This window comes from Malaya genurostris, chromosome 2, assembly GCF_030247185.1.
Source record: "Malaya genurostris strain Urasoe2022 chromosome 2, Malgen_1.1, whole genome shotgun sequence".
NCBI classification, from domain to species: Eukaryota; Metazoa; Arthropoda; class Insecta; order Diptera; family Culicidae; genus Malaya; species Malaya genurostris.
In genome coordinates this window covers 128,452,879-128,741,236 of record NC_080571.1, presented here as the reverse complement: position 1 = coordinate 128,741,236, position 288,358 = coordinate 128,452,879, and the positions used below count along the sequence as shown (strand labels likewise).

General features: G+C 36.9%; 2 protein-coding genes across 12 annotated transcripts; both read left to right on the top strand.

Annotated features, from left to right (window-relative positions):
• The first annotated feature begins 72,687 nt into the window (after window positions 1–72,687).
• On the top strand, window positions 72,688–249,486 carry LOC131430826 (cytospin-A). 10 transcript variants are annotated; one of them, XM_058596041.1, is made up of 15 exons: window positions 72,688–72,753; window positions 100,749–100,810; window positions 100,866–101,360; window positions 164,061–164,571; window positions 168,251–168,400; window positions 168,463–168,639; window positions 168,753–168,854; window positions 216,047–216,901; window positions 216,965–217,274; window positions 218,968–219,119; window positions 235,803–235,943; window positions 236,034–236,136; window positions 248,447–248,698; window positions 248,888–249,162; window positions 249,222–249,486. In XM_058596041.1, the coding sequence occupies exons 1-15, from the start codon at window positions 72,703–72,705 to the stop codon at window positions 249,309–249,311; spliced, it is 3,726 nt and encodes a 1,241-aa protein (XP_058452024.1). In that variant the 5' UTR covers window positions 72,688–72,702; the 3' UTR covers window positions 249,312–249,486. The 10 variants fall into 10 exon arrangements, 9 of the variants coding, with proteins under 9 accessions (XP_058452024.1, XP_058452023.1, XP_058452022.1 ...); XM_058596040.1 differs by lacking the exon at window positions 72,688–72,753 and adding an exon at window positions 94,930–95,103 and having other exon boundaries at window positions 168,254–168,400; XM_058596039.1 differs by lacking the exon at window positions 72,688–72,753 and adding an exon at window positions 94,930–95,103.
• On the top strand, window positions 199,670–204,736 carry LOC131430828 (uncharacterized). 2 transcript variants are annotated; one of them, XM_058596050.1, is made up of 2 exons: window positions 199,670–202,048; window positions 202,621–204,736. In XM_058596050.1, the coding sequence occupies exons 1-2, from the start codon at window positions 200,584–200,586 to the stop codon at window positions 202,821–202,823; spliced, it is 1,668 nt and encodes a 555-aa protein (XP_058452033.1). In that variant the 5' UTR covers window positions 199,670–200,583; the 3' UTR covers window positions 202,824–204,736. The 2 variants fall into 2 exon arrangements, with proteins under 2 accessions (XP_058452033.1, XP_058452032.1); XM_058596049.1 differs by having other exon boundaries at window positions 202,609–204,736.
• Window positions 249,487–288,358: the final 38,872 nt, after the last annotated feature.

Sequence of the window (288,358 nt, the reverse complement as noted above, 5' to 3'; positions counted from 1 at the left end):
TCTGTTTATAATATTTAAGTATAACTAAGAATTATTACCCTCTACTAACTTGACACGGGTTGAATAAGTGATATGCAACAGTTTTCGTGGCATAAAGTCATCATTAACAGCCGTTCGCGTCGGAGAGCCAGTCATCAGCCTGTTAGCGAAAACTGAATATATAATCTTCATCACTTACTAGCCCCGTGAAGATCGTTAGCTTGCAATGAATTGTTTGTGAGAAGAACGACGTTCAGGACCACGAGAGAGCAAGCTATATTCACGGCTTCTGTGCTTCATGAAGACACTAATACCAGCACACTATACCATCTGTGCATATGTGGAATATATTTGCTTCCACTAGCGTTTTGTTTGTGTGGTTCGTTTTGGCTGGAACGGTGTCCTCTTTGTGAGCGGTGGAATTGTTCGCTCACAATGCAATGGAAACTATATATTCATTCACCGGTGAATGAATATTCCAAACCCTGGTAATAATAATTGATTGAATCAAACTCGATACTTCTCCTTTCAATTTCTGGACGCAGGAAATTTCCGTTGAAGAATGGATCATGGAGACAAATGTGTCATGGAATGTCAGCCAGTTGTTGAAATCTCCATCAAACTAAGGTAGAGTAATCGTTGGCAACTTCACATTTGTCAACCAACAAAACCCCTAAATGTTCACATTCTGCGACGGCCAGTAATAAGCCGTCACTCGTTTACGCCTCAGACGTCAGAAATAATGTAGCACTTGTGCAATATTATTTGAGAGTTGCATAAATAGTGCAAACCTTGCGTCTGCTTAGTGGTTTAAATTGAACTGCTAGGCACTGTTATGACCGATACTTGCCGGTAGGGAGGTGATATTTTCTACTTAATAACTATACGAGGTGAATGATCTAACAGTCAACTGTAAACTATAATTGTCTTCAACGCTGAGCCAGCAGCTGTTTATTCAGGGCTGTAGTGCCGGGTGGTCACCACAGTTCTTCCCCTTTAGTTCAAACACATATAAACGAAAATGGCGAAACTTCACTGCCATAAAATTCAAAAACGGCAAAACTAAACCGCCGCAAACTAAACCTCGAAAACGGCCAAACTTCACTGCCGTGGAAACTTATTTAAACTAATTTTTAAAAGTAACAATAAAACACGAAATCGGGATCTTTCCGAGGACGCTTCGATCTCCTCAAACGACGTAAACTGACGGACTGATGACCAGTGGTGGTAAAGCATCGATTCCGAACACGCAAAACGTGTTCGTTCCGAACCAAAAAGCGAACCACCATCGCGAGTATGAATTTGCCGATACCATCGTTCGAGCGAGCATCGCCGAACCAAGAAGCGATGCTGATGGTGAAAGAACCGATGCTTTAGTTTGTGAGCCTATCGTTACTAGTATGTTCATGAACATCCGATTCGAGTACTATAGGCTGTTGCTTCGGATGAACCGAACTTTGTCAGCTGCGGCTGAACGTTTCAGTTCTTGGGTAGCTTAGCAGAGTATGGTAATAGCAGTTCGAATTGGATAATTTTTTACATTTTCAGCGAGCGGGGGTGGCGCAATATGGAAATTTGTAAATTTTTTGATTTCTGCTAATTTGATGTTTTATTAAATATTGATTCAAAAGCAATTAAAATTTAACAATTTTGGACATTTTCTATGACCGTAGGGTGGTTCTATTTAAAAAATCGACAAAAATTGTATGTTAGACTAATTCGATGGTCTGTTGATTCTGGAAATAATTTTTTACATTTTTATCGAGCGTAGGGTGGTGCAATATGAAAATTTGCATATATTCAGACTTTTGCTGATTTCATGTTCCATTTAATAGTGAATCAAGAGCAATGTAAATTTGATAATTTTGGACATTTTCGACTAGCGTAGGGTGGTGCTATTTGGAAAACTTTAAAATTTTTGACTAATGTCGATTCAATGTCTTATTAATTGATGAATCAATAGCAGTTCCAATAGGATTTCCAATTTACAGCGAGCGTAGTGTGGTTCTTTTTGAAAAATGTTAGTATTTGAATTTGCAGATCCGATGCTTTATTGATTGATGAATGAATTAAATTCGAATAGAATAATTTTATACATATCTTGTGGGCGTGGAATGGCTTAATATAAAAATTTGGGAATACTTTACCTTTTGCTAATTCAATGTTTAATAGATAGCAATTGGAATATTAGAATTTCAAGCATTTTATTCGGTGGTAAAGCAGCTTTATATGAGAAATTGTGAACTATTTTTACAAATCGGATGCTGTATTGATTAATATATAAATAGTAGTGGTGGTGAACCATCGGATTTAAACATGCAAATCGTCGAAGTGCCTGTGATTTTGATTATAATTTTTAACGCGCTATTACTTTGCTCATCAACTGAAATAGAATTTAGTTTTGATGCTGTAGGTAGGCATTTCATCAAACCATAAATAATGAAACTACGCATCGAATAGAGCTCAATTGACCTTCGCCGATGGTCTGCCAATTGAATGGTTTGGTACATATTGCTCCGCCGAACAGCAAGCGAACTTTACCATAAACCGAATGAACAGCTTTTGCATATTTTTGCTAGGAAAACATTTCTAAACAAATATGTATAAAGCATTGATGCTCGGTTCCCGATTTACCTTTGGCATGAAATTGTAAATAGTTTAAAAATTACAATTTCTATATTAAGCCATCCAGCGCTCGCTGAGAATATCCAAAATTAACAAGCGTCGCTCGCTTGCTAGAAACGTCCAAAATCATCCAATTCTACCTGCTACTGATTCGCTCATCTATTGAACATTAAAATACCATAAATCAAAATATTTTCAAATTTTTATATTAAACCCCCTTACGATCGCTGAAAATGTTCTTATCATCATCATGAAAATCATCTTATTTGAACTGCTATTAATTCATCAATCAATAGAGCATCGAATTGATATTAGTTCAAAACTTTACCATTATACAGATAGAAACATCCTATGGTCCCTGACAATCTCAAAAATGAGCAATTTGTAATTGATATTAATTCACTATTAAATGAAACATTTTATCAGCAAAAGTCAAAATACTTAAAGATCCAAAACTTACTATTTTCCATATCGAGCCACCCTACGCACACTGATAATGTCCAAATTAATACCATTTGAATTGCTATTGATCGATTTATCAATCGAACAAAACAATTATTTTTTGTGCTGATCACGTGTGCATTGATAATTTCAAAACCAGGATGCGAAAATTGAAATCAACAAACCATCGTATCGAAGGCAGTTTACTCGGCCCTCGCCGATGGTCCGCCAACCGAACGGTTCGAATCAGATTGCTTCGCCAAACACCGAGCACAGAACACCTTCGCATTAACCGAGGGAATAGTTTTCGAACCTATCGCATGCTTACGCTCGGCGAACATTTTTGAGTAAATTTGCAGAAGCATCGGCGTTCGGTTCGCAAATTACCACCACTGCTGATGACTTGAACTTTCCGCCGAACTCGTTTGTTTCGATCGCGACCACTGCCGCGTAGACGTGCCTTCTTGAGGATCAACCTCCTCAAGCGGTAAACTACTGCTACCCGAACCACCACCATCCGAATCACAAACCATTGGTTGATCGTCAGGTGTGTGTCGGTAAATAAACGAATCGTCATCGTCAAAGCTCTCGTCGTTATCGTCTTCCCTACTTCGTTTACGTGCTGGACTGCTCTCCTTTCCCCTCGCAAAAATCAAACCACACCTTTTCTTGTTAGTGCCAAACACCTTGAGTTGATTGCGGTGCGCCAGATACACCCGACCTCCAACGGAAACCTGAAATGTATTTAAAGAAACACGTTTTAGAAACTTGGCTTCAAGCCATCGTCGAATATCGGTAGGTCTAAAATTTTTAAAATAAATTAATTCTTCTGGGCGCAAAAAGTCAATCCAGTCACGAAGTCGGTGTTTATCTTTGGTATGTTTGTTATTTACAGGTACATCCACAACTTCACGCTTCGTCAAATGATTCCTAAAACTATTTCTAGGATGGATTATATCCAACAACGTCTTGGGCTTAAAACTAAACAGCCTCTCGGAAGGAAACGAACGACCATCTTCCAAACATGTATTCCTATAGCTAAAACCTGCCATTTCCGGATCCAACAAAAACTTCTTTAAACCATCTTTCACCAATCTTACCATACGTTCTGCTTGTCCATTGCTCGATGGATTATACGGTGGACTCTTCATCGCCTTTATGTTGTGTTTCTGTAAAAAATCAATAAATTCTTTGGAATTAAACGGTGGTCCGCCGTCCGTAACTACTACGTCCGGTAACCCAAACCTTGCAAAAACGCTGATAAACTTCGACTTGACACTCCTGGCATCAGTACTAAACTTCATGTACTCAACCTCGAGCCATTTTGAAAAACTGTCAACAATGACCAGGAAAACTTTCTTGTCGAAATGAAAGAAGTCCGCATGAATGCGGGTAAACGGTTTTGTTGTTGGAATCCAGTTAGAGTACGGAGCTTGCTTCGGAACAACATTCATTTGGCAACACACTCTGCATGATTTGACGAAACTTTCAATGTCACTATTCATGCCGTACCAATAAACTGTCCTTCTTGCCATTTGCTTAATCTTGGTTATTCCGGAATGGCTTTTATGTAACAATTTCAGGATCTGCTTTTGTAAACTTGCAGGTATTATGACACGATCCTGATACAGTATACATTCTTCTACTTGTTCTAAATCTTGGTGCTGTGCATAAACATCCAAAAACATTCGATCCAACTTCTGCGGCCAACCATGCTTCATGTAATAAACTATTTGTTGCAAAAACTTGTCTTTCTTTGTCTCAATTGCAATCAAAGCATGATCTATCGGAAACTCATTCGAAACATTTAAACTCTTGATAAACTCTCTTTGTAAAGAAGCTGGTACATTTTCTGGCAAAGGAAATCTTGAGCAAAAATCTGCATTGCCCATTTTTGTTGACGGTCTATAAACAATGTCGAAATCGTAAATACTCAGTTCAAGTACATATCTTTGTAAACGCGTCACAAACAAAGTATTCTTGCCTTCTTTGCCGAAAATGCCAATCAACGGCTTATGATCAGTATACACAGTAAACTTCTTTCCAAACAAGAATTTGTGAAACTTCTTAATGGGGCTCACAACTGCTAAAGCTTCTAAGTGCAAAATTGGGTAGGATTTTTGTGCATTCGTTAAACTGAATGAGGTGAAACTAATGGGCCTCTCTTCTCCATTGATTTGATGTGCTATTGCTCCACCTAACCCATAACTACAAGCATCTGTTACAACGACAACAGGCTTATTCGGATCATAAAACTCTAAAGGCTTTGAGCTCAACAACGCTTGCTTACAGCTTTCAAACACTCGACTACACTCAGCATTCCAGACAAACTTAACGCCTTTCTTTAATAAACGATACAGACAGCTAAGGCGTGCGGACAAATTGGGTAGACATTTACCATAGTAATTTACTAAACCCAAAAATGCCTTAAGCTCAGAGACGTTATTCGGAATACTAGCTCTCCGAATAGTCTCGACCTTTTCTGGACTAGGCAACAATCCTCTGTCGCTCAAAACATGTCCTAGAAACGGCAAACTCGAAACAAACCACTTGCATTTCTGCAAATTGACTTTTATGTTGGCTTTAGACAAACGTTCTAAAACCACATTAAGCCTTCGCGAACAGTCTTCTTTGTCCTTGCCTGCTATCAAAACATCATCTAAGTAAACGTAAACTCCGTCGATATTTTTCAAAACTTGATCCATGATCCGTTGGAATATAGCTGCACTAGAAGAAGCACCTTGTGGCAAACGATTATACGTAAACAATCCTTTGATTGTATTTATCACCATTGTTTTCCTAGACTTTTTAGATAATAATAACTGTGTATACGCGCCAGCCAGATCAAAAGAACAGAAAACTTTAGCGCCAGCCAACGAGGCAAACACATCCTGAGTTAATGGTAACGGATATGTATTAGGGATCAAAACTTTGTTGATTGAAACTTTACAATCAATGACCATCCTAATACCATTGTCTTTTTTCACCACAACTATTACCGGAGATGCCCATTCACTTGCATCTATTGGTGTTATGACGCCATCTTTTTCTAAACTACTTAAATGTTCTAAAACTTTATCTTTTAATCTAAATGGAACGTCATAAGCACGCTTAAACACCGGTGTGTGATCTTTTAAAACTTGATCAGCCTCAAACCCTTTTATTAGCGTAGATAAAGATTTATCAAAAATATTGGCAAACTTACTCTGTATCTCTGCAACGGTCTGGTCTGTCGAAACTGCCAGTTGATTGATGTTACTTCCAAACGCTTTTCTCCAATCAGGAACAAACAGATCCAGCCAATCTCGTCCAAGCAAAGGCGTGAGACAGTTGTCGCTTCGCAAAACAATCAGATAAACATCCTTTTTCAGATTATTAAACTCGACATAAACTTGAATCTGTCCTTCAACCTTCAAACAACTCTCATTGATCACTGCTAACTACTTGTCGCATTTTGCAAAGGAATATGATCGAAATTTCCCTCATACATCTCAAAACTGATGACGGAAACTGCAGCGCCACAATCGACTTCCATTTTTAACCGCAAGCCGTCAACGTAAACGTTACGGAAACACGGTTCGTTGATTCTGTTGACTGAAGAAATCAACAAACAGTCTATTTCATCATCCGAAACGAAACGATTCAAACGACGTCTTAAACTTTTCTGATACTCAGTCATTTTGGGCTTTTCTGCTGGAGAATCGACAAACTTTACTTTTTTGCTTTGTTCTTCAAGTCATAACAAAAACGACGTACATGACCTTTCCTACGACAGAAGTTGCAAAACAAACTTTGAGTCCTGGGTGAAGAACGATTCCTGCGATCAAAAGAAACTGAACGGCTTCGACTTCTCCTTCTGCTTGGTTCTCGATTCCTTCCTCGTGAGACTGTCACGCTTCCCAAGTCTGTTCAAAACGCTAACACGAGTCGAATCACCAGAGATCAACTTCGCTCTTGCTCCTGCTAACTCTCTGTTCACAATGAGCTTCTCCGCTTTGGCCAGAGTTAAATCCTCCTCATCAAACAAACGCTGCTGCAAATCTTTGTTGCTGATACCACAAACCAGTTTATCACGAATCGCCATGTCCTTAAACTCTCCGAAATCATACTTTCTGCCTGGAGCTTGACAGCAAGAATAAAATCCTCCGCACTTTCATTCGGACCTTGGACACGTTGATAAAACTTGTACCGCTGGATCAAATCGCTTTCCGTCTTATCGTAACGCTTCTTCAGAGCATCCGTAATCTCTTTGAAAGACACGGTCTTTAAATCCTTTCCGGGAAAAAGAAGCTTCAGCTCACTAGAAACTTCTCTACTACAAGTAGCTAAAAACGACACTTTTTGTTCCTTCGGACTTGTCACTTTATGATGCGCAAACACCCAATCTAACTGCTCCAAAAACTGCGCGAACGGGATCGTGCCGAAAATAAACGGTTCTATTTGATTCACCAACGGTATACTTGACATAGTGAGAGAATAAACGAAATAAAAAAACACGATTTGATTTGAATTGTTTTTATAATTTTTTTAATAAACGGTAAACTTTTTCTTTCAGTGTAAACTAAAAGATCGAATCAAAACAAACTGAATTCGACTTCGAAATAAACAAACAAGTTCTATTCGCTAAACTGGTACGCGATAAACAATGAACTTTTCAATTCCGTTTTGTGCAAGAAACTAACGGTAAACAGCGATAAACATAAAATTCATATGCAACAAAGCCAAGCGATAAATAACAGTCGCCGATGAAACAAATTTTTGTTGCGAAACAAATAGATGTTGCAAGCAAAACTCGGGTGCTACAACTCTATGTTGATGGTAGTATGCAACATAAAACCAAAATCCAAAATGGTTTTTCTGATGCCTAACTCACTTTCTAACAAAATGAAGCGCAATTCCTTTTGTGTGCTAAACAATCAGAATACCTTCAAATGCACTTTTTGAACATGCACTAGAAACTTTTAATTAAACAAAACATGCAAAAACTTACGTGATAGTTGACCAAACCTACGGCAAACAAACCAAAACAAAGTAGATGTATAGAAATACACGGGTCTTCCTTCCTTCCTTCTGGAGTTGGATATTTGAAATCCAAACAGAAACTGTCAGTAAAACTAGCGGGTTATCCTTCCGCTAAAACACCTCACAAAACCAAGCCACCAACAACGGGATAAACTAAAACTTCTTCCACCGTTGAAACACTTGGCGGGTTAAACAGTTTTTCTACCGCTTTTGCTTGCGGGACTTTCACTCTACCAACAAGATGCCGGAAAAAAAACACTAGCAGTAACCGTAAACGGCCTCTGGTAAACTTAACACTGCTGAAATCACTTTTTAACGCGAAAAAAACTATTTTTCCTCGTCGCCACTGTTATGACCGATACTTGCCGGTAGGGAGGTGATATTTTCTACTTAATAACTATACGAGGTGAATGATCTAACAGTCAAATGTAAACTATAATTGTCTTCAACTCTGAACGCTGAGCCAGCAGCTATTCATTCAGGGCTGTAGTGCCGGGTGGTCACCACAGGCACGAGATGGCAGTTCAGTTTGAACTGCTTTAAGCACTGACGAGCCGAAGGCGAAACGCGAAGAAATAGAAACAAAATATGTGCTTTTTGCACAAACCAACAAAATCCCTATATGTTCACTTGATGGTGAGTTCCTCGTTTTTGTTTCGATCTTTAGGCTCTTATTTCGAGTATCACATTGTAGTCCTAAAGATAATTTCTAATACTAAGTAAAAAATTTGCTTGGATTGTTTTCCGTGGTAGGTTGAAGTCAAATCCACTAACCCACTAACCCCTGAATGACAAATCCAGATGATACACGATTGAACGATCTTTGCAAGCCTATAACGGCACCGTTTGTTCCATGGTTGGTGCGACGTAGAGGTAGTCGAAGAAAGGCGTTGTTACGGAGAGCGCGGAGACGAACATTGATATTAATCTCACGGAGCAAAGCGGGACAATCAATCCTATCATTCAAAATATCAGCTATCATCAAAGCACGCGACAGCTCTCGTTGTACTTGTAGTGTGTCAAGACCAATCAGCAATCCCCGACTTTCATATCTCGGCAGTTGATGTGGATTATCCCAAGGTAATCGTCGTACGAAAAACGTACGAATCTACGTTGTATAGATTCTATTCTATGAGCTCCATTGAGTTAAAGAGGGTTCCAGACTACTGAGCAATATTCCAAAGTAGAACGAACGAGTGTACAGTATAGAGTCTTCAGGCAATAAATATCATTGAAGTGCTTAGCCATTCTAAAAATGAATCCGAAACAGCGAGAAGCTTTCGCGACAATATAGCTAATGTGCTGTTTGAATGATAACTGCTCATCGAGAAAGACACCAAGATCTTTGACGCATGTCGATCTACTAATCATGAATCTTTCAGAATAATATTCGATTTCGAACGGTAACTTTGTGAACGTAATGGTTGAGCACTTTTCGGGATTTACTATCATATGATTGGTTTTGTACCAATTCACAAAGATTTCCAATTGCCGTTGAAGGAATGCCTCATCTTCTGAGCTGCGGATGGTATTATAGATCTTGAGGTCATCAGCGAAAGAAACTCGTGGTCCATACAGACAAAGATTTACATCATTGAAGTACAGTAAGAAAATCAAAGGGCCAAGATGACTCCCCTGTGGAATTCCAGAAGTTGCAACAAATTCTTCGGAAACACAATCATTAATTCTGATAGTAAGACGTTGATTAATCAGATTCGCTTGCAAATACTAACCCGGTCGCACTTCCTTCTTTCCTCCGTCTTCCACCATCTTTTCGATCACTAATTAGATCTACTTGCCAATTCTAACCCCGTCTTCCACCTTCTTTTCGATTACTAATTAGATCTACTTGCCGATTCTAACCCCGTCTTTCTCTCCGTCTTCCACCATCTTCTCGATCACTGATTAGATCTACATGCCGATTCTAACCCCGTTGTTCGACCACGCTTACTTTCCACCCCCTCCACCTACCTTCATCATCCATTTACCTATCCCTTTTTCTCCGCCAGTTGAAGCAAGCTGCCCTGTAGTGCTTGGTGTCATCAACTAGATATAGGGTTATAGGTTTAATTTTATTTATTAGTTTTTATTGTTAGTTTTAAGCCTTATTGTATCTGTTGGATCATTGTAATCTGTTGATACGAAAGATTAGGAGGTTTTATGCCTGCTGGAGAGAGAGATTGCCAAATTTCATCTCCATCGGGCTTTTCCCTGCTCCCAAAATAAACAAAATAATAAACAAAATAAAGATTGCTGAGATATGATTGCATCCATTGAATGACGTTTGCACCAAAACCGAGTCGATTTTATTTTGCAATTGTGCTGTCATGATTGATTTTATCGAAAGCAGAAGAGAGATCTGTATAGATAACGTCCGTCTGCAACTCGTTTGACATAGCGTTTGTTATGTAAGATGTAAAAGATACGAGGTTGGTAGCTATTGAACGCTTCCGCATAAACCCGTGTTGAGTATCATCAATGTACTGCTAGCAATGTTTAATAACTTGAGTCAGAATGACTTTTTCGAACAATTTAGGAATTGCGCTAAGAGAAGTGATACCGCGGTAGTTGTTTATATCGCCGGATACATAAACCGGATACATAAACGAAGCTTTCTTGTAAACCGGATACATAAACGAAGCTTTCCATAAATCCGGAAACACTGCTGTAGTTAATGAGGTTCTGAATAAACGATAAAGTGGTGGAATTATTCCAGCCGAACATTTCTTCAAAATAACTGCCGGAATGCCATCTTTCCCGCAGAACTCGAAGACTTCAATCCAGCGATAGCCATCTGTACCGAATTCACGTCTATGTCAATGGAGTGCAAAAGCAATTAGATACCGGAATGTTGATTGCCGCTCGTTCGATTTGCTGTAGGGATAATGCTTCAGTAGAGAAAATACGAGCGAATTGTTCCGAAAAGAGCTGGCAAATTTCTTGAGTACTCGAACCGGTACGCTCACCGAATCGCATTAACGATGGTAATCCAAATTCCTTCCTTTGATCATTCACGTGCTTCCAGAAAGCTTTTGGGTTAGACTTCATCCTATACTGTACCTTCTTTAAATAATTGGCATGGCAGCGCTTCACGGTTTTCTTGTATAACATATTTATCTAAATATAATTATTTCGCAAAACGTACCCTCCATACTTGGAGTATCGTGTCAGAGCAGCTCTTTTGGATGTTCTCAGATGTTTCAATTCAGCGGTTAGCCACGGCGGATGTTTGGTATGTCGGACGGATCGTTTCGGAACAACGTAATCAATCGCGTAGATTAGTACATTGGAGAAGGTCTGCACAGCTGCGATAACATCGTCATTGTCGAGAATGTCATCCCAATCGATAATCATTAGGAAGGCAGTCATGCTATTATAGTCGGTTCTATTAAAATTATAGCTGATGATGCTGGAGGGGGTGCTGTCATGAGGTAAACGTTTAGTCTCGAGTACGATGTGTAGCGGAGGATGATGTCGAACATATTTCACTAGAGGAGACGGTGCAAATGTTGGGTGCGATATCGGTTTTACTGGAGAAGCAAAGGTCGAGCACTACGTATTCCAATCTGATCGCCATCTGAAGGAAATGGATTTCCTTACTTTTTATCGCTTCCTTTTAAACCAAAACATCCCGATTTCCGCCGACTTTCCTTGTCTCAAAATCTTGCATCAGAAAATTCCTGTGCTTCCCCGTCGAATCGTTCAAAACTCCACCAGCGGTGAAATTCATTGTTTTTACTTGGAACAAACGGAACTTCCAAGGGTAGAACGTAACCATCCAGAATTGAACTGGAGGAATATTTGGAAAAACATTTCTACGAGACAACTATCGTCGAACCAACGCAGCGATCTGTATCTCTTGGTTAATGAGAAAACAGCGCATCGCAAACTCTTGCATGTGATCGGAAGAGCGGATAACCCAAACTGTTTGCACTGTACAGGAAGCATCGAAACGCTTACACACAAATTCTGTGAGTGTCCGCGTGTGACTGCAGCTTGGTCATATCTGCAGCGAAGAATAACTACAATCCTAGGTGGCTGGCGAAGGTTAACTTTCACTGATCTGCTGCGGCCTACACTAAATAACACGCAAACCACAATGAAATACGAAATATTTAAATTAGTTACAAAATACGTCAACTTCATTCTAAACCAAATGAATAATATCGACCTAACAGAGCTAGAGTTCGTTTTGAATCTAGAAGAATGAAAATTATGAGTTTGATCAAAGATGAGTTGTAAGTCCTAAGCGAAATAAACGATATTTTACAAAAAAAATTCTCATTAACGATGTGGTTGAATTGCCGCAGCAAGTTGAGATTATAACCATCCAGCAAGGTAGTGATGCTAGCGTGAAATGCTGAAAGTGCGGGATCAGCAAATAAAAATCCATCAGAATTGGCACAGGGAAGTTAAAGTCTCCAACAACCAGGGTTTCGTCGATGGGCAGCGCTTGATTGGATGCTATTTCATGCAATGACTCGATATGTGCCGTAATCAGCGGCACATCACGACATCGATCCAGAGGAATGTAAATCACGCAAATGAAAAGCGAGAAATCAGCCATTTTAACACGAACCCAGACCTGCTCGACACAACGTTCCACACTCTCAACCAGTTGAGCTTTTAAACGACGGTGAACCGCGATCAGCACTCTGCCTCCTATGCTCTTCGAACTGTTATGGGACCTGCGATCGGTACGGAAAATTTCATAATTTGACCCATATCCCAGGACGGATATCGTATTTTCGTTGAGCCACGTTTTCGAAAGAGCAATGATGTCGTAACAATCATCCGCGCATGCCAATCGGTAATCGTCAATGCATGTATTAACACCACCTACATTTTGGTAGTAAACATACAAGTTGGATGAACGACTGAAAACGGAAAGCGGGTCAGAGCTGGGAGCGTTCAAACCAGACTCATACTTGCCGTCAAGAGTGGTTTGAAGACCCCTTTCACGCTCCAACGCACAGGACCGGGAAACAGCTTTTTTGAAAAAGTTTGTACTAGCTTTTATGTCTCGTATCGAGTAACATTCGCTGGATCTGCCTTGCCTAGCCATGTCCACATGGATAGAGTTCGCCTTCCTGTTCGGCTTTTCATACCAAATGTTATGAATTGCACGAACTGCAAAAAATTTGGCCACACAGCTACTTACTGTAGCAATAAGTCGAAATGTACAAAATGTCAAGGGCCTCATAAGGATAATCTTTGCGATAAAGATATTGAAAAATGTGTTTATTGTGGGGAAAGCCCTCATGATGATCTTTCAGTATGCGCTGCATTTAAATTGCGTAAGGACAAAATGAAGCTTTCTTTAAAAGCACGGTCTAAGCGCACATATGCGGAAATGCTCAAAACTATCATTTATGTCCCACCTTTGGAATCCGAAAACGGTTTTTCAAATCTGGCGGAACCAGAGGAATCTGACTCTGACGGAATTAGTGAAGATACCTCGTTTATCACTCCTCAAGGGTCTGTTAAGAGGAGATTAACAAACCACAAAATACCAAAAAAGACACCTAAAATTACACCTTCAAAAAAAGATCCCCGTGTTAAATCTAAAAAGCCAAATTTAAAACCAAAAACTGTGCCTCCTGGTTTGTCAAATTCACAAACCAATCCAGGAACTAGCACAAGAAAAGACAATAATCCAGTGGGCTCCGTTTCACAGCCACCATCAGGATTACTGAAGTTTTCGGAAATTCTAGAATGGATTTTCGCAGCATTCAATATTTCTGAACCTCTAAAGACTATCATAACGGCATTCCTTCCAATAGCTAGAACTTTTTTTGAAACAGTTATCAGCTCAATGGCCAGTTCTTTCAGGTTTTGTATCATTTGATGGACAATTTATCATCCGCCGCAAATGATTCAATCACTGTTCTGCAGTGGAATTGTCGAAGCATCATGCCAAAACTTGATTCATTTAAAGTTTTGTTGTATAGTCAAAAATGTTATGTATTTGCTTTATGCGAAACATGACTTACATCAAACATAGCCTTAAATTTTAATGACTTTAACATTATACGTCTCGATAGAGACTCTCCGTATGGTGGAGTGCTTTTAATAATTAAGAAATGTTATTCCTTTTATAGATTAAACATTCCTTCGACTTCTAGTATAGAAGTTGTTGCTTGTCAAATAAACATTAAAGGACAACGACAGCTTAATGAAATGGTCGAAGCCCTTCCTGCTCCACGTTTGATTTTAGGAGATTTCAATTCTCACAGAATGATGTGGGGTTCCGTTTGCAATGATAGCAGATCATCTTTAATATATAATATTTGCGACAATTTCAACATGACAGTATTGAATATGGGTAGCATGACACGGATTCCAAGACCTCCTGCACGTCCAAGTGCATTAGATTTATCTCTTTGCTCGACTTCAATTCGACTAGATTGCACCTGGAAAGTATTTCCTGATTTACACGGTAGCGATCATTTACCAATCATCATCGAAATTAGCTGTAACAAATGTATTGCTAATTCAGTTAATATTCCATATGATTTGACAAAAAATATTGACTGGATTAAATTCCAAAGTAATATGTCAAGTCAGGCACGTACCCAGAGGGGGGGGGGGCCGAAGGGGCCTGGGCCCCTCCCGAAATCGAAGTAAAGTAATTTCCATTTTGGGATTTTTAACTTTTATTTGCGGAATCAGGAACAGAAATGAATTTTTTGGTTATCAACTAACAAAATGTGCTAATTAGAAGATTTTATCAACCAATTTTAAATAGCCCGCTTCTTTTTGCAATCAAATTTATTTTCGAGGCTCAAAAGTCGCTCAGTGATTACAATCAATGTCAAACTTAAAGGAAATGGTACTGGATGATCAGAAAGTGGCATAATGATTAGTACTGAGCAAACATATCATAGTTTTAGCAAGATTCTGCGAATGAAAAAGATGTCCTGCCGCTGGATGTTGCACTTGCATACTCAAGATAAAAAAGATGAACGCGAGCACACTTCAGAAGCATGTTCGCCTATGCTGATGATGATGGTGTCGGTTGGTTACTGTTGACTTACTCCATTATTATACGCCAGAGAACAGGATATTACCGATTTTGGTAATATAAGTATAAGTGTGAATTATTGGAGCGATTGAAAATCGATGTGAGCTCTGAGAAATTTATGTGAGTTCTGTTTTGAAGTTTTTGAATGCTACTAAGAAAATTTTACTTTTGTTACATCATCACTCCCAATTAGGAATTTAAATTTTATACTCATCACCCTGTAAAATTTCAAATATATTCATGCATATATTCCCCTGAAAATTTCAAATATATTGAAAAATTTAAGCTCGAAAAAAAGTCCGCGAACTCCACATTTTCTTCAAAGAATGAATGAAGCACGGAACTGGTATAGCGAACAAAAAAAAAAAAAAAGAGATCGAGGCAATTTAAACAATCGGTAAAATTTTACAAACGTCTACTAAAAACGTGATTTTCAAAAGTCTACAAAAAAGTGTGCAACTGAAACATGTCTACAGCTTATTTTATAAATCCGCTGATTTACAAACAAATATGCCGGCATCTCTGATTCAGGCACGGAAGTTGACTCGATGAAATTAAATAGTATCACGTGGGATAATAAGGCACTTCATTTGAATATAAATTTGTTAAAATCGGCTTGACCATCTGTTCGACAAATAACCAACAAATTTTGCAAAACTAGAAGAGCTTACTGAATAGTTTCGAAATATTTGTTCCTTCTTACATCGTGGCTTATACGAAACACACCATTCAAATTGAAGGTTTTAATACTCATCACTCAGCTTTTCCAGAACTAGAAGTCGAATACGAACTATGGGACTAGGACTAGAAAAAATGTAAAATTCGATCCCTTCCCTTTGACACATAGAAATTTTTGCTTAAATCTCTCATTGTCCAATCCGAAATATGTGAGTACATATTCACTTAAAATGCTACATACTTGCACTCACTCTAAAAAAAAATAAAATAAAACAAAAAATACTAAAAGCACAAGAATCATCACTTAGACGCATTATTTCTTATTTGTGGGCCCCTCCCGAAACGAAATCCTGGGTACGGGCCTGTGTCAAGTATTTTAAATTCCATGGAAGAGCTCCCCCCACTTGAGGAATATGACTTCCTCGTTTGTTCGATACTGGAGGCCGCTGAACAAGCACAAACCAAACGATTTCTTGGCCCATCGTCTAACAGAAGACCTCCAAATCCTTGGTGGGATAAAGAGTGCTCAGATGCTAAACACGCGAAACAAAATGCTTTCAAGACGTTTTTAAAACGAGGAGGAGAACTCCTCAGAATTTTGAAAAATTCTTGGTTTTAGAAACCAAGTACAAGAACATACTTCGGGTCAAGAAATGCAGCTATTGGAGACATTTTGTGGAAGGTTTGTCAAAAGAAACCTCAATGAGCACTCTTTGGAATACGGCCAGACGAATGAGGAATCGTAACGTAGGAAATGAGAGTGAGGAGTACTCGAATCGATGGATATTTGATTTTGCGAGGAAAGTTTGTCCAGATTCTGTTCCTACGCATAGCATTATTAGGGAGTCTTCTTCAAATGATGATTCCATTGATAGCCCCTTTTCAATGATCGAATTTTCCATAGCACTCATGTCTTGTAACAATAACGCTCCTGGGTTGGACAGAATTAAATTCAATTTGGTGAAGAATCTGCCAGACCTAGCAAAAAGACGTTTGTTGGAATTGTTCAACAAGTTTCTTGAGCAAAATATTGTTCCACCTGACTGGAGACAAGTGAAAGTTATCGCCATTCAAAAGCCGGGGAAACCAGCTTCCAATCACAACTCGTATAGACCTATTGCAATGTTGTCCTGCATCCGCAAATTGTTCGAAAAAATTATTCTTCGACGTCTCGACACTTGGGTCGAGACGAAAAGTTTGTTATCAGATACTCAATTTGGCTTCCGAAGAAATAAAGGGACGAATGATTGCCTTGCATTGCTTTCGTCTGACATCCAAATTGCCTTCGCTCAAAAACAACAAATGGCCTCTGTATTTTTAGACATTAAAGGAGCATTTGATTCAGTTTCCATTGATGTTCTTTCAGACAAGCTCCACCAACATGGACTTCCAGCGGTTATAAATAATTATTTGCACAACCTTTTGTCAGAGAAGTGCATGTATTTTTCTCATGGCGATTTGGCAACATTCAGAATTAGCTACATGGGTCTCCCGCAAGGCTTATGCCTCAGTCCGCTCCTGTATAATTTCTATGTAAACGACATTGACGGCTGTCTCGTAACCCCATGTACACTAAGCAATTGGCAGATGATGGCGTGGTTTCAGTTACTGGATCCAAAGCTATTGATCTGCAAAAACCATTGCAAGATACCTTAGATAAATTGTCCGTTTGGGCTGTTAATCTGGGTATCGAATTCTATGCGGAGAAAACAGAACTGGTCGTCTTTTCAAGAAAGCATGATCCCGCGCAACTTCAGCTTCATATGATGGGAAGAATGATACAACAGGTTTTGACTTTCAAATACCTCGGGGTGTGGTTTGATTCCAAATGCACGTGGGGAGGACACATTAGGTATCTGATAACAAAATGCCAACAAAGAGTAAATTTTCTTCGAACGATAACAGGGTCTTGGTGTGGTGCTCATCCGCAAGATCTAATAAAATTGTATCAGACAACGATACTTTCAGTGATGGAATATGGATGCGTTTGCTTTCGTTCCGCTGCAAATTCTCATATTATCAAACTAGAGCGAATTCAGTATCGTTGTTTGCGAATTGCTTTAGGCTGCATGCATTCGACACATACAATGAGTCTTGAAGTTCTGGCGGGAGTTCTTCCAATGAAGGATCGTTTTTGGGAGCTTTCGTCGCGACTGCTAATAAGATGCGAGGTACTGAATCCCCTAGTTATTAATAACTTCGAAAGGTTAGTTGAGCTTCAATCTCAAACAAGATTCATGACTGTATATTTTAACCATATGTCACAGGAAATCAACCCTTCAAGATATATTCCTATCCGTGTCAGCCTCCTAAATGTCCCTGACTCAACTTTATTTTTCGACACATCCATGCAGCGCGAAATGCGTGGAAACCCGGATCACCTACGCTCTATGGAAATCCCAAAAATATTTTCACGTAAGTTCAGGCATATTGACTCTGAGAAAATGTTTTACACGGACGGATCGCGAATTGAAGAAGCAACAGGGTTTGGAATGTTCAACAATAATGTTTCGGCCTCATTCAAGCTTCAAGAACCTGCATCTGTTTATATAGCAGAGTTAGCAGCAGTTCATTATAGCTTGAATGTAATCGTCACATTATCTCCAAACCATTAGTTTCTCTTCACAGATAGTCTGAGTGCAATTGAAGCCATTCGCTCAAACGCTGCTGGCAAAAATGAACCGTTTTTCTTGGGCAAAATAAAACAATGTCTGAACGACATATTGAATAATAATTATCAAATCACAATAGTCTGGGTCCCGGCTCATTGCTCTATTCCAGGCAATGAAAGAGCCGATAGTTTTGCCAAACGTGGTGCTATTGAAGGTGAAATTTATGAGCGACCGATTGCTTTCAACGAATTTTATAGCGCGACTCGCCAAAGAACACTTGCCAGCTGGCAAGCTTCTTGGGATAGAGATGATCTAGGTCGGTGGATGCACTCAATTATTCCTAAAATATCGACAAAGGCATGGTTCAAGGGGCTGGATGTGAGTAGGGACTTCATTCGTTTGATGTCCAGACTCATGTCCAATCACTACACCTTAGATGCTCATCTCCTTCGAATTGGACTTTCCGAAACTAATCATTGTGCTTGTGGCAAAGGCTATCGCGATATTGATCATGTCGTTTGGACATGCGTAAAGTATCGTGATGTCAGATCTCAACTAATAAATTCCCTGCGTACCCAAGGTAGACTATCCAATGTTCCAGTTCGAGACATTCTTGCTTGTCGTGACCTTTCTTACATGAAACTTCTTTATCATTTCATAAAAACAATTGAAGTTTGAATTTAATAATTGACCCTTTTGAGGGTTGGTTCTGACTCCTACTGCGTCCATTAGTTCATCCAATAGCAAAATTTTTATAAAAATGATGTGCTGATACAAACAAACTCAAAATAGGTTACGAAATCAACAACAAAATATATAAAAATTTAAGCTTATCTTATAATTTATAGCAGTTAATCGTTTGGTTCAAATAATGTTCTTAAGTAGATTTAATAATAAATAACGAAATAGCTAATATGATATTTAAAACATAAGAGGAATATGTTTTATTAAACTCAAATCGCTGTGACTATATTAGTATTATATTAGGTTAAGAATTCTATGTAAAAGTGATGATACGGCGAAGAAAAACTTATGTAAATTGCCTTAAGAAATAAACGTATTTATAAAAAAAAAGCTTGGATGTCTGTTCTCTGTGATCGTACCACTCGATGATTTTGTTCATCGCGTACACTGCTAAAAATTGACATTTTCTTAAAATGTTTTTCTCTTAATACATTTCAAGTTCTAGACTCGTTAGGATATAAAGTACGCTTCATTTGGTCTTCAAAAGTTTGACACCTAAATGTAAAGTGTGTCGTTAAATGGCTCAATCATATGTAATTACATTTAAATATAAAATGTGGACATGTTGATATTGAATACTTTGAACATGAGATGAAATTGGATGACTTTATGGCATAGATCAATGTCATAAAATGCCAGTTTGAAGTGTCACTGTTTTGATGCATATATGTTTTCTAATAATTTTAATATTTCCTGACAATTGCGGCAATGCTAAGTGTCAATAATATAATATGAAAGTTTTGAACAAAATGGCAGCAAGAACCTTCATGGAAGTGATTGAATCAGGTTTTATACCACATATCTTAGCGGATCAGGGTCATTTCGTCGAAAGCCATTTCGCCGAAAGTCATTTCGCCGAATGAGTCACTTCGCCGAATGCCATTTCGCCGAAAGCCATTTCGTCGAAAGGGTCATTTTGCCGAATCCTGAAATCGTAATTATAATTGATTTAAATTAAAGACAGACGAAAGATGATAGCGTTAACGCCCGTTTTGTTAACTTACCATTGTACTTGAATGAATAATGAATAATGATTGATTGTTGTACTCTTGAATAAAGATTGATTCATGAACCTCAGAAAGTAGTTCCCAAGAAAACTTGTTGACTATTAGCTAGTAAGCATCAAAGCAATTGCATAGGTGTATCTACCAGGCAAATGTAGGTGGTATTTTCCGTTTATTAAGTGAAAATAAAAAAATACTAATGCGGCTACGCCACATCGTTTTAGTTCATGTGCTGTAACTAAAGCAAAGAAACCTAGCTTTGAGTAGACCGGGCAAACGAGGCGGTTACAGGTTTGTATGCAAGAGGCCGCCGCTTCCTATTCGGCGAAATGGCCCGCTCCCATCTTAGCAAGTCTTCACAGTAAGTATATTCATTAAATGATCGGTATCTTTTCGAAACACCGTACCACAAGTGACAGATAGTTTTGGTTTATTTTCACCTCTTTCGCCATGCACGAAACAAAACCTGAAAATATAAGAGCAAATTCAGCAGCTAGAAGTTCTATATGGAAAATCGAATATCTAAATGATGACATTTCAATTGCAATTTCCTATGCACCTCATATTAAAATTCATTCTACATGAGAATTAAGATATAAATCTTTTATATCCTAAGCTTTTTCATCAGTTGTCAGCACTTGTCCGACAATTCGTCTGTAAGTGTCAAGTTAATTAAAATGTTGTCTAAATCTTGAACTCGGTCGGGCGAAGGAAACGACCCTGTTGAATTGAGATAAAACTAATTTACTATGACACAAAAGGAATAGTATCAAAGCCACGGTAGAAACTTCTTCGAGCGGTTAAACTTGCTACCTACGTACAGACTCCACTAATGAGTTAATATTTAACAGAAGCTTGGTAAAACTCGTTCTAGAACTGTCTGTTTGAGAAGATCAACGAGGATTAATAATTTTTTAACTCCGTACGCAAGTCAATTGATTATTACAACGAACGTTAGAATCCTTCAAAACTGAAGAACTATCGGCAGATTGCCAAGATGGGATTTTCGGACTAGTGACGAGGACACTCCGCCGAGGAATGCTTAATTTTTTTCAATTCTTGAGGAAAGGACGAAAATTCCATCTCAAACAGTAGATTGATTATAAATATATGACACTTTATACTCAAATACACTTAGAGTCGAATTGTCAGACAAGTACACATAAACTGATTAGAACACTTAAATTTTAACAGATTTTACATTCAATTCTCATATAGAATAATTTTCATATTGGATGCATGAAAACTTGTTATTGAAATATCATCATGTGAATAAATAGATTACAATAATTTGCTAAACATAATTTATTTCATTGAAATTTTATCAGATTTAATTTTCTAATCCCTTTGTAAAAATGTTAAATGACAATGTTTTCATAACCAAGATAATTATACAATAATACTTTGTATTTATCGACGTCTTTGTCTTCAAAACCTAGTGCTTCACTCGAAACATTATCAATATTAACTATAAAAATAAACTGCCACAAAAAAATGTAAATCGTCTACTCTTAAAATTCATTCGTCTTTGACATACTTGTTGATGCTTTTAGTGAACAAACAAAAAATTCTTGGTGCTAGAGAATATTATCTTTTGAATCTGTAATTGAGTTCAATCTACCAGACGATTTTTTTGTCGTTATACGACTTACTTTACTATGGGGCGCCTTTTCAAAATTAGCCATATAGAAGAATGGGTAGAACTTAATCGTGAATATCTCGACTTGTATTAATGGCAGCAGCATATTTCTTTCACTGTTTCATCAAAAATATGATCAGAAATTTAGGATAATATTTTGAACAGTGTGAGATAACCACAAACAACTCAAAAATTTAGTTTTCTCAAAATTTAAAAACAACACGGAAAACTCTTTACGTTCGCTTGGGTTTTTCGCGCAAGGACGACGATTTTGAGGTAGTCAGGCACATATCTTCAACTGAACGTTATAAGAGGGGAACCGTGGTCGAAAATCGATCATTTCTTCTTGTGCGTTGGATGGAAACAGACGTCGGGGCGAGAAGACGTATTTAAACAGTGGCATCGGAGAGAGCGCACCGTGGTTAAAAACCTCAAACGCTCAGGTCGTAGTTCTCATTTGCCTTCCGGTCGTTAAGGCGAGAAGACGCATTAAACCAGTTGCGCATCATTTGGCACTGCGATCGGATTTGTTGCGGTTCATTCGCGAAGACAATTGCATCATGCAACAGAGCTTCTGGTCGTTTGCATTGGAGAGAAAGAAAACGAAAAGTTGACAACATTCTATAAAATCAGTCGTTCTAATGGCTCTAAATTTTATCTAAAGGACTATCAAGATTACTTCTTTGCAAATCGAAGGTAAAAATCATCAGTTTATTGAGAATCCAAAATAATTTGGTTTGCTTCGTGCACTTTCAGCTGTGCGAAAATCGTTCGAGAAAAATGTTCCTAGCTGTACTAAATATCGTAGAGAATTCCACAATTTGGTCCTTCTAAAAGGTAGAAATGAATCCTGTACAGCATCTTGATAGATTCTTTTAATGAAGTATGCAAATCCGAAATGAGATAATTGACATAAAAAGCTTCACAATTCACACAATCGATCAGCTATCAATTCGAAATCGAAAGTATAAAGAAATCGTGTCGGTTTTTTCGTATTCACGACATCCAGTTATGTCTCTGACATTACACACCCGTACTTTTTTTGCTCTAATACTTGATATAAAAATGCTGTAAACTTCAGTACAACAGACAGCGGAGGGGTTAATAAAACTACAAGCATCAGCCCCATGGGGTTGTTCGAGCCATTGATGTGGAACAAGGTAACCAAAATTTCTAATGATTTACTATCAAACAGTTCAATCAATCGTCACATTTTTGAATCCTCAATTGCACGAGAGTCTTGAGAGATTGATCTTGATTAGGAACCAACACCGAACATTGTTTGTTTTATAGCCGACGAAATTACACCAATATCCCAAATGTATGCAATTATATCTTTGTGCATACTTGCGATACGATTTTGATATTTAACCTTATCTTCGCCAAACTTGTGTTCAGGTTTTGTATGCGAGAAGCTATAAGTTTCTCTACCTTTCTGCGATTTTGGTTGAAGCGTTAAACTTATTCTCATTATCAATCGAGTTCATCTTATAGAAATCGGAAATTATTCTTGAGCTCTCAAAATTTACTCTGGCTAGTTGTCAATTTCTCAGGCGAAACGACATAACATGGAATTTCATCCGAGCTTGCATGACACAAGATCAGAGCATACCAATTAAAGCTTCAAATCGTTTTATGGCACTTTTTTCTTGCTGTCTAGCAACAACCTACCTCTAGCATGCTACGCGTAGGACTGAAATGTTAGCTATAATTTTGCTTCTATTTATAGACTCGCGTGCTTCCAACAGCTTTACTGTTGCATCGATTGACCAATCAGAGCGATGCTTTTCCTTTGATATATCGCTTACTCCTTCAAAACCGTCGTCTATGGCAGGAAAATCTGGTATGCCGGAGATTTTTAGCAGACAAAATAGGACACTGCTCCCTACGTGGCTTGATACATTCAAATCAAATATGAGAAATATTTCCAATCAAATGATGAAATAATATTAATAATTGATACAAAATAGACTGAGTTGTAAGTGTTTAAACCCTGCCCACATATCTACGTGTATTTTTCCTTGAGTTTCTGATTTGCACCCCTATATAGAAAATAAAGATGTGTTCCACATCAAAACTGTCCACCTCCTGGCAGAGATGCCAGGTAAAATTTTCACGTCTGCATACTAGAAATCCTCAAATGCAAGTGTTAAATTTTAGAAGTACGACAAGAAAAAACATACAAGAAGCCCAACGCATTCTTAAAAGTCTGTGAATTGCACGATTGTATATAAAAGTTATAAAAACCTGTAAAAACTGCTAAATTGCAGAGTCTGCATATGAAAGATATCTGCAAATTTATATACAAATCTGCAACCTGGCACCTGTGATTCTGACGCTCATTATTTCAATATATTGGCCACCCATTTTTCACTAGGATCACCGTTTATTTTTCACCAAACACAGAAATCTCAATATAAGATATTAGGAACGGTCTCATCCGTTTATCAACAGACAAACAAAAAAGTCTGTTAACAAACAGTACCGCTGAACTGTCAAAATGTGTTCCTCCGATTGAGGTTAGCAGTGACGGTAGAAAACCTAATTGTGATGACGAATTGTTTAATTTATTTATCGAAAGCTCAAATTAAGCTCAACTGAACCGAACCATATTCCGGATCTCGCTTTTTCAGAATTTGTGGAAATAAAATAAAACCATTTGTAATATAAGATGGATTATTTTGTGTAAGTCGTATGTGTGTAAAAATCTCGGTTTAAACAAGAAACATTGAATAGTTTGGATTTGAATGATTCCCTGTTGACCTGTTTATGAGTGCAAGATGTGCTATTGTTGGCTGCTTCAACGGATGTTTAGAGCATTTGGATACAAAAGGTATGGATCTATCGCTTTTCACTTCAAAATCATAATTTTAACGTTGTAGAAATTTTTGCGCTTGGCAAATCCGGTATTTACCGTTAATATTTACGTCTGTGCTGATCGTTATCGTCGTTAATTTTAGTAAAGGGGTCCATGACCCAACATATTTTGGGAACCCCTACCAGTGCTCTAGGGTATGACTGCTCCATTACTAGTGCATTACTGTTTTTCAATACTTTTAGTTCAATACCGTTTGTTACTCCAACTTTACGTGACCCTGCTCCAGCTAGTGGCATCCCCGTACCAGAGTTCAGTCTAATGAAAATAAGACAAGGTAAAGATATTCTTCAAGTTATAAACATTATCAGCCAAGTTATAAACGAATATCAGCCGATTATGCTATTAGACGAACAGGATGTCGCTATCGAAGTTGTTATCGAATCATTACCTGAAAAGATTACTTTGAATAACAAAAAACGAAGGAAAACTACTGAAATCGACACAAAACGTTAGGATCACGACTATTTATTTATTGTAAGTGTTCCCGAAGTGTTTATATACATTTTTTCAATTGATTTATCATAGCCCAGTATTGCTGACCTGGTATTCATCAGTCAAACTTCCGGTAAATATTTCTCGAGTCACGAAAACATTATTGCATTGCAGGTTGCTTGCTATATATCTCTTCAATTACTTTGTTATGGAAAAATCTAAAAAGCAATACATTAATGGAGCGATTAAAAAACGAAATCTTGGCTTAATCTGAAGCATATGAGCATCGATACCATGGTTGAAATCAAAAGCTTAGCTTAGCTCAACAGGAGTTACAATTCGGGCTCACGTTCATATGATCTTGGCTGAATCGTCTTCAATTACCACGTTCCGTGAATCGTTGTACCGACTCTGTAAAATAGACGAGTACTTCTTCAACTCTAATAGAAGTCAGTGAACAAACATTAACGCGCATAACTGTTTGAGGTTTTTATCACTTGTGAAGATCGGTCTAGTCACCTCAGGTAGATCTATGTGCGTTCCGTTTTAGAATTTTCGACAGATACTTCCGGAACTAAAAACTGGTAAAGTCAAGTTTGTATAAAATCCAACTAACAAAACCTTGAAATTGAAACAGTCTTGAACCAAGTGGAGATTTTTCTGTTTTTGTTGCATCGTTTTTTTTAATGACGTTTTGAAATTTTCATCACTCATGATCCTCCTGTATTTCCGGACCTGTGAGTTACATTCGGACGTTTTTGATCGCTTTTTCCGGTGCTACCGGAACTGGTAAAATCAACTCGCTACTCCCGCGCATATATATATATATATATATATATATATATATATATATATATATATATATATATATATATATATATATATATATATATATATATATATATATATATATATATATATATATATATATATATATATATATATATATATATATATATATATATATATATATATATATATATATATATATATATATATATATATATATATATATATATATATATATATATATATATATATATATATATATATATATATATATATATATATATATATATGTATATTCGTTATATATGACATCCAAAGCGGTTTAGTATGTAGACCATTACTCCAACCGGATCTAATTTCAATAGATTATTGAAATGGGAATCAAATATTCGACACACACCTTGGAAAAAATTGTCAATTTTTTCTCCAGGTGTCAATATACGGCTAGCATTGCAGTATCGTTTACGATCGGACTAAGTTATTGCACACATTAGAATATTTTCTGTTTTTGTTGTCAGGTTCGTACCCAGAATTTCGTTTTGGGAGTAGCGAGTTGATTTTACCGGTTCCGGTAGCACCGGACAAAGCGATCAAAAACGTCCGAATGTAACTCACACCGCTTTCTCAGATATTGCTTGGCCTATTTCACGATCTTGTATTCAAACGAAAGAGGTTATTTTTTCGTATGACATTAAATTTAATCGAGATCCAACTTCTAGGTCCGGAAATACAGGAGGATCATGAGTGATGAAAATTTCAAATCGTCATTAAAAAAAAACGATGCAACAAAAACAGAAAAATCTCCACTTGGTTCAAGACTGTTTCAATTTCAAGGTTTTGTTAGTTGGATTTTATACAAACTTGGCTTTACCAGTTTTTAGTTCCGGAAGTATCTGCCGAAAATTCTAAAACGGAACGCACATAGATCTACCTGAGGTGACTAGACCGATCTTCACAAGTGATAAAAACCTCAAACAGTTATGCGCGTTAATGTTTGTTCACTGACTTCTATTAGAGTTGAAGAAGTACTCGTCTATTTTACAGAGTCGGTACAACGATTCACGGAACGTGGTAATTGAAGACGATTCAGCCAAGATCATATGAACGTGAGCCCGAATTGTAACTCCTGTTGAGCTAAGCTAAGCTTTTGATTTCAACCATGGTATCGATGCTCATATGCTTCAGATTAAGCCAAGATTTCGTTTTTTAATCGCTCCATTAATGTATTGCTTTTTAGATTTTTCCATAACAAAGTAATTGAAGAGATATATAGCAAGCAACCTGCAATGCAATAATGTTTTCGTGACTCGAGAAATATTTACCGGAAGTTTGACTGATGAATACCAGGTCAGCAATACTGGGCTATGATAAATCAATTGAAAAAATGTATATAAACACTTCGGGAACACTTACAATAAATAAATAGTCGTGATCCTAACGTTTTGTGTCGATTTCAGTAGTTTTCCTTCGTTTTTTGTTATTCAAAGTAATCTTTTCAGGTAATGATTCGATAACACAGCGACATCCTGTTCGTCTAATAGCATAATCGGCTGATATTCGTTTATAACTTGGCTGATAATGTTTATAACTTGAAGAATATCTTTACCTTGTCTTATTTTCATTAGACTGAACTCTGGTACGGGGATGCCACTAGCTGGAGCAGGGTCACGTAAAGTTGGAGTAACAAACGGTATTGAACTAAAAGTGTTGAAAAACAGTTATGCACTAGTAATGGAGCAGTCATACCCTAGAGCACTGGTAGGGGTTCCCAAAATATGTTGGGTCATGAACCCCTTTACTAAAATTAACGACGATAACGATCAGCACAGACGTAAATATTAACGGTAAATACCGGATTTGCCAAGCGCAAAAATTTCTACAACGTTAAAATTATGATTTTGAAGTGAAAAGCGATAGATCCATACCTTTTGTATCCGAATGCTCTAAACATCCGTTGAAGCAGCCAACAATAGCACATCTTGCACTCATAAACAGGTTAACAGGGAATCATTTAATTCCAAACTATTCAATGTTTCTTGTTTAAACCGAGATTTTTACACACATACGACTTACACAAAATAATCCATCTTATATTACAAATGGTTTTATTTTATTTCCACAAATTCTGAAAAAGCGAGATCCGGAATATGGTTCGGTTCAGTTGAGCTTAATTTGAGCTTTCGATAAATAAATTGAACAATTCGTCATCACAATTAGGTTTTTTACCGTCACTGCTAACCTCAATCGGAGGAACACATTTTGACAGTTCAGCGGTACTGTTTGTTAACAGACTTTTTTGTTTGTCTGTTGATAAACGGATGAGACCGTTCCTAATATCTTATATTGAGATTTCTGTGTTTGGTGAAGAATAAACGGTGACCCTAGTGAAAATGGGTGGCCAATATATTGAAATAATGAGCGTCAGAATCACAGGTGCCATTCCAGTAATATTGACGTTGGGATCTTCACCAGAAACAGTGCCTATTCAACCTCGGAGGAACTATTATCGCACCGATTGGGTCCAATTTCAACATATCGCCGACCAACTTTTCAATATCGATTTGCCACTTGATTCCCCGATGGAAATCGATTCAGCCCTTTCTTCCTTCCAGCATTCAATCACAGTCGCTCGTGATAGGACGGTTCCAGTACAACATATGCCGAGTTCCTCTCTTCAAATCGACAGTGTCACCAAGAAACTCATCCGACTTCGGAATATCTACCGGAGGCAGTATCAACGAACTGGCATCCTATATAGGAAGACTACTTATAACAACTTAACTAGGATAATCTAGGAAAGGATATCTGAGCTTCGCAACAGGAACTTCCAGCAAAAGCTTCGAGAAATTCTCCCACATTCAAAGCCCTTCTGGTCCTTAACGAAGGTGCTTAAGAAAAAACCGAAGCCTATTCCTCCTCTGATGTCACCCCAGGACGCAACTGAAGGAATACCTTTAATCACACCAGTAGAGAAGGCAAATGCGCTAGGCCAGCAGTTTGTGTGTTCTCACAATTTAGGACTTAACATTGTTAGTCCATATGAAAGAACCGTTGCTGATAGCGTAGCTGAGGTTGACCAATCAGACAGCTTGGTTCCTGAGGAAAGTAGAGTCACTGCGAATGAGCTGATGGCTTTTGTGAAAAAATCCAAAAATATGAAGGCCCCCGGTTTCGACAACACATTCAACATTGAGCTGAAACATTTGAGTATTCGCTCATTTGTCTTCTTAGCTAAACTTTTTAACAGGTGCTGGGAGCTTGGTTACTTCCCTTCAATGTGGAAGTTAGCTAAAGTTATCCCAGTTTTGAAACCGGGGAAAGATCCTTCCTTTTCCAAGAGCTATCGGCCCATCAGCTTACTCTCTGCCCTATCCAAGCTGTTTGAAAAGTCAATACAAAGGCGAATTCTTGCTTTTGCAGATGAACAGGATATATTTCTTGAAGAACAGTTTGGGTTCCGGAAAGGAAGATCCACCATCCACCAGCTCAAAAGGGTTAACAACGTCATCCAGCAAAACAAATCAGTGTCCAAAACGACTGCCATGGCAATATTGGATATTGAAAAGGCATTCGATAATGTGTGGCACGATGGACTGGTGTTCAAACTGCATCGGTATAATTTTCCCATGTATCTTATTAAAATTATCAAAAATTATCTTGCAGATAGAGCATTCCAGGTTTCTCTGAATAATGCACTTTAAGAAAGATTTACTATTCCTGCTGGTGTACCCCAGGGAAGTATCCTAGGTCCCATTCTATACAACATTTTCACATCAGACATCCCACCTCTTCTGGGTGGTGGTGTTCTGTCACAATTTGCTGATGATACTGCCATTCTTTACAAAGGTCGTGTCATTAATGCTCTGAAGAATAAACTACAGACAGGTCTGGACGCTTTAACGGAATATTTTACAAGCTGGAAAATTGTGATCAATGCAGCATTCGTCATCTAACACTCGATGTGGATAGACGAATAACCTACTACGACTAATTACGATTTTGTTTTATTTTTTATTCGCAGTTGTCTACCTACCCAAGCTATGGGTAAAAACCGCCATAGATCCGAGAAGGATCCAAAGGATGCTAAGCGTCTGAAGCCAAGTGATATACAGGTAAACGACCGTTTGCTGAGTAAAAACCAATATGCTGATCTGCCAGTAGATGTCGAAGAGGAACTGCAGAAGAAGTAAAAAATGCCGCCTTTCTACCTGAAGGGCTTCCCACCAACTCTACGCTCGGATTTCAACACACTGATCAGTAAAGGACTACAGGCAACAATCCGTTTATGTACTGAAGGCTACAAAATAACTGTTCCGGCTTTGAACCACTACAAAGGAGTGGAATGCTATCTGAAGCAGACAAAAGCGGAATACTTCACACACGATATTGCCGCCAACAAACCTATGAAGGTTGTAATTCGAGGACTACCCGACATGATGGAAGCCGAACTAAAGCAGGCACTGTCGGAGGCTGGACTAAAGCCTTTGATGGTATTTAAAATGAAGCGCCATAATACGGACAAAAAGTTTAGAGATCAACTGTACCTGATTCATCTGGAGAAGGGCTCCATCACCATGAGTCAACTGAAAACGATTAAATCGTTATTTCACATAATCATCGAATGGCAAAAGTACTGTTTGAACTACGGCCATGGAGCGAGGAATTGCCACATGAAAAGTCGGTGCGGGAAATGTGCCGAACCACACAATACCAACGATTGCCTACTAGATGACATCGCTGTAAAATGTGTGAACTGTGATGGCGACCATCCATCTACTAGCAAATCGTGTCCCAAACGTGCTGAGTTCACAAAAATTCGACAACAGGCATCCCGTAAACAATCAACGCACAAGAATGTTCCACAGAAGGATGAAATTAACTTCCCACGGCTCCCACCGAAGAGGGATATTCCGAATTTGCCGCCACTTCCTCGCAGCAATCCAAAGGCTTCAGCCTCTGGATCCCAAAAAGAATCTTCCTCAAGAATCCCTCCTGGATGGGGCAATAATCAACCACAAGCAAAGGATGACTCTGGTGATTTTTCTCTGCTGAACAACTGATCGTCATTTTTGAAACAATGACAACAAAACTACGAAACTGCAGAACGCGGTTAGATCAAATCAACGCCTTAGGCAAATTCATCATCGAATATGCAATATAATGAGTTGGTTATAGTAAATTGGAATGCTTGCTCACTCAGAAGCAAAACTGCTGAATTGTCCAACTTTCTTCAAGAGAAGAATGCCGATATTGCTATTTTAACTGAAACTCATCTTAAACCTGAAATTTCTATTTTTATTTCCAATTACAGGATTCACAGGCTCGACAGGACAACTACCAGAGGAGGGGGAGTTGCCATTGCCGTTAAACGATCCATTCAGCACAGGCTTCTGTCAGCCTTTAAATTGCAACTCATAGAAGCCATCGGAATTGAGATTACAACGACGATGGGACCCATCATCATCATTGCAGCGTACTGCCCCAAACAAACCAATCTTCGAGATGGTACGTGTGCATCATTGAAGCGAGATCTGGCTATGCTCACTCGACGACAGAACAAATTCATCATTGCTGGGGACCTGAACGCACGGCATGAGCTGTGGGGAAACAGAAGACAGAATCGAAACGGATTCGTACTTGCCGAAGATTACGAAGCTGGACAATACAACATCTTCGCACCGGATCAACCAACGCGACTTTCCAGATCGGGAGTTCATTCCATTTTGGATATATTCATCAGCAACATCGCCATAGACAGCTCTCCGGTTGTCTTCAACGAGCTCTATTCCGACCACTTTCCAGTAATATTGACGTTGGGATCTTTACCAGAAACAGTGCCTATTCAACCTCGGAGGAACTATTATCGCACCGATTGGGTCCAATTTCAACATATCGCCGACCAACTTATTAATATCGATTTGCCACTTGATTCCCCGATGGAAATCGATGCAGCCCTATCTTCCTTCCAGCATTCAATCACAGTCGCTCGTGATATGACGGTTCCAGTACAACACATGCCGAGTTCCTCTCTTCAAATCGACAGTGTCACCAAGAAACTCATCCGACTTCGGAATATCTACCGGAGGCAGTATCAACGAACTGGCATTCTAGATAGGAAGACTACTTATAACAACTTAACTAGGATAATCCAGGAGAGGATATCTGAGCTTCGCAACAGGAACTTCCAGCAAAAGCTTCGAGTAATTCTCCCACATTCAAAGCCCTTCTGGTCCTTAACGAAGGTGCTTAAGAAAAAACCGAAGCCTATTCCTCCTCTGATGTCACCCCAGGACGCAGCTGAAGGAATACCTTTAATCACACCAGTAGAGAAGGCAAATGCGCTAGGCCAGCAGTTTGTGTGTTCTCACAATTTAGGACTTAACATTGTTAGTCCATATGAAAGAGCCGTTGCTGATAGCGTAGCTGAGGTTGACCAATCAGACAGCTTGGTTCCTGAGGAAAGTAGAGTCACTGCGAATGAGCTGATGGCTTTTGTGAAAAAATCTAAAAATATGAAGGCCCCCGGTTTCGACAACACATTCAACATTGAGCTGAAACATTTGAGTATTCGCTCATTTGTCTTCTTAGCTAAAATTTTTAACAGGTGCTGGGAGCTTGGTTACTTCCCTTCAATGTGGAAGTTAGCTAAAGTTATCCCAGTTTTGAAACCGGGGAAAGATCCTTCCTTTTCCAAGAGCTATCGGCCCATCAGCTTACTCTCTGCCCTATCCAAGCTGTTTGAAAAGTCAATACAAAGGCGAATTCTTGCTTTTGCAGATGAACAGGATATATTTCTGGAAGAACAGTTTGGGTTCCGGAAAGAAAGATCCACCATCCACCAGCTCACAAGGGTTAACAACGTCATCCAGCAAAACAAATCAGTGTCCAAAACGACTGCCATGGCAATATTGGATATTGAAAAGGCATTCGATAATGTGTGGCACGATGGCCTGGTGTTTAAACTGCATCGGTATAATTTTCCCATGTATCTTATTAAAATTATCAAAAATTATCTTGCAGATAGAGCATTCCAAGTTTCTCTGAATAATGCACTTTCAGAAAGATTTACTATTCCTGCTGGTGTACCCCAGGGAAGTATCCTAGGTCCCATTCTATACAACATTTTCACATCAGACATCCCACCTCTTCCAGGTGGTGGTGTTCTGTCACAATTTGCTGATGATACTGCCATTCTTTACAAAGGTCGTGTCATTAATGCTCTGAAAAATAAACTACAGACAGGTCTGGACGCTTTAACGGAATATTTTACAAGCTGGAAAATTGTGATCAATGCAGCAAAAACTCAGGTCATCTTGTTTCCACATTCAAGATCTCCAAAACTTGTTCCATCAGACGAATGCAGAATACGATTCGGTGATGAGGTCATTCAATGGTCCGATGAAGTTATCTATCTAGGACTCACCTTTGACAGACATCTGATATTCAGGTCACATGTTGACAAAATCGTGCAAAAATGCAGCATACTCATTAGGTCTCTGTATCCGCTGATTTGTAGAACATCTAAACTATGCCTGAAGAATCAGATGGCTGTCTATAAACAAATCATCTATCCCGCAATTGAATACGCAATCCCTGTTTGGCGGGGCTGTGCACGAACACACAAACTTAGGCTTCAGCGCATTCAAAGTAAGATCTTAAAGATGATTCTAAATCTACCCCCTTGGACAAGAACTAGTGAAGTACATGAGATGGCCTCACTGGATATACTAGAACAAAAATTCGAACAATACTGCACGAAATTTGAAGAGAGGTGCTCAATCTCTGAAATACAAATAATTCAAAATTTGTACGTATTAGTTTAAGGATAGTTATAAGTAGGTAGACATTTTATAAATAATTAAAATAAATATTATGATTAAACATTAGTATGTAAAACAAGAGTAACTAAAACACCTAATATTAATAACGAATCGTATGAACAACAAAGATGAAAGGCCAAAGGGTCAAAACACTTGTACTGTAAAATGTTGATGTAATACACAAAAATAAGATTAATAAACAGATATTTATGCAAAAAAAAAAAAATGATCAATGCAGCAAAATTCAGGTCATCTTGTTTCCACATTCAAGATCTCCAAAACTTGTTCCATCAGACGAATGCAGAATACGATTCGGTGATGAGGTCATTCAATGGTCCGATGAAGTTATCTATCTAGGACTCACCTTTGACAGACATCTGATATTCAGGTCACATGTTGACAAAATCGTTCAAAAATGCAGCATACTCATTAGGTCTCTGTATCCGCTGATTTGTAGAACATCTAAACTATGCCTGAAGAATCAGATGGCTGTCTATAAACAAATCATCTACCCCGCAATTGAATACGCAGTCCCTGTTTGGCGGGGCTGTGCACGAACACACAAACTTAGGCTCCAGCGCATTCAAAGTAAGATCTTAAAGATGATTCTAAATCTACCCCCTTGGACAAGGACTAGTGAAGTACATGAGATGGCCTCCCTGGATATACTAGAACAAAAATTCGAACAATACTGCACGAAATTTGAAGAGAGGTGCTCAATCTCTGAAATACAAATAATTCAAAATTTGTACGTATTAGGTTAGGGATAGTTATAAGTAGGTAGACATTTTATAAATAATTAAAATAAATATTATGATTAAACATTAGTATGTAAAACAAGAGTAACTAAAACACCTAATATTAATAACGAATCGTATGAACAACAAAGATGAAAGGCCAAAGGGTCAAAACACTTGTACTGTAAAATGTTGATGTAATACACAAAAATAAGATTAATAAACAGATATTTATGCAAAAAAAAAAAAAATCACAGGTGCCAGGTTGCAGATTTGCATATAAATTTGCAGATATCTTTCATATGCAGACTCTGCAATTTAACAGTTTTTACAGGTTTTTATAACTTTTATATACAATCGTGCAATTCACAGACTTTTAAAATTGCGTTGGGCTTCTTGTATGTTTTTTCTTGTCGTACTTCTAAAATTTAACACTTGCATTTAAGGAATTCTAGTATGCAGACGTGAAAATTTTACCTGGCATCTCTGCCAGGAGGTGGACAGTTTTGATGTGGAACACATCTTTATTTTCTCAGCTTTATGGACCGATAGGTCTGAGCCAAAAGAGAGAAAAAAAAATCTTTATTTTCTATATAGGGGTGCAAATCAGAAACTCAAGGAAAAATACACGTAGAAATGTGGCCAGGTTTTAAACACTTACAACTCAGTCTATTTTGTATCAATTATTAATATTATTTCATCATTTGATTGGAAATATTTCTCATATTTGATTTGAATGTATCAAGCCACGTAGGGAGCAGTGTCCTATTTTGTCTGCTAAAAATCTCCGGCATACCAGATTTTCCTGCCATAGACGACGATTTTGAAGGAGTAAGCGATATATCAAAGGAAAAGCATCGCTCTGATTGGTCAATCGATGCAAAAGTGAAGCTGTTGGAAGCACGCGAATCTATAAATAGAAGCAAAATTATAGCTAACATTTCAGTCCTACGCGTAGCATGCTAGAGGTAGGTTGTTGCTAGACAGCAAGAAAAAAAGTGCCATAAAACGATTTGAAGCTTTAATTGGTATGCTCTGATCTTGTGTCATGCAAGCTCGGATGAAATTCCATGTTATGTCGTTTCGCCTGAGAAATTGACAACTAGCCAGAGTAAATTTTGAGAGCTCAAGAATAATTTCCGGTTTCTATAAGATGAACTCAATTGATAATGAGAATAAGTTTAACGCTTCAACCAAAATCGCAGAAAGGTAGAGAAACTTATAACTTCTCGCATACAAAACCTGAACACAAGTTTGGCGAAGATAAGGTTAAATATCAAAATCGTATCGCAAGTATGCACAAAGATATAATTGCATACATTTGGGATATTGGTGTAATTTCGTCGGCTATAAAACAAACAATGTTCGGTGTTGGTTCCTAATCAAGATCAATCTCTCAAGACTCTCGTGCAATTGAGGATTCAAAAATGTGACGATTGATTGAACTGTTTGATAGTAGATCATTAGAAATTTTGGTTACCTTGTTCCACATCAATGGCTCGAACAACCCCATGGGGCTGATGCTTGTAGTTTTGTCGTGAATACGACTTACTTTACTATGGTGTGCCTTTTCAAAATTAGCCTTATGGAAGAATGGGCAGAACTTAATCGTGAATATCTCGACTTGTATTAAAGGCAGCAACATAATTCTTTCACCATTACATCAGAAATATGATCAGGAATTTAGGATAATATTTTGAACAGTGTGAGATAACCACAAACAACTCAAAAATTAAGTTTTCTCAAACTTTGAAAACAACGCGGAAAACTCTTTAGTTTTGCTTGGCTTTTTCGCGCAAGGACGACGATTTTGAGGTAGTCAGGCACATATCTTCAACTGACTGCGTATAAAAGGGGAACCGTGGTCGAAATTCGATCATTTCTTCTTGTGCGTTGGATGCAAGCAGACGTCGTGGGACCAGCAGCTTCGGAAAGTGCGCCTTCTGCGTGGTTAAAAACCTCAAACGCTCAGGTCGCACCTCTCATTTAGACTTCAGTCGTCAGGTGGAGCAGTCGGCAATGAAAGCAGATCTTTTGCGTGGTATAAAGCCTCAAACGCTTAGGTCATGCTTTCATTTGGACTTCAATCGTCGGGAGCAGCGGTCGTCAATAATGAGAGCAGACCTTTTGCGTGGTGCCAAACCTCAAACGCTTAGGTCGTGCTCTCATTTGGACTTCAATCGGCAGGTGGAGCAGTCGTCGATGAAAGCAGACCTTTTGCGTGGTGCCAAACCTCAAACGCTTAGGTCGTGCTCTCATTTGGACTTCAATCATCAGGTGGAGCAGTCGTCGATGAAAGCAGACCTTTTGCGTGGTGCCAAACCTCAAACGCTTAGGTCGTGCTCTCATTTGGACTTCAATCGTCAGGTGGAGCAGTCGTCGATGAAAGCAGACCTTTTGCGTGGTGCCAAACCTCAAACGCTTAGGTCGTGCTCTCATTTGGACTTCAATCGGCAGGTGGAGCAGTCGTCGATGAAAGCAGACCTTTTGCGTGGTGCCAAACCTCAAACGCTTAGGTCGTGCTCTCATTTGGACTTCAATCGTCAGGTGGAGCAGTCGTCGATGAAAGCAGACCTTTTGCGTGGTGCCAAACCTCAAACGCTTAGGTCGTGCTCTCATTTGGACTTCAATCGGCAGGTGGAGCAGTCGTCGATGAAAGCAGACCTTTTGCGTGGTGCCAAACCTCAAACGCTTAGGTCGTGCTTTCATTTGGACTTCAGTCGTCAGGTGGAGCAGTCGTCAATGAAAGCAGACCTTATGCGTGATTAAAAACCTCAAACGCTCAGATCTTAGTTCTCATTTGCTTCCGGTCGTCAAGGCGAGAAGACGCATTAAACCAGTTTCGCATCATTTGGCACTGCGAGCGTATGTGTCGGTTTGTACGCAAAGCTAGTTTCAATTCATGCAAGAAAGATTGCATCAGCTGCTGGTGCTTTGCATTGGAGAGAAAGAAAACAAATGAAAAGTGGACAACATTATATAAAATCAGCCGTTCTAATGGCTCTAAATGTTATCTAAAGAACTATTAAGATTACTTCTTTGAAATTCGAAGTTAGAAATCATCAGTTTAGTAAAAACCCAAAATAATTTGATTCGGTTCGTGCACTTTTCGCTGTGCGAAAATCGTTCGAGATAAATGTTCCGAACTGTGGTAAATATCGTAGAGAACTCCACAATTTGGTCCTTCTAAAAGTCAGAAATGAATTCTGTACAGCATCTTGATAGTTTCTTTCAATGAAATATGCAAATCCGAAATGAGATAATCTAGAGTGACTATAATCAGAGTGGCGACAGCTGTTCGTTTGGAATGACAGCTGCCAGTTCCAAACGAGCAAACGACCTGTCAATTCAATGTAAAGCTAATGGAATGTTTTGAGTTGTTGCCAAAATTACGGATGAGATGGCGTCACTCTGGTTATAGGCACTCTAAGATAATCGACGTCAAAACTCGTTGAAAATTTTAGTAGTGAAAAGGGGAAAAGTTTTGCAATTCACACAATCCATCAACTATCAATTCGAATTCGAAAGTGTAAACAAATCGTGTCAGTTTTATTCGTATTCACGGCATCCAGTTATGTCTCTGACATTAATAAATTAAATAAATAAATAAATAAATAAATTACACACCCGTACTTTTATTAACCCCTTCGCTGTCTGTTGTACTGAAGTTTACAGCATTTTTATATCAAGTATTAGAGCGAAAAAAGTACGGGTGTGTAATGTCAGAGACATAACTGGATGTCGTGAATACGAAAAAAACCGACACGATTTCTTTATACTTTCGATTTCGAATTGATAGCTGATCGATTGTGTGAATTGTGAAGCTTTTTATGTCAATTATCTCATTTCGGATTTGCATACTTCATTAAAAGAATCTATCAAGATGCTGTACAGGATTCATTTCTACCTCTTAGAAGGACCAAATTGTGGAATTCTCTACGATATTTAGTACAGCTAGGAACATTTTTCTCGAACGATTTTCGCACAGCTGAAAGTGCACGAAGCAAACCAAAATATTTTGGATTCTCAATAAACTGATGATTTTTACCTTCGATTTGCAAAGAAGTAATCTTGATAGTCCTTTAGATAAAATTTAGAGCCATTAGAACGACTGATTTTATAGAATGTAGTCAACTTTTCGTTTTCTTTCTCTCCAATGCAAACGACCAGAAGTTCTGTTGCATGATGCAATTGCCTTCACGAATGAACCGCAACAAATCCTATCGCAGTGTCAAATGATGCGCAACTGGTTTAATACGTCTTCTCGCCTTAACGACCGGAAGGCAAATGAGAACTACGACCTGAGCGTTTGAGGTTTTTAACCACGGTGCGCTCTCTCCGATGCCACTGTTTAAATACGTCTTCTCGCCCCGACGTCTGTTTCCATCCAACGCACAAGAAGAAATGATCGATTTTCGACCACGGTTCCCCTCTTATAACGTTCAGTTGAAGATATGTGCCTGACTACCTCAAAATCGTCGTCCTTGCGCGAAAAACCCAAGCGAAAGTAAAGAGTTTTCCGTGTTGTTTTTAAATTTTGAGAAAACTAAATTTTTGAGTTGTTTGTGGTTATCTCACACTGTTCAAAATATTATCCTAAATTCCTGATCATATTTTTGATGAAACAGTGAAAGAAATATGTTGCTGCCATTAATACAAGTCGAGATATTCACGATTAAGTTCTACCCATTCTTCTATATGGCTAATTTTGAAAAGGCGCCCCATAGTAAAGTAAGTCGTATAACGACAAAAAAATCGTCTGGTAGATTGAACTCAATTACAGATTCAAATGCTAATATTCTCTAGCGACAAGAATTTTTTGTTTGTTCACTAAAGGCATCAACAAGTATGTCAAAGACGAATGAATTTTAAGAGTACGTCTACTTTACATTTTTTTGTGGCAGTTTATTTTTATAGTTAATATTGATAATGTTTCGAGTGAAGCACTAGGTTTTGAAGACAAAGACGTCGATAAATACAAAGTATTATTGTATAATTATCTTGGTTATAAAAACATTGTCATTTAACATTTTTACAAAGGGATTAGAAAATTAAATCTGATAAAATTTCAATGAAATAAATTATGCTTAGCAAATTATTGTAATCTATTTATTCACATGATGATATTTCAATAACAAGTTTTCATGCATCCAATATGAAAATTATTCTATATGAGAATTGAATGTAAAATCTGTTAAAATGTAAGTGTTCTAATCAGTTTATGTGTACTTGTCTGACAATTCGACTCTAAGTGTATTTGAGTATAAAGTGTCATATATTTATAATCAATCTACTGTTTGAGATGGAATTTTCGTCCTTTCCTCAAGAATTGAAAAAAATTAAGCATTCCTCGGCGGAGTGTCCTCGTAGTCACTAGTCCCGTTTCGATAATCTATTGAAATTAGATCCGGTTGGAGTAATGGTCTACCTACTAAACCGCTTAGGATGTCATATATAACGAATATATATATATATATATATATATATATATATATATATATATATATATATATATATATATATATATATATATATATATATATATATATATATATATATATATATATATATATATATATATATATACATATATATATATATATATATATATATATATATATATATATATATATATATATATATATATATATATATATATATATATATATATATATATATATATATATATATATATATATATATATATTATCGTGATACAAACAATGTGATAAATATTTAAAAAAAACGGGCATATACATGGTTAGCAAGTTGGTAAATACATATACATATAATCATTAGTCATTCATAATTACTCATGATTTATAGCTCTAGTGTAAGAGTAATCACTAACAATAACGATTGAATTAGCATATATTCAAAGTGTGAAGGATTCAAAAATCCATTACATCCAGTCTTTTTTTCAAGCCAATATAACGAAAGGTAAGCCCACTGCGCTCAATCATTGAAAAAAGTTCTTGTTTCTATGTGTCCGTTTTTCTTGGTATTCTTTGTGCGACGGTTCGTTCAACTGAAGCGGATAAAATTTTGCGCGCATTTTATGACGCTACATTTCACCTTAACTCACAAGCCAGTAACACAACCTGTCTGCTTGAGCGCTTTTTACTGAATGATTATTTGCATATTTTGTACTGTATTTTGTAGGTAGGCATCGTCAAAAAACGTTGTTTATTTCAGCTTACAGTACAAAATATGCAAATAATATATATATAATTAGACATATTTATATAATATAAGTTAGCCAGCATGAACGGTACATTTAAAATTAAAACTGATAATAAAGAAATTCAAAATCAAGCTATTTATTTTTATTCAATATATTCAATATTTATACCCGATATACTCGAGTATCAAAATTTTATGATTAGTTGAAGTCTTTCGAAAATCTCTTGCCATCAGCAAATCAAATCCATTTTGTTATATCTACAAAATGTTAAATATTCAAAAACTTGGGTGAAAAATAGTTATTTTGGTTGTTTTAGCTAAAATTTTATAATTTTGAGTTGCATTTTCAGATTCTTTGTAAAATTCTGCTACAAACACTACTTTTCAGTACTAAAATCATCCCCGTGGAACGAAACAGTAACCGTTTATACATTTCAAAAACCAATTACGGCTCGGCAATGCAAAATTTCAAAATTCTAAGAATACTTAGGTATGATAAATTTGATTTCGAAAACTTAAGTGTTTTTGGTTTTTCGGAAAACGGTCTAGTTTTTGAATAATTGATCAAAAACGCGATTTTCGCATTCCGCTACATTTCACCTTAACGGCTATCACCGAGTCAACTTTAGCTGCAGGTAAACAAAACCCGCCTCCGCCAATTACAAACGCAGCAAAGGCTGGTGTTCAGCCAATATTCGGGGCGTTCCCGACTTGAAAGCAAACGAAGAAGGCCATCCCATTCATACGCACAGAATTGAAGAGACACAGAGGTGCGAACGCATAGAAGTTCTCAGACACAGAGGTGCGAAGACGAAGGGGTGCAAAGGCACAGAGGTGCTAAGGCACAGAGGTGCTAGGGCGCATCAGCGCAAAGCCACAGAGACAACTACCAGGTATCAGTTTGTATGGTGTACAGTACCGGTTGCGGTGGACAAAACGAAGCATTATCGTGTGGTGCTACACAAGAAGCATCACACTTAATCGTCAACAAGAGCTACAACGCTGTATCTAAGGCCAGGTACAGGCAGCGTACACACCAAGCTCAGCGAAGACCACGACGGTAGAGCAACGGAGATAGAACATAGCAAATTTGAAATAGTTGGAGCGAGCTTCACGCCGAGTACCTGTGGAAAGCAGAAAGCGACTAACAGGTAGATCTATAATTTTATTCTATTTCACATCAAAGTATATTCTCGTTTATATAATGCAGTTGAGATCAATTATTTAAACATATTTATGTAATGGATGATCTAATGTATGAGAATTCAGGAGATCCATCTCTGCCACCAGGCGAAAATTCAACGATTCCTAACTCGCATAGAACAAAGTTTTACAATGAAACTTCTGCGGGCCCCTGGATAGTCTATTTTCGGCGTAAAATGAAGGCATCAAATTTATTCCAGATATCTAAAGAATTGACATCACGATTTCCCGTTGCCAAAGAGATAGTAAGAGTAAATAAATACAAGATTCGCTTTGTAGTCGATTCCTTAAAGCAGGCTAACGAGATTGTTGTTTGTGAATTATTTACCCGCGAATATTGCGTATATATTCCTTCGAAAGACGTTGAAATAGACTGTGTTATCACCGAAGCGGGTCTTTCGGTTAAAGAGTTGCTTGAGCATGTAGTGGGACGTTTTAAAAACTCTATGCTTGAAGGAGTAAGGATACTCGAGTGCAAGCAATTGTACTCAGCATCTTTCGAAGAAGGAAACCAAACTTATCGACCTTCAGATTCGTTTCGAGTGACATTCGCTGGATCTGCCTTGCCTATGAAATTAATGAAATATTCGAAACCCTTCCTGCTCCACGTTTGATTTTAGGAGATTTCAATTCGCACGGAATGATGTGGGGTTCCGTTTACAATGATAGCAGATCATCTTTACTATATAATATTTGCGACAATTTCAACATGACAGTATTGAATATGGGTAGCATGACACGGATTCCAAGACCTCCTGCACGTCCAAGTGCATTAGATTTATCTCTTTGCTCGACTTCAATTCGACTAGATTGCACCTGGAAAGTATTTCCTGATTTACACGGTAGCGATCATTTACCAATCATCATCTCAATTAGCAGTAACAAAGGCATTGCTAATTCAGTTAATATTCCATGTGATTTGACAAAAAATATTGACTGGATTAAATTCCAAAGTAGTATGTCAAGTATCTTAAATTCAATGGAAGAGCTCCCCCCACTTGAAGAATATGACTTCCTCGTTTGTTCGATTCTAGAGGCCGCAGAACAAGAATAAACCAAACGATTTCTTGGTCCATCGTCTAACAGAAGGCCTCCAAACCCTTGGTATAACAAAGAGTGCTCAGATGGTAATCACGCGAAACAAAATGCTTTCAAGACGTTTTTAAAACGAGGAGGAAGAACTCCTCAGAATTTTGAAAAATTCTTGGTTTTATAAACCAAGAACAAGAACATACTTCGGGTCAAGAAATGCAGCTATTGGAGACAATTTGTGGAAGGTTTGTCAAGAGAAACCTCAATGAGCACTCTTTGGAATACGGCCAGACGAATGAGGAATCGTAACGTAGGAAATGAGAGTGAGGAATACTCGAACCGATGGATATTTGATTTTTCGAGAAAATGCCTTAGTCCGTTCCTGTATAATTTCTATGTAAACGACATTGACAGCTGTCTCGTAACCCCATGTACACTAAGACAATTGGCAGATGATGGTGTGGTTTCAGTTACTGGACCCAAAGCTATTGATCTGCAAAAACAATTGCAAGATACCTTAGATAAATTGTCCGTTTTGGTTGTTCATCTGAGTATCGAATTCTCTGCGGAGAAAACAGAGCTGGTCGTCTTTTCAAGAAAGCATGATCCCGCGCAGCTTCAGCTTCATATGATGGGAAGAATGATCCAACAGGTTTTGACTTTCAAATACCTCGGGGTGTGGTTTGATTCCAAATGCACTTGGGGAGGACACATTAGGTATCCGATAACGAAATGCCAACAAAGAGTAAATTTTCTTCGAACAATAACAGGATCTTGGTGGGGTGCTCATCCGGAAGATCTAATAAAATTATATCAGGCAACGATACTTTCAGTGATGGAATATGGATGCGTTTGCTTTCGTTCCGCTGCAAACTCTCATATTATCAAACTTGAGCGAATTCAGTATCGTTGTTTGTGAATTGCCTTAGGCTGCATGCATTCGACACATACAATGAGTCTTGAAGTTCTGGCGGGAGTTCTTCCATTGGAAGATCGTTTTTGGGAGCTTTCATCGCGACTGCTAATAAGATGTGAGGTACTGAATCCCCTGGTTATTAGTAACTTCGAAAAATTAGTCGAGCTTCAATTTCAAACAAGATTTATGACAGTATATTTTAACCATATGTCACAGGAAATCAACCCTTCAAGATATATTTTATCCGTGACAGCCTCCTAAATGTCCCTGACTCAACTTTATTTTCCGACACATCCATGCAGCGCGAAGTGCGTGGAATCCCGGAACACCTACGCTCGATGGAAATCCCAAAAATATTTACAAGTAAGTTCTGGCATATTGACTCTGAGAAAATATTTTACACGGACGGATCACGAATTGAAGAGGCTACTGGGTTTGGTATATTCAACAATAATGTTTCGGTCTCATTTAAGCTTCAAGAACCTGCATCTGTTTATATAGCAGAGTTAGCAGCAGTTCATTATAGTTTGAGTGTAATCGTCACATTATCTCCAAACCATTAGTTTCTCTTCACAGATAGTCTGAGTGCAATTGAAGCCATTCGCTCGAATGCTGCTGGCAAAAATGATCCTTTTTTCTTGGGCAAAATAAAACAGTGTCTGAACGACATATTGAATAATAATTATCAAATCTATTTATTTATTTATTTATTTATTTCGTCAAGCAAATGTAGACTACATATAAATTGTTTACAATGTTCACTTACATACTACGCATTATTTCTACGACAAAGCTGAGATTTGATTTGATTTTTGTGACATAGTGAGGTCAAGATGTTCGCAGTATTGATTGTAATGGCGCATTATTCGATTGACTGGACTGTATTTTGCATAATTTGTTCTAGCTTGTTTTTCTAAAAATAATTTCCTGGAACGTATTTGACGGCTAGGTATATAAAAATTTAATTGCGATAATAATAGAGCTGATTGAATGCGTTGAGAAATAATGTCGCTGATAGAATAAAGCATTGCAAAGTCGCGGCGTTCTTTAAGTGTTTGTATATTGATGAGCATTCAGCGTGCTTCGTATGATGGTAGCGGAAATGCTGTCCAGTTTAATTTACGAAGTGCATATAAAAGAAATTGTTTTTGAATAGATTCGATGCGTTCTTAGTGAATAATATTGTATGGATTCCATACTAGGCTGCAATATTCCAAAATAGGTCTGACATATGTAGTGTATAATAATTTAATTGAGTATGGGTCCTGAAAGTTATGACTGAAGCGTTTAATAAAGCCCAGCATGCTATTAGCTTTATTGATTATGGTATTGTAGTGTTCCACAAATGTGAGCTTGGAGGCTAAGATTACGCCTAAATCTCTTACAATTTTACATTTTTCTGCAAGTTGATTTCCTAGATGTATGTTTGTAGATATAGTTTCATTTTTCCTACTGAAAGTTATCGAGTTACATTTTTTTTACATTGAGTTGGAGTAGACTTTTGCAGCACCAAATGTGGAATAGATTGATTTCGTTCTGGAATATTACAGCGTCGTTGATATTTTTAATTTCCATGAAGAGTTTCATGTCGTCTGCATATATAAGCACTTTCAGATTTTTGAGTATGAAGGAAATGTCGTTTATATGTAAAATGAAAAGGAGAGGCCTTAAGTGAGAACCCTGAGGTACGCCAGAAGTTACATTGATTGGTTCAGACAGAATGTTTTGGAAGCTGACTACCTGTACACGATTCGTTAAGTATGATTTGATCCATTCAAGAAGAGTATGTTTTATGCCATATTTTTGTAGTTTGTGTTGAAGTAAAGGTATGTCAATACGGTCGAAGGCTTTGCTAAAGTCAGTGTAAAGTGTTTCTACGTAGTTGCCGGCGTCCATTGCATTCAGTGTGAATGTCATAAATTCTAAGAGATTTGTTGTAGTTGAGCGGCCTTTAAAAAACCCTGTTGTTTGTTTGTTATTACATTTTTAAGTTGATGAAAAAGTTTTTCGTTTACAATTTTTTCAAATAATTTTGGAATGCATGAGATAATGGCTATTCCACGGTAGTTCCGAATGTTAGATTTTGCACCAGATTTAAATATTGGTACAAGAAAGGAAGATTTCCATGCTTTAGGAAAAGAACATTTATTAAGTGATAAGTTAAAAAGTAGTTGTAGTGGTAATGTAAGTTCTTCAGCAAGATTTTTTTTTAAATATTGGTGGTATACTGTCAGGTCCAGGCCCTTTTGAGGCGTCTAAGTTTTTCAGTGCTGTCGAAATGTCATGTTCTGATAGATAGTTTACAGAGATGGAGTTGGAAAATGCAGGTATGAAAGAGAAGTATTCACGGTCACGGTCAGTTACTGAATAAGATGTATATACTTCTTGGAAAAAATTTGCAAAGTGATCGCAGATTTCTGTACTATTTTTCCCTACATGTTCGACGAGGTGCATTTGAGATGGAAAATTGTTGCTTTTTAGTTTAGTTTTTGTGTAGTTAAAGAAGTTCTTAGGGCAAGTCTTTATTTCGTTTTCAATTTTGCGGTTGTATTCTTCGTGTGCTGTGTTAATGGCTATTTTGAGTTGATTGCATAGATTTAAGTAATTTTGAAGATGAGCGTCACTTTTTTCTTGTTTGTGAGTTTTGTGTACTTTTTGTTTCCTATTTTTCAAATGTTTTAGTTGTGAATTGAACCATACAGGTAATTTGCTGTTATGATTTTTTCTTCTGTTTATAATGTGATAGAATTTGTTTACTTCGACGTCGACATTTCCTTCTGTACTCAATATGTTCCGCCAATTTATTATACTTAGTCTACACTTGACTTCTTAAAAGTCAATTTTATTGTATTCCGGCACTTCTTCATATCCCAAGTCGTAGAGAAGGGATATATTGTGTGTAAATAATGAATATTCAATTGCGGTGTGAAATGCTTCATTTTTTCCATAATGGCAGGTTTGATGCCTTCACACAAAAGTCTTCTGTGCAATTTGTGAAGAGAAGGTCTAAATATGCATTTTGTTGATTTTTTACGGAGTTTACTTGATGCAGGCCAAAATTAGAAATTTTGTCGAAAAAGTAATGCAATGTTGCGTTTTCTCCTACGACTGGAAGTAAGATTGATTTATTTTCAATGTCAGAAATGAAGTCCGCATTACGTTGATTGAAGTCGCCAAAAATATGAAGCTTTACTTCAGGTTCCATATTCGAAATAATTGTGTCTAAAGATTGAAAGAATAACTCAAAATAGAATTTGTTCGCATTTTCGGGTGGGAAGTAGACAGAACAGTAAAAATGTTCTTCTTCCAATATTGAGACTTTGGCCCATACATGTTCAAATTCTTTATATTTAGGAGTAATAATTTCTTCAGAAGTAAAGCAAGAGTTTATGGCTATGAGGACTCCACCTCCAGATTTTTTCTGACAGAGAGATAAATTTCGGTCGTACCGGAATACGTTAAAATTATTCCCAAAGACTTCTTCGCTTCTAACACTTTCATCCCAGTTGCTTTCAGTTCCAAGGATTACGTCTAAAAAGGAGGTTATTAAAATTTGATGAATTTCTTTCATTTTGGCCGGGCTTTCATGCGGTTGAAATTTTGGCAATAGACCAAAACTGCATCCTCGAAAGGATGCTGAACGATCTGCAGGTGCCAAAATGCACGGTTGATAAAACCTCCAACCACCGAGAGGCCTTAGAGATGCACTTGAATTAATTTGACACTTTAGAAGACAAAAATACCTTATTTTCATGTATAGCTAATAAATGACTTACATGATACGAATATTTTTCAATGAAAAACCTCAATTGTTATGAACATAATTTAAAAAAATTTAAAAAAATATCTTCTTCGCCTTTTTTTATAAGCACGCTCGAAAATATTTTCTGTCAAATACAAGAAACGGATTTTTTTTTCGTTTGCCTCAATGTTAGATATAGCAGTTTAAAAATAACCTGTTTTTGAACTAGTTTTGCTCATAACTTCGGTTCAGAAAACGCTACCTGAATTCGCCAGTCATTAAAAAAATGGTTTTAACAAACTCTAAAAGATGTTCAAAGATACCTATACGAAAAGAGAAAAATAATGCTAGAGCAAAAAATCTGTTTTTTTAGGAACACCCTAAGTTGTTCTTTAAAAATAGCTGTAACACTAAAACCGTTGCAGATACTTCTATGGTGTCCTCAGCAAAGCTGCTCGATATAAGTTTATCTACAATTTTGCCGAAGAATGCAGTCCTCTATCTCATCTCAATACATCCGGAAAATAAGTTTTGGGTCACCTTAATAATAAGAGCCACCCTAATGCCATGTACATCAACATATGGTTTATCTTAACTGATCATTTGTTTTGAAGACATCATAGCTCTATAGTATAAGGTTAAGCCTCAAATGTTTTTGTCCCCCTAAATTGTGGATCCGGACCACTGTGCAATGCAATTTTACTCGAAAATTTTAAAATTTCTGATCTTTTACCTACTTTTTGAGATTCTACGGCAAACCTAAAACAAAATCAGAATTTTAGTAGTTATCAATTGCGTTTGGATTGTGCATAAAAATTGTTTAGATCTTTTGTCCAATACAAAAATATAACTATTTTTAAAGTTTCAGATTATTTACCAAAATTTTTAAAATTTTCAGTGAATCCAAGTTTCAGTTTTTTCTGTAAATTTTGTTCATAAAAAATTTCCAACTAAAATAATAGAAAAATATATGTCATAAAATTTAAAAGTTTTGATTTATTTTTGGCAAAATTTTCCCAATAATAGAAATTCTCTGTATTTGTACAAAATTTCTTGAGATTCTTTGAACGGATATATAATTTTGATCATCAATACATTGTTTCTGGTAATGATTCCAATGTTTTTAATCAAAAAAAATGTACATGTCATCGCTTTAATTTTTGAGTTCTATACAAACATGTAAAAAAAATGCAAAATTCATATATATTTATAAATTCATCGATTTTTTAATGTTTTCTTTTGATTGTGCAGCAATGCTAGTTGAGCGAAAATTGTAGCTGGTATCACTAGCAATCGAATGATGTGTAAAAATATATAGGTCATCGCTTTGAATTTCGAGATATTTACGATCATTATAAAAAGTCTTACCTTTTCTTAGGTCATCTATCTACAGTTTTCATTATAACTTTGGGTAGACAACCCTATTTTTCGTTTTTTTCAGTGCATTTTATTTCTGGAAGTATTACCTTTCCAATGGTGAACAAATTTTGAAGATCGGTTGACTAACAACAAAGTTATGACTCGGTAAAGTTGAAGTTCTCAATATCCGATTCGCGATGCAGGTGCCGCATGAATGCAGATAGGGCACGTTTTGAGCTTGAAAAAAAACTTGGAACGGGAAGAATCTGATTTTCATTAGTTTTTCCTAAAAGATCTTTAATAATGATATACCTAAAATAATCTACAAACTTCACAAAATTCGAGGGTGCAAAATTTATCGAAATTGGTTAAGTAACAACTGAGCTATGATAGCTCAAAGTTACCGTTCCAACTTTTTTTGAGGCTTGGTGCTTCGCGTAACTTTTTTAGGCTTGGTATTAGGAGTGTTAATGCATACAATAGCAAAGGTTTAATAAAAATGATAAAGCTGATAAAAACAAACTCAAAATATGTTACGAAATCAACAACAAAATGTATAAAAATTTCAGCTTATTTTATAATTTATAGCAGTTAATCGTAAGTAGATTTAATAATAAATAACGAAATACCTAATATGATATTTAACAATTAAGAGGAATATGTTCTATTAAACTCAAATCGTTGTGACTATATTAGTATTATATTTGTTGTGATTCGACTTGCAAAACTGCCAACACTTTTATATAAATAAAAACTTGATCTTGTACCGTACGCGTGTGTTTCTCTCAGGTCCCAACATTTTGGCGACGAGAAGTGGATTTTGATCTGTAAAAACGTGTAGTCCGAGTTGTTTCGGGATGCTGAAAGATTTTGGCACTGCATAAGTGCAGCGGTTAATAAATATAGACGCAATCCGTCGAGAAAGTACTGAAAAAGTAACGCCGACGGGGCCAAAGCGGAAAAGGTTCGTTTTTGTAAAGCACAAAAGCTGCACGAGAAAACGGTGTAATAGGAGACGGTGCAATAGAGGGAACAGTGTTCACGCCAAAGTTGCGAAAAAACAAAAAAAATGGAAAACCCTAAGCAAATATCGTCGTTTGACACCAAGGATTCATCATCAATAGGAACCAGGTGGCAAAAATGGAAACGCTCCCTGGAGCTATACATGGAAATAAACTGTATTGCTCTACCTTCAAGGAAAAAGGCGTATTTACTACATTTTGCGGGACCAGAAGTGCAAGACATTTTTTACGACATTCCCGGTCATGATGCCGTTCCACCAGCGAACTCCGATGTGTATCGCGAAGCTATCAGGCTTTTGGACAATCATTTTGCGCCAATGACGAGTATCCCATACGACCGCTATGTGTTCAGAAATCTGAAACAGGAGAACGATGAAAGTGTCGACAAATTTGTAAGTCGGTTGAAGGAGCAAGGCCGTCTTTGTGAATACGGTGCGGCACTAGACATAAGAATAATCGAACAGGTTTTTGACCATTGCCAAATGGACGAATTACGAGAAATGATATTAAAAAAGATATTAATGACTGTAAGAGAAATCGTCGAAGAAGCCAGAATTTTGGAAACGCTTAAACGTAACCGAGAACAAATGGCAAAAGGCATAATTTCAACCGAAGCTGAAAATATCAACCTAGTAACGAACAGTAAGAAAAAAGATGCTTGTTTCCGTTGTGGTCAAAAGGGGCATTTTGCCAACGACAAAGGTTGCCCAGCCCGCGGAAAAGAATGCGGTAAATGCAAGTTAGTAGGCCACTTAAAAAAAAAGTGTAAAACGAAGGCAACGAAAACGTCTAGTTCAAAACGTAAACAGGTTCTTTATGTTGAATCCAAGAAAAGTGGCTGCAGTTCAGATTCAGACGACTGTGATTCGAACGATGATGGATCTAATAATGAAATTCAGCAAATATGCGTGATCGGAGCCGATCATGATATAGTAACTTGTTACACAGGCGGTGTAAAAATGAACTGGATTATCGACTCCGGTGGTCATGTTAATGTTATTAATAGAAACACGTGGAAGGAATTACGGAAAAAAGGATGCAAAACGAGCAGCGAGAAAAAGTCTAAAAAGATTCTGCGGGTTTATGGAGATGGGTCATTAAAAGTACATAGAGTTATAAAGGCGGACATCGCCACAAAAGAGAAAACAGTCCATCACGAAATCTACGTGGTCGATTCGGATAGAGGAGGTAACCTGCTAAGTAAGAAATCATCAATGGAGTTAGGTATTTTGGAGATTCACGGTAAGATTTTCAACATTTCGGCAAAGGAAGAGCCTCCGATCAGAAAATTGAAAGGAGTGCAAGTGGAACTAAAAATCAATGCTGCCGTCAACCCGGTTCAACAACCATGCCGTGGATAACCGATACCGCTCCAGAAGCTGGTCGAAGAGAAATTAGAGGATTTACTGCGTTAGGATATCATAGAACCGGCTCCATTGAATATTTCTTGGGCTTCGCCTTTGGTAGTAACACCTAAAAACGGTGGCAGAAGCGTACGGCTTTGTGTCGATATGCGACGAGCAAATAATGCCATCATACCGGAACGTCATCCTCTGCCAACTTTCGACGAAATAATGTCATACCTTGAAGGAAGTCGGTTTTTCAGTAAAATAGACTTGGTGAAGGCATTCCACCAAATTGAACTTACTCCGTCTTCGAGAACTATTACTACATTCGTAACTCCAAATGCATATACAAAAGATTGATTTTTTTTTCATAAATACGTTTATTTCATAGGCAATATACATAAGTTTTTCTTCGCCGTGGCATCCACAATACATAGTAGTTTAAACCTAATACATTTTGAATATCATATTAGTATGTTGGTACTCATTAGTTAATCTAAACACTGTTTTTATCAAGCGAGTTGCTATTTTAAATTACATTAAATAAAATACATTTATTTTGTACATGATCTTATAACTATTTGTTTGTTTGTATCAGTTCACCACTTATATTCAATATCCTATAGTTGGCTATTGGTTGAACTCATGGAAGAGAAAACAGTCTAACATAAAATAAAATTTAAATTGGAACTCCAATGGATTTAATGAAATGATAAAGAAGTTTCATGTATGGAAGGTCACGACAAGCAAGAATGTCGCGAACTGGGACATTGGATAGTCTACCTTGGGTACGCAAGGAATTTATTAGTTGAGATCTGACAAACGACATGATCAATATCGCGGTAACCTTCGCCACGAGCACAATGATTAGTCTCGGAAAGTCCAATTCGAAGGAGATGTGCATCTAACGTGTAGAGATTGGACATGAGTCTGGACATCACACGAATGAAATCTCTACTCACATATATTCCCCTGAACCATGCCTTTGTCGATATTTTAGGAATAATTGAGTGCATCCACCGACCCAGATCATCTTTATCCCAAGAAGCTTGCCAGCTGGCAAGTGTTCTTTGGCGAGACGCGCTATAGAATTCGTTGAAAGCAATCGGTCTCTCATAAATCTCACCCTCAATAGCACCACGTTTGGCTAAACTATCGGCTCTTTCATTGCCTGGAATGGAGCAATGAGCCGGAACCCAAACTATTGTGATTTAATAATTATTATTCAATATGACGTTCAGGCACTGTTTTATTTTGCCAAAGGTTCATTTTGGCAAGCAGCGTTTGAGCGAATAGCTTCAATTGCACTCAGACTGTGAAAAGAAAATAATGGTTTGGAGATAATGTGACGATTACACTCAAACTATAATGAACTGCTGCTAACTCTGCTATATAAACAGATGCAGGTTCTTGAAGCTTAAATGAGACCGAAACATTATTGTTGAATATACCAAACCCAGTAGCCTCTTCAATTCGTGATCCGTCCGTGTAAAATATTTTCTCAGAGTCAATATGCCTGAACTTACTTGTAAATATTTTTGGGATTTCCATCGAGCGTAGGTGTTCCGGGATTCCACGCACTTCGCGCTGCATGGATGTGTCGAAAAATAAAGTTGAGTCAGGGACATTTAGGAGGCTGACACGGATAGGAATATATCTTGAAGGGTTGATTTCCTGTGACATATGGTTAAAATATACTGTCATGAATCTTATTTGAGATTGAAGCTCAACTAGCCTTTCAAAGTTATTAATAACCAGGGGATTCAGTACCTCACATCTTATTAGCAGTCGCGATGAAAGCTCCCAAAAACGATCTTTCAATGGAAGAACTACCGCCAGAACTTCAAGACTCATTGTATGTGTCGAATGCATGCACCCCAAAGCAATTCGCAAACAACGATATTGAATTCGCTCCAATTTGATAATATGAGAGTTTGCAGCGGAACGAAAGCAAACGCATCCATGTTTCATCACTGAAAGTATCGTTGTCTGATACAATTTTATTAGATCTTCCGGATGAGCACCCCACCAAGATCCTGTTATTGTTCGAAGAAAATTTACTCTTTGTTGGCATTTTGTTATCAGGAACCTAATGTGTCCTCCCCACGTGCATTTGGAATCAAACCACACCCCAAGGTATTTGAAAGTCAAAACCTGTTGGATCATTCTTCCCATCATATGAAGCTGAAGCTGTGCGGGATCATGCGTTCTTGAAAAGACGACCAGCTCTTTTCTCCGCAGAGAATTCGATACCCAGATGAACAGCCCAAACGTACAAGTTATCTAAGGTATCTTGCAATGGTTTTTGCAGATCAATAGCTTTGGGTCCAGTAACTGGAACCACGCCATCATCTGCCAATTGTCTTAGTGTACATGGGGTTACTAGACAGCTGTCAATGTCATTCACGTAAAAATTATAAAGGAGCGGACTGAGGCATGAACCTTGCGGTAGACCCATGTAGCTAATTCTGAATGTTGCCAAATCGCCATGTGAAAAATGCATGCGTTTCTCTGACAAAAGGTTGTGCAAATAAATATTTATAACCGGCGGAAGTCCATGTTGGTGGAGCTTGTCTGAAAGAACATCAATGGAAACTGAATCAAATGCTCCTTTAATGTCTAAAAATACAGATGCCATTTGTTGCTTTTGAGCGAGGGCAATTTGGATGTCAGACGAAAGTAATGCAAGGCAGTCCTTCGTCCCTTTATTTCTACGGAAGCCAAACTGAGTATCAGACAACAACCCGTTCGTCTCGACCCAAGTGTCGAGACGTCGTAGAATAATTTTTTCGAACAATTTTCTGATGCAGGACAACATCGCAATGGGTCTATATTAGTTGTGATTGGAAGTTGGTTTCCCCGGCTTTTGAATGGCGATAACTTTCACTTGTCTCCAGTCAGGTGGAACAATATTTTGCTCAAGAAACTTGTTAAACAATTCCAACAAACGTCTTTTTGCGAGGTCGGTCTGATTCTTCACCAAGTTGAATTTAATTCTGTCCAACCCAGGAGCGTTATTGTTACAAGACATGAGTGCTATGGAAAAATCCATCATTGAAAAGGGGCTATCAATGGACCCATTATTTGGAAAAGATTCTCTTATAATGCTATGCGTAGGAACAGAATCTGGACAAACTTTCCTCGCAAAATCAAATATCCATCGGTTCGAGTATTCCTCACTCTCATTTCCTACGTTACGATTCCTCATTCGTCTGGCCGTATTCCAAAGAGTGCTCATTGAGGTTTCTCTTGACAAACCTTCGACAAAATGTCTCCAATAGCTACATTTCTTGGCCCGAAGTATGCTCTTGTACTTGGTTTCTAAAGTCAAGAAATTTTCAAAATTCTGAGAAGTTCCTCCTCCTCGTTTTAAAAACGTCTTGAAAGCATTTTGTTTCGCGTGCTTAGCATCTGAGCACTCTTTGTCCCACCAAGGGTTTGGAGGCCTTCTGTTAGACGATGGACCAAGAAATCGTTTGGTTTGGGCTTGTTCTGCGGCCTCCAGAATCGAACAAACGAGGAAGTCATATTCTTCAAGTGGGGGGAGCTCTTCCATTGAAGTTAAGACACTTGAGATATTACTTTGGTATTTAATCCAGTCAATATTTTTTGTCAAATCATATGGAATATTAACTGAATTAGCAATGCCTTTGTTACTACTAATTGAAATGATGATTGGTAAATGATCGCTACCATGTAAATCAGGAAATACTTTCCAGGTGCAATCTAGTTGAATTGAAGTCGAACAAAGAGATAAATCTAATGCACTTGGACGTGCAGGAGGTCTTGGGATCCGTGTCATGCTACCCATATTTAGTACCGTCATGCTAAAATTGTCGCAAATATTATATATTAGAGATGATCTGCTATCATTGTAAACGGAACCCCACATCATTCCGTGCGAATTGAAATCTCCTAAAATCAAACGTGGAGCAGGAAGGGCTTCGACAATTTCATTAAGCTGTCGTTGTCCAACTTGAGCTCTTGGAGGAATATATACCGAAGCAATGCAAATGTCCTTTCCTTTAATGTTTATTTGACAAGCAACAACTTCTATACTAGAAGTCGAATGAATGTTTAATCTATAAAAGGAATAACATTTCTTAATTCCTAAAAGCACTCCACCATACGGGGAGTCTCTATCGAGACGTATAATGTTAAAGTCATTAAAATTTAAGGCTATGTTTGATGTAAGCCATGTTTCGCATAAAGCAAATACATCACATTTTTGACTATGCAACAAAACTTTAAATGAATCAAGTTTTGGCATGATGCTTCGACAATTCCACTGCAGGACAGTGATTGAATCATTTGCGGCGGATGATAAATTATCCATCAAATGATACAAAACCTGAAAGAGCTGGCCATTGAGCTGATAGCTGTTTCAAAAAAGTTCTAGTTATTGGAAGGAATGCTGTTATGATGGTCTTTAGAGGTTCAGAAATATTGAATGCAGCGAAAATCCATTCTACAATTTCCGAAAATTTCAGTTATCCTGTTGGTGAATGTGAAATGGAGCCCACTGGATTATTGTCTTTTCTTGAGCTAGTTCCTGGATTGGTTTGTGAATTTGACAAACCAGGAGGCACAGTTTTTGGTTTTAAATTTGGCTTTTTAGCTTTAAGGTAGCGCTTCGCCGTGGTCACGGGAGTTCGCTGCCTATCCCGGGGTTTCATGCACTTTACCCAAAATTGTGAGAAAACGGGGAAGAAAACGGAAATTCCAAGAACATACGATTCTAGATAAATAATTTTTCTATCGATTCGTATATAAATTGTGCCTGATAAACGTTTTTATCGAAAGAATTCGTGCGAGTTATAAAAATAAATGAGTTTTTCCTTATTTTTTCGCACGCACACAATGTCCACGCATGCATTGGGGTGTGCAAAATGCCACATGTGGTAGACGCTAACAACATTTCTTTTGTTTTCGTTTTCCGTTCTCTCTGCGTAAACGTTGAATATAGATGAGTAGAAAATGTAAGTAAGTGTTACTACTTTGTAAAATATTGTCTATTCATGTTTCAGTAGAACCAGAAATCAGTAATGATTTTCATCGCTACTAGCTTTGACGCTTTGTTGAAAACGTAGCACATCCCTACATATGCGAGTTGTATATAGCGAGAAAAGGAAAAAAGAAAACAAAATGTTTAACAAAACTCGCACGAAATCTCGCGAAAGAAAAGCTTTCTAACTAATATTTTTCGCCAAATGCATAGTAAAATCATTTACCTACAATCGTATGTTTTTGATTTTTCGTGAATCGGGTTAGTATTTTAGAAATTTGCAATTTAGGGTGAAAGGCTATAGCAGGATAAGCATGTGAAATCTGCCCCCAAAGGGAATTCATATTGTTATACCACATTCGAAAGGTCATAGACTGGGAACAATTTTCTCAAAGTTTCAACCCTTTAACTGCCATATTGACGGAGCTAGGGTGGTTCTATTGATTTTTATTTTATTTGGTTTTTGAAGAAACTGCTTCTCCGAAAAATTTGAAAAAAATCAGGCATGTTTAAGGCATTATGGGGATGCTTTACAATTTTTTTCAAAATTTTTGAAGATGTATTTCTTTTATTAAAAAATACTAGAAAATTTTGAAACATATATTTTCCCTCTTCCAATTTTTGCACCACCCTGGATTTTTTAGTGATAAATAAAGAATTTTTGGACATGTTAAAATGGTATGTTTTCATATTTTTTAAAAATGTGGACGACCAAAATATTTAATTTTTTCTAAAAAATTAATAACAGTCGACCATGCGTCCCCATCGAATTCTGAGAGAAGGAAACGCATGGTGCTTTATCTTAGCAGTTTCTAGTAGTAGTCGACCATGCGTTCCCATAAAGTTCTCTTAAAAGGGAAACGCATGGTGCTTTGTTCTAGTAGTTTATGATGCAACTCAAGCGCAAGGCTTAGAAATCAAAGTAACGAAAAGAAGGAAATGAGTATCAACCTTTGCATAATACATACACGATCATACTTCGGGTACAACCTAGAAAGCTACAAAGCGAGAACTTACTGGTATGTGGTTTATATATGAATGGTAGTAATATATGAACGTTGCGAGTATCACACATATGCAGTTCGGTCACGGCAGTCAAGAACTAGAGCGAGTGACTGTATATAATTCGATGATTCGATAGTGTTTCATGAAATGGTCAAATCGTTTTGCACTGTTGGGTCTCGTACAACGCGGTTTTCTTTTTGCCAGCTCTGTACATTTCACTAAATACATAGCGAGTTGAAACAGCAGTGAATTTAATTTTTTCTTTTTTTATATTGGTGTCAAACAAAAGTGGCCACTGATGAAGGTTGGAATCGATTTCTTAGAATTGTTTTTCCATAAATACGTTTATTTCTTAAGGCAATTTACATAAGTTGTTCTTCGCCGTAGCATCACTTTTACATAGAATTCTTATCCTAACATAATACTAATATAGTCACATCAATTTGAGTTCAATAAAGCATATTCCTCTTATATTTTAAATATTATTTAAACCAAACAATGAACTGCTATAAATTTTAAAATAAGCTGAAATTTTTATACATTTTGTGGTTGATTTCATAACAAACTTGGAGTTTTTTTTATCAGCACATCATTTTTAATAAAATTTTGCTATTGGATGAACTAATGGACGCAGTAGGAGTCAGAACTAAGACTCAAAAGGGTCAATTATTAAATTGAAACTTCAATTGTCTTTATGAAATGATTAAGAAGTTTCATGTAAGAAAGGTCACGAAAAAATTTCTGAAAATTATTGACTGTATTTTTCATTTAAATAGGAAATGGGATAAAAATGTTATAAAAATACATTGCTGTTTCAATGCACACATTTTCTCTCTGATTCTTTTCGTTTATTCTATAGAATTATCATCGTCACTTGGTAGCTGTTCTGATTTAAGCATTTCTGACAATATTTTCGCCGGTCTCACAATTCTGGATAAAAACCGAGCATAAGGAAAGGTAGTGAATAATGGCGGCCTCGTGTGAACAGCAACCAACAGTTCTATTGCCAATAACGCATTCACAGCAATGGCGGATTGGATTCCCAAATATCCAGTCGAATTTGTAGTGTACTCGATATAGTACTTGTAAGCTTTTAAAAATGAGACTTATTACCGGCCCGAATAGCTTTTTTGTGATCTGTGTGTCTCAATTGGGTCATCTCGTGATAAAGCTTTAAATCCAAAATTACTTGGCAGAACATCCTTTTCAAAAGCTTCTGTTCCAGAGCTACTATATTCCGATACTTGTTGCACTCGTTTCAATCCAAGGATATTATCTTATTAGAACTTCCCGTTCACAATTTGAGCAAAAATACGAATAAATCTTTCTCATTCACACCAGCATATCACGAAGCTCAATGATATTTGACCATATTAAACCTGTAAAAACCTGGAAGCGTTCCTCTGAGAGTGAAAATCACACTGAGTTAATTATGTATTCTCAGATATTTTCTGGAAAATATGGAGCTTTCTACACAATATACCCAAAAATTAAAGAGATCGATTTAGCGAATCAAGTTTTTTAATAGACATGGTCGATAAATGCTTGATTTGAAATTATGCAAAGGTTATAACTCAAAAATGAAAAATAACGCATCACTATTTTTTTATATCTGTTGTTGTTTCAAATTTTAGAATAAATAAAAAAATATACAGCGCTCTCAGTCTACAAACCATGAAAACCATCATAAAGATATTCGATTGAAGTTTTCAAACACAAAACTCCAACTTTATCTTTATTATACATTTTTCCAGAAAACTGTGCACATCCCTCGATAACATATCTTTATGATAACTTTTGACACTGTAATGAAATTTTCATTCTTTCTTTCATTATTCTTTCTTTACATCCATCAGCAACACGTAAAAAACTGACACTCGCTCTAGTTCTTGACTGCCGTAACCGAACTGCATATGTGTGATACTCGCAACGTTCATATATTACTACCATTCATATATAAACCACATACCAGTAAGTTCTCGCTTTGTAGCTTTCTAGGTTGTACCCGAAGTATGATCGTGTATGTATTATGCAAAGGTTGATACTCATTTCCTTCTTTTCGTTACTTTGATTTCTAAGCCTTGCGCTTGAGTTGCATCATAAACTACTAGAACAAAGCACCATGCGTTTCCCTTTTAAGAGAACTTTATGGGAGCGCATGGTCGACTACTACTAGAAACTGCTAAGATAAAGCACCATGCGTTTCCTTCTCTCAGAATTCGATGGGGACGCATGGTCGACTGTTATTAATTTTTTTAGAAAAAATCAAATATTTTGGTCGTCCACATTTTTAAAAAATATGGAAACATACCACTTTAACATGTCCAAAAATTCTTTATTTATCACTAAAAAATCCAGGGTGGTGCAAAAATTGGAAGAGGGAAAAAATATGTTTCAAAATTTTCTAGTATTTTTTAATAAAAGAAATACATCTTCAAAAATTTTGAAAAAAATTGTAAAGCATCCCCATAATGCCTTAAACATGCCTGATTTTTTTCAAATTTTTCGGAGAAGCAGTTTCTTCAAAAATCAAATAAAATAAAAATCAATAGAACCACCCTAGTTCCGTTAATATGGCAGTTAAAGGGTTGAAACTTGGAGAAAATAGTTTACAGTCTATGACCTTTCGAATGTGGTATAACAATATGAATTCCCTTTGGGGGCAGATTTTACATGCTTATCCTGCTATAGCCTTTCGGCGACAAAGCAAGAGGAAGCAGTGAGTTGTCTCGCTTCGACCTGACCACGGCGAAGCGCTACCTTAACACGGGGATCTTTTTTGAAGGTGTAATTTTAGGTGTCTTTTTTGGTATTTTATGGTTCTGTAATCTCCTCTTAACAGACCCTTGAGGAGTGACAAACGAGGTATCTTCACTATTTCCGTCAGAGTCAGATTCCTCTGGCTCTGCAAGATTTGAAAAACCGTTTTCGGTTTCCAAAGGGGAGACATGTATGACCGTTTTAAGCATTTCTGCATATGTGCGCTTAGACCGTGCTTTTAAAGAAAGCTTCATTTCGTCTTTACGCAGCTTAAATGCAGCGCACACTGAAAGATCATCATGAGGACTTTCCCCACAATAAACACATTTTTCAACATCTTTATCGCAAAGATTATCCTTATGAGGCCCTTGACATTTTATACATTTGAACTTATTACTACAGTAAGTAGCTGTATGTCCGAATTTTTTACAGTTCGTGCAATTCATAACATGCGGTACGAAAAGCCGAACAGGAAGACGAATTTTATCGATATAGACATGGCTATTCAATGCAGATCCGGCAAATGTTACGCGAAACGAATCTGAGGGACGATAAGACTTTTTTCCATCGACAATAGCTGCTGAGTACAACTGTTTGCACTCGAGTATCTTAACTCCCTCAAGCATGGAGTTTTTAAAACGGCCTACTCCATTTTTAAGTAAATCATCTGCTGTCAGACTTGCTTCAGTCACAACACCGTCAATTTCTACCTCCTTCGATGGAATGTAAACTCGATATTCAATAGCAAATAATTTACAGGTTACAATATCGCTTGCCTGTTCCAAGTCGTTAACAACAACTCGGATTTTATCTCTATTAACCTTACAGATTTCTTTAACTTCAGAGAAATGTGATGTCAAATCCTTTGTAATTTGCATCAAGTTTAAAATCTTTTCTTTTTTTCGAAGATAGACTATCCATGGCCCAGTGGTACCCTGTGGATAATGTTTAGCCCTCGTAGTATTTATACTCTTACTAGTATCCGGAATCGGATTCGGATGATCTTCCATGAGATCATCCATTACATTAATTTTTTTGTAAATTAATAATACCAAAATAAAAACTTATGTTTAGCTGAGAAGTTTCTTGGGGTTAGTGAATTACGTTGGAAAATTCATCCCTAATCTGTCTACAATAACCTCTCCACTAAGAAATATGCTACATAAACATACGAAATTCCAGTGGACAAGCGCGGAAATGCAATCGTTCGAAAACTGTCTGTAGTCTGGGCCACAGAACGTTTCCAGATGTATTTGAAAGGACTCGAATTCACTATCTTAACGGACCACAAACCGTTGGTAGGTATTTTCAACGAAACCTCTATACCGAATAAACGCCAGGAAAGTTGGGTGCTTCGTATGCTAGAATACCGATACCGAATTCGTCACGTTCCCGGGGAGATAAACATTGCCGACCCTCTATCTCGGCTATCAGTTTCGCTTGGAGAGAAGACTTTTGATAAAGCTTCGGAAGATGTTCTTTGTTAGATTGTAGAAATAAACAGACCTGCAGCTGTCAGCATGACCGAGATCATTCTAGCGTCAAAGGAGGATCATGAAATACAAGATGTAAGGAAAGCGCTCCTAAACGACATTTGGGAAGAAAACTTTAAAAAATATGCACCGTTAAGGTCAGAGTTAGTATTCGTCAAAGAAATACTTTTAAGGAAAGACCGAATCGTTGTACCTAAGAAGCTAAGGGAAACGGTGATCGCGTTATCCCACGTAGGCCATCCAGGCCGAGAAAAGATGAAACGTCGTCTACGAGCAGCGGTTTGGTGGCCAGCCATGGACGGAGATGCTGAAAAATGTTGTAAGGAGTGCATTGAATGTCAGTTGGTTGCACCTTATGACAAGCCGGAACCTTTGCGAATTAGAGAACTTCCCAAAGCTCCATGGGTGCATCTGTCGGGAGATTTCTTAGGACCGTTGCCGAACGGGTACTATCTATTTGTCCTGATCGATCTCTATGGTCGTTACACGGTAGTTGAACCAATGACCCGTACAGCATCCAGTGAAGTCATTCGCATTTTAAAGAACGTTTTTACCAGACTGGGTTTACCATTCATGTTAACATTCGATAATGCTAAGAATTTCTCCAGCCAAGAATTAAAAGAATACTGCGTAGATTACGATATCAAATTAAAACACACGACTCCATACTGGCCGAGTGCCAATGGCGAAGTCGAGCGTCAGAATCGATCGATCCTCAAGGTTCTCAAAATAAGTAAGCAGAATGGTACGGATTGGAAAGAAGCTATTCAAGATTACATCTACATGTATTCACTAACTCCACATTCCGTTACAAACATCGCGCCAGCTCAATTGATGTTCGGTCGTAGGTTCCGCGATTTGATTCCAAATTTCTATAATTATATTGCCGAAGATGACGAAATGCGGGATCGTGATCGTACCGTGAAATACTACACAAAACAGAACCGGGATAAACGAGTTGGTGCAAAAGAATTAACAGTAAGCATAGGGGACGAAGTATGGATGAAAAATATGGTTCCACAAAATAAGTTAGATACAACATTTCTACCAACCCCGGCGCGCGTGATTGATCGGTGCGAAAATAGTCTAACGTTGAAAACTCCTGATGGCGAGGTCTACAGGCGCAACACTTCACATGTGAAGCAACAAGAGAATCATTGAACGTGGCTAACGCCAGTATCAATAAAAACGTCGAAAAAGGAAGTACCAGACCACCACGTCTAAAAACGCTACCAAAGAGATTCGAGGACTATACGATGGAGATTTAATACAAATGCAGTAAAGGTGTGGAAAAATTCCATTTATTTTTTTAGAGAAATAGGCATATGTTGTGATTCGACTTGCAAAACTGCCAACACTTCTGTATAAATAAAAACTTGATCTTGTACCGTACGCGTGTGTTTCTCTCAGGTCCCAACAATATTAGGATAAGAATTCTATGTAAAAGTGATACTACGGCGAAGAAAAACTTATTTAAATTGCCTTAAGAAATAAACGTATTTATGAAAAAATGCAAATAATTAGGGGAGAGTGGGGCTACTTGAACCACTTTTTTGTTAATTGATATATCTTTTAAACTATTTGGGGTAAAATATGTTTCACCTACGGTTAATCAAAACAAACCTTTGTTTTCGATATTCAATGTAATCAATAAATGTAAATTCGCTTTTTGACATAAATATCAGCTTTTTACAATATTATGTCAGATGGTTCAAGTATCCCCATACATGGGGATACTTGAACCAAATACAAATAATAATACCCCTAGGTCCCATACAAACGCATCTCCAATGTTTGGTTCATAGATTGAGCAAGTTAGCCTAGCCTAATTTACTGTTTGGAGTTGACAGAATAATCGTGAAGAAATATAAAGTATCTGGCAACGAAATCACGGAAAACCGTAGTTGCTACGACACGAATTTAATTTGTTTGTTTTTATTTAGGAGAATAAACTGTTTTTCGTCATGGTCGATTTGGACGAAGGATCTGAGGTATTCCAAATGCTTCGATTGAATACAGCGCCAGTGTTAATTCAAAAGGAAAACCGAAACCGGCGGGTACTATGGATATATAGCTGTTTCGGCGGAAGTGATCGACAAATAGATACAGGAGCGAACAGATATTCAAATACAAATATTCTACCCTCCGAATTATTCAACGACGGTGGCTGTTCTGATGCTAACCGCATTCGTTGGAGGATACTTGTACTTGCGACACAACAACTTGGACTTTTTGTACGATAAACAAATGTGGGGATTTCTGGTGGTCATTTTCTGACTTGTAATGGTTTCGGGTCAAATGTGGAATCATATCAGAAATTCAACGTTTGTTCGCAAAGGCCAAAACGGCGGTATTAAACAGTATTTGTATTTGGTTTGATACCTCTTCGACCAGTAGAATAATTGCAAGCAAACCTCGTCCAAAATTGCTGTCTTGAAACGCTTTAGAAACCCCGGCAATATAATTCAATTTGTTTTTCTTTACATAGCTTCGATTCTAGTGTATTCAAATTTGTACAAAACCGTTTCGTTTCGGTACTGACCCGGATAATTGTGTTCACAAGTTTGGTATTTGAAAAAATACGAAAAAATATTTGCGTTCATTCACTGAACTGTGTCGACTCGATATTGATCCAGATCGAGAAGGAGAAAATAGAACGTCAAACACTTGGTCAAACACCTCCTGTGCTTGTTACATTGATTAGAAAACTGTACCCAACAACAATAGAAAGACAATTACACTTGAGAACAATTTCAAATAAAGTTCTCACGAAATCCGTATAAACGGAACATCTGTAACACTAGACATGTAACCAATTCATAAAACTTAATAACTTTTTCAAATTTAGCTTTGGGAAATTTCATCGAAAAAATCATCGACGATCTTGAAAAATTAAAAACCGTTGTTTATGAGCATAATAAACAGTCTCTATGGTGAATCATTTTTCAGTCATCAGAGTTGCCAGTTTTATATAAAATTCAATAAGGTACACCGTCACTCTGACAGTGTACACTGACAGTGTACCTCATAGCGAAAAATGTGTCCACGGAAATTCACCGGAGTACTCCGTATTATAATTTGTATTTGCTTGAACCACCCCATGGGGATAATTGAACCACCTTTAAGGAAAGAATAAATGTATATAGAACTATATGATAATTTTTTTCTTATATTTTTGAACATGTCTCTTTTTTAAAAAAATAAAAAATAAATATCAGATTTATTTAGTATAACGTATGAAATGACTTTGTCTGCTTTTGTTTGAGAATACTTTTTCCTCGAGTTTTATACTTTCTTGGTTTAGCCATTGGAAACCCTCGTATGTTTTCTGGAGATTGTCCTTGTAGAAATTCACATTTATTTAGCATTCTATTGCCTTTTTTGGCACTATGGATGCCAACGGAATATTGTCAATGTTAGAGAGCATGAGGTGCTAAAGCTTCTGTTGGTAAACTTACTTCCTAGAAAGTCTGATACAGAAAATGTTTGTGGGTTAAAAGGAAAAATTCCTGTCTCTTGAAATGCAGATTTTATATTCGTTGGACTAATTGCATTGTCATGAATGGTCGTAAGCTGTTTTAAATGAACTGTAAATAAGGTTCTGTCTAATGGTTGCATCTTATTGTGTGGTGGTAAAGTTAAAATTGTAATGCCATTTTTCTTTGCTAAATCCAAAAATCCCAACGAACAGGTGGCCTTCGTGGTTTTCGAATTTAATGATTTCAGATTTGTTTTCAACGCGTTCGAAAATTTTATAAAATGATTCAACAACTCTAAAAACTATTCTGCATTCATGCATCCTGTTTTATTTGCAAGGTCGAGTGTATTCGGCACACTGTTTTTCAACATTTTAGGAATGAAGTTATCTCGTGGAAATATCATCGCATGTGGTAGAAAACCTCCAGCAGCATTGACGAAAGTGGTTCATGTAACCCCACAAAAAAGTGGTTCATGTATCCCCACAAATCATTAACAGATTGGAAGTGTTTTCAAGACAGCAAGAAATTTTTTATCTTTTCAAACTTTTTGTGAAAATGAGTGAATTTGTATGTATTTACGATAACAATTAATGTTATGCAGTTATGTACCACAGGTGGAACACAATAAACATTTTCCAGAATAAAGTGAGTTCGCGATTCGTGCAGTTTCATGTAGAGAATAACTTTTATAATTAATAACAGTAACAACACGCGTCAGAAGCGTGCACAAATATGCGTGAGGTTAGGTTACCGATAGGGTTACCGGTACGCCTTATGATCGTAGAAAAGTTTTTAGTCAGTGAAGAAATATCCCTAATGGTTCATGTATCCCCGTGGTTCAACTAACCCCACTCTCCCCTATATAATTAAGAACAATCCACTAAAACCCGAAACGAAGGTATATTTTGAACGAAATGCATCAAATATTTCACCGACGACACGACCTGCCAGTCGCATATAAAAACTGTATCGCAAATTTAACTACCCCTTAGTAACTGGTAATGTCAAAACGAACTTGCCTAGAAATCTATTGAAACTGGCAACAAAGGCCGAGATCTGTTGATTTTGAATAACAGTTACAGGAACCTTGGTTACGTATGATGTTTATATATAAATATAAACTGTCTATAAATATAAACTGTCTATAAAATTATGTTGAAATACTGTTCAATAACCGCTATTTCATGGACCAGAATTCGTTCAGTAAACCCCGAAATTGCATGAAGAATGGAAAATATGAAGGAAGAAGTAAAAATGACATTTGCGCAGATACTAACTTCGAATCATAATATTACTATGACAGTACTTCTATTTTCCCTTCCATTGTAGGGGGGCGTCTAGCGTTCTAACAAACGAGCACTACTTCATGTAGGAAGCTTAGTTCTTAGTTCAAACGTAGTTTCAGCGTTTTTATGGGCACGATAGAACCCGTCAGATAACAAATTTTTTGTCTGGGTACATCTTGCGCAACGTGTACTGATGCCCTGCCATGGTCGCGGCTGCAATATGCAGGTTTTTGATTTTGTTTATTTGCGTTAGAATAAAAGTTCCTTGGTAACGAGTTTGTAGCAACCAGAAAAATGTTGCTGGAAAAAAATGTTCTGTCATTAACAAGGGATCTTTCAACATTGTGATAACTGGAGTGGAATCACGATTCATTGAGTTTTTTGTTCGGAGTGTCTGGTCGTGTCCTTTACCTCTAGATTCTATATGAATTTCAAATGAATGTCACATTATTTTTCATATAGATTTCCATTGAAACACAGTTGACCGAATCAAGTGTTTTGTACATACATTTGTGCTGTACTCATTTTCAATAGAAAAAGAAGTGTTTAACACATATAGTTCGATTCAACAGCAAAACCCGAATAATGTTGTAGAAAAACAATACGAATTGTTGTTACAAAACCTTCCACCATTTTGCTTTGACCATTGAAAAATATTTTAACGTATTCTTGTACTCTATTGAATTAATTATGAACATACTTTTCACAACAGAATGTATAGGATGTTAAGTATCGAAACAACTCAAATCATAAAATTTTCTTAAACATGTTTCTTCGAAAACAATTAAATGTACAGTTTGCATATTGTTTGAAATACCACTTATACAATAAATTCAATTGTGAATCGTCGAAACAATATATTGAATCGTTAGAAATGAAAAAAAAATCTTGGCAATATACAATAAAATGTGTTGTAACCCATAGATCTAATTGTGAATCAATTGTTTATGGTGTAAAATCAATGGTTTATTTTTTTACGGGAACACATCACATCCAAAAGAAAACATATCAAAGCTAGATAAAAAAAATCATTTTGCATCTTATTGAATTTGCATATGAAATCTTAAAACAAATCGCATTGGTTATGAATTGAAATGAAAAAGCACATTAAATTGAAGTGCTTTTTACATATGTATTCGGCGCAAAAATCTATCTGTTCCATATCGGTATCAGTAACCCTTGACGATAATAAACCATCCCAGTAAATCCGAATATCGGACGCATCGTGCAAGAAAGCTTTTGATTGCGTTTCGAGCTTGCATAGTGTATCGGTAGAACAAAAGAGTGAAGATATACCAAAGCAGAGAGCGGATGTCTGATTACTCAGGTGATGAGATATATCGGGGTTGGATTTCCAACCTCGAACATAGGGTCAGAGTTTTTCTGGCCCTAAGAGTCGAATGACCTAAAGGTTAAAGCCTCTATGATCGAAACAAAAGAATGTTTAACACTCTTTCACACCCTATCGGGAAGATGTCGGCTCGAAAATGCCTTGTTTGATATTCCTTCGCTCTGTTTCTCTAGCGATGCATAATGTAAACATAAAGCTTTTTTTTTATGTCGACGCGGTTGATGCAAATGGTGCAGAATTGTCCGATGACGGGCCGATTGAAGCGCTACGATCGGCCCTATATCGTGCTCAATCGGTCCGATAATCGGACCGATGATCGGACTTATGCGGGTCTACAAATTTCACTGGGATTCTATTGGCAAATTGTCGCAAAGCTGATTTACCGGTAGCGACACCTGCCAATGAAAAATGGGATCAAGAAAAGGAGGATTCTTTCGGAAATTTTCTTATCGGCAGTAGTGAATTGCAACATTTTTGTCGTTTATTCTAAAGGACAAATAAATATTAAGAATAAAAGTACACTCGGAGTAGAAGAAAATCGATTTCAAAGTGATTACTACTACTTTTTTTAGTGTATACTACGATTAAACATAGAAAATCTTTAGAAATGTGTGAAATTGGGTAAGGTTAGGTTTTTTCGGATCAACATATTTTTTAAACAAAAACCAGTGTCATGTTGATTTCTTGAGTACTAGAATGTATAGCGATTGAGTACTATTTTTTTTTTGGATACTATTTGTTATTTCCAGGTATTTGAAAAATGGTATCAAACCAAGTTTAATGCTCTATTCTGAATAAACGGTAGATTTCGCCCAATGAACTAAGATCAACATTACCAAACTGAGTAAAAACTTTTTCTTGAACTTCTACTATGATTTTTCAAATGAATTTGCCCCTTATCAAAAGAAATTGTTGAAAAGTTGGAGTAATTAGAAATTTATCTACAGCTCTTGCTGAAAGTATCATCTCTAAACAAGCAGCGCCTCTACATTTCAGTTTTGCGACAATATGCCTATTGTAGTATAGAGGTCAAAATTTAATATTTAATATCGGTATAAATACCGATAAATCGGTATACCTGGCAACGTTGAGTGCGACACCACCCAGTGGAATTTGTAGACCCGCATAAGTCCGATCATCGGTCCGATTATCGGACCGATTGAGCACGATATAGGGCCGATCGTAGCGCTTATATCGGCCCGTCATCGGACAATTCTGCACCATTTGCATCAACCGCGTCGACATAAAAAAAAGCTTTATGTTTACATTATGCATCGCTAGAGAAACAGAGCGAAGGAATATCAAACAAGGCATTTACGAGCCGATATCATCCCGATAGGGTGTGAAAGAGTGTTAAACATTCTTTTGTTTCGATCATAGAGGCTTTAACCTTTAGGTCATTTGACTCTTAGGGCCAGAAAAACTCTGACCCTATGCTCGAGGTTGGAAATCCAACCCCGATATATCTCATCACCTGAGTAATCAGACATCCGCTCTCTGCTTTGGTATATCTTCACTCTTTTGTTCTACCGATACACTATGCAAGCTCGAAACGCAATCAAAAGCTTTCTTGCACGATGCGTCCGATGTTCGGATTTACTGGGCAGTGGTATTAGTGCAAAAAAAGTGTAGCACTGGTGTAGTGCACGCAGAGAAAAAAAATTGTAAAAATAACCAAATTTGGGTTTCACCCAACGAATACTTTTGTTGAAATAGTAACAAAAGAAAATCTGGTTTGATATTGCAAATGTTGCTACTTGAGTTTGTTTCAATAAATAGTTTGATAAAAATAATAAATATTTTACTTGTGCGTTCCTGTCAATCTTTTGACAAACAATTTCCTTAGGAAATTAAAAAAGCAGATAAACGTTTCTTATAAAACTTGTAAAAAAATTTATCCGCGGGAGATAAAAAAAATGCCCTGGATTATTTTCGCGGGAAAAATGCTCTTGTCTATTGGAAATAAAACTTTTACGGTTCATTTGAACAGTAAACTTAGTTATATCAGTACACAAATAAGATCATAGATAAATTGAACCTTTTTCTTTCTTGAAATAAAGATACAGCAGGATTGAGTCATCACGGATATTTCGATAACGTCAATTCAACTTTGGTTGACATGTAATAAATAGTTAATTTATTTTCACAACAAAATTCATCGGGAGAAAATAAATTTTTCGTTTGGTTAAACCAAAGTTTAGATTCAAATCAAGCAGTCAGCATTTTTATATTTAAAAGAGAAATTGGTTCAAAAAAATCATATTCTAGCTTGAAATGAACATAAATCATATTAAAAATTCTACTAACTGTTAAATAATATAATAAGGAATAAATACCAACGTATCTGCTACAGTGTAGCCATAATTACAGATTTTTAAATAACTTTATGCTAAGAAAAAAATATTTATTTAATTTAAAATTTTAGACTCGGTTTTTGATTTGAAATAAACTTGAAAAATGTTTTGGTGAATGAATTTTTCATTATATATTAACGCTTAAAAACAATTAATTGAGCTTTGATGACAAAACACGAAACATCTCATGTTGAACGCAAAATCGAATCCATTGTTGACGTATTACCGGATCTTTTGGAAACCGGAAAAAGTCCAGTTTGGACAGAAATGCTTAGTGCGATCACAGTGTGGAACACAACAGTTCATTCTTTTCGTAAAACTAAACACACGTTCGAGTTTACACTAATTTAACAAATCTTTTTTTGGTTACACTTAATTCACTAAAAAGAAAAACGGTTTGATGCTAATTTTAATTACACAGTGCTGCCACTATATACATTTATTACAAATGAGCTTGAAAAAAGTGAAACATTCCCTGAAATTTTCCATTTTCATTGGTGAGCTAAAATTATACATTTTAATAAACTTGTTTTCTGATTTTCTTTATACTTTACATCATTGCTCGCGTACCCTGCGACAGTTTTCTTTTCACAATGCACGGGTAGCAACATCAAAATCAGCCAATCAGAAACTGGTCAATTTTGGAACAAAAGCAGCCCCCCCACCGTTTTGTCAGGTCTTGTCTTAGTACCAGTGTGTTGCAATTTAAAAATGAAAACGCCATTAGATTGCCAATAATCTGATATGATCGTTGCTGCTATTTAAGCGTATAGTTGATATGACCATAAAAAACAAGTTACGGTTACTATGATTTTTTCTCAGTGTGGGATGTTATGACAAAATTACTAACGCAGCCAAAAATTGGAAATTTATCACCATTACTACCCCTCCACTTAATCACAGAAATCGATTCAAATCAACTCAACTTTTGGTATTGTTTTATGAGCGTTTTGAAATTGTAAACAAAATTATTCTTGGCTTGTTATTAATATGCGCTATAGAGAAATATTGAAGCTCGTTACATACGTTCCGTCTTGTATTTGAATAAGGTGCAAACTTGTGTACTTAAAATTGTGTTTTACACTAGAAAATGTCTCTTTTCTGTGATGCTTAATATGTTCAAAGATCTGTTAAAATATCTGAGATCTCTTGCTATAAATAATATTCATCAATATCTATTGGAGTCTGATTAAGGTTATATCGGTATGTATCGTCAGTGTTAGATGTATTAAATTCGTAATATCTATTTCTACCTTTGCGAACTGGTTTAGTATTGTCACAGATTCATGTACGAACGCTTATATTCTTCCATACGTATTTAATGCGTGTATTCACGCTTGTCCTGGTCACCATCGACACGAAGTGATGAGGTATTGGAATATGGAAGAATATTGGCGTTTGTGCACGAAGCTGTGCCGGCACTGAACTACACGGGAACGGTGTAAAAACACCTTGATGGAATCGTTCACACATCTTGTAAATGAACTGTAATAAATTATTCCTGATCAATGGTTATTTTACGTTGTCGCTGACGGAAGTATTATCTGAACCGTACTTTAGCCACTGACAGTAAACCATCTCAAAGCAAAGTTCATGAAATGATTCCGTCGAGAATGTGTAGGTTTCATTTGAATATGTGTATACACAAAAGTAATTTGATTTCGAACAAACCTAGCTAAGGTTAAAACAACATAAATGTGATAAAAAATGTGTGCAACATTAAACGGTTTATGGAATTTCTTTAAATGCTGTACTAGAATAATGTAAAATTTTTATAAATTCAGAAAATGTGAATAATAACCTGTGTATAAATCCGTCTATATGCAACGATTCAATGAAACATTATTTCCTTGAATGACCGCGTGCGATAACGCCAATTGCTGATCTAAACTACGAGGGAAAGCTAGTCTGTGTTTATAAAGTTTCAGCAATGCGATTTTCTGATAAAAGCATTGCAATCAAATAATGAACAAGTTCAAAAATTTACTAGTGTGTGGTTGCCATTACATGCAGTAAAACAGTGCAGTGGATACGCAAGAAAAACGGTATATTGCATATATTGCTACGGTACAATTATAAATATGTAAAACTTATCGATGAATGTTTTTAAGAGAAAAGTTGAATTTAACCGGCATCTTATGCACAAAACTATAAAGCAAATTATAAAAAATTTACAGAACATAGAGATCAAGTTTGTGTCGTCCAATCTGCAATTGAGTCTTAAAAATTACTTTGTGCATAAGCTTGATACCGGTATATGAAATTATAGAAAGCTGTTTGTCGATACAGTGAGTTTTAAAATTATGTTCTGATTGCAACTGAATGTATACGCAAAATTGGGTTTCTTTAGTTGACATAAGCTTAAAACAGAAATGTGAAAACGAATGATGCATGCATAAAAAGTGAACCACTACATGAATTTTACAGACGGCTCGCTATTCTTAATTACGTTACGATGGGTAATTTGAGTAGTGTTGCTTTCATTATCGATTTGCATTTTGTTGCATGTTTGGAGCAGTATTTTGATATTGTGTACCGAAACCTAAAACTTGTGAATATAAATTGTCTTGAAAGTTAGCAATTGACAAATGATGAAGTTTTAAACTGAAATGTTTTTAGTTCACCTAGTAGTGTAATAATGTCTTTATCTTACCATTCAAAGAGTAATTTAGTGCTGTGAACCGATCTAGAATATCAAACCAGTGACGATAGGCAATTTTTTTACCAGCGACGGCGTCGTAAATGTTCAGCGGCGATGCAAGTTTTCTTACTGTTGTAATTTTTCAAGAAAACGTGGTAGTATCAGTTTTAGATAGGCAGGAATATGATTTTATAACATTTCCCCGAAAACTATTCTCCAGAACATAAAAAAAAACCAAAGCTTCTTCACAAGAAATTCATTGCCCAGAAAGTACTAATCTCCAGAAATACAAACTCTAGAAAGTAAAAAAATCCCAGAATGTATCAAAGTCCATAAAACCATACACCCGATGGCAATAGTCGCTAGAATATTATTACTGGTATAATACCGTTTGGCATATTGATTATTTGTCATAATAGTTATTTGGCATAATGATCGTTTGGCATTACAGATCAACATGCTGCTTAATAGAATAGGTTCTAATTTACTGCGATTTTGAAAGGTCAAATGCGTCTACGCCTCATCGTTTTTAACGACCTGCTGTCCGACCTCGCTGCCGCTCGTTCGGACTTAACTGAAGGGTAGCCCCTAGCTTTGGGTAATCCGGGCAAACACCTGCAACTAGACAGAAGTGATTTCTGCGAGGGCGCTAGCCCTCGTTGAAATTCGTTCTCGGCAATCTCACTTCGTCCCATAGGTGCTTAGAGAGTGCAATGAGAGAAACCCATCAACAAAACTTGCACATAAAGGTCATACTTTCAGATGATTCAATCATTTCACTTTTCCTCACTCATTGCACTCTCTTCCAGTGCGCCTAAAAGATATAAGGAATAGTAGCAATAGGAATTGGGTTTTAGTGGAGTATTCGTTTATAGACATAAAGGCTATGACATGAAAATTATTGAGAAAATAAGTGAAATGTGAAATCAATGCAAAGTGGCGTGTGGAAATGCTTTGACGTGGACCAAAATTCGCGAAAGGCGAAGTGTAATCTATGTGGCAAGGAATATGCGTATACTGGTGGTGATGGCACAAGAAATTTATGCACAGTAAAAAAAAAAGAATTTGGATAATCTCGATATGATAATTTACTTTATATTTATTTATTTTTTGACGCGTAGTCTACGTCGTGCGCGGGCTTTTTATAGCCTTTCGGACAAATTTTATCTAGAATAATGAAGTGCGGTGTAAAATCGTGTTAATATTGACGATCGCTTCCTTTGGAAATGCGAATTCTGTGAAAAATCGTACCATTCAGCCTGCATCGGTGTGCAGCGGCATCAAGAAAATTTCATTCTGGCATTTATGGTACCAGTGTGTGCCGACTGTCAACATTTAATAAGGACAGGAGCTACTTCATCAACAGGAGCAACTTCTAAAGTACACACACGGAAACGTATCACCGGACCACTGCAGACATGAAAACCCATCACCTGGAAATATTCGACAGTGTCGAGCGCTTGCTCATCGACGTAAAGCAGTCATTGTCCAGTATCAGCAGAAACGAGCACAACATCTGCAGTAAAGTAGATCAGCGCATGCAGTCATTCGAGGCCTCGTTACACAGTGCCATAAAAAACGTTAGCGATTTTAGTAAAGTCAATGACCAGCACAACAAGGAAATGAGCGAACGGCTTCTTCGCCTCGAAGAAAAATTCTTACTACCTACCAAATTTAAAGTCCCTGCAATAATACCTAACACTATTCTGGAAGAATTGAGGGATGAAGTCAAAGCAATATCGACTTCAATCTCCAGTATCGGAACCAAAGACCAAAATACTAAACCTAAGTCTCTAGCTGAAGAACTCAAAGAGAAAGAAATTCAAACATGCGACAGTGGCTGGCGCTTAATTGGAAGTAAAAAAAATCTGAAAACGAGACTGGAGTGAGTATGACAAGAAACAGCGTACTCGACGACTGCAAGAAAAACAAGCAGAAAAAGCAAACCTCAGACGGAAACATCGCAGTAAAACCAACTCCACCAACACGACAACAACAACAACAGCAAACACGACAACAACAACAACAACAGCAACAACAACGACAATAATGTGCACTACAACAGCAACTTGAACACCAATAGTAGCAATACCTGCCACAACAATAACGCAATGTCTTGCGAATAGCATTAACTTTACGTCTGCTCAGCGGATTATGTTGATCCGGGGGTTTGCGTCAGCAGTTCAACATAATCTGCTGACGCACTGATGAGTCGAAGACGAAACGTAAACTTAAGTGAAAATGGTTATGTGCACCTAGCATAAATTTGTAAACTTTTTTCCCCTTCAAATTAACACAATCTGTACGGCCAGTAAGCCGAAACTTGTTTCGTTCGAGACGTCAGGTTAGACGTTACACTTCATGTGTACCAAAAAAGTGTCTTGCAAATAGCATTAACTTTACGTCTGCTCAGCGGATTATGTTGATCCGGGGGTTTGCGTCAGCAGTTCAACATAATCTGCTGACGCACTGATGAGTCGAAGACGAAACGTAAATTTAAGTGAAAATGGTTATGTGCACCTAGCATAAATTTGGGGGTAAAAGTAAACTTTTTTCCCCTTCAAATTAATACAATCTGTACGGCCAGTAAGCCGAAACTTGTTTCGTTCGAGACGTCAGGTTAGACGTTACACTTCATGTGTACCAAAAAAGTGTCTTGCAAATAGCATTAACTTTACGTCTGCTCAGCGGATTATGTTGATCCGGGGGTTTGCGTCAGCAGTTCAACATAATCTGCTGACGCACTGATGAGTCGAAGACGAAACGTAAACTTAAGTGTATTTGTTGATGTAAAAGCTTCTTGTAAATTTGGAAATGAGTGATGCAGGAAATCGTTTCTGTTGTGACTAGCAAAAGTGCACGGAGGAGCGAGTAAATTAGCAAAATTAATAAATTTGTCCTAATATGAGTAAAAAAGAAAAAGATGCCTTCAATCGGTTTAACCTAAGTTATGCACTGACCATTTTTTCAGTAATTTGATTTCCTAGCATTGATAATAGTATATCATAAGAATTTCTCTTATCTGATTCTGATGCAGTTTATTCAATTGTACTCCATTTGAAAAAGGGCGGGGGATCAACGATTTCAGACGTAGACCATGTCATGTCTTATCTTGATCATATGTGATTTTCCTCCACCAACATCAAAGCTTATCGAATCATCCAATGATTGTACTTACTACCCATTGTGTGACGGAAGATCAGTACCGATATTGATCGATGTGATTTAAAATTCACTGATCAACTGATTCTCCGGCAGTGATCTCGTTTTGATGAGGTTTTGATCTTTATTTTCTCAGCCCTGTATGCTACACTAAGGAAATATTATTCTTTACCTAAAACAATAATATATCGGTGTACCCCTAGGAGGAATAAAACAGATGATTTAAATGTTTCATCAATTCCAACCAATAGTTTTGTTAATTTATATAATTGATATTAATAAAATAATTCCGATGATTTTGTAGTTTTAGGGATATTTTTTAATCTAATGACAGCATGCAATAAATCGATTTTTCCCTTATATTTGTATGGTTTGTCATACATATTGAGAATGTTTTGAGATGAATTTTATTTATTTTGAATTCGTGACATGTGACATAGGGGGGGGGGGGTCTTTGCTTCTGTGACAATTTGTGACAAAGGGGGATGGGGAGTCAAAAATCGTCAAAAAAAAGCGTGACGTCTTTTATGGACAGCCCCTTAGGAATATGGAATGAAACCTAAGGAAGCGCTGGCCGACCTGGACTCTTATGGGAAATTTTTGACAAGTGAACATATCCGCCGACTCCAACTAATCCGGGAAACCGAACACAATTTTACAAGGTCGAATTTTCGGAAATAACGACGCTCTTTGACGAAGGAATAGACACAGAAATTAGTAATGTAAGTATTCCAGAATTCTCAAAAACTTCTTCGCTTCATAGATAAAATGTGACTGAAATTTTGGTTTATTGCCAAAATTTCAACCGCATGAAAAGCCCGGCCAAAATGAAAGAAATTCATCAAAATTTAATAACCTCCTCTTTCGACGTAATCCTTGGAACTGAAAGCAGCTGAGATGAAAGTGTAAGAAGCGAAGAAGTATTTGGAAGTAATTTTAACGTATTTCGGCACGACCGAAATTTATCTCTCTGTCAGAAAAAATCTGGAGGTGGAGTCCTCATAGCCATTAACTCTTGCTTTACTTCTGAAGAAATTGTTACTCCTAAATATAAAGAATTTGAGCATGTATGGGAAAAAGTCTCAATATTGGGAGGAGAATATTAGCCGAAACTTTGCCCATGAAAAGAAGAAGAAAAAATCATAACAGCAAATTACCTGCGTGGTTCAATTCACAACTAAAACATTTGAAAAATAGAAAACAAAAAGCACACAAAACTTACAAACAAAAAAAAGTGACGCTCATCTTCAAAATTACTTAAATCTATGCAATCAACTCAAAATAGCCATTAACACAGCACACGAAGAATACGACCGCAAAATTAAAAACGAAATAAAGACTTGTCCTAAGAACATTTTTAACTACACAAAAACTAAACTGAAAAGCAACAATTTTCCATCTCAAATGCACCTCGACGACGGACTTTTCCTAAAGCATGGAAATCTTCCTTTCTTGTGCCAATATTTAAATCTGGTGCAAAATCTAACATTCGGAACTACCGTGGAATAGCCATTATCTCATGCATTCCAAAATTATTTGAAAAAATTGTAAACGAAAAACTTTTTCATCAACTTAAAAATGTAATAACAAACAAACAACATGGCTTTTTTAAAGGCCGCTCAACTACAACAAATCTCTTAGAATTTATGACAATCACTCTGAATGCAATGGACGCCGGCAACTACGTAGAAACTCTTTACACTGACTTTAGCAAAGCCTACGACCGTATTGACATACCATTACTTTTACACAAACTACAAAAATATGGCATAAAACATACTCTTCTGGAATGGCTCAAATCATACTTGACGAATCGTGTACAGGTACTCCGCTTCCAAAATATTCTGTCTGAACCAATTAATGTAACTTCTGGCTTACCTCAGGGTTCTCACTTAGGGCCTCTCCTTTTTATTTTACATATAAACGACATTTCCTTCATACTCAAAAATCTGAAAGTGCTTATAAATGCCGACGACATGAAACTCTTCATGGAAATTAAAAATATCAGCGACGCTGTAATAGTTCAGAACAAAATCAATCTGTTCCACATTTGGTGCTGCAAAAGTCTACTCCAACTCAATGTAAAAAAATGTAACTCAATAACTTTTAGTTGGAAAAATGAAACTATATCCACAAACATACATCTAGGAAATCAACTTGTAGAAAAATGTAAAATTGTAAGAGATTTAGGCGTAATCTTAGACATCAAGCTCACTTTTGTGGAACACTACAATACCATAATCAATAAAGCAAATAGCATGCTAGGCTTTATTAAACGCTTCAGTCATAACTTTCAGGACCCATACACAATAAAATTGTTATACACTACATATATCAGACCTATTTTGGAATATTGCAGCCTAGTATGGTATCCATACAATATTATTCACGAAGAGCGCATCGAATCTATTCAAAAACAATTTCTTTTATATGCACTTCGTAAATTAAACTGGACAGCATTTCCTCTACCATCATACGAAACACGCTGCATGCTCATCAATATTCAAACACTTAAAGAACGCCGCGACCTTGCAATGCTGTATTTTATCAGCGACATTTTTTCTCAACGCATTCAATCACCTTCTTTATTATCGCAACTAAATTTTTATACACCTAGCCGTGAATTACGAACCAGGAGATTATTTTTAGAAAGAAACACTTGAACAAATTATGCAAAATATAGCCCAATCAATAGTATAATGCGCCACTACAATCAATATTGCGAACATCTCGACCTTGATATGTCCAAAACTGAAATGAAATTACAGCTTAGTCGTAGAAATAATGCGTAGTATCTAAGTAAACATTGTAAACCATTTATATGTAGTCTACATTTGCTTGACGAAATAAATAAATAAATAAATAAATAATAGAGGACAGACCGGGGCTAAATCGGACACTTTTCAGAAATTGAAAAAACATCTATTAAAACTTGGTTTTTACCCAAATCATCTCTACCGCGTCATCTCCAAGCGCGTTTACAAAGTCCATCTATGAATCGAAATAATATCAGGTTTATAATATATTCAAGCTGTTTCTGTATTATTTTCCCATTCTAGGGAAACAGTTTCTAGGTATTTGCTTCTTCTCGGAGATGGCATTCTGGGGAATGGTACATTCTGTTGTATGTCTTTCTACTATTTAGTACCTTCGTGAATATGGTTTTCTGGAGAAGGTACATTCTGGGGAAAATACTTCGTTGCTTTATTTTCTGGGAACTGGTTTTCGGGAGAAAGTCGTACCACCAAGGAATATTGTTTACTTTCCTCTGGTATACAAATTTTTCAAGGAAAATAAAGTCTATTCTTTAAAGTCAACTTGGTAATGGCATGGCTATTTCTGATAGTTCGATAGTTATTTTCCGACACTGAAAAAAATCAAATTTTCAGTAAAAAAAGTTTGTATTTACTTTTAGTTGAAGAAGATACCCGAATAGAAAGTTTCAATACATTGTTCCCTCTCATTTATTTATATATTTATTTAATAGTTCATCTTTGACATTTATTGGTTGTCTCAGTACCATTGAATACTGTGGAATGAGAAAAAGTTTTGTGGAATAGAATATACAGTATAGACTGAACATGTGAGCAAACCACTGATAGCTACCGAACAATGTTCATCTTGTGAGGTTGTGTCGTTTCCTCGTGGAATCTGATGGGTGAAGAGATTCTGTGAGTGACGATCGATCAATAATAGAGATAGAAGTAGGGTGACGGTACCCCCATTCATCTCATATCCAATAGTCATTTTATATACGAAAAACCATTTGTTAGAATGAGATATGTTGTCTCTGTTCGATAGATTGAATTCAAGAGTAAGATGAAATTAGGAGCATTCGCTTCGAGCAGGCATGGCAAAAACACGGATCCGTTTTGCACGGTACTCACCTTCACTCGTGAGCACACCACCAGGAGTACTGAATGCTACGCTTCGTGTCCGTGTTGCATAACAAACACCGAACGCAGCAGAAAAAGCACCCGTAGCGGTGATCGTGTAATTGCTAAGCAACGGTGCTCGGATTTTCGGGCAGCACTGAAGTCGAGTGTTTCTGACTTCGGCAAACACCGAGGTCAAGTGTTTCCGATTTTGCCTTATACCATATGATCAAAAAAGAACCGGAATTTTCATTTTAAAATTCCCGCGCTTGTCCAATGGGTAAACTTTTATTCTCTCAACGTTGGAAAAACTTTCTTGGGGGTAACTAACTTGGGGGTAACTATCTGCTTTGGAAATCATCTCTTTGGCCACATCAACATGACGCTGTTTTTGAATGAAATTCGAATGTTTTTCGAGTCTTGTCAACTTAGCAATTTTTTCTATATGAGGAGTTAATTTTATTACTCTGTTATCGTAATGATTCTGCAATATAGTAATTTTGTATGATATACGCTTGTGTAAAATAATGTACATGGTAAGAATTTTCATGAGATTTATTTTACAATTTCGAAAAGATTCTTCTCAGAAAATATTCTATTTTTGTATAGTGGATCGAAAAATAACTGTTTTATTTGTTGTTATTTCTGTGAAATATTACTGCGGTATTCTTGAAAAGTCTGCTTATCGAAAAGAATTTGTTTGAGTATAAATCGAAATAGATTTAAAATAAAAAGTTTTAGAAATTAAAAGTTTTTTTCCTCTTTTGGCAACATCTGTTCAAATTACGGTTTGGAATTTAAAACCCGCTTCTCCCTGTAGCTTCATAATCAGTGCTTGTTTTGTGAATTCTCAAACGAACGAAGCAACAACAAAAAAAAAAACACTCGCTGTGAACAGTTTGCTTGACATAACTGAATGAGAGACCTATATTAAAGAGAAACTGGATGCGTGGGGTATGTCCTACTGAGCAAGCCAGTCCCCTTGCTTCGTAAATCGCCTGTGCTCTCAGTCTCAGCATGAATAAAATAAACCTAGATTCCCCAGTGTAATAGTACTGTAGTTGAGCAACCCGTGACACCAAAAGTGCCGTCTGGTGTGAAATGGGTGCGTAAATGCTCCTAAAATGCATGTACAAAGTTGCCTGCGCATTTAACACAACCACAGTGCTGGCAGACCTACTATTTTTATTATTATTCATGTTTTTTGTTTTTTTTTTTTTCACCATGAGCTGAAACTAAATTCTTTGTAAGTAGGCTAATTTTTAAAAATCGACTCACTGTAATGTATCTGATTGTTATGGATTTAAAACGCAACGAACAGTGTTGATAGAATGTTTGTAAAGAGTTTAAACTCCGTTCAAAGTATTTTTATGTTGAATTTTATTGTTATGTTTGTTGTTTTTTTTATTTTTACAATACTGACCATGAGCTGAACACCGGCTTAACCCGACGCAATAGTGATTCCATTTTTATTCACAACATTGACCATGATGGTTAAAGCCGGAATAAAATAAATGATATAAAAAATTGTGCGAAATAAAAATATCACCACTCTACACAGAAGACTTTTCTCGTCAAGTTATAATAGAGTTTTGATATTTGTTGATAGGCCCGTGCGCAGGAGTCATTCAAATGGGGGGTTCAAGGGAGGAGAGGTGTGGTTTTGAAATGTTGGGAAGGCACAAACTGTGAAACAAATTCTGAGCATGAAGTATGAATTGTCAAGTTATTTACACTTTTATATAATAAGTACTCTATTGTTCATGGAACTTAATGTTGAAAAAAACCCTCATGAATTCAGTTTCAGAATTTATTCCAAAGTTCGCTTCTGCTGCTGGTTGAAAGCGACTGCTCGTCACGACATTCGAAGTGCAAATGGAAGCACGAGCTGAGGCGATATACCACATAGAAGGCTTGTCTCCGCTGCTGCTGGTGGCAGGCGACCGCTCCCCACGACGTCATAAATATGAACTAAAGCTGCTGCTGGTTGCAGACGACTGCTCGCCACGACGTCCGAAATGGGAATGTAAACACAACCATTTTTTTTGTATAAATATCTGTTTATTAATCTTATTTTTGTGTATTACATCAACATTTTACACTACAAGTGTTTTGACCCTTTGGCCTTTCATCTTTGTTGTTCATAAGATTCGTTATTAATAATAGGTGTTTTAGTTAATCTTGTTTTACATACTAATGTTTTATCATAATATTTATTTTAATTATTAATAAAATATCTACCTACTTATAACTATCCCTAACCTAATACGGTAGATGATTTGTTTATAGACAGCCATCTGATTTTTCAGGCACAGTTTAGATGTTCTGCAAATCAGCGGATACAGAAACCTAATGAGTATGCTCCTTTTTTGAACAATTTTGTCAACATGACCTGAATATCAGATGTCTGTCAAAGGTGAGTCCTAGATAGATAACTTCGTCGGACCATCATTGATGAGCGGATGTGTTGAAGTGCAACACTATTTATTTATATATTTTAATCAACAGACAAACTAAAGTCCTGATGATTATTTCTAAGAATATTCAAAAAATTAGCTTTTATTCTGCTACGAGGAAAATGGAAATCGAATCCCATAGATACGCCATTGAAGGTTCGCTGCAATCCAATAACGGCACCGTTGATTCCGTAGTTAGTACGACGTAGAGGCATTCTGAGGAGGTTGTTGTTGCGAAGAGCTCGAGAACGAACGTTGATGTTGATTTCACTAAGTAGTGCAGGGCAATCAATATTGTTCGTCAAAATATCGGCAAACAGCATTGTACGGAACAGATCTCGGCGTACTTGTAGAGTATCGAGTCCGATGAGCATCCCACGGCTTTCATAACTAGGCAGCTGGTGAGGGTTATTCCAGGGCAAACGACGAAGAGAGAAACGAACGAATCTGCGCTGTATTGATTCAAGTCTTAAAACTCCATTATGAAAGTGAGGGTTCCATACTGACGAACAATATTCGAGTGTTGACCGTACAAGCGAGCAGTAGAGAGATTTCAAACAATATATATCTGTGAATTGCTTGGCGGTTCTCATGACAAATCCTAGACAACGAGAAGCCTTTGCCACGATGTACGAAATATGCTGCTTGTAATTCAATTGTTCGTCGAGAAGAACGCCAAGATCTTTGACACAATTGACTCTATCAATCACTGATCCTCGAAGACAATAATTGAAACGAATTGGTGTTTTTTTTCGTGTGAAGGTGATAATCGAGCATTTGCTGATATTTAGCGTCATTTTATTGATTTCACACCACTCGGAGAAAATTTCAAGCTCACTTTGAAGGAAACAGGCATCTTCAAGAGTCTCGATAATTTGGAATAACTTTAGGTCGTCCGCGAAAGATAATCGTGAACCTTTCAATGAAAAGTTCACGTCGTTGAAATACAGTAGAAATATCAGTGGTCCAAGATGACTGCCTTGTGGAATACCAGAAAAAGCAAAAAACTCCTTGGAAACATTTTCATTGATCTTAACCGCCAGCCGTCGATTGCAAAGATACGATTGAATCCATCGAAGAATGTTGGAACCGAAGCCCAGTCTGTCCGATTTGGCAATTGTGATAGCGTGATTAATTTTATCAAAAGCAGCAAAGAGATCCGTGTAGACAACGTCCGTTTGATGACCTTTAGACATAGCATCCGTTATAAACGTCGTGAAAGTTAGTAAGTTAGTGGCCGTTGAACGTTTCGGCATGAACCCGTGTTGAGTTTCAACGATGTACTGCTTGCAGTGATTAAAAATAGGCTCCAAAACGACAAGCTCAAACAATTTAGGAATGGCGCTAAGAGCGGTGATACCACGGTAATTGTCGATGTTCTTCTTGTCTCCTTTTTTTGTACACAGGAAACATATAAGCAGGTTTCCAGATATCAGGAAATACTCCAGTCATGAGTGACAGTCGGAACAGAAGACATAGAGGTAATATAATACCACTAGAGCATCGCTTCAAAATAACTGCCGGGATACCGTCGGGTCCAGCAGAGTATGAAGACTTCATTTTTGCGACTGCTGTTTTTACGGAACTTGCGCTTATGTTAATTGAATTCATTGACTGTCCCAAAACGGTAACGTTGAGTGCCGCCTGGGTGATTTGGGAAGGTGCTAAGATTTCTTTAGAAAATATCTCAAAGAATTTTTTCATGAACATTTCGCAAATTTCCTGCATACTAGAACTTGTCTGTTCATTGTAAAACATAGATGAAGGAAGATCTGACTCCTTCCTTTGCTCGTTAACGTGCTTCCAAAATGATTTTGGATTAGACTTTAATCTCCTCTGTACACTGCGTAAATTGTTGGCATAGCAACGTCCAGCTGTCTTTTTGTAAACTTTGTTGATTTCTACGTAGTTTTGCCGGAGCAACAAACCTCCGTTCTTAGAATATTTCTTTAGTGCTGTCCTTTTTAAACTTTTCAGTCGTCGTAGTTCTACGGTTTGCCACGGTACTTGTTCGGGTGGCTTACTAATTTGTTTAGGGACATATTGGTCAATAGCATACATCAGAACGTTGGAAAATGTTTGAGCTGCAAGATTAACATCGCCATTGTCAAGAATTTCACTCCAGTCAATGCTTGTAAGAAATGCAATAATACTATTGTGGTCAGCTCTTTTAAAATTTTATCTGACGATGTGAGATATTTTGCAATTGTTCAACGATCGATTCCATTCAAGCTCAATGTGCAGAGGAGGATGATGCCTAACGGACTTCACCAGAGGAGAGGGTGCTGCGCTGATTTTAGGTGCACAGTCCGAGTTGCTTGAAAAACAGAGAGCGAGGATTCTGTTGTGCTCATTTTTAACGTGATTTACTTGACGCAGTAAATTAAAACTGTACCGGTCAAGAAAGTTGATAATACCAGCGTGAAACGAGGAATGCATTGGATCTGCAAACAGAAAACCATCGGAAGCTGTGAGCCATTTCAGGCTTGGAAAGTTGAAATCACCGATGATAAGTATTTCATCTGCCGGATGCATATGGGCAGCAATGACATCTTCTAACGACTGAATATGCGAGTCAATCAATGATAAATCACGAGTCCGATTCGGTGGAATATAAACCACACAGAGAAACAACGAACAGTCGCTCAGTTTAATTTGCACCCATACCTGCTCGACACAACTCCCAGATGCGCTAATAATTAGCCGTCCTTTCAAGCGGCGGTGAATAGCAACGAGCACGCCACCACCGAAACTCTTCGAACTGTTGCATGGGTTACGATCGCCACGGAAAACTTCATAATTGGTGCCAAATGCTTGCGTAGAGAGGGTACTATCACTCAGCCAAGTTTCAGTTAACGCGATAATATCAAAACATTCATCCGAACAAGCCAGTAAGTAATCGGTCAGGCATGTATTCATACCGCCGACGTTTTGGTAATACAATAGAACCGATTGCGGGCTGGTAGCAGGAAAGAAGTCAATGCCGGTATTGTCCAAACGTTTTGTATACTTACCTCATCGCCGATCTCGCACACAGGACCGGGACGTCTGATGAGCGCTGGCTGCAATGGCTCGACTGTAGCGAGCGGGTCAGAGGCTTCCGTAAAACCAACTGCGGTGCGTCCCGGTGTCTGGATTGAAAAAATCGAGCTGGAACCGGAAAACGAATCAGCACAAGCAAAACTAGAAGTTGACGAATACTTGCCAAGGTGGAAAGTTTGGAAGCCCCCTTCACCACATCCGCCCGCAGGACCGGGACGACTGATGAACGCTGGCTGCGACGGCAGGACTGGGTCGGAGGGGTCGGAGGCTTCCACATTGCCATCAACAGTGCGTCCCAGTGTTCTGCATTCAGTTATTGCTAGACAGCTACGTCCGTTACTTCCGTTAATGTAGGCGTTGGAGACGAATTCGCAGGAGTAAGGTTCCGAAATTTTTGAGTAGACTTTTCCTTGAATTCTCGAAAATATATACCTTGTGGCCAAGTTGCTGGATCCAAAGCAACGGATTCCAAAGCAGGATCGAGGCCAACTTTAAACGAAACAAACGTCATGTTGCTAATGTCAGAACCTTTGGCAACCAACTTGACTACCACTGGATCCTGAGTCATTCCCAAATTGGCACGTACCATAGCGGAAATGTCATTGTTGGTGACATCCGGGCGAATGCGTGACAAATACAGCCAAAATTTATCAATTGGTTGTTCACACACTGGAACACAAATGACACTTTCCCCTATTTGTTTCGACCCGGTTTGACACGCAAAACCTTCGAGATCAGGTCCGCGAGGCCTCTTGGCTGGACGACGATATTCAGAGGATGGCCAGAGCCGATTGAACGGTTTAGGTGCTTGTGGTGTTGGCTTGGACAACGATTTGATTTCGCTTTGTAGGCCGTTTATTGCTTCCGTGAGTGACATCAATGGAGACTTTTCATCTGCCGCTTTTGTAATAGATCGAAGATGTGAATTCTCGAATAAATTCGCACAGTCATCACACATCCAAAAGAGATTTTTACGATGCGTAGTAAAATAGCCCAAAAGAGCACGGGAGACACCAGAACATGCCATATGAAACATACGACCGCAGTATCCACGACAGACAACTGAGTCGATGCCGGTGATAACCTGGCAGCACTTGGCACAATTCTTCTCCATGCTCATCTCAACGGCAGGAAAGCGCCTTTAACTAGGCTTCACACAGAACAGGGGTATGCGGGGAGCTTGATCGAGTCGGTTGCTTATTGTTCAAATCGCAGCACAGCGTATAGCACTAGGCACAGAACAAAAGAATGCAAATCACTATCCGATTTACAGCTGACGGCCAAAAACAACACTTTAAACCGGTTCAGACAGCAAACGGTCAATCACTCATCAAAAACTTAAGCGAAACGATTACGTAGAAACAACTTAAAAACGCATAAAATACGGACCGAAAATCACAACAAACTCAAATTGAACAATGTTCCTAAAAAAACTGCAACTAACCATTGGATGACCTCTTCACCGAATCGTATTCGGCATTCGTCTGATTGAAAAAGTTTTGGAGATCTTGAATGTGGAAACAAGATAACCTGAGTCTTTGCTGCACTGATCACAATTTTCCAGCTTGTAAAATATTCAGTTAGAGCGTCCAGACCTGTCAGTAGTTTATTCTTCAGAGCATTAATGACACGACCTTTGTAAAGAATGGCAGTATAATCAGCAAATTGTGACAGAACAACACCACCCGGAAGAGGTGGGATGTCTGATGTATAAATGTTGTATAAGATGGGACCTAAGATACTTTCTTGGGGTACACCAGCAGAAATAGTGAATCTTTCTGAAAGTGCATTATTCAGAGAAACCTGGAATGCTCTATCTGCAAGATAATTTTTAATAATTTTAATAAGATACATCGGAAAATTATACCGATGCAGTTTAAACACCAGGCCATCGTGCCACACATTATCGAATGCCTTTTCAATATCTAATATTGCGATGGCAGTCGTTTTGGACACTGATTTGTTTTGCTGGACTGTTGTTAACCCTTATGAGTTGGTGGGGTGTGGATCTTCCTTTCCAAAACCCAAACCCAGTAATATATCCTGTTCATCTGTGAAAGCAAGAATTCGCCTTTGTATTGACTTTTCAAACAGCTTGGATAGGACAGAGAGTAAGCTGATAGGCCGATAGCTCTTGTAAAAGGAAGGATCTTTCCCCGGTTTCAAAACTGGGATAACTTTAGCAAACTTCCACATTGAAGGGAAGTAGCCAAGCTCCCAGCACCTGTTAAAAATTTTAGCTAAGAAAACAAATGAGCGAATACTCAAATGTTTCAGCTCAATGTTGAATGTGTTGTCGAAACCGGGAACCTTCATATTTTCGGATTTTTTTTACAAAAGTCATCAGTTCATTCGCAGTGACTCTACTTTCCTCAGGAACCAAGCTGTCTGATTGGTCAACTTCAGCTACGCTATCAGCAATGGCTCTTTCATGTGGACTAACAATGTTGAGTTCTAAATTGTGAGAACACACGAACTGCTGACCTAGCGCATTTGCCTTCTCTACTGGTGTGATTAAAGGTATTCCTTCAACTGCGTCCTGGGGTGACATCAGAGGAGGAATAGGCTTCGGTTTTTTCTAAGTCACCTTCGTTAAGGACCAGAAGAGCTTTGAATGTGGGAGAATTTCTCGAAGCTTTTGCTTCAAGTTCCTGTTGCGAAGCTCAGTTATCCTTTCTAGGATTATCCTAGTTAAGATGTTATAAGAGGTCTTCTTATCTAGGATGCCAGTTCGTTGATACTGCCTCCGATAGATATTTCGAAGTCGGATCGGTTTCTTGGTGACACTGTCAATTTGAAGAGAGGAACTCGGCATATGTTGTACTAGAACCGTCCTATCACGAGCGACTATGATTGAATGCTGGAAGGAAGATAGGGCCGCGTCGATTTCCATCGCGGAATCAAGTGGCAAGTCGATATTAATAAGTTGGTCGGCGATTTGTTGAAATTAGACCCAGTCAGTGCGATAATAGTTCCTCCGAGGTTGAATAGGCACTGTTTCTGGTGAAGATCCCAACGTTAATATTACTGGAAAGTGATCGGAAGAGAGCTCGTTGAAGACAAGTGGAGAGCTGTCTATGGCGATGTTACTGATGAATATATCCAAAATGGAATGAACTCCCGATCTGGAAAGTCGCGTTGATTGTTCCGGAGCGAGGATGTTGTACTGTCCAGCTTCGTAATCTTCGGCAAGTACGAATCCATTTCGATTCTGTTTTTTGTTTCCCAAAGCTCATGCCGTGCGTTCAGGCCCCCAGCAATGATGAATTTGTTCTGTCGTCGAGTGAGCATAGCCAGATCTCGCTTCATTAATGCACACGAAGATTTGTTTGTTTGGGGCAGTACGCTGCAATTATGATGATGGGTCCCATTGTCGTTGTAATCTCAATTCCGATGGCTTCTATAAGTTGCAATTTAAAGGCAGGCAGAAGCCTGTACTGAATGGATCGTTTAATGGCAATGGCAACTCCCCCTCCTCTGGTAGTTGTCCTGTCGATCCTGTGAATTCTGTAATTGGAAATAAAAATAGAAATTTCAGGTTTAAGATGAGTTTTAGTTAAAATAGCAATATCGGCTTTTTTTCTTGAAGAAAGTCGAACAATTCAGCAGTTTTGCTCCTAAGTGAGCAAGCATTCCAATTTACTACAACCAACTCATTATACTGAATATTCGATGATGAATTTGCCTAAGGCGTTGATTTGATCTAACCAAGGATGACTTTTATCGTATCAAAGAACGCTCACCAGTAACTCTTCACACGATTGAATCAGAGCCATCAAAGAGAGACGGATATCATCGCAACAACAAAAACCCGGCATGGCTCATTAAACATAGAATAGATACCAGTGCGAGAGCGAATTTCTCTCGATGACATTTCTGAGAATCAAAGGTTAGCACGCTGCTGTGGGGATCCTCTCTGTATGGGCAGTGGATAATTGCTATAGAATTATTTTACTATTGCCGCTTATTCTAACTATGTGCATATAACCTTTGTGTAAGTTGTGTCTATGAAAATGTCTGTGAATGCTCCACACAAGGGTTTTGAAATATTGCAACCTCATGAGAATCATCAAGTCGAATCATCGATTTGATTTTCTGCGATAATTGTCAACTTGCGATTCTCTCTTGGTAAATTCCGCACAGTACCAATCATTATCAGACTGTATTTTTTTCAAAGGGCCGTGAAATACTCAGAGTATGAAGTGGAGCGAGGAAATGTAAAAATATTCTCTCGCGGTTCATGCATTGAGAGACTCGAGTTCTTGTAGCATCTTCTACCGGAATGAAAATGTTGTATACAATATAGATAGCAATATAGCAGCTTCTGTCAAATTGTCGGCAATCACCAACACTGGATCTAACCGCGTTCTGCAGTTTCGTAGTTTTGTTGTCATTGTTTCAAAAATTGTTCAGCAGAGAATAAGTCACCAGAGTCATCCTTTGCTTGTGGTTGATTATTGCCTCATCCAGGAGGGATTTTGGAGGAAGAATCTTTTTGTGATCTAGCGGCTGAATCTTTTGGATGGCTGTGAGGAAGTGGTGGCAAATTGGAATATCCCTCTTCGGTGGGAGCCGAGGGAAATTAATTTCATCTTTCTGTGCAATATTCTTGCGCGTTGATTGTTTACGGGACGCCTTTTGTCGAATTTTTGTGAACTCAGCACGTTTGGGACACGATTTGCTAGTAGATGGATGGTCGCCATCACAGTTCACACATTTTACTGCGATATCATCTAGTAGGCAATCGTTGGTATTGTGTGAATCTGCACATTTTCCGCACCGACTTTTCATGTGGCAATTCCTCGCTCCATGGCCTTAATTCAAAGTTCGTGCACTGTGTGACATCTCGATGTACCGGTTTATACTTTTGCCATTCGATGATTATATGAAATAACGATTTTATCGTTTTTAGTTGACTCATGGTGATGGAGCCTTTTCCAGATAAATCAAATACAGTTGATCTCGATACTTTCGATTGTTCGTGTTGCGTCGTTTCATTTTAAACACCATCACAGGCTTTAGTTCAGCCTCCGACAGTGCCTGCTGTAGTTCGGCTTCTATCATGTCGGGTAGTTCTCGAAGTACAACCTTCATAGGTTTGTTGGCGGCAATATCGTGTGTGAAGTATTCCGCTCTTGTCTGCTTCAGGTAACATTCCACTGCTTTGTAGTGGTTCAGAGCCGGAACAGTTATTTTGTAGCCTTCAGTACATAAACGGATTGTTGCCTGTAGTCCATTGCTGATCAGCGTGTTGAAATCCGAGCGTAGAGTTGGTGGGAAGCCCTTGAGGTAGAAAGGCGGCATTTTTTCCTTCTTCTGCAGTTCCTCTTCGACATCAACTGGCAGATCAGCGTATTGGTCGTTACTCAGCAAACGATCGTTTACCTGTACATCACTTGGCTTCAGACGCTTAGCATCCTTTGGATCCTTTTCGGATCTATGGCGCGTTTTACCCATAGCTCGGGTAGGTAGGCAACTGCGAATAAAAGATAAAACAAAATCGAAATTAGTCGTAGCAGTTTATTCGTCTATCCACATCGTGTGTTAGATGACGAATTAAACACAACCTGAGCGTCTGAGGCATTATATCACGCAGAAGGTTTGTTGTTTCTGATGACCACACAGTCTAGTTCCGTCTAACGCTTTAGAAGCAATGAACGTTTTTTTTGTCAAGGTTACCTTTTTTGCCCCTGCAGTATAACATCTAATCTGATATGTGCCTGACTACTTCAAAACCTGCGACTCGGGTACGAGAAAGGCAAGCAAGATTGAAGTGTTTTTTAATTGTTTCCAAATGTTTGAGAAAACTTTTGAGGTGTTTATGGTTGTCTCACACTGTTGAAAATTCAATCTCAAATTGGCATGTAAGAGGAGTCATGTTGCTAATTTTAGTACAACTCAAGAAACTAACGATTAAGTTCTACCCATTCTTCCACAGTCAATTTTGAAAAGGCGACGTATTCACGTCAAAATAAAAATTAGGGCATACCACGACGAAGGGCTCTCCAATATAGAAATTGGTCGAAAACTTTTTCGATCACATACTGCTATCGATAGAAAGATCATATAAAGCTACTTAACAAAATAGGGGAAAAATGTACAAGTCACGTAAGTTGTTGGCCATACGAACCGACTTCGGCTATACCGGTTCCCGCAACACGTAAGTACCGAAATATTAAAAGAAAATCTGACTCACTTTTCTGCGAAATGGCTCAACCGATTTTCTCAAACGTAGTTTCAAATAAAGTCGTCCTTCGCTTAAATGCTTGAGTTTTGTTCGAATCTTACTTCCGGTACCGGAATAACAGGGAGATGAGTGCTTGAAATGCTAAGCGACGATCAGAAATGGGGCGACGATTTTTTTTTAAATTGGACTATTCCATGAGAAAGGCATCATCGAACCACTAGGTGGATTAAACAGGGTTTTCTCTTTGGCCCACTATGCTGTTTTATTAATTATGCACAACACCATACAAATCTACTCAATCATCGACAGAATATTTTCTGAGAAGAATCCTCGAAAAATTAAAAAAAATCTCATGAGATTTTTCAGTGTGTATACTATTTTTTACACAACCATATGCTATATAATATTACTATATTACAACATTAGTAGAAGCATAGAGGTGAAAAATTATCTACTCTTTCAGAAATCCAATTACTTCTAAGACAAGAATAAGTTTTCTGTATCTTGAGAACGGTAACATTTATCAAAACTTCGTTTAACAGTATTTTTCCACGAAATCTTTTCGAAGATTCTTTTTGAAAACATACTTTAACAACTTCCAACAGTTTGCTATTTTAAAAGAGTTTTTTTCATCTTGAGTGCTTTAGAGCTATAGTGCCATAAACTTCATCAGTTGTCAGCTACAACGTATGAAACTTAAAATGAAGTATACCTATTTTTGAGAAAATTTATATTAAGGGCTGAGGCCAGTGTGTTTTAGGCTTCAAATCTGATTTTCTCAGAAACGGTAACGAATATAAAAAAACCAACTGACAATCTCTTAAAAAATTAGTTTAGATTATTCTGTGATAATGTCATAATGATTATTCTGTGATAATGTCAAAATTTTTCTTCGCCTTCAAAAGCATGGATCAAAAAACTATCCTGACAATGTCTAGATAATTCAATTTAGATGCGATTAGTGCAAAAAACATATATGTTGTCGCGATAAAAATGTTATGTTATTTTTGTGAAGGTAAGTCGATTTCTATGGCGGTGCCATTTTAGTTCTCCGGTAACGTAACGAAACATGAGAGAGAAATAAAATCGGCTCAAAAAGACTACCAAACAAGCGGTAACTTTATTGGATTTTATGTGATGTACTCAAACTTGTAACCGAAAATATCAAAACTTTCTTGGCCACCTGGCCACATCGAGAGTCATTTTGCACATTTGCTAGAGAGCATGGAGAGAAATGTAATACGCACAGCGAGCCACGTGATTTTACGCGACCTACTGGCATCAGACCTTAAGGTTAAATTTTAGAACATAATAACATATATACGCGACATTTTTTTACATTGTATACTTTCTTCATATAGTCCCAATAAATATCTTAAATTTTGCTAACGACACCAAAATCAATCGAACAAACTGTTTATGAGATATAACATTTTGAAAATTTTCAAAGAATTTTTGGTTAGGCCTTCTCAAAAGTAAGGCTAACGTCAAAATGGAAATTTGATGATACAAATGCCTTTTTTGGTCACGAAAAAGGCTTATGCGAAATATTATCAACAACTAAAAATAGGGAAAAAAACAAAAACGAACAACTAATACAATAAACGAAATAAATAGATCAATCACTAGGTCATGTTCAATTGGCAAGCTGTTTATCAAATGATCGAATAGCACTAACTAATGCGATTGTGCGTGAAAAAACCTGTTTCAATCCACCTAGTGGTGTAATGATGCATTTCTTATATCTCTCATATTCTCATATATAAATGTGTGGAACTCTTCAAAATTTGATTCTTGAAAAACAAAAAGGTTTGTCCATAAACTAGTATAATCAACTGAGTGAAACAGTATTCAGGTCGTGTAGACCATTTCTGAGTATACGAAGTGAGTTCCACTATTACAGGTACTTACAAAATCGCAGTCCGGGAACCGGTATAATCGAAATTGGTATGAAAAAAGTGGCTGTGATCCATTCTCAAGGCTATGGCAACAATCTCAGGTCTTTAATCGAAAACTGGGATTGAGGAAAGCGGAAATAAATTTGTTTGGTTGTCTACTGACAATGACTACCGATTGGAACAGTTTTGAAACAAGTTTTTATTTTACCCGACGAAGTACCGTTAGTAGCTTAAAGCTGGATATAAATGAATAACACACACACATATATATATATATATATATATATATATATATATATATATATATATATATATATATATATATATATATATATATATATATATATATATATATATATATATATATATATATATATATATATATATATATATATATATATATATATATATATATATATATATATATATATATATATATATATATATATATATATATACATATATATATACATATATATATATATATATATATATATATATATATATATATATATATATGAAATATATGAAATATATTCTGTGTTTTCAACTTTGTCGCTTTCAGTGACGGTATAAATATTTGAACTATCTTCCCCTGTAATTCCAGAACCGGGTACAGGGTCCGGTTGAAATTCAGGAATTCAATAATGAACCACAAGACCTGTCATTCGAACCGAAGTTTGTGAAAATCGATCAAGTCAAGTGAGTAAGATCAATTTTAGAATATATAACCATTATTTCCGGTGCTTCCGGAATCAAAAATCGGGAGCCTGGATAGCCGAAATCGGTTTGTTTGGTTGTATACTGGTAATGGCAACCAATTGGAGTATTTTAGAGGCTAACCAAGATTTTTTTTTCACGTTTTTTGTTTCGCCGCTTGAAGTCACGGTATCAAATTTTTAACACACTTTACACACACGGAACCGGAAGTCGGATCCAGATGAAATTTGGAAGTTTTGTATGGAACCATGAGACCTTTTATTTGATGTTAAATTCGCTAAAGTCGGTCACGCCATCTCTGAGAAAATTGAGGAAGTAATATGAAATAGGATTTTTTATACTAATGACTCTGTAATTCTAGAACCAAAAGTCGAATCAAAATAACATTCAGGAACTTTGTATGGGATAATTAAACCTTTCATTTGAATCTAAGTTGGCAAGAACCGGTTCAGCCGTCTCTGAGAAAAGTAAGTGCACTTATTTTAATTTTTTTGCACATATCACCCTGTAACTCCGAAACTGGAAGTAGGATTCGAATAAAAACAGGAACTTTGTATGGTGCTACAAGACTCAATACTTCATTTGAATCTAAGTTCATCAAAATCGGTTCAGCCATCTCCGAGAAAAGTAAAGTGAAAAAAAATGTTAGATTCATACATGCACACATACAGACATTTTGCGTACTCGACGAACTAAGTTGAATGGTATATGACACTCGACCCTCCGGGCCTCGGCTCAAAAGTCAGTTTTCACAGTGTTTGTATAACCTTTTTAACGTGATACGTGACCTAAAACTAAAATTTGAAACAAAAGTTCATTACTAGGTTTGATATCTTGTTACGAAAATATCTATGATCCAGTATGGTACTTATCAGAAACCGTATCAGTTTTGTTATCAACGTTCAGTTAATGTTGTACTTGCGAAGTCGGTGGAATGTTCGTTGATTGTTGTTGTGTTCTATGCTTAAGTACTTCTGAAGAGCCTTGATTATATTGTAAAATAATGACAAGTATAACACAAAAACTTAGGAATGTTTTTTCGTGGCAGCATGATACTTATGAGTTTGCAAACATTGAAACAGTCAACAATAATATGGAGATGGATCGAAGTACACGCAGCTCTGTTACTCTATCAAGCAAAGTAAAGTTATTCAAACCAAAGGTATTCAAAATAATAATATTACCTTCCCTAGCTAAATAGTATTCCTGGCATATTTTATTGATTGTGTAACAAGTAAATTTATCGACCGTTATCGATGCCTATTACAAAAATGCGTTACTGGTGATAGGTTTTGATATTATGATTAATTGAATTGTGTGACTTGAACTAAAATCAAACGGATTATTTGGCTTAGATATAATTATCAGTTGTTAGCACTATTGATGACATGTACCGTACGCGTAATAATGATTGCACCATTGAGCAATGTCAAAAATTAAAATATTCTCAATTTTGGCTACGATTTTTGCATTTCTCATAAAGAAAGGCTCTGAAATCATTTTTAAAACGGATTTTTGAACGGAGGTCCGGAGGGTCGAGTGTTATATACCATTCGACTCAATTCGTCGAGATCACAAAATGTCTGTGTGTGTGTATGTTCTCGGTTTTCTCAGAGATGGCTGGACCGATTTTCACAAACTCCGATTCAAATGAAGGGTTTTATGGTCTCAAGAACCGCTATTGAATTTTATGTTTTTCGATTCGACTTCGAGTTCCGGAATTACAAGGTGATATGCCTAAAAAAATTGTCACTCACTTTTTTCAGAGATGATGTCATCCGTTTGAATTCTCTCACACGGCCGACGGTTTCAATCGTTTACACCTCGAATTTCATTCAGTCGCTGTTTGCTTCAATCTGTGTAGGGTTCTTCATTTTATGAACCCTCGCCCAAAACGGAATATATGAATATATGCCATTTTACCATTTTCACTTTATTCGGTAACGTGAACGAAACATGTAGCTTGTCTAGTGAATGTATGACAAAACTGGTTAATTACATCCATTCGCTCGCTGGATACTTGCTTTTTGCAGTGTCGATGCCATTTTCCGTCTGTTGCACACCGTGTTCGCTTGAGTATTTTGAATACAAATTAACTGTTGATTCTCCGGTAACTAGTAGGCCAATTCAGAACTGTCGGAGATAGATTTTTTTACCTAATTTAAAGCACTTGTACCTCGGTTATTTGTTGATGGATTAGGTACATTCAACTTGATTCGTACACGAACAGAGGAAGCAATCAGGACTACCGACTCTCATGTCACTCGAGGGCGTTGAAGTTTCCACCTTGCTTGAAATTCGCAATTTGTTTCTCAAACATTTTAGTAGTATTTCCCCTGAAAATAAATTTTTATTTTCATCAAATATCTTTGGCTGCCGATAATGTTCCTTTTCTTTTTTCAATTGTTTGTCACCATATAATCACGGCTGCTACTGTGAGCTCAGCATGTGCTAAGTTGAAACGTTCTTCAAGTGTTGGCCCTGATTAGATTCCATCCATAATGATAAAAAACCCTTCTTAATCCACCTAGTGGTGTGATAATGCCTTTCTCTTTCTTCAAAACATTCTCATAAAAACATTTTTTATCTTTTAATAAATAATTTGTGACACTAATTTAGGCTCATTTTTGACACCGATTGATTCAGATTGAATCGAGTACTTCACAAAAGCATTCTTCAGTGTTTATATCACATAGTAGGCATCATTTTTCCAACCAAGCGTTTGACAATTACGTTGCCTATTTGTATGAGAAGAGCGATGCTAATCTAAAAAAACCCTTCTTAGTCCACTTAATAGAATTCTCATAGATCTTGAAAAATCACCATCCCGAAAAAAAATTTTTTTAAATCGACTTTGCGGGACTTAAAAAAATATCAAATGTCCCAGAAAGTCGATATAAAAAAATTTTTTTTTTGAGATAACACTAAATCTCGACGTTTCATGCAATTTTAATTTCGATTTCGGAAATTTCATGTACTCCCCCGTATGGTGCTTTTTCAAGATCGAAAATTTTCAAACTTTAACCGCTATGCAGCACAAGGGGTAAGGGACCCATGTCCGATTGAGCTCAAATTTTGCATGAGGACTATTTTCGAGGTGCTTAAACTTTTGAACAATAACGCTTAACGAAATTCGAGGTGATCCTAAAATATTGGCACCCTTATATACATTAGTGCGGCAAAAAACAACGTGTTTTGTCGGTTACGTCACTTATACTGTTATATCTCTGGAACCAACAGTCACAGCCATTTGATCTTTGAACTTCATCAATGGCCTGACAGTACCTTTCAAACGAGCATAGGTTTGTAAAAATCGGTTAAGCCATCTCTGGGAAAATTGAGCGCGTCAAAATACAACGCGTTTTGTTGGTTACGTCACTTATAGAATCATATCTCCGGAACCACAAGTCACAGCCATTTGATCTTTGAACTTGATCAATGGCCCGACAGTAACTTTCAAACGAGCATAAGTTTGTTAAAATCGGTTCAGCCATCTCTGAGAAAATTGAGCACACACACAGACATTTTCCGATCTCGTCGAACTGAGTCGAATGGTACACAACACTATGGATCTCCGAGGCTCCGTTCAAAAATCGATTTTTCCAGCAATTGTAATACCTTTCTATAGAGGCAAAACTGCTCTAACAGTAAGATGGCTCCGCTATCCAATATATTCAATTACTCTTTACGTTCAGAATTTTTTCCTGAAATATAGAAGGAATCCTATGTGTTTCCAATTCATAAAAGAGTGAACAAGTGTATTGTATCCAACTACCGTGGAATAGCTGCTTTTTCATATAATTTATTTATACCCGGCTTCAACCTACTAAATAGCTGCTTTGTGCGTACTATCGAAGTTGTTTGAAATTGTAGTTCTAGATTTTATAACTCATAGTTGCTCTGACTCCATATCTGAGACTCAAAATCGATTTATGCCCAAGCGTTTAACTTCCAAATAATAGTTTCTAAGCTGAGTAAGCTGCGATTCAACGGTTCATTCTTGAATTGGCTTCAATTGTATATATCTGGCCGCGAAATAATAGTGAAAACAGGAGACTGTATTACTTCACCATTCGTGGTTACTTCTCTAGTTTCTCAAGGAAGTCATCTTGGACCGTTCATATTTTTACTTGATCTAAACGAATTAAATTTTGCGATCAAGTGCATGAAACTATATTTTGCTAATGACTATTCAAACTATTTCGTATCATCAAATCGACAACTGATCCAAAGTTCTTACAGGAACGATTTGATAAGTTGACAAATTAGTATTATATCAACAGAATGGTTTTGAATGCTTCTAAATGTTCCTTCATTTATTTTAGTTCCAAACAGTCTTCAGTCAAGTTCGACTATAATATTTCTCGAACGCAAACCATCGGTACAAGATCTCCTAAATTCTAAGTTGAATTTTAAAGAGCATATTGAATCTACTATCTCCAAAGCCTCCAAGCTGTTAAGACTCATTTTACGCGTTACCAAAGACCAAAGACTTCAAAGATATACACTGCTTAAAAGCACTTGAATATGCTTCAGATGTTTGGTCACCTTACTACCAAAACGATATCCAACGTATTGAAGCAATCCAACATAAATTTGTCCGTTTCGCACTTCGTCGTCTCCCATGAAGAAACCTTTCGAGTCTTCCGAGTTGCCACGACAGATAAAAACTTATTGATCTCGTATCTAACGGGAGAAAACAGATTGAAAAAGAAGAAACCAAGCATGCTTCGCTGTACCTGGTCACCACGGCATTCACTTGCAGTCCTATATCTACGGAAACAAATTCTACAGAACACATACACACTGATCACAAAATAAAAAAAATACAGCAAAGCATGCTTGGTTTCTTCTAATCAATTAAGTTATCTCTTCATCGATTTGTTTTAGTTTTTGTTAAGACGTAGAGCCGTCTTGAGCTAGTTTTAATATTGTCAGTATCTAACGGGGAAACAGATTGGAAAACTGACATATGAACATAATGATGTAATGAAAACCGCGAAAATGTTACCGCAGAGACGAGACTCGAACCCGTAGCTAACTCCTAACCGGGGAAATTGTTTTACCAATTAAACTACCCTGCATATGAAAACACATGAAGATAAAGTCCAATTGATTGGACAAAACTAAGCATGCTTCGCTGTACTTAGTCACCACGGTATTCACTTACAGTCCCGTATGGACGGAAACAAATTCATCAGAAACACATACAATGATCACGAGTCTATTTCTACCCATCTATTTTTACCGCACGATACTGATTCGAGACTTTTGTTTTTTTTCTATTTCGCTATCTACGAGGTAACACACGACAGTTTTCGATTTCATGGATCCCCACTAGTGTGTGGTAGCAGCAGTGACGATTGTGTGATCTCAAACACAATGGTATGGGTACACAAACCTTTTATTGACCTTCAAAGATTTGTTTTAGTCTTTGTTAAGACGTAGAGCCGTCTTGAGCTAGTTTTAATATTATCAGTATCTAACGGGGAAACAGATTGGAAAACTGACATATGAACATAATGATGTAATGAAAACCGCGAAAATGTTACCGCAGAGACGGGACTCAAACCTGTAGCTAACTTCTAACCGAGGAAATTGTTTTACCATTTAAACTACCCTGCATATGCAAATTTTGCTATTGATTTAACTCTAATATATTTGCTCACCAATCGACATACGTTTGCTGACTATTTATGTGTTTTACTGACGGTTGATGGCATAGGGATGAAATATTTATATCGTTCGACATTTTCCCCTTCGAAAAAGTTGTATCGAATTACTGCAAATATGATTTACCACTTATAATGTAAATGACCATTATATCCTTTGGAGCAGCTTAGATATAAATTTGAGAGACTGGCGAAATATGTATGTAGTACAAATCCGCATATTGTCAATGCAGATTAGATCATTTTACCGTTTCATTTGTTTTTGTACCATACCGATTTTATAACTCAAAACTACAAACTGAGGCCTCTATGGAAAGGGCTTGACGGCTAGTTATTTCGATACTTTCCAATCATAAAATTCGTAGTTGACTTGAATAAAGTAGTCTATGAGATTAGGAGCCTTCATAGTTGCAGCATTTGAAGAGGCTATCGGCCAAAAGTGATGGTTTAAGAAGGCGAGTATGATAGATTCATACCAAACATCGGAGCTGCAGGAACTAGCATAAGCTTCTGCTGGCTGGCATATCAACGTCGATGTTATGGCACAAAGTGAGAGCCATAACGTACAAAACTGAAAGGAATCATGTGACACTGCTCTGTTCGTTTCGGTTTATAACTACACGTGCAACGACTGCGTTCAAGACTATATTGTCAGCAATGTGCATTATCGCCGGAACAATCTGTATTTTCAATAATCAATTGTTCAAATTTGGCTGGAGCAGATTGTTAAGTTCAAGAATAGGCTTTATTGAATAAATATAACTTGCGGCAAATATCTGTCAGTCGAGTAATCCTTTACTCTATTGCCAAGAATATCCCTGCTCGAAAGTATGACTTTTTTCAGGCACAACTTTTGAGTTGGGTCATAAATTTAATTAAATTTATTTACCGATGAAAAATATCTATAGACACAGGGTTTCCTTGATTAGCTGTAAGTAAATTTTCTGCTGTGACCAGTCACCATCTCGGCTCAGTATCTTGGGCTCACTCTGTCTGCGGCTTTAACCTTTTAATTATTTTAATTTTTTTTATTGAAAAATTTCAATAAATCAACAATATTCTAATTGGTTTCATTTGAATTTTTTGCAAATGAGTTTCTGTTATGGCTAATATCATTTTTTTTTTCAATTTTCAGTCTACACAATCTTCGAAAACATCTCGGGGTGCAATATCGAAAATTGCAAAAGATAGACAAAAGTACTATATTTCACATATAAAGTGGTTATTTTGAAATAATTCTTTTATCTTTCAGATTGAACCAAGTTTTAGTGACACGCAACTCGTCGGTTACATCGGCACAATTAAATGCAGCAGCACCTTTGGTGAATATTCGGCGGGTGTCGTCCAGTAAATCCATTTTATCCGATGTAAATTCGGAACATGATGTAAAACCGATTGAAACACAATTGAAAAATAAATCCTCTGAAAAATCCGGCGATGTAACCATTCGAAATAAAACGAATAACAATAAATCGACTACGGGAAGCACTTCAAAAAATTTGATTACTGCTCACAGAAAGTCGCTATTCGCATCTGCACTACTTTTACCAAAGACAAAACCTAGCGGAAGTTCTCGTGAAGTAGCAGATAACTTGAGTAAAAATTCTGGAAGCTCATCTTTTGCCTCTAGTCAAAATACAAAGCAAAAACACAGTTATCGGAATATTCTTCCGGTAGAGACTGCTTCAAGCACCTCGAAAACTAAACTCCGGCGACAACCAGGTCTGACCAGTTTTGATAGACATAGGTAAGCATTTATGATTCTTGAATTTACTCATAGTTTGTTATTAAGATTTGAAGTCACTGAATCGAAATGCTTGCAAAGTAAATCTTACTGAAAATGTCACATAGTCAAATACATTCTAATATGTTCCAAAGTTTACACATGAATGACGCGCAATGACATAACAAAAAGGATTAAACGGAACGTAGATAGACGTAAGTCTGGATTAGAGAGACTTATTGTTCTGTATTGTTGAAGTGTATAGAAGTAAACTAATTACCACTACATCCTGTGCAATTTGCTTTTTGTGGATTACGGATTTGCCGCACTTTTACGATTACTAATACGCTCTAGCATCTACAGACCTTGTGATATTTGTGCTATGAACACAACAGAAAGACATGTATCACGTTGCAGTTTTGACCTAGATATATGCGCGTTTATAAAATCGATATATACATTAGATTCGCTAGAACAAGTTAGAGTTTAACAGCAATATAATTTTTGCCTTTCTCTATAGACAGGTTTTAGGTATTTCAAACGGTGAATCGGAGACCCATGGTGTTATATACCATTCGACTCAGTTCGACGAGATCGGAAAATGTCTGTATCTGTATGTGTATTTATGTATGCATGTATGTATGTATGGATGGATGTGTGCATGTGTGTGCACTTTTCGAAGATATTTTTCTCGCTCAATTTTCTCAGAGAGGGCTCAACCGATTTTAACAAATTTGAAATCTACTATTGGGCTATTAATCAAGTTCGAGGATCAAATGGCTGTGACTTCTGATTCCGGAGATATGATGGTAGAGGTGACGTAACCGAAAAACTACAAGGATTAGCCCCATGGGGTTGTTCGAACCATTGATGTGGAACAAGGCAACCAAATTTCTAATGATCTGCAATCAAACAGTTCAATCAATCGTCACATTTTTAAAACGCAATTGCATGATAATCTGCTTAGATTGATCTTGACTAGGAACCAACACTGATCTTTTTACATTCTTGCGATACGGATTTCGATATTTAAGGGCAGAGGCCAGTATGTCGCGTATAACCACGCGGATCGCTCTGCGTATTACATTTCCCTCCAAGCTCTCTCGCAAATGTGCAAAATGACTCTCGATGTGGCCGGCTGGCTTTGATATTTTCGGTTACAAGTTTGACTACGTCACATAAAATCCAATAAAGCTACCGCTTGTTTGACAGCCTTGCTGAGCCGATTTTATTTCTCATATTTCGTTACGTTACCAGGAAACAAGAGCAAAAAACTGCAAGGATCAGCCCCATCGGGTTGTTCGAGCCATTGATGTGGAACAAGGCAAACAAAATTTCTAATGATCTACAATCAAACAGTTCAATCAATCGTCACACTTTTGAATCCGCAATTGCACGAGAGTCTGCTTAGATTGATCTTGATTAGGAACATTGTTTGATTTGAATTTGTTTTATGTCGTTTTCGTTTTTATACTGCATTACACCGGTGCAGTGCTACACCATGGCATAAATAAACGAACAAAAATGATGAAAATTCCATTGCACAGAGCTACACCAAACTTTTGATGAGTGCTACACCAGGGGTATCGGTACAGAAAAAGTGTAGCACTGGTGTAGTGCTATAGGTAAAAACGAACTGTTGCAGTGCAGTGTAGTGTAATTTAAAAACGAAAACGACATTATAGCCGACGAAATTACACCAATATCCCAAATGTATGCAATTATGTCTTTGTACATACTCGCCAAGCTTGTGTTCAAGTTTTGTATGCAAGCACTTAATTTTATAGCGTTAAGTTTCTATACCATTCTATACCATTCTGCGATTTCGGTTGAAGCGATAAATATTTTCTCATTATCAATGGAGTTCATCTTATATAAATTAGGAATTAATCTTAAGTATTCAAAATTTACCCTGGGGTAGTTGTCAATTTCTCAGGTGAAACGACATAACATGGAATTTCATCCGAGCTTGCATGACACAAGATCAGAGCATACCAATTAAAGCCTCAAATCGTTTTATGGCACTTTTTGCCTTGCTGTCTAGCAACAACCTACTTCTAGCATGCTACGCGTAGGACTGAAACGGTAGCTATAATTTCGCTTCTATTTATAGATTCGAGTGCTTCCAACAGCTTCGCTTTTGCATCGATTGACCAACCAGAGCGATGCTTTCCCTATGATATTCGGCTGCTCGGCCATCCATGGAAGTTGACCATCAATGTCAACTTCCCTCTCTGAGCAGCCTAGATAGCCGTGTAGTGTCGGTAGCGGTTTCCCGACTGGCTAAGAATAACGCTACGGTCCACCTGTACCGGTGGTATAAGTCCACTAAACAGGTAAGCCGTGTGGCATCCGGCGGAATTATTTTTTACCAAGAATTGATCCACTGGTTTCCTGGTCCATGTCGTAAAAGGCCACAAAAATAGAAACTCCTAAGTTAAGGTGTATTTCCGTACCGATGGCTGAATGGCTGCAGGAGGTTAAACAATGCAGTCGTGAACGGAATATCTTGGGGTTTTCCCTTACTGTGTTAAGAGAAGCTCTGGCACAGTGGACGACTTCTTTCTTCGCAACTCGTGGGATTTAAATGATTAAAACATCTAAAAAATCCTTACATGGTTCGCTATAGGCGATTATAAGCCAATATATTTGGTTTCTTGTAGTTGTTGTACGGTTGGTGCTGGAGGTGGAATGTTCGTTACTCTAATTGATAATGGTTAGAGTAGCACAAATCAATCTCCAGCATAAACATACAGCAACTATGAATCTATCCAGACTTCTGCAAGAAGGTAAAGCTTCTATAGCTTTGGTTCAAGAACCATATTTCCAAAAGGGAAACTTCTACGTTGGAAAATTGTTAAACCCAGTCTTTGTTGCCTTCAACAAGACCGGTATGACTAATCCACGTGAAATGCCTCGAGCATTCAAACTTGCAAATAGTGCTCTCGATGTTTCTCTCATGTCGGAGCTCACAACTCGGGATATTTGTGCTGTCACAGTTGGTATGACTATTGATGGCATAGACAGGAAATATGTCTATTGTTCGGCATACTTACCGCATAACCAACCTTCGCCAAGCGATGACTTCAAAAAGGTTGTATCATACTACATACTGTATATGACTTCAAAAAGGCAGCACAGATATTAATTTGAGAGGCTCTGATATGATGGAATTTGTGAGCAGTACAAACCTGCACATAGTCAATGCAGGAAACCGTCCAACTTTTGCGAGATCTGGAAGAGAGGAGGTTTTGGACGTAACTCTCTGCTCTGATAGAATTGCGCATGAGTTGGTGAATTGGCTCGTCTCCGATGAGCTCGAACCTTCGTTGTCTGATCATAAGTACATCTTCTTTGATCATTCAAACGTTAAATTTGATATTATCACGTATCGTAATCCCAAATCTACAAACTGGGACCTCTATGAAGAGGGCTTGGCGACTAGATTTTACGGGTACCGACCAACAATTGAAACCCCAATTGATTTGGAAAATGTTGTCGACGAGACAAATTCACTCATAGTTGCAGCATATGAAGAGGCTTATCCACTTCGGATTGTGCGAGCTACTAGAGTAACTCCTTGGTGGAATGCTGAGCTTGCTAGACTAAGGAAACTATGCAGAAGAGCTTGGAATCACCGACGCAGAGATGGGTCGGAGGCATTCGTGTCGGCTCGAAGGTCTTACAAAAATGCTCTTCGATCGTCTGAGCGAAGTGGTTGGAAAAGCCTCTGCACAAATGTCTCTAGTCTCAACGAGGTTAGCAGATTAAATAAGTTACTTTCGAAGTCTAAGGACTTTAATGTCAGTTTCTTAAGAACTTCAGATGGTGAACACTTATCTGAAGAAGGTGATGTACTTCACTATCTTTTTAACACTCACTTTCCAGGATGTATGGATCCATCACCGACAACTCTTCCGAGACTTTTTCAGGTAGTTACGATTCTTGGGCGAGTTGAGAGTTTTGCTCTGTACAAGTCTCCTGGTAAGGATGGAGTTTTCCCAGTGTTACTGCAGAAAGGGTATGAACATTTCAAACATGTTTTGAAGAAAATACTTACTTTTAGTCTTGCGACTGGATATATTCCAAGAGCCTGGCAGGAAATAATTGTCAAATTTATTCCCAAAGGCGGTCGCGACACTTATGAGGAAGCGAAGAGTTTCAGACCTATCAGTCTAAGCTCATTTCTTCTTAAAACAGTGGAACGCATAGTAGATCACTATATCAGGAATGTTAGTTTGGGCGTGCATCCGCTACATGGAATGCAACATGCTTACCAGCGTAGAAAGTCCACTACAACCCTGTTACATGATGTTGTGTACAACATTGAAAAAGCTTTCTCACAAAAGCAATCTTGCTTGGGAGTTTTCCTAGATATTGAAGGTGCCTTTGATAACGTGTCTTTCAATTCAATTCTGGAAGCAGCCCGTGGTCATGGCATACCTTCAAGTATCACAAATTGGATACACGCAATGCTTAGCAATCGACTTCTTTGTTCATCGCTTCGGCAAGCAGAGATTAGAAAGCTGAGTGTCTGTGGGTGTCCTCAAGGTGGTGTACTATCCCCACTTTTATGGAACCTAGTCGCTGATGGTTTGTTAAGGAAACGTAATAACCTTGGATTTCCGACTTATGGTTTTGCCGACGATTATCATATATTGATGACCGGTATAAGCATTAACACTGAATGCAACAAGCCCTGCGATCTGTTGAACAATGGTGTTGTCAGGTTGGATTATCTGTAAATCCGGGCAAAACATCAATGGTGCTTTTCACTCATCGTAAGATAATCACAGGAGCTCGTCCGTTGCAGTTCTTTGGTTCAGAGGTGACTGTGGTCGAACAAGTTAAATACGTCGGGGTTATTCTTGACTCAAAACTGAATTGGTCTGCTCACATTGACTTCAGAATTAAAAGAGCTTGCATGGCTTGCGGCCAATGCAGACGAGCTTTTGGAATATCATGGGGACTCAAACCCAGATACATTCATTGGATCTACACAACTATTGTTAGACCAATTTTAGCATATGGATGCCTTGTATGGTGGCAGAAAGGAGAAGTCGCGACAGTTCAGTCAAAGCTAAATCATCTCCAAAGGATGGTCCTAATGGCGATGACAGGAGCGTTCACGACAACTGCTACTGCTGCTCTAGAGGCGCTACTGTGTATTAAACCACTACATGTGTTCCTAAAACAAGAAGCATTATCTTGTGCATACCGTCTTAGGGTTACAGGGCTTTGGAACAGTAACCCATTAGATTATGCTACCAGCCACACTCGCTTGTGGTCTCAAATGGTTACGTGGGATGAGTATTTACTCGCTCCTAGTGACCTAACTCTCACATGCAGTTTTCCTTTCAAAACATTCAATGTGAGCTATCCTCTTCGTGAGGAATGGTTGTCTGGTTGTCTGGAACGACAACTTGATGAACACATAGTTTGTTATACGGACGGTTCTCTGTTGAATGGTCGTGCTGGTGCTGGTGTCTACTGTCGTGAAATGAGGCTGGAGCAGTCTCATTCACTTGGTAGATACTGTACTGTGTTTCAAGCAGAAATCTACGCGATTCTGTGTGGAGTAAAATCGACACTTCAGCTGAGGATCTGTGGTAAGCGAATTTATTTTTGTTCCGACAGTCAGGCAGCCTTAAAAGCACTCAGTTCGAATGACTCACGGTCGAATCTAGTGATCGCATGTCGAACTCAAATTGAAGACCTCAGCATTTCAAATGCTGTTTACTTCTTATGGGTACCCGGCCATTCTGGTATTACTGGAAATGAATGGGCAGATGAGTTGGCTAGAGCTGGTGCAACGAATGATTTCGTTGGTCCTGAACCAGCTTTACCACTTTCAACTAGTTGTATAAAGCACAAGATTCGTTCTTGGGCTGCATCCAAACATGCCAGCTACTGGCGCAGCTTGCATACTTGCGCTCAGACAAAAGCATTTCTACCAGATTTAAATCTGAAAATGTCAAAGTGTCTACTGCATTTCTCCAAGCATCATTGCAGTATTCTGGTCAGAGCTCTGACTGGACATTGCAAACTCAATTATCACATGGCTACTATTCAACGTGCTGAGTATTATTCGTGTGATTTGTGTGAATGTGATTATGGTACTTCATATCATCTGATATGTAACTGTCCCGCATTGACGCAGCTACGTATCCGGGTTTTTGGTTCTCCATACATGGTTGAGTCTGTGTATGAGGAGCTAAAATTGAAGGATATTCTCTCGTTTCTCACCCAATGTGGTAAGGAGCTATAGTCAGAAGGGTTCATCGTTCTTCCTGGAGTGAATGAATCCCTTCTGTATTCACCTTAAATAGGGTTTAGCAGATTGTTTGGCATCCTTTAGATGGCACCGAATTTACTTCTGTTCGTACATACTGCGAATCGTTCTGCATTCTTCCGGGAGTGCAGAATGGTGTCGCTTTTGTAAGATCTCTAAATCCTCTCGGGGGTTGGAGGTTTCATTAACAAGCAGACTGTTCGGGACCTCGTAGAGGTTCAGAATTTACTTCTGCTTCCACTAAATGTGATCCTCAGCAGATTGTTCAGCATCCCTTAGGGGTGCAGAATTTACTTCTGCTTTTATGTGTTTTTGTGTCGTCTATTTTTCCCATCCTCCTAGTCCAACCCTTACCATTTCCTTTCAATCCTTCCCTCTTATATTTCGGGAAAATGATGCTAAAAACAAATTGATGGCAAGGCACAAATCTCCAAATATCAAGGGGAACATGCCATTTGAGCCAATTTGTTCTGATTCCTGATATATAAATTAGAAATTAATCTTAAGTATTCAAAATTTACCCTGGGGTAGTTGTCAATTTCTCAGGCTGCTCGCCACTAATCAAAATTTCAATCATATACAATTGAAAATACGTGGCTTCATACATTCAAATCGAAACTTAGAAATATTTCCAATCAAATGATGAATTAATAATTGATACGAAATATACTGAGCTATAAGTGTTTAAAATCTGACCACATTTCTATGTGTGTTTTCCCTTGAGTTTCTGATTTGCACCCCTATATAGAAAACCAACTTTAGAACGGAACATCGGAGACCCATAGTGTTCTAAACCGTTCAACACAGCTCGACTAGATCGAAAAATGTCGGTATGTATGCGTGTATGTGTGTACACTTTCAAAGATATTTTTACCACTCAATTTTCTCAGAGACGACTCAACCGATTTTAACAAGGGTAGGCCCATTTGACAGCTACTACTGAACTATTGATCAAGGTCGAAAATCAAATGACTGTCACTTCCGGTTTCGGAGATACATGACGTAACCGACAAAACACGTTGTTCTTCTACTGTTCATTGTTCTCATAGATGGCTCAATCGATTGTATCAAGCTGTAGCTTGTTTGAAAGCTACCATTATGCTGTTGATCAAGTTTGAAGATCAAATAGCTGTCGCTTCCGCTTCTGGAGATATGATGGTATAAGAGACGTGAGTTACAAAGTACATTATTTTTTACCGTGCAATTTTCTCAGAGATCCAGTTCGAAGATATAATGGTGCAACTGACGTAAGCCACAAAACACGCTGGTTTTTACTGCTCAATTTTCTCAGAGTCGGTTCAACCGATTTTAACAAGTCTAGACTTATTTGAATGCAATTATTGAATTATGGACCGAGTTCGAAGATCAAATGGGTTTCACTTCTAAATCCGAACATATAATGGTATAAGTGACGTAAACGAACAATCGCATAGTAATGTCAATCAAATTTGGAATGCGAGTGGGGAGGGGAAAGGAAAGAATTCCCCCACGCCCGGACGTTTTTAGGGGGCCAGAAATTCTAAGATTCAAAATTATTTTTTCATTCTTCATAACAAAACTGAATATAAAAAATCGAAACAAATGTGGCTTGTGAATTATTTTGTTAAAATAATGTATAATTCTGCAGACTCGATCGCATCTAAGTAAGCTAGGCAAGCATTTGCGAAGCGCCGCCACGCACATTTGCTCTTTTGCCAATCACAAAGCGTTAACTGCCCACATTTGCCTTCCCCACTTAGGTTAAGAACAAAATGCACGAGGAAAAATATCCTAAAATTTTTTCACAGGAAAACGAACGAAGCTTTACGTATTTTAAACGCCGACTACCAACGTCTTTACACACAACCAAAATCCTGCTATGTTAGTCACTATGAATTATCTCAAAGCACAAATGCTACCAATACGAGATCACGGTTGAGGAAATCTAAAACGCCATCCCAGAAACGAAAGGCCTCAGGTTTTGATGGGCTACCGATAGAATTTTATCAGAGAGCGTTCGATGTGATATACCGAGAGCCTTTCTTCGTTATAAACGAAGCATTGACGGGTGATCTATTGCCGACATTTACCGAATAGGTAATCATTCTAGCGAAAAAAGGAGGTAACGATGAGCCAGTGAGCGGCTATCGCCCGATCAGCCTACTAAATACGGACTACAAAATATTGAGTAGTATGTTAAAGCACGATTAGATCTCGTTCCCCGAAATTATCGGGCTTTAAGTGACGCGCAAAAATGCTCAAACGGTAGCAACACCATCTTCCAGATAACTCTTTCGCTAAAAGATCGTTTAGCGCAGCTGATCACGAGAAAGCAAAAGAAAAAACTGTTCTCATTCGATCTTGACCATGCTTTCGATCGTGTCTCTCATTCATAGTTGGCTCTCTCGAGTGCAAACCACGTCTACGTTCCGGCTTCTCGTGAATGGACGTCTATCACAACCATTTTGAATCGAACGATCTGTGCGAGAAGGAGACCCGGTGTCGATGCATCTCTTCGTGATCTACCGCAACCCCCTTGTGGAACGACTGGAACGTGGCTGTGGAGAAGATGTCGGTTTCATTGATGGGAATGCGATATCGATGCCGGGACTACAAACTGCTGAAATACTCGGTGTTATTTTCGCTAACTCGGTGCGGGAGATGATTTTGCAAAAATGGGAATCTTTAGTACCCAGAAATAGAATAATCAATGATCGAAATTAGATCATTGTTTGCACAGAGAATTGATGAGATAACAGTCGAGATAATTGTATTATAAATTTTAATAAATCATCATACTAGCAACAATCTGCGAATCATGAATATGTCACATTTGTAGAATATCTGCAAAAGTGGCATTCCTGAATGTACCTTAGCCTACTGAGTGAGAGGTACGATTTCTTACTGACAATGTCACATTCAATCCGTTAAAGAAGGATTGATGCACATTTGGAAGTACGATCGAAAACTCATACACACATTCCTTCTCGTTAAAACTTACTCTTCAAAAGCCGAAGATCCGTTCAGCTCGTATACTGTATCCACCTTTCCAGTGTGATGAACTGGGTAGCAAATGAGTGAACTGATGAGCAGCAGATCTTTTGAAAAGATTTACATAAAAAACAATGTCATTCAAGCGAAGAGGTTGTGTTTCGGCCATCCCGTTCATACGCACAGAGGTGTAGAGACAGAGGTGCGAGCGCATAGAAATGACGAGTCACAGAGGTGCCATCGCATAAAGGTGCGAAGACGAAGGGGTGCAAACACACAGAGGTGCTAAAGCAACCCAGTGCTGATCTATCAGGTACCAGAATTAGTACGCTACGTAGGACCGAAAGAGACGACATATATCGTGAGGTGCTACACTGCAATGATCACATTTGATAGCCACCAAGAGCAACAGCACTGTACCTGGGGTCAGGTACAGGCAGCCAGGGCTTGCAAATTGAAGCAACGAATATTAACAAAAGGGTTTCACCATCTGTGCTATTCACACACAGCATTTGATGAATGGTTCTCATATTGAAGATGCCTATGAAGAAACTAGTTTAATAACTTTTAGTTCCGATGAATATTAATTTAAAGAACATTGCTTTTAATGTGTAAACTCCCAAGAAACAAATTGATCGTTCAGAAAATGGGCTCAAATGCAAAATTTCTCCTATAAAATGTTCAAAGTATGTTTGAAAAATGATCAAATTTGGTCTTGGAATGCGAACATTATGTTAAAAATGATTTCTGTAAACCTACACTTTAAAAATAAACCGTAAACATTGCCTATATGACTTTGCTTCGCGTCTTGTAGCACGCCGTGAAGCAAGATCTTCTTTCTCGTACAATACTAACGAGAGCGAACTCTTCATTTCATTACATTGTCATGGATTGCTTAGTTCATGTGTTAACTGAGACTGAGAGCACAGGCAATTTACTATAGGCAAGGGAATTGATCTGCTTAGTAGCATATTCTCTCACGCATCCAGTTTCTCTCTAATATAGGTCTCTCATTCAGCTATGTCAAGCATAGTGTTCACAGCAGATGTTTTTTCGTTGCTTCGTTCGTTTGAGGATTCACAATACAAGCCCTGCAGGCAGCACAACAAGTTCAGTGGTGACCACAACGACGGCAGAGCAATAAATTAGATAGCAAATTTAATATAGAAAAACTATATCACAGCCAACTTTTAGCATCGTTTCAATCCAAAATTGTTGAATGATTTTTTTTATTAAATGAATAATTTATTTAGTAATCTGGTTTCTTGTTTTAGTTTTTTTTTAAATTCTGATCATTATATTTCTATATAAAGCAACAGAGGAACTCATTTTGTAAATTAATGAACATTATTATAACTCTTGAAAATGAAAACAAAATATTATAAATGATTTTATTATTATATTGACATCATAAGTTTTAACATTCAACTGTTTTCATTGGTTAATTATCTCAAAATAACACAAATTGTTATACATATAAACTCTTGATATACTTGTGTAATGATTTGGTTATGTGCATCTGATCGGGTTGTCACTGAAGCAAGTCTGACAGCCGATGATTTACTTAAAATGGAGTTGGTCGTTTTAAAAACTCCATGCTTGAGGAAGTTGAGATACTCGAGTGCAGCAATTGTACTCAGTATCTATTGTCGATGAAAATGGATGGATTCGTTCCGAGTAACATTTGCCGGATCTGCGTTGCCAAGCCTTATATATATATATATATATATATATATATATATATATATATATATATATATATATATATATATATATATATATATATATATATATATATATATATATATATATATATATATATATATATATATATATATATATATATATATATATATATATATATATATATATATATATATATATATATATATATATATATATATATATATATATATATATATATATATTCGTCTTCCTGTTCGACTTTTCGTACCGCATGTTATGAATTGCACGAACTGTAAAAAAATTCGGACATACAGCAGCTTATTGTAGTAATAAATCTAAATGTAAAAATGTCAAGGGCCAAGTATAAGTATAATCTTTGCGATAAAGGTATTGAAAAATGTGTTTATTGTGGGGAGAGTCCTCTTGATCTTTCAGTATGCGCTGCATTTGAATTGCGTAAAGACAGATTGAAGTATAAGCGCACATATGCAGAAATGCTTAAAACGATCATTGGTGTCCGCCTTTGGTAACCGAAAACGGTTTTTCAAATCTTGCGGAGCCAGAGGAATCTGGCTCTGACGGAAATAGTGAAGATACCTCATTTGTCTCTCCTCAAGGGTCTGTTAACAGAGGATTACCAAACCCCAAATTCCCAAAAAGCACCTAAAATTATACCTTCAAAAAAGATCCCCGTGTTAAATCTAAAAAGCCAAATTTAAAACCAAAAACTGTGCCTCCTGGTTTGTCAAATTCACAAACCAATCCAGGAACTACCACAAGAAAAGACAATAATCCAGTAAGCTCTGCTTCACAGCCACCATCAGGATTACAAATGTTTTCAGAAATTGTAGAATGGATTCTCGCAGCATTCAATATTTCTGAACCTCTGAAGACCATCATAACGGCATTCCTTCCAATAGCTAGAACTTTTTTGAAACAGTTATCAGCTCAATGGCCAGTTCTCTCAGGTTTTGTATCATTTGATGGATAATTTATCATCTGCCGCAAATGATTCAATCACTGTCCTGCAGTGGAATTGTCGAAGCATCATGCCAAAACTTGATTCATTTAAAGTTTTGTTGCATAGTAAAAAATGTGATGTATTTGCTTTGTGTGAAAGATGGCTTACATCAAACATAGCCTTAAAATTTAATGACTTTAACATTATACGTCTCGATAGAGACTCTTCGTATGGTGGAGTGCTTTTAGAAATTAAAAAAGCTATTCTTTTTATAGATTAAATATTCCTTAGACTTCTAGCATAGAAGTGGTTGATTGTCAAATAAACTTGAAAGAAAAGGACATTCGCATTACTTCGGTGTATGTTGCTCCAAGAGCACAAGTTGGACAGCGATAGTTTAATGAAATGCTCGAAGCCCTCGAAGCCACGATTGATTCTGGGAGATTTCAATTCGCACGGAATTATTTGGGGTTCCGTTTACAATGATAACAGATCATCCTTAATATATAATATTTGCGACAATTTTAGCATGACGGTATTAAATATGGGTAGCATGACGGATCTCAAGACCTCCTGCACGTCCAAGTGCATTAGATTTATCTCTTTGCTCGACTAGATTGCACCTGCAAAGTATTTCCTGATTTACACGGTAGCGATTATTTACCAATCATCATCTCAACTAGCAGTAACAAAGACATTGCTAATTCAGTTAATATTCCATATGATTTGACAAACAATGTTGACTGGATTAAATACCAAATTAATATCTCAAGTACCTTGAACTCAATGGAAGAGCTCCCCCCACTTGAAGAATATGACTTCCTAGTTTGTTCGATTCTGGAGGCCGCAGAACAAGCCCAAACCAAACGATTTCTTGGTCCATCGTCTAACAAAAGGCCTCCAAACCCTTGGTGGGACAAAGAGTGCTCAGGTGCTAAACACGCGAAACAAAATGCTTTCAAGACGTTTTTAAAACGAAGAGGAGGAACTCCTCAGAATTTTGAAACATTCTTGGTTTTAGAAACCAAGTACAAGAACATACTTCGGGTCAAGAAATGCAGCTATTGGAGACATTTTGTGGAAGGTTTGTCAAGAGAAACCTCAATGAGCACTCTTTGGAATACGTCCAGACGAATGAGGAATCGTAACGTGGGAAATGAGAGTGAGTAATACTCGAATCGATGGATATTTTATTTTGCGAGGGAAGTTTGTTTAACGGCTGCTCGGCCATCCATGGAAGTTGACCATCAATGTCAATTTCCCTCTCTGAGCAGCCTAGATAGCCGTGTAGTGTCGGTAGCGGTTTCCCAACTGGCTAAGAATAACGCTACGGTCCACCTGTACCGGTGGTATAAGTCCACCAAACAGGTAAGCCGTGTGGCATCCGGCGGAATTATTTTTTACCAAGAATTGATCCACTGGTTTCCTGTTCCATGTCGTAAAAGGCCACAAAAATAGGAACTCCTAAGTCAAGGTGTATTTCCGTGCCGATGGCTGAATGGCTGCAGGAGGTTAAACAATGCAGTCGTGAACGGAATAACTTGGGATTTTCCCTTACTGTGTTAAGCGAAGCTCTGGCACAGTGGACGACTTCTTTCTTCGCAACTCGTGGGATTTAAATGATTAAAACATCTAAAAAATCCTTACATGGTTCGCTATAGGCGATTATAAGCCAATATATTTGGTTTCTTGTAGTTGTTGTACGGTAAGTGCTGGAGGTGGAGTGTTCGTTACTTTAATTGATAATGGTTAGAGTGGCACAAATCAATCTCCAGCATAAACGTACAGCAACTATGAATCTATCCAGACTTCTGCAAGAAGGTAAAGCTTCTTTAGCTTTGGTTCAAGAACCATATTTCCAAAAGGGAAACTTCTACGTTGGAAAATTGTTAAACCCAGTCTTTGTTGCCTTCAACAAGACCGGAATGACTAATCCACGTGAAATGCCTCGAGCATGCATACTTGCAAATAGTGCTCTCGATGTTTCTCTCATATCGGAGCTCACAACTCGGGATATTTGTGCTGTCACAGTTGGTATGACTATTGATGGCATAGACAGGAAATATGTCTATTGTTCGGCATATTTGCCGCATAACCAACCTTCGCCAAGCGATGACTTCAAAAAGGTTGTATCATACTGCTGCAAAAGTGATTTACCGCTTGTAATCGGCAGTGACATAAATGCTCACCATATCATTTGGGGCAGCACAGATATAAATTCGAGAGGCTCTGATATGATGGAATTTGTGAGCAGTACAAACCTGCACATAGTCAATGCAGGAAACCGTCCAACTTTTGCGAGATCTGGAAGAGAGGAGGTTTTGGACGTAACTCTCTGCTCTGATAGAATTGCGCATGAGTTGGTAAATTGGCTCGTCTCCGATGAGCTCGAACCTTCGTTGTCTGATCATAAGTACATCTTCTTCGATCATTCAAACGTTAAATTTGATATTATCACATATCGTAATCCCAAATCTACAAACTGGGACCTCTATGAAGAGGGCTTGGCGACTAGATTTTACGGGTACCAACCAACAATTGAAACCCCAATTGATTTGGAAAATGTTGTCGACGAGACAAATTCACTCATAGTTGCAGCATATGAAGAGGCTTGTCCACTTCGGATTGTGCGAGCTACTAGAGGAACTCCTTGGTGGAATGCTGAACTTGCTAGACTAAGGAAACTATGCAGAAGAGCTTGGAATCACCGACGCAGAAATGGGTCGGAGGCATTCGTGTCGGCTCGAAGGGCTTACAAAAATGCTCTTCGATCGTCTGAGCGAAGTGGTTGGAAAAGCCTCTGCACAAATGTCTCTAGTCTCAACGAGGCTAGCAGATTAAATAAGTTACTTTCGAAGTCTAAGGACTTTAATGTCAGTTTCTTAAGAACTTCAGATGGTGAACACTTGTCTGATGAAGGTGATGTACTTCACTATCTTTTTAACACTCACTTTCCAGGATGTATGGATCCATCACCGACAGCTCTTCCCGAGACTTTTTCAGGTAGTTACGATTCTTGGGCCCTTGCTCGAAGCGTTGTGACGATTGAATCGGTCAAATGGGCAGTTGAGAGTTTTGCTCCGTACAAGTCTCCTGGAAAGGATGGAGTTTTCCCAGTGTTACTGCAGAAAGGGTATGAACATTTCAAACATGTTTTGAAGAAAATACTTACTTTTAGTCTTGCGACAGGATATATTCCAAGAGCCTGGCAGGAAATAATTGTCAAATTTATTCCCAAAGGCGGTCGCAACACTTATGAGGAAGCGAAGAGTTTCAGGCCTATCAGTCTAAGCTCATTTCTTCTTAAAACAGTGGAACGCATAGTCGATCACTATATCAGGAATGTTAGTTTGGGCGTGCATCCGCTACATGGAATGCAACATGCTTACCAGCGTGGAAAGTCCACTACAACCCTGTTACATGATGTTGTGTACAACATTGAAAAAGCTTTCTCACAAAAGCAATCTTGCTTGGGAGTTTTCCTAGATATTAAAGGTGCCTTTGATAACGTGTCTTTCAATTCAATTCTGGAAGCAGCCCGTGGTCATGGCATACCTTCAAGTATCACAAATTGGATACACGCAATGCTTAGCAATCGACTTCTTTGTTCATCGCTTCGGCAAGCAGAGATTAGAAAACTGAGTGTCTGTGGGTGTCCTCAAGGTGGTGTACTATCCCCACTTTTATGGAACCTAGTCGCTGATGGTTTGTTAAGGAAACTTAATAACCTTGGATTTCCGACTTATGGTTTTGCCGACGATTATCATATATTGATGACCGGTATAAGCATTAACACTCTCTTTGATTTAATGCAGCAAGCCCTGCGATCTGTTGAACAATGGTGTTGTCAGGTTGGATTATCTGTAAATCCGGGCAAAACATCAATGGTGCTCTTCACTCATCGTAGGATAATCACAGGAGCTCGTCCGTTGCAGTTCTTTGGTTCAGAGGTCACTGTGGTCGATCAAGTTAAATACGTCGGGGTTATTCTTGACTCAAAACTGAATTGGTCTGCTCACATTGACTTCAGAATTAAAAGAGCTTGCATGGCTTTCGGCCAATGTAGACGAGCTTTTGGAAAATCATGGGGACTCAAACCCAGATATATTCATTGGATCTACACAACTATTGTTAGACCAATTTTAGCATATGGATGTCTTGTATGGTGGCAGAAAGGAGAAGTCGCGACAGTTCAGTCAAAGCTAAATCATCTCCAAAGGATGGTCCTAATGGCGATGACAGGAGCATTCACGACAACTCCTACTGCTGCTCTAGAGGCGCTACTGTGCATTAAACCACTACATGTGTTCCTAAAACAAGAAGCATTATCTTGTGCATACCGTCTTAAGGTTACAGGGCTTTGGAACAGTAACCCATTAGATTATGCTACCAGCCACACTCGCTTGTGGTCTCAAATGGTTACGTGGGATGAGTATTTACTCGCTCCTAGTGACCTAACTCTCACATGCAGTTTTCCTTTCAAAACATTCAATGTGAGCTATCCTCTTCGTGAGGAATGGTTGTCTGGTTGTCTGGAACGACAACTTGATGAACACATAGTTTGTTATACGGACGGTTCTCTGTTGAATGGTCGTGCTGGTGCTGGTGTCTACTGTCGTGAAATGAGGCTGGAGCAGTCTCATTCACTTGGTAGATACTGTACTGTGTTTCAAGCAGAAATCTACGCGATTCTGTGTGGAGTACAATCGGCGCTTCAGCAGAGGATCTGTGGTAAGAGAATTTATTTTTGTTCCGACAGTCAGGCAGCCCTAAAAGCACTCAGTTCGAATGACTCACGGTCGAATCTAGTGATCGCATGTCGAACTCAAATTGAAGACCTCAGCATTTCAAATGCTGTTTACTTCTTATGGGTACCCGGCCATTCTGGTATTACTGGAAATGAATGGGCTGATGAGTTGGCTAGAGCTGGTGCAACGAATGATTTCGTTGGTCCTGAACCAGCTTTACCACTTTCAACTAGTTGGATAAAGCACAAGATTCGTTCTTGGGCTGTATCCAAACATGCCAGCTACTGGCGCAGCTTGCAAACTTGCGCTCAGACAAAAGCATTTCTACCAGATTTAAATCTGAAAATGTCAAAGTGTCTACTGCATTTCTCCAAGCATCATTGCAGTATTCTGGTCAGAGCTCTGACTGGACATTGCAAACTCAATTATCACATGGCTACTATTCAACGTGCTGAGTATTATTCGTGTGATTTGTGTGAATGCGATTATGGTACTTCATATCATCTGATATGTAACTGTCCCGCATTGACGCAGCTACGTATCCGGGTTTTTGGTTCTCCATACATGGTTGAGTCTGTGTATGCGGAGCTAAAATTGAAGGATATTCTCTCGTTTCTTACCCAATGTGGTAAGGAGCTATAGTCAGAAGGGTTCATCGTTCTTCCTGGAGTGAATGAATCCCTTCTGTATTCACCTTAAATAGGGTTTAGCAGATTGTTTGGCATCCTTTAGGGGGTGCCGAATTTACTTCTGCTCGTACATACTGCGAATCGTTCTGCATTCTTCCGGGAGTGCAGAATGGTGTCGCTTTTGTAAGATCTTCAAATCCTCTCGGGGGTTGGAGGTTTTATTAAGAGCAGACTGTTCGGGACCTCGTAGAGGTTCAGAATTTACTTCTGCTTTTATGTGTTTTTGTGTCGTCAATTTTTCCCATCCTCCTAGTCCAACCCTTACCATTTCCTTTCAATCCTTCCCTCTTATATATCGGGAAAATGATGCTAAAAACAAATTGATGGCAAGGCACAAATCTCCAAATATCAAGGGGAACGTGCCATTTGAGCCAATTTGTTCTGATTCCTGAAACGTGGGAAATGAGAGTGAGTAATACTCGAATCGATGGATATTTTATTTTGCGAGGGAAGTTTGTCCAGAGTATGTTCCTACGCAAAGCATTATTAGAGTTTTCTCCAAATAATGGTTCCATTGATAGCCCCTTTTCAATGATGGAATTTTCCATAGCACTTATGTCTTGTAACAATAACGCCCATGGGTTGGACAGAATTAAAATCAACTTGGTGAAGAATCTGCCCGATCTTGCAAAAAGACGTTTGTTGGAATTGTTCAACAAGTTTTTCGAGCAAAACATTGTCTCACCTGATTGGAGGCAAGTGAAAGTTATCGCCATTCAAAAGCCGTGGAAATCAGCTACCAATCACAACTCATATAGACCCATTTCAATGTTGTCCTGCATCAATAAATTGTTCGAAAAAACTATTCTTCGACGTCTCGACACTTCGGCCGAGACGAACGGTTTGTTTTCAGATACTCAGTTTGGCTTCCGTAGAAATAAAGGGACGAATGATTGCCTTGCTTTACTTTCGTTTGGCATCTTAATTGTCTTCGCTCAAAAACAACAAATGGCATCTGTATTTTTAGACATTAAAGGAGCATTTGATTCAGTTTCCATTAATGTTCTTTCAGACAAGCTCCATTAACATGGACTTCCAGCGATTATAAATAATCGCTGTGTAAATACAACCTTTTGTCAGAGAAATGCATGTAATTTTCACATGGCGGTTTGGCAACATTCAGAATTAGCTACATGGGTCTTTCGCAAGGCTGATGCCTCAGTCTGCTCCTCTATAATTTTTACGTGAATGACATTGACAGCTGTCTGGTAAACCCAAGTACACTAAGACAAATGGCAGATGATGACGTGGTTTTAGTTACTGGACTCAAATCTATTGATCTGCAGTTTCATATGATGAGAAGAATGATCCAACAGGTTTTGACTTTCAAATACCTCGGGGTGTGGTTTGATTCCATGTACAAAATAAGTTATAAGATTATGTACAAAATAAATGTATTTTATTTAATGTAATTTATAATAGCAACTCGTTTGATAAAAACAGTGTTTAGATTAACTAATGAATACCATCATACTAATATGATATTCGAAATGTATTAGGTTTATAGTACTATGTATTTGCCTATGAAATAAACGTATTTATGAAAAAAAAAACAATGAATATGGTAACCTTGGCTTTGCCGTCGTGGTCCTCACTGAACTTGGTGTGTGCTGTGGCACCGCGCTTCTGTGTTTCAGCACTTCTCTGCTTTCGGACCTCTGTGTCTGTTCATCTCTATGCATATGAATGAGAAGGCCTTTCTTGCCTGCTCTCAAGTCGAGCCCGCCCCGAACATTGGCTGTGCACCAGCCTTTGCTTGAAACGCAGTGTTTGCGATTGGCACCAACAGGTTTCTTGCCTGCAGCTAGAAATGTCGTAGTTTAGGTAGCAACCTAAACTAAACACCAAATATTGATTCTAGAGACAAAAGACTTTGTTTAAATTTCTGCTAGATGATACTCTCATCAGTTACTTCGATTAAATCCAATAAACGCTATTTAGCAAAAATTTTAATTATAGAAGTCACCCATGTACCGACGTATTTTCAGGTATTTTTGTGTGATCGTTTGTGCAGCAGAATGATTGTTCTTTTTTCAGCACTGGTGAATAAATTTCAGTTTTTTAAAGTAATACGTGTAACTCGGATCAATTTATATCCGATTTCCAGAAACGTGGTATCATTGGAAAGGCTATTCAAAACTTCACAAAATAGCATATCGGTTTCGGTTGTGCGGTGTTGGTTGGCCGAATTGTAATTTTAGCTTAGAGTAAAGTGCCCTTGATTATTTGTGAAATGTAACCCTTCTTTTGAACGGAATTGGATATTATGATATTGATGATTATAAGGAAAAACATACATGAGAAATAAGTAATGTAAATAGTTAAATTAAAAAATCATAACAATCAATCGCATTTCAGAGATGGTTTAGGGAGCATTCTTATAGGGGAGGGAGCGTAGCAAGTGTAATTAACAGGAGAGGGTCATGAAAAAAATCATATAACTTGACGAGATACGATACGTTTTGAAGACCATAAAAACACTTTGCATACATATAATATGACTTTACGGGGGGTGGATGTAGAAAGTGGCTTTAAAAAGGGGGGCGTAATGTTTGAAACGGCACAATTCCGAAACTATTGAACGGATTGCCACCAAACTTGGCACAGATACTTCTTGCTCTTCTGAGAAGGTCATAAGAGTATTTCAAAGGGGGAGGGAGCGTAGTAAGTGTCCTTAACAGGGGGGTCATGAACAAATTTGTCTAATTTGACGAGAATCGATACTTTTTTTTAGACCATAGAAACAGTTTGCAAATATTAGATATGCCTTTGAAAAGGGGGGGTGTAATGTTTGTAATGTAATAACTCCGGAACTAATTAACGGATTGCTATCAAACTTGGTACAGATACTTATTGCTCTTAAGAGATGGTCATAAGGGTATTTTTGTGGGGGAGGGAGCGTAGCAAGTGTCCTTAACACGGGGGGAGAGGTAATGAAAAAATTTGTCTAATTTGACGAGAATCGATACTTTTTGAAAATCATAGAAACATTTTGCATTCCGTAGGTATGATTATATGGGGGTTGGATGTACCTTTAAAAAGGGAGGTGTAATGTTTTTAACGGCATAACTCCAAAACTACTGAACGTATTGCAATCAAACTTGGCATAGGTACTTCTTGATCTTCAGAGATGATCATTAGGACATTCTCAGGGGAGAGGGTGTGTAGCAAGCGTTCTTAATTTGAGGAGGCCATGTCGAAATTTATCTTATTTAAAGAGAACTTTTTAAAACCATACATACATTTTGAAAAACTCAAATATGGTTTTAAGGATATTTGTGGGGGGTGGATATAATGAGTGCCTCTAAAAAAGGAAGTTTAATGTGAAGTTTATACAATTTTCCATAAAACGATACTTCTTGCCGAGTACATATATTATTTGCGCTTCAGATGATCCTAAGAGCAAAGTTCCATAACAACTCAGTAAATTATCGCCAAACTTGGCACAGGTACTTTTTACTATTCAGAGGTGGTCACGACAAGCTTAGATATTCATGACAAAGGTTTATTGTAACACTTTCCTTTTCGTCATCAAACATGATAGGGGGGCGGATTCAGACTAGGAGAAGGGGATCTTGAAAATCAATTTTCATCTTGATTATTTTATAAAATAAGAGAGGGGCAAGAATGTCAAGATTGTGCTAGATAGTACTGCTATCGTTAATTTGAATTAAGTAGTACTGCTATTGTTAATTTTAATGAATTAATCGATACTTTTTGAAGAGCACAGATACTTCGTACACTACTAAGAGGTGGTCATTAAGATTATCATGGAGGAGAGCTGTAGTAAGTTCACTAATAAAAGGGGAGTACAATATACAATTTATTCTACGAGAAACGATGCATCTTGACAAATATAGATACTACTTTTATGTCAATATAGATTAAAAGGTTATTTTAAGGGAGAGGTAGTGCAGCAAGTGCCCCAAACATGGGAAGTGTAAGGTAAAATTGATTGAACAGCAACATAAAACTGCTCGGAATATTACACTAAACAGGACAGCTTCGGAAATTTTGTTCGGCCTTCCTTCCCGAAACATTTCCGAGCAACGCCGGGTCATTCAGCTAGTTGTCAGTAAAAAAAGATGACTCCAATAATTTACGAATTCAATGCCATCAAAACTAGGAGTATTTAGAGTTCCTGAAAGAATTCTTCATATATTGACCCAACCCCGAACAAAACTCGTCCATTAGTATAGAATCTGTTGCAAATATAGGCCATTCTGAAGACGTCAGACCTTAACTTAGACAAGAGTGTGAATTGATTTGGAGAAGAGTCAAGATCGTTAGACGCAGATTGATCCAAATTTTGACCGATTCTCTAATAAATGTATGAATAATGATATTTTTAGACTTTAAGTGTATAATAATTATATTTTTAGGGTTAAAATCTTAACTGATCTTGATTTGACATGATCATGATCATACAAAAATCATAATCACATGGAAATCAGATCACGATTACGCAACGATGATTTTTTTCTTGGCTAATATCACTAATATGATGAAATTAATAGTTAATTTGGCATTAAAAATGTTTTACTCTTCACTATACCAGGTCGGGTGTTCACTCCGAATACCAAGGGGGTGAAAAAGTGGAACGCTAATTTTGAGGTTCCAACTAAAGTCTGTTGAAAAAAAAAGTGGGAACGCTTACATATCTCAGCTGTTAGAAATCCGATTTTGAAAATTGGTTCATCGTTAGACCGATACGTCTATCACAATAGAAATGGAATAGAAAATTTTTCAATCACACTTTTTTAATGAAAGTTATGATCAAAAACGTAACCAAAAGTCCAAGCAAAAATCATAGAAAACTTCGTATTTTCGACATATCTTTAAATTCAAATGACGACATATGCATTTTTATATACCAATAGATTGCATTTGATATCAGCGATATGTGTTTTAGAAGAAATCAATTTCAATTTTATTGAAAATGTCTAAAAAAATTCGATATTTTCACAGAAATTTTAGAATATTAGAAGTATTCGAAGAATGCTAAGTACAGCTAAACATTTTTGTACACCTATCGATTGAATTTGATACCAGCTATAATGTACGGGAGAAAATAGTTTCAAATCTACTAAAGAAAATCAAAAAAATAGATATGGGTGCTCTTCGGTGCCTTCGCGAAATTGAAAACACTCGGCTCCGGTGTTTAACGAAATTAAAAACACGCGGTTTCGGTGTATGCCGACGCTTGAAACACCAGTGCCGAAAATAAAACAGCGCCACGAGCACCGTGGCTTCGGATATTGCGTTTCGTGTTTCTCTTTGTGCACTGGCACGCAATGGCATTCTCACTACACGCGGTGGCGGTGGTTATATGAAGCACGCAGAGCAGTGCAGTGTTTGGACATGCCTGGTTTCGAGGCTTGGATCAAGCACTGGCATAAGTGTGTTGCAATTGAAGAGAAGTACTTTGAAAGGAACAATATCGATACAAAAGCAGCTTTTTTCAGTTACTTTTAGATGAATCTTCAAGAGAAAAAACATAAGTTTATTTAGAAACATGTACCAAATAAACTGATATTTTTATTTTGAATTTTCGCGCAACGACAGCGACGAAAACTGCTTTAGAGTTTTTCAACAATTCCATCAAATTGCCATTGCATGACCTAAAATTCACTCTTTGAGTCGGAGTTTGTGCCAAATGCTTCATTAAGCATTATTCTTTTAAAGAGAACGGAACTATCGATGAAAATCGATATCGGTGGATGATGGCTCATTATGTCTATCCACAAATGCATCAAAAAGAGTTGGTTTCAACAAGGTAGTGCATCATGTCAACCCTGGTTGGCGGTTCAATGCATAGGGCGCTGGTCTTACAAACCAGTGGTCGTATGTTCGAGCCCCGACCTGAAGGATTTGTAATGTCAGTAGAATCGTAGCACTAGCCATGCAATGGTTCTGTACACTCTGAATCGGCTGTGAAGTTTGTTGAAACAGAAGGTCAAATTCCACTACAGGAATGTAATACCAAGGCTTTGCTTTGCATCATGTCACACTGCGAATCAAATTAAAAAAATATTCCTGAACGACTGATGTCAAAGAAGGTCTCCAAGGTCTCTGACTATTCCGGAGTTCTATTTGTAGTATTATTTGAAAAGCGAAGTGTACACCAGAAAGCCTCAGACCATTGCATATATGCAATCATTGGTGCAGAAATTATTGCTATGCCACCCGAGACACTCGAAAATGTTTTGGAAAACGCGAGAAAAAGAGAACATTTTTTCAGTTAATAGAGCTAGTCACTTAATTGATCAATTTCAAAACTAGTCTTAATAAATTGTAAAGGAACAAATTAAGTAATAATAACTCATATATAGAAATCAGTTCAGTTATTCAATGTCAACCGCAACTTATAAACAATACACTATGAATAAGATTTAAACATATTTTCAGGGTTTTTACTCATACAGTTCAAAAGTTACAGATGGTTTCACGTGTGCTATTTTTTTTCGAATGCACCTTTAAATTGAAAACAATACGCTATCGGTACTCTCATGACCGTTGCAAAATGATAATTTGGGATTTTCACTACGCTATCTATAGGCAAATGATCATTTTTCATCTTACAGGTTATAATGTTCTGTAAATTATAAGAACATTTGCTTTATCCACCTAGTGATGTGATAATGCTTTTCTCTTATAATTCAAACAACCTCATAAAAAATATTTTTTCATTTAGATAATCTCAGCCCAAATGGCTCATTCTTGACTAAAATTTATTCAGATTGATTCGGGTAGTCGAGAAAGCGTATTTCAGCGCTCACGTGGTAAATTCGACAACGTTCTTGGAAGTAAATGTATCAATAATAGCACATTTAATCTTGGATTTGTCAGTTATGTTCCGGTTACTTATTCGGAACCAGAAATGACAACCAGTGTTGGTGATTGCCGAAAATTTGACAGAAGCTGCTATATTGCTATCCATATTATATACAACATTTTAAATCCGGTAGAAGATGCTACAAGAACTTGAGTCTCTCAATGCATGAACCACGAGAGAATTTTTCTACATTTCTTCGCTCCACTTCATACTCTGAGTATTTCACGGCCCTTAAAACAATTTACAGTCTGATAATGATCGTTGCTGTGTGGAATTTCCCAAGAGAGAATCGCAAGTTGAAAACTATCGCAGAAAAACGAAACTTGATGATTCTCATACTAGGTTGCAATATTTCGAAACCCTTGTGTGGAGCATTCACAGACATTTTCATAGACACAACTCATACAAAGGTTATATGCACATAGTTAGAATAAGCGGCAATAGTAAAATGATTCTATCGCACTTATCAACTGCCGTTATAGAATCGAAACGAAACGAGAATAAGCGAACATTTGTTACTTCAGAGAGGATACCCACAACAGCGTGCTAACCTTTGATGTCATCGAGAGAAATTCGCTCTCGCTCTGGTGTCTTACTTACCTTACCTAACAGCTATAGGCCTGGGGTGTCCTTTGCTGTATCAAGCATACGTCTCCACATAACTCGGTCCATGGCTGCTCGTCGCCAGCCACTCAAGGCACGGATGCTTCTGAGATCACCATCCACTTGATCGATCCACCTTGCTCGCTGCGCTCCTCTTCTTCTTGTACCAGTCGGATTAGATTCAAGAACCATTTTCACTGGGCTGTCGTCCGACATTCTTATGACATGCCTAGCCCATCGTAGACGTCCGATTTTAGCTGTCCGTACGATAGGTGGTTCTCCTAGCAGCTGTTGCAATTCGTGATTCATACGCCGTCTCCACGTTCCATCGCCGTCTCCACGTCTTCCATCTGCACTCCGCCATAGATGGTCCTCAGTACCTTTCTTTCGAAAACACTAAGGGCGCGTTGGTCCTCTGCCAACATAGTCCAGGTCTCGTGGCCATAGAGTCTAATTAGCGTTTTGTAGATGGTGAAATTCGTTAGGTTGCGTACTTTTCTCGATCGGAGGGTTTTTCTGAGTCCAAAGTACGCTCGATTCCCTGCCAAAATACGTCACTGGTGTCTATTCTATGTTAAATGAGCCATGCCGGGTTTTTGTTGTTGCGATGATATTCGTATCTCTTTGATGAGCGTTCTTTGATACGATAAAAGCCATCCTTGGTGACAACCATTTGAACTTCAAATGTACCGGTAGTAGCTTCCAAATCAGCCTGAAAACGTTTAAATAGTTTTGTTAAGAAAAGTGAACAAAGAAAAATAAGTGCGTTTAGGAACGAGTTAGTCGATGCCTTCCACGCAGCCCGCCTGGGCTCGATTCCCAACCACGAACTTAGGATCAGAAAGTTTTTCTGGAAGAGGCGAATGACCTCATGGTGTAAACTTCTATAATCGAAACAAAAACCTCTATTCGATGGCTACGTTACTTCTACGATCATACCTTGGAAACTAGAAGTGCTGGCCATTGATCGTAGAAATTGATCTTCTATCAAACAGTGGCTTTCAAAAGAGCTTGTTGAAATCGGGTTACACATTTCCGAAAAAAGTGTACGATTAGGGAAAATGTTTGGATTGTTGGTAACATCACTTCAACGATAATATTTCCGGAACCGGAAGGGTCCGCCATCTTCGAGGCGACAAGTGAGCCGTGAAAAGGAAAGCATACATACACACACACGAGCTGAATCGAATGGTATGTAACACTAGGGGTCTTCGGAGCTCCTATCAAAAGTCGGTTTCTTTCAATATAGAAAGGTAATAAGTGCGGTTTGTCGGTTAGGTCACTTCTACAATCATATCACCCGAACCGGAAGGGTCAGAACTCGAAAGTAACACAAAAAAGAAAAAGAAAAAACTCGAAAGTAACACATACATACACACGCTCGCACACACAGACATTTTCCGATGTCTTCGTGCTGAGTTGAATGGTATTAGACCCTGTCAGCTTGGAGAGAAATCAATATTCAGTTCTGCAACGCCATCGCACGGCATCATGTTCAACGTCAATTGTATGGGTGCGCAGTGCGCTCTACCCTACTTCTATGTACGAAATTCGATGCTGAATTGCCAATAATTTGTTCGGGAATTATGAGAGCTAGATATCATGTGCAAAGCATTTGAATTATCACTAGTTGAAAAACACATGAAAAGAATGAAAATATACTTTTAACTCATGAAATAAGTGTACAAACTGTTGATATTTAGTGGAAATCATGCTACATTGATCTGAAATGCACATCAAAACGATATGATATATCGTTACCTCTAGATTCTACATGAATTTCATATGAATGTTACATTGTTTTGCTCCCGCGGACCCACAAGGACAAACATGCGGCCACTGCCATTGAGAAGAAAAGTCACATGTAAAACCTAACCACCTAACTCTCCAGTTCAATCAGTAAGAATATCGTAGATTTTAATTACGAGATTGAGACTTTTTCTGAATGCAAAAACTTCAAGCGCTTTTATTTTTATCGTGAATGTATTACGTAGAATTATTGCTAATCGAATTGAAATAAATGCGGTTTTTCGAAAGTCTCCATGATTTTTTAAAATAATTTTTTTGATTCATCGTCATTTTTGTACAAATATGTTTTGTTGCGTCAAAACTTGTGCGTACGCTCTGAAAATGAATCATAAAAGTCAATCATATTTCCTGTTCTTTGAATTTCGAAGTTTATTTGATGTCCATAAATGCTACGATATAGAACATCAAAATGGCGGCCATGAAATTTTCCTTAATACAAATTACTTTTCATTTAATAAGTAATAAATCAAATAACCCGCAACATATGTATCATATATGTACTTTATAAAACCATCAAATTTGCTCTGAGTGAAACTGTCATCCAATGAACGCGCACACACACAAAACAAGATTTACAGAAGAATTGTACTGACGATAATGTTTTAAAGAGAATGTTTGGAAGCAATATTAAAAGTGTAAGCATGGTTTTATCCTAGTACAAGTTGTTTAGATCAGTTGTTAGTCCGGGTAAAAAGTTTTATAGTAGCTTTGCAAACTGTTATATTATTTGTCAAAAGAGACACTTATTATAGTTGTCATAAAATTGGTAGTGATTTCAGAATCAATTACAAAACTCTTATAAATTATAATCAGAACCATAAGGCACTTGGAAATCTTAGGTGCTGCAAAAATAACAGAGGAAGAACATAATTTTTGTCACACGAAAATTGATTCTTCGCATAAACAAATGATAAATGATTTTACAAGTGAAAATTTGTTTTCCCTAATTGCAAAACACAACGTCAGATTGCCCAAAGAATCTGACAACTGGCTTCTTTTTACTCGAAAATATTTATCTTCTTACTCTGGTTGCTCCCCTGGTATATATATATATATATATATATATATATATATATATATATATATATATATATATATATATATATATATATATATATATATATATATATATATATATATATATATATATATATATGTAATTTATCTCGCGACCTATATGTTTCCAATAGAATTAGTTATATTTTCAAAACATTGGGCTACGCATTAATTCAGTCAAAAATGTAGCTCTGAACTCATTTTGATCAGATGTTTGTTTTGAAGAAAAAAGATTAATGACAAATTTTAAAAATAATACTTTTATAGCTAGTTCGTTCGTTGCATTAACTAAACTATTCAACATGTACCAACATTTGGATTTGAATTTCAAGACTCACTGTTCGTCATTTTCACACAGAAAATTCACGTAGCTTGTTCGACGTTTGAACAATTTACGTAAACCTATCCTATCAATTTAGGAGATGTTCGCATGACATTCATTTTCGTCATGTAAAATAGTCAGTTTGACATTTGAAATGTTTCTACATGATTCTTCAAGTATGTCGAACGTGAATTTGTCAGGTCTTGTCCTAAATGTCAGATTAAAAACTGAAATTCGAATTAATGATTCTAAAACTTCGTACCACCCTAGGACAGGTCCAGACACCCGCCCACTTGTACGCGCTAGTCACTTAATTGATCAATTTCAAAACTAGTCTTAATAAATTGTAAAGGAACAAATTAAGTAATAATAATTCATATATAGAAATCAGTTCAGTTATTCAATGTCAACCGCAACTTATAAACAATACACTATGAATGAGATTTAAACATATTTTCAGGTTTTTTACTCATACGGTTCAAAAGTTACAGATGGTTTCACGTATGCTATTTTTTTTCGAATGCACCTTTAAATTGAAAACAATGTGCTATCGGTACTCTCATGACCGTTGTAAAATGATAATCTGGGGTTCTCACTACGCTATCTATAGGCGTCATTTTCTCGCCGTACGTTTCTTGTTTATTTCCCTCCTATTTCTTTTTTTTTTTTATTCGGCTTCATTTGATATTCGTCAATCTCGCATGTACGTAAAAAAACGAATCTTGAGACAAGGTAAATGAGATTGAAATATGGGTATGTTTGGTAGTGAGAAAGCAATGTTATTGGTAATAATATTTTCCATGATTATTATATATGAAGGGCAATAACTTATTGACCTTCATATGTATCTTTTATTGAAAAAATAAAACCAAGACGCTTAAAATGCAGAATCGATTCAAAACGGTTCTGCCAATCTTGTATAGCAAGAATCCGACCGAAAAGAACCGGTAATAACCGCTAGGCGAAATTCTCTGCCGGAAACACTTGTTGTATTGTTGCCAGACTTTTTCCGGAATTCTGGCAGAATTCCGGCAAAAATGGCTGGCAGACATAGCCAGCCGTCTGGGGGAAATCTGCCTGCCGCGTACAAGTGTGCAACTGGCTTCTCTTTCCAGAAAAATATTTCTCATCTTATTCCGGTTGCTCCCTGTTATAAATTATGCATCCCTCGCGACCACTGTGGCCAACAGGAATAGTTTTTATTCTGAAAATTTTCTTCCTTATAACATGCGGTTATTTATCAATTGAAATCATTAAGACAAATGTTATATCATACATTACATATATTGTTTTGATCAGATGCTCGTTTCAAAGAAAACATTTAGTTGAAACAGTTAAATAAAAAAATTCTGAAACTCTTGTTTTTGAGTAATTTATTTTTGCAGCTTTTTCAGCTAAAATAAGTATCCAAAGATTTGGTGCCGTTCTCAAGTACAACCAAAATAATCCATATTCTCGTCCATATCACACATCGTTATTTCAGGCTTTCTCTTTGTATCATTCAGTGATTGTTAAATGTACTAGTATACTTTTCACATTTAAAGAAATTTGAAACAAATTGACAAACAAAACTTAAATCCAAGAAAAATAGTTTTAGGAAGATGTTCAGAAAAGCAAACTATTCAATATCAAACAACATTGTTACCAACGATACTGACAACACTTTTTAAAACACCCTGCACGGAAAATAAAAACTACCTATTATTTGACTTCTTTTTACTTAATTTTGAGTACTTCCTTTCATTCGCTCCTTCAATTGTTGTCAAAAAACAAAGAGCAAAACCTAAGACAAGACCTGACAACTGGCTTCTTATTCTTCCTTCCGAATCATCCTTCTCGTCATCTTCGCCCTGTGGAATAAATACCAACGTATCGGCTACAGTGTAGCCATATAACTATGCTAGGAAAAAAATATTTATTACATTTAAATTTGTAGACTCGGTTTTTGATTTGAAATAAACATGAAAAATGTTTTGGTGAATGCATTTCTTTATTATATATTAATGCTTAAAAACAATTAATTGAGCTTTGATGACAAAACACGAAATATCTCATGTTTAACGCAAAATCGAATCCATTGTTGACGTATTACCGGATCTTTTGGAAACCGGAAAAAGTCAGGTTTGGATAGAAATACTTAGTGCGACCACAGTGTGGAACACAACACTTCATTCTTCTCGTAAAAGTAAACACACTTTCGAGTTCACACTAATTTAACAAATCTTTTTTGGTTACACTTTAATTCATTAAAAAGAAAAACGGCTTGATTTCAATTACACAGTGCTGCTACTATAAACATTTATTACCAATGAGATTGAAAAAAGTGAAACATTCTCCGAAAATTTTCATTTTCATTGGTGAGCTAGAATTATACATTTTAATAAACTTGTTTTCTGGTTATCTTTATACTTGGCATCATTGCTCGCGTACCCTGCAAAAGTTTTTTCTTTTCACAATGTGCAGGTAGCAACATCAAAATCAGCCAATCAGAAACTGGTCCATTTTGGAACAAAAGCAGCCCCCCCCAGATGTCAGGTCTTGTCTTAGAGCAAAACCACCCAACAGCGAGAGTTTCGTTCAATAAGCTAAAATTAAGTAAACCGTATTAACTTGAAATTGAGTCAATATGACTCAACTATAGAGTAAATATAACTCATCTTTGAGTATTTTTTTGCACGTGTCACACACTTAAAAAATGTTGCATCTTCTTAGATGCACATAAAAGGAGCGTCGCCATTCACTTACATTCACAATACATAGCATGTAAAGATAAGTCATATCATTAACTTCACAGATAATTTAACTGAAGTTTACATCGATACAAACGCAAAATTTATATTTACATGTTAGTAGATGTAATATAGTGTCATCACCGAAGAAATTTACGTCAAGCGTAAATTTCATTTTTTCTAAGAGTGTACGAAAACTACCTAGAGCCACTTTACCTAAAATTAGGTTATTGAACGAAACCCAATTTGGGGTGGAATGTACTTAAAATTAGGTTGATTTGCGGTTCCGTGTGCAGCAATATTAATTTCAACAACTTGTACTTGCTTACCAATCACGAGCTGGTCCGAAACTGGCTCGGAAAGTGTATTAACAGTTGTCAAGTCCTGTCCTAGGTACCACCTAAAACTCGCTTCAGTTTCTTTTTAATTTTGAGCAAATACATTTTATTAAAAACTTTTATTAACTTACTATTAACTATTATTAACTTATTCGAACCCAGTACGCACGATTTAATAATGAGCTTATGCACACACTGACATATTGAGCTTTACGCTCACCTCTTTTCATTCATTTCAAACTGATGGTCTCTTTCGACGTTTTGCGAGCGAAATGAATGAATGTTACTTGCTGTCATTCTTCGTCGTAAAGTTCAACAGGCCGCGCAGTGTGTGAGTGAACTCCATACGGTTTGGTCGGGGTTGTTTTCGCTTCGTTTCGTTTTATTCCAAAGAAGGATCCAGTACCAACTTTGTGAGCTGATTAGGTAAAAATTTCACTAGATTTATACGATCAAAAATTGAGCTAGAAATCATGATATCATAAGTGATGTTCTGAACACAAATTAAGCTCATAAAGTGCATTACTAATATGTTGGAATTTGAAAGTGAAAGTGAATCATAAAGAGTAACAAACATGTCAAAGTGGCTTAAGGAAGGAGAAAGACGTTTTTTGTCAGCAGATTTGTTGTGTTTGTGTGACGGATGATTTTTCAGTTTTATTTCATTGCATTATATTGCAAAGGCAGACGAAAATGTAGAAAACATAAAATTTGAGTTAATATCATTGTGTTCGTTTACGGTGCGATGTTCAAATATTTCGTGTGTTTCAATCGGCATATTAACATTGCGAACTTGTAAAATGTGTGAAACAATTGAACACATTTGAAAATGGAGCGAATGAAGAATAGTCTTTGTTAGCAATTCCACAAAATAATTGTAACTTGAATTCGGTGTACATAGGCAAAAACGATAAAACAAACAAAAAAAATCGAAAAGGTGTATACAATTATTTAATTAAACATCTGATGATTTATATTTTTGAACATAACGTTATTACTTTGAAATTATCTGTTTTTACATCAAGGTCCATTATTTTTATTTCGAACTGGAAGGATTCCTCATGGTGTATTATTTTCAAATGGAAGGTGTTATTGTCCCATAGAAAATTTTTGATTTGCATCTAGATCCGACTCTTAGCTAAAGAATTACAGGGCGAGTTTTGCAAAATGTGCGAAAAATATACACTCAATTTTCTCGAAGATATCTAAACCAACTTTCATGAACTACGATTCAAACATTCAAATGAAAGGATTTAGGACCTTATAAAAATTTCCTGAAATTTATTTGGATCCTACTTCCGGTTCCAGAATTACAAGGTGATTAGTGTTAAGAAATCAATTTCAAGAGTGTTTTGCCGAAAGAGATCATGTAACATGATGTAAATTTCTTGATCTTTGGTCTTCAATTCAGTTATAACGACCCCCGAGGTCCAGAAATACCAGAAATAGTGAACAACAATTTCAAAATGAAACTCATTCTAATTTCTTTTGTTGGTAAATTTCCTGACGTAAAGAAATATGTATAGGATTGCATAAAAAATTTTAGTTATAATGTCGTTTGTTGAAAAGTACTCATTTCATAATTGATTTTAAAAAATTAGATCAAAATTGTATCAGAGTCCAACTTTCTCTTCAAATATTAGTGCTAACATTTTCAAACCTTCGTTTGTCCCTCCCATGGTTAGTGGGCTTGACGGACTGTGTCGTTTTCGTGCACTCAGGCAAAAAATATTTGGAATTTCATAATGATTTCGAATGGTTTTTAGCCACAATATCGTATGCGAATCATAAGACCGCCTTATAAAGTCATGAAAATTAAAATTCCAATAAAAAGCCTTATGAAATTCAAACGAATTTTTTAGGAACATTGTGCGAAATTTCTATGACAAACATAATTTTTCTCATATACTGTGGAACTCAGAAGTTGTTCGTATGACAACTATAATAGTGATAGATGAGATGTACATTGCAGAGGTATTTTGTTCATATTTTTTTTATGAAATACTCAATTTGCCTGATTGTGTGAGACCTGATAGATGAGATGATATGTGAGTAAAGTGTAAAAGGGAGTGCATGCAAGACCGGCAATAAAGGCCACCGTTTCAACTCAGGCAGTGGCGTCTCGACTAGTTGTGCCCTGCTTATGTGGTATGATAGCAGATGTAACAGTTTCTTTTAAAGATATTTTTTATTTAAGCCTATTTGCGTACAAGCTTTACGTGGCCGATTTTTTAAATAAAGTATTTTTTAAAGTGGATCTCGTTGTCACTCTTTTTCTAGGAGAAGAAGAGCTTCCATTTCCCTCCTGTGGGGTTGAGGGGCACTTTGTTCGTGACTCGTCTCGTCACCCATTGCCGCATCGGTGGTGTTGAATTCCGTCTTCTCGTTTTTCTTGTTGTTCACATTCTTGAACTCGTTGTAGATGCGCCTTGTTGAACTGCTGTAGATGCGCCTTGTTGTACATTGGTTGCAGTTGTTGGTTGCTTTAATGGTAAAACAGGAGTACTGCGCTCATTAGTTTTCGTTGTTGAACGGTTATCCTTGTCTTTGGTTGAAGATGTCCTTTTCGCAGTTTCAGTGCAAGGTTTACCGTAGTGTGCAGGTTGTTCACAAAACTGACATGTAACCAGCTGATTTTCATAGGTAATCAGCGTTTTACACGGATGTGTCCCACATTGACCACAAATGATGTAAGATGGAATTGCCTTACGTAGCTGCATACTTACCACTCGCACGCCATTCCGGATGCTGGGGAAAAAAATCCGCCATACTTCCCTTTCGATGGAAAGGATTTCACCGTACTGCGACATATTGTCCCGAACGAACTTATCGCTGGCCTGCGGGGGAAGGTCATGCACGCGTACTTCTATAGCATTGTCCACCATGTGCACAGGGATTTTGTATTTAATGTTGTCACACTCAACGCTGTGCACCTCGTTGTTAACCGAAGCGAATACAATTGCATCACTTTCACGTTTAAACATAATGTACACACAGTTAGACGCCTTGTTGAATTGATTCTCACTTACATTGTTAGCGTCTAGATGCATTCGTTCTTTAAGTAAGATTTATATTTCATTTGCTGCTGGTCTAACTTTGCAACGCTTGAAATCTATACAAATTGAATTTGGTCTTGTAGGCCAAGTTTCAGACTTTGTTAAATCGTACTTGACCATTCCGTACACTCTATTGTTCACTGCACTGTATTGTCTTTGTTTCTGTTGTTTCGATCGTGAACGATTTTAGACTGTGTCGGGTGAGATGCGAGCACGAACTGGAGATGTAACAGTTCGTCGTAAGTGAAAACTAAAGATTAAGGAATCGGTATTCGCTCGTGTTTTTCAATACAATGAGATAACGATATACTTTCGGATGGGATTTTTTATTAAACAAACAAATCTCAGATCTGAGCTGAGTAATTCTTTCTCTTCTTGAATCTGTGCAGAAACTCATGTGCACAGAAAAGACACAAACACAGCGACAACAGATACTTGAAATTTTATGTCTGATGCATATGAAATGCGTGTAAATAGACGCAATTTCGGTGCGATCCAACCTGCTTTCATAGAATAAATAAAAATTCTAAAAAAAATAATTGAATTTGGATGGGGTGGGGGACGCAGATCATTTCTTCAATTCGACCGGTTGTGCAGTGCACGAGGTGCACATGAGGACGAAACGCCACTGAACTCAGGACTAACGATCAACCAATAATAGAGATACAAATAGGGTATCGGGGGTACCTTTATCTCACCTCCGTTAGTCATCTAAAAAACGAAAACCATTCATTAGAATGAGATCTGTTGTCTATGTTTGATAGATTGACTTCAAGAGTAAGATGAAATTAGGAGCATTTGCTTCGAGTTTTCACGTCGCTATAACAGCAGTATTGAACAATTTTCGAACTACTTTTTCTGCAGTATTGCTTCACAGAACCAAAGTAAAGCATTCGATTTTATCACAATTCATTGATTGAAAATCGAGTAATCGGTAAAATAACATGGTAACTCTACTAATGGGATGACTATTGGTACATTAACACTGGTTAGAATCTATTAGAATAGAAATAGTAACTCAATATTACGATGTTTGCTTGTGTAATATATGTGTGTAAATTTATGCGTGTGTATATATGTATGTATGTATGTATATATGTATGTATGTATGTATGTATCTGTATGTGTAAACGTGTGTATATGTATATGTGTACATGTATGTATGTATGTACGAGGTCTGTTCAAAAAGTTCCCGGAATTTTTTAATTGCGCGCGTCTGGAGAGTCCGGTCGTCAAATTTTTTTTATTGTGTTGGTACATATGTCCCTAATGTATGGTGAAATTTTCAGCTGTATTCATTGTTTACATTCTGTCTTGTAGCGGCTGGTGTAGACTTGTTTTTTTTTTAGCTCGGCTATTTTTGTTAGTTTAAACAATGGAAGAATTGTAGAGTCAAAGAATTTGTATTAAATTTTGCGTGAAAAATGAAATAAAGTGTAACCAAGTGTGCGAAATGTTGCAGAGAGCCTACGGTGAGTCTGCTATGAAAAAAAAACAAGTGTTTACGAGTGGTATAAGCGTTTCCAAGATGGCCGCGAAGACGTTGAAGACGACGAACGCTCCGGTCGACCCAGCACGTCAATAATCGATGAAAATGTGGGAAAAGTGGAAAAAATGATTATGGATGATCGCCGAATCACTATTAGAGAAGTTGCTGATGAAGTTGGCATATCAGTTGGCTCATGCCATCATATTTTTTCAAATGTTTTGGGCATGAAACGAGTGGCAGCAAAATTCGTTCCAAAACTGCTGAATTGTGATTAAAAAAACAAGCGCATTACCATCGCTCAGGAGCTGTTAATTGAAGAGATAAAAACAGAATTGCTGAGAGTGCTACAAAGCATTACAAAAAGTGACTATCAGGGGTGCTTCGAAGACTGGAAAAAACGCTGGCATAAGTATATTATATCTAGGGGGGATTACTTTGAAGGGGACCATATAGATGTAGACGAAATAAATATTTTTTTAGAAAAATGAGAATTCCGGGTACTTTTTGAACAGACCTCGTATGTATGTGTGAAGCCACCATCAGTTCAAGGCATTACCAGTGTATGCGGGTAGACTTACAGTAGATCCGGATTTGATTATCAGATAGCTTTCATATAATTGCTGATAAGAAGGCCAAAATGGGTTTTGAGGACCCGGCGCCTTCCAGCAAGAACATCCGTCCATATAATAAAGAATTTCGCTGTACCAGCTTAAAACCGCCTGATGGTTTGTTTGTTAGAAGGGTGCGTCTTACTCATTTCAGACCTTCAGGGAAAAACACAAAGCTTCCCCCACGTGACTCAGGCTGGCAATCCACTCCATCATCCAGTCATTCACTTGTAAGATACCCTGATGCATTCCCTGCCCCTCCCAGGTGTCATCATATTAACAAGATATCCAGCTCTCACATTTCCCGAACAAATCATTGGCAACATCCTTTTTTGCGAGCATGTCGCCCTCAGGTGAGTCCGCATCGAATCTCATACATAGAAGTAGGGGAGAGAAATGTCAAATTCGTGCGCGCCAAAATAGCAGGGCTGCGCACCCATACAATTGACATGATACGTTGAATGTGATGCCGTGCGATGGCGTTGCTGAACTGAAGATTGATTTCGCTCCAAGCTGACAGGGTCTGGTATAATACAATATTATATAATATAATAAAATATAAATTTATATAGAAAAATGTAATATATCCAAGGATGGCTTTTATCGTATCAAAGAACGTTCGCTGGCAACTCTTCACCGATTGAATCAGTGCCATCAAAGAGAGTTGGAAATCATCGCAACAACAAAAAACCCGCCATGGCTCATTTAACATAGAATCGACACCAGTGCGAGAGCGAATTTCTCTCGATGGCATTTCTGAGAATCAAAGGTTAGCACGCTGCTGTGGGGATCCTCTCTGAAGCAACAAACGGTTGCTTATTCTCGTTTCGCGATCCGATTCGATACAGCAGTTGATAATTGCGATAGAATCATTTCACTATTGCCGCTTATTCTAACTATGTGCATATAATCTTTGTATAAGTTGTGTCTATGAAAATGTATGTGAATGCTCCACACAAGGGTTTTGAAATATTGCAACCTAGTATGAGAATCATCAAGTCGAATCATCGATTCGATTTTCTGCGATAATTGTCAACTTGCGATTCTCTCTTGGTAAATTCCACACAGCGGCGATCATTATCAGACTGCAATTTTTTTTAAGGGCCGAGAAATACTCTGAGTATGAAGTGGAGCGAAGGAATGTAGAAAAATTCTCTCGCGGTTCATGCATTGAGAGACTAGAGTTCTTGTAGCATCGTCTACCGGATTGAAAATGTTGTATACAATATAGACAGCAATATAGCAGCTTCTGTGAAATTCTCGGCAATCACCAACACTGAATATATCACATCCTAATGCAATACAAAACAATATAATATGATATAATTTAATAAACATAACACAATATATCATAAAATAATATAATATAATACAACATTATATAATATGATATATGTTAATGCAATGCAGTATAATACCATACAACATAATATAACATAACAAAAGATACTATATGAAATAATATGCTGTGATACAATGTAGAACAGTTGATGTCGCAGTATAAGTTATGCTCTTCTTTCGTCGCAGTACTGCAGGAGATATAATATTTCTTTGTTAATTATAATAATAATTATAATAATAGTAATAATAATAATAATAACAACAATATATAATGCAATAGGCCGTATGAATAAAACGTAGCATGCTTGAATTTCGGTAGTAAATGCTACGTGTGGATCACGTTCCTGTCAAAACATGCTACAAACTGTAGTATTTACTACAAGTTTTCGGTAGGTAGCCCTAGAGGTTTCTACTCGTGTGTTTGCTGATAAAGTGAAGTACAGAAATTAAACAAGTGGCATTTTTACAGATGTAAGTACATTTCTTGCTTTGTGCATGCTTATGCCAGCTTTTCCGGCTCTGTGTCGATACGGTATGCAGTAAATGCTTAAATTCGGAAGTAGCATTAACTACATGTTCGAACTTGTTTTTTATTCATACCAAACCGCGTTATACTCTGTGGACTTTGTTTTTGAGAAGATACTACAAACAACAGACTTTACTACATTTTATTCATACGGCCTAATGTAATATAATTCAATTCAATATATAACAAATAATGCAACAAACGACAGAACCACATGTTGCAATATACTACCATAAATATTGCACTTTAGGGTGAGCTTCAAACTACAAGCCATTTCGCGCCCTCTCATTCTGCTACTAACGCAGAAGGCGATAGCACCCAGTCGACGCCGTTCTATTGACCAAATGTCATCATAGACACTCGAGGAGGCATGAGATAGGAACTTGTGTACCGATTTTGCATAATTTTGTATGACAGTTTGAAAGTTGTGATACTCATTGCTCTATAATTTCGAAACCGGAAGTAGGATCTGGATGAAATTTGTATCTTTTATGACAATAAGAGCTTTAATTTGAATCATGATTTGTGAAAATCGGTTTAACCGTTGCTGAGAAATCGAAGTGAGTTCCGTTTTTGGAGCTTCTCTTCACTATTTCCGGTGCGTTTGGAAGCGGAAACCGGGTACTAGTAGTACCAAAGTAGATTTATATATCCACCAACTAACAAGGTCTGTCAACTAGATGAATTCACCAGTAAATTTTGTAAAAATGTGCACCTCGTATCGCCATCGCTTGTGAAAAAATGCTCATGAAATTTAAAATTTTTACTAATCTCGCTGTAATACTGGATCAACTTTTCGAGGACTTTTTGAAGAATCTAGATCTTGAAATTCTTGGGTTGTAAAAGTCGGTTAAGAAATTTCCAATAAAATCAAATGCGCATTTTTTCATAGATTTGCACACATTTCCTTGTATTTCCGGAACTGGAAGTCGGATAAAGATAAAATTCAGTAGCGATCTATGGGACGGGACTGTAAGACCTTTCGTTTGAATCTAAATTTGTGCAAATCGATCACGCCATCGCTAAGAAAAGTGAGTGACAGATATTTTCATGTTTAAGTCGGATCGGGATCAAATTCAATAGCGATCTGTGGGACCATAAGACCTTTCATTTTAATCTGAGTTTGTGAAAATCGATTCGGCCATCTCTGAGAAAATCGAGTAACATTATTTGTCACACACACACACACACACACAGAGAGAGAGAGAGAGAGAGAGAGAGAGAGAGAGAGAGAGAGAGAGAGAGAGAGAGAGAGAGAGAGAGAGAGAGAGAGAAAAAGAGAAACATTTGCTCGGTTCGTTCGTTTGTACCTTCGTTTATTAATGAAGATGCGAAAAACGTAAATTATTCAAAACTGTTCAAACACATAGTGTTCGTTAATTGATGATAGACATTTTTCTTACATCCTTCCCGAAATCTAATTCCGGAAGTAGTGGTGACAATTCTAGAATAGAATTTGTATCAATTTCTCATATTAACAATTCTGAAAAAGGCATCATCACATCACTGGGGAGACTAAAACAGGTACCCTTAGAAGGATAGCATTGTTAATATGATCATCTTGTTTTTGAAGCATTTCAAAATTTGAATCAGCTTGTCCTAAGTTTTAGGCGGAAAACCACTGAACCATAGGTAATATGGAATTTTTCAATAATTTCCGAAGAATACAACAACAAATTTCACTACAATTTCGTTAAAATTTTATTATAACAGTTAACATAGTATCATTGTCAGAAAAAATTGCTAGGTACTATAGTAAATAAACTAAATCCTAGATAACAATCCTAGTTGTTATTTAGTTCACAAATAAACAGCGACGTGTGTATTGGATCAAATTATTATTATTACTACCTCATTGCATCAATTTTAGTGTGTGTTAGTTTAAAAATATACAAATATTTGAATGCGTTTCGTGATCTAAATCGTAAGAGCATTTTTGCGATTTACTCGTTAAATTCTTTGCACCTGTAAAGTGGTGACCCAAAAATATCGAAAGCTTTCTCACTACCGGCTTTTGTTCATGCAAGTTTTACTGCTTGCTTGACAGTGTGCTTCTTATTTACGAAACCGATCAACATTTGAAGTGAAAACTCTGATTGTTGAATTGGATCGAGCGTGACTTCTGCGTTGCGTTTTATGAAGAAGAAGCGCGTTTCTTTTTGGTGAACGGTAGAAGGGGAATACTTTATTAGCACTTTTGATTAAAGTCACGATTTTTTAAGAAAGTTTCCCACATCTATTGTCTGATAGCGGCATTCTATTCTGTAACCTGTCTGTTTTCACAATCTTCTCAAGTGCGACAATCAGGTGATTTAGCAAATCCATTAACTTCAACATTCATTTCAAACTTGTAACAATGTAATATAATATACGGCGGTCTGATTTTTTTGTGAATAATCATCTGCAATCGAAAAAGATTATTAGTTAGATAATAGTTTTCCATAGGTAACACTAGGAGTGTCCTTAGAAATTTAGAAATCTTTGCAAATCTGAGATAAAAATCGTAACCTATGCACAAAAAAAAAATTCAAAAGTAGTAATGCAGTAGTAATGAAGTTATGAGGGGGACCGACTTTTAAAAAACGTGACTTGTCTCTCAAACGTCTTTACTTGATGAACGATGGGAAACAAAATATTTGCATGTTCGAGTTTAGCCTCATTGATAAATTTTTCGCAAAACTTCGCTTTCAATATTTCAATCATTTACCTTTCCCAAATCAGTTTTTCGTTGGGTAAAACTAAGATAGGGTGATGGTTACACATCATAACAAAAAAATAATCTGCCTGTGTTGGTTGAGAGTTAGTTTTTTAAAGTCAATAAATTTAAAACATAAGGAGAATGGGAGGGTCGGGCGGTTATTAGTATTGAACCTGTAGGTGAAGATAAATCTTAGGCTCGGCTGAAATATCATCGTTGAGGGAATTTGCAAAACATTCAGAGACTTGCCAAACATCTCGAACCGGAACATTAGGTGGTCTACCTCGGACCTCAAGAGAGTCCTTTAATACAGACCTGGAATCATGGTACTCCATACGACCACACGATATGCTCGATATCCTATTAACTGTTGCTACCCGGGTAGAAGTGATTTGCAAACCAATAACAAATTTTATTATTAAAACCTAACATCCTAATGATAGAAAATAACATTATTTAGTTTGAAATGATGCAGTGATTTCCTTCAATTTGACCAGTTGTTCAGTCCACGAGGTGCACAGAAGGACGAGACGCCACTGCAGATACCTTATGTGCCATCCCCAGGAGCCTTTGGAGTCGAACCAGACCCCGAGATATTTATATGTCACCCCTTAGTTGAATTTGTAGTGCTGGTTCTCGCTTTCTTGAAAATACACCAGCTCAGTTTTTTTCCGTAGAGAATTCGATACCCTTCGAAGAGCCCATGTGGACAAGTTGTACATAGTATCTTGTAATGGTCCTTGGAGATCGGCAGCTATAATATATCTGATAGACACAACGCTGTCGTCGCCAAGTTGTCTTAGTTTGCAAGGTATGTTGGTACATTTGTCAATATCATTTACGTAAAAACGTTATAAAAGGAGGCTTAAATGTGAAATGTAGTCTCAAAAAAGGCGCCCAAATTTTTAACCGCTTGAGTTGACCGAATCGTTACACAAAGCATAACAAGCAAAACCGACACAGAAACCAGGAATATTTTCAGTGATTGAGCGCAGTGGGCTTCCCACTCGTTTTGTTGGCTTGTAAAAAAACTCATTGATTCGTAACGGATTTTTAATCCTTCACACTTTGAATGTATCCTAATTCAATCATTATTGTTAATGATTACTATTACACTAGAACTATGAATCATGAGTAATTATGATTGACTAATATGAGATTATATGTATATTGATTGACTAACTTACTTGCCATGTATATGCCTGAGTTTAGTAGCAAGCAAGGATTCTCCTTAAAAAAAGGCGGGTGGGTAATGTCAGAGACATAACTGGATGTCGTGAATACGAAAACAACTGATATGTTCCTTAACACTTCCGAATATCAATTAGTTGATCAATGGTATGAATTATGCAAGCATTCTCCTTTTTCAAATTTTTCGCAAAAACAAAGAGCTTCACTTGATCTCGATTACTGTGAATTTCACACAGCGAAAAGTGCACAAATCTAAACAAACTGTTCTAGATTTGCACTAAACTGAGGATATTTACCTTCGATTTGCGAACAACAAATCCGAATTGTTCTTTAGAAAACTTTTAGAGCCATTAGAACGGCTGATTTTGTGTAATGCTCTCCACCGTTGTTTTCTCACTAATGCTAATGACTGGCAGCTGTGACATAATCGCTCTTTTCGAAAGCGAAACTAGCTGTGCAGACGACACAAAACACATCTGCTCGCAGTGGCGATAGAATCCAAACTGATCCAATTTTTGTTAAGAGGTTTCTATTTATGTGATTTCGTTTGTAGCTTTTTCACTAATGGGCGGTCCTAACGGCTATAAAAATAGCAGCATACAGAATTTTAATGTCGATTTGCATTTGATTGAAAGAAACTATCAGGGTGCTGTACGGGCTTCATTCCTGCCTTTCAGAAGGACCAAATTGTGGAACTCACTACGATATTAAACACTGTTCGGAACATTTTCTTCGAACGATTTGGTGTACAGCAGCAGATATTTTGTTCTCTTCATCAGAACGCGTTCTGATTGGCTGGTGTTGACATGGGTCAAATGAGACAGGTTTTCTAATAGTGAGCTATGAGCTTTAAAAATACGAGAAAGGCAAACGCGCCTTATGGATTATCCCATTTGATACTCGTTTATACCAAACATTTCAGAAAAGTTTAAGTTTGAATTATTTGAGATTATGTCACACAACTGAATATTTTATCAAAAAATTGTGATATTTCCGATGGCATGTAGCAAAAATTATGTTGATTCGTTAGATACAACAAGAGATATTCACGATCAAAAACTTATCACTCTCTCAGAGGGTAAATTTTGAAAAGGCACCCCATAGTAAAGTAAGACGTATTCACGACAAAAACGATTGAAGACAAGAAAACATTCAAGTATTTTCGGTATCTTTTACAGTAGTTCACCAGACCCTTCACGTCGATGAGATAAACTTAATGTAAAAGTATTCACTTGACACGCATAATAGAGCGTGGTCGAATTACCCTATCGAATAAAATACTGTTTTAAATAAATTAACTGGATTGGAATTACTGCCAATATATTCCATTCTAATTGACTTTCATTGTCATTTTCGAAAAAGTAGAAAGTGGTTAAATTACTATTTTTCTTTGTGTCAATAGGATCGTTACACTAGCTTTCGAAGCTATGCTATGAATTCGGTTGAGAAATCTGTTGATACAGAAAGGCCAAATTCCACAGTAAACGTAATACCAAGACTGATCCTCTATTCAATATAATGATACATTTTCCATGAACGTGTGTATTGTTGAATTCTGGTTCTGGCACCAAATAGTGTGAATATTATATTTTTAAATGTTCTGCATGTTACAAACGAAAAAAATAAACGTTTTGATTTCAACACAAAGCCCAATGCTGCACAAATTCGTGTTATTATTTGATATGTAATTTTTGCTCACGATAAAATGCCGCCGTGCCCATTGTGAATTTCTCACACCATCTCAATACGAAGCAGCAGCGCGCAAGCAATAAAAAATGCGGCAAAGTTTATGGAAACTTTTTCAAATTCAAATTTTATAGTTGCATTTTCAGATTCTTTGTAAAATTGTGCTACAAACACTACTTTTCAGTTCTGAAACCATCAACGTGGAACGGAACAGTAACCGTTTTTACATTTCAAAAACTAATTACTGCTCGGCAAAGCCAAATTTCAAAATTCTAAGAATACTTAGTTGTGATAAATTTAATTACGAAAACTGAAGTGTTTTTAGTTTTTCGAAAATCGGTCTAGTTTTTGAATAATTGAACAAAAACACGACACGCGCATTCTGTACATTTCACCTTAAACTTTCTGAGGTGGACCCATGTAACTGAATCGTATTGTCGGCAAATCACCATGCTCGGAATGCAGATGTTTCTCGGACAATAGATTATACAAAAAGTTATTCAAAACTGGTGAAAAACCATGCTGATGCAACTTCTGGTCTTTGAGGTCGATTCTTTGACAACTTATATATAAATTAAGAATTGTGATATGAAACACATACTTATTCCCAGTACACTGGATAAAAACGAATGAACAAAGTGCAGTGTTCAATAGTTAGATTTTGAACTCATGTAACTAACGTGACTAACCAATCAGTCTTACATTATCCACGTTTTTGTACCACTAGTATCACTTATCCCTAAGAGTTGATCTATGCGAATGCTTTCCATCAACTGCACGCCTCTATTCTTGTTTTGTATTTGTATAAATTTGCGCACATATCTCGATCGGAGAGTTTTTACCTTTTAGCTTTTCTCATATAAGGAGGTTATGCAATCACTGTGAAACCCGACTTTTGAACCGAGGCCTCAGTTCGTCGAGTACGCAAAATTTCTGTGTGTGTGTATGTAACATTTTTTTCATTAACTTTTCTCGGAGATGGCTGAACCGGTTTGTACAAACTTAGATTCTCGGAGATGGCTGAACCGGTTTGTACAAACTTAGATTCAAATGAAAGGTCTTGTGATCCCATGCAAAATTCCTGAATATTATTTGGGTCCGACTTCCGGCTCCGGAGTTATGGAATAACATGTGCAAAAAAATGAAAATATGTCTAACATTTTTTCTCAGAGATAGCGTGATCGTGTTTTAAATACTTAGATTCAAATGAATGTTCTTAAGGTCCTTTACAAAACTTCTGAAGTTAACCTAGATCCGACTTCCGATTCCGGAATTACATGGTGATCATATTTTCTGGAAAGGATCTAACTCACTTTTCTCAGCGATGGTTTATCCGATTTTTACAAACTCGGATACAAATGAAAGGTTCTGAATTTCACCCGGTTCCGTAATTGTAGGGTAAAGTGTGTTAAAAATTGTATACCATAACTTAAAGGGGCGAAACAAAAAACGTAAAGAAATTCATAAATCGACATCATCACTACTCCAACCGGTAGTCGTTATCAGTAGACGGCCAAACAAATCGATTCCGGTTATTTTTTCAAGAATGGAAAAAAAATGTTTTGAAGAATACCACGGTATAATATAAGATAGTATCATTGATACGAGAAAGGCATCATTACACCACTAGGTGGATTCAAACAGGTTTTTTATAAATATAAGCTATAGAATTCACGAAAACTAGAAAAATTCGTCGAGACCCGTAGTACCGAGTATTATATACTAATCGATTCAGCTCGGTGAACTGAGCAAAAGTTCGTGTGTGTGTTGTTAACAATGAGATCGAGATCTTCGAGATAGCTGGGCCGATTTTTATCAAACTAGTTGCAAATGAAATGTTTCCTCTTCAGTCAAAACGCTGTCGAATGGTTTTTCGATCGAGTATTTACTTTTTGAGTTATAAGAAATTCTCTGTGAAAAAAATACAACTACCTTGTAAACAAAATATGTTTTAAAGCTTAAAAACCTATTGTATGATAACTCATGTCTTCGGAATGTTTCTTTTTTTATAAAATTTTTTTATTCAGGCCAATTCGCGTACAAGCTTTACGTGGCCGATTGAGCCATGGTTTTATTAGATAAAATTTTTTTTTTACCGTTGGATCTCGTTGTCATCCTTTTTCTAGGGGGAGAGGAGCTTCCATTTTTATCTTGCGATGATTGAGGGGCTTTTTGTTCGTGGCTCGTCTTGTCCTCCATTGCCGCATCGGTAGTATCGTTGTTGGCTTCCGTTTTTTCTTCGTTTTCCTTGTAATTCGCAGTCTTGGGTTCGTTGTTAGTTGCTGTAGACGCGCCTTGTAGTGCATTAATTGCAGTTGCTGGTTGGTTTGATGGAGGAGTACTGCGTTCACTAGTTTCCGTTGTTGGGCGGTTGTATTTTTTTTTGTTTGAAGATATTTTTTCACAGTTTCAGTGCAAGGTTTGCCGTAGTGTGCAGGTTGTTCACAAAACTGACATGTAACCAGTTGAGTTTCATACGTAATCAGCGTTTTACACGCATGTATCCCGTATTGGTCACAAATGATGTAAGATGGAATTGCTTTACGTAGTTGCATACGTACTACTCGCACGCCATTCCGGATATCCGGAAAAAAAATCCGCCATACTTCCCTTTCGATGGAAAGAACTTCACCGTACTGCGACATACTTTCCCGAACAAACTGATCGCTGGTCTGCGGGGAAAGGTAATGCACGCGTACTTCTATGGCATTGTCCACCAAGTACATAGGGATTTTATATTTAACATTATCATGATCAACACTGTGCACACCGTTATTAACCGAAGCAAATGCAATTGCATCTCTTTCACGTTCGAACATAATGTACACACAGTTAGACGCCTTGTTGAATTGAATCTCACTTACATCATTAACGTTTAGATGCATTTGTTCCTTAAGCAAGATTTCAATTTCAATCAATACAAATTGAATTTGGTCTTGTAGACCAAGCTTCAGGCTTTGTTAAATCGTATTTGCCCATTTTGTACACTCTATTGTTCAATATACTGTATTGTCTTTGTTTCTATCGTATCGACCTTAAGCAATTTTCGACTGTGTCGGATGAGATGCAAGCACGAACTGCTTCGTAATGTTGTTGACCATGTTATTACAAGAAGGTATGCCGAACATATGAAGTCTTTAAAATGAATCGGCGACGAGATGTGAAGAATTGTATATTGGAGGCCCCAAAATGTAGTTTTCCGTCAATTTTTTTTCAATGATTTTTAGGATTTTCAAATGTTTAACAAATGTATTTTAATTGAAAAATAGATATATTTGTTGAGGGTTGCGTATCAAAGAATTTCATTAACAAATGAGCAAAAAAAAAACATATTCAAGAATCAATATCTCAAAACGTGGAAATTTATTTAACAGTGTATTGACTATTATTAATATATAAATATATAAAAAACATTCATTATTCATTATATGTAGAACTCTAACATGCATTGTTACTCATGATTTTTAATGCTGTTGTATGTAATTGTTTCTAAGCATTTGAAAGATTGTATACATTACTCTTTTTCATGGCATTCTTCCATGTTTCGACTTTGGCACTACTCGTTTTTGGCAACATAATCGTACGGATATGATACAGTATGACATTAGAAAGATGGCAGTCTAATCGAATTCAAAACATGTTTATAATGTGTAGATCGATTAAACTGCATTCAACTCCAGAATTTCAAAAACGCAATTCTGTTTGTATATACAATTGTTTGCTCGGTTTATGAAACAAAACCTTTTTTGCACTGTTCTTCAAGAAAACTGTATTAGGGGCCTCACAGAACTTTATTCAATAATCATAATTGATGATTCGTATAAAAATGAAAAATAAAAACCGGAATGATAAAAAAGGTATCATCTCACTTTTTTTAATACACGTATGTATTTATATGCTGCTATCAACCACCTTCATTGGACTCTCTGTCTTTTTTTCTTCGACTGTACTGAACTTTAGTTCGAGGTATGTTTGCATTTTTGGCAGCATGGCGCCCCCAATTGAGTTCGCGCCGAAACTTGTACATTCAAGCACAATCTTTTTCGCAGTAAGGAAAAACTAAATTTTAACGATAAATTGCGCTTTTGCTGGATATGCGTGCCTCACGTTTCTCTCATGCGAACCGTACACCAGAGTCCTCACCGACGTGCATACTTCGAAGAAAATATCTTCATCCACCTCAGAGAATTTCAGAGCTCTGCTCTAGCAATTTGGTGTGATCTAGTGCTTGAGTTGAAAGAAAATAAACACTCGATCTCATGATCCGTGCACACTTTATATAACAGTTGTGTATACGTGTGAAAGAGAAGAGCTTTCGTTGATGTTGTCAGTGCGAGGGGAGAAATTATATTTGCTCTTCGTCACATAGAGGATATGGACATCTCTGCAGTAGGTGAAAAAAATGTCAAACTCGTGCACGTTGAAGTTACAGCATTCCACAGATTTGATATGATGTGTTAAATGTGATACCCTGCAATGGCGTTGCTGATCTGAAGACTGACTTCGCTCTAAGCGGGTCAGACAAAACTCTTTTGTTATGCAAATTTTCTCATTTATTGCGATATTTCAAAATTCTGTTTTTTTATTCGTGTGGATTTGCGAAGTTATGAGTTTAGTATTATGAAGATTTTAAAAATTTTAAGTTTTTGTATGCATATTTATACGTTTCCTTGTAGACCGTGAGGCTGTCGATCACCAAAATATAAGATTCACCCACTTTCATGGCATGGTTAACTTCGAACAACTCAAGTATGATTTTAGGCAAGGAAAACATTTAATACTATTTCCAGTTGGAAAACGTTCTGGTTATTAAAATTCAACGGCTAAGTCCAACATCTTCTGCTCGCGATTTCACTATCCCCAAACCTGAAAACCTTCTTACGTCATGGATACTTTTATGTTTAGATTTGTTATAAAATGTCAATGCAATAGAGTGAAAATAATACTATTTATATTTGTTCGCTATTGCAGTATAAGAAATTTGTTTGGTCTTATGAATTGTCTTATTTTTTTGTAATCCGATCCGACTTCGGCTCAGCAGAAACATGGTGATTAGTGTAAAAATATCAATTTCACATAAATTAATCTGTAAATTTTGATAGTCGATGACCAAAATTATTTAAGTTTTACTGATATTAAAATTTCTAATCGAACGAAATGGTGTTTGATTCCTTAGGTTAATTCAACTTCAGTTACACTGGTTTCTGAATTCTGGTTCCGAAAATATCGGGAATAGAGGAGCTCGTTTCGTTTCCCCAAAAAGGCCCAAATGAATTTCAAAAATATGAATTCAAATTCAAATACTTATGGTCCCATATAGAACTGGTGAATTTTATCCGATTCCGACTTCCAATTCTGAAATTACAGAGTGTAGAATTTTTAAAATTAAAACCGTCATTTTGGGTTATTCTGGTCTCTGAATGCCATTTCTGGAAGTAACATAAACAATGACAAAAAACTTTAAAGTGGAACTAACAAGTCACACTTTTAGATTCAGAGAAATATTTTTTTGGATCTATACAATTACTGTTCGATTCGACTTGTAGTTCCGAAATTATAAGGTAATGAGTGATTGAAATCTCAAACTGTTAGTTAAAACGACGGTCATCAATTTATTGTCATGAAAGCTAAAAACGCCGACGAATATTCATGGAAAAACACATGCAATTTGATAAAAAAAAGTATCATTTCACTAGGTGGATTAAGCACCTGTTTTGCATGAATATTCTTCAGTGTTTCAGTTTTCATGTCATTATTTTAATGGCCGTCGTTTTAAGCGGCAATTTGAGATTTGAATCACTCATTACTCTGTAATGTCGAAACCGCAAATCGGATCGAATTTGAATATAAAAGTGTGACAATCGAATAAACATTACATGATATGTCGTAGTAAGTTCCACTTTAGAGTTTTCGGTAATTTAAGGCACTTCCAGAGCCGGTATTCAGGAACCAGCATAACCCAAACCAATTCGTATGGCCATATAACGAATAATTTGCAATAGTTTTGAGTCCAGCTTTAAAACTTTTCGGGATTGTCATCTTCTATATCGGTTTGAATTTAAAAAATTCATCATCCTGTAATTCCAGAATCGGAAGTCAGATTTGTATAAAATTAATTATTTTGTGTGGGACTATAAGTTTATTTTATTTTATTTTTTTCTCATTTGAATTTGAGATGATTCTTAAATTTCATTTAAATCTTAGATCGGGTCAGCCATCTACGAGAAAAATGAGTTACACAATTTTAATTTCGTTTCACACATCATCCTATAGTTCCAGAACCAGAGGTCGGAACCAAACATAATTCAGAAACCTTGTTTGGGAGCATTCGAATTTCCATATGAATCTGAGTTTGTAGAAAACGGTTGAGTCATCTCCGAGAAAATTGATAGAAATTTTTTTTTCACGCACGCATTTGCTGATTTCGACGAACTGATTTGAATGGTATATATGTGTTATGTTCTTCCAGCATTTATTGCTGTAAGTAGTTTAAAACGTTTAAGTAGTCGAAAATTCTGCCATCATCTTGTTTACATGTGTCATATTCGTACAATTATGTTGCCAAAAACGAACCGTGCTAAAATCGGTCCGAGGCAAAATGTCATGAAAAAGGATGCTGTACACAGTTTTTAGTACTTAGTATGTAGTAGTACAAAAATCGTGTTTCACGTTGCTCTCAAGCATTGCTTTGTCATACAATGCACAAAACTCCTACTGCTGGAATGGGGGGAAAAGTCGCTTACATAAAAATGTCGATATATCCGTTGAAAATGGTCGGATTTCTACAATCTATGGCTTGTTGGATAGCTATTACCGTGCGGAATCTACATCTGGAAACATATTCTGTTTTCAAGATCAAGTGTGGCAGATACTGTCAAAAAACATTTAACATTACATAAAACTTCGTAAAACTCAAAAAGTAAACATCCGATCTCAAAATCATTCAATAGCGTTCTGGGTGACGGGGACCTTTCATTTGCGACTAGTTTGATCAAAATACACACATGGACATTTGCTCAGTTCGTCGAGCTGAATTGATTGGTATACGACACTTGGCCCTCCGGGGCTCGGAAAATTTTTCTAAAGTTTGAGCGAATTCCATACCTAATTACCATAAATAATTCTTGAATATTATTTGGATCTGACTTTCGGTTCCGGAGTTACGGGGTAAAATGTGCAAAAAAATTAAAATATGTATTCTATCTTTTCTCATAGATGTCGCGACCGATTTTCACAAACTTAGGTTTAAATGAAAGGTCCTGTGTTCCCATACGTAATTCCTGCATTAAAACAGGTTTATATATAAAAAAAGATAAAACTACTGTAAGTATATAATCGAAGATATCGATCGCAAGCATCATATGTAATTTTCGTTGAGCGAAATGTATTGGAAATATACTATACTTCGTATTAGGAGCTTGAAACTAGAGCAAGAGGATAAAGGATGAAGCCTCCTGCTATACATATTTGGGCTGGTGGTTTATTCTGAGAATAGTGTATCAGACTCGTTATTCTTTCTAGTGGCATAAGCTAATTATCTGTAGTAAAAGGCGTTTCAGTGCAGAAACCTGATAAAAACAGTTGCTCTGAAAATAGCGTTAATAGTATGTAACACTTATGTAGCTTTTTTTAAATTCTCATGGAAACAATCGGGAATATTTTTATAGGGTTATCAAACGCCTCTCTACCAGGGATTGGGACATGATACATAATACATGAGTTTTATCCTTAGATATTCATATTTGGAAAGGAGTCGCGGATTCGATACTTGTATTAATTATGGCCTTTGTTATATGTAGCGAAATGGGAGAAACAAGTTTTACTCATTTCAAAACTGTTTCAACAATTTATTTAAAATTCTTACATTAGCACAATTTAGCATTTCGACTCAGCTCGACGAGATCGGAAACTGTCTGTGGGTGTGTACGTGTGTATGTATGTGTTCACTGTTCCTTTTCACATTTTTGACGGAGGGCTACGTTTTTCTTTACTATGCTCTCCTGGATACATTTTCAAAATTTCACATCACGAAGGTGTACCGAAATTACTCCAGATTTGATTTCCTCATAACTCCCTTTGAGTATTTTCTTTAATTCTTTCACGAAACGAATGGAAGAAGGTGCAAGATTGTTGCTAATACCATGTTTATTACGTAAACATTGTTTTAATAGTAGTAAAATAGGTCACGAAACACAAAAATCAACCGAATCTAGAAATAGACAATGTTGCACTTTACTAGTTTCAGTCTATGAAAATCCATGAGCGGCAACATATCGTGTGCGCAGACCGTGGTCGACGTCAAGAACGTGGAACTGTACCCGGCATTATTCAACTGGTGCTTCAGTCAACGGCGAATAGGAGGTTCCGTTTCTCAATCCCAAACGCAGAAAAACACAACATTCGCAGTGTGAGTTTCGCTTTATACAAGAGCGATTACGTCATTCATTTGATCGTTTGCATTGGAGAAAAAGAGAACGAAAAGTGAATAGCGATGGGGATCATTATATAAAAACAATCGTTCTCTTGACTTTAGATGTTAAGATTGTTTTTTTACAAATAGACTTAAAAAATCCTCAGTTTGGTGCAAATATAGAATAATTTGATTAGCTTTATACACGCTCCGAACAGTGTTTAATATCGTAGGGAATTCCACAGTTTGGTCCTTTTTAAAGCCAGAAATGAATCCCGTACAGCATTGATAGTTTATTTTCACTGAAATATGCAAATACGAAATAAAATAATCGACATACAAATTCTGTATATTTATATTTTTGTGGCCATTGCGACCGTCCATTTGTGAAAAGGCTACAAAAAAAAATCACGTAAATAGAAAGTTCGAGAGACAACCGATTTGTTCGGAATTTCGCTCGAGGACATAATTGTCAACTGTGTTGTAAGTTGGAGTTGGACCTGCTGTTCTCTCTAGAATTCAGCATTGTAGAAAGAACTAATGAGATTTTACTTGAAATGGATGATTCATTAGTAGAACAATGTACCAAAATAAATGTGCATTCTTAAAGTGATCTTGTCGACCCTTGTCCCTTGTCGACAGCAGTCCTACGTCAATCTCGCGGTTTGTCTAACTTTACCTACTACAAGTTTATCTATACGCTCACTTTTCTAGGAGATTGTTTAGCAGAGTTTAGCAAGCTTATGTTCGTTTGAAAGTTATAATTGGATTGTGGATTAAGTTCGAAGATTAAATAGCTGATACTTCTGGTTCCCCTCATTTGAAACCTACGATTAGATTTTTGATCGAGTTTGATGATCTAACTTTACCGGTTCTGTGGATATAATCGTAGAAGTGACGCGACGGACAAATGGCAATATTTTCTATCCGCATACTTTATCAATGACTCAATGATTTAACCAATGATCAAGTTCAAATGTATTATTTTCCATTTATTCGGTTCGAGAAATGTTGCCGAATACGTGACGTAAGCGCTGAAGCTTTTATTCCTTATCCTAATTGATCTGAATGAATTTGTATCAAAAATAAGCCCAAATTTGTGTTAGAAATTATCCAACAACAAAAAAAACTAGTAGTGTAATGATGCCTTTCTCATATACACTGAAGCCTTTTTTTATGCGAGTTTACGTACCGCATAAAAAACCGCATAACTCTGAAAATTTGCATAAAAAAACCGAATAACTCTGAAACTTCGCAAAAAAAAACCGCATAACTCTGAAAATTCGCATAAAAGAAAACCGCATAACTCTGAAAATTCGCATAAAAATGCATTACTCTGAAACTTTGCATTAAAAAAACCGCATAGCTCTGTAAATTTGCGTAAAAAAAAGGCGCATAAAAAAACACATAAAAAAGACCGCATTAAAAAAGATCTTAGTGTAACTTATGTTTTCATAAATATCATTAAAATTTTTATATTGATGAAAATAAGAATAAGAAAATTTGAGTCAACCTTATAGTAATTCTTCGTTTTCTTTTGCATTTTCGCTCTACATGGCGGTATCAATTTTAAACACACTTCAACCTGTTGTTCCCAAGCCGGTTGCGAACAAAAGTCAACAGAATTGTATGAAACCATAAAACCTTTCATTTGAGTCTAAGGGTGAAGCCAGAGTGGGCGCGACACGCGACGCGAAGCGATGCGATGCGACCATTAAAGTTCTGTACTACGTTCATTTGTTTACAGCAAAAAATCAACGTGTATTTCAGAGTAAACACGAGGCGTTGCGTAGTGACAAGCGATTTTCGGTGCGACAAACAACGAAGCAGCACGTGCACAATTTTTCATGCGATTAACGAACGACCAAAGGTTATTAAATTATTTTTCATTATGGCGTGAGAAGATACTTTTATTGATATCAAAGTTCTAATCGGAGCAGTTTTAACGGGATGCGCAAGTGTTGGAAAGAGATTTCGAAAATATTAAAAAATACTGGCATGTGCAGTCAATGAAAGTGCAATGAGTTTTGAGAATATTTCGAGTTATCTCGATGGAAAAAGTTTATACATTTTCTATAAATGTTTAGATGAAAAAGTTAAGAAGCTGGCTTTATTTCAACAGGCATTTTACGCCATCAAACATATCCATAAAAATCTTCGAGGAATATAAAGTACAACGACAACGACATGATTGATACCGTCGAAAAAGGATCATTTGAAATAACATTTAGCCAGATTGAAATATTCGAACTAGCCAAGTTGCTCTTCTATTCCGCCTCTCAGCAAGAAAGTGGAAGAGATCTCCGAATAGAATAACCAATCGGCACTAGTTCTGGAAATAGAACTTTAAAAGTTGAAACTACTGGAGAAAAACACATTGTCGCGTGAGAAATATTTGCATTTTGCAAAAAAAAAGCTACAACTTCGGATAGAGCTGCAGTGATTGATCAGAATGTTCCTTTCAATTAATATCGGAACGACCGAAATTAGCTCTGCGCCTAATTCGTATTACTGTTTTTGAATTAGTTGATTCTAACAACAAAATTTCCAAAATAACTAGAAAATTAGTTAAAATGTAGAATTTACTGTGCTGAAAAAAACTCTTATTTTTAGAGAACGTGTTTAGTTGGCGAATATTCTGGACACAAACCAGCAATATTTCAATCCAACACGAAATTCTCATTGACAACTAATTTCGTTATTAAAATCAGAAACTTTGATTCTATTTATCTATCACCGTCATTACTGAAGGACAGCAGTGTCAAAGCAAAACAATCCATTAAAAAGCTAAAAGGGACAGTCTTGTTGAAACTGCTCGCAAATTGTTTAGATGTTTTTCGCATGTGTTACGATATATCCCTATATAATTTTCTAAACCGATATGTAAAAATGACGTAAACTGTTAGTGGAAAGTGTATTTATTCAGAATTTGTGCGCACTTGAAGCGATTGTGCGTAATAATGTTTTTACGCGGAACAGTGATGTGAATTTCGAATGTTTCACTCTAATTGTGATGAAGTTTTTTTGTATCTTCAAACCTTCCGAGCTGCGCCGTCCGGTGTACTATTTGTGTTCGGTTTTTGTTTTCCGAGTGCTCAAAGTTTTCAGTGAGAATGAAGAAACAGTGATTTAGAAGAAAAAAAATTCAAAAAGATGTTTACGTTTCGTTTATGTCTTTTTCTCCAACACAACATCGTATTTATACCTGCCAATATAGAAAAGACAACCGCGTCTGAATTTTTTTCGGCAGTAGTGTGCCATCTAGTGGCTAGTAGTCATTAAGGTGTTACCGTTTCGGTGACAGGGCGCCATATAGCTGCAGATTGCAGAAGCCAATTCAACCATTCATATTGGTTGAAAACAACATTATATTTCTTTAATTCAACTAAAAAATTAGTTGACTGGATATGAAGTGTGCCTTAGCTAAGAAATGACAGTACGCTTAATTTGTGAATTCAACTAAAAAAAATAGTCATTTCAACAAATATTTTATTATTATTAAGGGAATGAGAATAAAAAATCTAAATCAGCAAAAGTAAGATTTTTTTAGTTGTCTCAAAAAATAACTAACTAAAATCAGCAAATCAACTAAATTTTTCGCGAAAATGCTGATTTCGGTCGTTCCGTGTATAGGAATATAATTAAATTATATTGTTTTGTTACTACTGTCACTTTGACACTCGCTACTATTTCTCATCGGAAAACTTCCGCGTTACGCATCGCGTCGCGTGTCGCGCTCACTCTGGCTTCACCCTAAATTTGTAAAAATCTACTCAGTCGTCTCTAGGAAAATGAAGAGTTCCGATTTTGAGTTTTTGGCCGATATTTTTGGAATTACCGAAACTGGAATAGCTGAAATCGTTTCGATTTGACCAGCAACTAACAAAGCAAAGCCTTGGTATTACATTCCTGTAGTGGAATTTGACCTTCTGTTTCAACAGACTTCGCAGCCGATTCAGAGTGTACTGAACCATTGCATTGCTGGTTCTACGATCCTACTGACACTACGAATCCTTCCAGATCGGGGCTCGAACGAACGCACCAGCAACTAACACAACCTGCAAATTGAAACAATTTTGTGCTACATTCAGATAAATTTTAATGTATTTTGCATTATCGCTCTAAATTATGGGTTTGTAATTTTATACACACTTAGCCCTACAATTCCGGAACCGGAGGTCATTTTAAACTTACTTATGGAACATAACACCTTTATGAGTTTATGAAAATCGGCCCAGCCGTGTGTGAGACATTAAAGTGATTTCCGGTTTGGAGTACAGAATCACTTTTTTCGGTACTTCCGGAACCGGGAACAAAGATCCGATATACCAAAAATCAGTGTATTTAGTAATCAACTAACAAAACCTGCTCAATTGAAGAATTATACGGCTAGTTGAAAATATTTTGCTCGATTTTTCAATATCATATACAAAACACTCTTATTAACTTATTAACAAATTATTTTTTTATACTTATCAGTAATCAGTAATTTCGGAAGTCGGTTATGAGACCGAGAGACCTTTCATTTGAATCTAAGTTTGTGAAAATCGGTCTAGTCACATACACACATGCACGCAGACATTTTGCGTAATCGATGAACGGAGTCGAATGGTATATTGTATGGTATCGGTGTAAAAATTGGTTTCCACTGTAAATGCATAATCTTTCTATATGAGAAAGGTGAAAAGTGAGTGAATTCCACTTTTAAGTATATGACCATTAAGTATATTCGGGGGTTCCCAGAAGATGTACATTGGAGGATGATTTACCAGTCCCAGGTCGGTTCATCTAGAAATTCCCTGTACAATTTCAGCTAATCCCGATCAGTAACGAAATAGCAACCAGGGGTGGTCGCTCAATCTCAAAATCAAGAAAAGTTAGTGCACTTATTTTTTTCACGTATCACCTTGTAATTCTGGAACCGGAAGTGGGAATCAAATAAAATTCAGGAACTTTGTATGGGACCACAGCCATCTCTGAGAAAATTTAGTGCACAGAAATGTTGCATGCATACATACATATACAAATATAGAGATTTGGGTGCGTCGAATGGTATATGACACTCGGTACTGCGGGCCTCGGTTCAAAAATCGGTTTTCACAGTGATTGCATAACATTTCTGTATGAGAAAGGTAAAAATGTTTTAATGAGACTGTAAGAATAACAAGAGAAAGGCATTATCACACCACTAGGTTGATTAGGAATTGGGATTTTTCAGTTTATTCTGTTTCTTATGAATCAGTTTTATCGATACATCAATTATATTCGTGTACAACATTGAGGCCTTAATAGCTAAAGAATTTAAATCCTTACTATTTTGATCAGTAATTTTCTATGTCTATTCGACTCTGAAGTCATATTTTTCGCTAGTGTTAATTGCAACCAATAATTCAGTTTTTGATTTGATTTCATGTTGTATCATCACATGGAAAACATTAGGACTATTATTCCCTTACCCTTCCGTAATTTCCTCGCCAATTGTATTGTTTTTGTGACAGGTGGTTAGGCATTCTTAGCTCTCCGTGCCTTTTCAACCAGTCCAGATCAACGTTTTCAACAGGTTCCCTATAGCATGTGATCGTAAATCGCTTAACGCGCAATTATTTTACTAACACAGGTTCATAACGAACCGGCTGAAATTAAGCTCCCAACCGAAACAGGTTTTGCACGGCTAGTGAATGGTTTTAAACTGAATAGCTGCAATGTCTTAACGAAGGCCAAGAAAAGCTTGGATTTGGCTCGAAGCAATACATGCAAATATAAAGAGGCATAGTTATGTGTTTAGTGATTAAATATTCGATTTCTTAAATTGAGGTATTTGTTAATGATATTGGGAAAAAATAGCAAAATTTGCCCTCATTTTAACGCCAAAAGTCATGTTGCAGATCTTCCTTAGAATCCTGTCATCGAACCGGTAGCCATTACTGTTCATCAGATTCATTTACTTTGAGTTAATGTTTATGTATTTTTAAATCAAATAGAAAATGGAATTGAAGCACTGAGACGCGCGTTTGATTTAAAATGGAAAATATAAGTGAGTTGAGTCCCCAAACTTGTCGGACTTAATCTAATACACTGACAACAGCATCACATAAATTATATCAAGTCACTATTCGAACGTATCTACTTAATAATCAGGAAAAAATGGATATCTGGAATGGATGGAATGCGTTGGTAGGGAGGAAAAATTATTACCTATTTTGAAACATTTTTTTTCTAAATCTTTTGTTTTTTTTTTCAACGGTGTAAAATAAAATTGTAATTAGACTTTACAGTTCACTTCGCTGTTACCTGATTCTTGGCACCTTATGCTGCGAGTCGACTCGGGTAACGTGAAAACCATCGCGACCGACAAACTGAACCACGAGTGACCATGTTACGCTGCTTCATTTATATGAAAGTGATATTATTACTGGTACTATTTAATTTTCAAACTACTCAGGGACAATGAAGGAATTCATAAGCGCCTGTAGGATACTACTTATTATTTTAATTTCATTGCCTTTTTCTACAGAAAGGATATGGAATTGCTGGTAAAAACGTCTGTGTGATATGTATGTGTGTACCTTTCAAAAGTTTTTTTTACTTAGTTACTTAGTTTTCTATTATTTTCTCCAAGAAGGCTGAACCGATTTTCACAAGCTACTATTCGGCCATTGATCAAGGTCAAAGATCAAATTACTGTCTCTTCTGGATCTGGAGGTACAAGTGACGAAACCGACAAAACGTGTTATTTTTGATACCACTTTAGATGAGATGCTGAACCGAATCCAACAAACTTAGGTTAGTTTGCTACTATTGTGCCATTTATCAGGTTCGAGGATCAAATGACTGTCTCTGATGGTTCCGGAGATATAATGGTATAGGTGACGTACCCGACAAACCCACTTTTTTCGTACCGCTCAATTTTCTCGACGATCTCAATAAGTTTAAACTCGTTTGAGAGCTACCAGTGAGTCATTGATCAAATTCGAAGTTCAAATGGCTGTCACTTCTAGTTTCGGAGATATAAAGGTGTAAGTGACGTAACCGACTAAATGCACCTTTTTATCTTCTTTTTTTTTTCTCGGAAACGGCTAGGCCGATTTTGTCAAACTTAGGGTCATTCAAAACCACTGTTAAGTCATAGATCAAGCTCAAATATCAAATGACTGTTTCATTTGGCTCTGAAGTTATAATGGTATAAGTTACGTAACCGAGAAAACGCACATTTTTCTTACTGGTCAATTTTCTCGAATTTGGATGAACCGATTTCAAAACGCGTTTGAAAGCTATCATTAAGTAATTATTCAAGCTCGAAATTCAAATGGCTGTCACTTCCGGTTGCAGAGATATAGAAATATAGAAGTGATGTAGTCGATAAAACGTACTTTTTTCTTACCGTATAATATTCTCGTAGCTGGATGAGTCGATTTCAACAATTTTAGACTCGTTTGAAAGCTACTATTGAGACATTGATCAAGTTCAAATATCAAATGGCTATCACTCTGGTTCCGGAGATATGAGAATATAAGTCAAAAATATGCATTCACTTTTCTCGGAGATGGCTGAACTGATTTTTACAAATTTTGATTCAAATGGAATGGTATTATGGTTTTATAGCCTGCTATTGAAATTCTGGATCCGGAGTTACAAGGTAATGTGTGAAAATTAAGAAAAAATTGTGCACTTTTCTTAATTTTCTCTGAAATGGATTAACCCATTTTCACAAACTGAAACTCAAATGAAAGGTCTTATAATTCTTAAGAATTCCTGGAACATTCAATCCGGGTACGACTTCCCGTTCTAGAACTAAAGCGCGATAAATGGAAAATTTTCAATTTCATGAGTATTTTTTCCTAAAACGATGGCAAAAATAGGTACAAATCCCATAAAACCTACTGATCGGCTGGAAATCGACCTATGAAATTCAGTTATATTTCAAGGAAATTCAACGAGAAAACTTTTGAGACCGTAAAACAATCCGACATTTTTAGAAAATGTCATTGAAGGAAAACCAACACAAGGTCGGAACAATGACTTATTCCTTAATATACTTCCCTAATCCTGAAACGCTCTCGTGACTTTTTCTATACGTAAACGCTCTTTGGATTACATTCCTACCCCAGACTTGAAATCTGTCTAAAATTACTACATTTCAATGTATTATAAATAAACGGTACACTTTTATTCCAAAACCTATCGCAAAGGAGTTTCTATAATAATATTTAGGTTTGGTATTTTTTTCTATGAAATATAATATTTTTCGTGAAACAAAGTCCTCAATACGTCAAAATTCCTTTTCTACCTTGATTTTGCTATAACTACAGCATTTACAACCGATTTTTCAAACTTGTGTGGCATGTAAATGTTGATTTTTTTGTTTAAGTAATGAAAAATGTTTTCTTAACCAGTTTAAAGGTGTATTTATTCCGATATATTTATGAGTAAAAAATGTAAGCATTTAGTAGAGCCATATGTAGGTTGAACCATTGTATATTAGTTATGCAAAAGATAGGAAGGTGGGCTGCAGATAATGAGAAAGCTCTCGTGGGGTACATTTCTACCTCAGTCCAACTTCTAAAGGTCATAGCTCAGCCGGCAAAGTGAAATAAAAATAAAGTAATAATGACAATGAAAGACTAAACATCAGATTAAATTATCGTATAGGTTGATTATGGTTATAGTAAATCGTAACCTAATAACGGAGATTTGAAGTAGCACTGGGGTAGAAATCTACCCCACGAGAGTGTTCTAAGGTTAATATTGTAAAGCTCTGATGGCTCTTTAAAATGAACGGTTTTACCTAACTTTAATCAGCACCTCACACACATGAACAGGAGTTTACAACCGTGTTGAATAAACCACGGCTACGAATGTCTGCTACTGGTGTGTGATTTTGGAAAAACATGAAGAAACGGTAGAGTAACATAGAATGGACATGGGCTGAATAGAAAGTTTGATTGAAAACCATCATCGATGCAAAAGTAAATTGAATTGCATTGAATATTCAATGACTAGAACTGTATCTTTCAATTAACGCTTAGTTTTGTGATTAAAGTATATTGAATCGTAAAGAATTGTAAAGTATCTTTATGTTTAATAGTCTGCTTCAAATATGTGCATGAAAATAGATGAAAATTCACAAAATGTTTTTATCTGTGTAAAATAAAAATAATAAAAGAATGTCAATGAATTAAAATTTATTTGAAAAAAAGGCGGGTGGGTCACAGACATAAAACTGACATGCTACTTTCACACTTCCGAATATAGCCAGTATTAGATTGTTTGAATTTTACAATTTTCATTACTTCGCTACCATAATTGTAGCGGTGCATATATACTAAAGTAGGACTTATTGACGATATACATATTCTACCGTACAATACAAGTAACACGGAAGAATTTTTTTTGTTGATTTTGATGCTCAGTAGTGATAAACTGCGCATAATCCTTTGGGAATACTTTAATGGTTCTAAAAAGAACCGATTTGCGGAATATTATTCAATGTTTATAACTTGAGTCTTTGAGTTCTTAAGTACATCCCTTTTAAAGTAAGATAGCTCAAAGAATAACTTGAGTCTGTCGTCTGAGCTTGAATCGCGGTGTCGAGAATCAAGCCAGTCAAAAACGTGTACTCTTCCTCCAGAGTGAGTTGTTGAGTTCTTTCAAGTTTTTCAGATATCGAGGTAGCATAGATATCAATATTTCGTGTGTGGTCATAAGAAACATTAATTGTCTCCTATGGTTTTGAGCCGCTGGTGACTGTGGTTACGATCGCTACCGAAGGATACAGTCGCAGACACGTGGGGCCAATATGCAGTCAACTGCTTTAAATATGTTTTTACTGTAGGAATGAAAGCAATAAAAATGCTTTCAAGAGGGTTAGAAATATTGAAAGTAGTAAAATCCGACAAAACGCGTTGTTTCTTACCGCTTAATTTTCTCAGAGATGGCTCAACCGATTTCAACAAGCTTTGGTTCGTTTGAAAGCTGCTATTGAGTCATTGATTGACAACTAGTATAAATATAAATCACATAAAAGTTTAAATTTGAATAATTTTCAGTATTATGTTCGTTTCATTCTATTAATCGAAATTTGATTGAAATTGAAAAATTGTATCAATGAAATCCGTTCCCGTAAAATGTATTGGACCAATTCTAACATTACAAATCATGCCTGCATTTTGACACATATGATAAGCACTTATATGTACAAATAAATTTATCTAGTAAGTACTCTTGAAGGAATTCGAATGGTTTGATAGAAATTTCGTGTTATCAAAAGCAAAAGCTTCATACAGTACAAAAGAACTTACTTTTCCAAGCTTAACTTATGAATTGGCGCTAATTCAAGATCGTAATGTAGTCCGCCTAGATCAAACACACAAATGTTTGTCTGCTATGTACAACTAAACAGTTACGGTTGAATTTGTTATCTTGTATATCTTAAGGCAATAAACTGCAATGGACAAAGTGTATGTGAAATTTATTCATATGATAGTAAAATATCACTAATGCATAGCTGTGAGTGAATAGTTCAATTTTTTAAATGAGAAAAAAATCGGTTCAGCGAAGAATAATGAACCTTAACTTTAGTTTTGCCGACATCAAGTGATTGTCGAGCAAAGAGCAGCAGCATCGATTCAGTGCATTTTGTTTGAACTGGGAACATGATAAAGTTAAAATCACTCTTTCGTAGAGGTCAAGGTCCTTCGGGATCGAAACATTCTTCACAATCGACTAACAATATCGCTGTTACGAATGGCTCCAGTATCAAAGCTGCATCATCTGTATCCAGCCTAGATCGAGTTGGTATTACACCAACTCCAAAACCAAACGGTAAGCATAACAGATTACTGCACGGTTCTAAGGACAAACTTGAACAATACAGTTCAAGTAGTCACCACCACGGCGTTAAAGGCTCAAAAGAAAAGTTGAGCGATTTCAAGAATTTTGGCAAAGAAAAATTGAGCAATCGAAGCTTAGCAAAATCATCAAACCAAACACCTTTTGTACAACATCAACCTGTTCAACATCAGCTGGAGCCTTTCCAAATCGGCCATCTCGCATCACGACCTGTAAAGTTACAGCAACTAAATTCCAGCAGAAACGAATTGGATCAGCGTGATGATGACGCCTACTCGAGCGCCACGGAGGAAATAGTCATTTCAAACGAGTTGACAGAGATCTGCTTCGATGGTCCAATGGAGGTAAGTGGAACATTATTTGGCAGATTATTTTAATTCTGGTTCTTATCCCTTATCCGGGCGCAGGAAAATATGCATGTGCGGTCAAATTCATTTGCTACCGCAATTCTGTGATTTTTGTGTAGGGAAAATTGTAAATTTACTTGCATTGTGTAATGGGGAAAAGTAACTTATATACTAACTTACTAACTAATACAAAGAGCGAATCGATTCAATTGAAGATTGCATCGATTTTTGTCGGAATTTGCTTATGTGACATTACATCTAATGATTATATAAATATATATACATATATATATATATATATATATATATATATATATATATATATATATATATATATATATATATATATATATATATATATATATATATATATATATATATATATATATATATATATATATATATATATATATATATATATATATATATATATATATATATATATATATATATATATATATATATATATATATATATGAGTCTGTGTAACTCATTTGTACTAAACCATGGAGGCCGCTTCAAAATCATTTTCAGAATTTAATTCTGAATCCTTTGAAGCGTTTTCTTCGTGGTGGAACAACAACTTGACCAAATTGGTACTGCATAAAGAATGACTGGTCTGACAATTTGTTTATAAATTAATAATTAGTTTTTAGACAGAGCTGAGAATTTCTGTTTATAAGAGGATGTAAACATTTAATATATTTATTACACTTTGCCTGGATTCCTTCATTGTGATCCTTGAAAGTGAGTTTTTTGTCATACGTTAAACCTAAGTATTTAGCTTGATCAGACCATGTCAATTCCAAGCCATTCAATTTGAGAATGTGATTATTGTTTGGTTTAAGAAAAGAAGCTCATGGCTTTTGAGGAAAGATAATTAATTGTGTTTTTGCTGCATTTGGTTTAATTTTCCATTTTGACAGATAATCACTGAAAATGTTTAAGCTTCTTTGTAGGCGACTGCAGATCACTCTTAGATTTTTACCAGTGGCTAACAGACTTGTGTCGTCACAGAATAGCTATTTCTGACAACCGGGTAGATTTGGAAGATCAGAAGTGAAAATATTAGACAAGATTGGAGTTACGCTCGAACCCTGCGGAACACCTGCTCGTACGGGTAGCAACTCAGATTTACAATTCTGATAGCTAACCTAAAGAGGAAACTGGAAATCAGACATTTTTGCTATTATTGCCAAACACTGTCGAATGCTTTTTCTATGTCTAGAATAGCAACTCCAGTAGATAATCCGGAAGATTTATTTGCTTTTATCGTGTTCGTTACTCTTACAAGTTGATGAGTAGTTGAAGGTTCATGACGAAATCCAAACTGCTCTGGTAAAAAAATTGAATTCTCGTTCATATGAGACATCATTCTCAACAAGATAATTTTTTCAAAAAGTTTACTGATAGAAGAAAGTAAACTAATCGGGTTTTATGATAGGAATTACTTTAGCGTTTTTCCATCTTTTTGGGAAGTAAGCTAATGAAAAACACTTGTTGAAAAGTTTAACCAAGAGTCTCAAGGCAATATCTGGAAGATTTTTAATAAGAATATTGAAGATTCCATCATTACCAGGAGCCTTAATTTATTAATTCATTAAAATTCGTCTCAATAATGTCATATTGTAACAACACTTGAGTTGAAATATGATCATATTTCAGTGAGTAAGAAGTATTTGATTTCCTTCCTTGAGAGCAGGAATTGGTTTCTGAGGTTTCTTGAGAACCTTAGAAAGTTTCCAGAAAGTTTTAGAATATGGTTTAGTTTGTTCAACTTCTTTAGCGAAATTTTCATTCCGCAAAAGAGTAAATCTATGTTTAATTTCTTTTTGTAAATCCTTAACTATGTTAACTATGCTTCGTTGGAAAGTCTGAATGTTACAGGAAGATGAGAAGCAAGAGTCGGATTACTAGGATGAAGAACTGTGAAGTAACCAGCTGAGCGTTGATTATGAAGTATTTTACCATTACTGTTGTTTTGCCTACAATTCCACTGGACATGCTTTGCATTTAAGTCACCTATTACGAAAAATTTCGGTCGATATCTTGTGAGTTTTTGCAAATCGCCTTTAAAGGAAACCTATCAAATCGATGAACCACATAATGTGAATTGCTTTTCAATATGACATTTGGTTTAAGAAATGTTTCTGTCACAATGGCAATATGAATTTTGTGAACTTTGAGAAAATTTATAAAATTCATCTTCACTCGATTTTAAAGATCGAGCATTCCAATTTAAAATATTCAAATAATTATTTAACATCACTGTTAAATTTTAAATTCATTATAATATTATTTGCAAATTGCCATCCAACTTGAAATGCTTCAGAAAGTGATGAAGTCGAATTCATTCGGATGATCATTTGAAAAAGTTGATCTTGTAGGTAGATCATTTTATTTTCCGTTATATCGCTTTAATCGACTTCGTTTAAAGTAGCGAATGACATTGAAGGAATATTGATAGGTAGATGTCTATCTGTTACGCTAGTGTAACTGCCATTAGAAGAAGATGACGGGGCCGATCTACCATAGATTGTTGTTTCTTCCCAGAACAACAAGCGTCCATTTTGGGAATTTTCGAAGGATTTTTTTCTATGGCGCTACAATCAGATTCAGGAAGAATATCGTAAATATTATTAGACGGCATAGGATCAACGGAAGGGAGGTCCGTCCGTTGTCTTTTAATTTTACATTCAGATTCTATAAGATAGTTATTAGTGTTATTAGAAAAATTAAAAATAACGGATTAGGATTGTTTCCCTATTGAATTATTTTTAGCCTTAGACTTGTTGCCTTTCTGGTTGAATGCAGGCATTTTGAAAAATATAATTTAACTAGGCTAAATTAGTCTTCGATTAGACTTCTAGTTTGGATAAGTCTTGATAAAGACTGATTTTGTGGTAGTCTTAATAAAGACTGATTAGTTCGAAGAATAATTTTATGAATGGCTAGCCTTAAAAAGGCTGAACAATTTTTTAGACTAATTGTTAGTCTTCAAAAAGATTCAGGTAGCCTTGGAAAAGACCGGTGCCTTGAATCAATGAAACTCTAGGTAGCCAAAAAAAATTTCTAGGAGCTATTTGCGTGCGGTGCGAACGACTGTTCAACACCGACTGATGTACCATGCTTTGGGTAGACCAAGCAACGATATGCAAGAGGCCACAGTTTCCAACTGTTCATTGTACGACTCGGAATGCTTCATCTGAGGTTACCTTGTTATCGCATATCGATGGACAATAATGTGATTGCGCCGTAACTGTTTCCCCAACTTTATTAAGACATAGAAACTAGTTTTGAGTGAAGCGGAAAAAACGGAAGGATTATATGTTAGATTTGCTTGTGAGAGGTCACCGCTTCTGACGGTGGATCGGCGGTCAACATAGTCGACGTCATGACGACTTTCGGTTTCCGAACCATCTTGGCTTCGATTATTCGGCTGCACCACATTTATAAAACTTTATATGCCTGTTACCCGGTCTACCCAAAGCTAGGTGTATTCACCATAGATAGGCTAATTTACTTTAGTTAGAAATGAGCGGCTGTGAGACTTGGATAGCATATATATCAAAATGATGCGGGGAAACCTTATTAGACATATTTTATCTTGCGCCCGGTTTTCGAATAAATACCTTTTTTTTTATTTCACTTTGTACAATAATGTTTCTATTGAAAGCAGGCTAAAAAAAATAGCGAAATGCCCGGACTCCATGCTAGTTTGGATAAATTGAAACAAGATAATGCGATTTTAGAGGAGAAAGTCATAGAGATGTCGGTTTACCAGAGAGAAATTCAGATTCTTCGAGAAGAGATCAACAAATTGCACGTAATATGAATTAAAATTATATTCGAGGTATTTAATTTAGCTTGTTTTTTTTTTCTATTAAGGCAACTCAAGAAATCAGTAGGAGTGAACTACATAGACTACTCGATGAGAATGAATCCCTTCGAGGTCGTTTGAAAACAGTTGTGCAATCTCCATTGTCCGATTCTGAAAAACAGCAAATCATCAGAGATTCTCAACGACTACACAGCTCAGCGCCCGCATCTATTGCTTTACCGAATGTGAGTACTAGGTTTAGTGTTTATCATTGTAATCAACGAATATTGCTTGTTTCAAACATAATTTTAACTAAAATTTATTAGAAATAGTTAACTTATGCATCAAATCATTTCAGAATTTGGATATGGAAGTGACTCCTTGTGGCACCCCGGATTGGGATAGGCAGTCTTCGAGTAGCGAGGTTGCTGTTGCTTGCCTACAGGACAAGATCACTCAGGTACGTACCATACGATGTCCATTTATTTTTATGTAGAATATTTTTTAAACATATATATTTACACTAGCTGACCCGTCGAACTTCGTCTCTCCCCAGAATTATTTATTCGAATTTATGTGTTCGGACAGCAGAATTGTCAAACAACTAAGTGGTTTAGAGAAACCTCTTCATTATTTTTCTGATTACTTAACCTGCAATCAACGGAATTTGATACACATTCGCAGCCCAAAAAACGAAACATCACCAAAAATTAATGTGAAAATGTCAAACATTTCTGTTAAGTAAAAATAGAGCAAATGAACAAACTGTCATCTCATCCTTTGAATTAATGCATTGAACAAAGATCTCTATCTACTGACTTAGACATAATGGATATAAGGTGTCAGGTTTTCTCTTCCAGGTGTGATTCTTGGTTCCGGTAATTGACAAAACAGTCCTTAACCAGAATTTTGTATTGATAAACTTCATACAATGTTGAAGTGTTTCTCTTCTAGAGTTGTTCATTCGGTAGAGTAGGATATATTTACAATTTGTATTTAGTCCCATTAACCAAAAGTTCGTAAAAAATATTTGGCTTAAGCTGCATAAAGGAATTACCGATACGTTCCCTGTACGGATTTTAAGCATCGAGAAAGTTTTCTCAGAACTTGTTCTGCACGTTCAAGTTGCCAAAATGTGCCACGCGTACTTTAGAGCTCTAATAAAGTGGATCTTTTGAGGTACTAAAGAACTTTTAGTGGATTGGAGAGACGACGCTTACATTTTAAGTTGATATTGATCTTACTAATTCGAATAGTCTTCTCAGAATATGAAATAGTCTCAATCCATCTTGAATATTGATATCTAATAGCCACTTATTATGTGCGCTTCGTGTAATCTAAATCATCGAAAGCAAAATGCAAGAAAAATCTCTTAGTTTGACCTTAGTGCTTCTACAGCACAATCTTTTCATTGATTCACAATGACCAATATTATTGATCTGAATCCATTACATAATCCATCAACTGGTGAACGATATCAGAACTTTTTCTTCTGCCTTCAGCGGTATTTATAGAACACTCATATAATGAAGAATCACGTGGATCAAGTATGCATGTGAAATTTCCACACAAAACAACTAGGCGACTTTTTCAACAGAAAATGCAAGGCTTCTCGACAATATTGACATATTACCTTTTTGATGATCGTGGGTGACATGCGCTTCACATGGAATCCTAGTGTTCGGCCCGAAAGTCACCTAAAAAGAAATAGTTTTCTTTAAGCGTATATGTAGCAAACGTTCGCAATAGAGGATACTGGGAAAAAATCTTTCACTTTTCTTTTTCTCCGTACTGAAACAAGGTTCTTCGAATGAATTCGTCAGTAGTGGCTGCCCGTATGCACTAAGGTTTCTTTTTACGTACCGTGTTAAAAAAATCCGTGTAAAACAAAACCGTGTTAATCGCGTAATGCATTCAAAAAAATAAATGGCGTAGAAAATTGGACGCAATAATTCCAAAAACCGTAGATTTGATTGATTTGAGATTAGATGAAATTTAAAAACCAGGCTCAAATTACAAAAAGGGTCTAGCCATCCTTGATAAAACACTTTGGATGACAAGTTAAAATTAGAACACTTAGGAGACGCGTTTTGTGGTAGGCAAATTAATCTAAATGGTGCATACTTTTTGTATAATGCATTACGAGTTTGCCAAAGAACGATAATACGTTGGTAAAAATTAGAACGTTCGACTAAAGAAGTCCTAGTAAGACCACCCATAAATACTTTCACTACAAATAATGCTTGACTTGACTGAGCCATGGGTATCAGATGCAGATCTATGCACGCAGCGACAAAATTGAAGAGATAGTGTGCAGATGTGTACAAATCGAATTAGAAAAAGTATTATTATGTGTCATGATAAAGCGACTTATTTCATCGGCGTAGATCATAATACTGCTAGAGCTATATCATTCGAATTGGTATAAAATACTATACTGCTCGATATGATGAAGTGTTGAAGAGATTAGTAAATCCGACTAGTTATTCAGCTATACGAAATTCTTGATGATATCAACGACGATGCTGACAATATATCATACACCACAACTGAGTGAAGGAGACGTTATAGTGTAATTTACGACAGGGATTGAAGATCTGAAGACTGATTAATCATCTTATAGAAAGACAGTCAATGCTCCCGAGAATTATTGAATGATTGTTTTTTGGTAGCTTTCTAACATTAAATTAGCTCTCATAATCGTTTTTTACAGATAACTTGTTCAATTTTTTTAAATTAAACCCCCAATACTTCATGTTCTACATAGTGTTCATTGTTGTTGTCTGTCGCCAATTCAACTGATTGCACTCCTTATATAACTGAATGTCGATTGCGTTATTCGTTATCTTAAGTTGTCGCAAATGCATTTGTTTTAAATCGGAGAGCATTTGCTCTTTAAACAAGATTTTAATTTTTAAGTCCATGGTCAAAACCGAGCCCGTTTCTAACTCAACAACGAAGTAATTTGTTCGTTTAGGCGCAGTATATTTTGTTCGTTTGGTTTACTTATTCGATTTCGTATTCTTGTTCACACTTTATTGTTCTTTGTTTTTGTCATCTGGGTAGTGAACAGTTTATTATGTTTACTGTCTCTGGCGAGCTATGGATGCGAACTGACCTTTCAAGGATTATATATCCTATAAAGGCATAGAATTCTTTCGAACACTAGAACAACTTTTTGTGGCCCATTTAATTCAACTCTACGAAACGAGAAATAACAATCGCTTTGGTTTGATTGTTTCCGAAATCTGATATATATATATATATATATATATATATATATATATATATATATATATATATATATATATATATATATATATATATATATATATATATATATATATATATATATATATATATATATATATATATATCTCATTTGCCTTAGCTTAACGTGGCCGATCTTGTTGTTATAGGAGAATAAGGGACGCCGTATTAAGGAGGCGGCATACTCCCCTAGAGTTAGTAAAGGAATGTGAGGAGAGTGGGATTTACAAAATATTGATTTTGAATTACAATACATCATTCGTTTGTGGCACAAATTTTTTAGAGTTTTCTGGATCTTCACGTTCTTCAGATTGTAACGAGAGAGAATATCCTTGGCTGGGATGCTTTGTTGGTGTGCTCTAACGTTGATGTGGCGTTTTGGGGTAGTTTTCAGCAACTCAGTCAGTTCAATGCAGGTGCATGCTCCGAAGTAAAAGTCAAAATACAAGGACATAAAACGGGGCTGTGAATTAAGCTCGACAAGCTTTTCAAAGTTTTCTATCACCATCGGATTCAAGATGTCGCATCGGATTAGCAGTCGATATGAGAGATTCCAGAATCTGTTTTTCAACGGTAAGACGCCCGCCAGCACTTCGAGACTCATCGTATGAGTTGATTGGATGCAAACCAAGGCAATACGTAAACAACGATACTGAATTCTTTCCAGTTTTTTCCATTACTGTCGTCGTTTTGTACAACCTAATCAGGTCTCCTGGGTGAGAGCCCCACCAAGTTCCGGTTATTGTACGAAGGAAATATATTCTCTGTAGGCATTTTCGTTTCAGATACCTAATGTGACCCCTTAGTTGAAGCTGTAGTTGTGCTGGTTCTCGTTTCCTTTAAAATACAACCAGCTCAGGTTTCTCCGTAGAGAACTCGATACCCATTTGAAGAGCCCATGTTGACAAGTTGTCGATGGTATCTTGTAATGGTCCTTGGAGATCGGCAGCTTTGGGTCCTATAATAGACACAACGCTGTCATCGACAAGTTGTCTTAGCGTGCAGGGTGTGTTGATACATTCATCAATATTGTTTACGTAAAAATTTTATAAGAGGGGGCTTAAGCATGAGCCCTAAGAAGGCCCATTTAGCTGAATCGTTATATGTCGAAAAATCACCATGTGCGAAATACATGTGTTTCTCAGACAATACATTATATAAAAAGTTGTTCAAAACTGGTGAAAGACCATGCTGATGCAACTTCTCAGATAGAACGTTAATGGAAATTGAATCGAATGCCCTCTTGATGTCGAAGAAAACTGATTCCATTTGTTCTTTATGAGCAAATGCCATTTGAATTTCTGTTGAGAGCAACGCTAGACAATCGTTTGTTCCTTTGCCCCTGCGGAACCCAAATTGTGTACCTGAAAGCAATTAATTAGTTTCGGCCCAATTGTCTAAACGGAAGAGAATCATTTTCTCCAACAATTTCCGAATACAGGAAAGCATAGCAATCGGTCGATACGAATTGTGATCGGAGGCTGGTTTCCCAGGTTTTTGAATGGTGATAATTTTCACTTCTCTCTATTCGTGTGGAACAATATTATCCTCGAGGAACTTGTTGAATAAATTCAACAAGCGCCTTTTGGCAGAGTCAGGCAGATTTTTCAACAAGTTGAATTTAATTCAATCTAACCCCGGGGCTCTATTGTTACACGACAAGAGCGCAAGTAAGAACTCTACCATCGAAAACGGTGTTACGTTTGCATTCGAAGTCGCGTCGCGGGATATCTTCTGTTCCGGAACAGAATCAGGACATACTTTTTTAGCGAAATCGAATATCCAGCGGTTAGAATATTCCTCGCTTTCGTTCGCGTGATTTCGATTGCGCATGCGACGGGCCGTATTCCAAAGAGTGCTCATTGCTGTTTTTCTCGTTAATCCATCAACAAACCTTCGCCAGAAACCGCGTTTCTTAGCTTTAATCGGACTTTTCATTTGAAATTCTAACGCCGCGTATTTCCGATAATTATCTGGGGTTCCGTTTCTTCTAAACGAGATGAAGGCTGAAGCTTTTTTCTTTTTCAGCTCTGAGCACTCTTTGTCCCACCATGGGTTGGGAGAACGTATACTAGTTTGCGCACTGGGTACTCGTTTCGTCTGAGCTTGAATTGTGGTGTCAAGAATCAAGCCAGCCAAAAATGTATACTCTTCCTCCGGATGAAGCTCCTGTGATGTTTCTAGTTTCTCAGATATCGAGCTCGCATAACTTTACCAATCAATGTTTCGTGTGGAATCGTACGAAACATTGATTGTTTCCGATGGTCTTACACGGCTGGTGATAGAAACTATGATCGGCAAGTGATCGCTACCGCGAGGATCACAGATTACCTTCCACTTCCAATCTAACTGTAGCGAAGTCGAGCAAAAGGATAAATCCAGCGCACTTGGTTGTGCTGGCGGTCTAGGGTTCCGTGTCATTTCTCCCGTGTTTAGAATTGTCAAATTGAAGTTGTCACACAGATCTTGGATTAACAAAGAACGGTTATCATCATATAAGCAGCCCCAGCCTGTACTAAATTTGGGTTTTTGTCAATATCTTTATCAATATTTAATTTGTTCCATTTCAGATTAAAATCCTAAATTGTTCTATAGGAGTTGAAACAAATCCTCATAAGGTTCACTGACTGATGTACACAGAAACATTCTCTATGGCATTAACACACCTCAATATATCAATTTCTGGAAGAATAGAATTCTGTACAACTCAAAAAGCTTCACAAAAATACTTATATGAAATATGTTTCCGACTATTTTGAGTAATTTCTTTCTTTACGAAGCATAAGCAAAAATGATTGGCATCCCGATCATCAAACCATAACAAATTTATAACAAAAAGGTGTTTTAGTAACAAGTGCTGATATAGGTATATAGGTATAGGTCTTACAAGTATAAAAAATAGGCAATAGTTTAGATACGATATGATGGTCGGGATATACCTTAAATTCGTGAAATGAAAACAAAAATTCCATCATCCGAAGCAAATTTGCAAAGTACGCGATATTATAGATAAATGAAAATCATATGGAATAGGATTATTTTTCCACGAAAAAAAATTCAAGCTCATTTGAACACAAGCTTAACGTGAACCTTTTATTAAAATAAAAAAAAACTTTCATTATTCTATCTCTTTGAGAAATGGAGCTCTCATTTCGATCCCACGAGAATTAAAGCCTATTCGCACTATTCCGGGACGACCGGACGGGACCATCCGGGACGTTTTTTTCCTCAACAGCGATGACTGAGCGTGTGCATGTATTGGAATCCCGGATCCGGGATAAAATCCATTTGGTTGCCACCGATATTCCTCGCCGAGTTTTTCGCATCATCAGCGTCTTACAATACATACCCACGCCGGCAGCTCAGTCATCGTCGATGAGGAAAAAAACGTCCCGGATGATTCCGTCCCGGTCGTCCCGGATTAGTGCGAATAGCGTTTTAAGGGGTACCTTGTGTACAGGTCATTTCATTTATTGTATCTTCGTTGGAATTGTTGTGAAATGTATTGTTTTCCGTGGTTTTCGATTTGTTTTTGCCTTAATTGCTGTTTGTAGTCTTGGGATTGTTACTAGTTGCGGTAGCCTCATCTTGTTTCATACTGGTTAAGCGTTTTTGGATCATAAGCACAAAGAGTGCTCATTGAGATTTCTTTTGACAAACCTTCAACAAAATGTTTCCAATAGCTACATTGTACTTGGTTTCTAAAACCAAGGGTTTGGAGGCCTTATGTTAGTCGATGTACCAAGAAATCCATTGGTTTGAGCTTGTTCTGTGGCCTCTAGAATCGAACAAACGAGGAAGTCACATTCTTCCAGCAGGGGGAGCTCTTCCACTGAATTAAAGACACTTGAGATATTACTTTGGTATTTAATCCAGTCAATATTTTTTGTCAAATCATATGGGATGTTAACTGAATTAGCACTGCAATTGCTACTGCTAATTGAGACGATGATTGGCAAATGATCGCAACTGTGTAAATCAGGAAATATTTTCCAGGTGCAATGTAGTCGAATTGAAGTCGAGCAAAACGATGAATCTAATGCACTTGGACGTGCAGGTCTTGGGATCCGTGTCATGCTACCTGTGTTTAATACCGTCATGGTAAAATTGTCGCAAATATTATATATCAAAAATGATCTGTTATCATTGTAAACGGAACACCACATAATTCCATTCAAATGGAAATCTCCGAGAATCTTTAATTATTACATTAAGCTGTCATTGTCCAACTTGTGCTCTTAAAGGAATATATAACGAAGCTATACAAATGTTTGACAAACAACAACATCTGTACTATAAGTCGAAGGAATGTTTAATTTATAAAATGATAACTTTTCTTAATTCCTAAAAGCACTCCTTCATACGGAGAGTCTCTATCGAGACGTATAATGTTAGTCATTAAAATTTAAAGCTATCCCGAGTAAAGTCTAACATCAAAATTGAACAAATTGAAATCTGATTATGATAACAACATCAGATTGAAATCCTTATATGATATCGACTTTGCTATGTTATCACTTTGCTATTCGCTTAAAAAAAACTTTCAAGGCAAAAGCTTTGCGATACTCAAAAAACGAAAATATTATAATCAACAACTTAAAGAATCCAATGGCGACACAAAAATACAAAGTTAAGTTTCAACGGAAGAATTATTCCTTCAATCCTATGTTGCCTTTTACAAAAATACTTTGACATCTTGCAGAGTAGCCTTGTGGCAGTTGACCGCAACCATAACCGTGAAGCAATTGTTTTCTTCAACATTTTTTTCAGCGTTTACGCCAATAATCCTCCTTCTTTTTAGCCACGAGAATATTGGTGGAGAACCACACATTTTTTTGCATAAATATCTGTTGATTAATCTTATTTTTATGTATTACATCAACATTTTGCAGTACAAGTGTTTTGACCTTTTGGTCTTTCATCTGTGTTGTTCATACGATTCGTTATTAATAATAGTTGTTTTAGTTACTCTTGTATTACATACTAATGTTTAATTATAATATTTATTATAATTATTTATAAAATATCTACCTACTTATAACTATCCCTAACCTAATACATACAAATTTTGAATTATTTGTATTTCAGAGATTGAGCACCTCTCTTCAAATTTTGTGCAGTATTGTTCGAATTTTTGTTCTAGTATATCCAGGGAGGCCATCTCATGTACTTCACTAGTCCTTGCCCAAGGGGGTAGATTTAGAATCATCTTTAAGATCTTACTTTGAATGCGCTGAAGCCTAAGTTTGTGTGTTCGTGCACAGCCCCACCAAACAGGGACTTCGTATACAATTTCGGGGTAGATGATTTGTTTATAGACAGCCATCTGATTCTTCAGGCACAGTTTAGATGTTCTACAAATCAGCGAATACAGAGACCTGATGAGTATGCTGCATTTTTGAACAATTTTGTCAACATGTGACCTGAATATCAGATGTCTGTCAAAGGTGAGTCCTAGATAGATAACTTCGTAGGACCATTGGATGACCTCATCACCGAATCGTATTTGGCATTCGTCCGATGGAACAAGTTTTGGAGATCTTGAATGTGGAAACAAGATGACCTGAGTTTTTGCTTCATTGATCACAATTTTCCAGTTTGTAAAATATTCAGTTAGAGCTTCCAGACCTGTCAGTAGTTTATTCTTCAGAGCATTAATGACACGACCTTTGTAAAGAATGGCAGTATCATCAGCAAATTGTGACAGAACACCACCACCCGGAAGAGGTGGGATGTCTGATATAAACATGTTTTATAAAATAGGACCTAGGATACTTCCTTTGGGTACACCAGCAGGAATAGTAAATCTTTCTGAAGGTGCATTATTCAGAGAAACCTGGAATGCTCTATCTGCAAGATAATTTTTGATAATTTTAATAGATACATGGGAAAATTATACCGATGCAGTTCAAACACCAAGCCATCGTGCCACAGATTATCGAATGCCTTTTCAATATCCAATATTGCCATGGCAGTCGTTTGTTTTGCTGGATGACGCTGTTAACCCTTGTGAGTTGATGGATGGTGGATCTTCCTTTCCGGAACCCAAACTGCTCTTCCAGTAATATATCCTGTTCATCTGCGAAAGCAAGAATTCGCCTTTGTATTGACTTTTCAAACAGCTTGGATAGGGCAGATAGTAAGCTGATGGGCCGACAGCTCTTGGAAAAGGAAGGATCTTTCCCCGGTTTCAAAACTGGGATAACTTTAGCTAACTTCCACTTTGAAGGGAAGTAACCAAGTTCCCAGCACCTGTTAAAAATTTTAGCTAAGAAGAAAATTGAGCGAATACTCAAATGTTTCAGCTCAATGTTGAATGTGTTGTCGAAACCGGGGGCCTTCATATTTTTGGATTGTTCCACAATAGCCATCAGCTCATTCGCAGTGACTCTACTTCCCCTCAGGAACTAAACTGTCTGATTGGTCAACCTCAGCTACGCTATCAGCAACGGCTCTTTCGTGTGGACTAACAATGTTGAGTCTTAAATTGTGAGAACACACAAACTGCTGGCCTAGCGCATTTGCCTTCTTTACTGGTGTAATAAAGGTATTCCTTCAGCTGCGTCCTGGGGTGATATCAGAGGAGGAATAGGCTTCGGTTTTTTCTAAAGCACCTTCGTTAAGGACCAGAAGGGCTTTGAATGTGGGGGAATTTCTCGAAGCTTTTGCTGGAAGTTCCTGTTGCGAAGCTCAGTTATCCTTTCCTGGATTATTCTAGTTAAGATGTTCTAAGAGGTCTTCTTATCTAGGATGCCAGTTCGTTGATACTGCCTCCGATAGATATTTCGAAGTCGGATGAGTTTCTTGGTGACACTGTCGGTTTGAAGAGATGAACTCGGCATATGTTGTACTGGAACCGTCCTATCACGAGCGACTGTGATTGAATGCTTGAAGGAAGATAGGGCCGCATCGATTTCCATCGGGGAATCTAGTGGCAAATCGATATTAATAAGTTGGTCGGCGATTTGTTGAAATTGGACCCAGTCGGTGCGATAATAGTTTCTCCGAGGTTGAATAGGCACTGTTTCTGGTGAAGATCCCAACGTCAATATTACTGGAAAGTGGTCGGAAGATAGGTCGTTGAAGACAACCGGAGAGCTGTCTATGGCGATGTTGCTGATAAACATATCCAAAATGGAATGAACTCCTGAGCTGGGAAGTCGCGTTGGTTGATCCGGAGCGAGGATGTTGTACTGTCCAGCTTCGTAATCGATTCTGTCTTTTGTTTCCCCACAGCTCATGCCGTGCGTTCAGGTCCCCAGCTATGATGAATTTGTTCTGTCGTCGAGTGAGCATAGCCAGATCTCGCTTCAATGATGCACACGTACCATCTCGAAGAGTGGTTTATTTGGGGCAGTACGCTGCAATGATGATGATGGGTCCCATCGTCGTTGTAATCTCAATTCCGATGGCTTCTATAAGTTGCAATTTAAAGGCTGACAGAAGCCTGTGCTGAATGGATCGTTTAATGACAATGGTAACTCCCCCTCCTTTGGTAGTTGTCCTGTCGAGTCTGTGAATCCTGTAATTAGAAATAAAAATAGAAATTTCAGGTTTAAGATGAGTTTCAGTTAACGTAGCAATATCGGCATTCTTCTCTTGAAGAAAGTCGGATAATTCAGCAGTTTTGCTCCTGAGTGAGCAAGCATTTAAATTTACTACAACCAACTCATTATATTGCATATTCGATGATGAATTTGCCTAAGGCGTTGATTTGATCTAACCGCGTTCTGCAGTTTCGTAGTTTTGTTGTCATTGTTTCAAAAATGACGATCAGTTGTTCAGCAGAGAATAAGTCACCAGAGTCATCCTTTGCTTGTGGTTGATTATTGCCCCACCCAGGAGGGATTTTGGAGGAAGAATCTTTTTGTGATCTAGCGGCTGAATCTTTTGGATTGCTGTGAGGAAGTGGCAACAAATTTGGAATATCCCTCTTCGGTGGAAGCCGTGGGAAATTAATTTTACACCTTCTGTGGAACATTCTTGTGTGCTGATTGTTTACGGGACGCCTGTTGTCGAATTTTTGTGAACTCTGCACGTTTGGGACACGATTTGCTAGTAGATGGATGGTCGCCATCACAGTTCGCACATTTTATAGCGATGTCATCTAGTAGGCAATCGTTGGTATTATGTGATTAGGCACATTTCCCGCACCGACTTTTCATGTGGCAATTCCTCGCTCCATGGCCGTAGTTCAAACAGTTCGTGCACTGTGTGACATCCCGATGTACCGGTTTATACTTTTGCTATTCGATGATTATATGGAATAACGACTTTATGGTTTTCAGTTGACTCCAGTAATATATCCTGTTCATCTGCGAAAGCAAGAATTCGCCTTTGTATTGACTTTTCAAACAGCTTGGATAGGACAGATAGTAAGCTGATGGGCCGACAGCTCTTGGAAAAGGAAGGATCTTTCCCCGGTTTCAAAACTGGGATAACTTTAGCTAACTTCCACTTTGAAGGGAAGTAACCAAGTTCCCAGCACCTGTTAAAAATTTTAGCTAAGAAGAAAATTGAGCGAATACTCAAATGTTTCAGGTCAATGTTGAATGTGTTGTCGAAACCGGGGGCCTTCATATTTTTGGATTTTTCCACAATAGCCATCAGCTCATTCGCAGTGACTCTACTTCCCCTCAGGAACTAAGCAGTCTGATTGGTCAACCTCAGCTACGCTATCAGCAACGGCTCTTTCGTGTGGACTAACAATGTTGAGTCTTAAATTGTGAGAACACACAAACTGCTGGCCTAGCGCATTTGCCTTCTTTACTGGTGTAATAAAGGTATTCCTTCAGCTGCGTCCTGGGGTGACATCAGAGGAGGAATAGGCTTCGGTTTTTTCTAAAGCACCTTCGTTAAGGACCAGAAGGGCTTTGAATGTGGGGGAATTTCTCGAAGCTTTTGCTGGAAGTTCCTGTTGCGAAGCTCAGTTATCCTTTCCTGGATTGTTCTAGTTAAGATGTTATAAGAGGTCTTCTTATCTAGGATGCCAGTTCGTTGATACTGCCTCCGATAGATATTTCGAAGTCGGATGAGTTTCTTGGTGACACTGTCGGTTTGAAGAGATGAACTCGGCATATGTTGTACTGGAACCGTCCTATCACGAGCGACTGTGATTGAATGCTTGAAGGAAGATAGGGCCGCATCGATTTCCATCGGGGAATCTAGTGGCAAATCGATATTAATAAGTTGGTCGGCGATTTGTTGAAATTGGACCCAGTCGGTGCGATAATAGTTTCTCCGAGGTTGAATAGGCACTGTTTCTGGTGAAGATCCCAACGTCAAAATTACTGGAAAGTGGTCGGAAGATAGGTCGTTGAAGACAACCGGAGAGCTGCCTATGGCGATGTTGCTGATAAACATATCCAAAATGGAATGAACTCCTGAGCTGGGAAGTCGCGTTGGTTGATCCGGAGCGAGGATGTTGTACTGTCCAGCTTCGTAATCGATTCTGTCTTTTGTTTCCCCACAGCTCATGCCGTGCGTTCAGGTCCCCAGCTATGATGAATTTGTTCTGTCGTCGAGTGAGCATAGCCAGATCTCGCTTCAATGATGCACACGTACCATCTCGAAGAGTGGTTCATTTGGGGCAGTACGCTGCAATGATGATGATGGGTTCCATCGTCGTTGTTATCTCAATTCCGATGGCTTCTATAAGTTGCAATTTAAAGGCTGACAGAAGCCTGTGCTGAATGGATCATTTAATGACAATGGTAACTCCCCCTCCTTTGGTAGTTGTCCTGTCGAGTCTGTGAATCCTGTAATTAGAAATAAAAATAGAAATTTCAGGTTTAAGATGAGTTTCAGTTAACGTAGCAATATCGGCATTCTTCTCTTGAAGAAAGTCGGATAATTCAGCAGTTTCGCTCCTGAGTGAGCAAGCATTTAAATTTACTACAACCAACTCATTATATTGCATATTCGATGATGAATTTGCCTAAGGCGTTGATTTGATCTAACCGCGTTCTGCAGTTTCGTAGTTTTGTTGTCATTGTTTCAAAAATGACGATCAGTTGTTCAGCAGAGAATAAGTCACCAGAGTCATCCTTTGCTTGTGGTTGATTATTGCCCCACCCAGGAGGGATTTTGGAGTGAGAATCTTTTTGTGATCTAGCGGCTGAATCTTTTGGATTGCTGTGAGGAAGTGGCAACAAATTTGGAATATCCCTCTTCGGTGGAAGCCGTGGTAAATTAATTTTACACCTTCTGTGGAACATTCTTGTGTGCTGATTGTTTACGGGACGCCTGTTGTCGAATTTTTGTGAAATCTGCACGTTTGGGACACGATTTGCTAGTAGATGGATGGTCGCCATCACAGTTCGCACATTTTATAGCGATGTCATCTAGTAGGCAATCGTTGGTATTATGTGATTTGGCACATTTCCCGCACCGACTTTTCATGTGGCAATTCCTCGCTCCATGGCCGTAGTTCAAACAGTTCGTGCACTGTGTGACATCCCGATGTACCGGTTTATACTTTTGCTATTCGATGATTATATGGAATAACGACTTTATGGTTTTCAGTTGACTCATGGTGATGGAGCTCTTCTCCAGATGAACCAAGTACAGTTGATCTCGAAACTTTTTGTCCGTGTTATGTCTCTTCATTTTAAACACCATCACAGGCTCTAGTCTAGCCTCCGACAGTGCCTGCTTTAGTTCGGCTTCTATCATGTCGGGTAGTCCTCGAAGTACAACCTTCATAGGTTTGTTGGCGGCAATATCGTGTGTGAAGTATTCTGATTTTGTCTGCTTCAGGTAATATTCCACTCTTTTGTAGTGGTTCAGAGCCGGAACAGTTATTTTGTAGCCTTCAGTACATAAACGGATTGTTGTCTGTAGTCCTTTGCTGATCAGCGTGTTGAAATCCGAGCGTAGAGTTGGTGGGAAGCCCTTCAGGTAGAAAGGCGGCATTTTTTCCTTCTTCTGCAGTTCCTCTTCGACATCAACTGGCATATCAGCGTATTGGTTGTTACTCAGCAAACGGTCGTTTACCTGTACATCACTTGGCTTCAGACGCTTAGCATCCTTTGAATCCTTCTCGGATCTATGGCGCGTTTTACCGCGTTTTTAGCTTGGATAGGTAGAAAGCTGCGAATAAAATATAAAACAAAATCGAAATTAGTCGTAGTAGGTTATTCGTCTATCCACATCGAGTGTTAGATGACGAATTGGAGAACCACACATCTGGGAGGCATTGCATAAATTGGCGATCATCGGCACTACGTTTGTTTGAAGCTGGCCAATCTCAATAGTGGCCTTGGCATTCCCATCTTGCAGATCGTCCGTAGAAGGAGCTTATTTAAGTATTTGATATGAGAAATATTTTTGACGTCATCGATTTCTTTCTAGATACGTTAAGTATTCGGTCATGTAACAATTTTTGCGTTCAGTTTAAAAAAAATGTTTCGACATTTGTAGTCATACGACGTCGCGAAGTTCAATTCTAAAGTCTTTTGACCATTATTTTCGGGGATCTAGATGAACAAAATATTTTTTTCGCACCAACTAACAAGTCCTTTTAATTTGATCAATTCACTTTTAAAGAACTCGATCTTCTTTAAATCGTAATTTTTAAAATCAAAATTCAATTCATAGGGTAATGGATCTTTCAATATGCAAATCAATTCGGTATTTAGAGTGATTGAATAGTAGGGTTGAATTGAATTGAATATCGTTTATTTTAAGCCAGCATAGTAGGGTTATTGTAGCAATAGACATCTCATCAGTAGAGTCGTCATGGTAATTTACGGACTAGTCGACTCTCAATCAACAATTTTTGGTAAAATTGAATGCAATGTCTATGCTTCGACTGTAAGAAACAATATACCGAAGAAAAAATAGTTCGACAATTGTGCGATATTGCTGTTATAGCCACGAGAAAACTCGAAGCAAATTTTCATCTAACTCGTAGAGTCTAACTTTCGAACAGAGACAGTAGATCTCACTCTAACTTATGGTTTTAGTATATGAGATGACTACTGAAGCTGAGATGAATGGTGGTACCGTCATCGAATTTCTACATGCGGAAAACAAAAATACAAAACATCTTCTCACCATACCCGTTTTGGAAATACCCATAACTTTATATGCCACAGTATGGAAAAATTCATTATTTACGAAATTCGAGAGCTAATTCTTAATAATACATTATTGGCTTATAGGTGCCACCAAGAAAATATATGTTTAATTTGTCTATTCGTGACTACTTAAGTCCACAATCTCACTCTTCAAAACAATTCTCATTCCTAGTTACAAATGCTTAGAACTTCATATAGTCACTAACGCTAGATACTATGAAAAGTATTTTATCAATCACCTAATAGATCTTGGAACTTTAATACACCAAATCTGCATAATTTTGTGTCACAGGACTAATCCAGCATCAAATGATTGTATATTATAAGTCTACAAAAAAACTGAAAATTTACTGAAGACATTATGGTTCTATCTGTGGTCAGAAACGAGATAATCGTTCATTGTCCCAAATAGTCAAAAAAAAAAAAAACAAATGATCTGAGATATCTTTTTGCCGGATTCCTAATTCACGTTCCCTGTGTTGTAGGAGACTTCACTGTAAAACGTTTGATCTTCAGAGTCTCTAAATTCATATTTCTAAGTGATTGCATGTGCGAGTTGTGTGAGATCAAGTAATCAATTTAATGTTATAATGTTCGAATGCTACAGCTTTGAATATGAGAAAGACAAAGAGAACATTTTCATACTGTGCTCAAACACAGTGCACACTGTTATTCACGGTGGATGCGGGATGGAAGCGACGGCAACGAGTGTGCACTGACAGAAACTACCTGTATACAACTTTGTGACACAACACTGCTTGTCATATAACCGAACATTTTCCATCTACTTATAGTTAGCACTTACAGTCCATAGTAATCGTAAAAATCCAAATCACCTAAGTAAATCGCCTAAATGTGTACTATCCCGGATCTTTTTTGTCTAGTCTATTTTTAGCTTATGCTCGTGACGTGTCATTTCAAGGAAATGTGCTTCATATTAAGTTTTCGATGTGCTTTCACTGAGACCAAATCTAGTTTTTAGTTTGATGTCACACAACTTTTTTTTGCTTTCGATTTTGATTTTTTAACCGTTAAAATGACCAAAACGATAGCAAATTAAGTCATAGATACATACTAACAGCACAACATCAAATTGAGTTCTCTTTTTGATTTCACACTCTACTCGGGATGTTTGATGTAGGCCATGTTTCGCACAAAGCAAATACATTACATTTTTGACTATGTTATGAAACTTTGAATGAATCAAGTTTTGGCATGATGCTTCGACAATTCCACAGCAGGACAGTCATTTGCGGCGGATGAAACTATCCATCAAATGATACAAAATCTGAAATAACTGGCCATTGAGCTGATAACTGCTTCCAAAAAGTTCTAGCTATTGGAAGGAATGCCGTTATGATGGTCTTTATAGGTTCAGAAATATTGAATGCTGCGAGAATCCATTCTACAATTTCTGAAAGCTTCAGTAATCCTGTTGGTGAATGTCAAACGGAACCCACTGGATTATTGTCTTTTCCTGTACTAGTTCATGGTTTGGTTTGTGAATTTGACAAACCAGGAGGACCAGTAATTAGTTTTAAATTTGTTTTTTGCCTTTCTCATATTGAAAGGTTATGCAATCACTTGAAAACCGACTAGTGAAAATTGGCCCGGAGGGCCAAGTGTCATATACCATTCGACTCAGTTCATCGAGCTGAGCAATGTCTCTCTCTCTGTGTGTGTGTGTGTGTGTGTGTGTGTGTGTGTGTGTGTGTGTGTGTGTGTGTGTGTGTGTGTGTGTGTGTGTGTGTGTGTGTGTGTGTGTGTGTGTGTGTGTGTGTGTGTGTGTGTGTGTGTGTGTGTGTGTGCGTGTGTGTGTGTGTGTATGTGTGTGTGTATGTGTGTGTGTATGTGTCAAATAAACTCACTAGGTTTTCTCGGAGATGGCTGAACCGATTTTGACAAACTAGGATTCAAATGAAAGGTTTCGTGGTCCCATACGGAATTCCTGAATTTCATCCGGATCCGACTTCCGGTTCCGGAATTATAGGGTAAAGTGTGTTCAATATTGTACACCGTCACTTAAACCGGCGAAACAAAAAACGTAAAAAATTTTCTAAACTGGTCTCAAAACTACACAAATCGATAGTCATTATCAGTAGGCAACTAATCAAATCGATTCCGGCTATCCTGATTCCCGGTATCCGGTTCCGGAAGTACCGGAAATAGTGGTCATATATACCAAAATGGTTCTCACTCACTTTTCTCAGCGATGGTTTGACCGATTTTCACAAACTTAGATTGAAATGAAAGGTCTCCCGGTCCCATACGGAATTCCTGAATTTCATCCGGATCCGACTTCCGGTTCCGGAATTATAGGGTAAAGTGTGTTCAATATTGTACACCGTCACTTAAACCGGCGAAGCAAAAAACGTGAAAATTTTTCTAAACTGGTCTCAAAACTACACAAATCGATAGTCATTATCATTGGGCAACTAAACAAACCGATTCCGGCTATCCTGGTTCCCGATATCCGGTTCCGGAAGTACCGGAAATAGTGGTCATATATACCAAAATGGTTCTCACTCACTTTTCTCAGCGATGGTTTGACCGATTTCCACAAACTTAGATTCAAGTGAAAGGTCTCCCGGTCCCATACGGAATTCCTGAATTTCATCCGGATCCGACTTCCGGTTCCGGAATTATAGGGTAAAGTGTGTTCAATATTGTACACCATCACTTAAACCGGCGAAGCAAAAAACGTGAAAATTTTTCTAAACTGGTCTCAAAACTACACAAAGCGATAGTCATTATCATTAGGCAACTAAACAAACCGATTCCGGCTATCCTGGTTCCCGGTATCCGATTCCGGAAGTACCGGAAATAGTGGTCATATATACCAAAATGGATCTCACTCACTTTTCTCAGCGATGGTTTGACCGATTGCCACAAACTAGGATTCAAATGAAAGGTCTTCCGGTCCCATATGAAATACCTGAATTTCATCCGGATCCGACTTCCGGTTCCGGAATTATAGGGTAAAGTGTGTTCTAGATTGTACACCGTCACTTAAACCGGCGAAGCAAAAAACGTGAAAATTTTTCTAAACTGGTCTCAAAACTACTCAAATCGATAGTCATTATCAGTAGGCAACTAAACAAACCGATTCCGGCTATCCTGGTTCCCGGCATTCGGTTCCGGAAGTACCGGAAATTGTGGTCATATATACCAAAATGGTTCTCACTCACTTTTCTCAGCGATGGTTAGACCGATTTCCACAAACTAATATGCAAATGAAAGGTCTTCTGGTCCCATACGGAATTCCTGAATTTCATCCGGATCCGACTTCCGAATCCGGAGTTATAGAGTGCGTACTAGAAGAGTTTGTGTGTCATGTTAGTTGGTGGCCGTACGAACCGACTTTGACTATACCGGTTCTCGGGTTCCGGTGCCGGAAGTGCATATAATAGTTAACCCATTTCGTTCTCTTAAGGATGGCTTACGCAATCAAAGCACTGTTTTATTCTGTATGTTATGCATAAACAATCACTTGGTTTCTTTCAAAAATCGAAGAGAAAATTTTTGAATAGAATACCACAATATTATATGTACATGAGAAAGGCATCATTACACCACTAGGTGGATTAAGACAGGTTTTTATATTTTACACGGGGATCTATTTTTGAAGGTGTAATTTTAGGTGTCTTTTTTGGTAATTTGGAAGAGCACTTCTTCTTCTTAACAGAACCTTGAGGAGTGACTTCACCGTTTTCATCAGAGTCAGATTTTTTTTTGTTTCAATTATAGAGGCTTTAACATCTTAGGTCATTCGCCTCTTCGGACCAGAAAATCTTTCTGACCCTATGTGCGGGGTTGGGAATCGAACCCAGGCGGGCTGCGTGAAAGGCATCGACTATCCCATCACGCTATATCCGTCCCCTACAGAGTCAGATTCCTCTAGCTGTAGATTCTGTTTCGAGTGGGGGGTCATCAATAATTGTTTCAAGCATTTCTGCATATGTGCGCTTAGATCGTGCTTTTAAAGAAAGCTCAATTTTTTCTTTACGCCACGCAGCGCATACTGAGAGATCATGAGGTTTCCCCCCACAATAAACACATTTTTCAATATCTTTATCGCAAATGTTATCCTTATGGGGCCCTTGATATTTGATACATTTAGACCTATTACTACAATAAGTAGGTGTATGCCCGAATTTTCTACGTGCAATTCGTAACATGCGGTACGAAAAGCCGAACAGGAAGACGAATTTTATCGATACAGACATGGCTAGGCAACGCAGATCCGGCAAATGTCACTCGAAACGAATCTGGGGGACAATAAGACCTATTTTCATCAACAATAGATGCTGAGTACAATTGCTTGCACTCGAGTATCCTAGCTCCCTCAAGCATGGAGTTTTCGAAACGACCAACTCTATTTTTAAGTAAATCATCGGCTGTCAGACTTGCTTCAGTTACAACATGGTCAATTTCCACCTCCGTCGATGGAATATAAACTCTATATTCAATAACGAATAATTCACAAGTTACAATTTCGTTTGCCTGTTTCAAATCGTTAACAACAAGTCGAATTTTATCTATTAACTTTAGAGATTTCTACAATTTCAATCCTTTGTAATTCGCATCATGTTTAATACCTTTTCTTTGCGTCGAAAATAGACTATCCATGGTAAGGTAAGTATGGTCCAGTGGTACCCTCTGAATAATGTTTAGCCCTTAGAGTATTTAAACTCTTGATAGTATCCGGAATCGGATTCGGATGATCTTCCATGAAATCCACTACATTTTTTTTTTGTAAATAATAATATCAAAATGAAAACTTATAGTAAAATTTCGATTATAAGAGAAATAAAAAAAATTATGTTAAATTAAATCTACCTTGTTGCGCGGCAGCCGTTAACTCACGAGCCAGTATAATCGAAACACAACCTCTTCGCTTGAATGGTTTTTACTGAATGGTTGTCAAATGTACTACTGAGAGTGACTTCGATTTTCTTTTCGTTTTCATTGTTATTCGCAGTCTCTGTTTCGTTGCCAGTTCCACAGTTTGCGCCTTGTTGGGCATTAATGGCAGTTACTAGTTAGTTCGTAGATGAAAACATTTTGAATCAGGAGTACTTGATTCACTAGTTACCGTTGCTGAATATGTTTTTTTGTCTTTTTAGCAGGTTTGCCGTAGTAAGTAATTTGTTCACAAAACTGACAAGTAATCAGTTGATTCCCGTAATTTACCAGCAATTTACAAGGATGTCTTCCGCCTTGTCCAAAAATCACGTAAGATGTAATCGCCCTATGTAGTCGCAAACAAAACACTCGCACACCATTTCGGATACCGGGGAATGATTTCCAACACACTTCCCTTTCGATGGAAAGAATTTCTCCGTACTTTGACATATGTTCTCGAACATAATGTTCATGTACACGTACTTCTATTGCACGTATACAGGGATTTTGTATTTTAAGTTGTTATCCTCAACACTTTTTTCGGGTTCGGGTCGGGTACGGGTCGAGATTTTTATTTATATCGGGAACGGGTCGGATTCAGGTTTGGAATTAAAATTTATCTCGGGTTTGGGTCGGGTACAGGTAGAAGTTTTTTGGCATTAAAAATGACTTACCTTTTTTCGTCATAATTTTGAACGTTAATTACTCAGTCATTTGTTGATGAATTGATATAATTTAACAATCAAAGGATTCGAAAACTTTTAACTTAAACATGTATGGTAACGTCGTTTCAGTATTTCAATAGCATAATATTGAAAAAATGGTTAGAATTGACCTATGTTTTCATTTTTTCTTGTTCGACATAGGAGGCTTTGCGTCATGCATAAAAACACCGCGTCATTCTGCGTAGTTCGAAGAGGAATCTATAAATATATGCTGCAAATCATTTCTTGATTTCAGTTGATGCTTGATTGCGAGTGAAACAAGTAGCTCGTCCAGTGAGGTGATGACTAGATTGTATATGCGTTCGCTCGTTGGATTGTCGGTTTTGCCAACTCTTCACTGTACGAGACTGGGAGACAGTTTGAAAAATTGCAAAAATAACCTTTTTCTATCATAATTTTAAATGCTTAGAACTCAGTCATTTGTTGATGAATTTATATAATTTAACTATCAATCGATTCGAAAACATTTAACTTAAACTTATGCGGTAACGTGATTTAAGTATTTCAATTGCATACCATTGAAAGATTGGATTGAATAGACCTATGTTTTCACGAACCAATGACAGTCTCAGTGAATGATGTCAAACTCTCGTCCGATTTGCGCAGTATGAATTATAGCCCAAAAAAGGGAATCTATAAATATATGCCCTAATACATTTCTGCTTTACTTTACCCATGGCTTATCTTGATTCTCCGGTAACTAGCAGGCCATCTTAGAATTATCGGCGATAGATTTTTCGAACCTAATTTGAAGCGCTTGTATCTCTGTGATTTATTGATAAATTTTCCTCATTTAACGTGATTCGAAAAAGTTTGAAAATGTTTTAATTTGTCAACGGGTAATTTGCATAGTGAAATCTCCATTTACATACGAACAACACGGTGGCGCGCAAATAAATTCAGTATAAATTTGTGTTATGATGATAATCATAGATAATTATTTTTCATTAAATGTGGCTAAATACAAAGAACTATCTCTCAGCATAATCCCTCAGACCCTATTATTAAACCAAACAATAATCGTGTAACCTAATTGAATAGTTAGAAATTGATTTGGTCGTATGAAGCATAATATTTTGGTCTAATCTTGCTTCCAAGAATCTTATAGAAGGGATCCAGACTAAGTGTAGCGAAAATAATGCAATGAAAATCGATATGCAGTATCGATTTGAACAAGCTGTTGTCCCACCAGGAATAAAACGCTTCAAAAGATTCGGAACTTAGTACAAATAAGTTGCACCGACTCACATATATAGAATTATCAGATGCAATAAAATACAGTATTAGAGATGAACTTAAGACAAGCTGATCTGCGATTTTACATGTATCATTTAAATCCTTACTAAACTCGGGTTACCGCCAGTTTCAGTTAAATTATCATTTACATCAAAACAACAAATGTCTTATCACTACATGCGTTGTAACAATGATAATGTTCGTTCATGTATTAATAAAATCAAGTTTCAATATGAACAAAGTTAAGGAAAAGTGAAAATCAATTAAAGTAACAAAATATGTTCTGCGAACTGTGTCACATATTTTCTTCCTTGTATTGCTGCCATTCTATTTTCAGACACTTTCCGAAGATTGTCGATTATATTATATTATATTATATTATATTTAACGAAAGATCATTAAAATTACACTATTACTGAGTTTATTGATTGACGATTATTCAAATTTTTCACACCCAAATTTTTCGATCAAAATATTAAAAATCTGCTCTAATCGCTGTTTATAAAATGATTAAGTTTGTAGAGAACGCACAAAAAAATTGAAAATTATTATGATATAAAATTGTTTCATTTGTCCAGATTTATATCTTGAGGTTGTTCGTATCCAAAATTGATCTTTAAAGTAACTTTGAAATCATCATAATTGACTTTCATTTAAAGGATATTTTCCAAAAATTTTCAAATGTAAAAATTTGTTGAAGGCATAAAATATAGAGTAGAATCAATTGTTCTGAAATTATTTTTTGTCATTTTGATCATTCGCCAAAAATGTAAACAGTAAAAGTAAAGCAAGTTTTTAAGGTGAAATGTAGCGTCATAAAATGCGCGCAAAATTTTATCCGCTTCAGTTGAACGAACCGTCGCACAAAGCATACCTAGAAAAACGGACACATAGAAACAAAAACTTTTTTCAATGATTGAGCGCAGTGGGTTTACCTCTCGTTATATTGACTTGTAAAAAAAATTCTCAAAAGGAATGTAATTCCAAGACTTCCAAACCCAGACATTTTCCTGGTGTGGATTCAGTATTCTCCCAATACGGCTCCGCCACTCCTTGGCTGCGAAGTCTGTTGAAACAAATGGTCATATTCAACAATAAATGTAATACCAAGACTTTGCTTTGCTTGACGACGTTTATTCGAGTTGTTTATTATTATTGTTTGTATCAAAGGTTAATGAACGATAATGCTTGGCTTGTATTCATTTCATTCAGTAGCTTGTCAATGATGAAGTTATAGTTTTGCTATAAAAATTGCTACAATCTAAAATAATACCTGTTATACGATATTACACAGCCGAGCTTTATAGCTTCAGCAACATCAATGCATTGAACTCAACAGAATTGGACATTATTAGCATTATAAATGACAGTTACTTAGAAAATAAACGATTTCTTACGATACCCATTGTATTGTATTCAACTCTTTTTTATTTCAACACAAAACCCAATGCTGCATAAATTCGCGTCATTATTTTATATGCATGCATTTTTTTTTGTTCGCGATATAATGCCACCGTGCCCACCGTGCATTTCTCACACCACCTCAATACGAAACAGCAGCGCGCAAGCAATAAAAAAAATGCGGAAAAGTTTATGTAAACTTTTTCAAATTTCGGTTGTTTTAGCTAATATTTTATAATTTTGAGTTGCATTTTCAGATTCTTTGTGAAATTCTGCTACAAACACTACTTTTCACTTTTAAAATCATCCCCGTGGAACGGAACAGTAACCGTTTATACATTTCAAAAACCAATTACGGCTCGGCAAAGCAAAATTTCAAAATTCTAAGAATACTTAGTTGTGATAAATTTGATTTCAAAAACTTAAGTGTTTTTGGTTTTTCGAAAATCGATCTAGTTTTTGAATAATTGATCAAAAACGCGATTTTCGCATTCCGCTACATTTCACCTTAATTTGTGACTTTTAGTGCATCCATCATCTTCTTTAGTTTTGTATTTACTATGGGTATCTTAGAATTATTTCATTTTTAATGTAATCGTGATCGGTCGTGTCTTGCATACAACCCTCTAATTTTTTTTATTTTCGATCGAGTACGGGTCGGGTTCGGGTTTGAAAAAATATTTGTGAATGTGTAATTCATTTGTACTAAACCAGAGAGGACGCTTCAAAATCAATTTTAGAATTTTATTCTTAATCCTTTGAAACGTTTTCTTCCTGGTGGAACTTGATCAAATTGGTATGTATAAAGCATGGCTGGTCTGAAAATTTGTTTATAAATTAATAATTTGTTCTTTAGACAGAGCATAGAATTTTAGTTCATTTGAGGATCAGTGTCGACGCTTTAAAAGCCTCCATTACAAAAGCATGGAACACGATGTCTGTTTCATACATTCAGAAGACATGCTCCCGATTCCGCTCTCGCCTGAAGAAAGTAATAAAGAACAACGGTTGCTACACACTATACTTTTTTTACGGGTGTCGGTAAAAATTTTACTGACTTTCAAACAGCTGAACAGTCAGTAAACAGTTCAGTAAAATTTAAATTTACTGAATGATTGGTAACTTGGATCGCCACAATGAACTGTCAAAATTTACTGACTTATTCATCACCTAATACCGAAGTTCGGTAAAATTTGCAAAACAAAACGTAAAAATTGAATTTTCTGAATTCTTCTATATTACTAAATCTGTAGTATTTGATACCAAATACTAAGAAATTAAAAAGGATCAGCGAAAAATAATACACATGTTTATTCGGTGATATGTTAAGTTTAATGATTTTTGAATACATTACTTAAGACTACGCATAAATTTTTCTCCCGTCGTTGTTAAGGCAGCAATGCCCATGAGCGAATACATATATAAATATAAAAAAAATTTATCCGAAGGACGACAGTCGACTTTCGCAACATTGTAGCACTCAACCAGTATCTTGAAGAAATATAGATAGTCGCCACTTATTTTCAGGCTCCAGTTTCTCCAGATTATAAATGCTTCAGAGTTGTCCGCAAACATGTCTCCTTTAATGTGTAATGTGGGTACGTCATATGATTGCGGAAGGATGTCATCCTGTGATGTATAAAAAATATTATTTTCGATGAAATTCTATACTGGAGAGGATTATCGTTGGCAGCGCCGGATACACGCAATCGTTTTGCTCCGCGACTCGGATTTTTCATCCGAATTATAGCTAGAGCTAGTATAGAAAATTTTTATATTAATTTCGAATATACGTTTTTCGACACAATTTATTTGCCGTTAGTGATGTGTGATTACGTTTTATGTGCCACGTAATGTGCCGTACGAGCCCTTCCACGTATCCCGGAACAGGTTTACGACAAAAAAAGCAAGTGATACACTCGTCAGACATTTTCGAACTTTGCTAAAAATGAGAAAACTTTGAAAATATTATAAATGTACTTACTGAACAGCTTCTTTACTTCTTCATCCGCAAGTAAGTCTAAAATATTGTCAATTTTAGCTGCAGTCTGCACTTTTCCGAAAAAAGCACTAATTTTTACCACTGTTAGTATTATTTGAACTTTAAAATGGCGACACTTTTGACAGGCTTTATTTTCTCCGAAAGCGTTCAGTGAAAATTACTGAAGCTCAGCACTGTTTACATATTTTTTCGGTGTTTATTCATTAACCACTGAGAATCGGTGATTTTTTTACGGAATGATTTAGACGTGATGACATTTCAATGTTTACAACATACGTCAGTAAAACAAAAAACAAATTTTCAGCAAAATTATCATGGAATTACTGACAACTCGTGCAAATTTTACTGATGTCGGTAAAATGGAATTATTTAACGATTTTTTCTGCTAAAATTTCCTTTCACAGATTAAAAGTATTAAAAAAATTACCGAACAACAAAATAAGAATTCAGTGTGTACGTCGAATAATGTAAAGTAGAAAGTATCCATAAACTAAATCAATTTAACCATGAGAAAAAGATCTTGTAATATAGTATATAGATTTTCGCATTTTTTATGGTCCGTACTATACATGGCACATACTTACACAATGATAAAAATTTGTGTTCGAGCTTAATGAACACCGTGCAAATTCACAGAAAAGGAGATGTAAAAGTAGGGATTAGAGAAGATCAGGATGTGTCTTGATAATCAATACGATCTCAACAGAAAGTAAGTATGTTTTGTCTTCATGTTAATCTGTCAAGTCATATGTTCTCTGCATATGCAAAATTTCAGTATATCTTATTTCTTAGTGAAAATGCATATACATTAAACAAACAATCCTCACATCTGAACCGAAGTAAATCGATATCATGTTTGGATGATGTGCGTTTACTCGCAAAATAAGCTCCCTACAGTTTCTTTTGAAAAGTTATTTCAATGATCAAATAAAGTCAAATTATCAACACTTGAACAAAAAATACAAATTCGATTGCAGGGTTATGGGTGTTGAAAATTTAAACCCGTCGCACAAAGATGAAAAAAAAATTTTCAAAGCTGGTGTGAAAATTTTCTTATGAGTACCGGGCCAAAATATATTAGAGTGGCCAAAATACCTCCGTTACCCTATGAGTTCATGATTCAATATAATGCCTTGAATTGATGGTGGCTTCACACATACAAACATATATGAATTCATGATTAAATAAACTCACTACGACTATACCGATCTCCGGTTCTGGAAGTAGTATTGAAAACTGAGTAATGAAATGTAGAAGCAAAAGTTTTGCTGGGCTAGGAGAATCAACGAAAATAAAAAATAATTGGTGACCTAAGATCACTGCTGAACTAAGGATCACTGATCTCTTACATAAAAAAATCACTACTGATTTCATCACAAGTTATCTTAGCCAAGGAAAAAATCATCGTTGCGAAATCACATCTGATCTCTATGTGATTTTAATCTTGTATGATCATGATCATGTCATGTCGAGATCAGTAAAGATCTAATTTCTAAACAAAAACATTACTGATTTGATCGGAAATGATTGAAGTAAGAAATCATTTCTGATGTGATCAGAAAAAGTGCACGGAGGGGCGAGTAAATTAGCGAAATTAATAAATTTGCCTGATGCCTTCAAACGGTTGAACTTATGGTGTGCACTGATAATTTTAGTTAATTGATATAAGCTTGGGTGCGCCAATTGCTGGGAATTATGGATTTTCGAACTTTCGGGAATCTAATGATAGGTAACAGATCGGCTGAAAAGTTCGTATCGTTTCTATGAGAGGGCGCCACTATAATTAAATCCATACCATTTTCAGTTAGTACCAACCTTCAAAAGATACGTGTATAAATTTGACAGCTGTCTGATTATTAGTTTGTGAGATATTGCATTTTGAGTGAAGCTACTTTTGTTATTGTGAAAAAAATGGAAAAAAAGGAATTTCGTGTGTTGATGAAACACTACTTTTTGATGAAAAAAAGTGCCGCCGATACCAAAAAATGGCTTGATGAGTGTTATCCAGACTCTGCACCGGGCGAAGCAACAATTCGTAAGTGGTTTGCGAAATTTCGTACTGGTCATATGAGCACCGAAGACGATGAACGCAGTGGACGTCCAAAAGAGGCTGTTACCGATGGAAACGTGAAAAAAATCCACAAAATGATTTTCAATGACCGTAAAGTGAAGTTGATCGAGATAGCTGACACCCTAAAGATATCAAAGGAACTTGTTGGACATATTATTCACGAATATTTGGATATGAGAAAGTTTTGTGCAAAATGGGTGCCGCGTGAACTCACAATCGATCAAAAACAACAACGAATTGATGATTCTGAGCAGTGTTTGGAGCTGTTATATCGAAATAAACCCGATTTTTTTCGTCGATAAATAACAATGGACGAAACATGGCTCCATCACTTCACTCCGAAGTCCAATCGACAGTCAGCTGAGTGGACTGCACGCGATGAACCGAACCCAAAGCGTGGAAAGACTCAACAATCGGCCGGTAAGGTTAGGGCGTCTGTATTTTGCGATTCGCATGGTATAATTTTCATCGACTACCTTGAAAAGGGAAAAACTATCAACAGTGACTATTATATAGCGTTATTAGAGCGTTTGAAGGACGAAATTTCAAAAAACGGCCTCATTTGAAGAAGAAAACAGTTTTGTTTCATCAAGACAATGCACTGTGTCACAAGTCGATGTAAACCATGCTGAAATTGAACGAATTGGGCTTTGAATTGCTCCCTCATTCACCGTATTTTCCAGATTTGGCCCCCAGTGACTTTTTCCTGTTCTCAGACCTCAAGAGAATGCTCGCTGGTAAAAAATTTAGAAGCAATGAAGAGGTAATCGCTGAAACTGAGGCCTATTTTGAGGCAAAGGACAAATCGTACTACAAAAATGGTATCGAAAAGTTGGAAGATCGCTATAATCGCTGTATCGCCTCTGATGGCAATTATGTTGAATAATAAAAACGAATTTTGGCAAAAAAATGTGTGTTTCTATTAAACGATACGAACTTTTCAGCCGAACTGTTAGTAAGCAGAGGTTGATTAGAAATCACACCGGTACGTACAGGTGTTGGTAAGGATTAAGAAAGCACAACACCGTAATTTCGCGTTAAAGAAAATGATAACCGATACCGAAGCTTGGCTTTGAAAACATCACCGAGCTCAAAGACATGTGCACGAGTTTTCAACTGTATTGAAAAAATCAGAATCACGATGCCGGTACGAAAGTCTGTTATTAGTGTTCGGTTGCACTTGACACAGCGATTGAATAAAAATTATAGCCACTTCACTAGAAGTATGGCAGAATCAATGAAAAAATTTCAATGAGTTTGTTTAGATAGTCTCATCGGAATTTCATGCTTCTTGGTGTATTTGGAAATCATTCAGCAATACCATGTTGACGAAGTAATATCAATAAAACCACGAAATAACATTAACATATATGCTGTGATTAATAACAATTATATTGATAAGAAAAACAAAGCATATAAATATCATATCATACACAGAAGTAACAGGAGTACAGGTTACTGTGCTCCTGTTACTTCTATATATTTAATTCATATTAAAAAGCGCTTTATTGTGTTTAATCAAAATAGTACATGAAATTTCAACCAGTATCAACCAGCTGGAAGTAAAACAAAGTCCTTTGTCGAGGGGACGGGTTTAGCGTAATGGGTAAGTCGATGCCTTTCACGCAGCCCACCTGGGTTCGATTCCCAACCCCGCACATAGGGTCAGAAAGTTTTTCTGGTCCGAAGAGGCGAATGACCTTAAGGTTAAAACCTCTATAATCGAAACAAAAAAAAGTCGTTTGTCGCTCTAAACACTATGTGGTTCGAAATGTTTTTGCCTTTCTCTATAGAAAAGTATAAAAATTGTTGAAAAACCCGACTTTCGAACGGAGCCTCGGAGACCCATAGTGTTATATACCTTGCGACTCAGTTCGACGAGATCAGAAAATGTATGTGTGCGTGTTTACTTTTCGAAGATATTTTTATCGCTCAATTTTCTCAGAGATGCCTGGACCGATGGGCATAGGCTCGTTTAAAAGCTACTGTCGGGCCATTGATCAAGTTCGAAGATCCAATGGCTGTGACTCTTGGTTCCGAAGATATGATTGTATAAGTGACGTAACCGATATTTTGACGCCAATATTTTGGTATCATCCCTAATTTCGAAAAACGCTAGTTCCGAAGATATGATTGTATAAGTGACGTAACCGATATTTTGACGCCAATATTTTGGTATCATCCCTAATTTCGAAAAGCGCTAGTACTCAAAAGTTTAAGCACCTCGAAAAAAGTCCCCATGCTAAATTTGAACTAAATCAGGTAAGGGGTGCTGCCCGGCGGTTAAGGTTTGAAGTATATGGAATTTCCGAATCTCAACAAAATTTTGTTTGAAAAATTCGACTTTCTGGGACTTTGAGTCGATTTTTTCATGATGATACTAAATCTCGACGTTCCAAGCAGTTGTAAGACACTTGACACCAACAATTTGTTTCGATTTCGGAATTTTTTTTCAAAATCTATGAAAATTCCGCCAATAGGACTAAGAAGGTTCTTTAGATTAGCATAACTTTAGCACACTTGGCATTTGCTTGGTTGGAAAAATGATGCCGACTATGTGACTTAATACTAAAGCATGCTTTTGTGAACTACTCGAATCAATCTGAATCAGTTGGTGTCAAAAATGAGCAAAATTAGTGTCGTAAATTATTTAATATAAAGATAAAAAATATTTTCATGAGACTGTTTTGAAGAAAGATAAAAACCTTCATCGAACCTTCAGATATAAATAAATAAATGCTAGTCATTTCCTTCTTTTAATGTTGTATTCATTTTATTGCGAATCAAACAAGCGGTTGCGAAATCGAACAAGGCGTACGTCAAACGGGAATATATGTTGAAACTATGTAAACCGTTCCGTAACGAAACCGCAATTTTTTTCAACCTTGGTGATAAGGAGTGTTAAGGAGCATTCAAGGATACAAAATTGACAATTTTGCATGATTTTGGAAGTCCCATTGACACACGTTATTTTTATTTATAAATTCCTGTATGATTGCTGTTGCGATTAATTTTCACATCCCCAGTTGGGGATCAACGATTTCAGATGTAGATCAATCGGCACTCATATCTGATCTTGATCATATGTGATTTTCCTACACCAAGATCAAAGCTGATCGAATTATCCAATGACTGATCCTACATGAATCAAGAGTCATTTTAGCTCGAAATCACTACTGATTTTGTGTGACGGAAGATCTTTACCGATTTTCATCGATGTGATTTAAAGATCACTGACCAACTTATCTTAAAAAGATCAGATCAGTAGAAATCTTTATTTGGAAAAATTACAAGCGATCTTCTTCGGCTGTGATCTCGAATTGACGAGCGAAATCGATTTCTAATTTTTCGAATGTAATATTTATCAAACTACGAAAAGCTTCTCAAGTTACTGTAATCGAGTTTCTAGTGAAATATTGATAGTATTTATTGATGAAATTCCAACAATAATCAACAGTTTTGTTGAATAACAAATATTACCGCCGGTGGTGTTTTTTTTTCTATAATGTTATTTTACTCCCCTTCTACCTTCTTCTTGTTGTATAAACCTTTCCTGTTTCCATTTACGTAATATGCACACAGTCCCTTTTTTATTTTTACGTGTTTGCGAAAGATATGTAACTTGAATATCAAATCAGATCAGAACTACTGCTGAAATGCAAGGCATAAACTTTTCTTATGGGTTATGTTCAGCGGTGCCGGATACTTTTAGTGTTATTTTCGTAGATTAATATTTTCCTCGGAAACTCCAGCGGAGCAAAGCAGGGAACTACCCTTTTTCTGGTCGCCAGGCGAACCGTTTCCGTAAATTTCCGTATAACAAAACCAATTTCCGTAGATATCCGTAGATTTTATCCACGAATACGTACATCCATAGAAAATTTCCGAATCCGTAGATTTACGGAGATTTCCGTAGATCTGGCATCGCTGGTTATGTTGAATGATAAATGATGTTTGAATGAATACACCAACATGTCGCAGTACGACTTTATTTTATTTTGGCGCTGTATGTTTCTAATGTTGCAGACTCGCTCTGGTCCTTACCGCACAGCTGGAATAGTTCATTCGTCGATGTTTGTTATTTTACTACAGTTGCAATTCTTCGATTCTCTTTTTCAACTTCCTTCCGTTTTTTTTTCGTTTCGTATATACTTATTTCATACTACACCTTTTCGACTCGTGCTATGCTCGCGCGCTTCGTGCTCATTCTTCTGTTACACGACATATCTAGGGGACATAAGCGCACTTTCGTATCGACAAATTTTAACGGACTTTTCCCCCTTGTTGAAAAGAATGGTTGCTGTTCATTAAAACGATGAGGGTGAACATATTTTCCGTTTAAAACCGTTGCGCATATGTATTTGGAACACCGTCGGGTTAGGATCACTGAAAGCGCTAGTTATATTTTGAATATAGTGTCAATGTTATTAATAGTATTACTGTACTTATTATTCGTATCGATCATATTGATTGCAAATTAAATCCAATTATTACAAAAAATGTCGCGTCATAACTACACTAATCCAGCGTTTTGTCAACAAAGTGAGTTTTTTCCGGAGAAGAAAAATTCAGTCAGTACTAGAAGTGCATTTATTTCACCCGCAAAAATTCAACGGAGTGAATTGACCAGATCGTATAATCGTATCAGTGCATCTACATTAGTGCGTCAAAGTAGCTTCGCATGTCATGGGCAAGAAAAGCTTAGTAGAAACGTTTTACCCCCTGAACCAGGTCCTAAGCCAACCGAGCCGGGCATACATGGAAAATACGCCTCCAGTACATCCATTATCGCTCCACGATATTCATCTTCATCAACAGCATTGGATACATCAATTGGCATTAAACAATCTATCGGGCAATATGCTTTAGTTCCAGTTGAAGAGATATCCCTAAATGACAAAAGCAAATACGCAATTTTACCTGAATCTTTAATAAAATCTACCAGAATTATCAAAAGCCAAGACAATTTAGATCGGTATTCGAGTACGTCTGAATTGAACGATGAACAGATAAATCTTTTTGATCAATTCCGCAGTTTACCTCCTCTGTCGTCCCCGCCAAATGCAATCAATCAAAACAGATTAAAAAATGCATTCTCATCTGATTTTGGTAGTAAATCTTTTGTTTTGTATGATCAGAAAAGTAATCAACGTTATGAGGTGGTTCCTACCGAGGATAATGAGGAGCTGGTTGACCCCAATCACGAAATCATACAAATGCACAATGGAAGAGCGCATCGATACGCCGTCATACCCGCAGAGGACGACGAAACGTGTCTTACGGAAGAGTCAAATATATCATTCAAACGACCACAGCATCCTATTAGGGAAAATGTTGGCGATAATTTCAGTAAATCTCAACGTAACCTAACACCTCAAAGATATTCTTCGGCGGACACATCATCACCTAAACGAAATGCTCTAGCAACTCAAATGCTACATGAATTGCTAAACACTCCACGGCGAAATGAGTGCACTCCCAATACCTCTCCTCAACGACTTGACGTACATCCTAAAATTATCGCCAGCACACCTAAACGCAATGAGTTCAAGCCACAAAAACTTATTTACGACCCTTATACACATCAGCAGAAGGCACGCGCGAAGCTGCACAAACTTCAGTGTGAGGCAGCTGCACGAACGACAGCTGTTATTACGCCTCGATTAAATGTAAATGGTACTTACGGGGAAACCTCGCCATCACTTGATCAGATTGACAAGTCCTGGCAGAATGCTAGTTTTCAGAAAATAGCTCATGCTTCAGCAACTATTGGTGCAGTGTCACTTATGCTGATTCTTTGTGGTTTCATGAACTCAGGACTAAGTCTCTATTTTACATCTAAGATTGGCCGTGAATATTTTCTGGACGTAACCATATTCGCAGGTTTTGCTTCGATCGCATTAGGGATATTGGGATTCAAATCAAGACGATGTGATTGGTTGCCGAATCGGAATTATATATCAGGTAACATAAACGTTTAGTGTATTACCACCACTAAAAGAAATTCACAAGCTTTCAATATTTCGACAAATTGACCTTATATTGCACAATATTATGTGTATATTTGCTCTCTCACACACTTTCTCTCTGGAGTCTTGTAAATATTAGTGAAATAACTGTAATTCTCAGAATAATTTAGTCACACCAATTTACATAACATTCAATATTTGCTAGGTATTTTAACGGATCGAATTTTCTCGTAGCAGATGTATATCAATATTTTGCTTGACTTTTTATTAACTTTGAGCAGGAAGGTTCAAACATAGTAGTAAAGTAAAAATATTGTTCAATAACAAGATAAGAAAAAGTGAATATTATGAATTTTCAATAGTGGTGATCATTAAGTTTCAACTTCAGGAGCTTAAAATCTTATACAAACAGTTGAACTAAGAAGTCAAAACACGATTAAAGCCTAGGGTTTTATCTGTTTTATACTCTTGTTCTCACGGGTACTTTTATTATTTTTGTATACGATTTTATTGCTTTTTATAGTTTCAGAAATCTATTACCTTTTAATTAATCAGGTTACATCCTAGTGACTGTATTCTCGTTGCTGAACTGCTGTGCTCAGCTGATGTTGATGACACTACATCCGTTTCCGGGAACTCCATTGCACGATGTGACGACAGGAATTATATTAGGACTATCATCACTAACATTGCTACTGATTAGTTTGGGAGTTATAACATCTCGATGGTGCCGGGCACCTCCACCAGATAATCGCGTAGCTGTATGCTAACTAAAGACTTATTTATGTGTTATTTTACAGGATAATTTCTGCAAAGATAGGATATTTATATTGCATTAAGTAGTTTAGATTAGCTTTTATTTAATTAAGAAAAAATACAAAATTCATGTATCGAATCAATGTTCTTGAAATAAAAAATTTTTGAAAAAAAAAAACAAATACAAAAAAGCAGCGATGCAGCGACAGTTCCTCACGGTTAAATAGGGACAATTTGAAAGATCATTTCAAAGAATGTGTGAAAATTTTTCAAATAATGATAGCTTTCATTTTTTACAAAAGTAATTGAAAGGATTGTTTTTTAATGGAATATAACATACAGTTTTTTCGAAATCGCCGTAGCGTTTGAAAATATGTTCTTAAATTGTATGCAATCGCCGCTTTTAATAAAATTCACATTCATGAATGATTAAAAACGATTCGTGATGCGAAAAGCTAACAAACAATCATTTATGGATTTGTCTTTAGTCATTACCATCGGTTTTGTTCCAACTGCATACAATAAGTAACTTTCATTGTTTTTGTCGAAAGAATTAAAAATCCGTATAAATTTGAAAAAAATGTGCTCATTCCGCCTAGCAAGTAAGGTGATGCCGTTTACATCACTTTGAATATTATTACATTTGCATGAATATCCACAGGTACCGGTTATCGAACCCAGGTATCGGTTATCGAAAATATTTAGCAAGGGTTAAGATTAGAGATAGGCAATTCGTTTGAGGATGGTGTAAAAGAACTGTTACTTTTGACAGAATAAGCGAACGGAATCTCGTTTCCAAAGAATTGAAGTTCGAAATTCTTTGCACAACCAACTAAATTAAACGATTTTCACAAGATGCACTATCAACACCTACAGGCTACAGGTTTTTAAATTTTTGGGAATTCGTATCCTTTGAATTAATTTAGTACAGCTGAATAAATGGTAATAACTGAAACTAATAATAACAGTTGTTACAGTCAAAAAATACTAATTTGGGAATTCGTCTGGAGTAATTATCGTTAGATTCGTTAATTACTTTTATTATGTTTTTTTTTTGTGAACTGTTGCGAATAGTCGAGATGATTCAAGAAACATTCGAATACGTAAATTTAAGTTTCGTCTTAGACTCATCAGCGCGTAGTAGTTTATGTTAAACTGTTCCCTTTGACCTCCCAAGTAGCACATTAAGTTGCTGTTCTGTATATTTCTACAGATTGTGCAATTTATCAAATTAGTTCATATTACTATTGTAGTAATTGTTGTGTTATGGAAAAAGCGTAATTTTTCTGTGTTTTACAACATATCTTTAAGTTCTTCCGTTGTCACGAATATTTATTCACAATTATTGTGCAACTGATACAAAAACTCATGCATCGATCCCACTACAAATGCAGCAATTAAATCAGCGAAAAAACAATTGCGAAACTCATGGGAACTAATACGTAATGTAAACAAGAATTGAATTGATGTTTACAAAATTTCTAATGAATAAGTTTCACATTTGATTTTCTATACAACTCCCCGTAACACAAACATGGAGCTTTAAAAATATGCTGCACACAAATAAATGGTAATAATACATATTGTAAAATTGATCATTTATGTTTTAGTAAATAGAAAATCGACAACGAACTACATTTTTATGGTGAAACATGTCTTCGTACGCCTGAAATTTTCAAGCGCCTTCGAATGTACGTGTTTTGATGATTGCACATCAATTTCTATGAAAATAACAATCTATTCTTTTCAATGAATATGATCGGGAGAGTGTTTTAAATAAGTATAAGAAAGTTATCAAACATTCATACACCTTTTCAGACGATTTTAATCATATTGATGTTTCAATTAATCTGAAAAATCTTGAAATGAATTTTTCTTCAATATTTTCCAATATGACATCGAGGGTACCAGTGTGTTGAAAAGAAAATGGTTCACCCAACGTAATGATTTATTTTACCTATATAAAAGGAAATATAAACATGTGAATATTGAAAAGAGAAATTTTTGTTTTTATTTTTATCAAAATAGATGTTTTTATTTTTTCAAACTAGTTGACTTAATCAACAATACAGCTTAGTCATTCATCTTAGTGAACCCGACTTTTATGATACGCACTGTAGGTGTGCTTTAGTTGCAAAAACAAGTTGCTCAAGCGGTAATATATAACTAGGAGAGTAACTTTGATGAACGTAACTTTTCGTTCAATATCTTTGAAAAGTGATGTCAGGTCTGTTCATTTTTTTTGCGAAATGAAAACCGAATACAAATTATTTGATTAATTTTTGTTTTCCTTACGTATGTAATGCTGTATTTCTGAAACTTTTATGATAATATTCTCATGTCGGCAAGTTTTAACTAAAAATTAAGAAAACTGCACACACTGACCTAATATTTCATGAGGCTGTCAAGACAATGCGGACTCGGCAGCAAGATAGTTTTTATTGCGAGGTTTTCAATTCGGCTTATCAGTTTTTGCCTTGCAGAGAGCATAATTTCACTTTTTGTTTTCTTCACAAGAGATATATAACCATTTCGGCATATATTGAGTCCGACAGCCATTTGGAAAATTTTTGATAAGTTCAACAATTGTTTTAATTACTTCGTTTTTACATGACGATATAAAAATTTTGGCAGAGCTTCTATAACTACTAGTGCATCGTAGGCAAGTTGGTGATTTGCTGCACAATTAAATTAGATATACTTAAAATTGTAGAACATGATTTTTTTCGGTATTATCGTAAAACTTAACAGGTATAAGTTGCACAACCGATTTTAATATATTTAAAAATCTTTTTGAACTTATCTAACATAAAAAACAATTCTAAGACAGTTGTAGAACCTCTTGAAATTTCAATGAGTTACATTAGCTACTTGTGCTGACTGTTGAACATAAACCGCTAGGCAGACGTGAAGTTAAAGCTATTTGCAAAACACTTTCTTCATATTACACCTAGGTTTAATATCAAAACTGACATCTCGAACGAAATCAAGTTCCGCCTTGCTAGCCGTACAGATTTTGGTAAGTGTAAGGGGTAAAAGGGTTTTTAAATTAGGGGGTAAAACCCTTTTGCTCCTTAAACTTTTTTACCAAAAGCTGTACGGCTAGTAAACCGAAATTTGTTTTCGTGCGAAACGTCAGTTTTGATATTACACTTAGGTGTAATATTAAAAAAAGTGTTTTGCAAATAGAATTAGCGTTACGTCTGCCTAGCGGTTTATGTTGAACCGACGACACGACCTGGCACTCGTCTATCAAAACTGTATCGCAAATTTAACTACCCCTCAGTAACTGGTAATGTCAAAACGTAATCCCTTGGAAAAATGTTGAAACTGGCAACACAAATTGATAAGTTATTGATTTTGATCAACAGTTACCATAACCTTGATTACTGCATTTTGAGAAATGTAAGCAAAACAAACTGCAGATCGAATATTTTAAAGCGAATAATTAAAATCGACTTTCCGAGTGTGAAATCCTTTTCCCGTGGAAAGTTGCAGCTGCTTCAGCATCAGAGCAGTGGATTGACTAGTCATTCGGAATGGGTAAAAGAATTCTTCTTTCGTGAAAACTGAGAAGGATCCACTTGCGATTGAACGGCTTGAGTGTCGAACAATTGCTGATGAAGAAGCGAAAAGAATTTCTAAATCATACTTTTAAAACTCATAAGAATAATTCATTATTATTAACCGTGTATTGCACTTATTTTCAGAAGAAACCAAGTGAGGGAGAAACGTTTTCTTCAAGCAAAAGTATGCATTAAACAAAAAAAATATCTTGTAACTTAAAAAAAACTTTCCTTTACTTCTAGAATTTTGTTGAATTTTTTTTTCTTGCGTAACTCTCATTGTTATCAAAAATATTGGTTTTGTTTTTTAACCATGCATCGATTGTGGCACAATGAATTAGATGATGATTAGTACAGTTGCCTTGAATAAGAAATATGTGCTATTTTTGTAGAAAATAACGTAATGTTAGTTACTTTTGTTTGCTTTTTATTAATTTTGTTTTCTTTTCATAAAAATATTTATTTTATAAATCCGTCTCTTGAGCTTTGCCTCTGTAATGACTGTTAATGTCCCACTTCAGGAGCACTGTAAAGAATAAAAATGAATCTGAAGAAATGTAGAAATATGCAATAAACAGGTTTCTCAGGAGAATGTTTGGAGCGTTATGATAGTATACACACAAAAGAATTAATGCTCTCAAAACACAGAAACAAAATTTAAGCACTCACTTTAATCGTACTGATGATAGAATGCACTGAACTGGTGCATAGGGAACCAAATAAAAAACCTATGGAACGATTCCACAACTTTCTCAAAAATTTTGTTCAATTATTCTGGGGATTCTTGGTAACTAGTTCATAGCAACTAAAGCAGTGTTGCTCTAGAAGATTATTTTAGTCTTTATCAAGGGGTCGCTATATTTGTGGTAACTGGCGGTAAATCGTTTACGGACAATTTTAATGCAAATTTTTATTCGGAATGCCTGGTCGTGTCGTCGGTTGAACCGTCAGTTCGGAGGCAGCAGTTCAATATAAACTGTTACGCAGTGATGAGTCTAAGACGAAACGTAAATTTAAGTAAGAATGGTTATGTGCACCTAGCATAAATTAGGGAGTAAAACCCTTTTGCCCCTTAAACTTATTCAAATACTAATACGAATATTTCAAACTTTCCGATCAAAGTACCAAAGAGTTGTTTTTTTTCAAAATTTCGGAATATTACCAGATCTTAAAGTTTCGTGTTTTGCTGAGACATATAGCAAAAACGAGAAAAGAATCAGTCTCCCGGTATATTTTATTCCTCTTGTTATCGTTTATAATTTTGATAGAAATAGCTTAGAATATGCATAACTGGAAAAAACATTAATACAATTTAGGTTCACCTAATTTTAGTTATTATTTTTATAAAAAATTTTATTCAGCCCTGTCTGCGTTCAAGCTTCAAAATATTTTTTTTTATTGGATTTATTGTCACCCTTTTTCTTGGGGGAGAGAAGCTTCCATTTTTACTCAGTGAGGATTAAGGGGCTCTTTATTCGTGGCTCGGCTTGTCACCCATAGCCGCATCGTCTGTGTTGTTGTCAAACGTATTGAGAGTGGTTTTCGTTTTTATTCTCGTTGTTGTTTGCTGTCTTGTGCTCATTGCTACTTGATGTAGATGCGCCTTGCTGTACATTGACCGCAGTTACTATTTAGTACGAAGGTGAAGGCGTTTTTAGAACAAGAGTGCTGGGTTCACCAGTTACCGTTGCAGAACGGTTGTCTTTGTCTTTGGTTGAAGATATCCTTTTCGCAGTTTCAGTGCAGGGTTTACCGTAGTGTGCAGGTTGTTCACAAAACTGACATGTAATCAGTTGATTCTCATAAGTAACTAGCGATTTACAAGGATGCGTTCTACCCTGACTTGGAAGAATTTTTAGTGTCAGTAGGATGATAGTACTAGCCATGCAATGATTCTGTACGATATGAATCTGCTGCGAAGTCTGTTAAAACAGAAAGGCTAAATTCCACAAAAAGGAACGTAATGTCCAGGACATTGCTTTGCTTCCGTCCTGACCATAAATTACATTATAAATATGTTATGGAAATATGTTTCCCTTCTATAAAAATCATTATAGATTCTTCAATTACTATTAAATCGATGTTCAATTACTATTAAATCGAAGTTAGTGCAAAATGACATAAAGAAAAAAGAACACATAATAAATGTGTTATGTGCAACGTCCACAAGTACATGAAATCGTTTCGTAGAATGCCACAGCAAAGCCATGGTATTACATTCCTGTAGTGCTATTTGACCTTCTGTTTCAACAGACTTCGCAGCAAATTCAGATTGTACAGAACCAGTACATGGCTGGTGCTAAGATTCTACTGACACTACGAATCCTTCCAGGTCGGGGCTCGAACATACGACAACTGATTTGTAAGACCAGCGCCCTATGCATTGAACCGCCAACTCGGGACAATATAATGCCATAACTAACTATTTATTTTACTATTCTGATAATTAAAGCAATTAAAGCAATAAATTAAATTGCGATATAATAAACCCAACTCTTCTTTTATTTATTTCTAAGAATAACAGGGAAATATTTTTCCCATGAAATTATAGGAAACTTATGCACCCTGCTATGTTTTGCTGATAATATTCTCTTAATTTACACCCTAATATCTAAAATATTGTCTTGTACTGACATATTTCGTCCTGTACATCTTATTATCGTGAAAGGGTTAAGCCTTGTTGAATTGAATCTCACTTCCTTCGTTAACGTGTAGATGCATTCGTTCTTTTAGCAAGATTTCAATTTCGTTTGCTGCTTAGATGCGAACACGAACTGATTCTTAAGTAATATTTAAATTTATTTATATGTTCGATTAACTGATAAAATATAATCCGAAAGCATTTTTTTCCAACCCTTTAATGGAAGTTTAGAAAGAGCTGTGATATCGATGTTACATTTATCTCAATAAAATTCTATTGTATGCTTCGTATGCTAATACAGTTCTATTTTATGCTTCGATCAAGTAAGTATAAGAGATGGTTTTGGACGGAACACAAAATTTAAAAAATCAGTACTTCAATTTCACTAGAATTGTTACGAATGAGCTCAAAGGGTTCAGTCGGAATAGACATACTGGGCCGTATGAATAAAATGTAGTAAAGTCTGTTGTTTGTAGTATCTTCTCAAATACAAAGTCCACAGAGTATAACGCGGTTTGGTATGAATAAAAAAACATGTTCGAACATGTAGTTAATGCTTCTTCCGAATTTAAGCACTTACTGCATATCGTATCGAAACAGAAAAGCAGGCATAAGCATGCACAAAGCAAGCAACGTACTTACATCTGTAAAAATGCAACTTTTTTAATTTCTGTACTTCACTTTATCAGCAAACACACGAGTAGCGACCTCTAGAGCTACCTAGTGATGGGCGAGCGCTCGTAGCAATGAGCGAACGAACTACGACTCTTCAAAATTGAACCGCGGCTCTCGAGCAGAGTTGCCATTTCAAAATCTGCGTTTCAACTTTGAAAATCTGTGTGTCTGTGTACGCCCAAATTTGATTGCGTTGTTGGTTAAACGATGATGTTTTCTGATGGAGCTGTCAAAAATACATAGAACATTTATCCAGCAGTGAATTTTCCAAGAATTCTATCGTAATAGGAGAAGAAAGATTTTTTTCGAAATGGAATTTCAACTTATTTATTTCAATATCCCGCTTTCCCGCACACGGACACCTCTAGTTGTGAAACACAATTTTAGATCGCCCATACCGCTCATGCATTTCCGTGGTTCTCACGCTCACTCTCTCGAACCGCTTCTCCACATTGACGTTTATTGAAAAAGAGCCAATGAGACGTTCAATTGAACCGGCTCTTACGAAAGAGCGTTCGGTTCAGAGCCGCTCATTGAAATGAGACGTATTGTCCATCACTAGAGCTTCCTACCGAAAACTTGTAGTAAATACTACAGTTTCTAGCATGTTTTGACAGGAACGTGCTGCGTTTTATTAATACGGCCCACAATGTCAATGAGGAGGGTGCATGTTTTAATCATGACTAAGCAATTAATAGATAAACATAGAAAAACTGTTATTTGCTGCCGACGCACTTTGAAAAATTCTCCGAGAATGGTAATGAAAAATCTTTGTGCGACATATGATAAGTAAAGCAAAGTTAGGGTACTAAATTTCGATACGGAAATTCACATATATGACCAAAATATTGGCACCCTAATGCACATATACGTGCATATTTGAATACATATATAAATAAAGTAAGACACGTAAATTGAGATTTTGGTGTATCTGACTGAAATGAGCGCAAAATTTGAAAACATAAATATAATATCATAAAAATAACAGAACTACAACATTACATACGCAATGAAAACCAAACTCAATCAGAAATATTCTATATTGTTTGCATCTTGCTGAAATAATGAGCAGATCTGACATCACTTTCAAGATATATTGAACGAAAAGTTAATCAAAGCTACTTTCGTATGTATATATTATCGTTTGAGCAACTTAAGTAGTACCCGCTAAATAGAACCCGCTAAGATGAATATACTGCATTGTAGTTTAATTCAACTAACTGGATAAAAAACAAAACGTAAATCATTTCCAATTACGAATGTCAAATTTCCTGAAATATTCACATATTCATATTTCCTGCTATGTAGATAATATTAATGATTAGGTTGTTTCAACCCTTTTTCTCAACACACTGTTACACAAAGAATTTTCAAATTCATTTGATTTTGATTTGATCAAAATTGTCTGAAAATTTGCAATAATGTTTGAAAATTATGTTATGCTTTCAGATGATTCTGAAAAAAAGGAATAACATGTTATATTTACAGAAATTGGTGTACAACCATCGAGACACATTTATTCAAAGGCGCTTGGAAATTTTAGGCGCACAAATACATGTTTTATCATAAAAATGCAGTTCATTGTCGATTGTCTATTCGTATATAGACGAACGATCAATACAATATTTAGAATTATCATTTATTTATATAGAGCATGTTTTTCATAATTAATGTTCTTAAAATGACCAGTTGTTTTGAAAAAACAAATGTAAAACTTATTCATTAGACATTATGTTTTAAAGTTTTTGTAAACACGAATTCAGCTCTTGTTCATATTACGTAAACGACTGGACAATGCGCAATTCAGGCCCCAATGTGGTTCTTAGCCTCTTGTCCAGTAACTCCTATCCCTACCTCCCCGCGATGCCGGCTGGGGTACGAGTAACCATAGGAAAGATCGGGTAACCAACCCCGGTGGACCTTTGTCGTATGCTGACAGGAAAGGGGAGGCTTGCCTTCTCTTTACAGAGAGCGAGCCTACCCGAGCGTCTGTTCACCATGTTGGGGCGGCTCGAAACAGCGTCTGTTCTTCATGTTAGGAGCGGCTGATTACCGTCCTTGTGTCAGTGTGAGACTCTAAACAGTGCTGACACGATGGACCTCCGGCGAGACAGGAGGTTGGTGCAGGCCTAACAAACCGCCCCGAAAACACATGTTACGAACGATCAAAAAGGAACTACGACTCGGAATAATCGGCAAAGACCTACGCAACGAACAAAGGACTACGATTGGAAGCTTGGCACATGGAACTGCAAATCGCTTGGCTTCCCAGGATACGACCGAATGCTGCATGATGAGCTTCAAATTCGCGGCTTCGATGTCGTAGCACTGCAGGAACTTTGTTGGACGGGACAGAAGGTGTGGAAAAGTGGGCATCGAGCGGCTACTTCTACCAGAGCTGTGGCACAACCAACGTTCTAGGAACGGGATTTGTAGTGTTGGGCAAGATGCGTCAGCGCGTAATTGGGTGGCAGCGTATTGAAAATCAAGGGCCGTTTCTTCAATTACAGCATCATCAACGTGCACTGCCCACATGAAACGAGACCCGATGACGAGAAGGAAGCATTCTACGCGCAGCTGGAACGAACCTACGACAGCTGTCCACGGCGGGATGTAAAACTCATCATCGGCGACATGAATTCTCAGGTAGGCCGGGAGGCAATGTACAGGCCCGTGATCGGGCTGGAGAGCCTGCACGCGGTAACAAACGACAACGGTCAACGATGCGTAAACTTTGCAGCCTCCCGAGGAATGGTAGTTCGAAGCACCCTCTTCCCCCGCAAAGATATCCACAAAGCCACCTGGAGATCAACTGATCAACATACGGAAAATCAAATCGACCACGTTCTCATCGACGGGCGATTCTTCTCCGATGTCATCAATGTCCGCACTTACCACAGTGCTAACATTGATTTTGACCACTACCTTGTCGCGGTTTGTATGCGCTCAAAACTATCGACGGTGCACAATACTCGTCGCACAGGAACGCTGGGACTCAATCTCGAGCAGCTACGTAGCATTCGTACTGCAGAGGAATACGCGCAACAACTGGAGCTAGTGCTACCAACGGAAGAGCAGCTTGGCGCGGCGACTCTTGAAGACGGCTGGAGGAACATAAGGTCCGTCGTGAGTAGCACTGCTGCAACCGTTCTAGGTACGAGGTTATCGAATCGAGGAAATGACTGGTTCGACGGCGAATGTCAGCAGTTGGTCGAAGAGAAGAATGCAGAAAGGGCGAGGATGCTACAACACCGCACTAGAGCCAACGAGGAACGATACCGACAGGCGCGGAACAGACAGAACACGGTTTTCCGGAAGAAAGGCTACACTCCACAGGCCGATTTGTGCAGAGATACCAGTGGTAACCTTCTCACGAACGAACGTGAGGTGATCGACAGGTGGAAGTAGTACTATGACGAGCATCTGAATGGCGAAGCACAAGATACAGAGAACGGTACAGGAATCAATCTTAGTGCACGCTCAGCCGACGACAGATTCCCAGCCCCTGATCTGTCGAAGATAAGTGAGGAGATCGGGCAAGCTGAGGAACAACAAAGCCGCGGGCAATGACCAGTTGCCAGGCGAGCTGCTCAAACATGGAGGAGAGGCACTGGCTAGAGCGCTGCACTGGATGATTTCTAGGATTTGGGAGGAGGAGGGAGGAGATTCTACCACAGGAATGGATGGATGGAGTGGTATGTCCCGTCTACAAAAAGGGCGTTAAGCTAGACTATTGCAATTACCGCCCAATCACATTGCTGAACGCCGCCTACAAGGTACTCTCCCAAATCCTCTGTCTTCGTCTATCATCAATAGCTAAGGAATTCGTAGGGCCGTACCAAGCGGGATTTACTGGCGCCCGCACCACTACGGATCACATATTCGCGATAAGACAAGTACTCCAGAAGTGTCGTGAATACAACGTACCCACGCATCACCTATTCATTGACTTCAAGGCGGCATACGAAACAATCGATCGAGAACAGCAATGGCAGATAATGCACGAATACGGTTTCCCGGATAAACTGACGCGATTGGTCAAAGCAACGATGGATAGAGTGATGTGCTACGTCCGAGTATCTGAGACGCTCTCGAGTCCTTTCGAATCTCGGAGAAGGCTACGTCAAGGTGATGGACTTTCTTGTATCTTGTTCAATATTGCCCTGGAAGGTGTGATTCGAAGAGCGAGGATCGACACGAGTGGCACGATCTTCCGAAAGTCCGTACAACTTTTTGGCTTCGCTGAGGAGATTGATATTGTGACACGTAACCTTGAAAAGATGACGGAAACCTACATCGTACTGAAAGCTGAAGCTAGGCGTATCGGACTGGTCATAAATGCGTCAAAAACAAAATACACGAGAGGAAGTAGCTCTAGAGAAGAAACAAAACGCCTCCCGTCACGAATATTGATAGACGGTGACGATATCGAGGTGGTTGACGAGTTCGTGTATTTAGGCTCACTGGTGACCGCCGATAATGACACCAGCAGAGAAATTCATAGACGTTTTTTCGCTGGTTTGTAATGCGATCAATGCATGGGTGTTCGTATAAGTTGCACAATTGATTTTCCCACTTCATATAGAAACATGTATATTGAAAGTTAACTCAAAAAATTGTATATTAATTTTTGCTCTAGCAAATATCACTGATTGTCAAACATACGAGATTTGTCATAGTATAAGACGAGTTGCACAGTTGTCATTCTTACAACTTATAAACTTAAAAATAGGTTGCACAACACAAAAAAGTGCACTATTACAATAACAAAACAGTTATCAGGATAGTAATACAAACTAACTAGATAAGTTATTATTAGGCTAATTATTTTTCCATTTGTCTAAGTTTTTCAATGCAATTTGTATCCGACTGTTTTAGAATTGCTTTTAAGTATTTGAAAAAAGACAGGTAACACAAACGGGTTTTTTCCTGTCAATAGTTATTAGAAAATCATTAATATATAAGTCGGATGATGAAACACAAAATAAAATAAGTTCGTCAATCAGTATAAAAATACAGGACAGCAACTTACATGCTACTTGAAATGTTACAAGGATCTTGCCGTCACGAAATATTTACATGAAATACCGGGCTCTGATAGTAAGAGTTATAGAAGTGTGTGGATCATAATGTCGAATTCGAAGATATTATCATATTTCTAATATATTTGGATTATATCTCGTCATGATCGAACATGTATGTTGCCAAAAGTAATGTAGGGGAAGCTGGGGTGAGCTGGGCACCTTTAGTTTTTAACTAAAAACCTTTTTCCAATGAATTTACAACATACAGTATTCTCATATTTCTGATTTTCAACCTTTCAACCTATGAAACGGTAGAAAATATGTTTTTTTACTGTACAGAATTCTCATTCAACTGTTTATCGAAAATCTGAATTCTTTGATTTTCTCGTCTGAATATCTAGACAATGTCTACTTCTAGGAGAAACGTCACTATGAGCAAACGTATAGCTGTTGATATGCAAAATAATATTTTAGTGTTTGCCTTTCTATTTTTAATCAAGAAGTGCCCAATTGATTTCCTATACAATGTTTCTTACATGGAATTATCTAAACATGACATGAAGTTTTATCGGCTAAGAATGTATCGATATATACAATATCATGGTTTTCTAGCATACGGTGTTGAAAGTTCAACGGCAATTCAGTAAATGGAATAATCTTCTATGTCAGCTAATGTCTTGTTTAAGCTTCAAACGATTCCTTTATGATTTTTGAGTTCGTTTTGGCTACTATCGCCGAAGATTCGTTTCTCAGATATCATATTATTCTTATATGAATAAATCCATATAAATAGAGGCAGAAGTATTTACAAATATAGCAAGTAGGGTATTCATCATTCATCTCTGCTTCATAAGTCATCTTATATACGAAAACCATTAGTTACAGTGAGATCTGATGTTTCTGTTCGATAGATTGACTTCAAAAGTAAGATGAAATTAGGAGCATTCACTTCGAGTTTTCGCATCGCTTCAACAGCAGCATTGAACAATTGTCGAACTACTTTTTCCTATGGCGGGATTGTACCTAAGAGGCGAAGCAAAAATATTGTAATCGGTAAAATCACATGGTAACTCTACTAATGTGATGACTATTGATACAATAGTCCTAGTTAAATTTCTATATTATTTTTTCTTTCGGGCTTGTTTAAAGTTATTGCTTTAGCACATTTAATGGTTTCTTGAGAATTTCTTGAATATTTTGAAACCCCGAAAACTTTATTGTATATGATAAAGTCTGTAACTAAAACTCATTACTCTAACTTTTCTTTTAGTGATATATATGTTAGGTTCCAAATACTAATCAAATACTCCTGTTTTTTTTTTCAACCATAGATGGAAGAAACACATTATTCAACTAATGAAGAACTGCAGGCTACGCTACAAGAGCTTGCTGATTTACAATCTCAAATAATGGAACTACAGAGTGACAATGAACGTTTGGCAGAAGAGAAAGATGTAATTTTCCAGTCTCTGTGTAGACAAACTGAAAAGCTAGAAGACTCTCGAACTCAAATTGGAACTCTTCAAACATTGTTGCTAAGAGAGCCAAATCAGCAAGATGGTGGTTCGACGGAACGTGAACAAAAATTAGTGGAACTTTTGAAAAACGCTCAAGAAGAAAGGGAAGGTCTTATGTTGAAACAGGAAGAATTAAATTCAGAGTTGAACGAACTGAAATCAGCTTTGGAAGGTACAACTAACGAGAAACTAAGACTGCATGAGCGAATCGGCGTGCTCGAATCTACTATTGATGCAACAAATGCCGAAAGAACTGAAATTGATTTGCAATTGTTACAATCCAAAGAAGATAGTTCAGTGAAACAGATCGAAATCAGCCGTTTGACGACATTGTTGGAAAACGCTAGAGCTAAAATCGATGAGCTAGAACAAGATCGTGCCTTGGGAGACAAATCAGATCTTGGAGAACTTTTAGATACTGCGAGAAAGGAGAAAGACGCATTGGAAATTCAAGTAGCATCACTCCAGGAACAAGTATCAATAAGTCAGTGCGAAATTCAAAAACTCAAAGACCAACTTGCGAGAGTAAATGAAGAATGTAAAGTTGTAAGGAATAACGCAAAATGTGTGATATCTGATTTGGAGTATAAACACGAAACAATGAAACAAGAGAAAAATAAAGCTGTTAGTGATTGCCAACAACTACAAGAAAATGTGAATGAGTTGCAGGTATTATGAAGATTGTTTAATTTTCGATAGAGCATAATTTTTTTTATTACTGGAACGTTTCAGGTTCAAAATAAATGTTTTACTGAGGACAAAGCGCAGTTGGAAGCCTTACTGTCCGAAACTCAGCGGCATCTAGGAGAAACAGAACGACTACTTGCAGAAAAGACTGATGAATTAAACCAAGAGATTAGTTTAAGAAAACAGGAATGTGATGAGTGGGAACGATTCCAGTCAGATTTATTAATGACTGTACGAGTAGCTAATGACTTTAAAACTGAAGCCCATAACGCACGTGAGCAACTTGTGTTGGACAATAAGGCACTTCGTGAGCGTATACGTATAATGGAGCAACAAATAGAAAAACTCAACAATCGTAAGTAATATATTACTCTAAGGTTGTTGCAAAATATCCATGCGTCTCTATACAATAACAAATAAATCAACAAATTTATTATTTATGTGTAGAAGTTTAATTGTATTTGTACAAAAAATATATATTATTTAAATTTCGCATGCAGATTATTTAACCTTTAATATTACTATGCATAATTTTTTATTTGCATGATCTTTCGCAGCAATTAATATAGTTAAGGAAAAGGGGTGTCATATATATCCCAGTTTCGAGAAACTAAACAATCTTAATGAAGGTTTATCAGCATCTATAGATAAGCTGGATGTATACGATAGGAACATATACGAGTTTTCAAATCAAGTCAAACTATTGCGAGATCAGATGAGTTCATTCACATTGAAGGAAGATCGAAGCCAAATAAGTTTTCCACTAAAACAAGAAAATGCTGAAAAAGCATACTGCTCGCATAACGATTTACGGCAGGATATATATGATACAATACCTCCTCTTCCGTCAACAAAGCCACCCAAATTATCTGTTCGATTCACAGATGAAGCACACGAGAAGATTGTTCCTATTTTGGATGAGTCGCATCGCTGTTCTTATGAGATTGAAAAAATCAATTCGCTTCAATGGCACAAAAATATGCGGTCGCGTAACATGACTCCTGGAATTGTGAGAGGTTCAAAACAGGGATTAACTAGTCCAGTATATAGCACAGATTCTTCTGATTATTCATCATCTGATCCAATTTTCCGTCCAATCAATATATCTAGAAGCACTGAAAATCTAGCTTATCAAAATATCCGTTTGGTCAAACCAATTCCATTGTTTGCTTTTTCGAGTGTGCAAGACTTGCGAACTCATCAATCGGAACAAGGAAATCTAGATTCTCTATTCCATTCAAAAAGCTCGGATGATATAACGCTTCCGGATATTGACGGTATAACAAAAACAACAAACTTATCAAAATTCAAAAAATACCGATTCAATAGAGCGAGTAGCCTAAGTTTAAACAACATCAACTTAAAAGGCGATGGAACCTGTTCCTTATATCCGAATGCATTGTCAATTCATGGGCAAACACGTGAAAACAATCAAAACTTTGCCATAAAAAAACCTCAACCTTTACCCCGCACACAAAGCATAGATGAGTTGAACAAGATGACGGATAAGATCACCAAACCACGAACATTGGTTTACGTTATTGACAAGTTAACAAACGAGTTTGTGCTGTGTGACGATATTTCAAAAAGGACAAACAAAAGACAAAAGGATGAATATTTTCTAAAATATCCTGAAAATTGTAATGAATACAATGATGACGAATTGAAAAAGATGAAAAAAACTTCTTTCGTGTTCAACAAAGCTAATTGCGCTCAGTTGGGCGACTCAACTGCTGAAAGGCAATTGACAGATGATACTAAACAGTTTAGTAAGTCTTTCTTTGTCCATGTGGTCATCTGAAGTCTTCGTCTCGCTTACTTTCGGCGCTTTATGTGGTTTCAATGTTTTTCCTCAGTAATCCCTCATATCTGACCTATGAATCCCTAACTACCATGCTTTGGTATCATGGACTCTTCTCAGTTTGAATGTTTTATTTTATTCTATACACATTTCATTCAGTTAGTGAACTGTGGTGAACAAATGTCAAATGTCAGTCAATTAAAATGGTATAGTGTGGAATATTAATGAGAAATATTTTATATTACAGTAGTCGTGTCAACGGAATCACATCAATCCATCATCAATACAGTCCAACAAGAGATGGCTGTGCGGCGCCAACAAAAATCAGCAATACAACGACAAGACTCACGCTTGTCTGTGAAAAGCCTTATTGAGAGTATCGAAAATTCAGCTAAACAGGTAAATAGAAAAATAATCAAAAGAGAATATATTTAGCAACGGGGGTTTGCAATTAGCAACGGGGATTTGGACAACCTGATATAAAAACCAGGTTCGAAACTGACTCGATTTTTAGTTCAACCACGTTGAAACTAGGTTCAAAACTGACTTCAAACAAACGGTTTGACAGCAGTTTGAGTGGAAACTGGGTTAGGTTTGGCATCAAGCGAAAACGACATAACAGATACTGTCCTTTACTTTTATGTCCTTTTGAAATGTCTACTTCAAATGAAGTTTAATCATCACCAATTCGTTTATGATATCATCTTGCTAATCCTTTTTGCCTTTTTCATAGAGAAAGGTTATACAATCACTGCAAAAACTGATTTTTTGACCGAGGCCCGGAGGGCCGAGTTTCATGTACCATTTGACTCAGTTCGTCGAGTACACAAAATGTCTGTAAGTGTGTATGTGCGTATGTGTATATGTAACGTTTTTTGGCATTCATTTTTCTCGGAGATGGCTTAACCGATTTTCATAAACTTATGTCGTTCTCGCTTGAGAAAACTGAAACTGATCCAGGGTAGTTCCATCAAACAAACACTTTTCTCGAAATTCGCACTTAGCAATGAGGGTTTGAGCAAACCTGATATAAAAATCCAGGGTCGAAACTGACTCGATTTTCAGTTCAACAACGTTGAAACTAGGTTCGAAACTGGCTTCAAACAAACGGTTTGACAGCAGTTTGAGTGGAAACTGGGTTAGTGGTAAGTTTAAGAGGTAAAAGGTTTTTACCCTCGAAATGCACATTCTGCGTGGAAAAAAAGAAACGCACAGGTCGCAGTTCTCATTTGCTTTCCGGTCATCAAGGCGAGAAGACGCATTAAACCAGTTCCGCATCATTTGGCACTGTGAGCGGATGTGTTGCGGTTAGTTCGCAAAGCCTGTTTTAATCAGACCCTGTCAGCTTGGAGCCAAATCAATCTTCACTTCAACAGTGCCATCGCACGGCATCATATTCAACATATCATGTCAATTGTATGGGTGCTGCTATTTTGGCGCGCACGAATTTGACATTTCTCTCCCTTGCTTCTATGTACGAGATTCGATGCCGACTCGCCTGAGGGCACCATGTTCGCATAAAAGGATGTTGCCAATGATTTGTTCGGGAATTGTGAGAGCTGGATATCTTGTTAATATGATGTCTTTGTTTTAATTCAAACAAGAGCGATTGCGTCATATAGCAAAGCTGCTGGTCGTTTGCAGTGGAGAGAAAGGAAACGAAACATAATATAAAATCAGCCGTTGTAATGGCTCTAAATGTTAAGTAAAGAACTATTGAGATTACTTCTTTGCAAAACGAAGGTAAAAATCATCAGTTTTGTGAAATTTCAAAATAATTTGATTTGCTTCGTGCACTTTTCGCTGTGCGCAAATCGTTAGAGAAAATTGTTCCGAACTGTGCTAAATATCGCAGAGCATTCCACAATTTGGTCCTTCTGAAAGACAGAAATGAATCTTGTACAGCATCTTGATTGTTTCTTCCAATGAAATATGCAAATCTGAAATTAAATAATCGATATCAAAATTCTATGTGTGCCTATATGTGTGGCCGTTGGAACCGACAATTTGTGAAAAAGCTACAAACGAAATCACGTAAAAAGAAACTTCTTAAGCAGAATCGATTCAGTTTGGCATCATTTGGCATTGCGAGCAATTGCGTCATACAGCGCTGCTGGTCATTTGCATTGGAGAGAAAGAAAACGTAAGTGAACATCCTTGGGAAACATTAGCATAATCAGCCCTTCTAATGGCTCCAAATGTTTTCTAAAGAACTATTAGAATTACTTATTTGTTAAAATATGCAAATCGGAAGTGAATATAATCAGTTTAGTGTAGGTCTACAGTCTAATAGATTCTAATCAGAAAAATTTAAAAAATTTTCTCGGCTATTTTTGCATTGAAAAATTCTTGTAAAAATGCGCCGATGATAGGGATTTTAATAAAGATGCTTCAAAACAAGATAATAGCTACTACGCTAGGCACATGTATTGATCTCGTATTTGCTAGAAATATCAATGTAGCAAGCCGTAGATATATTTCATATCACAGGCCTATTGTATCATTGATCAACCCAGCGCACAGTGTTCCAAAACTGCAATTTCATGTCTTTCATTATTTGGCGGTCTTACCATAAACTTTTCCTTGTTGGTGTCTTCTGCAAAGTTGTAGGAATTATTGATGCTGTCTTATGTGAATGAACGACCATGTTCCAGCACGTGTGTAAAGATAAGTAGAAAATTTAACTTTCTACTAAAGGCAGATAGATAGTTTTCGTCTTCGACAATATTATAGCCATTGCAATTTCTGGTAACTTTGCTAAAGAAAACATTTCGCTAACTATTATTGTTAATTCATTATTCGGTAATATTACTAAAAGGTTTTAAAAAATCAGTTTTTTCGTTCTAACTTTTTTCACATTATTTTCCATAAATAATTTGTTCAACAAAGTGTTAGATTTTGTAAAAATAAGTAAAATTATAGAAAATTTCAAAGCTCTATGACAATTTTTGAAATAGTTTTGGATAGTTTGATATAAAAAATGGTCATATTTCGTACTTAATTATTTCAGAAGATTGCAAAAAGTTGCAGATCATCAGAGCTTTCGTATCGTTAGAATACGTCAAGTCCCCGTCAATATTTACCGTTTGTTCCGCGAAACAGTTTTTTTAATAAATATATGAAATACTTATAGACTACTTCGTCATATAAGTATTCGATTAGAAATGACGGCATTCAAAGGCACGTGGTCTTTCTCACGAAAATCAAAAGTGTCGTAGCTAGAACTGCACTTTATTTTAGAAATCATACAAAAAATCATACAAAAAAATCATCCTTCATGATATAACATACAAACACTTTGTAAAGATGCATTCATGCGACTTCTTTTGTCTACTGATTCCGTAGTAACTAACTGGAGGAAACTATCAAAAACGCCATGAAGTTCCTTTCACCGAATGCAAGAAGGTTTTTGAGTTACAATGATAAGTGTAAGCATTCATCATATACTTTTAGTTTGAAGGATTCAGAAGATGAATTAAAGTTTGTTGAAATTATATATCTTATATTATGTTCATTTTATTTATGTTTAAGAAAATATGCAAATACGAAAAGTTCATATATATCATATACATCAGATTTACATTCTCTCATAGAATCTCAGGATACTATCGGATACAAACCATTTCTTCAAGGTTTTGATGTAAATAAAAAGTACTTTTAAACTAGAGTTGTTTGTTCTGCAACTTTTTGCTACCTAAATAATTAAGTTCGAAATATGTCCATTTCTTATATAAAACGATCCATAACTATTTCAAAAATTGTCATAGAGCTTTGAAATTTTTTACAATTTTACGTATTTTTACAAAATCTAACATTTTGTTGAACATATCATTTCTCCAGAATTCATGTGAAAAAAGTTAGAACGAAAAAACTGATTTTATAAAACCTTCTAGTAAGAATACCGAATAATAAGTTAACGGTTACAGTTAGTGAGATGTTTTTTTCAGCAAAGTTACCAGAAATTGCAATGACTACAATATTGTCGAAGACAAAAACTCTCTATCTGCCTTCAGTAAAAAGTTAATTTTTCTATTTGTCTTTACACACGTGCTGGAACATATTAACCCCTACAACTTTGCAGACGACACCAAAAAGGAAAAGTTTATGGTAAGATCGTGAAATAATTAGAGGCATGAAACTGCAGTTTTAAACCACTGTGCAGCGAATTAATGTTTTCTTCATTGGAAGATTATAATCAGTTGTGCACGGTATACCTACGCCAACCATATCCGTATTTCATGCACGGACAACCAATCAGCTTGGAAATAGATGACGTCAGTGAGCGGTATTCATCGGAATTCGAATTCAACTCGTCACTCCCCAACACGAACGCCTTCATAAGAGGTTTTTTAGAACCACCATTAATTATTATAAATAACTATTTAAATTACTTCATAAAATTTAATTGTGTGGCAAAATGTTTGATGTAACTTATCCGTACTTCAGTGCAGGTGCATCTTTTCAAATTCTAGTAATGAAAAAAAGGAATGCTTGTACAATTCACTAAATCGATCAACTGACTGATATTCGCAAGCTTACCAGTTTTATTCGTACTCACGACATCCAGTTATGTCTCTGACCAACCCAGTTTTTTAGTGATATTACGTCTAAGTGCCTGATTTTCAATCGAGTTGTTGACAAAATAATGTTGTACAAGAAATAATGTTTATAATAATAATTAGTGGACACCTGCACACTTTGTAGCGAAATAATATTAGATTAGAAGTAAAAATCAAAATTTCTTTCAATCAATTTTAATGTTTATTGAAAAAAAAAGTTATCATAATGCTCGATGACAGTGGTTCCCAACCTTCTTATATCGCGGACAACAGGTTGGGAATAGTTGCTCTATGATAAACAGTTTTTTCCGTTTTTCAATATTCGGTAAAAATATATAAAACTGATGGTTTGCTGATACGCGTACAGGTAATCTACAAATGCCCATGTAAAAAAACTCCAAATTCACGACACAAACTCATAACGATTGCCCTTGAGCTTTATTGGTGGTAACAGAAAAACCAAACGGATGGAAAATTGACATTTAAATTCAAATTACATATCAATGGGGCATCATTGGAATTCCTTGCATGAAATAAAAACTTTTTCACATTTGAATTAACCAGTCAAAATTGCCTCGATAACATTTGACTTAAGCTTTGAACCTTTTTCTGTACTTGTTCCTGAATTTTCTGTATTGCATTCCGTACTTTCTATACTTATTGCTGTACTTCCTGCACCTGTTCTTGTTTCTGTACTATGTGTGCTTATTCCTGTACTTTCTGTGCTTTTTAAAGCTTTTTTTGTTCCTGTTCCTGCACTTTCTGTTCCTGTATTTTCTTTACCTGTTTCAGTATTCTCTGTACTTATTTCAGTATTATCTGCACTTATTCATGCACTCTCTGCACTTGTGGCAGTACTTTCTGGCAGCGGTTTACTGAAAAAAGACTTTTCCATGTGTTTTGTTCAAACATGCAAATAAATTTAGTCCAGGACTCAGTAAGGTGTTGACTCAATCGAATTCCATCGACTAGCCCAGCCTCAATGCAATGTTTGCATCAATTAGACTCAAACATTACAGTAAGACTTTCGAACCCCTGCGAATGGCAAGCAAGCGACGTGCATTTAAATTATGTTTTCCATTTTTGTATAAATAATGAACATATTCGGATTTTACCAATGCTCAAGATTGCATCCAATGTTACCAATCGTATCCAATATTAGTCTTCGAAACCAACCAATTATTTCCTTGGGGAATAGTGTCATCTGAATATTTCTCCTCATATTCATACCGAAACAGTAACTCTTACTCATAAGACGTAATTTATGGATAATGCAAGGAAATTTGCAGGCAGCAAACAAGTTGACAAAATAAAATGGATAAATTAACGTCATTTTAAAACCACTTATGAAGGTTGCAAACGCCAAACTACTAGTATCTGTATCTGTTTTTATGTCTTGACAATAATGGCGAAATAGTAAAGATTTTATAGTGGAATTAATTTTATTTAAAAGCAACCAGCGAGTTTAATAATAGGATGTCAAACCGAAATAGTTAATCTATTTGAAGGATTTTTAATTTAAATTTTCGCTTTTCGAAGGATTTTAATTTAATTATTCACATTTCGAAGGAGTTATTACATACAAATCAATTCGCATCCTCTCATTCGGCTACTAACGCAGAAGGCGATAGCACCCGGTCGACTCCGTTCTATTGACCAAATGTCACAATAGACACACGGGGAGGCGTAAAATATGAACATGTGAACACTTAGTTATCTCACCTTTTGACGACCAGAAATATTGTCCTTCATGTTGCGTCAAAATGAATCATCTGAAAATTGTGTTTGATTCAATCTTAGCTTTTTTGAAATTAGGTACCACGTACGCATCGCACTTCAAAGTGCTCGCATTTTTAAAGTCCGAAAATGACCGAAACAAAATTCATGCAAGAGTCAAAACACTTTATGAGTGCGTGAATAGTTTCAAAGTGACGAAAGTGTGCCTTAATAATTTATTATATTATTGAATAAAAGAAAAGTGATGAAAAATGTAAATGATTTCCCAAATCTCGGTGAAAGTAATCAATCCAATGAAACAAAGAAGTTTCGCTTTCTAACAACAGCGACTATGATCTTATGTACATTCCACTTCAAATTAAATTAATATATCAATTGACTTTATTAATCGAATGAATTTCAACAATTTCAACTGATTATGCAAATTTTGCAATTTGGGCATAGGTAATGCTTATGCAAAGTTTAATTGCTCTATAACGGTAATAATTTGACTTTGACACTTGCACACCTCAATCCAGTTGTCTCTGAGTGAAATTTTAGCGCATTGTAACAGCAATAATTGCATCCGTCGTGATGGTAGAGATTCATATTTCTGAAATTTTAAGACAATCACGAATCATAAAACAATCTTCCCGCGTTAATCCCTTTTTTTCTATTTGTGGTTCTATAATTGAACTTGACGGTATTAACCACAATATAAGGCTATTTTATCAATAGTCACCTCATTAGTAGAATCGCCATGATATTTTGCCGCCAATCAACGAATTGTGATAAAATCGGGTACAATATCTTTGCTTCGGCTCTAAGAAGCAATACCGCAGAAAAAATCTAATAAATCACTAGTGTCAATATGAATGATTTAAAATAAAAACCTGTATTAATCCACCCAGTCATATTACTCATAACATCATAAATATTACTGTGGAATTCGCAAAAATAACTGTTCATTGAATAGAAATAGGAAAGTTTGTTCAGACCTAATCTAACAAAATCTGTTTAGCCTGTAGTTCCGGAACCGGAAGCAGTATCCGAAGCAAATTTAGGAATTCCGCATAAAACTGTAAGACTTTTCCTTTGAACCTATAAGTTTGTGAAAATCGATTTGGCCATCGTGAAGAAAAGTGAGTAAGATCTTTTTGCAGGTTTTGATCACTATTGTCAATTCTTCCGAAACCGGATTCAGATGACCGGAATAGTGGAAGTTGGTTCGTTTGCCTGCAACAAATATGACTTACAAATTGGAACAGTTTTAGACCTAGTTAAACCTAGACTTACTATCTAATGCTCTATTTCGATTAAACCAATTGAACGAAATAAAACAAATGGAGCTAACCTGCGTTTCTGTTACTTCTGCAGATGTAAGTCAAGCTAAATAGCATGAATCAGCAGCACACTACACTACACTACACCATCGCACAGTGGTTCAAAAGCGCAATTTTACGCTCTTAATTGATAACTCATAGAAACGTGGTTTTTGAGGTACAGTATCCTCAGCAAAGTTGCTCAGAATGATAGACGCCATCTTTTGGTTAATTTTATTAATGTGATTAATCCCCCTAAAAGTGAGATAAAAATATTATTTTAGTTCAGACATGAAGTGAACCTTATCATTGCAAATGCCAAGGACAAGAATATTTGAAAAGAACATATCTCGCCTGCAGACGATCGCAGACGATCGCAGACGAGTAACAGATCGGCTAAAAAGTTCGTATCGTTTCTATGAGAGGGCGCCACTAGAATTAAATCCATACCATTTTCAGTTAGTACCAACCTACAAAAGATACGTGTATAAATTTGACAGCTGTCTGATTATTAGTTTGTGAGATATTGCATTTTGAGTGAAGCTACTTTTGTTATAGTGAAAAAAATGGGAAAAAAGGAATTTCGTGTGTTGATGAAACACTACTTTTTGATGAAAAAAAGTGCCGCCGATACCAAAAAATGGCTTGATGAGTGTTATCCAGACTCTGCACCGGGCGAAGCAACAATTCGTAAGTGGTTTGCAAAATTTCGTACTGCTCATATGAGCACCGAAGACGATGAACGCAGTGGACGTTCAAAAGAGGCTGTTACCGATGAAAACGTGAAAAAAATCCACAAAATGATTTTCAATGACCGTAAAGTGAAGTTGATCGAGATAGCTGACACCCTAAAGATATCAAAGGAACGTGTTGGACATATTATTCACGAATATTTGGATATGAGAAAGCTTTGTGCAAAATGGGTGCCGCGTGAACTCACAATCGATAAAAAACAACAACGAATTGATGATTCTGAGCAGTGTTTGGAGCTGTTATATCGAAATAAAACCGATTTTTTTCGTCGATATATAACAATGGACGAAACATGGCAACATCACTTCACTCCGGAGTCCAATCGACAGTCAGCTGAGTGGACTGCACGCGATGAATCGAACCCAAAGCGTGGAAAGACTCAACAATCGGCCGGTAAGGTTATGGCGTCTGTATTTTGGGATTCGCATGGTATAATTTTCATCGAACACCTTGAAAAGGGAAAAACCATCAACAGTGACTATTATATAGCGTTATTAGAGCGTTTGAAGGACGAAATTTCAAAAAAACGGCCTCATTTGAAGAAGAAAAAAGTTTTGTTTCATCAAAACAATGCACCGTGTCACAAGTCGATGAAAACCATACTGAAATTGAACGAATTGGGCTTCGAATTGCTCCCTCATCCACCGTATTCTCCAGATTTGGCCCCCAGTGACTTTTTCCTGTTCTCAGACCTCAAGAGAATGCTCGCTGGTAAAAAATTTAGAAGCAATGAATTGGTAATCGCTGAAACTGAGGCCTATTTTGAGGCAAAGGACAAATCGTACTACAAAAATGGTATCGAAAAGTTGGAAGATCGCTATAATCGCTGTATCGCCTCTGTTGGCAATTATGTTGAATAATAAAAACGAATTTTGGCAAAAAATGTGTGTTTCTATTAAACGATACGAACTTTTCAGCCGAACTGTTAATTCAACCACGGTATGAAAGCTCTTTTGAAGTAGTTTAATATGTAAGTAGTCTCACCTGCACCTTTCTGCGCCTTTTGATGATTCTATTTCATTACACTGAAATGATAGCAGCATTGTATGTTTGAGAAAGTTGTGTAGTTTTTAATGATGAAAAACTTTGTATAACATGAAAAACTCATATAAATTGAAAATATATGTGTTTTCTTACAAAAACTGGTTTTAGAACACCCTTTTCAGAAAATACATTGCATCATGAATTACACTTAAGTTACGGGAATAGTATCTTCAGCAAATTTGTTTGAAATGACTTTCTGAACAACTCTGTCGAAGTGAATTAGCCCCTATGTTGGCACTGAACTAAACTAATATTTGTATCTCACTTTTAGGAGGATTAATCACATAAATAAAATTAATCAAAAGATGGCGTCTATCATTCTGAGCAACTTTGCTGAAGACACTGTACCTAAAAAACCTCTTTTCTATCAGTTATCAATTAAGAGCGTGAAATTGCGCTTTTATACCACTGTGCATCGGCACGGTATTATCACATCGCGAAGCTTGAAATTCCGATGTATGTTTATTTTCTCAAATAAATTTCAATTCATTGACATTCTTTTATTCTTTCGGTCGCACTCATCATAAAGTAGCTAAAATTTATATTAACTGTTTCGTTTTCTTTATAGCGTGTACGAAATATAACAAAGCACGCATCGTTCGTTTTGTGTTTTCTTCTTCCACGTTGCAAGTACCGGGGTTGTACATATTGTCTTTCTGTGTGGCGATTTGAAAACTTGGACACTCGGATCCGGATCCGGATGAAATTTCACAGTAGCTTTTTTTTCATAAATACGTTTATTTCATAGGCAATATACATAAGTTTTTCTTCGCCGTGGCATCCACAATACATAGTACTTTAAACCTAATACATTTCGAATATCATATTAGTATGTTGGTATTCATTAGTTAATCTAATCGCTGTTTTTGTCAAGCGAGTTGCTTCTATAAATTACATTAAATAAAAAATTCATTATTGTGTACATGATCTTATAACTATTTATTGTATCAGCTCATCACTTTTATTCAACATCATATTGTTGGCTATTGGTTGAACTCATGGAAAAGAAAACAGTCTAACATAAAATAAAATTTAAATTGGAACTCCAATGGACTTAATGAAATGATAAAGAAGTTTCATGTTAGAAAGGTCGCGACAAGCAAGAACGTCGCGAACTGCGACATTGGGGATTCAGTACCTCACATCTTAGTAGTTCCCAAAAACGATCTAACACAGTAGCTTTTGAAACAATGTGAGTTTTAATTTAAACCAAGATTTTTAAAAATTGGTTCAAGCCTCGCTGAGAATTCGAGGTGAGCTCTACCTTTTGAGTTTTCCTTTACAACTTTCGGAGCTTCCGGAACAGGCAAAGGGATGACCAGTAGTTCCGAATTATGCTTATATACCCACAAACTAACAAGTTTTGCATACTAGTAGAATATATCAAACAGTTTTATGGGATTTGTACATTTTTTGTGACCATCGTTTGTGAAAAAAATACTCATAAAATTGGTAATTTTCCACTTGCCATACTATAGTTTTGGAACCGAAAGTCGGATCCAAATAAAATGTTCTAAATTTTTTTAGGAAACTATAAAGTCTTCATTTGAATCTTAGTTTGTGAAAAACGGGTCAGCCGTTTCCGAAAAAAATGATTGCGCATATTTTCTCTAATTTTCATATATTACCCTGTAACTCCGGAACCGGAAGTCGGATCCAAATAAAATTCAATAGCAGGCTATGGTACCATAAGACCTTTTAAATATAAGTTTTTCAAAAACGGTTCACCACTTTTTTGCGACTTGGTAGTCGTAATGTGAAGGAATGGAAAACTGCACAAGTCAGAGCGAGCAATAATCCGAAAGCATTAATTTTCCACTCTGAAGCTTTGCCAGAATTTAGTCAACCCTCTTTTTTCAACAATATGCAGATCATCAGACTCGACCTTCTCCGATTTTTATGAAAATTTGCACATGGCTTCAGTATGGCAGACCATAAGTTTTGAACCGATGGAGAGGTCAATCCGACTCATGACTGATTTTTAAAAAGTTTTGTATTTCACAAAAATTGCCTTTTTCAAATCGTTGTAACTCGGAAACCGTTAATTGTACAAAAATGGCGTTCAGGAAGAAGTTGTAGGGAATCGATTGGGCACTCTAAAAAAAATATACACTGAAAAGAAAATTTGATTTTTTTCTCAATAATTACAAAATAATCCGAAAAAGTTAAATAAAAAAAAAATCAGGGCTCAAATTTTTTTTTGTTAATTTTTATTTTAAAGCTGTTATTAAAGCCTACAGATTGATGGCTATCTCATCCGTGCCTTTTGAAAAATGAAGAAGTTACAGCTAAAACAGTGCATGCAAATGATCAAGTTCTTCTCGTTGTAATTCGGTAACCGTTCATCGTACAAAAATGGCGTCCAGGAAGAAGTTGTAGGGAATCAATAGGGCACTCTAAAAAAGATACACACTGAAAAAATTTTTGATTTTTTTCTTAATAATTTCAAAAAAAAAATTTAAAAAAAAACAAAAAAAAAATAAATTAAAAAAAATTAGGGTTTCGATTTTTTTTGATAATTTTTATTTTAAAGCTCTAATTAAAACCTACAGATTGATGGCTATCCCATCTGTGCCTTTTGAGAAATGAAGAAGTTACAGCTAAAACAATTTACAGATATATTCGAAATTTCAAGTTCTCGTTGAAGGATAATCATTTGAACTAACGTAACTACGTCAAAACGAATATACACATGTAGAATCAACGAGGGGTGCCAGTTGACTACCTATTGTTTACAACCAGGCACGTTGGTTTCACATATAAATAGCTATGCATCGTAGAACAGATATCAGTTTATAACAAATCTCTTTCGAAACAGTTACAGTACTACAATATGGTTTTCCCAAAGTGTTGTAAACCTGGTTTTGTGTGTTCCGGAAAATTGTTCCAATTATCAGAAACCATAATTGGAAAATTAGAAGCTCAAAAGTGCAAGGTTAAATTGAATACCACGTTAAGCATTTGTGATCGCTGTCGTAGGCGGGCTTATAAGGAAAGTCATACGTCGGAAACAGAAGGGCAGTCAACAACGGAACCACAACCATTCACATCGCAATACGATTTAGAGGAAGTACCTTTAGCAGCTTCAATCTTCTGAAGCATCAGTCGCGGCGGAGTATTCAAGAGCACACAACATTGAACTCTTCAACAAGGGCATCGCAGGAATCAACGTGTCTCCGATATCAACGAAGAAAACCCGGAATGTTAATTATCCTCGAGAAAAATATTTGGATATTTCAAGAGGTATAAAAAAAGCAAGCATTCGAGTTCCTGGCGGATTAAGAAGATCCAGAATCACTCAAAACGAAAGCAGCAGAGTTGGATGAAGTGATTACTAAAATGATAGAGCAGTTTACTAAACCTGATTGCACTAGGAATGGAAAATGCGTTTGTTGTCAGTCTTGCCAAACTCGTATTCAAAGGAGAAAATAGCCACCCAATTCAAGGCGAACAAATACATTGTGTCGGAGGCAAGAGAATCTACGGACGAAAAAAAGCCAAGAAACAAACGGGACGCAGCAGGAACGAAACGATAGAAAACGAGGTGTTTCAATATTTCAACAGCGATGACGTCAGCAGAGTAATGCCGGGATCAAGTGATTGCGTCACAGTCAAAATGAATGGTAAGTGTGAACGCAAACAAAAACGATTGCTCAATTCATCATTGAAAGAAATTTATTTGGGTTATAAGGAGGATTTTTCAGATCGAAATATTGGATTTAGTACATTTGCAGCATTAAGACCAAAACACTGCAAGTTTGCTTGGAAGTTCTGGTTCACATAACATATGTGTTTGCACAATCCATGAGAATGTTTCATTAATGATTCATGCTGTTGAAAATTATTTCAAGATTAATAAGATGATAAGAGTTATTATTTAAAAAAGCTATTATGTGACTCATCAAAAAGATGCTGCTACCTCCGTGAATGTAAAAGTTGTCCAGCGACACAAGATCTGGAGAGAAGCGTTTTAGACAATTTAGAGGAACGTGATTTGACTGAGATAAGATTTGAACAATGGGTTTCTACTGACAGATGTGATCTAGAGAAATTTCTCAAACCAGTAGAAGAATTTGCAGCATATTTTTGCGAAAAATTAGAAAAACTTGTGACTCATGATTTTATTAAAAATCAGCAATCTGATTTTCTTAAAAAGGCAAAATCTAATTTAAAGACAGGAGTAATTGTAATTATTTGTGATTTTTCAGAAAATTTTTCATTTGTGCTTCAGGATGCTGTTCAAAGCCACTATTGGAGCAATGATCAAGCAACCATTCATCCGTTTGAAATTTATTATAGAGAATCAGAAATGCTTAAACATTAGAGTTTCATTGTGATTTCAGAAGTGCTTAAACACGATACCATCGCGGTTCAAGTGTTTATTTCACACTTAATGCCATTTTTGAAAAACAAAATTCAAATTAAAAAAGCAATATTTATGTCTGACGGAGCTACGTCGCAGTACAAAAACAGAAAAAAATTTGCAAGTCTCTGTAAATTTAAATTAATGTATAACATTGATGTTGAGTGGCATTTTTTGCAACTTCTCTTGGTAAAGAACCATGCGATGCACTCGGGGGTAATTTGAAGCGAATGGCACGACGTGAAAGCTTGGCTAAACTACATAAACACTCAATCACAACTGCAAAACAATATGAATGGGTAGAGCAGAGACGTCGAGATGCTTTCACGACCATGTCTTTTTGTTACGTGTCACAAGAAGAATATGAACGGGGTGTGACCGAGTGGAGTAGTGTTTATAAAGATACCAAAATGATTCCAGGCACACAGAAATACCATTCTTTCGTTCCGATTTCAGAAACCACAATCGTCACAAGACTGTATTCGAATGACGATGCACGTAGTACTCATACAATTTTCAAAAACTTAAAACCTTAAATATAATTAAGAATTATTCATGTAGCTGTAATAATTGTAAATATAGCAAGCAAATAAACAATTCATGGAAATATAAAAATTCAGTTATAATTAAATATCCAAGTATCTCAAGAACAGCTACTTTTAGAAGAAAGGATATCATGAACAAATTTATTGCCTTTAACCTGTAGAATAATATTCTACTGTTTAAATGATTATCTTTCAACAAGAACTTGAAATTTCAAATATATCTGTACATTGTTTTTGCTGTCACTTCTTCATTTTACAAAAGGCACGGATGGGATAGCCATAAATCGTTAGCTTTTAATAACAACTTTAAAATAAAAATTTAAAAAAAAAATTAAAACCCTGATATTTTTTTATTCAACTTTTTTGTATTATTTTGTAATTATTGAAAAAAAAATCAAATTTTTTTTCAGTGTATATTTTTTTTAGAGTTTTAGATTTATATATATATATATATATATATATATATATATATATATATATATATATATATATATATATATATATATATATATATATGTGTGTGTGTGTGTGTGTGTGTGTGTATGTGTGTGTGGAATTTTCAGCACGTCAGGTTTGAATGTGCGCGATACGACATTCAATTGCGTTAGATTTCTCCTTAAACACAGCCAAATAAATGAGGAATCGAAACATTGCTGATGAAAGTAGAAAATGCTCGATTTGGATTTTTCATGCAAACATGATCCCGTGCAACCTTAACAACAGTTGTCGAAATATATTAAAAAAACGATCATCACTTTTAAATATCTTGGCATCTGATTTGATTCCAAATACACACGGACAAAATATTTTTCTTGAAGAAATAATCATGGAGGGGTGCTCACTTGGGAAATCTTAAAGATTGTATTAAAAACGTAACGCAACTGAATGTCGTGCCGAAAACTCCTCACACACACACACACACACACACACACACACACACACACACACACACACACACACACACACACATATATATATATATATATATATATATATATATATATATATATATATATATATATATATATATATATATATATATATATATATATATATATATATATATATATATATATATATATATATATATATATATATATATATATATATATATATATATATATATATATATATATATATATATATATATATATATATATATATATATATATATAAAAGGTGATTTTTTTGAGGTTAGGATTTTCATGCATTAGTATTTGCTCAGATTTTTTGAGGTTATGATTTTCATGCATTATTATTTGCTCAGTATGCTTTGACATTTCATCATGAATAGACTTACTAACGAGCAACGCTTGCAAATCATTGAATTTTATTACCAAAATCAGTGTTCGGTTCGAAATGTGTCAAATTCGACAAATTTTGTTCAGCGATGAGGCTCATTTCTGGTTGAATGGCTACGTAAATAAGCAAAATTGCCGCATTTGGAGTGAAGAGCAACCAGAAGCCGTTCAAGAACTGCCCATGCATCCCGAAAAATGCACTGTTTGGTGTGGTTTGTACGCTGGTGGAATCATTGGACCGTATTTTTTCAAAGATGCTGTTGGACGCAACGTTACAGTGAATGGCGATCGCTATCGTTCGATGCTAACAAACTTTTTGTTGCCAAAAATGGAAGAACTGAACTTGGTTGACATGTGGTTTCAACAAGATGGCGCTACATGCCACACAGCTCGCGATTCTATGGCCATTTTGAGGGAAAACTTCGGAGAACAATTCATCTCAAGAAATGGACCGGTAAGTTGGCCACCAAGATCATGCGATTTGACGCCTTTAGACTATTTTTGTGGGGCTACGTCAAGTCTAAAGTCTACAGAAATAAGCCAGTAACTATTCCACCTTTGGAAGACAACATTTCCGAAGAAATTCGGGCTATTCCGGCCGAAATGCTCGAAAAAGTTGCCCAAAATTGGACTTTCCGAATGGACCACCTAAGACGCAGCCGCGGTCAACATTTAAATGAAATTATCTTCAAAAAGTAAATGTCATGTACCAATCTAACGTTTAAAATAAAGAACCGATGAGATTTTGCAAATTTTATGCGTTTTATTGCTTAAAAAAGTTCTCAAGCTCTTAAAAAATCACCCTGTATATATATATATATATATATATATATATATATATATATATATATATATATATATATATATATATATATATATATATATATATATGTGTATATATATATATATATATATATATATATATATATATATATATATATATATATATATATATATATATATATATATATATATATATATATATATATATATATATATATATATGTGTATATATATATATATATATATATATATATATATATATATATATATATATATATATATATATATATATATATATATATATATATATATATATATATATATATATATATATATATATATATATATATATATATATATATATATATATATATATATATATCGAAAATATTTGACTCGTACAATGTGGTACGTAGAATTTTCGAGATATGATTTTTTGAAGTTTCGCGTTTATAAAAAAGAGCCTTTTTTCAACAAGCTGTACTGTAAAATTTCGGCGCAAGGCATTTCACGTGCCGCTAATGGAGAATAAATCCCGCAAAATGAACTCTCACTGTGAAATGCTAGTATAAAACATAAACTATCTGGTTGAAAGCTTGCGATGAAATTTTTATTCAAGAAATACATAAAACTATACGATTATTTTATTTGCAATACAAGAACTATACTAACATATTTTATGTTCTTGTTATTTAGGCTAAGGTGTCTGCCGAATCACGCTGCAGCTCAAATTCCAGTATTAATAGCCTACCACCTGACACAATTGTCAATCCAACAATGATAAACAGCAGCACGAAGAACTCTATTATTCACAATGGGGACGATACCAGTAGTGGGGTAAGAATTAAAAAAAATTTCATTGCATATTTATGATCTTGTAACTGTAGTCTTGCTTATGTAATGAATTCTTTTTTGATCGCATTTCAGTTTCACACGATATCGTCTATAAGTGCCAAAAGTCCACTCCGTGAACAACAACAGCCTACAGTCGGTGGCAACATTAGTAGCAATACCAAAAACAGTTCAACAGGTGAGTGAAAATGGACTGAAGACTAACTCAACAGTTTTCTTTTTGTAGATAATCGTAGTATTGCGCAGTAATATTTTCAACCTTATGCATTCGTATTTTTATCTGTATTTGTATTTTTTTATATTTATTATAGCTGAAAAGTCTAAAATATATTGCATGAATATAAACGTATCATTTTGCGGTATTCTAATTTGAAGTTTTCCGAATACTGAATGTATCATAATAACTAAACTTAAACCATTAACTAACTTCGCAAAGCTTGCTGGTTTGAACAAGATGTTTCACTATTTTATGTTTCACTTTCTTGACCATATTTTTGTTCGCTTTGCCTATTATGTTAAGTCATATTGTGCTATTCTGTGGAACATAACACGACGGAATCGACGCAGAATATGGTAATAAATTGCGGCAGTTGTACTTGTGAATGCAAGAAAAAGTTGGATCAATTGCAAATTATTGTTTTTCTTTTTTTGTAGAAAGGTAATAGAATTGCTAATCAAAAAGAAGTTGCGAACAGAGGCTCGGAGACCATTCGACTCAGTTCGACGAGATCGGAAAATGTCTATGTGTGCACCAGCTACTATTGAGCCATTGATCAAGTTCGAAGATCAAATGACGAAGAATGCCACTTTTGGTTCCGGACGATTTTTTCGGACTCGTGGACGATTTTTTGGCTCGCAGACGATTTTTTGGCTCGCAGACGATTTTTTCGGACAAAAAGTGAATTAGATAAACTGTTGGTGCGTGAATTAGAGCATCAGTTTGAGTCATTCAACGCATCATGTTTTCAGCTCTCGTTTGAAGAACAGTTTAAATGACGACCCGAAACAATTCTGGTCTTATATGCAATTAAAGTCTTCCGGAGGATCTTCTGGAAGCAGCTGCTAACAAAACCAATCTTCAACGACATCTCTCAACTCAGCCAATCTATTCCCGTATTTCTTTCAAAGCCTGTTAAGTAAAAACTCACCACCTTTATCAGAGCCGTACCTGAGTAGTCTACTATTGTATGATGTGAATCTACCTGCTGCTATTTTCACCAACGGCTTACCTGTTTAGTGGACTTATACCACCGGTACAGGTGAACCGTAGTATTATTCTTAGCTAGCTGGGAAACCGCTACCGACACTACACGGCTATCTAGGCTGTCAGAAAGGGAAGTTGACATTGATGGACAACTTCCATGGATAGCCGAGCAGCCGATTGCGTCCTCCCAGATCTTGGTAACGACCTTGTGCAGTGCTTTCACTAGTGCATTACCACCGTGTTTAGTAGCTCGCATGGTAGTTGGTCAACGCCAGCGGCCTTATTATTTTTCAATCGGCTTACCTCCTCCTCGACTTTTTGGAGGTCTGGGACCGGCAGTCTATCGTCCTCCGCACGGGTTCCCAAGTTCGTTACCGCGCCGCCACTTTCGTATTCCGCTACATCGCCAATGAGGTGCTCGTTGAAATACTGCCGCCACCTCTCGATCACCTCACAGTTGTTCGTTAGAAGATTCCCGTTGGTGTCCTTGCACATATCGGCCTGTGGCTCATGGCCTCTGCGCGAACGATTCACCTTCTCGTAGAACTTCCTTGTGTCATTAGTACGGAACAGCTGTTCCATCGCTTGGCGATCTCGGTCTTCCTGTTGGCGCTTTTTTCTACGGGATACCGAATTTAATCTGTTCCGCACCTGTATGTATCGCTCCTCGTTTACTCTCGTCCGGTGTTGCAGCTTGCTCGGCCAAGCTGCATTCTTCTCGGCCACTAACTGTTCACATTCGTCGTCGAACCAGTCGTTCCTTACGTTCGGAGCCGCCGTACCTAGCGCTGCTGATGCAGTGCTATAAATGACAGAACGGATGTCTCTCCACCCATATTCAGCATCCGGAAGCCGCGAAATGTTAAACCGCGACGTTCGGTTTCGACGTTTGGTAGCCACCGTCGAAAGTTTTGAGTTTTGAGCATACATCAACCAAATAGTGGTCCGAATCTATATTCGCACTGCGGTAGGTGCGAACATTGTTGATGCCCGTGAAAAAATTACCGTCGATCAAAACGTGGTCGATTTGGTTTTCGGTCTGTTGGTCAGGTGATCTCCAGGTAGCTTTGTGGATATCCTGGGGGGCCGCAAAGTTGACACATCGTTGGCCGTTGTTATTCGATTCGGCATGAAGGCTATTCGGCCCGATTACCGGTCGGTACATTGCCTTCCTTCCTACCTGGGCATTCATGTCACCGATGATAATTTTTACGTCTCTGCCGTCATAGGCTTGTTCCAGCTACACGTAGAACGCTTCTTTCTCGTCATTGGGTCTCCTATCGTGTGGGCAGTGCTCGTTAATCAACTTACACATCCTAGCGTTGATCGGCTGCTACCCAATCACTAGCATCGGCTGCTACCCAGCACTATAAAGCCAGTTCCCGGCTCGTTCGTTGTGCACAGCTTTGGTAGAAGGTAGCCGCTCGATGTCCGCTTTTTCACACCTTCTGTCCCGTCCAACATAGCTCCTACAGCGCTACGACGTCGAAGTTGCTAGGATTTAGTTCGTCGTATATTATCCTGTCGCTGCCTGCGAAACCTAGCGACTTGCAGTTCCATGTTCCAAATTTCCAATCGTAGTCCTTATTTCGTCGCGTGGGTCTATGCCAATTTTTCCGGGTCGTATTCTCTCCTGTATTATTTGTAATAAATATTTTACGGCGGGCTTATTAGGCTTACACCAACCCCCTGTCTCGCCGGAGGATCATCGTACTTGTTCTGTTAAACGTCCCTTCCCTGTCAGCATACGACCAAGGTCCCACCGGGGTTGGTTACCCGATCTTTCCTATGGTTGTTCTTACCTCAGCCAGCACCGCGGGGACAAGAGGCTGAGAGCCACAAGCCGCACTGGGGCCTGAATGACGCATTGTCCAATCGTTTACCAATCATCATCTCATGCTAGGTGGATTAAGCACGTTTAGCCTTTCTCTATAAAGAGGTATTAGAATTGCTGGAACAAACCGACTTTCGAACAAAGCCTCGGAGAACCATAGTGTGATATACCATTCGAATCAGCTCGACGAGGTCGGAAAATGTCTGTGCATGTGTGTGCACTTTCCAAAGATTTTTTAACCGCTCAATTTTCTCGGAGATGACTTAGCCGATTTTAGGTTTATTTGAAAGTAACTATTGAATTGTGGACCAAGTTCGAAGATCAAATAGCTGTCGCTTCTAGTTCTAGACATATAAAGGTTATGGCGAGCATTTTTGGTTCGAAAGATGTAATTTTATATGTTACGTAACCAACAAATACCAATGTTTTGCAATGCAACAAAATATCTCGGAGATAGAAGAATTTCGAATTTTCGAAAAACTTTGACTCGTTTGAAAGCTACTATTAGATTATTTGTGAAAGATCACAAAAACACTCATTTTTCAGAGCTATTTTTGATAAGACTCGGAAAATCTTCCGAATTTTCCGGCCATTTTCACCCTCTAGATAGATAAATGTATTTCAAAGGTCTGTATGTTTTTGGTTTTGGCAAATTTTTCGAAATTTTCATCGAAAATTTCCTAAAACCACCCGCGCGCATGGTACTTGGACGATGGCCTTAAAATCGATTAAGCATTCCATGATATGTAGAAGTGAGTTCCACTTTAAATATTTTGTCATTATTTATGGTACTTCCAGAAACGGTATTTAGAGAGCAGCATAACCAAAAATAGTTTGTATATCCACGAATTAGTATGACGAGTTAATTCGAATAGTTTTGAGCCCAACTTTGAAGATTTTCTGGTATCGTCATCTCCTATGGCGGTTAGAATTTTAAAAACTCATCAGCCTGTAATTTCAAAATTGGAAGTCGGAATTGAATAAATTCATAAATTTTGGATGGAACCATAAGTTTATTTTAATTAGAACTTTTGTTTATTAATTTCGTTTTGGTCTACTTTGAGCTTCTCTATTCCTGATACTTTCGGAAACGGGATTCGGAAATCGGTGTATCCGAAGTCAGTTGAATTCACCTAATGGATTGTTAACCATTTCATTAGATTCGAAATTTTAGAAAATCGAAAACCGAATACCGGTAAAACTGAAATAAGTTTATTTGTTCGTCGACTCTCAATATCTGTGAACCCGATAAGGGGTGTAGCCGGGTTTGCATATAAAAACTGCCCTTAAACAGAAAAAAATGATATACGCTGTTCGAAAGGGTTTATATTGCAGATGATTTTCCCAAAATTTTAACCCTTTAATTGCCATATTGGTGGGGTTAAAGTGGTTCTTCTGATTTTCATTTTATTAAAATTTTTCAAAAACCCCTTTAGCAAAAAAATTGAAAAAATCAGGAGTATTTTAGAAATTATGGGAAAGCTTTCTGATTTTTTTTTTCAGAATTTTTCAATAAAATACTCATGTGAAAAAAAATGTTCAAAATTTTCGATTTTTTTGAATCGCACTTACAATTTTGGTACCACTCTAGTTTTTACATAAAAAATAAATCATTTATGAGTACTTTACGCTGTAATTTTTTCAAATTTTTTAAAAATATGGACGGGTATAATATCTGGCTTTAAAAATATAAATCATTCGGAAAACCATGCGTCACCATCAAATTGTCATCATCCGATGGAGACGCATGATATTTAGTTCTAAAATCATATATTACATGCCATTAGAGCTAAATACCATGCATTTCCATCTACAACTTGAGTTCAAGGCTTGATTATTGATGTAATTAATAATGATAAAAGAATTTTATTCCTTATGTTATTTACACACGCCTGGCTCGATTTACCAAACAATGATGTAGGGAATGCATTAGTGAACATGTGTGCCAGCAGACGGTTGTAATTCGCTTCTAACTTGCTGTATAGTCTGGAGGTTTCGAGGTTAGCTATGCCTAAGAAATACTATAAACCAGATAGAAATCAAGTCGAAGCACCGGCAGCAAGTCCCGAAGAGCCAAAAAGAACGTATTAATTCGCTTCGTCGATTTTCTATATTATTGTTTTATTGCTTTAATGTATTAACTAAGAATGAATGAGAAACTGAGCTATGTATAAAAAATGAATTTCAAACGCTTTCGCAAATATAGTTTATTGAATTTGCTTGCACTTAGTGTTTTTTTCTGGTGTTTCGTGAAGTACTTTTCTCACGTATCAGCTCAAGTCCGTTTATTATGTATCTAGAAGTCGTCTCCATACAGCTCAGACTATGACCACTCTTTGCCTTCATTTGATCGACCCACCTTGCTCACTATGCTACTCTTTTGCTACTTACAATCCGTGAAAACCGTGAAAATTGTATACGTAATTGACGTTATCAACCACAAAACTCCAATTTTATCGATCTACGCCTTTTCCTAGAAACTATTTTCATTTTTAGACAACATATCTAAAAACTGAAAAAATCGGTTCAGTGGTTACCAAGTTATGAATTTTTTAAAAAGCCAGTTTTCCAAAAAATCTAAAATTATCGATTTAAAAAAAAATACGAGTCTAATATTTTTGGAGTTTAGTCTCTTTCTCATGGAATGGTGAGCTTATTTGCTAAAGTGTTAAGGGCTCAGCGGTACGAGAAATGCTTAGTAGCCAACAGCGATCTTGAAGTACGATTTTGAGGAACAATGAAGTAGATGCTAATAGTTTTTGTATGACGAAGTGGGCGTGCGTTTCCCACAGTTGCACTTTATGAACAACCCCGTAACTCATAGTTAACTTATATTATCATCTCGATATTTGAACTTAAGCTCTACATGAATTTATCATGTTTTATAACAAGTCTGGAATTCTTTCCGTTCACTAAGAATAAATTATCTCAAAAGTATTTTTATTTGATATCTACCAAAAATTGAGATGCGCTTAATTATAATCAATAATGAAAGCATCAATTGTTATTGATAACTCTATTACATATTAGACACACTGGAAGTGTTGATATAAGAAAAACTTATCATATGATGGCATCTTATCCCGTGGGAAAATTAGTCGTACTTCATTCTCATTCCTACATGACCTAATAATATATCTTTTAGCCGTGCTGAATTTCACTTTGTTTATTTACCACATCAACAGTTAAATGAGTTATCCGCTCATTAACCATAACATAAACAGTTGATGTAAATATTCCCTGAAGCATAATGGTGCACGTATTTGCATGATACCGTGCATCGTCTAGGGAATTATAATAAGTTAGTAAGCAGTCTGATAAACCAACCAAAGTGACACCGCATTAGGCTCATATCGTTGTCAGATCCTTCTGGTATCGTTAACCTTGATAAGTTTTATAGCGTACCAAGCCACCTAGTCACAAAACCGTCGGGTTCTGACACCGATTGTTTGTTCAAGTAACGCAGGGAGCGGATAATATCGCGTAACGAAAACATCAATGTATTTTTTCTTCTGACCTGAGATTCATGAGTCAAAGTGCTGATGGATACTCTTAAGGTTTATTATCCAATTATAGTAAAATGCACCATTAATTTTAATTTTGACCACAGATTTTATCTCTTTACCTACGGTGTTAAATCAAATAAACTTTCCATTCAAAGAGCGATAAATCCAGTACAGCTGAGAATTGGAGACCTGAGGCGTGTTTCAAATTCCTGGAAAGATTTTCATTATCATGTTACCATGTGGTCAGCGAATAGTTCACATGCGTAATTAATTTAATTCAGCGATTATGTTTCTATTTAAATTTGCATGATGGGCAGTGTCTTGTATTTCATTCCTTGCTAAAAATTCCATTTACATTCCGATATTGTTGCCCATTCCAGCGTGAACCAGCTTCCAGGCAAATGATCCATATCTTATCATTCAAATATGTATCTTGGAGCTTGCAATGTTTGGTCTAGATAACATTGAACATAATTGACTTCTTGTTGAATTAGTAAATAACTTCCCTCGGATTCTCTGGGGTATCCAGATTTTTTTCAATCACTATCTGGTCTGGTTCATGGGCATTGATTGTTAGCATTAAGCAATAATCGTGATATATCCAACGAACAAAAAAAGTGAGTTGTTAGTGTTTGATAAGTAAATATACTAACTTCATGTTCATGCTGATTTAACGTAATAACGAACAAAATGAAATGAATCTTTAGAAAATTGATGGTTTGATTCGTCTGTCGAACACCGAGAGATATCAGATATTTCATTACTATCGAAATGACAGACGAATGAGTTAAGTTGAGAGAATTCTCTTGTGCAAAAGTGACACAATAAAATCTCACATACCATTACCAAGCCAGGTTTAGAAGGGAAAAATAAATTGGCGATTGGATTATTGGGATTTTCTTGGAGCATTAGACCACAGTTGCGCCAGTAAAAATCGGCTTAACGAATGCGCCAATTTTAAATCGAGGGTGGTCGGGATCGGAATCGTTCATTCGGTAGGTGGATGACGTACGCGTCACACTCGACGGAGAGCACGCACCCAGATGACCTTGCTCACCTAATGAGACCCTATTCCGATAGGCGGGTCAGTTAAAAAGATCAAAATCAGTTCTAAAATGACTAGACTGACCACTTTAACTTCACGGGTTGTATGTTTTTAGCCCTGATTGATGGTTCAATGCATAAGGCGCTGCGGCCATTTTGTTTCAACAGGCTTCGCAGTACAGAATCATTGCATGGCTAGTACTCAATTCTACTGACACTGCTGTATTCGAGAAAAATGCATCAAAATGTGTTCAATATCGGATAAAATTCCACAATTTGAGAAAAAAGGAAATCCATTCACAAAAATCGCTTCAGTATTGAATTTTCTCAGGGCGTTTCTGCTGCGGGAAGTTCGCAATACGAGTTTCGCTTCAAACAAGAGCGATTGTGTCACTCAGTTGTTGGTCGTTTGTATTGTAGCAAAATGCACCAGAGCAGTGTTTAGCGAAGTGCCAAGCGAGCCGTTTTTGATTGGAAGCCGACATGATATGTTTATGCTAAATTTGTCTATCATCTTGGGCATATTTTTGACGTGAATACGTCTTACTATGGGGCGCCTTTTTAAAATTTGTTTTCTGGGAGAGTGATAAGTTTTTGATCGTGAATATCTTTCGTTGTATCTAACGTATCAACATATTTTTGCTACATGCTATCGGAAATATGACTTTAATTTATGATAAAATTTTCAGTTTTATGACATAACCACAAATTGGTTAACAGAGGTATGTTGGCTACTTCATATATTTTGGCTCACCTAACAAACTTTATGTATTTAACCGATGTTAAGTAACCCGTATTGCATCAATTTGAAGCTAATCACATTAAATTACCGATTGCGGAAGGGATTTTCAAAGATATTACAACATCTGGTGGATATTCTTACAAAGTGGGCCAAAATAAAATCAATCCTGAAGTGGGTCAAAATACCTCTGTTACCCTAATTCAAAATTAATTTTTTCTGGAATGTTTGGAATCAACAAGTATCAAAGCAGAAAGCTGATGACGCGTCTTTGCTCTTCTAGTACCCGCGACGACGGTTTTTGTGTTTCAAGTGACATGTTATTTCTGCGTTAGATTTTCAGTCATAATCTTAAAAGCTTACACTATTGATAAACCTGTCATTGTCATGTCTGCACCAGGCATTCAAAACGCGTTTTGAGGAAGAGATCACCATATCAGTGCTGCTGTAAAACTGTATGGGTATAAAAAATGAACATTAAACTAACTAGGCAAAGGCCTATTATGCTCCGTTTACACTTCTGCTGGCTGCCAGCATGACAATTTCTGAACGTTCTAAATTTCATGCTGGCAAGCGATGCTAGTGAAGAAATTCAAGATGGCAACGGAATGGCAATATTGAACATCACGTACGTATGTCATGTTTTTCTCAGTTGAAAGCATTCGTTTGTATGAAGAGGTTCAATATTAAAACTAGGAATGATGATTTAATTATTTAAAAGACATAATTCATTGTTTGTAATCATTTTTTAAAATTTTGCCAGCAAGAAATTGCCAGTAATAGTGTAAACATTGCCAGCTGCTGGCGTGCCAGTATACTGGCATCAGCATGCTGGCAACCAGCAATAGTGTAAACGCTACATTAACGCTATTGGAAAAGAATGAGACGAAAATTTCGGATGATTTTACCAAGTGTACACGCCAAGAGCCATCTCAGTTGTGTCTAACTGCAGATCTCATAGGTCATTTTAATTCAGTGCCCTTTTCAGCGTCACAAATCATCGTAAATAATTATTTGAATTATCTCAATTTCTTGTCAAAAGAATCGAATTCTTCGAAATGAGAGCTTCTTCTTCTTCTTCTTCTTTCTGGTTGCCGTCACCTCACTTGAGATGACGCCGAATTGATGGTACAGCAACTAAGGCTATATTGCCAGTTAATTTTCGTTTATAGTCCAATGGACTTTATTTTCACTTGACTACAAGCGAAAATCTCGCTGTGTGGCTGCGTCGAATCGTCAAAGTACGGCTGAAAATCCTTTCTTTCTGGCGAAATACTCGAATTTTCTCCGGACTAACACGATGCAACGTGCTCACCCATTGAGAGTTTCACCGGAAGTCCAAATGAGAGCTTCGAACAAAGCACATGCGTTGTCATTAACGCATTCAATGATGACTGGGCGGTGCTCACACGACATGCAAAAAAAGTTTTTTTTTGTGGAAATCATCTTATTCATACTAGTCTGGGTGTCGTTTCGAAATATGCCGCGAAAAAAGGAAAGAATTACCTAATAAATATACTTGGTTAATGCACTCCGAATCATCAAATATTAATTAATAAACAACCGACATTTCTGAAAACTGCGTAATCAATTAGAGAGGTGAAATTCCAGCCTATGCAGAGGTAAATGACCAGCCCCGCTTTTACGTTATCATGGGCCCGGTGTAAGATTTATTTGTGTGTCCCTAACGAACTAAGTCACCTTTTTTTTGTATGGTGGGTCCCATTAAGGGCCCCCAAGACCGTCGACACGTGCCCTCACTGCCCCCCGGTAAAAGCGACCCTGCCCTTGACGCAATTTCTTCATCGACATATTACACGAAAATTGGAAACTACCCTGTTTTTCAGTAATTGAAACATTAACGAAATTTTAATAATGATGGCAAGTCTGCAGATTTGTTTGAAAATCTACTGATTTTTTTAAAGTGTTGCAGACATTTTTTGTTGCAGTCTTTTTGGCAGACCGTGGAAAAACGAGTTTTCGAAGACTTTCGTCAAAATATACACACTGTTCAATTGAGCGCTTTGTTTTTTGTTTTTTGCTCGCCAAGTCAGTTTTGTGTGTCATACTTTATAGACAAATGAAATCCCACTGACCATTGCTTGGATTTGCGAACTTTTGCAACCCTGCCTGAAGATATTAGAATACTTTACCTGGCATCTCTTCAACAGAGAATATTCTTCACAGACAGTCACAGTCGTTCACGAACACATTCCGCTCGGTCAGTTGCATTAATTTGTTGTGTTTTGATAGGTTTTGAATTCATAAAGTTTTTACTGTTGGAGTTGGTTTTTTTTATTAAAATTGAAAAAAAAAACTTCAACACATTGGCAGTTTTTTTTTCTTGTATAATCTTGTGTCGCGAAACTTCATAGTGTACGAGTGTCTGTTGATGGGGATTCGCTACCCAAAAGTAAACCATTATAACCAATCAAAGCATCATCTGCATATCATTGTCGGCGATCTTAGATTCAAGCATTGTGGAAATTGCTTGTGATCAGAGATGCCAGATATTTTATAGAAAATCTGTACTGCTTTGTATCAAAAATCTGTATTACTCTGTATTCACTAAAAAATGAAATTCTTACAACAAAATGATGCTAAAAGATGTTATTCCAATAGATTGTGGTTGTAGGATGGTAGATTCCATCAGTCATTGTCGCGCTTACAAGAATATTCATCGTCGAAATTTCATAGTTTTTTAATTTTTTTTTTATCTACAACAATTGTAATTCCATATATACAACTATATAAGACATGGAATTTCAACACCCAATATGCAATGTCAAGTCGGGTCATACAACTCTCAGTTTGACAGTAAAGTTTCATGATACCATTACTTCCTTGAAGTTCAAATTGGTTTCAAATTATGATATAAATGGATTTCACAACAGATTTCCATATTAATTTGTGATTTGTCCGTGGATTGATAGACTTTTATCTCGTCACTGGAATCAAATACTAAAAGATAGCTCAGACAGAAAAGTTTAATATTTTCTTTCTTACTTTTTGTGAGATCTGTGTAAATCTGTATTAAATTGAGGAAATCTGTACTCTGTATTAAATCTGTATGAACATGTAAATATCTGTGTAATACAGATAAATCTGTATAAATGGCATCTCTGCTGGTGATATCGTTCATTCAAAATTGTTTCACTATTTTTTCAAATCAACAACGGTACTGTTCTGTAGTATAAAAAATCGGGAAAGACGAAACACCGTAAATTGTCCAGAGAATACTTAATCGATGAATCCTTCAATTTTTAAGTATTGCTATCAACAAGAATTGTAATTTTTTGGTTATTCTTAAAGTTGAAACATTGAAAACTCGCGCAGCTTGCTTTCATGCAGATGAATATCTATTAAACTGCGATGAATATCTATTTGATATGTTATTAATTTACCTAGTAAGTATATATTGACATCACTTCGTACCGCGTTTCAAAAGTTGGATATTAACATTAGTATGCAATTGTCTTTTAGCTAGTATAAAGCAATCAGGAAAATAGGCTTGTACTAATTGTGCTGACGAAGTTTTGATTTGAAGTCTTGGGAGAAATCATTTTGTGAAAAATCTGCCTTATGTATATATATATATATATATATATATATATATATATATATATATATATATATATATATATATATATATATATATATATATATATATATATATATATATATATATATATATATATATATATATATATATATATATATATATATATATATATATATATATATATATATAACAAAGGTTGGATTGTTTCATTTGCTAGGACGTTGTAGTTGGATTGAAGCATTCCTGGGTATAGTCAACAATGAAATCTTATAGTATCTGAGTTAGTAAATTTTAAATTTGTTTTTTAATATATAAGATACGACATTTGATGCGGTTCGAGATCATCACTGTTTCTTACTGTGCATACAAGCGCTATTGTTGATTATTGGGAAAATAGTGCAATGCACATATTTTGAGGACTGGTAGTAACATTAGGAAACGAACGATAACCTATCGAAAATCATAAAGTTCAAATGCATGTGAGTAATATTCATGTTTGTATCTATGTTTATGTTTGTGACTAATGATACTACGTCCGTTTTGTGTCCTATTTACTGTACTGCTCTTTTGTTGATTACTATTTTTTGTTTCATTTCTAGATACTGTTTTGCTGATTAAAACTCAAAATCTCATCGCAAATAGCAGCGGTAATCTTGACAGTAGTAATAATAATAGTAGTAATTACAGTAATAATAACATAAATTGCAACCATAAAGCTTCCACTTTGATCAATAATAACTACAACCATGCTGGAAAACTCTATAAACAACAAACTGATGATCACGTCACATCATCGATACTCTCACACAAAACGATGGATTATGTTCGACGAAATAGCTACGGTGATATAAGTATGTCTTATCAAATATAGTATCATGAATTTCAACATATACCATGAATCGTTTGTATTTGCGTTCAAAGCTGGTTCAAAAATAATTTCTTTACTCTATTATAACAGTTATATTAGATAAAACCATATATCAATATTACCGTTCTACATATTTTTTCTGCTATTCGCATGTTTTATTCTAAATTTTTAGGTGACCGAAAGGATCCATTAAATGCACTCGTAAAAAATGGAGGTTCCAAACGAAATGCCTTGTTGAAATGGTGTCAAAATAAGACGGTTGGCTATAGAAACATAGACATAACTAATTTTAGTTCCTCATGGAATGATGGTCTCGCCCTGTGCGCTATAATGCATTCCTACCTACCAGACAGGATTCCTTATGATAAACTGAGTCCTAGTGACAAACGGCGAAATTTTAGTCTTGCTTTTGCTGCTGCTGAAAGTGTTGGAATATCAACTTCATTAGTAAGTATTTTCGTTTAGAATCAAGTATAAGCATAGTACATAAATATATTGTTTTGCAGAGTATTGAAGAAATGTGTCAGTTAGAACGACCTGATTGGCAGCAGGTGATGGGTTACGTAACGGCCATCTATAAACATTTTGAGACGTGATATCGAATACAAGTTTTTTCTCTATCATTAAGACTTCACCTTTTGCGATTCTGTTCATTTTAATCGTGTTATGCTTCCGTTATTTATTTTACTGCTTTACAAAATCCTGCACTGTTAAATACCTGAACAAATTCGAGATGAAATTAAAGATATTTCTTCAGTTAAGATGTCGAAATTAATATTAATATTCATTAAAAAGTATCCGAAATCAATCAATGATAATTGTTTGTTCCGAAGATTGTAATATTTCTACTAGCACGCTTCAGATTTTCACAGGAGTGACAGTTTGGTGTCGTTCAAGGATTGAAAAAAATATCTTCTTCTCGCTAAATGATGTATTTCATGATCTATGTATGTATGTGTGAAGCCACCATCAGTTCAAGGCATTACCAATGAATGTGAGTAGACTTACTGTAGATCGGAATTGGTTCATCAGATAGCTTTCATATTACAGCTGTTACAAAAGAGCTAAATGGGTCAGGGCTATACGGCGGGTGCGGTAGGACTACCCATTTGAACGATTCTAGGCATGTTTTATCGGCTGTGCAACATGTGGCCAAGTCCTGTCATGGTTCAAAATTTCTTGATCGTGTCTATCGGTGTATTAAAGTCGTTTTTTGTACAATGCTCGGCTCAAACGCATTAATTGTCATTAATAGAGCTCTTCCCACAGTCTTTCATTCAGTTGCAGTAATGTATTATACACCACACCCAACTGGTTCCACCATATACAGCGCAAAACTTTCAGACGTTTTGGATTATCGTAATGGACATTTTCTTTTGTAGCGTTGAAGTAGTTGTACTTACGTAAATAAACGAAGTTCGACGTCCTTCGGTTTCAATTCATACGACACCCAATTTCGGATAATTTTCATTGCTTTGAAACTTTGGCAAATGGCTGACAGAGTAACTTCGAGTGATTTTACAAGTTCTTGTGTTTGCGATTGGTTTTGATTAAAACATTCCTCAAATTCTTCATCTTAAAACCAAAGTTGCTGAAATTCGCCCCCAATTCATAAACGTTCACCGCCTGCGAACGATTCAAGAACAGAGATAGCAAAACATGTAATCCCGGACGAGTCAAAAGCTATGCATAATAAGTATCTGCCTGAGCGACTCGCGGGAGAGAAGAGATCACGGCGCGTCAAATTTCTAGCAATTGTCAATGCATATATTCGAAGAAATTTACAGAACAAAATGGAAAAAATGGAAGATGGAAGAAATTATTGGTTCTACTGGAGTGTGTGTTGAACAACACAAATTAGCTCGAAAAGCTTTAAAGGCAATCTAATTACTTATAATCGGAAAGTGGCGCTACGATTGGATTGGGTGGATAAATAAAACTGATAATCCACTTCAAAATGGTGTTTGAAATCGTATGCTAAAGTATATGTAACAAACTTATTAGTACAATAAAGCTAATTAAGGGACATATCTTCTCTGTTCGATTTTCGGAATAACAACACACTTCGAAAGAACCTTGTGATTTTACATCTTATTAGGTCACCAGAGATGCCAGGTAAAAATTTCAAATATCTTCAAACAAGTTTGCAAAAGTCTGTACATCCGAAAAAAAACTGCAGTCAACAAGTATTTCTTGCTGGCAGCAATTTCTCTATAAAGTATAATTCGCTAAACTGACTTGGCGACCAAAAAAAAAAAAGATCGCGACAATTTCAAAAGTCTGTAAATGTTGACGAAAGTCTGCAAAAACTCGATTTTCAAAAGTCGGCAGAAGTCTGCACAACAAAAAATGTCTGCAGCACTATGTACGAAATCTGCAGATTTACAGACAAATCTGCAGATCTGGCATCTCTGAAGGTCACATAAATGGAGCGTCTCATCCACGTAAATTTACATAGAAGAACATTTAACATTGTGTCCAAAATTCCATGACACGAAATTCCTTGAAATAAAATAAAAATGAATACTGATAGCAACCGCCGCGACTTGAGCCAAGAATCTTTGGATCACAAAGTACGTTTAGTAAACGACTGAGCCACAGAAGCACACATGTGTTTGGCTGGTAAAAGGTGCATATAAATTCATTCAGTCGAACTTTCTAGCCCAATCGTTCAACTTCAACGAATTTACTCTCCGACACATCTTTTATCATCCGTTCTTTTGAAAAACGTCTCCAAGTTGACGCAATATATACAGATTTCTCCGTAGCCTTCGACAAGACAAATCATCAAATAACAGTAGCTAAGCTCGATAGACTTGGTTTCAATGGATCCTTTCGGCCCTGATTCCATTCATATTCAACTGGCCGCAAAGTGTCTGTAAAAATTGGAAACTGCTCGACTACACCCTTCGCCGTTAGCTCTGGAGTACCTCAGGGCAGAGATGGCATTTCACTAGAGTGATACACTAGGTTTCAATTATACACTGCGGATACATTTGCTCCGCTCCACACAAAGAGGAAACAACTTCTTCTCAGTGTCCAGACATACAGACTTTGAGTGCGTGCTTGTGTTGAAAGAAGCTGGTGCGAGAGAATAACATTCTCTTCGCACGAATCGCTCTCACGTGCTCTCGCCTAAATACACCCAAGTGATCACTGGCGCGTGATGGTGAGCGAACACTTCTGTGAACTTCAGTTAATAGAGAGTAGATCTGGCCTTTAAATGAAAAATTTGCAAGGAAAACCGAAAATTTAACGATAAATTGTTTTGTTTAGCTGATTTTGCGTGCCCACGCTTCTTCTACGCAAATCATACACCAGAGTGCTCACCGGCGTGTACACCTCTGTGAAAGTATATGCATCCACCTCAGAGAATTTATTAGCTAATGCTCTAGCACTTTTGTGCGATTCAGTGGAGGAGATAGAAGGAAATAAACAAACGCACTCATGATGCGTGCATACTTTATACAACAGTGGTTTGTATATGTGAAAGAGAAGAGCTCTCGTTGAAGCTGTCAGTGCGAGAGGAGAAATTTTGCTTGCTCTTCGTCACACAGAGGAGATGGACATCTCTGCCTCAGGGCAGTCATTTGGGACCAATTATATTTTACTATACCTCATTGATCTCAATTTTTTGCTGTAATGCGGCATCATTCCGGCAAAAATGGCTGGCAGACATAACCAGTGGTACACTTCCTTAAGTTATTATATTGTGCACTAGTCCGTTCGACGCTTGAATATGGCGCAATTATTTAGTCACCTTACTATCAAATCGACGAAGGGCGCGTCGAAGCTATCCAGCGAAAATTTGTCCGGTTTGCTCTACGCAATCTACCATGGCACGACCCTGTTAATCTACCTAGTTACCAAGTTCGCTGTAAACTTTTCCCTGCTCCACATACATACATACATACAATATCGTATTTTCGTTTAACCCCCACTCCGTCTCTCCAGCATCTCAATCGGAAACTAACTAGACTCGCTCGCCGAAATTAACCCGGTCGTCTCTTTCTCTCTGTCTTAGACCATGCATTCTTCGATCACTAATTAGATCTACATGCCGATTCTAAACCCGTCGTTTTCTCTGCCTACCACCATCTTTTTGGCCACTGATTAGATCTACATGCCGATTCTAACACCGTTGTTAGCCCACGCTCGTTTACCACCTTCTCCACCAACCCTTGTATTCTATTCCCACTTTTTTTTCTCTCACCTTTTAAGGGCATCGTCCAAGTACCATGCGCGCGGGTGGTTTTAGGAAATTTTCGATGGAATTTTCGAAAAATTTGACAAAACCAAAAACATACAGACCTTTGAAATACTTTTATCTATCTACAGGGTGAAAATGACTGGAAAATTCGGAGGATGTTACGAGTCTTATCAAAAATAGCGCTGAAAAAATGAGCTTTTTTTGTAATTTTTCACAATTATTTGAAAAAATAATTCGATGGAATGAAATTTTTTTTTCAAAAAAAACCTCATGCTGGAAACAAGGATCACATTCGAAAACATTTTTGGAAAACCTTTTCACGCTTTTCTTGGGAAATCAACGAATTTCATATAACCGATTTCGTGGAAATTTTTGAAATTCGTGGATTTTCTATGAAAAGCGTGAACAGGTTTTCCAAAAATGTTTTGGAATGTAATCTGTGTATCCATAATAAAGTTTATTTGAAATAAAAAGTTTATGTCATCGCTTTATTTTTCCAGATAATTGTGAAAGATCACAAAAACACTCATTTTCCAGAGTTATTTTTGATAAGACTCGGAAAGTCTTCCGAATTTTCCAGCCATTTTCATCCTGTAGATAGATAAATGTATTTCAAAGGTCTGTATGTTTTTGGTTTTGGCAAATTTTTCAAAATTTCCATCGACAATTTCCTAAAACCACCCGCGCGCATGGTACTTGGACGATGGCCTTAAGCAAGAATACTATTACTGCCATGTAATGCTTGGTGACGAAGAGCAAGCAAAATTTCTCCCATCGAAAAAAAAATCATCCAACACTCGATGTGGATAGACGAGTAACCTACTACGACTAATTTCGATTTTGTTTTATCTTTTATTCGCAGCTGCCTATCTACCCGCGCTATGGGTGCTGCTCAAAAGGATGATAATCGTCTGGAGCCAAGTTATGTACAGGTAAACGACCGTTTGCTGAGTAACAACCAATACGTTGATCTGCCAGTTGATGTCGAAGAGGAATAGAAGAAGGAGAAAATGCCGCCTTTCTACCTGTAGGGCTTCCCACCGACTCTACGCTCGGATTTCAACACGCTGATCAGCAAAGGACTACAGGCAACAATCCGTTTATGTACTGAAGGCTACAAAACAACTGTTCCGGCTCTGAACCACTACAAAGCAGTGGAATGTTACCTGAAGCAGACAAAAGCGGAATACTTCACACACGATATTGCTGCCAACAAACCTATGAAGCTTCGAAGACTTCCCGACATGATGGAAGCCGAACTAAAGCAGGCACTGTCGGAAGCTGGACTACAAAAAATGAAACGACACAACACGGACAATCGAAAGTATCGAGATCAACTGTACTTGATTCATCTAAAAAAGTGCTCCATCACCATGAGTCAACTGAAAACGATAAAATCGTTATTTCATATAATCATCGAATGGCAAAAGTACAAACTGGTACATCGGGATGTCACACAGTGCACGAACTGTTTGAACTACGGCCATGGAGCGAGGAATTGCCACATGAAAAGTCGGTGCGGGAAATGTGCCGAATCACACAATACCAACGATTACCTACTAGATGACATAGCAGTAAAATGTGTGAACTGTGATGGCGACCATCCATCTACTAGAAAATCGTGTCCCAAACGTGCTGAGTTCACAAAAATTCGACAACAGGCGTCCCGTAAACAATCAACGCGCAAGAATATTGCACAGAAAGATGAAATTAATTTCCCTCGGCTCCCACCGAAGAGGGATATTCCAATTTGCCGCCACTTCCTCACAGCCATCCAATAGATTCAGCCGCTAGATCACAAAAAGATTCTTCCTCCAAAATCCCTCCTGGATGGGGCAATAATCAACCACAAGCAAAGGATTACTCTGGTGACTTATTCTCTGTTCACTGATTGTCATTTTTGAAACAATGATAACAAAACTACGAAACTGCAGAACGTGGTTAGATCAAATCAACGCCTTAGGCAAATTCATCATCGAATATACAATATAATGAGTTGGATGTAGTAAATTGGAATGCTTGCTCACTCAGGAGCAAACCTGCTGAATTTTATTTATTTAATTTGTTAAATTCCGTCCATCTTACCAACATGGTCTTAATGGAACTGTAAAATTCTAAAAACGAACAAACAACAAGAATAAGTACATAGTGGTCAAGTAATAAATTACGGACGGACTGATAGTAGACGCCGACGGAAGCTGTTAGAGGTGCGATTGAAGTCGAAGTGCTCGGATACCTCGTTGAAGTAACGAATTGAAGCAGCTAGAGAGCTATTTGCAGTGTAGTTTGTGAACTGCGGAGTCTCAGACAGTAGAGTCCTCGGCCGAAGTGAGCGGGCAGGAGCATATAGGTTCATTCGAGCCAGCAAGTCTGGCTTTCTTCAAAAGAATGCCTATATTGCTATTTTAACTGAATCCCATCTTAAATCTGAAATTTCTTTTATTATTTCCAATTACAGAATTCACAGGCACGACAGGACAACTACCAGAAGAGGGGGAGTTGCCATTGCCATTAAACGATTCATTCAGCACAGGTTTCTGCCTGCCTTTAAATTGCAACTTATAAAAGCCATCGGAAGTGAGATTACAACGACGATGGGACTAATTGTCATCATTGCAGCGTACTGCCTCAAACAAACCAATCTTCGAGATGGTACGTGTGCATCATTGAAGCGAGATCTGGCTATGCTCACTCGACGACAGAACAAATTCATCATTGCTGGGGACCGGAACGCACGTCATGAGCTGTGAGGAAACAAAAGACAGAATCGAAACGGTTTCGTACTTACCGAAGATTACGAAGCTGGACAGTACAACATTCTCGCTCCAGATCAACCAACGCGACCTTTCAGATCGGGAGTTCATTCCATTTTGGACATATTCATCAGCAACATCGCCATAGATAGCTCTCTGGTTGTCTTCAACGAGCTCTCTCCTAATCACTTTCCAGTAATATTGACGTTGGGATCTTCGCCAGAAACAGTGCCTATTCAACCCCAGAGGAACTATTATCGCACCGATTGGGTCCAATTTCAACAAATCGCCGACCAACCAATTAATATCGATTTGCCACTAGACTCCCAGATGGAAATCGACGCGATCCTATCATCTTTCCAGCATTCAATCACAGTCGCTCGTGATAGGACGGTTCCAGTACAACATATGCCGAGTTCCTTTTCAAATTGACTGTGTCACCAAGAAACTCTTCCGACTTCGAAATATCTACCAAATGGAGTATCATCGAACTGGCATCCTAGATAAGAAGACCTCTTATAACAACTTAACTAGGATAATCCAGGAAAGGATAACTGAACTTCGCAACAGGAACTTCCAGCAAAAACTTCGAGAAATTCTCCCACATTCGCAGATGAACAGGATATATTACTGGAAGAACAGTTTGGGTTCCGGAAAGGAACATCCACTATCCACCAACTTACAAGGGTTAACAACGTCATCCAGCAAAACAAATCTGTGTCCAAAACGACTGCCATGGCAATATTGGATATTGAAAAGGCATTCGACAATGTGTGGCACGATGGCTTGGTGTTTAAACTGCATCGGTATAATTTTCTGATGTATCTTATTAAAATTATCAACAATTATCTTGCAGATAGAACATTTCAGGTTTCTCTGAATAATGCAGTTTCAGAAAGATTTATTATTCCTGCTGGTGTACCCCAAGGGAGTATCCTAGGTCCCATTCTATACAACATTTTTACATCAGACCTCTTCCGGGTGGTGGTGTTTTGTCACAAATTGCTGATGATACTGCCATTCTTTATAAAGGTCGTGTCATTAATGCTCTGAAGAATAAACTACAGACAGGTCTGGACGCTCTAACACCGTTCTCTATTTTACAAGCTGGAAAATTGTAATCAATGCAGCAAAAACTCAGGTCATCTTGTTTCCAAATTCAAGATCTCCAAAACTTGTTCCATCAGACGAATGCCGAATACGATTCGGTGATGAGGTCATCCAATGGTCCGAAGAAGTTATCTATCTAGGACTTACTTTTGACAGACATCTGATATTCAGGTCACATGTTGACAAAATCGTTTAAAAATGCTGCAGACTCATTAGGTCTCGGTATCCGCTGATTTGTAGTACATCTAAACTGGCATTGGTGGTGCAGGCATTGTTTAAATTGATATGAAAAACTTCAGCCCAACTGTCTGAAAGCGGTTTATAGAAAATAGATTGCTTTATGTATTTTTTACACAAACAAAAAAATCTACTCCTAGATTCGGAAAGGTGAACGAACTTTTGAATGATATAGGGCACAGCCGAACGTTATTCGGTTAGATGAAGTAATACTAATGGGTTTGATATTAATAATGATAGAAAAGTAGTCCAAAATTATTTATGAATAAAATGATAAAATCTTATAGTAACATAGTGTACTGTTAAATTGAATCTAGATCAAAATGGTTTTTAGTTCACAAGGTTAAGTGTGTAATAAAATCACATTAGCACTCAATTTGCATGAATACTTTTGAATTGATTTCCAAAAAAGTTGGATATAATGAAAAGTCTCATGGTTTAATGTAGACTGCTATTGAATCTCATCCGGATGTAAGTTCCGTTCTGCAAAACAATGTAAAAAAGTACTTTCTAATCTTAATATATCAATATCAAAGTGCGCCTAGTTTGGCTTCTCTGCTTCGTTTTAATGTGTGTGTTGTGCAAATCTCACTATTGCTCGGTTTTACTTTAAGTAGATGTATCTAATTAAGATTTATGATACTAGTTCGGACAGACCAGGTCAACGAGGCGGTTACAGGTTTGTATGCAAGACGTCACCGTTCCCGACAGGTCATTGGAAAGCTCGGAATGCGTCACATTGGTTACTTTGTCGTCGCACTGAAATTCGATTTTTCTAAGGCATAGAAGCTAGTCTTGAGTAGACCGGACAAACAGATGCATGATTGCATACATCGAGAAACCAAAGGCGTATCGGATGGCGATTCAGCCTGCGTTACCAGGGCGGCTTTGGACAGCCGAGCAATATTGGCTTTGATGAGGTGGCTGCACGGCATTGATAAGGGATCCTTACACGAAAACCAGTTATGTCATTATTAATAAGTAATCTTATTTTTATAGAACACGTAAGGGCAGTGATGATGAATTCTCCATACAAATTTTTAATGTCATTACTTAGAGATCATTAAAAATGCCATTATTAATTCTCGTGTAAGGGCAGCTATAGATACATGAAAAAACCTGTCTCAATCCACCTAGCAATGTAATGATACTCATACTATTTATTATCTCTCGCGTTCTACAACAATAATAATCGGGATATTATCATGGTATCTGAAGACCTTTCAGTTCAATCTAAGATGCTAAAAATTCATGTTCGAAAGAAGTTACTGATAATCACCTAATAATTCCGGAACCGTAAGTCGCATCTAAATGAATTTCAGAATCTGTATGGGACCATGTCATACACACAGACATATGCTCAGATCTTCGAGCTGAATCGAATGGTATATGGAATTTGGTTGAAAGGCCCATTTTCACATTGACTGTATAGCCTTTATATATGTAAAAAGGTAAAAATTATAACCCTTTAACCGCATCATTTTCACCAGTTACTAAGTTATTCCGTATGTTATTACGCCATATAAAGTTCACATAAAACAGTTTGAGATGAGTAACACATGAGTTGTTTTTCAATGACCAATTAGCTAAAGTTCTAGGACCACATTTTTTTTTCGAATCAAATCCTCATACGTTATAGCATAAATCTTTAAATCTTTTACTTCAATATTTCTCTTTTGTACGAGATCTACTGATATCGACATTGAAACTTCAAGATTTCTGAGTCGATTTTCAAAGTGATTACATAGCCATTCTGTATGAGAAAGCAAAAATATACCAAACTTGACTATCATAAATAGGCGAACAAGGATAGTCAGATACAACTGCAAAGCTTGTCAATAAAATTCAATGGCAATACATATTACATTCTATTTTGTTGTTTGGACATTGCAAATAAAACAAAATTGAATTGATAGCCGTTTTTTATTCATAAAAAGATGGAAATAGTTAATACTCCTCCTCTCAGAATATCTAGAATGTTATTTAGCAAGCAAGGCAAGCGATTCCGATCGAGCGCATAATTTGAGAATAGCTAAAAAGATTAACAATTTCGATTTTTCTGCCTAAAAAAACATTTAAATCCTTTTCCATACATCATTCAGGCTTTTTACAGCAGACATTTTGAAAATCTAACATTTTTCGTTTAATATTTCTTCTGTCACTTAACTCACAGGTATCGACTCTAAAGCTCCCCCCGGTGACTTTTGTCACCCAGATTCGACTGCAAGAATACGGTGAGAGTTCGTCCTGGTGACTTTTGTCATTTCATTCGACTGTTAGAATCGCGTGACTCGACTTATCTCACCTCACCAGGGTGGCAAGTGAATTAGTTATTTCAATTTCCCGGTGCGCGAGACTAAAAATTCCCGTTTTTTTTTTTAACAGGCCCAAATAGTCTATATTCAGGTTTTTTAAAATATTTCTCTCGTTCAAGCTTTTAGTTGAAATCCCATGTCCAAAAACCTGTTTTCATCCACCTAGTGGTGTAATGATGCCTTTCTCATATCAATCTATCATATATAGTGCTGTGGTATTCTTCCAAATAATTTTCTTTGATTTTTAAAAGAATAACTGAAATCGGTTTGCTAAGCATGCTTCGCTCTACTTTGCCACCACGGTATTCGTCCAATCAATTAGACTTTCTCTTCATGTGTTTTCATATGCAGGGTAGTTTAATTGGTAAAAAACAATTTCCCCGGTTAGGAGTAAGCTACGGGTTCGAGTCCCGTCTCTGCGGTAACATTTTCGCGGTTTTCATTACATCATTGTGTTCAGTTTTCCAATCTGTTTCCCCGTTAGATACTGATCATATTAAAACTAACTCAAGACGGCTCTACGTCTTAACAAAGACTAAAACAAATCGTTGAAGGTCAATAAAAGGTTTGTGTACCTTTACCATTGTGTTTGAGATCACACAATCATCACTGCTGCTACCACACACTAGTGGAGATCCATTAAATCGATGGATGGAACCCACTCTAAAGGCGGTGGTGTTGCGATTTCAGTCAGAAGCAGTGTGAAGTTTGCTGTACTTCCTAGCTTTGGTACGAAATTCATCGAGTCGCTAGTAGTTGAATTGGTTATGAAGTACATAACATGCCAAAGTTAAGCATTGAAAAATCGTCGACAAATAATATAAATGGCCTTAAAATTTCAATTCAGAATAAAAATTACAAAAAGGATTTGACTCAAGCGTCATTTACCCAATGTATATTCACAAATATAAATGAATCTCTCGAGAGAATTTTAAACATTATTGAAGAAAAAGCCAATAAATTGAATATTGGAAAAAATGTTCTAGCGCTTTCGAATACAATTTTCAATTTTATTAGTATTAATAATTTTAAGTCAGCTTGTAATAAACATTTGAAATCACTTCAAATCATACTCTATCAACCGTAACGCAAGAAAGATGATAATTACCTAATTAACAGAATTATCCAAGAAAACCACGACTCTGCAATTGGCGGACACGTCGGAATTAACAGACTTTATCGAAAACTTTGATGTCATTATATATGGCCAAATATGAAAAAATCCATTGCAAATTATATCCATAATTGTAAAATGCAAAGAAAATAAACATACCTTTAGAACAACAGAAAATTTCATTCAAACACCAACACCACAAAAATAATTTTCTTCAATATCTATGGACACAATAGGACCATTTACAAAATCAAATTCAGGAAATAGATGCTTCAATGCGATTTATCAAAATATATCATAGTAAAACCAATTCCAGACAAGCAAGCAGAAACAATAACCAGTGTTGGTGATTTCCGAAAATTTGACAGAAGCTGCTATATTGCTCTCTATATTGTATACAACATTTCCAATCCGGTAGAAGATCCTATAAGAACTCGAGTCATTCAATGCATGAACCGCGAGAGAATTTTTCTACATTTCTTCGCTCCACTTTATACTCTGAGTATTTCACGGCCCTTGAAAAAAAAATACAGTCTGATAATGATCGTTACTGTGTGGAATTACCCAAGAGAGGATCGCAAGTTGACAATTATCGCAGAAAATCGAATCGATGGTTCAACTTGATGTTTCTCATACTAGGTTTCAATATTTCAAAACCCTTGTGTGGAGCATTCACATACATTTTCATAGACACAACTTATACAAAGGTTATATGCACATAGTTAGAATAAGCGGCAATAGTAAAATGATTCTATCGCAATTATCCACTGCCCATACAGAATCGGATCGCGAAACGAGAATAAGCGACCGTTTGTTGCTTCAGAGAGGATCCCCACAGCAGCGTGCTAACCTTTGATTCTCAGAAATGTCATCGAAAAAAATTCGCTCTCGCACTGGTGTCTATTCTATGTTAAATGAGCCATGCCGGGTGTTTGTTTGTTGCGATGATATTAGTCTCTTTTTGATGGCACTGATTCATTCGTGTAAAGAATGAAGAGTGAGCATTCTTTGATACGATAAAAGCCATCCTTGACAATAACCAAAGATTTTGTCGAACGCTGCATTCTAATTTACGGAACTCCGTCTATTATACGAACAGACCAGGAAATCGAATATAAAAATGAAGTTTTTCACAAAATTAGCGAATTACTCAAATTCGCTCGAAATTTTCGACATATCACCCACAAACTATCGGAGTCCTAGAGAGAAATTATCGATGTCTGAATGAGCACGTAAGAAAGTTCGTCAACGAATCACATAGTGAGTGGGATGATTAGCTGCCTTACTACGCGTTTTGCTACAACACAACTCCTCACACCGACTTCCTATACACACCTTTTGAACTGATTTTGGGAAAAACAGCATCAGTACCAAACGAATTGAAAAATTCAGAATTCATAGAACCGATATATAATTACGATGAATAATATTCAGAATTAAAGTACAAATTAAAAACTGCAGCGCTGAAAGTAAAAGACCTTATAGACAAAAGCAAAACTAAACAACTCATGTTAAAAAATCACAATAGAACAAAATTAGACAAAATTTACAAAGGTCCCAATATAGTAAAAAGCACAAAACCCAAATGCAACAATTGAAAAGCTAGAAACAAAGCAAACTCATGCAGTTCACAAAAATCAAATAGTTAAATTGTAATCAAATACAACAATATTATCACATATTACAGCAAAAAAATTTTTTTTTTGTTGCAACTTTATGAAAAACACGATTTTTTACTTAAGAACAAATTTTAATTACTATATTTTATATCATATCATATACCATATAATTATACACATACATATATCATTACTATAGCACAATCAAATTATATAAAAATACCATTATACAACTGTACAATTATTAACTCCAAAACATTATTTCATTACTATATCCTTGTTACATTCAAAACTATGTTATTGTTATTTCTTTACATAACATTATATCACATAAATTACACTATTGACATTATACAATAATATAATAAAATCAAAATCCAGGAATTATAACACAGAAGAAAAATCAAAACATTGTAAAACACATTACACTTCACACAATATTGTACGAAATTTTTTGAGACAAGACCTTAACCTTTATTAACCGAAAATGACTCCGTAAACTTCATCATTTTTTTTACGGGGAAGGTGTGGCGGAATTACAAAACCATCACGTTTTCCACGTTAAACCCTCAGAACAATTTCAATATTACATTTCATTTCGACACAATGTAGTTACATTGTAAACGTCTTCTTGAGAATACTTTGTATGGAAACCAGCCATTAATCGTAGCACATTCAGTCTTATGATTTGATGCATCGGCACTTTACAAATCATAAACTTTAAATATTTCATGATTTGGACCGATATGACCGAAATTATGCTCGGTACCAAAAACGGTCCTCCTATCTTAAACACTTGAATTGCTTACAGCGCACAAGCAAAGTAACGCAATGAATATAAACACTTTAAACCATGCGCGCCGCTGGCGTGGATTTTCCGACTCGCGCGAAAGAAAATAAATAACTTTAATTGTTCTTGCCATCGTTGCGGGTCGAGCGATGTTTATTAAACATTAGCCTTCTCCATATGATTATTACCAAAACCTTTTCGATACATGTAATTGTCAAGTCTAAAGACTTCTGTCCCGGGTTGACGGTTCAGTGCATAGGACGCTGGTCTTACAAGCCAGTTGTCGTATGTTCGAGCCCCGATCTGGAAGGGTTCTTAGTGTCAGTAGGATCCATAGTACTAACCATGCAATGATTCTGTACACTAAGAAACGGCTGCGAAGTCTGTTGAAACAGGAAGGCCAAATTCCACAAAAGGAATGTAATGCCAAGACTTTGACTTAAGACTTCTCGTTGAACTTACACGTACACAGATACAATTTGTATAATCAATAAAACTAAAATGCGGAAAAATAAATGGACATTTTGAAGTCAAGACTGAAGTGAGAACGACCCCTTTTTTTCTCGAAAGAAAGAACCGGCCACAAATATTTATCGAAGGCAGTACCAAAGAACAGGACTCAGGGAAAAGAATACTTCAGGTAATAATCTAACTAATACCATTAGGCAAAGAATGAACGATATCGAAAACAGGGAATGCTCAGACTATGTCTGTTTGCCCATAACACCGGTTGAAAAAGCTACTGCTTTAGGTCAACATATTGTTAGGTTAAGACATGGTCAGTCCTAACGAAACTACTGTTTCAGCCACTTTCGAAACTGTTGCTGCTAATCACAGAATCACAGAATACGAATTGAACAAACACCTTAGCGTTAGATTTTTCCAACATCTGGCATCTATTTTCAACCAATGTTTGGTCCTTTCCTTTCCCCTGTAGTTGGAAAGTGGCCAAAGTGATCCCAATAAAAAAGCCTGGAAAGGATCCCACTTGTCCGAAGAGTTATCGTCCGACCAGCAGGCATGTCCAAACACTGCACTGCACTGCGTGCTTCATATAACCACCGCCACCGCGTGTATTGAGAAAGCCATTGCGTGCCAGTGCACAAAGAGAAACACGAAACGCAATATCCGAAGCCACGGTGCTCGTGGCACTGTTTTATTTTCGGCACTGGTGTTTCAAGCTTCGGCATACACCGAAACCGCGTATTTTCAGTTTCGTTGAACACCGGAGCCGAGTGTTTTCAATTTCGCGAAGGCACCGAACCCATGCGTTGGTTATATTGTCAATTAATTGAATTCAATCAGACGCGTATTGATGAAAAAAGAATTAATCATTCAAACGCATTTTTCGTCATACCGTGGCGCTATAGGTGCTTATAGTACGAGCAACGTATGTGGCAAAATCGGAAACACTCGGCTTCGGTGTTTGCCGAAGTCAGGAACACTCGACTTCAGTGCTGCCCGAAAATCCAAGCACCGGTGTTTGACAATTACACGACCACCGCTACGAGTGCTTTTTCTACTGCGTTCGGTGTGTGTTTTTCAACACGGGCACGAAGCGTAGCATTCAATACTCCTGGTGGTGTGCTCACGAGTGAAGGTGAGTACCGTGCAGAACGGATCCGTGTTTTTGCCATGCCTGCCGACCAGTCTCTTATCTTCACTGTCCAAAATGTTCGAAAAAACAATTCTGTCCGTTTATTAGATTTTGCAGACACCTATAACACTTTTCCTGAAGAACAATTTGGGTTTCGGAAGTCACCAGTTGGTCAGAGTCAATAACATCCTCTCTAGAAATAGAGCTCTTTCGAAAACATTTGGCATGATTTTGTTACACGTTGCAAAAGCGTTTGACAATGTCTGGCACGATGGCCTAATTTATAAAATGAAACATCTCAACTTCCCAAACGATCTGGTAAAAATAATTAGAAACTATCTTTTAAACAGAAGTTTCGAAGTCTATGTTAACAACTTATCATCAGATATATATTTCATGCTCCTGCTGGTGTTCCTCAAGGTAGTTCAACATTTTTACGTCAAATATTCCGGCACTTCCGGGTGATGAAGTACTCTCACTGTTTACCGATGACATCTCCGTCATCTACAAAGACCGCGTAATTCGTTCATTAGTAAACAAAATGCAGAGAGGAATGTATGTACTGGTTGATTATTTCAGCAGTTGGAAAATATGCATCAACGGAACTAAAACTCAAGCTGTCATATTTCTCCACTCTAAATCTCCCCGACTTTTCCACCTGAGAATAACAAATTGAAATAAATGGCTCTGAAATAGATTGGTTGAATGAGGCAGTTTATCTAGGACTGACCATGGATAGCAAGTTTCTCTTTAGGTTACATGTGGTCAAAATAGTGTTAAAATGCAACATTTTATTGAGATCTCTCTACCCATTAACAGAAAATCTAAATTATCACCTCAAAACAAACGAGCTGTTTATAGGCAAATAGTTTACCCTGTCATTGAGTATTCAGTTCCAGTTTGGAAAAAATGCACAAAATGTCCAAAAAACAAGCTTGAATGACTTGAAGTCATTCAAAACAAATTTTTTTAAATGATTCTGAATCTACCTCCATGGACTAGAACTTCTCATGTACATACAATTGCTGAACAAGAAACAACCGAGCAGAAATTTGAAAACACACACAATAAGTTCAAAACTAAATGTTCAACTTCTGAACAAGCCATTATTAGAGCGCTTTACAGCTAGAGTTAGGTAAGGTTAGTTTAGGTTAAGTAGATAAAAATATACAATTTCAAGGATATAAATCCAAACATGAAATAAAAGTCACTAACAATGTAGGACTAAAACAATAAGAAATAAAATTAAAACATAGACTAAGTAGATAATACCATAGATGTAAAGTTATAAACTGTATCACTAAAATATTGTAACCACTGTATATAAATTTTGACAAAAAATGGATAATAAATAAAATATTAAATGTAGAAAAAATGAGTGCGCGTGTTTATTTCCTTTTACCTCCTCCACTAATACGCATCAAAGAGCTAGAGCATAGCTAACAAATTCTCGTAGGTGGATGCAGATACTTTCATAGAGGTGTACACGCCGGTGAGCACTCTCGTATGTGGTTTGCGTAGAAGAAGTGTGGAGCACGCAAAATCAGCAAAATAAAACAATTTATCGTTAAATTTTCGGTTTTCCTTGCAAGTTTTTCATAGCAATGCCAGATCTACTCTCTATTAATTGAAGTTCACATAAGTGTTCGCTCACCATCACGCGCCAGTGATCAGGCATGGCGAAAGCACGGATCCGCGTTTGATTGAATTCAATTGATTGACAATATAACCAACGCATGGGTGCTCATCGGTGCCTTCGCGAAATTCAAAACACTCGGCTCCGGTGTTTAACGAAACTGCAAACACGCGGTTTCGATGTATACCGAAGCTTGAAACACCAGTGCCGAAAATAAGTGGCAGTGGTTATATGAAGCACGCGGTGCAGTGCAGTGTTTAGACATGCCTGCCAGTGATCACTTGAGTGTATTTAGGTGAGAGCACGTGAGAGCAATTCATGCGAATTCATTCTCTCGCACCAGCTTCTTTCAACACAAGCACGCACTCAAAGTCTGTCTAATGGAAACTGAGAAGAAGTGCGCTTTACTCTTTGTGTGGAGCACACCAAATGTATCCGCAGTGTAGAAATGAAACTTACGCACTGGTGTATCACTCTAGTGAAATGTCATCTCTGTGCTGGAGAGAGAGATTACCAAAATTCATCTCCATCGGGCTTTTCCCTGCTCCCAAATATATAAATAAATAAAAATGAAAATTACAGTCGGAACCAGTAAAATGGAGTTTTCCGTCGGTTGAAAAATTAGATATCTATGAATTGCGGCGCATGAGGGATTAGGCAAAGACATTATATTAACAAGATATCCGGCTCTCGCATTTCCCGAACAAATCATTGGCAACATCCGATACTTTTGGTCAACATCCGATACAATTGAAGTCAATTCTAGTGCGGGGTTGGAAATCGAAAACAGTTAGGCTGACCGAACACATCGACTAACCCATCACGCTATACCTAATTAATCTTACTCGAAACGCAATTAAATGCAATTAATATCGATCTAATACTATATAAGTGACAACGTTCCGGATACTTTATCATAATATACACTTTATTAACTTCATATAGGAGAACTGGCATCACTGGAGAAGAAAACACAGTGCTTCTGTGTTGCTCTAATAGAAAGTGTTTTTTCAGTGTTTTTAGAAAGTTCTAGTGAAATAAGTAGTTTAATTGTTGATTTTCAGTGATGGTGAAGTCGTGTTGAATAAAGGTTTGGATGAGGGTGCGACTGGCGTGGTTGGAAGGATGTATTTTACCACACAGGAATGACTGCCGCCATACAAGGGAGTATTTTTCTAATAATATATTTCTAAAGGGATACGAAATGTATCCCTAAAGGGCTGATTGTCATACCAGATCTCTCTCAAACAGCGCTGCCAGTAATACCAATTTGTCTTTGTGCTGTATAATATATTTCTAGTAGTTTTTTTTTTGGAATTATGCTTTATTCTTGTTTTGATAAACTTTAGCAATAATTTTGAAATGATTGACTGTTGCTAAAATGTACTCCGAACCACTCCAGAAACCGTTACATCCGAGTTGATTGATGTAGGCGTGAGTGTCTGGTTTGGATATTGATTCTCCTCCAGCTGTCTCTTGTGCGGAGCTAATTGTTTGCTCTCGATAGGTATCAATGGAGACTGGTATCTCTTCTCGGACCTTGATCCTAGGCCCGTATTTATATGGACTGGAGTGATGATTATTTGAGTAATTCCATACAACTGATGAATAGTTGCACCAAACAGGCGGCCGCCATCAGGGGGAGTGCCATGCGAATCGCGATAATGCTCCATTCACACTATTTCAAAAGAGAAAAGGTAAAATAAGCCAAATATTGAAAATAAGATTCAATCAATTATAATACCTTTTCACTGCTGAACACGGAATACGGGACGGATTCGTTGCATTTCTTTCTGGACAGGCCAGTTTTCGGGCTCTGTCCTAGGGATTCATTAGCTAACATAAAGCACGCGAATTTCGTTCGAACAATAGGTAATATTTAGCGTTTGAAATATTTGTTTGGGGAAACAGACTCGACGTGGTTCAGGATCGCGTTTGGAATGGGTGCTCGTCTAAATGTACGATGTCTACATGTTACACTTATTTCTAAAAAAAACGCGAAATGTAGATGCATAAACGAGTGACTGCATACTCGACAGCCGGCTGATCGGAGTTTTGTCAATTTCGGAGATTGTTTCGTGCATTATATTGCCAGCACAAAGTAACACATAAAACGATAACACTTTAAAACATTCTTGGTAGCCGGCTACCCAGAGCAATAAACACATGATAACATCATTAAAACATTTACTAACAAATTATCCTCTCCTGTGATGCATGTGGGAATGCAGAGGATTCCTCGGTTCCTAGTAGCAACATGCATCGAACTAACAATCCTTCCCCTCCCAAGCAGATCTGCATTCGGACGTGGCCGGCGTCGGTATTGATCAGCATGCATGGATCAATACAGTTTGCACAGTGTGAAACAATGTGTTATTCCCAAACATGTTGCTTTCAAAAATCTTTTTGCAATCTCAATTGGTCCAGATCATTAACGGAGTAGCAACACACGGGCGGTCTCTAATGCTAATGCTAATGCTATACACTTTATTAACTTCATATACACTTTAATAACATCTTTCGATGTAATGAGTATTATTATGTAATAAGCTTTATATTTTTATTCGATTTATGTTGGTATTTTTGTCGGATGCTTTATCCCATTTGCATTTTCACTAATGAAGTGCCAAATTAATCCTGGATCACCTCAAAAAAGGGTATCTCAAACCAGAACCGATTTTTGATTGTATTTCATCCTCCGTGTTGATAAATACGATTTCGTCTTTTTGTACAACCCGAACTGGTGGCTTAAAGCGCGAACCTACATGAATAGGTGGCAACAAAATGTTCAGCACTTGGGACAATGCAATCAACCGTGCATCTACAGATCGATTTATTTACATTATGAGGATAAATGATGACATACCTCAATAAGTGTATATTTCAGCAGTTTCAAAGCAGATGAATCCTGCACTTCCTTTGATGCGTATGATATGATTATTCTGTTATCATAAATCAAATAAACATAGATTTCCCAGTGTAATAGTAATGTAGTTGAGCAACCCGTGACACCAAAAGCACCGTCTGGTGGAGAGTGGGTGCGTAAATGCTCCTAAAATGCATGCAAAAAGTTACCTGCGCATTTAACACAACCACAGTAGCATAAATCAAATAAACATAGATTTCCCACAGTACGGTGACACTAACAGCACCTCTAGTGAGAAACGGGTGTACTTTTTTCCATTAGCTACTGTGGTTGTGTTAAATGCGCAGGCAACTTTATGCATGCATTTTAGGAGCATTTACGCACCCATTCTCCACCAGACGGTGCTTTTGCTGTCACGGGTTGCTCAACTACATTACTATTACACTGGGAAATCTATGTTTATTTGATTTATGACAGTAGCTAATGGAAAAAAGTACACCCGTTTGTCACTAGAGGTGTTGTTAGTGTCACCGTACAGTGGGAAATCTATTTTTATTTGATTTATGCTGTTATCGTGTTCTCCAGAATAGCAAACCGACAAATGGATATCTACCTTATAAATTATGTTATGTGAGAAAATCATTACAATTCTTGATGCTGTTCTTACCGATTGATACCCACCGCCCTTTTTAATTACGGTACAGATTCAGTAGTTTTAATGTGAACTTTCGGTTATTCAAATATTGTCTGCGGTAAGTTGCACTAGCTAACCATTTCTCGAGGACTGTGCGCCACGGTTCACCGTTCCAATTCCAGTCAATGAATTGCCTCGTTTGTAGTTATATCAAACTGCAGTTCGCAGCAAAAAGTATCACAGCATACACTACTTCTCTAACATCAGTTTTTCGTTTCTTTTAGTATAGGTTTCCATTCTTTATTTGCAATTTTGTCGTTTTATTATGGGACGTCTTTTCAAAATTTACCCGGTGGAACAATGGGTAGAGCTTAATCATGAATATCTCTGGTTGTACTTCACCGGACAACATAATTTTTGCTCCATGCTATCGAAAATATAATCAGCAATTTCTGTTATATTAAAAATTAGTTTTCTATAATGTTTGCTATCAAAGAGTATCAAAGAGAAAAACGCATGAGTTTTGTTTGCCTTTCTCGTGCTTCGGTGCAATGGGCGACATTGCATTCTCCCGTTATCTACACTCTACTTGAATTAATTTTGAGCATTCTGAACATCGGGTTATTTTGTTGGTTATTTTTTATATATTTATAAACAGATTTTGATTGAAGGCGCATAAAAAACAGTTAGGTAAAATTGAATTCCGCTCGACAGTTTTAAAATCGTTGTGAAATTTGTACCTTGTACCAAGTTTGTAATTTAAAGAACTTTTCTGCCTTTTTATTGATGATAGAAAAGTATTCTGGATTCATTCAATGTTTATTATGTCGATGGTGACTAAATTTCAACTAGTTTACTTGAAAACAAGTTATGGAAAGACAAGTTATTTCAGTATGGCATTACAACGTAACGACAACTTATTTTTAGCCGACTTAGCAACTAGTAGAAACTGCGCTTTTTGAGTCACGCAAGTGGTTAGATATTAGTAACAATCACTTAAATTTCTGGTTTGCAAACTAGTCACAAATAAGCTAGCGCAACAACAATTGTTACTTGGGATACAGTGTTAAAATTGACATGTTTCATTTATTCTAGCTCGGACTTGACTTTGAAGTATCAGTAAATTATTTTTTTTACTATTTTCTTTTATTGAAATTATTGTAATTCGTACCGTATGTACTTTTACAGGTGAACCATTTTTTACTATATGTTGCCTTCCCGCATAATTTGAAATTGCAACTGGTATAGTTCAAATTATATGAAAATCATTTGTGTTGTGGTATAACCTCATTTGATATGGTATGTGTTTGATTCAACGATAAACATGATTTCTGTTCAAATACAAAGTATTGTACACAGATGATATGATTCGTTGTTGCGATATAGTATATGATTATTTTAAAATATGCTGTAGTAACAAAAATAGTAGGTGATTAAAATAATTATAATGAACTTCTGCTGAACCATCTGACATGAATTCACTATGGCTATTATCGTTGTAGTATATTTTTATATGGCTTTATTTAATAATGCTCCAACCACCTATTGTAACAAATGAGCGAATTCTAAAGTTTTATTTTGCGTCAGCCCAACTAGATTATTTTAATCTACATTAAGCTCTATCTTCTATGGAACTTCACATCTATTTTTTTTTTTCCTACCAAATATAGCATTCATTGCTTCTCGTGTATATTGAATTTATGATTAGTCTGTACCAATAGAGAGTTTTGAATGCATTCTTATGTAGCTGTAGCTTCACGTTAATTGTGCGTTCCTGTCAATTTCTTGATAAGCAATTTCACAGTAATTTCAAGGACATTCAAGGACGAAAAATTCAATCATCGCCGTGAATACACCCGATCATCTTTCACTGCTTAGATTTGTTCACTTCTGATTAGTCTGCGCTGAGATACAGGGGACACCGCAAATCATGATTCTTAAGAAGCCTCAAAAATACCTCTTCACCCACTTATTACTCAATATTTTTCCACGAAAAAATTACAAAATGTTGTTCGAATGATGCTTTTTATTATACAAAATATTTGAATTTATTTTGTTGAACGATAGTGAAAAAATTTAAATTTTAAATGCTATTTGCACTATTCCGGGACCATCCGGAACTATCCGGGACGTTTTTTTGTCGTGAATACGACTTACTTTACTATGGGGTGCCTTTTCAAAATTAGCCATATGGAAGAATGGGCAGAACTTAATCATGAATATCTCGACTTGTATTAATGGTAGCAACATAATTCTTTCACCATTTCATCAAAAATATGATCAGGAATTTAGGATAATATTTTGAACAATGTGAGATAACCACAAACAACTCAAAAATTAAGTTTTCTCAAAATTTGAAAATAATGCGGAAAACTTTTTACTTTCGCTTGGGTTTTTCGCGCAAGGACGACGATTTTGACGTGGTCAGGCACATATCTTCAACTGAATGCATATAAAAGGGGAACCGTGGTGAAAATCGATCATTTCTTTTCGTGCGTTCGATGGTAGCAGACGTCGTGGGAGTTAAACCTTCAACCAGCAGCGACGAAGAGTGCACCTTCTGCGTGGTTAAAACCTCAAACGCTCAGGTCGCAACTCTCATTCGCTTGCTGGCCATCAAGGTGAGAAGACTGCCATCGCGGGAGTTAAACCATCAACCAGTAGCGACGGAGAGTGCACCTTCTGCGTGATTAAAACCTCAAACGCTCAGGTCGCAACTCTCATTTCCTTTTCGGTAGTCGTAACGAGAAGTTCAAATTTCAGATATTAGTTCCGCAATATAGGTTTAGTATTCAGAGCCTGCGTGCTGAAACTGGATTCTTCAACTGTATTCCGGTACTAATTTCAGTTTCGAAATTGCACTTCTAGAATTCAAACTGGATTCTGAGTCTGTTATTGGTTCTAAATTTAGTTCTTGAACTCAGGGTCCAGTTCTTTATTCCAGACTTCTTGTATTCGGTTCTTTTTAGAACCATAACAATACTCCTAAAGAATTATGCGGAAATTTACTTTACTGTACTCTATACAACCCATTCTGGTAGTCATGGCGGTCTTCAAGTTTCAGAGCTTAGTTCCAGAATATGGCTTTAAAATTCAGAGTCTGCGTGCTGAACTAACTCAACTCGTCACTCTTCATCACGAACGCTTTCATAAAAAGTTCTTTTCAAAGCCACCATTTTTTATTATAAAGAACTATACTGCTTATTTCATAATATTTAATTGCGTTTCAGAATATTTAATGTAACTAATCTGTAATTTAGTCTAGGCGCATCGTTGAAATTTCTAGTAATGAAAGAGGGGATCACCTGATGATGCATTTCATATAAGTTTATTTTGGAAATCTGGACATAGCCATAATTGTATCTTCATGTAAAACCTCTCAAAAGCCATAATATGCCAAAGCAGTTGTTCCCTTTGTTGCTTGCTCAATCTTCTCAAGCAACAGTTTATGCATTTTGGTTGATCATGCATCATGACCCTTTACTGAGAAGCCTGTTGGTTACGATAGCACTTGGTACAGCACTCTTCCACCGGGCTGGTTTGAACGCTTATATGTGTTCGCTCTAGCCAAGTTCTCCGCTCCTGTTACTTCTGTGTATGAAACGCAAGTAAATAGTGACATATTTTTTAAACCTGCATGAAACATGCTTTGAGTTAGATGTACATCTCCTTCGAATTGGACTTTTCGAAATTAATCATTGTGCTTGTGACGAAGGTTATCGCGATATTGATCATGTCGTTTGGACATGCGTGGAGTATCGTGATGTCAGATCTCAACTAATAAATTCCTTGCGTAGCCAAAGTAGACTATCCAATGTCCCAGTTCGCGACATTCTTGCTTGTCGTGACCTACCTTACATGAAACTACTTTATCATTTTATTAAGTCCATTGAAGTTCCAATTTAAATTCTATTTTATGTAAGACTGTTTTCTCTTCCATGAGTTCAACCAATAGCCAGCTATCTTACATTGAATAAAAGTGATGAACTGATACAAACAAACCTGAAATAGTTATAAGATCATGTACAAAATGAATGTATTTTATTTAATGTAATTTGAAATAGCAACTCGCTTGACTAATGAATACCAACATACTAATATGATATTCGAAATGTATTAGGTTTAAAGTACTATGTATTGTGGATGCCACGGCGAAGAAAAACTTATGTAAACTGTTCCACTACTACTAATTTACTTGAATTCTTCCACTATACCCTGACAGCTATGGACAAGGGAAACCACATTGAAGCTCTTTATATAGATTTCAGCAAAGCATTCGATCGTGTTAACATATCCATGCTTATGTTCAAATTACAAAAATTGGGAATCTTACTCTAAATGGTTGGAATCTTATCTAACAAATCGTCAACAAATTGTAAAATTTAAGGGTAAAAAGTGCTCCATTCACGTCAGTTCCGGGCCCACCAGGGATCTCATTTAGGTATTTTTTTTTATCTCGTTTGTTAACGAGATTTTTTTGTTTTAAAAAAATAAAAATTCTAATATACGCAGACGACATAAAACAATTTATAGAAACAGAGAAAAGTGAGGATGCCAAAGTCTACCAAGAAGGTATTCTTTTTCTTTATACATGGTGTAACAGAAATCTACTAACTCATTTTGTTACTGTTTTCACGATCCATATACAATTGAAATATTGGCCCTTATTACCGGTATCACTACACGGTGAAAACCAAGTGAAGTGATTGTGACCCTTATTATCGGTATCACTTCACGGTGAAAATCGAGTGAAGTGAATTTAGGCCCTTATTACGGAAGCCGCTTCAGAGACAAAAGTAATTACTTGGATGAACTTGATGTTATTATGAACATCACGCCACCAACATTTTGTCGAAAAAAATAGTTTTTTCCACTACAGTGATCACTTCACTATGCGTGATACTGGTAATAGGAAAAATCAAGTGAAGTGACATGTAAGTGAAGTGAATGTGAAAGTGGAAGTGAGAACGGTAATAAGGGCCATTATACATTAGTCCTTATTACCGTTCTCACTTCCACTTTCACATTAACTTCACTTACATGTCACTTCACTTGATTTTCCCTATTACCAGTATCACGCATAGTGAAGTGATCACTGTAGTGAATAATTAATAGAAGAGAAGGTGAACAAAGAGAAACTGTCACTTGCTCTTACGGCCTTCTGAAAAATAAACCGAAATTTATAGTATTGTTCTGTTAAAGTTTATTTGAGCGTGCTCAATTAATTGTTTTATCGTGCTCATCCAAGTGTCAAAAAGGATAGAAAAAAACCTCATATCAAACATACTATCATATATAATACTGTGGTATTTTCCAAAATAGAATGCTTCGATTCTTGAAAGATTAACCGGAATCGGTTTAATTCATCGTTTACTGATAATGACTACCAATTGGAGTAGTTTTTTAGCCGATTTAGATTTTTTTCGCGTTTTTTGTTTCGGCCGCGTAATTTTTTTTTTTTTTTTTTCATAAATACGTTTATTTCATAGGCAATATACATAAGTTTTTCTTCGCCGTGGCATCCACAATACATAGTAGTTTAAACCTAATACATTTCGAATATCATATTAGTATGTTGGTACTCATTAGTTAATCTAAACACTGTTTTTATCAAGCGAGTTGCTATTTTAAATTACATTAAATAAAATACATTTATTTTGTACATGATCTTATAACTATTTCAGGATTGTTTGTATCAGTTCACCACTTATATTCAATATCCTATAGTTGGCTATTGGTTGAACTCATGGAAGAGAAAACAGTTTAACATAAAATAAAATTTAAATTGGAACTCCAATGGATTTAATGAAATGATAAAGAAGTTTCATGTATGGAAGGTCACGACAAGCAAGAATGTCGCGAACTGGGACATTGGATAGTCTACCTTGGGTACGCAAGGAATTTATTAGTTGAGATCTGACATCACGAAACTCCACGCATGTCCAAACAACATGGTCAATATCGCGGTAACCTTCGCCGCAAGCACAATGATTAGTCTCGGAAAGTCCAATTCGAAGGAGATGTGCATCTAACGTGTAGTGATTGGACATGAGTCTGGACATCACACGAATGAAATCTCTACTCACATCCAGTCCCCTGAACCATGCCTTTGTCGATATTTTAGGAATAATTGAGTGCATCCACCGACCCAGATCATCTTTATCCCAAGAAGCTTGCCAGCTGGCAAGTGTTCTTTGGCGAGACGCGCTATAGAATTCGTTGAAAGCAATCGGTCTCTCATAAATTTCACCCTCAATAGCACCACGTTTGGCTAAAATATCGGCTCTTTCATTGCCAGGAATGGAGCAATGAGCCGGGACCCAGACTATAGTGATTAGATAATTATTGTTCAATATGTCGTTCAGACACTGTTTTATTTTACCCAAGAAAAACGGTTCATTTTTGCCAGCAGCGTTTGAGCGAATGGCTTCAATTGCACTCAGACTATCTGTGAAGAGGAAATAATGGTTTGGAGATAATGTGACGATTACATTCAAGCTATAATGAACTGCTGCTAACTCTGCTATATAAACAGATGCAGGTTCTTGAAGCTTGAATGAGGCCGAAACATTATTGTTGAACATACCAAACCCTGTCGCTTCTTCCATTCGCGATCCGTCCGTGTAAAACATTTTCTCAGAGTTAATATGCCTGAACTTACTTGAAAATATTTTTGGGATTTCCATAGAGCGTAGGTGGTCCGGGATTCCACGCACTTCGCGCTGCATGGATGTGTCGAAAAATAAAGTTGAGTCAGGTACATTTAGGAGGCTGACACGGATAGGAATATATCTTGAAGGGTTGATTTCCTGTGACATATGGTTAAAATATACTGTCATGAATTTTGTTTGAGATCGAAGCTCGACTAGTCGTTCGAAATTATTAATTACCATGGGATTCAGCACATCACATCTTATTAGCAGGCGTGATGAAAGCTCCCAAAATCGATCTTTTAATGGAAGAACTCCCGCCAGAACTTCAAGACTCATTGTATGTGTCGAATGCATGCAGCCTAAGGCAATTCGCAAACAACGGTACTGAATTCGCTCAAGTTTGATATTATGAGAATTTGCAGCGGAACGAAAACAAACGCATCCATATTCCATCACTGAAAGTATCGTTGTCTGATACAATTTTATTAGATCTTGCGGATGAGCACCCCACCAAGACCCTGTTATTGTTCGAAGAAAATTTACTCTTTGTTGGCATTTCGTTATCAGATACCTAATGTGTCCTCCCCACGTGCATTTGGAATCAAACCACACCCCGAGGTATTTGAAAGTCAAAACCTGTTCGATTATTCTTCCCATCATATGAAGCTGAAGTTGCGCGGGATCATGCTTTTTTGAAAAGACGACCAGCTCTGTTTTCTCCGCAGAGAATTCGATACCAAGATGAACAGCCCAAACGGACAATTTATCTAAGGTATCTTGCAATGGTTTTTGCAGATCAATAGCTTTGGATCCAGTAACTGAAACCACGCCATCATCTGCCAATTGTCTTAGTGTACATGGGGTTACAAGACAGCTGTCAATGTCATTCACGTAAAAATTATAGAGGAGCGGACTGAGGCATGAGCCTTGCGGGAGACCCATGTAGCTAATTCTGATTGTTGCCAAATCGCCATGTGAAAAATGCATGCGTTTCTCTGACAAAAGGTTGTGCAAATAATTATTTATAACCGCTGGGAGTCCATGTTGGTGGAGCTTGTCTGAAAGAACATCAATGGAAACTGAATCAAATGCTCCTTTAATGTCTAAAAATACAGATGCCATTTGTTGCTTTTGAGCGAAGGCAATTTGGATGTCAGACGAAAGTAATGCAAGGCAATCATTCGTCCCTTTATTTCTACGGAAGCCAAACTGAGTATCTGACAACAAACCGTTCGTCTCGACCCAAGTGTCGAGACGTCGTAGAATAATTTTTTCGAACAATTTTCTGATGCAGGACAACATCGCAATGGGTCTATATGAGTTGTGATTGGAAGCTGGTTTCCCCGGCTTTTGAATGGCGATAACTTTCACTTGTCTCCAGTCAGGTGGAACAATATTTTGCTCAAGAAACTTGTTGAACAATTCCAACAAACGTCTTTTTGCGAGGTCGGGCAGATTCTTCACCAAGTTGAATTTAATTCTGTCCAATCCAGGAGCGTTATTGTTACAAGACATGAGTGCTATGGAAAATTCCATCATTGAAAAGGGGCTATCAATGGAATCATCATTTGAAGAAGACTCCCTAACAATGCTATGCGTAGGAACGGAATCTGGACAAACTTTCCTCGCAAAATCAAATATCCATCGATTCGAGTACTCCTCACTCTCATTTCCTACGTTACGATTCCTCATTCGTCTGGCCGTATTCCAAAGAGTGCTCATTGAGGTTTCTCTTGACAAACCTTCCACAAAATGTCTCCAATAGCTGCATTTCTTAACCCGAAGTATGTTCTTGTACTTGGTTTCTAAAACCAAGAATTTTTCAAAATTCTGAGGAGTTCCTCCTCCTCGTTTTAAAAACGTCTTGAAAGCATTTTGTTTCGCGTGTTTAGCATCTGAGCACTCTTTGTCCCACCAAGGATTTGGAGGTCTTCTGTTAGACGATGGACCAAGAAATCGTTTGGTTTGGGCTTGTTCTGCGGCCTCCAGAATCGAACAAACGAGGAAGTCATATTCTTCAAGTGGGGGAAGCTCTTCCATTGAAGTTAAGACACTTGAAATATTACTTTGGTATTTAATCCAGTCAATATTTTTTGTCAAATCATATGGAATATTAACTGAATTAGCAATGCCTTTGTTACTGCTAATTGAGATGATGATTGGTAAATGATCGCTACCATGTAAATCAGGAAATACTTTCCAGGTGCAATCTAGTCGAATTGAAGTCGAACAAAGAGATAAATCTAATGCACTTGGACGTGCAGGAGGTCTTGGGATCCGTGTCATGCTACCCATATTTAGTACCGTCATGCTAAAATTGTCGCAAATATTATATATTAGAGATGATCTGCTATCATTGTAAACGGAACCCCACATCATTCCGTGCGAATTGAAATCTCCTAAAATCAAACGTGGAGCAGGAAGGGCTTCGACAATTTCATTAAGCTGTCGTTGTCCAACTTGAGCTCTTGGAGGAATATATACCGAAGCAATGCAAATGTCCTTTCCTTTAATGTTTATTTGACAAGCAACAACTTCTATACTAGAAGTCGAAAGAATGTTTAATCTATAAAAGGAATAACATTTCTTAATTCCTAAAAGCACTCCACCATACGGGGAGTCTCTGTCGAGACGTATAATGTTAAAGTCATTAAAATTTAAGGCTATGTTTGATGTAAGCCATGTTTCGCACAAAGCAAATACATCACATTTTTGACTATGCAACAAAACTTTAAATGAATCAAGTTTTGGCATGATGCTTCGACAATTCCACTGCAGGACAGTGATTGAATCATTTGCGGCGGATGATAAATTATCCATCAAATGATACAAAACCTGTAAGAGCTGGCCATTGAGCTGATAACTGTTTCAAAAAAGTTCTAGCTATTGGAAGGAATGCTGTTATGATGGTCTTTAGAGGTTCAGAAATATTGAATGCAGCGAAAATCCATTCTACAATTTCCGAAAATTTCAGTAATCCTGTTGGTGAATGTGAAATGGAGCCCACTGGATTATTGTCTTTTCTTGAGCTAGTTCCTGGATTGGTTTGTGAATTTGACAAACCAGGAGGCACAGTTTTTGGTTTTAAATTTGGCTTTTTAGCTTTAACACGGGGATCTTTTTTTGAAGGTATAATTTTAGGTGTCTTTTTTGGTATTTTGTGGTTTGTTAATCTCCTCTTAACAGACCCTTGAGGAGTGACAAACGAGGTATCTTCACTATTTCCGTCAGAGTCAGATTCCTCTGGCTCCGCAAGATTTGAAAAACCGTTTTCGGTTTCCAAAGGGGAGACATGTATGACCGTTTTGAGCATTTCTGCATATGTGCGCTTAGACCGTGCTTTTAAAGAAAGCTTCATTTTGTCTTTACGCAGCTTAAATGCAGCGCACACTGAAAGATCATCATGAGGGCTTTCCCCACAATAAACACATTTTTCAACATCTTTATCGCAAAGATTATCCTTATGAGGCCCTTGACATTTGATACATTTGGACTTATTACTACAGTAAGTAGCTGTATGTCCGAATTTTTTACAGTTCGTGCAATTCATAACATGCGGTACGAAAAGCCGAACAGGAAGACGAATTTTATCGATATAGACATGGCTAGGCAATGCAGATCCGGCAAATGTTACGCGAAACGAATCTGAGGGACGATAAGACTTTTTTCCATCGACAATAGATGCTGAGTACAATTGTTTGCACTCGAGTATCTTAACTCCCTCAAGCATGGAGTTTTTAAAACGGCCAACTCCATTTTTAAGTAAATCATCTGCTGTCAGACTTGCTTCAGTCACAACACCGTCAATTTCTACCTCCTTCGATGGAATGTAAACTCGATATTCAATAGCAAATAATTTACAGGTTACAATATCGTTTGCCTGTTTCAAGTCGTTAACTACAACTCGAATTTTATCTCTATTAACCTTACAGATTTCTTTAACTTCAGAGAAATGTGATGTCAAATCCTTTGTAATTTGCATCAAGTTTAAAATCTTTTCTTTTTTTCGAAGATAGACTATCCATGGCCCAGTGGTACCCTGTGGATAATGTTTAGCCCTCGGAGTATTTAAACTTTTACTAGTATCCGGAATCGGATTCGGATGATCTTCCATGAGATCATCCATTACATTAAATTTTTTTTGTAAATTAATAATACCAAAATAAAAACTTATGTTTAGTAAAATTTCAGATATAAGAAATAAAAAATAAATTAAATTAAATCTACCTTGTAGCTGATGTCTCTGTTCCTTTATCGTGAAGAACGACGTGAAGCTCTTCCAACGATTTCCAATTGGCAGTCTTTTGCTGTTTCCAATTGGCAGTCTTCTGTCGTTTACTGCTATCTCAGTTGCTCTGCCGTCGTTGTGAACACCACTGCACTTGCTGTACCTGACCCCAGGTACAGTGCTTTTGCTCTTGGTGGCGATCAAATGCGATGCTTGCAGTGTAGCACCTCGCGATATATGCCGTCTCTTTTGATCCTACGCAGCGTACAAATTCTGGTACCTGGTAGATCAGCACTGGGTTGCTTTAGCACCTCTGTGCCTTTGCACCCCTTCGTCTTCGCACCTTTATGCGATGGCACCTCTGTGACTCGTCACTTCTATGCTCTCGCACCTCTGTGTCTCTACACCTCTGTGCGTATGAACGGGATGGCCTTCGTTGCTAGCTTTCCAGTCGGGAAACGCCCCGAATATTGCGTTTGCTATGGGCAGTTTAACTACCTGAAGCTTAGAATTGTCTCGGTAGCAGCCGTTAACTCACGAGCCAGTACAATCGAAACACAACCTCTTCGCTTGAATGGTTTTTACTGAATGACCGCGTAATTTTTAACACACTTCATAATATAATTCCGAAAAGATTTCGGATTCAGATGAAATTCTGGAATTCCGTACAAGACCTCAGGACCTTCCATTTAAACCTAATTTTGTGAAAATTGGACAAACCATCACTAAAAAAAGTAAGTGAGATCCATTAGGAAGGATCAACTCACCTAATAGATTGCCGGGTCATACTATTAAGTATTGTTTCCAACTTTTTCCTTTTACTTTTCTATTTATATATTTTCTTTTTCACTTTTGTTTTTAATTCTTATTACAAGTGCGGGAGACTCTTTTCTCCCGTACAAAAATATGAATATTGATAACTAATTAACAGGGTTTGAGTGTTTAGTAGAATATTTATGATCAAATAAAAAATTTTTTCACCATTGAATTCTACAATAGGTATATCACGTCACTATACACATTCAGTATGTATCTCACAACACTTTCAAATTAATTACTTAGAAACCTGATACACTGATGATCAATACAAGTTGTATTCGAAATACGTATCTGTGATGTGACGTTTATTATACATTGTTTAAAAAGTGTTACTGAATGTGTATAGTGACGTGATATACCTATAGTACACTGAGCTAAATTTTCTTTTTCACATTATATGATATTCTAATGATTTTGCACTATTAGCATTTCCAATAATAGTTACAAGATGTGTTCAACATCATGTCAAATATATGAGATAATCTTATGAAACATAAAACTCTTCTTAACGTTATTTTTACAGGATTTCCATATAACGAATGAAATTTCCAGTCTGAGTCAAATTAATTGGCGCGTCTTATAACCATTACTAGATATCCGCACAACATACATGGGAACAATTTATGAAGCGCATATAATATTCACATCGATTTTATTCAGATAGGTTCATATATACCATATGACTAGTTTTAAAAAAATTTATATATATATATATATATATATATATATATATATATATATATATATATATATATATATATATATATATATATATATATATATATATATGTATATATATATATATATATATATATATATATATATATATATATATATATATATATATATATATATATATATATATATATATATATATATATATATATAACTTTCAATAGAGCTCATACGAATAGCAGATAATCGCCAACTACTACTTTTTTTTGAGGATTCAAGCTTTACTAGTATTCCGTTCGGTAAGGCAGCACCTCATGATATTTTCGAAAAAGAAGTGAGATCCCGAGACTGAAAATAAAAATGAATCTTACTAGAAAGATAGAGTAATGAAATGTACCAGATATATATTTCATGGTCCGTTAAGGTAGCGCTTCGCCGTGGTCAGGTCGAAGCGAGACAACTCACTGCTTCCTTTTGCTTTGTCGCCGAAATTTCACCCTAAATTGCAAATTTCTCCAATACTAACCCGATTCACGAAAAATCAAAAACATACAATTGTAGGTAAATGATTTAACTATGCATTTGGCGAAAAATATCAGTTAGAAAGCTTTTCTTTCGCGAGATTTCGTGCGAGTTTTGTTAAACATTTTGTTTTATTTTTTCCTTTTCTCGCTATAAACAACTCGCATATGTAGGGATGTGCTACGTTTTCAACAAAGCGTCAAAGCTAGTAACGATGAAAATCATTACTGATTTCTCGTTCTATTGAAACATGAATAGTAATTATTTTACAAAGTAGTAACACTTACTTACATTTTCTACTCATCTATATTCAACGTTTACGCAGAGAGAACGGAAAACGAAAACAAAAGAAATGTTGTTAGCGTCTACCGCATGTGGCATTTTGCACACGCCAATGCATACGTTGACATTGTGTGCGTGCGAAAGAATAAGGAAAAACTCATTTATTTTTATAACTCGCACGAAATCTTTCGATAAAAACGTTTATCAGGCACAATTTATATACGAATCGATAGAAAAATTAATTATCTAGAATCGTATGTTCTTGGAATTTCCGTTTTCTTTCCCGTTTTCTCACAATTTTGGGTAAAGTGCGTGAAACCCCGGGATAGGCAGCGAACTCCCGTGACCACGGCGAAGCGCTACCTTAACGCATGTCCTTGAACGAAGTTGGATGAGCTGTCGTGTCAGCGATTTAAAATTACATTGATATGCGGAACTTCCTGACAAAAAAAGTGGTCTGGAGCAGTTGATGAATATTAAATAAAGATTATAAGTTTCCATATAATTTCTATGAATTATATTCTGCATATGATTCATATGACAAATCTAATGAATATAAATAAGATTTTCATTTCAGTGTAGAATTCAATGGTGAAATTTTTTTATTTGATCATGAATATTGATGATAATGGGGGTGTCTCGGAAGAAGGCGAAGCTTCAATGAACGAAGAACGTTTAGAAACCGAGTCTAATCCGAGATGTCGCCATCTCCCCCTCCGATACCATCCCCCCCCCCCCTCCATCTCCCTCTGAGATATTGCAACCTCGTCGAAAAGTTTACCAAGACGATGGCTCGGGGGGTCCGTGGGTGGTATACTTCCGGCTCAAATCACCCAAATCAAAGCCTCTCAGAGTCCTGAATATTTCCCGGATTCTGACAAAACATTATTCGGCCATAAAATCTATCGAGAAGGTTTCGCCAAACAAGTTAAGCGTTGTTGTGTCCGACCTGAAGCAAGCAAACGGGATTGCTACCAGTGAGTTGTTCACGAGGGAGTACCGCGTGTACGTCGCGTATCCCGTATCCCGGTGTGGTGGAGATCGACGGTGTGTTCCGTGACGAAAGTTTGACGATCGAAGATCTGATGAACAGGGTAGGCCGTTTCAAAATCCCCGACCTTCAGCCAGTGAAAATGAAATGTAAATTTTTTTTTGAAAATCGTGAAAAACTGTTTTTTGAAAATCGTATTTTGGCATACGGCAACCTATTGTTGCAACAAACTGCGATGCCACAAATGTGGAGAGACCCATCAGGACGATCTCTGCAGAAAAGCAGCGGAGAAGTGTTGCTACTGCGGGGAGAATCCTCATGATCTGTCAGTGTGCTCTACGTACATACAGCGTGCGGAAAAATTGAAGCGATCCGTGAAAGAACGCTCTAAACGTTCTCACGTGGAAATTCATAAAAACAACCACTCCATCGAACCCTGAGAACCCGTTTGCACTCTTGTCAGTTGAAGAGGATACCTCTGCTATTCATTTTATCGTATTAACCTCCCCTCGACACCGGGAATTGAAGTTGTTGCTTGCCAAATTAATATTAAAGGCAAAGATCTATGTATAGCTTCTATCTACATTCCTCCCAGAGTCTCGATAGGGCATCGTTGGATTGCAGACATCATAAAACAATCATAATGGTTTTAGGGGACTTTAACTCGCATGGTACAGGATGGGGCTGCTTATATGATGATAACCGTTCTTCATTAATCCAAGATCTGTGTGACAACTTCAATTTGACAATTCTAAACACGGGAGAAATGATACGAACCCTAGACCGCCAGCACAACCAAGTGCGCTGGATTTATTACTTTGCTCGACTTCGCTACAGTTAGATTGCAAGTGGAAGGTAATCTGTGATCCTCACGGTAGCGATCACTTGCCGATCATAGTTTCTATCACCAATCGTGTAAGACCATCGGAAACAATCAATGTTTCGTACGATTTCACACGAAACATTGATTGGAAAAAGTTACGCGAGCTCGATATCTGAGAAACTAGAAACATCACAGGAGCTTCCTCCGGAGGAAGAGTATACATTTTTGGCTGACTTGATTCTTGACACTACAATTCAATCTCAGACGAAACGAGTACCCAGCGCGCAAACTAGCATGCGTGCCATGGTGGGACAAAGAGTGTTCAGAGTTGAAAACGAAAAAAGCTTCAGCCTTCATCTCGTTTAGAAGGAACGGAACCCCAGATAATTATCGGAAACATGCGGCGTTAGAATTTCAAATGAAAAGTCTGATTAAAGCTAAAAAACGCGGTTACTGGCGAAGGTTTGTTGACGGATTAACGAGAGAAACAGCGATGAGCACTCTTTGGGAGACAGCCCGTCGAATGCGCAATCGAAATCACGCGAACGAAAGCGAGGAATATTCTAACCGCTGGATATTCGATTTCGCTAAAAAACTTGCGCTCTTGTCGTGTAATAATAGAGCCCCGGGGTTAGACAGAATTAAATTCAACTTGTTGAAAAATCTGCCTGACTCTGCCAAAAGGCGCTTGTTGAATTTATTCAACAATTTCCTCGAGGGTAATATTGTTCCACACGAATGGAGAGAAGTGAGAGTTATCACCGTTCAAAAACCTGGGAAACCAGCCTCCGATCACAATTCGTATCGACCGATTGCTATGCTTCCCGGTATTCGAAAATTGTTGGAGAAAATGATTCTCTTCCGTCTAGACAATTGGGTCGAGACAAATGGATTGCTTTCAGGTACACAATTTGGGTTCCGCAGGGGCAAAGGAACGAACGATTGTCTAGAGTTGCTCTCAACAGAAATTCAAATGGAATTTGCTCGTAAAGAACAAATGGCATCAGTTTTCTTCGACATTAAGGGGGCATTCGATTCAGTTTCCATTAACGTTCTATCTGAGAAGTTGCATCAGCATGGTCATTCACCAGCTTTGAAACAACTTTTTATATAATCTATTGTCTGAGAAACACATGTATTTCGCACATGGTGATTTGTCGACAAAACGATTCAGCTACATGGGTCTTCCTCAGGGCTCATGCTTAAACCCACTTTTATACAATTTTTACGTAAACAATATTGATGAATGTATCAACACATCCTGCACGCTAAGACAACTTGCCGACGAGCATTGTGTCTATTATAGGACCCAAAGCTGCCGATCTCCAAGGACTATTACAAGATACCATCGACAACTTGTCAACATGGTCTCGTCAAATGGGTATCGAGTTCTCGGGAAAACTCGAGAAAACGGAGAAAACTGAGCTGGTTGTATTTTCAAGGAAGTGAGAACCAGCACAACTACAGCTTCAACTAAGGGGTGAAACCATAGCTCAGGCCTTCACATTTAAATATCTCGGGGTTTGGTTCGATTCCAAAGGTACCTAGGGATGTCCCATTAGGTATCTGAAACGAAAATGACTACAGAGAATATATTTCCTTCGTACAATAACCGAAACTTGGTGGAGCTTATGCAAAACGACTATATTGTCAGTAATGGAATATGGATGTTTCTTTTTTTTATATCGTTTATTTTACCCCGGCTTTAACCATTTTGGTCGTTCACCGTGAACTATGAATGTTTCTGTTTCCGCTCCGCTGTGAATATTCAGTTAATTAAACTGGAAAGAATTCAGTATCGTTGTTTGCGTATTGCCTTGGGTTGCATTCTATCAACTCATACGATGAGTCTTGAAGTGCTGGCGGGCGTCTCACCGTTGAAAAACCGATTCTGGGATATCTCATATCGATTGCTTATCCGATGCGACATCTTGAATCAGATGTTGATAGCAAACTTTGAAAAGCTTGTCAAGCTTAATTCACAGACCCGTTTTATGTCCTTGTATTTTAACTGTATGGCTCAGAATATAAATCCTTCTTCGTTTGTTCCCAATCGTTTTCATTTTGTGGATACTTCTAATTCTACTGTGTTTTTCGACACATCCATGAAAGAAGAATTTCGTGGAATCCCGGATCCTTTACGCCCTCAAGAAATCCCAAAAATTTTAATAATAAATTTAAAGAAGTCGACTGTAATAAAATGTTTTACACTGACGGGTCATATCTCGACGGGTCCACTGGCTTCGGTATATTCAATGTAAATTTCATCGCTTCCTATAAACTCAGTGATTCAGCTTCAGTTTACGTCGCAGAACTAGCTGCAATTCAGTATACCCTTGACATCATTGACACTCTGCCCACAGATCACTACTTCATTGTATCGGACAGTCTCAGTTCCATTGAGGCTCTCCGTTCAGTGAAGCCTGGAAAGCACTCACCGTATTTCCTGGGGAAAATACGGGAACAATTGAGTGCTTTATCTGCAAAATCATACCAGATTACCTTGGCTTGGGTCCCCTCACATTGTTCCATACGGGGCAATGAGAGGGCGGACTCGTTAGCCAAGGTGGGCGCACTAGAAAGTGATATCTATGAAAGACCAATCTGCTTCAATGAATTTTTCAGTTGCTGTCGTCAGAAAACTCTAGCCAGCTGGCAAAATACATGGAAAAGTGGAACTCTGGGATGATGGTTACACTCAATAATTCCACAGGTATCGACGATACCTTGGTTCCGGGGATTAGACGTGAGCCGATACTTTATTCGTGTAATGTCAAGGCTCATGTCTAATCATTATATGTTCAGCGCGCATCTCCGTCGTTGTGGGCTCGCCGAGAGTGGTGTCTGCGTTTGCGGTGAGGGTTATCATGACATCGAGCATGTTGTTTGGATGTGTGTCGAGTATTGTGATATCAGGTCCCAAGTAATATATTCCCTTCGGGCCCGAGGTATACCACCCTTCGTGCCAGTCCGCGACGTTTTGGCAACTCGAAATCATCCTTATATGACTCTCATCTACACAGAAAGAAATAATGAAATTTACACGAGATGTAAATCAATAGTAACATGGAATAGACATGGGTTGAATCGAAATTTTGATTGAAAACTTTCATCGGTGCAAAACTAAATTGGATTGCATTGAATTTTCAATTAATATAACTGTATCTTTCAATTAACGCTTATTTTGCGATCAAATTATATTGAAACGTACAGAATTGTAAAGTAATTTTATGTTTAATTACCTGCTCCAAATATGTGCATGAAAATAGATGTAAATTCACAAAATATTTTTATCTGTGTATAACTTCTTGAAAACTATGAATGCCCAAATTTAGTGCTATCCTTATCTCTCTCTCGTCTACAGCTCTATCGCACTCTTCTTTGGGCTGCTGAAAGTATGACCTGTATAAACGATGCTTCGGAACGTGCCCCTGCCTTGAACCAAAGACATCATATTAACAAGATATCCAGCTCTCACATTTCCCGAACAAATCATTGGCAACATCCTTTTTTGCGAGCATGTCGCCCTCAGGTGAGTCCGCATCGAATCTCATACATAGAAGTAGGGGAGAGAAATGTCAAATTCGTGCGCGCCAAAATAGCAGGGTTGCGCACCCATACGATTGACATGATATGTTGAATGTGATGCCGTGCGATGGCGTTGCTGAATCGCTCCAAGCTGACAGGGTCTGCTTGAACTGACTGAGTTGCTGAAAACTACCCAAAAACGCCACATCAACGTCAGAGCATACCAACAAAGCATCCCAGC

Bases quoted from the DNA above. Each gene is read 5' to 3' on its own strand.
- LOC131430828 (XM_058596049.1), top strand. From the start codon at position 200,584: ATGTCGCGTCATAACTACACTAATCCAGCGTTTTGTCAACAAAGTGAG. The intron at 202,049-202,608 runs GTAACATAAACG...TTAATTAATCAG, and splicing joins GAATCGGAATTATATATCAG to GTTACATCCTAGTGACTGTA.
- LOC131430826 (XM_058596039.1), top strand. From the start codon at position 94,945: ATGACAAGTATAACACAAAAACTTAGGAATGTTTTTTCGTGGCAGCAT. The intron at 100,811-100,865 runs GTACTATATTTC...TTTATCTTTCAG, and splicing joins ATTGCAAAAGATAGACAAAA to ATTGAACCAAGTTTTAGTGA. The intron at 101,361-164,060 runs GTAAGCATTTAT...ACTCTTTCGTAG, and splicing joins ACCAGTTTTGATAGACATAG to AGGTCAAGGTCCTTCGGGAT.